At 36.5% G+C, this 280,915-nt stretch overlaps 9 protein-coding genes and 1 long non-coding RNA gene across 14 annotated transcripts; 3 read left to right on the plus strand and 7 right to left on the minus strand.

The window, feature by feature from the left end:
- Positions 1 to 500: 500 nt before the first annotated feature.
- Positions 501 to 24,721, plus strand: LOC137399405 (double zinc ribbon and ankyrin repeat-containing protein 1-like). The gene is made up of 17 exons (XM_068085503.1): positions 501 to 571; positions 1,946 to 2,061; positions 2,398 to 2,548; positions 4,124 to 4,253; positions 5,770 to 5,928; positions 6,267 to 6,361; positions 6,906 to 7,023; positions 7,700 to 7,844; positions 9,147 to 9,331; positions 12,965 to 13,093; positions 14,120 to 14,378; positions 15,040 to 15,143; positions 16,547 to 16,736; positions 18,477 to 18,562; positions 21,139 to 21,219; positions 22,000 to 22,199; positions 23,998 to 24,721. Exons 2-17 carry the CDS (start codon positions 1,953 to 1,955, stop codon positions 24,176 to 24,178), a joined length of 2,322 nt encoding a protein of 773 aa, XP_067941604.1. The 5' UTR covers positions 501 to 571; positions 1,946 to 1,952; the 3' UTR covers positions 24,179 to 24,721.
- A 2,028-nt stretch (positions 24,722 to 26,749) lies between these two features.
- On the minus strand, positions 26,750 to 37,385 carry LOC137401246 (protein MEMO1-like). The gene is made up of 8 exons (XM_068087661.1): positions 37,212 to 37,385; positions 35,578 to 35,671; positions 34,502 to 34,616; positions 32,921 to 33,099; positions 31,547 to 31,689; positions 29,570 to 29,646; positions 28,827 to 28,931; positions 26,750 to 27,299 (listed from the first exon to the last, which is right to left on the minus strand). Exons 1-8 carry the CDS (start codon positions 37,273 to 37,275, stop codon positions 27,159 to 27,161), a joined length of 918 nt encoding a protein of 305 aa, XP_067943762.1. The 5' UTR covers positions 37,276 to 37,385; the 3' UTR covers positions 26,750 to 27,158.
- Positions 37,386 to 37,436: 51 nt separating this feature from the next.
- LOC137399866 (ADP-ribosylation factor-like protein 6-interacting protein 4) lies at positions 37,437 to 49,475 on the plus strand. 2 transcript variants are annotated; one of them, XM_068086117.1, is made up of 6 exons: positions 37,453 to 37,515; positions 42,574 to 42,670; positions 46,335 to 46,525; positions 47,868 to 48,122; positions 48,440 to 48,509; positions 49,087 to 49,475. In XM_068086117.1, the coding sequence occupies exons 3-6, from the start codon at positions 46,395 to 46,397 to the stop codon at positions 49,141 to 49,143; spliced, it is 513 nt and encodes a 170-aa protein (XP_067942218.1). In that variant the 5' UTR covers positions 37,453 to 37,515; positions 42,574 to 42,670; positions 46,335 to 46,394; the 3' UTR covers positions 49,144 to 49,475. The 2 variants fall into 2 exon arrangements, with proteins under 2 accessions (XP_067942219.1, XP_067942218.1); XM_068086118.1 differs by lacking the exon at positions 42,574 to 42,670 and having other exon boundaries at positions 37,437 to 37,515.
- Positions 49,476 to 55,146: 5,671 nt separating this feature from the next.
- Positions 55,147 to 70,479, minus strand: LOC137401186 (spliceosome RNA helicase DDX39B). Its single transcript, XM_068087572.1, has 11 exons — positions 70,401 to 70,479; positions 66,426 to 66,554; positions 66,001 to 66,218; positions 64,131 to 64,254; positions 61,378 to 61,542; positions 61,160 to 61,278; positions 59,205 to 59,336; positions 58,965 to 59,099; positions 57,715 to 57,865; positions 56,170 to 56,286; positions 55,147 to 55,286 (listed from the first exon to the last, which is right to left on the minus strand). Exons 2-11 carry the CDS (start codon positions 66,532 to 66,534, stop codon positions 55,273 to 55,275), a joined length of 1,284 nt encoding a protein of 427 aa, XP_067943673.1. The 5' UTR covers positions 66,535 to 66,554; positions 70,401 to 70,479; the 3' UTR covers positions 55,147 to 55,272.
- Positions 70,480 to 76,142: 5,663 nt separating this feature from the next.
- LOC137399219 (E3 ubiquitin-protein ligase pellino homolog 2-like) lies at positions 76,143 to 110,772 on the minus strand. Its single transcript, XM_068085231.1, has 10 exons — positions 110,636 to 110,772; positions 101,910 to 102,322; positions 95,097 to 95,226; positions 93,378 to 93,534; positions 90,894 to 91,039; positions 89,387 to 89,498; positions 83,459 to 83,620; positions 81,139 to 81,365; positions 77,371 to 77,486; positions 76,143 to 76,806 (listed from the first exon to the last, which is right to left on the minus strand). The coding sequence occupies exons 2-10, from the start codon at positions 102,227 to 102,229 to the stop codon at positions 76,653 to 76,655; spliced, it is 1,524 nt and encodes a 507-aa protein (XP_067941332.1). The 5' UTR covers positions 102,230 to 102,322; positions 110,636 to 110,772; the 3' UTR covers positions 76,143 to 76,652.
- A 947-nt stretch (positions 110,773 to 111,719) lies between these two features.
- LOC137401110 (integral membrane protein GPR180-like) lies at positions 111,720 to 132,114 on the plus strand. 3 transcript variants are annotated; one of them, XM_068087473.1, is made up of 7 exons: positions 111,720 to 111,789; positions 119,225 to 119,970; positions 122,029 to 122,329; positions 127,416 to 127,667; positions 127,757 to 128,012; positions 130,695 to 130,826; positions 131,885 to 132,114. In XM_068087473.1, exons 2-7 carry the CDS (start codon positions 119,414 to 119,416, stop codon positions 132,106 to 132,108), a joined length of 1,722 nt encoding a protein of 573 aa, XP_067943574.1. In that variant the 5' UTR covers positions 111,720 to 111,789; positions 119,225 to 119,413; the 3' UTR covers positions 132,109 to 132,114. The 3 variants fall into 3 exon arrangements, with proteins under 3 accessions (XP_067943574.1, XP_067943575.1, XP_067943576.1); XM_068087474.1 differs by having other exon boundaries at positions 111,720 to 111,770; XM_068087475.1 differs by lacking the exons at positions 130,695 to 130,826; positions 131,885 to 132,114 and adding an exon at positions 129,128 to 129,227.
- Positions 132,115 to 132,225: 111 nt separating this feature from the next.
- LOC137401112 (sphingosine-1-phosphate phosphatase 2-like) lies at positions 132,226 to 156,083 on the minus strand. 2 transcript variants are annotated; one of them, XM_068087476.1, is made up of 8 exons: positions 156,049 to 156,083; positions 154,852 to 155,337; positions 154,594 to 154,732; positions 153,796 to 153,885; positions 143,446 to 143,641; positions 137,077 to 137,124; positions 134,149 to 134,330; positions 132,232 to 132,971 (listed from the first exon to the last, which is right to left on the minus strand). In XM_068087476.1, exons 2-8 carry the CDS (start codon positions 155,331 to 155,333, stop codon positions 132,765 to 132,767), a joined length of 1,344 nt encoding a protein of 447 aa, XP_067943577.1. In that variant the 5' UTR covers positions 155,334 to 155,337; positions 156,049 to 156,083; the 3' UTR covers positions 132,232 to 132,764. The 2 variants fall into 2 exon arrangements, with proteins under 2 accessions (XP_067943578.1, XP_067943577.1); XM_068087477.1 differs by lacking the exon at positions 137,077 to 137,124 and having other exon boundaries at positions 132,226 to 132,971.
- Positions 156,084 to 157,800: 1,717 nt separating this feature from the next.
- Positions 157,801 to 162,940, minus strand: LOC137400083 (uncharacterized). The gene is made up of 2 exons (XR_010979214.1): positions 162,542 to 162,940; positions 157,801 to 158,397 (listed from the first exon to the last, which is right to left on the minus strand). It is a non-coding gene; the product is annotated as an uncharacterized lncRNA (long non-coding RNA).
- A 1,058-nt stretch (positions 162,941 to 163,998) lies between these two features.
- LOC137400776 (uncharacterized) lies at positions 163,999 to 202,847 on the minus strand. The gene is made up of 16 exons (XM_068087112.1): positions 202,793 to 202,847; positions 197,232 to 197,333; positions 195,288 to 195,368; positions 193,107 to 193,343; positions 190,694 to 191,317; positions 188,823 to 188,942; positions 184,991 to 185,130; positions 183,591 to 183,709; positions 182,616 to 182,687; positions 181,048 to 181,113; positions 180,329 to 180,526; positions 178,269 to 178,416; positions 175,521 to 175,784; positions 170,796 to 170,819; positions 166,809 to 166,866; positions 163,999 to 164,442 (listed from the first exon to the last, which is right to left on the minus strand). Exons 2-16 carry the CDS (start codon positions 197,292 to 197,294, stop codon positions 164,254 to 164,256), a joined length of 2,403 nt encoding a protein of 800 aa, XP_067943213.1. The 5' UTR covers positions 197,295 to 197,333; positions 202,793 to 202,847; the 3' UTR covers positions 163,999 to 164,253.
- Positions 202,848 to 253,400: 50,553 nt separating this feature from the next.
- Positions 253,401 to 263,843, minus strand: LOC137400073 (protein N-terminal glutamine amidohydrolase-like). Its single transcript, XM_068086383.1, has 5 exons — positions 263,759 to 263,843; positions 260,723 to 260,864; positions 257,117 to 257,262; positions 254,432 to 254,553; positions 253,401 to 253,698 (listed from the first exon to the last, which is right to left on the minus strand). The coding sequence occupies exons 1-5, from the start codon at positions 263,821 to 263,823 to the stop codon at positions 253,577 to 253,579; spliced, it is 597 nt and encodes a 198-aa protein (XP_067942484.1). The 5' UTR covers positions 263,824 to 263,843; the 3' UTR covers positions 253,401 to 253,576.
- Between the last annotated feature and the right edge of the window lie 17,072 nt (positions 263,844 to 280,915).

Here is a 280,915-nt window from a genome sequence, read left to right on the forward strand (position 1 = left end):
AAGGGTAGGTCCCAGAACCGAACCCTGTTTCGACGCAAGAGGTTATCACAGATTTTAAAGATACTTGCCATACCCACTTTTTAGCAACGAACAAACAGTTATAACGTTTTATGGGAAAATATCTCGACTACTGAGCCTAATGGTTTATGCAAAAACAACTTACAGAGAATCGAAAATGTGCGCGTTAACAGTTGAAACCGAAACTATGCGAACCGAACTGATAAGTAATAAAATATTTTCCGCGTAACCCTCATACACGTGTCTTCCTCAGTCGTATTATTATACAACGTAGATATTATAGACGCGGGTCGTACATGCGCTGAGTAAGGCAGCTCAGAGAAATAAGGCTATAATCTATGGGTTTTCGCAGTATGTAAATATAAACTTGCTGTTTCCGGTTGTCAATCATCATCTCCTTTCTATTGGTCAAAAAATTAAAAGTAGCCCAATAATATATCACAGTGCGTATAATGTTGCTGCGTAACCAGCTTCGTAGTGAAAACTACACCGCGAGCTCGAACACATCAGCGTCGTAAACTGCCGACACCATCTTATAATATTTACGCATAAGGTAAGATTGAATTAACGGTAATATTTTTAATAGAAATATTTAGCGTTGTCACCCGTTCTACATGCTTAGGTGTAAGTGGTTTGTTTTACTTGATGCATTTTAGTTTTGCCGTGTTGAGACCAACTACTTCCAGATTGTAATATAATTTAAATATGAACGACTTATGAAGCATACTGTGTTATAATGAAAATTGTGGGGACCACAGTCAGGTTTATCAGGCTTCGGTATAAATCCCATACTTATACGTTGGATAGCATCCTTCCTCCAAGGTAGGTCTCAGCGAGTTCTAGTAGGAGGTGGGATGTCGGATCCAGTACAGGTCACATCAGGAGTCTCGCAGGGGAGCGTACTAGGCCCTACTCTGTTCATCTTGTTTATAAATGATATAGTTGACTGTGTTACCAATAGTTCTACACGCCTCTTTGCCGATGATACTCTAGTATATCACCCTATTACAAACTCAAACGACATGACACTATTACAAACTGACCTCGATAACCTATTTCAATGGGGACAGTCCAATGGTATGTAATTTAACGCCAAAAAGAGCACTATTGTTTCATTCGGGAAAACATCGCTTACAGACAAATACCCCATAAAATACCATCTCGGGAACACCCCTTTAATCACATGTGACACTGTAAAATACCTTGGTGTGTACCTTTCAAAAGACAACAAGTGGAATACACATATTGAATATATTTGTATGAAAGCATCACGCATCCTTGGATTGTTAAAAAATACTATTAGTGATGCCCCAGTCACAGTGAAATTGATTGCTTATAAGCAACTGTGTCGACCTGTTCTTGAATACGCAGCCGAGGTCTGGGACCCTCATACAGCCACGCATTCCGACATGCTGGAATGCATACAAAATAAAGCTGTGAGGTTCATTAAAAATATTAAAGGCAGAGAGGTGTCCGTCTCAGAAGAAAAATTCATGTGTGGCTTAAAGTCCTTAAAACACAGAAGACAGCAACAGAGATTGTCTTTGTACATTAATATCGTATCAAACAAAGATACGTTTCCATCCATCCATGACACACTGACCGAAATGAACGCATCTACTCACTACATGACCACACGTTCTAACAATCTAAACGCCCTCTCCTGTGACTCTGGTCAGTTTTTGCAGGGATTCATCTTCAGGACATCTCGAGAGATCCGCACTGGGGAGATTGTAGTGGACTAACAACAAAAAAACAAAACAAAAAAGACCTAGCGATCGGAGGGTCCCTTTCTTGCTTCTCATGAGGCTCTAGGGACTAAACATCATCCAGATCATATTTCTAACGTATAACCTTTTCAACAAATAACTGAATGTGTTTGCAAAATTCTAACTACACGTATCTATATATGTATCCTCTGATTTAGATCAGCAATGACCGCAGGCTCTATTATAGTTCCGACCATCATACCTCTTCGTGCTCCGGCACCAGGTAGACCAAAACAGCTTATAGATTCTAACACAAGAATTGAACTAAAATCAGGTAGGTTTGATTATATGCTCAGCATGCAGTTTTTTGTAGCTAAGGTTTACTATTGGCTACCAATGAGTAACTTCTGCTATTATGGCTGTCTACCATACTATCCGGTACAGGGCTATAAGTATTGCATATATTTCTTATGCACCATTACATTCTTTTTGCATGACAACCTATACACGTTAACTATAAAAATTGTCGCCAGCTGCTACGTCAGCAGCTTAATTTTCGCTTAATTTCAAGTCGGAAAATAATACTAACACATAACAAAGTTTTTTGCTTCAACATTGTGCATATCTTTATTTTATGATTAGTTTAGCTGTTTGTAAATAACTTTTCTAGAATCACAAAATGTTGACATTTACTACACAATGGATGGCAAAAAACCAGAACCATTTGCAGCGCTTGGACTTGACAGGTCTACATTCAAGTATCGAGGGCCATTCACGTTACCAGAAGGAAAAGTAACTGTGAAAGCCATGGCTACATCGAAGTAGGTCAAGCAATACGGTCAATAACTATCGCTTCTACAGCGTGGTTGTAGGTTTGGTATAGCTATGTAGATAAGCAATGATGCTGAATTCAAACATAAATTTGGACCAGCAATGTTTGTTCAAAACTGTTTGTTTGCAAGTTAGAAGAGCTCCTGAAAATCTTTTATGTTGTACACTAGTCATACTTTAAAATCACAATTTTCTTTAGAATTACAAACCATTAACTGGAATGATTCTCACATGTGCCACTACAGAGATAGCATACAACGTGGCCAACAGGGCCAGGTCTTTTTGCATCAAAGGAGCGAATTCTTGCAGTAATCTTGAGTCAACTGAGCTCTGGCTGTTGATCATAAGGGTCAAATAGGATATGTGCTAATTCAAGAAAAACTATATAATGCACAAAAGACCAGCCATAGAACTACATATATAATATGTATGCAGTTGGATGATATATTTACAATATTTGCAGGTAGATACATTTACTTGTACTATGTTTGCTTATATATAGGCACACGGTTAACACCATTAACAGGGGCTGTTAACACGAAGTTAAGATTAAATAGATTTAATAGTTAAAAATAAATAGATAAGATTAAATTAGAGTTAACTAATTGACTGGCTGATAATGAGTGTGTTTAGATGTGTTTAGACAAACTTATCTACTCTGTCATCATTGCATCTTAAGTGACTTAAGTATCTTAGAGTTGTGTTTCACAACTTAGAGGGTCTCGCATTCAATATGGAAACCAGACTTGAGCTGTAAGCTATGTAGGCTGTACTAGTTCGGTTACCGTAAAACCTCTAATTGAGGGCCATGTCGCTCTATTTCTCAACCCTTCCTCTCTAGTGGCGGTCAATTGGTGGTGGCCCTCAAATAAAGACTGGCGGTCAATTGGTGGTGGCGTTGTATTTTTCGACCCTTCTCTCAGGGTGGTGGTCAATTGGAGGTGGCGTTCAAATAGAGGTGGTGTTCAGTTAGAGGTTTTATGGTAAGTATCTTAGAGTTGTGTTTTAGCACAACATAAGCATAGAGATCGAATCTATTGCTAGCTAAGACAGAATTTTTTAAAAAATTGTGGCCACAAAGTTGATGAAAAGTAGAATATAAATTGGTGACAAGAATATTTAAAAACCAAACATGTTTGTATTTTGGTATGTAAATATCTCTTAGAAATGCAACAGGCACTGATATCTTAACTGATATAGCATTAGATTATCTCAGTTGATGCAAACTGAAACTAGTTAATAATAACTTTCTAGTTGACTTAAGTCATTGTTACTGATTGGCTCCCTTGATTCATTAGATCAGCTCAAACCCAAGATTTATATGGAGTTAAAATGAATTGTCAATACATGTACTCTTCAATTAGCATTCTTTAAAAATAAATTGAAACATGTTTATAATCTACTTATAAACAGATGCGCACATTACTATCTATCTGACAAATACCAAACTTAGCTTGTCATCTATCTACTTTGTTCCATATTTCAGCGAGTCATCATTTTGTTGCATCTAGTCAGGAATAGCTCTAATCTTTCCCTTGAATGCATACACTGCCTGTAACTTGCAGAGATGGGGTGAGGCAGAGCTATGTGAACAGCAAAGTGTTTGATGTTGAGTATGTGCACGTTGAAGTGGCTTATAAGGTTGAGGATGATGACAAAGCTTTCCAGAAGGATCTGATTAAAGAGAAAAACTTGGTACTATGTTCCATAATTTCCGGTATTTGCTAGATCAGTTTGCTTCCTTCTTTCAATTATTACATACCACAGTTGCTATATCTTTCGATATAGCAACTAATGTTATATCTCTCGATCAGCGATTTGTATTAATTGGTTTGCATTCTTTCACATGTTTGGTTGCCAATTTACACAGCATTATTTATCTTTGACATTTTCCAAAACATTTGTTATCACTATTATTTTGTGTTGTTTTTCTCTCATATGAAAGTTATATGTTCAAAATCAGTGCGGTCGTTATCATAATTATCAAAAATTTACATTTGGTTCATCAAACCTTCGAACTATGCAAGGTCTAGATTATTTGCGAACTGCACAAAAAGCCTGGCAAAGGATACAAGTAGAATACAACTCCTAATTGCGCACTTTGCTGGTCATGCGCAGCCATAACACAATCACCTTGCTCACAATTTTTTGTGAGTTGGTTACAAATAATTTGAGAAAAATTGCTGTTTCTGGCTGAAATTTATAGCAGTTTTATTCCAACTAAATTAAGAAAAAGAGCAGATAACTCTTGAAGGTTGACTTGCAAAAATATTCTCATTACAGCTATTTGGTATCAAAAAATTCACTATGTCTTACTCTGCTGTATTGTAGGTGCAAAATATGTGGAAATGTGATTACAAGCTCTTAAAAGCTCAAAAACGAACAGTTAACCGCCACCATCACGAGACCGCCGCATATTAGAATCTCTTTCCAAAACGGCTCAAATGGGATATAGTTGTACAAGATGGCTTCTGTTTACACTTTCATGCAACCTCATTTGTCGAAATATTTTCACAGACATACTTCACGTAATCAATAAAACCATGTCTATTGTTCTTACGCGTCTATTTCATCATCATTGCAATGCTGTCACTTTCAGGACTGATATCTTATAACCTACCGTGAAAATTCGTTTAATTTTTTAACCTTAGCTCGAAGGAGTACATATCATTGTCTGATAAACATGACGAGCCTGTTAGTCACCTGTGATAATCGAAAAATGCTGCGGAAGTTATTCGTGAAGTATGGGTCACTAGACGATTAGTAGACCAAGCCAAAACAAAACTGTAAAGTATCGAGCATCTATATTTGATACGGGGTCTTCAGTAAAACCCGAAGTGTTTGTCATAAACTAGTGCTACGATAAGCTTCATATTGAGCTTTTTATTGCTCTTCAATTCACGTGAGAACATCACGTGACAAGACAATAACGAAATTTCATTACTACGTCAGAGAAATAAAGAGATTCGAATCTACGGCAGCTTTTCGTTTTTGAGCTTTTAAGAGCTTGTAATCACATTTCCACATATTTGGCACTTACAACACAACAGAGTAAGACATCGTGAATCTTTTGATACCAAATAACTGTAATAGGAATTTTGTTGCAAGTCAACCTTTAAAGATCAATTTACTTGATGACTTATCGTGTACTCATAGTTCTAGCAACCAATCGGTTCCATCGTTAAGTAAACAGGTTATTCACTACTTACAGAGGAGTAAGGACAGAAAGTATAGACAAGCCTGGAATGAAGACAACATGAATCAGCTGGAGACTGACATGACAGATATGCGTGTTACAGGAAGTAATCGTCGCACTGGTCAGAATTCAGCTAGGTTCACTTCCAGTCGGGCCTCTCAGCGAGATAATAGGGTCAGTGTTTTCTATCAGTCAACTAAAGAGGGTACATTGAACTCTGCAGGCCTTTGCACAGACTGTAGGCTATTTACAACTGCCTAATATTAATCAATGTTCTTTTTCCCAAGTTTTTGTTGTTTCCTTTTGTTTTTAAACATGAACTCATACATTTTATTACGCTGAGCCTACTGTGTGCTTTACTAATTAATTAAATTCCTTCAAGGCTCTAGCTGCATGAAGGTATGTATGTACCTTTAGATATGGGGTATGTATAAGTTGGCTAGCTAGAATATATTTCGGTGAAGGTATGTATTGACCTTTAAATGTGTGCTAAATTTGAAATTTTATTGTAGTATGCGGAAGCCGATACTTCTACTCATAGATCTATGTCTGCTCCAAACCCATACAAATCTATAATGAAACTGCAGAGAAAAACAGACTTCTTAAAGTAAGAAATTGCTTATTAAAAATTACATTAGTATACTTGATAAGTTTGGAGTTGTGCTCTCCTTTGAATTGTAACAGACCAACCATGGGTGCCAGTTTGTTTTTATGTTGTTTTCAAATCCTAATGAAGTAAGAAATTTGAGCATGATCGAATTTATCTTCTTTATCCTGTATATCATACTGTAGCTATACCATATATACACTGTAACATTATAGATATATAGCTTGTATGTGGCAGATATAACATACATGTATATAGTCTATATGTTACAGGTATAACATACATGTACATAGCCCATATGTTGTAGGTATAACATACATGTATATAGCCTGTAAGTTGTAGGTATAACGTACATGTATATAGTCTGCATATTGCAGGTATAACATACATGTACATAGCCCATATGTTGTAGGTATAACATACATGTATATAGCCTGTAAGTTGTAGGTATAACGTACATGTATATAGTCTGCATGTTGCAGGTATAACATACATGTACATAGCCCATATGTTGTAGGTATAACATGTAACATATGCATTGCAGGTGCACCTACTGCTTTGCTGACAGGCCGTCTGATCCTTATGCTAAGTACTGCCAGACTTGTGGAAATCCCGTTCCCGCACTTCCTACCAGCAGACTCGCTCCTCCAGACCCGGGAGAGGTTTGTCTACCCTTGTCATAGTTAACCACTAATATTTATTGTAACAATTATGTTTTTTATACTCCCTCTAAAAATATTTTCATTTGTTGTAACTTACTGTATAAGAAATTCATTCCTGCACATTTTTGTTAAATTCAATTTAGTGTTTCGTGCCTGTTATATTTTTAGCTCTCTGCAAACTCCTCTATACACGTGCATGTGTGCGTTAATATGTGTCTTAACATATGTAATGTATGTAGAGACATTTTTTGTTTTATCTATGTATAGCTCATTATATCTCTGTATAGCTTGGTATAGCTCTGTATATTTTGGTATAGCTATGTGTAGCTCCATATTTTTATATCTCTGTATAGATTTGTATATTTCTGTATAGAATATCATGATATATATTTGTATATTTCTGCGGAGCTCTGTATTTTTCTGTATAGCTCTGTATAGTTGAATATATATATCTGTATAGCTCTGCATGTCTCTGTATAGCTCTGTATAGCTCTTTATAACTGTTTATAGCTCTGCGAAGTTATATATAGCTTTTTATGGCTCTGAATAGTGCTGCATAGCGCTGTATATCACTGTATAGCCCTGCATAACTCTGTGTAGTACATTATAGCTCGTAGCTCTGTATAGCTCTGTGTAGCTCTGCATGTCAGGCTTTCTGTTACTCTGATTCTTGTAGATGGGAAGGTGTGTGTACTGTTCCTCTGTAGTCCCTTTGAACACAGATACATGTGTTGTCTGTGAGGCCTCCATACCAGATCAAAACCAGCCTCAGATGCCTATGAAGATCGCCCAAAGTAAAGTTTGCCAGCATTGTGGTACAGGTTAGCAGTTATTACTTTTTTGTTTTATCACATTTGAGATTGTTTTTGATGTTTGAGGTGATCTGATTGCCAGTATGTTTCAAGGTTAAAATCGACAAAACTTGATGGAGGTTAAAATGCTCAGAAGAAAAATACGTGCCGAAATGAAGTCACTAGAATCACGGCTTTCTATCTCTCTTGTTATTCACCACATTTCCATGATGCGCAGTACTTCGGAGTTGCGCTATCTCCGAATCATGGAAACGGCGTCTTCGCACTGAAATCACTGCGCACTGATCAGTGCGAAGCCAGTGCAAATTCGCTGCAAGGAAACGGCAATTGCGCAGTGGCTGCGCATTGCTCGCTTGCTGTGGAGACGGATTCATCGAGGGCCATAAACTAGTACAAAAGTTATCCTGCTTATCTTGTTTTTTTCTATTCATACGATCTTCTTTCACTTAAATTTAATTATTTACGAGGAAGATGCACCGGCATGAGGCACCCACGAGGATGATGAGGTGATAACTTTGTTATCGATGCCAACACTTTTCAAAAAATAGGTGGCAAGTCCTAAAGTAACGTTTAAATAATATATTATTTAAAAATACTTATTAAAAATATATTTCTTTGTAAAAATTGTGTTAAGGTTTGTAAAACCTTGTGAATGTGTATTGTAAATAAAAGTATAATGACAACAGAAGCATAAAAAGACTGTTTCTGACGTTCGGTATCCATGATCGATTCTATTTCTCCATCAGGCAATTCGATTTATACAATTTTTCTTCTCTGGCTAATTTGCTGAAAACCACTGCGCAGCATGTAAACGTACAATCCTCTCGACTTTGGAGAGGGCTGCATCGCAGTACAGCGCATCATGGAAACATAGTGATTGATATCCGCTGTTGCGTTATGCATGTCTATTCTGTCTGTCTCTTTGCCGAATCGCAATTATAGACATCATAATCGCACTTTCGCTTGAATCTGAGCATTTTAACTACGATCAAGATTTGTCAATTTTAATATTAAAACATCCTGGCAGTCAGACCTCCTCAAACATCAGAAACAATCGCAAATTATAGTAAAAATACCAATACTTTATGATAAAATCTACTGGAATTTTGTGCAAGTTCATCTGTAAGGATGAGCAGGTTTGGAGTCGTTTACTCGGCTTTTGGCTTGTTTGACTAACATTCAAACATATTTGTCTGTAAAAAAGAGTTTGTTTGTTGAGTTGAAGATTTGTCTTAGAACATGACATTGGGTAGACATATGGTTTCAATGTATTTAGATCAGGACATTCAAGCTCTAGTGCATGACTTTCAGGTAATCCAGCTACACTTAGTACATGCATACTCTGTGAGTGCAGTTTGCCAACTCATGCTCGAGCTGTTCAAACCAAGGATATGGCACCTCCTAATCCTGTCCCTTCTGGTCACAATAGGGAGTGTAGCTCATGCCATCGTACCAACAATCCTGATGCGAGATTTTGTGATTGGTGTGGAGCCAAGGTCAGTTCTGGTTGCCATAATGATCTGTTGTAACATTGAGGATATAAACATATCCATGCCATATACAGTAAAACATGGATAACTCGCCCTCGGATATATTGAACACATGGTTAACTCGAATGGATTTGCTTGGTCCGTTCCCACGCAATGATAAATGGCTTTATATAACTCGACCTCGGCACCGTTAACTCGAACAGTTTTTTGCCGAATTCACAAACGTGGTTTTCGTTCAATTTATTTTGAAGGAGTTTCCACTAGTCGCGGAGCTGAGACTACTCTGATTTCTTAACAAAAGCGCTTTTTATACGCGTATAGTGTACATATAATTTCCCCCGTACCGTATAATGGAACCGAAAAAGAAATCGTATAAAAATGATTAATAGGGTCGCTAAGACGTTCGCTTAGTTACGGCCAAGCTATAAACGTTAGAAGGTATTAGCGATAAAAATTTAATAAAGATAGACACAGCATGCAAAAAACATATTGTAACAGTGATTATATGCGGATACATAAAGATAAAATGGCACAAATAGGCTCGTAGCTTGGCGTCCGCTACAACAGACATCCGCTTTACGATGGCATCACGCAAGCAAAGAAAAGCGTGGAAACTTTCTGACAAACTTAAAGTACTCGAGGAAATCGAAGCAGGACAAAAGCTATCAGCATTATCAAAAAGAGAAAATCTTCCAAAAAGTAGTGTCAACATGGAGTAAACAAAAGGAAAGAATAAGATCGTTATGTGACAAAAATTCATCAAGGCTAAGAGATCGTTCAACGTCCACGATGATTTGGATGGTGTATTATTGACTTGGTTTAGACAAGTGCGTAGTGAAGGCGTACCTATCGATGGGCCAATTGTGTTAGAAAAGGCTAACAAGTTTTTAAGGACTATAATAACTGTTTAAAATCTATTTCTACAATAAGTCACACTGTTGATCTTTGTCAAAAAAGTACCTTGTCACAGACTACACTCGATAAGTTTGTTAAATGAAACAACTGATCAGATGTAAAGCATGCTTTTTTGCATTGGTCATAAATGTTTACTTATGTCCAGTTTTAAAAATTATCAGAAAGAATAGATATTTTTCTATTGGGCTGAGATTTGTTTGCAGTTTTAGGTGATGTGACTGACAAGACGTTTTAAGATTAAAATTGGCAAAATTGATCTCGAGTAAAACACTCAGAAGAAAAAATGTCTTCTGAGCGTTTTAACTGCGATTAGGTTTTGCCAATTTTAATCTGAAAAAGTTCTGGCAGTCACATCACCTAAAACAACACACAAATCTTAAGTGTATAAGAATATCTATACTTTCTGATAAATACTTTAAAACTCTACATCAGATGCCCTTTAACTTACAACAAATAACCTATACTTTAGTTTTATATATACATGTAGTTTGTATATGTATCTACTGATAAATACATTCACTTGTGACTGTGCTCTGATAACTTGAACGCTCTGATAACTCAAACACTTTCACTCGGTCTCGTGAAGTTTGAGTTATCCATGTTTCACTGTATATAATACTGTATTTGTGCGAGTATTTTACAATGTGTCGAGAAGAACAGAAGTTGTCTGCTTTTTTGTGAATAACTCAGTTTTGTTTCATTACTGTGAGTATCCATAACTTCCAATTTCAAAATAGAATTCAACTCCACTTATTAGTTGAAATTCGTTATCATAATTAAAAAAGTTCAGAATGCTTTTTTCCAAAGTAAAATATTTTATATGATATTACAAAAAGTTAAAACCTGATATGGTTTGAGGTTGCTTTTTAATACTCCTGAAAAATTTGACAAAAATTACTTAAACTCAAATAATATATTCATTCATGTGTTTAGTATCCATCAGCATGCAGAGCACATTATGCTTCTTCTAATTTATATCTGAATGTTCTATGAATTGTTCATTGAGTAGTAAGTTGAAGCTGTCAATTTTAAATAGTTGAACTTATCTTAATATCTTCTCCGATTGCCCTTGCAACTGCATTATAGATTAACTATTTCCACATGTTTCTAACTTCATATCATATTTAGTATACTCATTTTTTTGTAAACAGTAAAATTACAATCTTAAACCATAACTGTCACGAACAACTTTTATTGTATTTACTAGGTAAATCAGACACACTGATTCCGATTTTGTACTCAAAATAAAGATTAGTCCACTAACTTTCAGAGTAATGAAGGCTTTTTTACAGCGTTTTAATATCGGTCTCGAAAACAACACGATCGGCATAACAAGCTCCGCCCATAAATACGTGACGTAACCTAGCTTTTTAGGAACAGAAGTTACGTAGGGATGTTTATACTGATTTAGAATAATAGAGATAGGTGTTTTAAAATCTATTAATATCTAAATTCAGCCTTAAAAATAATATCAGTCTTTTTTGAAAGGTAGATAAGCTATTTAGCATTGCATATTTAAAAAAGCGCGATAACAACGCTAGCTTGTGATAAAACCGTGCTTTTTGAGCTCATTTTTCTCGGCGTTCAGCCCATTTAAACGTCATGTAACAAGCTACGAGCAATTTTAAATAGTTCATATACCTTTCATAATAAACTGAAATTATTTTACAGGCTGGATTTAGATAATAATGGGTTTTAAGACACCCATCTCTATTATTCTAAATCGGACTAAACATTCCTAACTTCCGTTCTTGAAAAAACTAGGTTTCGTCACATATTTATGGGTGGAGTTTGTAATGCCGATTGTGTTGTTTTTAAAACGGATATTGAAACGCTTTAAAAAAGCCTAAATGACTTTAAAAGTTAGTGGACTAATCTTTATTTTGAGTACAAAATCGGAATCAGCGTGTCTGATTTACCCAGTAAATACGATAAAAGTTGTTTGTGACAGTTATGGTTTAACTATGATAAGAGTCGTGTCTCCTCGTCCTTCACCACTGTTAGATATTGGGGAAACTTGCATCACACAGCATTCAAACTCGGACATTCGGTTTGACAGCCAGGCACTCTACTAACTGCACTACTCAACTACCTTGTTGTGTATTGGAATAATTGTGCACATAGTTATGACACCTGACAATCTGTCACACGGCACTGAACTTCCAGTGTACTAGTAATATACAATAAGACCTTGGGAAGACACTAGATCAGATATTTCGAACTTTCTTTATTGCCGCAGCACATTTTCCAAATTTATGAAATTCTGTGGCACACTACCAGCCAAACTGACATAAAATATAGTTAACTTGTGTTATATATTTTTGCACTCACAGAGTGGGAAGCATGGGTATAAATTGAAACATGGATATTCTTGCAGAAATAGATAGAGACACAAAGTTTTTTATAAGCGGTCCCAAATCTCTTTAATTTTAGTTTTCAAAGCAATTAGGTTCAAGAAGGTCATTGTGTAACCGTTAGTTGCACATCCATTATATTCCTCCTTAACAGACAATATTTAGTTTCTATCGGCTTTTGCTTCTTTCAATATTTGGTATCATCAAGGCTTTCATAAATTCTTTTTATTCTTGATTTTATTATGTAATTTAATTTTTGTCGCATGCATGTACAGAGCTCAGAAGTTTTTGTATTTTGATGTATCAATAGAATCAGAAGAGTAATCTTACTGTGGTTGCTATGATTACCATCAATATTTTTATGTTTCAGCCTACGCCACAAGGTGTCTCTATGACTTGCTCTAGATGTGGTGCCACCAACAACTTATACGCCGCTTTCTGTGCGTCTTGCGGTGTATCTATTAGCGCCCCGAACAGGGATGTTAGCAACTCAAGCTTGGTATGGCCCTTTGCTTTCTTTTGCCCAGCTAGTAATAGCGATCACTGTAGCAAGCTTTCTTTTTTTGAAGAACGTATATTTGTGCATAATTTTAGCTCATTAACAAGTTCTGTTCGCATAACAGATAGATAACTGTGAATGTAGTTTCTGAGCAGGCAAACCTCAAAACAAAAACTGATTTAGCAGATAATAAACTCTGCTGCCAGAAGTTATGCGAGCAGTTGCATGGTTCAACAGTTCAAACCTTTCTACAAGAAATATTTTCAAACCTATTTCTACATTTTTCCATATTTAAACAATATAGAAATAGAATATATAGATTATATTTATAGTATATACATAAATAGAAATATATTCTATTTGTAAATATACCATAAACATTACAAAATAAAAAAAAATTTTTGAATATATGGTATATATATTTATATATATGGTATATATATAGTATTTATATAGATAAATATTATATATTTCTATATTTGGCACGTTCGAAGATTTTGGATGAATCATTGACTGTGTCAAGTATAGCAATAGGTCTATGAAAATATTTGTTGTAGGAATGCTGGTACTTCCAGCAAAAATATAATCCATTTTAGTCAAGCTCGTCATCAATATCTGAGCAACGCAATCACCTAAATGTGCTAATGAGTCTACTAATGTAATTGCAGTAAGGCATCTCCTTGTTTTCTTTCCCTATTATGCACTATTCTCTTAAAGTGTTAGCTGTCAGGAGTGTTCGTTCAGAGTTGTCTTACTCCGGTGATGATAACAGGCAATAAGTTCACACAGCTAATTAGCCCATAATCTATAATTTTAATGTGGTTGCCAATTATTGTTCATTGCACTGTGCATCGGGATGCAACAATAAGTCTCTGTTATAAGCTTACCCTCTCTGCAAAGTCTGCATTGTGGGGTTATCCAAATTCTCTAGTTCCTCTCCCAAGTCATATTAGACAATCTAGTTTAACACGCGCATAGTCTTAGCTTCGATTCATTATTTAGTTATGATGCAATAAATTTTTTCAGATTCCAAACTCTCAGTCTAAAGTGTATTGGGCGCCTATACCAGGGCCTGAGGTAAAGCAAACTAGTCAAATCGCCACGCCTTACGTGCAGCGGCCAAAGAAGGTGGCTACGTTTGACACGTCTACTCAAACTGTTGGCCTCTACTATCCGTCGGAGAGAGAGTTGCAGAAAAAGCGAATGGAGGAGGAGGAGAAATGGGCTCTAGAGAAGCAACTGCGTGACAGGAAGCCGTTGCTCACGAGTGTCAGCCCTGGCAAAGGTTATGAATACTTTTTATGTTAGGTTCATTCCAACTGTAAATATAATGATTGCTATCATAGCTGTTGCACCAAATATCACATGATATATCGAGTTATTAAAATTCGTTGGTTGGCTTTTAGTAAACTTACTGAAAATGTATGCCATACATAGCATAACTTGTCTCAGTAATTTATATGAATTATATCTACTAGTCATGACATCATGAATGAGTTACTGAGACACTAAATTAATTTTTAATTTCGAAATAATTTCTTTTTGCTGACCCTCAACATCATTCATAAAAATTAATGGTTAAAAAGCGAAAAAAATTATAATTTACAACATCCTTTTTAACCAATAAAATTTGTTTTGTCCACGGAGCAAATTCCTACAGAGGTTCCCACAGACCTCTGACTATGTGCTTTATTTGCATCTCGCCATGCAAACACACAATTTTAGTCATTTAATCATAAGGTTTCTTTTTGAATATGACTGTCGATACCTTATGACTGTCATATGTCTGTCATACAACTGTCATATCTTTGTCATACAACTGTCATATGTCTGTCATACAACTGTCATATGTCTATCATACAACTGTCATATGTCTATCATACAACTGTCATATGTCTGTCATACAACTGTCATACGACTGTCATATTTCTGTCATACGACTGCAGGTTATTGGAGGAAACAGCTTGAGCACATAACCACCCATCTGAAGGCAGAGGCTCAGAACAATCCAGAATTTCGAGCACTTATCGGAGATGCAAGAATGGGCAAGGTAATTAAAAAGAGATTCCCTTCTATTGTTCAATGGTCTCTAGGCTTGATTCCTAATGCTAAAACGAGAAGTGATTTTCAGTATTTTTAATAGCATAATTTCTGTTATTTTATACAAAGTGTTACACTGGTTATAAGTAAATCGGTTGTCATTTTGCTGCGAGAACATTATAAACATTATTTCAAATTAGATATGAGCTATGGTAAGTAAGGTTGACCTTTTCTGACCCTTCCTTGACCTTTACATCGGTAACAGTATATAGCTATTACCCTTTTATATTCACCAGCAAAAAGTGCTCATCCAAAATATTTTGGTGTACTAAAGAAAATTGGTCACTCTTGGACTGTTCTACTTACTGAGGAGACTGACCCACCTTCTGCCTCTTCTATTATATTACAGAGACTCAGTGATCCTATTCACACTTCCTGTACACTCTGCAGTTGTACACATCCCTGTACACTCTACAGCTGTACACATCTCTGTACACTCTGCAGTTGTACACATCCTTGTACACTCTGCAGTCGTACATATCCCTGTACACTCCTCAGTTGTACACGTGTCTGTACACTCTGCAGTTGTACACATCCCTGTACACTCTACAGCTGTACACATCTCTGTACACTCTGCAGTTGTACACATCCTTGTACACTCTGCAGTTGTACACATCTCTGTACACTCGACAGCTGTACACATCTTCGTACACTCTGCAATTGTACACATCTCTGTACACTTTGCAGTTGTACACATTCTTGTACACTCTGCAGTTGTACACATCCCTGTACAATCTACAGCTGTACACATCTCTGTGCAATCTGCAGTTGTACACATCTCTATAAATTCTTCAGTTGTACACATCCCTGTACACTTCACAGTTATACAGTGATGATTTATGAGCAAACTTAACGTGATCCCAACAGCACCTGAAGTGCAAGAAGTACACTTTACATGCTGACTATAAATAAAGCAAAATTTTATTGTGTGTATATGAAAAACCTATGTGGAAAAGGCCAATCAAAGAGATGTTTTTGCACAATATTTTAACTTAATGTTGACGCATTTTATGCCTTCCAATTTTGCTGAAACATTTACAGATGAAAGATGTGAAACCTTACATAAGGTTTCAAACCTTACAAAAGGTTTCATGCATTTATTTATGTTCCTAAAACTGAAGTTTTGAATACACATATAAAAAATGAAAAAAAGCTGAAACACTTAAGAAATTTTAAAAACCAAGTTAATTGCTGTAATTACAGTAAAAGTAGGTCATAAAAATGATTTGGTTTGTAGACTGATCACTCTCAAATGAGTTGATGCTCTCCAGCTTTGAGGAGATGATTTTGGGTGACAGCCATGCACTGCAGCACTCTTTAAAAAAGCTATTCAGAAACTTTGTATCATTTCAGCTCACTGCAGTCTCTGTTGCTGATGATGGGTTTGAGCTGACTGTAACAGCGAGCTATGCACTCCGAGGAATCAAAGATCCGTACAAAGTGCCTCCTATGACTGGCTCAAAAGTTCTTAGTGACCTCACACATAGACGTAGGAACATGGACTCGGATAGTAGCTGTGAGAGTGATGAAAGAGACAGCTATGGTATGTTTCAGACGTCAAGTATTCATTAGCTCAATAGTATAGGGGTGATGGCAAGTAGTTACTTAACATAATATGGTAATTATATTGCACTTTCTCTAGACCTAATATTTCGCATGATATTGTGCAAAGGCAGTGCCGGTGTCTCTAACAAACCTATCATATGTCATAGTCTGACACCTGTCATATGCCACTGTCTTACACCTGTCATATGCCACAGTCTGACACCTGTCAGGTTTTTCCAGTGTGTCTGTAAGTCTAGTTGAGATTTCTGTAGATTAGTTAAACTAGTTTTAGTCAGTCAGTAAGTATGACTTTTATTCTTGACACTTCTTAATGACATCGAAAGGATTAATAAAATTTAAAATGCAGTTCATGAATATTATGTATGCTAATGGTCTGGTTGTACTCAGAGCTTTTTTGGGAAATATAATTAAATACCATCTAAAAATATGATATTCCCAGATTATTGTAAGATTAGCTGAATGTACGGCATTGCATGGTAATAAAAAAGGTTTTTGCTCAGAAAATTTATTTTTAATCAACACATACAGCATTTACCATTCTAGGCTTTACCTTAAACCTTTAAATGAAGGCTTTTGTTTATTTCTGTGTGTGTCCGGCCGATGCATAATTCAAATATTTGCTAAAACAGACTGTGGAAAAACGTTTCTTACTTCTTATGCTACACATTCACTCAAAATTTACAACAGCTTATAAATAGTGGCAAAAAATTTAGTTGCTATTGGCTAAGTTTCTTTACCCAATGAATTTGAGTAACTTAAGCTAGTAACTTAAGCTAGTAACTTAAGCTAGTAACTTAAGTTAATATTGTAATCTTTACCATAATAAGAGCCATGTCTGTCCGAAGCCAGCTACAAGTGTTAAGAAAAAAAATTGCACCTCACAGACATTGAACGCGTACATGTGAATGCACAGATATTAACCCAAGCGCACTACCACTAAACTATGCAGCTGCCTCACCACACTTCACAATAATTGTGCTTATAGTTGTTACACATCATGATCTCTCATGGCGCATCAGACTGCAAGCCTTGTTTTTGTGGAAGTCTAGGAATGCATTTGTCTTCTAATAATTCAAGCACTGCAAACGTACGTATTTTAATCAATTGCTATAAATTGGACATATGACAGGCAAATAAGCACTTAAATTTATACAAATCTGTTGTTAGTTTTTTTTATAAACCCTGTGTCCAATTATAGTGAATAAAATCTAGCAAGGGAAATTTGCAAGCCACCCGATTTGATCTCGGGACCCTCAGACCTAGAGGTGGTGAATTTAACCATTAAGCTACACGGAATACCGTGGACTCATTGGGCAATTTACAACAGTTAAGATACTCATGAATAAAGTGTTTGCTTGAAGTTAATAACTAGCAATGTTGACCTTTACGCCATTACATTTGCGAACGTTTTGCATTTGCGATTGTTAAGTTGGCCCAAAAACACCGGTATTGTTTTAGTAATGGTTTTAGTAAAGATCTAGCTTTCCATGTGAGTTCTTCAAATTCATTAGATAAGTATTCTATTACCCGTGCAATGCCGGGCTTTTGGCTAGTTTATATATATAGTTTAACTCGCTATCAGCTGAATCCATTGAAAATCAGTGTCAACAGATTTAAGCAAGGTGGCACAACTATTCAAAAACGATATTGTTTCTTCAGCGGTTCGATGTTATTTAAAAAGTTCTTGAGATATAATTTGATTATTTGGGTTTTTTAGTTCCAAGTGAAGATGAGATTATTGAGAGATCTAAGTCAAAGCCCAAGACTAAGAAGAAATCTGCAAAGAAGGAGCCCAAGCTTTCTGTGAGTCGCGTTATTAGAGAGACAGGTTTTAACATTAATAGTTATTGGTCAGTTCGGGTTTATTAAAACTGTCTTGATAGCTCGTGTGTTTGTATAAAATCACTAGCTTTACGTGCACTCACCTCAGAGATTAAATAAGTTCACTGAATGAAACTTGTTCAATCAATTCAATCATTACATCAGTATAGTAGGTGACGGTAACAAGTAGTTTTTCATATCAATTTCATCCTTGTGCCTCGTCTTCAGCGATGTGATTTTATGAGCTGGTCTAAGTAATTCATAAAATATTTATTGCTTCTGATGCACTGATACTATGTTGACTAGTATTTTGGCCATTTCGAGTACGCGACAGATCATCAGATGTGTCAATAAAGCACGTATACTAAGTACCGTAAAACCTCTAATTGAACGCCACCTCTATTTGAACGCCACCTCTATTTGAACGTCACCTCTATTTGAACGCTATCTCCAATTAACCCCCACCTTGAGAGAAAGATTAAAAAATAGACCGCCACTCTCCAATTGAGCGCCACCTCCATTTGACCGCCACTTTGATATTATTTGATCTTTTTGAGCCCATAATATCAATTGATCAGTAGAAAAGTGTTCACAAAATCGTATTAATAATGAATCGCTTATATCAATAACAGTTAATTTTCTCATTGTCCAATTCCAAAGCTTTTCTTTTTTTTCGTTAAAACTTTGAAGACAGCATCATAGCAATAATCAATAACGGTCTCAGGCTAGTTGTAGCTCTCTGTTTACTGCGGTCTTTCTACTTTGAAGTAGCCTAAATTTATAAGAAAAGGCTTAAATTTAAGATGATAGAGTGAACTTTCAAAGCAATGCTATAGAAATAGTTACTGTCTTAGGCTAATAATGGTTCCTTTTATAACGCAGTCCTGATACTTCGAAGTTCGTTTACATATATAAAAGCACTTTAAATTTACGATGGTAGGTGGATCTTTGAAAGCAACGCCATAGAAATAACTACTAACTGTCTCAGGCTAATAGTAGTTCTTTGTTTAACGCAATCCTAATACTTCGAAGGACATGCATATAAAAACCGGTTCGCAAGTTTTGGACCAAAGGTTACGCAAGCAAACTTTCATGCATTGCATTAGTGCTAAATGCGGCGCATGAAAGTTTTGCTCTGTCAAAAAATTGTATGGACACTAATATGAACTAGTTCAGCAGTGCAAAAGGAGAGTTGAAATCAGATGACATTGTAGAAGGTATTGTACAATTAGAAGATGTTCGCTCTAGCTATCCGAACAAACGATGGAAATATTTTTGTTTTAAAAACGTCAATTTTTGTTTTTGCATGTAATATAGTTATGATTCGTTTATGTCACTTGCTCATGAATATAATTATATTTGTAGCATTTGGTAGATTGTCATTATATAACTTATAAATATGCAGATTTATATCATGTTATTCATTAGCATCCTTGCTGTTACCTTTTGCGTTTTGTTTTTTTGCAGCTAATTTTTTTTAACATTACCTATTTTTTTAATTTGTAATTCTCAAATGTGCCGTTACACTCTTATTTTTGATTTTGGTAAATCTGCAAAAGCTAAATACTTTTCATGTGGACAAATGTATTATCTAGAGTAGGAATTGCCTCTAGATTCTCTTTCCGTTTGGTCAGACAAAGTATCAGACAAAGAAAGTCCAATATCTCATTTTCACGTTTATACCAGTATTGAGAGGTACCAGTATCGTCTATTAAAATTTTGAATACAAAGATCTTCTGCTGCAACAGTAATCTTTTTTATCCAAACACTTCCATGTACTCATTGTTTATTCGTTCTCTCAACCTATTTGAACTGCACAAAAACAATTTTTTCATGATATGAAATTTAAAAGTTAAAATAGTAAATGTTGTGTATGGAAAATCAAAATACTTTTTTACGCAAAGACTCTTTTATTACTTGAGCAATATCGAGCATTCATTAGTATACGTATATAATTGTTTCTTCTCTCCAGTTAACTCAAGTGGGTGGTAATGTCTGCTCAAGCTTAATGGCGTTTGAGCACTCGCCTCAAGATCTTTGTAGCTCCCAATAACAGGCTCTTTTGTGACTCACTTGTGTTGACTGCTGTCAGTATTCGAACAAACCACATTTGATGTGTAGCTGTTACTGCCTCCAATGCTCCAATGACTACCGCAGTTGCAATTGTTCTTCCATGCCAGCACTTTTCAATTTTTTCTCCGACTAGGGGATATTTATCCACTTTTCTCTTTTATTTGCTGGCCATGTTGTAGTCATTGGATACTACTACAGTATATCTATTATAGTAGCCCTCTTTATTTTTTTGTTCTTTTAATCTTATATACATAATCTATATTTATATCCTTGTATGTGTATAACAAAAGGTTTTTTAATTTTAGTTTAAAAATATAAATGAGAATACTTACCTCACTTACCTTTATGACAACCCTTTTTGTAAGCGTCGAGCAATACCACACGCCTAGACATCACTCATCAGGTAACAGTTATCCATACATTTTTGTAGCTGCCATTATTTCCTGTTAATATACTTTTTATATCTTCTTCTCTGATCACTATAGATGGAAGACAAAAAGTTACTGAAGGAGGTTGGAAAGAACGGGGAAGGGCGGGCTGAGGAAGTTGCTGAGCTCATCACAGAGGTATGAGAAATTCTCAAGTCAGTTGCAGAACTTCCTAACAGGTAGACTCGCAGCTAAACTGACAGGTAGACTGACAGGTAGATTGTCAGGTAGATTGGCAGGTAGACAAGCGGGTAGACGACTAGCCTCTCTAGATAGAGACTCAAACTCTCAAAACTGAAGGTCATCAAACACACAATCAGTCTCCTAGTGAAGAGTTTGAACTGGTGATGATGTTGTTGTTGTTACAGCAAATATGTCCCTTTAAGATGCATATTCATATACTTCTGCTATGAGATTCGTCAAAGCAACCTCTTGGGCACTTCACTGTATTTGTAGATTATTTTAGTTTTTACTAAGATTACGCCTGTTGTTTAAGATTTTTCCCATGTTGAATCAGAGAGTACACAGCACTCATGTGTATTCTCAGCGCAACACTGCTACACCGCTTTCACAACAATCTATAAACGTATTTGTTTCGGGCAATTGTTATTGTTTTTAATGTATGAGTAGGCGCATTATTGAGTTTATAACCAGATGGGGTTTTATAAGTCTGGTCCCTAGAAACCAGATGGAATTTTGAAACCAAATATTATTGGTGAATGTATGCATGGAGCATACATTTGTGAAATTTAAACAAAACGACTGAAAATGCACAGCAATTAGGCGGACTAACAGACAGACACAATTACAAAGTTGGATCTATTAATAATATAGATTATGTAATAAATTAATAACTCACTTGTAAAAGATTTGCTGTTACTTTTATGTATGACTCCTATATTATATGCCTCCTGACAGGGAGCCAACCCATCTGTTGTCAGCGCGCAAGGAACTCCTGCTATCGTGCTTGCTACTGCAAACAAACACGTTGACTGTCTAGCGGAGTTGCTAGAAAAGGATGCAGACATTAACGCTCAAGATAAAAGTGGTAACACGGCTCTACACGCTGCTGTGATCTTAGGCTATGAAGGCAAAGAGTGCATCGAAATACTCCTAAGGTAGGCCCGCCATCTCACTTAATACATGTACATAGCCTAGTTTAGTTTCTTCTATTGTCTACCGGGTATGCAGTACTCTCTCACATTATGCCATTATTGTCCGTTATTGACAGGCTAAGATTTGTCATTAGTTTGTTGGTTTTGTCATTTAAAAATGATTGGGTGCTAGTTTAAGAGGTAATTAATGTTTCACTATATAAATTATTACCCTGGCAGCCCAGTTTGCCGTGAGAGATCATCAGATGTGCCGATAAACTTCAGTGGTCGATTGGTAAGACAGTTGTTGGAATGTCGATCCACCTTTATATGGCCGGTTGGAATCCTGTGCAGTGCAATCTTTTTTCCTAGCCTCCATCGTGGCTTCGGACAGACACGGCTCTTATTATAGTAAAGATTTCTGTTGATAGTCGTAAACAACAATTGGAAAGCGATGTGACTGCTGTCAAAGATCAATCACTTTTTATTTTGATCAAATGATATACTATATCGCCGTATCTCGGCGTTGACGTCATAACTTCGGTGATCGTGGATGATAACGATGTTCACGCCATCACTAACTCATCCACATTTGCATCAGGAAATACTCCGTGACGTAGTGTTCTCATTTCTCTTTTTAAATTTTTGCGAAGAACCTTCTTTGTTTTTGCATGCTGGAATCAAATACTAGTCCTGCAGCGACTATCATAGGTGAATATGAATAAATCACGCTATTCGCGAATTACCACCGCCAAAATGGTTCACATTTGAAAGGTGATCGTCGATGCTGGTCGAAATATCAGGAAAGTTTGACAGCTGCAAACTTTCCCGACGTGTCCGTGTTGGTTCGTCGAGGCCATCACGCTGAAAATGGAAACGGAACACACTGACTAATGGCGATATAGTGTGAACCAGCCTTAAATGCTTTACTAAATTTTGGTCTGCGCAACTGCTGTCTTAGGAGCTACACACCTGTTTGGAGCTTTCCTCTATTTATTCTTTGAGTTTATTGTCCTCGGTAATAAGGAATAAATTTTTACATAAGTACAAGTGTATTTTGCAACGCCTTTGGGTCTAGACTCTAAGGCGTCAAAGGTGTGATCTACTACATGAAAGCTGCATTAGATGCAGGAATTGTCTCATGGACTACTACAACTGAGAGAAGACGAATCTTTGTAAATGCCTCCTACTCTGTCTTATATTCATACATAACATTTGATCGCCTTCGACTTGCTGAGAAAATTCATACTTGAGCTGATTTTTTCTCACACTGATGACAGAAAGGAAAACAAGCGGCAGTCTTTATCGTGATATCACACCTCGGTTGTCTTACCTCGTTACAAGGCATTTTATCTAATGGCTGGTTCAAACAATATCGCAGTATGTCAGCGTTAATCTCTCAATACATCAGTGATCGTTAGCCATAACACTGCTCACACTATCACAACCCATCTGCATTCACATCGCGAATAGTCCACGACACAGCGTTCTCATTACGCAATGCAGTCGCTGAAGCGATGAGATACTAGTCCCGCAGCAACTGTGATGATGAAAAATATAGATCAAGTAATCCGCGATAGCCAATCACCATTGCTGAAGAGGCGCACATTGCACACACGGTCACCGATGCTCAACGAAATATCGGCAAAGTTTGACAGCTGCAGTGTTTCTTAGCATATCTCGGCGATGTCATCAGTTTACAGTTCATATAGTTGTTAAAAAATCACAGATGGGACAACCCGAGATATGGCGATACAGTGCGAACTAGACTTTAGCAGGAGGCCCTTTACTCACTTCATGCTATCCATTCATTCTTTTGCAGCAATGGAGGGAGTCTTGCGGTAAAAAACAACAAGGGCCAATCTCCGCATGACCTTGCTATCAGCATAGGCAATGACTCTGCTGTCAAGTCACTCACTAGCAGCATCGGTCAAAGTCAACTTGCAAAGATGTCCAAGCCAGCCAAACCCTCATCTCGATACAGCAAAGCAAACATTTTTTGAGTTAACAATTGGTCCTTAATGTTTTTCTGTTACTAAGCTTGATATGTCACATATCATATGTGTAAGGTTCTCTGCTAAAGCACTTGTTTTTTTTGTAAAATTCTGTGGTTTACGAAAGGCAGGCTAGCGTCGACCACTAGACAGTGTTTATGCCTCACTGTGAACCAGATATTATCTAGACAGATTTGGGCATTGGTTATATATGATTTAGATAAAGACAGCTCCATCTGTAGGCAGTGAAATCATAAGCACTTTATTAATCTTCCATTCTTGTCATTTACTAAAAACTTCCTTCATACAATCCCTGGTTAAAGAGTGTTGGTTTCCAAAGCCAGTAGATTATTTATTAACCGTTCATGGACCTACCCTTGCATTATCTGACTTTTTTATTAACAGCATTATCCATAGGCCCGATCTTTGCATTTTAGTTCACCCATTTTTGGCTGATCAAGCTAGTAGATAGCTTGACCCATTTTTACTACTCAAGAAATCTTGTTTGCTTTGCCTGTTTGTTAGATGTCAGTAAACTTGTAGTTGCTACTATTTGTGTTGACTTGTGGTTTTTGAAAATCATTAGGAAGTTTCTGATTTGTATGCGTAGCTAGTATTGCGCGTTTGTAATAAAGCTCTCTCTTTATTGGTCATCTACTTCAACTGCTCTCTCTTTATTGGTCATCTACTCCAATTGCTTTATCTTTATTAGTCATCTGCCCCAACTACTTTCTCTTTATTGGTCATCTATTCCAACTGCTCTCTCTCTTTTTATTAGTCATCTGCTCCAACTACTCTCTCTTTATTGGTCATATACTCCAACTGCTCTCTCTCTCTCTTTATTGGTAAGCTGCCCCAACTACTCTCTTTATTGGTCATCTACTCCAACTGCTCTCTCTTTATTAGTCATCTGCCCCAACTACTTTCTCTTTATTGGTCATCTGCTCCAACTGCCCTCTCTTTAGTGGTCAACTACTCCAACTGCCCTCTCTTTATTGGTCATCTACTCCAACTGCTCTCTCTCTCTCTCTTTATTAGTCATCTGCTCCAACTACTCTCTCTCTTTATTGGTCATCTACTCCAACTGCTCTCTCTCTCTTTATTAGTAAGCTGCCCCAACTACTCTCTTTATTGGTCATCTACTCCAACTGCTCTCTCTTTATTAGTCATCTGCCCCAACTACTTTCTCTTTATTGGTCATCTGCTCCAACTGCCCTCTCTTTAGTGGTCAACTACTCCAACTGCCCTCTCTTTATTGGTCATCTACTCCAACTGCTCTCTCTCTCTTTATTAGTCATCTGCTCCAACTACTCTCTCTTTATTGGTCATTTACTCCAACTGCTCTCTCTCTCTTTATTAGTAAGCTACCCCAACTACTCTCTTTATTGGTCATCTACTCCAACTGCTCTCTCTTTATTAGTCATCTGCCCCAACTACTTTCTCTTTATTGGTCATCTGCTCCAACTGCCCTCTCTTTAGTGGTCAACTACTCCAACTGCCCTCTCTTTATTGGTCATCTACTCCAACTGCTCTCTCTCTCTCTCTCTTTATTAGTCATCTGCCCCAACTACTATCTCTTTATTGGTCATCTACTCCAACTGCTCTCTCTCTTTATAAGTCATCTGCCCCAACTACTCTCTCTTTATTGGTCATCTACTCCAACTGTTCTCTCTTTATTAGTCATCTACTCCAACTGCTCTCTCTTTATTGGTCATCTACTCCAACTGCTCTCTCTTTATTAGTCATCTGCGCCAACTACTCTCTCTTTATTAGTCATCTACTCCAACTACTCTCTCTTTATTGGTCATCTACTCCAACTGCTCTCTCTTTATTGGTCATCTGCTTCAACTGCTCTCTCTTTATTAGTCATCTACTCTAACTGCTCTCTCTTTATTAGTCATCTGCTCCAACCGCTCTCTCTTTATTGGTCATCTGCTTCAACTGCTCTCTCTTTATTGGTCATCTACTCCAACTGCTCTCTCTTTATTAGTCATCTGCTCTAACCGCTCTCTCTTTATTGGTCATCTACTCCAACTGCTCTCTCTTTTTATTGGGCATCTGATCCAACTGCTCTCTTTTTATTAGTCATCTCCTGTCTATTAGTTAGGTACTTGCCTTAATTTTTAGGATTTAGTAAAATTATGTAGAGCGATCATAACGATCCTGTAAGTTTCAATCTATGAGTTTTATAATTACAAAATTATGGCCTGGCATATTCTAAAACCTTTCAAGATCCTGCACTGTGCGGTAATGGTGAATGACAAAATTGTCTCAAGTCCATGATTTTCTAACACGCAGACACAACTTCGCTTTTTTGTTTGCCTTAGCATCATAAGACTCTAAAAAGGTGACTGAAATAGGTAGATGCTTTCATCTCAATGGATAGCCTCGTACATGTTCCTTCTAGTCAAATTCATCCAAGTCAAAAACGTACTTTGCGGAAAGAATAGATTAAAAATGCAAATTCTGACTTAAAACGGAAAATAATAAATAGAATGGCTGCTATTGGTACTGATCATATCAAAGACTTCACAAAAATATGATCAGTCTCCGCATTAGTTCTGTCAACTAAAATTTAAGGACCAGCAAATTTATTAAAAATATGTTGAAAGCATTGAAGCAGCAATAAGCTTACGTAAGTGTTCAACATATAAAATATTAACAAGAGCACGGTGGTGACATTGTAAAAGGCCTTATTAACAACAGCAGTGGTGACATTGTAAAAGGCCTTATTAACAACAGCACAGTGGTGACATTGTAAAAGGCCTTATTAACAACAGCACAGTGGTGACATTGTAAAAGGCCTTATGAACAACAGCACAGTGGTGACATTGTCAAAAGCTTTATTAACAACAGCACAGTGGTGACACTGTAAAAGGCCTTCCGGCATTGGGCATGCGTACAATGTTTACGAACCCCATTGTGGCATAAAACAGGGGCAGACTAGTAACAACAATAGTTCCTAAGGCTAAGGGTAGACTAAACGAGTCTATGAGATTGTGAGAACTCCAGAAGCATAGCTGACAGATGAATCATTCTTTGACCTACACGCATTAGACTGAGCATAGTGTATGAACTTGAAACCTATTGGCTTGCCATATCCACTTTCACTCTTTAATACATCTATCATCTACAAGGAACAAATGTTTGAGATACATCTCTATGTATATTAGAAACGTTTATATCATTGTTTGAGGAGTTGGTTCTTGTGCTGAGTTACTGTGTTTCCACGCTTCAAATGGATTTGGAGTTACTTCCACTCCAAATTTTAGAAAAGGTAAAATCTGAATGAATTTGACGCGATTTCGCTTCGCAAAATTTGTGAAAAAGCATTTGCAGTGAGACTACTATTCAACGTCACAGAAACACTCACTGCATATGAATTCAACTCGATAATACCCAGTTAAGCTTTCCAGAGTGGAAGTAAAACAATAAGCGCATTTCATCGCACTACCACGGGGATATATAACTACTATTGCCAATGATAACTTACTCATACGACAATGATGAGATGACTACTTTTTTAGTTATTTTATTACCTTACTCATTAAATAATTGAACCTGCTAATTTTACAGATTCCACTGCACTGGTTTCAACCTCTTCCTGGGCTTAACTCTTCTCGCATAGAAAAAGGTTTTGTTACTAAAAGTGATTGTAATTCATGCGACCTTTGAAGTAATAACTTTATAGCAAGTAGTACTTGCTAGTAGTGACTTAGTGCAACAAACGTCCGATGAGTAATTGAAAAGTGACTTTGACCCAAAAGTGAGTCTACTTTAACAAGTTCAGCTTTGAGGATTACATCGCTAGTCTCAGAAAAATCAATAAAGTTCAACTCTGAATCATTAAAACAGCAGGGTGCAAATTTGGCAGAGATAAAGTCCAAATCTATTCGAAGCATGGGAACTCGGTGATTGTTTTAAATGAAAACAGCTAATTATACTCTGCAAGTGCCATGAGGAAAGCATGATGTCTGCGTGGTACAATCCTAAAAATGGGCAACGAACAAATCAGAGAAGAAAACCTAACCCTGCTATATCTAAAAAAATCTACACGCATCCAACTGAGCCAGACTACATTTATTTTGCTAATGTGAAGAAAAAACAATCAGCAACCACCCCAACCAAAAAGCATCCAACCTAGACACCACCTAACCAGACACCATCAAACCAGACATCACCCAACATGTGTCATGTGTGTCACACCCCCCATATGAACACGGAACAAATCGCAAAACAAATATAGGTAGTGAGTGCATTGTAGTGGAGGGCTGAGGATACAATGATTCAATAACTATAATTTAGGGTTCATATTAAGACACTTATATCATTATAATGGAGAACTAAGGATATGATGTTAAATTCCCTTCAAGCCTATATTTCTAGTGAGTGACTCAAATCTCGCTAACTGCTTCATAATCCAGATAGACACTCAAGAGAAACTATCATCATTATATAATTATTTCTAACAAATCATCAAGTTTTTTACAGATAATTTTTAACTTTAATTATTCAAAACTCATTTTGGAAAAGAGAATTAGTAACTCAAATATAGCAATGCCTCTCAGTTTCACCATCCACACCACGAACTTCAGGAGGACCACCCAAACCGATAGACATGAAGATGAACAAGCAAATGTGAATAAACTGGTCTTACGTTAAGAAGCACGCTGATAGGGTGCCGACCGCATATAGTGTTCCTGTGGTCTCTTAGATAATTATGGAAGCCCAGTGTATCCAACCTCTCTATCAACTCCATACCCTGAGTTTAACAACCATTATATACAAATATGGAAGAACATCTGGGAGTATTATACAAACGTTGAATACGGTTGAATACTAATGATAATATTATCGTTAGTATTCAACTGTTGTATGCAGATGTGTTTGCGGTTTATGAAAGACTCTGTGCAGTGTGATGCTTGGTTTTTATCTTTTACTAGAATAAAGCGCACAAGCTAGTTCTATAATTTTTGTTTGACATAAAAAAAATTGGGAAAAAAAGAATGGAATAAAAGCTGCTACATTCTCAGCCTAGGTTTCTCTAATGATAGAGTATTTATGGGAAATTCGGGGCACTTCATATATTAACACCTCTGTTAATATACAGTTCATGCTGTAGAATAATGGAAAAAAATGCTTAAAAGGTCGTTTTCTAATCTTTGAATTAATTAAAATTTTCTACATTAACTAGTAATAATAAATTCATTTTGTAATTAGAACATATCGCTTTCCTAACAGCTTTTTGAAAAGATCCTGGTCAAAAGCTGAGGCAAGACAGTGCATACTCATAGGTATACAAATACCTGTAAGAGTACACAAAGGCACACTAATATATATAGACCGGTATATAGATAAAAGGAATGTGAGATAAGTCAAGGCTAACTGAACTGAACCAACCATTCTGTCAAGCTTTTCAATGTGTTCGGCTATAGTGCCATTCGACTCCTCGTAATCACTGTAGCTGAAACGCTTGCCTGTAAAATATAATCATCCACCATTTATGGCAAAGAAAATTATGAAAAGAAACTTAAAATTTCTCTTATCAAATTCACAAAACAGAAGAATTTCCAACAGTGCTTGAAGGGAAAACTTATCATAACTTTAATAAGACCAACAGAACAGGCTTTTAACAAGAAAAATTATATTCACTAGTACCTCAACAGTCTAGTGTGATGCGAGAGATCATCAGGTGTAATAACTATGTTCACAATTATTCCACGATGTAACAAGATGGTTGTTTTTATTAATACTAGTACTCTGGTAGACTAGTGTACTGTGAGAGGTCATCATGTGTAATAACTATGTGCACAATTAATCCACAATGTAACAAGATGGTTGTTATTATTAATACTAGTACCCTGGTAGTCTAGTGTGCTGTGAGAGATCATCAGGTGTAATAACTATGTGCACAATTATTCCACGATGTAACAAGATGGTTGTTATTATTAATACTAGTACTTTGGTAGTCTAGGGTACTGTGAGAGATCATCAAGTGTAATAACTATGTTCACAATTATTCCAAAATGTAACAAGATGGTTGTTATTATTAATACTAGTACTTTGGTAGTCTAGTGTGCTGTGAGAGATCATCAAGTGTAATAACTATGCGCACAATTATTCTACTATGTAACAAGATGGTTGTTATTATTAATACGAGTACCCTGGTAGTCTAGTGTGCTGTGAGAGATCATCAGGTGTAATAACTATGTGCACAATTATTGTGAAAGAAGCTAAGGAGGTTGATCGGCGCAGGTGGTAGAGTGTCGCTCTACTAAAAGTCGTGAGTTTGAATTCCATTTAATCTTGTTTCCTAACCTCTAAGCATGGCTTATGACGGATGGAAACAGCTGTTCTTACGGTAAAGATTATTTTGTTAAAGGTTGACTTGCAACAAAATTCACATTACAGTTATTTGGTATGAAAAGATTCACCATGTCTTACTCTGTTGTGTTGTAGGTGCAAAATATGTGGGAATACGATTGCAAGCTCTTAAAAGCTCAAAAACGAAAAGCCGCCGTAGATTGGAATCTCTTTATTTCTCAGACGTAGTCATGAAATTTGGTTATCGTCTTGTCACGTGATGTTCTCTCCTGAATTGAAAGGGCAATAAAAAGCTAATATAAAACTTATCATAGCACTAGTTTATGACAAACACTTCGGGTTTTACCGAAGACCTCGTATCAAATATAGATGCTCGCTACTTTACAGTTTTGTTTCGGTTTGTTCTAATCGGCAAGTCGGAATCTGATCATCTGACCCAATACTTCGCAAATAATTTCTGCAGCACGTTTCGATTATCACAGGTGACCAACAGGCTCGTCATGATTATGAGACAATGATATGTACTCCTTCAAAGTAAGGTTATAAAATTAAATGAATTTTCACGGTAAGTTATAAGATATCAGTGCTAAAAGTGACAGCATTACAATGAGGATAAAACAGACGCGTAAGAACAATAGACATGGTTTTATTGAATGCGTGAAGTATATTTGTGAAATATTTCGACGAATAAGGTTGCATGAAAGTGTAAACAGAAACCATCTAACACAGCTACATCACATTTGAGCCGTTTTGGAAAGAGAATCCAAACTACGGCGGTCTCGTGTGGCTACGATTAACTGTTCGTTTTTGAGCTTTTAAGAGCTTGTAATCACATTCCCACATATTTTGCACCTACAACACAACAGAGTAACACATGGTGAATCTTTTCATATCAAATAACTGTAACGTGAATTTTGTTGCAAGTCAACCTTTAAGAGACTTTCCTAACCATAGTGGGTTAATTATGGATATAGAAGAGCATTATTGACTCATGGCACACTTTTTATAGCATAGTTTTGTTGCATTACTATTTTCAGTTGCACAAGGACTTACCCCAATGACAAAAGTCTGATGAAATAACAAAAAGATTAGATGGATCCGCTAGATAAGGCGCAAATAATTCTCCATAGAGTCTTTCACTTGCTTTGGATAAATTGCCTACCAGTACTGGCACCACTGTATACTTGTCCCTCTTTCTACAACACACGGGGCCAGCTTCAAGCATGTCAGTTCGGCAACAATGAGCGCACGACTCCTTATCAAAGAACAATAATAAGACAAAATATATACATTTTAAGACAGGGTCTCAGCTCCTACTGACCTATCAGAATACAGTATTAACTAGTTGGTGTTTATCCACATTCACCTCCGCTATAGGTTAATTTGTTAGCTAAGCATTGGCTGCAGTTAAGGATGACTACTGGAGCCATGCTAAAGTAACGGAGACTGACCTTTGTCATTGATGTGGTCAGCAATGTGCACACCGATGCGCTTGGCACATGTTTTGCTAGCACCACCGCTAGAACCACCGTTGTTGGTTGTTCTAAGATTGTTTGATGTGCTGGCAGTACTAATTACAATAATGAACATGTTCTTCCTACTTTTCAACTCAACTTTAAACCATAAATCAGTGATTATGACCGGTAGGAAAATTGGAACAGGCTCATTGAGAACAAACTACACTGTATAACTGAAATAAACAACTGTTAAAGAGAGCCAGTGCTTCTTGAGCAACACTGTGACACATATGACCAACCTGTGACACACATGATCAATCTGTGACACATATGATCAACCTGTGACACACATGATCAACCTGTGACACACATGATCAACCTGTGACACACATAATCAACCTGTGACACACATAATCAATTTGTGACACACATGATCAACCTGTGACACACATGATCACCCTGTGACACACATGATCAGCCTGTGACACACATAATCAACCTGTGACACACATAATCAACCTGTGACACACATAATCAATTTGTAACACACATGATCAACCTGTGACACACATAATCAACCTGTGACACACATAATCAACCTGTGACACACATGATCAACCTGTGACACATATGATCAACCTGTGACACACATGATCAACCTGCGACACACATGATCAACCTGCGACACACATAATCAATCAGTGATGCATATGATCAATCTGTGACACACATAATAAATCTGTGACACATATAATCGACGAGCGGCACACATGACCAACATGTTCCACTGAAGCATCCATACAGCTCTTTGCAGCAAAAATATTTGTCCTAATCTAGCCTTGGCTTTATAGTCTAGTATATCTGTGAATTGTTTTAAGCTCTGCATCTGTACATTGTCGCATCTACAAATCTATCGAACACCCTCGACAGCTTCAAGCAACCCACGCAAAGGTTTATACGCATATCTTACTGCTGCATGACCTTGGCAACATAGGGCAAGTGCATTTCAATTGAGTGTTCATCCTCATCCGTCTGCTGAGTCATCCAGTCAAAGCAGCCTGTTGCATGAAGCTTCTCTGTGATTGGTCGATCCACAATAAGATCATAGAGAGGTGTGTGACAGATAGAGGTAGCTGTGAGAGCGCAACCCTGTAATGAAATGTGAGTAAATGTACACGGGCTCATTCAAGAATAGCACTAAGCGTGAAAAGTTAGTTGTGGTGATATTGATGGTGTCTCATTTGAGAGACTTGCATTGCTGTTTATGTTAAAAAGATAACTATCTAAAAAGACGGATTATGAACACCCAGGAATTGCTGGCTTTTCACATCTAGCTTTCTTACAGTAATTACAGTCATATCCCAACATACAAGTGCCCCAACATACAAGTGCCCCAACATACAAGTGCCCCAACATACCAGTGCCCCAACATACAAGTGCCCCAACATACAAGTGCCCCAACATACAAGTGCCCCAACATACAAGTGCCCCAACATACAAGTGCCCCAACATACAAGTGCCCCAACATACAAGTGCCCCAACATACAAGTGCCCCAACATACAAGTGCCCCAACATACAAGTGCCCCAACATACAAGTGCCCCAACATACAAGTGCCCCAACATCGAGAAATTTGAGATACTGCAAATTTTTGCCTTGAGATTCGACACAAATTTGAAATATGAGGATACCGATACGAGCATTCGATATGAGCTTACGATGTGGCTGCGAGATGGCTGAGCACATGAACAGCATTGCTCAACCTTTCTCATTGGATCAGTTTTACAAAGTTTTAAAAAGCCAGTTAAAAGTGAAGGTGAAAGCGAGGCAAAAAGAGCAAAGCCAAAAAATAATAAAGAAAGAAAACGAAGACAGAGACAAAATTAAGTTTAGTGAAGGATTAAAACTTATTTTTAAATGTGTACTTCGAAAGCTAAAATTATTCATGTTGCATAGTGCCACAGAAGTGTCGCTTACCGAATATGTTGCCATCAATTCTCTCTCTCACCGCCGTTAGCCGCTATGTCTACGTCTGTATTGACGGTAATATCTCCATATAGTATCGTACATAATAATGTTATATCTCGTTGCAGATTACAACCACTAAATAGGCATTTGTAACTTTGTGAGTGTAGGTGGTGATTTTTAGGTGTTTTTTTCAAAAGGTGGGTATAGATTAATTTATGAGGATTGAAAGTATGAGTATTTGTGAGTATATGAGTATATGAGTATTTAGTTATTTTATATAGGAAATGTTGATTTGAGATACAAGAGAACTGACATACGAACTCGGTTCCAGAATGCCTTAAGCTCGTCAGTTAAGGTATGACTGTGTCGCTTATAGCAAATGCCAAACATGGCAACACTCTCTTTATATGTGTTCAGATACATAGCAACACTCTCTTTATATGTGTTCAGATACATAGCAACACTCTCTTTATATGTGTTCAGATACATATATATATATAGCAACACTCTCTTTTTATGTGTTCAGATAGCCTTTGCTAGAACTGTACACTAGCATGGCCAATGGCATCAGACTGATGGCCTACCTTAAGATGTACATGATGGGATGGACCAAGTATAAACACCTTGTTCACCATCGAGGGATCAATCTGTTTGTAAGCATAAGCGGCAGTTGGACCAGAATATGAAAATCCTGCATGCCTACAAAAGCCCAAAATTATTGCTGAAATTAAAAATTTTGGAAGAGCTGGAACGAAATTAATCCTGAAAAACTAAACAAAATATGGGTACTCTTTGATAGATAGTAATGTAGCACACATCTCCCGTACGCTGACACAACACAACAGCAACAAATGTTGTACACTAACACAACAGCAACATCTCTCATAATTGTAACACAACACAATAGCAACATATCTTGTATACTAACACAACACAATAGCAGCATCTTTCATACACCAACACAACACAATAGCAACATCTCTCGCACTATAACACAACACAATAGCAAAATCTCTCATGTACTGTACTAACACAACACAATAGCAACATCTCTCATGCACTAACACAACACAATTGCAACATCATTTGCACACTGACATGACGCAATAGCAAAATTATATCATACACAACACAATAGCAACATCTCTCATACACAATGCAATAGCAGTATATCTTGTTTACAACGCAATACTACATTTCTCGTACACTAATACAACAGCAAAATCTTTCATACACTAACACAACACAATAGCAACATCTCTCATACACTAACACAACACAATTGCAACATCATTCGCAAACTGACACAACGCAATAGCAAAATTATCTCATACACAACGCAATAGCAACATATCTTGTTTACAACTCAATAGTTACATTTCTCGTATCCTAACACCACACAATAGCAACATCTCTCATACACAAACAGAACACAAACATCTCTCATGCACTGACACAACACAATAGCAACAAAATTAACATTTTATACAGCCAGAATTGCTCAAGTTAATGTGAAAGGCACACAGCCAGCTCTTAATTAAATGTTGATAAAGATAATACATGATTAACATCAGCTCTCTCCTTCCAACATGAGACGGAGAAGAATCGATTTCAGCCTTTAAATGTTCACAAATCTCATTTTTTTGCTTATAGCACTTACGGAGCAATTATGGCCCTAGCATTGCTGCCCATATCACCTGCCCCATTTGTCACATTTGACAGCCATCCTGTGAGTTGACCATCCAAAGTATTTTCTGTAAGAAAAACTGACTGCAAGCCTATTTGTACAACTACGATAGGTGTCAGATTTTGGAATCAATGTGATATTTTATAGAGACATATCATACTTGATAGTGATAAGACATCCACCTGGCTGTAAAGAAGTAATTAGTATACCAAATTAAACAGCTGACATTATTTGTATAGAATCCCTCAGATACCTCAGAGAGGCAGCACGCAGAAACTGATTCCGAGTGTGCTGTAGATTAGGCCTACACAAACACGCACGCTCACATCTCCTCATCTCTCTCACAGCAACTGGTGGAAGGTTTCAAAAAATTGTTATTTTCCAAGTTCCTAAGGATCTGTAGAAAGCACCACTGATTTGAAGAATAGCTCGTAATCATGACATTAAAACCGCCGGTGCAAGTCGATTTTTATGGAGACTTCAGAGGGTCAGTTCCATAGTCGTCAAACATTGGTAGTAAAACCTAATGACCATGTGAGATGTGAAATAAAAAATAGAAGCACCCGTAAATTATGGAAACATGCAATGGAAAATGCAAGATGGAAAATGCAAGATGGAAAAGAGCAAGATACACTAAAGCCAAAACAACCAGTGTCACTGCAACAGATCAACAACATATATTGCTATGTGGAGATACACAGCAAGTCCTTAAGATGGGGTCACACCAATGAAGAAAATAGTAAAGACTGCTATAAAAACTCACGTTACACACAGACCTGCCAATCCAAGAGTGGAGCAATGCGTGAGATTTGGTTTTGGGGCAATTGATTTATCAATGATAGTATATAAAAAATTGTGGAAATTGGGGCAAAAATCGTTGGCATTTCTCATGCATTTTCATTTTTTCTTTAGGGTGATTGCATGAGTCTCATGCCCAAAGCGTGAGAGTTGGCAGGTATGGACTTACACAGCTGCCTACTAATACATCAAGCAAAAGAAGTAAAACAAGAGGGAAACTAGCTACACTGAGCCACCTTTTGATGAAACCATCACAACAAGATCTGATGACTTAAAGATGGAACTTTTAGAACAGGAATAGAAAGCAGATCAGGTACATGTATCAAGCAAACTACCAAGATGTGATAGCTAGGGTAAGATAAGCCTTACGTGAGTATGAACTGAAGGTGTTGGAGTTCTTTGCGGAGAATTATGGAGAATTCTGTTAGCATTTACTAATAGCATACAGTTGAGCTGGCATAGCCAAATGCCTGAGTTATCATGAACATACTAATGCTAAAACTTGAAGCAATAATTCTAATAAGAGACATTACTAATGTGTACGACTTCACTCGAACTTCCAAGAAACCATAGCTGTTACAGAGAGGTCCACTGTGTTAAAATTTATGCTAATATTCAAAGACAGACACTGCAACACAAAATAAACTAAAGCCATAGTCATTTTAAAAAAAAACAGTACGTTAAGATGCCAAAAGCTATGGATGAAAATGTGAAATTACTAACAAGACATGATAAATATGTTTTTGCAATATAATAGCTTTGTTTCATTTCTAAAACTGCTTTGGTGCAACTGAGTTTAACGTTCTTACTGTTGGAAGAATACCAGCTTCCAGCGTGAGAAGCTTCTCGGTATTTATTACTGTTTGAATTCATGGTGCTACGAAACAAATAGAAATTAATGTATATACATGTATAACAATTTCCTTTGTGCCATAAACGAAGGTAAAATCGTAGCTTTGAGTTAATAGGAAGATGAGACGGGCGTATGGCGCCGCCCCTCTTTGTTCAAGCGCTCCTTCTGAAGCGACGGGGTAAAAAAACTCCGTTTCGCAAATGCCTGAATCGGAAAGGAGTTTTATATTATTCCACGGTTCGCAGTGTTATTACTGAATAGTAGGTGATCTAGAAGAAGACGTTATCATTGCAGTCGATTGAAGTATTAATGTAGTACTGGTGCTTAATTAGTTGGTTTGAATGAATAGTTAAAATGGGTGCATTAGGAAGTTGAGAGATTTAGTGAACAAAATTTGTGTTTGACAACAGTTAAACGGGTTGAGGGATGGAGGCTGAGGGAGTCTAGCATAACTATATATTCTATTTTTATTAGGATAAATAAACTGAAATAAAGAAAAGAAATGCATTGTGTTGGAAAATATGACTCAATCCTCACCATTACACTAGTCGTTTGGTTCTATGTACCAGATTGCGCACATCAGGTTTGCTTCGATAGGGCGGCAACTGTCAAATTACAGTATCAGTTCTTCACATGCTTGTTGTTCGTGCTTATCGAATTACAGCTTGTTCGTAAATGATAAGTCAGGGTGGAAGTAATAAATAATTAAGCAGTGGAAATAGTAAACCCTTTTACAAATTTTATAAAAGAAAGAGTGGTAAAAGCATTCAAAATTCAGTCAATTTTAAAAAATGTCTGCTATACAATTATCAGAGATTTTTTTAACTTCTACTTCCATAGTGTTTTTTCAAATGACAATTTGGTTTATAGTCCAAACCTCGACTGGTTTCAAACTCGACGAGTTTGTATATCGACAACGGTTGGCCCAATCTCGACAGCAGTTTTACTATTTTACCATCTACTATTTTCATAGTAAATGAGCGATTTATATGTAAAAGATTTATTTGCGCAAAAATATCTTGTGATCCATTTGATGCAGCACTCCCCAGATTATGTAGGCCTAACAATATTTTGCCTAACCTAAATATAGAACGAATGCTAAAACAAGTAACAATCATAAATATGGTTGACTGCTATGCTAGCAAAATGTTTTATTTGAAATCTAGACTTCAGTGAGTAGCTTTGATTTTTATTTTTTGAAGTGAGGATAGAACTGCAAAAAGACATTTATTATTTGTTGAAGATTAAGTTATTGTAAAACTGCATCAGCCTTTGTCGATGTTCGGACCAACCTTTGTCTAGATTCGGACCAACCTCTGTCAAGATTGGGACTAGTCTAGGTTCGGACTTGTCGATGTTGGGACTGTTTCCCGACAATTCAGATCCAGTGGAATGTAGGGAGGGTGCTAGCCAAACAATACAAATTATAAGTAAGAGTTGAAAATTGCTCATTGGCCTCAAGCCTGACAAAGCCACAGACCCAGATCAACTGAAAGGGAAGATTTTGATGTTGTAGTCACTGGTCAGATACTGGCTCTTATTTTTCAGTATTCACTAGACATCGGTGAATTGCCAGAAATCTGGAAAACGGCTAATGTTGTCCCTATTTTTAAGAAGGGAGAAAGAGAAAATTCTAGTAACTATAGGCCGGTCTCACTGATATGTATCTCTTGCAAGCTACTTGACCACATACTGCTTAGTAACATTAATCAACATCTAGATAGTGACTTGAGTTCGAACCAGCATGGCTTTAGGAAAGGTCTCTCCTGCACTACACAATTAACAACAACCACTGACGACATCATGAAAGTGGTTGACAATAACATTGTGGTACATGCCGTGGTCATCGGCTTTTGACAAAGTGCCTCACATTTGCTAATAAAAAAATTATTGGAATCGAATATCGGCCACTAGCATAGTCAAATGGACAGCAAACTTTTTATTAAACATGAGTCAGCGAGTGGTGGTGGAGGGGGCTACGTTCATCTCTTTGAATGCTACATCAGGAGTACTCTAGGGCTCTGTCCTTGGGTCTTCTCTTTTGTTGGTGTATATTGATAACATTTCGGAAATCCTACAAAGATCATCTATTAGGCTTTTTGCAGACGATGCAATAGTATATCACCCTGTAGAAACTCAGACTGATAAACAAGTTTTTCAGCAAGACCTTGTTTTACTGGAGCAGTGGGCTGACAAAGAGAAAATGTTTTTTAATAGGGATAAATTTCAGGTGGTTCACTTTGCCAAGTGATGCAGTAACAGTGATTTTACGTATTACCTTAACGGTAAGCAACTAGATACTGTGACACATTTTAAATATTTGGGAGTAAATATTACCAATGATATTATCTAGTACCTGCACATAGACTCAATAACTGCCATGGCATCCCAAAGGGTTGGTATGATTCAGCATGTTTCGTGTGGCACCCCAGAGAAGTGGAAAGCATCGCATACCTCACATTGGTTAGGCCAATAATGGAATATGCCAGTGAGGTATGGGACCCATATTTAATGAGACAGATAACACTTTTGAAAATGTGCAGAGGAAGGCAGTTCGGTTTATTTCAGGGATTAAGGGTACACTGAGTGTATCGGAGACACGCAGCCTTCTTAATATCAAACTTTTAGCACGTAGACGAAAGAATGCTCGCATGTCGTTAATGTTACGGTTTTTATCCGAGGGTGGTTACAGTTCGATTATTAACAGTTTTGAACATATACAAGATTTTATTCACAACCATGAGACCACACAGGCAACCTGTCGAGCACCCCTGGTATTATCCACAAGCCAAACATTTTATTACCAAAGCTTTGCACCCCGAACTTCACATAACTTGCGTGACTATGATTAAAGGACACTAACTTTTTTTTGCGTGTCCATGTGCAAGCCTTTTTTTAAAGAGCGCCATCGAATTAATGGCCTTCTTTTACCTGGCCTCGAGGTCTAAAGGCTCTATTTTAACCTAGACTTAGGGTGATTTGTGCAAATCTTTAGAGCTGGTGACCTTGGTTGTTAGTGACTATGGGCCGCCCTCTTCCCTTCATAAAACTCCTTTTTTATTTTATAACTTTATGGCTCCCTGATTGGCTCTCTTTATGACATCTCTTTAAAGTTCTCTCTTCCACACTCTTCCTATCACCTTGGTTGGCCTATTTAGCCGAGAAACAAAGCTCCTTGATTGTAATTGTTTCGGTTACCTTTCTTTCATGAATTCAGCTTTGCATGAGTGCAGCTTTTTAGGTGCTGCATCATTTTTCATGACCTCTCTTTTTAGCAATCATTATAACAATTCGTCATCATTCAAATTCGACCAACTGTAAGCTTGATTGATGTTTTCTGGATTTCTTTGCCGTTTTAGGGGGCAAGGGGAGCAAGGCTGTAATAATTGTGTTTGCTAACTGATCCATAGAAGGCAAAAGTTCTTGTATTGTGTTTTAGCATTTTTGTATATAACAGATCTATGGGCAGTTTAAAACTGCTCCATCAATATATATCATTCCAATTTACATTCAAGTACACCTTTCTGCATAAAAAGCATTATCTGACAAATTACTCCGATAATTTTTCTACCTTGATTAAAACCAATTTGAGTCTGATGCAATTTTTTTCCCACCTTCAATCGTGGCTTCGGACAGACATACGAATGGACCTCGTTCTCATTATAGTAAAGATTGTAGAAAAAGTGTAGGCGGAAAGCTTTTTCTTATTTAAACTCAAAATTTTGTCTACTCTCCATTACCAGTAGCGCTACTAACTTGTCATATAGATTCATAGCTATACAGCAAATTGTTGTCGACAATGAAGTTTCACCTCAGCATATAGAGTTAATCTGTCAGAAAATGTTTTTGGTATGTAAATAATGGCCTATTCTGGATTAAATATTCTCATAAACATACTGTGTATTTTGTTTAGTTTATTCCATACCTCAAAACACCTTACATGAAATACTTCAGGTAATTTTGTACTGCATTCAAATGAATGCATCATATGAGCTATTATTCATAGATTTTTAGAGAATTGATCGGAAGATGTGTGCTCATGTTTTTTGTTAAAAACTTTCTGCTCTAATCTTAAGTAGATTGTTACCTCTTTCACTCTTGTTCTTCCTAGTTCTTTCACCATTACTAGCACTCAAACTAGTTATCTTGGGGTCTATAATGTTAAAACTAATAAGGATGGTATGAAGTTACAGTTTACTCTTATTTGACACTTTTATTTGTCAGCCCGGCGTTGTCAGTCATTTCTTTCATTTATAATTGGATAGCCCACTGATGGGTGTTAAAAAGGCTCGTTCTCAAGAACCAGACAAAGTTTTGGAACCAAATAATTTGACGATCTACCAGAAGTTACAAATTAATTTGTTTAAAATCAAATCACTCACCAATAAGATCACTTACCTGTTCATGACAAATCGAATTCCAAGTACAGTAGATGCTCTTATAACGTATACCTCCTATAACATAAATTCCAGATAACGTAAAGAATTTATTTGAAGTTTTTGCTTCGTGCAATGTAAAAAATTCCATATAACGTAAAGTGCGCGTAATGTAAAGCGCACAACGTAAGTCAGGCGAGTTCTTTAATTTGATTTGAACAGTAACTTATTTCGCCGCAATTGTCAAAGAAAAAGTGGTGTCTATAGCGTTATGTTTATTATATATCCAACTTCCATGGCATTATAGTTCATCCTGATAGATTGCCAGATGTGTTAATAAAACAGACAATAGGGTGGGTAGCTCGTAGTTGTTCATAAATACTTTAGGACGATCAATTGGTGCAGGTGTTAGGGCATCAGTCTACCAATCTGAATTTTTATAATTGGAGTATCGTCGAAAGCTATCTTTTATCCTAACTTTGACCCTTGAATGCAAATAGACGATGAACAGATAGCACTGCTTTTTTATAGTAAAGATATTTTTTTGTTTTGCTTCATTGTAGACATAAAAAATATTAGTTATTAGTTTTACTTTGCAAAATAAACTTTGCTGTTTAGAAAAAATGAGCAAATCGTTGTGAATAAACGTCAAAGATGTGCACTCCCCATTAACTTATTGTAAAATTAACGCAATCATGGTCTACCAAACCAGTGAAGTCGATCAGAAAAAAAGAAAAGTTGTCAATGGAAATCCATATTACTGCAGTTACTGTGCACCCCAGAAGTTAAAAAGTCAAGTCTAATTCTTCCTTTTGTATGGCGAAAAGGATGAGTTTGAAAAGGTCTTGAAACGGATTAAACAATTTACATGTATTTTGCTGTTTGTATAACATAAAATCCCTATAACGTAAATGTTCCTGGAACGAATTATTTACGTTGTAGGAGCGTCTACTGTAACTCAATAATGATTTGAAAATATTTGACAAATGATTGAGTACAAAAACATCAATGAATCAAAGCAGATATTCAACAAAATATGGTAGGTTATCATGCATTTCCTCTTTTCCTTTCATCAGTTGATTGAACAATAATGTTATATATTGTACTGCATACAATAGTAATAAGTAGATGATCAATTATGTATTTCTTTCGCTACATTGTATCCATTCACCTTATGAGTATATTCCATTTTTTTGATGTGAGAGCAACAGTAAGCAAAACATGAAATGCTGAAATCAACAAAAGGATTGCGATTGGTATAGAGAAAATATTTCAAACTCATTTTATCACTCACTTGTTGTAATTACATTTCAGAAACAATAATTTTGAAAAATTGATTTAGGTAGAAAATTTTGCCTTAGACACAACATCCACATATACTAAAAACTTGTTCAATTGGAGCAGACATTGCAGGAATAGACAAAACCTTGAGAGCAAGCTTAGCTAGCATTTTTCTTACTTTTATTTTGTCAACGCAGGGAATTATGTTGTATATAACGTGGCTATACCATCTTAGATATAGTAACCCTAAAATCGTTATAATAATCTACAGGTCATTATTATATGACAATTAGGTATATTCTGACTAGTTCCATTGTTATTATTATCATCAAATCAAGTAGTTGTAACCAAAAAGTTACCATATAAAAACAGCAATGTGCAAATTAATGGAAGGTGAGCACATCCAACGTTTTAAATAAAAAGATGCAACTTCCATGCCATTATTGTCTGACATTTTACGACTGATCTTTTCCTATCGAGGCGTTTGTAACTTGAAAAGTAGCAGGCGCCTTCAAAAAGAGCACTCTAGCTAACCTTAGGTTGGACAGAGCACTCTAACTAACCTTAGGTTGGACAGAGCACTCTAACTAACCTTAGGTGGGACAGAGCACTCTAACTAACCTTAGGTTAGACAGAGCACTCTAACTAACCTTAGAATGGACAGAGCACTCTAACCTTAGGTTGGACAGAGCACTCTAACTAACCTTAGGTTAGACAGAGCACTCTAACTAACCTTAGGTTAGACAGAGCACTCTAACTAACCTTAGGTTGGACAGAGCACTCTAACTAACCTTAGGTTAGACAGAGCACTCTAACTAACCTTAGGTTGGACAGAGCACTCTAACTAACCTTAGGTTGGACAGAGCACTCTAACTAACCTTAGGTTGGACAGAGCACTCTAGCTAACCTTAGGTTGGACAGAGCACTCTAACTAACCTTAGGTTGGACAGAGCACTCTAACTAACCTTAGGTTGGACAGAGCACTCTAACTAACCTTAGGTTGGACAGAGCACTCTAACTAACCTTAGGTTGGACAGAGCACTCTAGCTAACCTTAGGTTGGACATTTTAATAACAGCAGCATATTAGCCAAACTGCTTTCTATGGTAATTTCACAAGGGCTAAACTGTTTGGAGTAACAAACATGTACTTATGTTTATAACCAATAAATGATTCTGCTAAAGATTGCTTGAGAAAACTTTTGTTAATGATTTGATTTGCTTTTCAAATCCAAATGACTATTTTTTCTCCAAATCAAATTCCAGGTCACTTTTGCATTTTTGCAAATTAAATCAAATGAAAACTGGCTTGAATCAAAACAAGCAGATTTGTTGCAAAAAATCGAATATTCAGATTATTACTGGTTTGGATTCCGCTTTTTTCATACAGCAATTAAGAAAATGTTCCTGTGAATGTGTAATAAGTACAAACCTTTTGCTCATACTTAGCCTGCTTAAAATACACCTTCACCTATATGACTACTTGCCATGATTTCACTCACAACAACCAGTTCTAGGTCTTCTGAAACTCCATGATAGTGTAAATTCCAAAGTTATGTTGATTTGCCGGGAAAATATTGACTGATATTAGTTCCAGAATTTTGAGTTTTATTGAAATACATTTTTCAGGTTTCTACCCCTTGTGCTCTGCCATTATGTTATATCGCAAAGTTGTGGTAAAAGCTGTTCAGGTCGTGTTTAAATTTTTGAATCCTTAGGTTTTTTTGGAGGGCAATTGAAACTTCTTTTATTAACCTTAAATTTATTTATTTCTATGTATTTATACTCCAATAAGTGCCTTTCATACCTCAACTATTCCTCAAGCTTATTTATATTCAAATTTGAAATTAAAGACCTTACATCTATAAACAAATCTCAGTGTTTATCTGTTACTCGTGTGTCCAGTTATAATGATAAAGTTATAATAACAAAAACTCCGCTTTGAATTGGATCTGTACTCGGAACCTTTAGGTCTGCAGACTGGCGTGCTTACCACTAGGCTAAGTGACCACAACACTAAACAATGGAGGAGTCGTGGCCAAGTGCATTAAAGCGCTTGCAGAAATACTATTGGTTACGACTAGCACACTTAAAAATCATGATTGATTGTGTGAGAGATCATTACGCGGAACGATGAGCATGGCTTTTATTATAGCAAGTTAATTTACTAGCTTATAAGTTAATTATAGCTAGCTTAGGTTACTAGCTTAAGTTACTCAAATTCAGTGGGTAATTATTTTATTGCATTATTATTATATTATTATGTTGGTCTTTGAACTGTAACACGCATGTTGGAGGTGAAGGACAATTGGCGATAGTAAATTAGCTTGCATTTTAAGTATGCCAGTTATCAAAACCAAACTAGGTTCACACAAGCTATTCAGTTTTGGAAGAAGAAACTTATGCTGTTATTGACTATATGGCATTTGTACTTGCATACTCGGCCTCATCACTTTCTTGTTGTTCTCACCCGTTTCGCATGTGTTATTACCTACAATCTGTTATGCAATTAGAATGTACTAGTTTTAAAATATATTATCATTTGTCATACCTTTTTTCTTTCGTGATTACGCAATTGATCTTGGGCTGAAATTATCACTCTTCTAATTATATTTTTGCTAAATATATTGGTGGCAGCTTATTTAAAATTTAGTGGTATGTGGTTATTTGCTGACATCTCTCCGATTACCACATAATGACAAAATGGGCACCTTTTAGATAAACATGAATTAGCTCGCTGTTCTTTTAAGAGTTGTGTCATCCTGTTTCTGAAATTGTAATTGTTTACTAGAACTTTGCAGAATGCAATGCTTTGAAATCACTCTGTGTTCTTACGCAATTATACTATTAAAATAAAAGCACTTTAATTCGAATATTACCAACAATTAACCGCAAATAGGAATTTGACACAATGTCACATTTGTCTTTCTTCAGCCTAGATGAGTAGTGCTATTTGAAAATTTCTTCCAAGTGTTGGTTGCAATAGAAGTAGCTATAAGATATTCATCAATCACATCAATCCTAGCAAATTGATTTTGATTTGGTTTTTTTTTGATAAAAAGTTTTGGCAGGTCTCGGTGTTAACATTTTTTATTCATGTATTGTAATCCTGAACGAGTACCAACTGAAATCACTCAGATTTTGCAGAGCTAATTACAGTGTTTTTCTAGCAATAAATAATTCTTCGCCCATTGCACTTGCCTTTGTCATGAATGCAATGTACTGTAATTTATTGCTAAAATGTTTCTTTGATGGCCTTCAAATTCTTTTTCAATCGAAGTGTTTTCATTCATTCTTTTCAAGAGAGTTTTTTTCTATGCGTCCGCATTGACATTTAGATAATTTTGTTACTCACTAATTAACATAATTAAGTTGATATACGCACATACCTTATTATAAAACACTGAATGTTGTTCTTTTTTAGCTAAACACATATTTGATGGGCCTCTTCATGATTCACTTTTCTTGACAATAATACTCTAGCATGTCTCGAGAAAGATTCTCTTCTAAGGATAAGCTTGAAAAGAAACGTAAAAAGTCCAAAGATAAATATAAAGACTCCTCATCTAGCCCTGAGAGAAAGAGGAAGAAAAAAGACAAAAAGAAACTACAAAAGTATGCTTTTGAGTGCCAATTTTTTGTTCGAACTCAACAGATTAAAGTTTGTGTTGTGAATCAATTTATTCCTAAGTCTAAAGCTTTTCCAGCATTTATACATGAGAAATGCACAAAGTCCTCTCTTCAAATTTCTGTAAACTACTCACCGACTCTTCATTAACTACTCATTCACTCTTCATAAACTACTCACCTACTCTTCATCAACTATTCACCGACTCTTCATCAACTGCTCACCTACTCTTCATAAACTGCTCGCCTACTCTTCATAAACTACTCACCTACTCTTCATTAACTACTCACCGTCTCTTCATCAACTACTCATTCACTCTTCATAAACTACTCACCTACTCTTCATCAACTATTCACCGACTCTTCATCAACTACTCACCTACTCTTCATAAACTACTCACCTACTCTTCATAAACTACTCACCTACTCTTCATAAACTACTCACCGACTCTTCATCAACTACTCACCGACTCTTCATAAACTATTCACCGACTCTTCATCAACTACTCACCTACTCTTCATAAACTACTCACTGACTCTTCATAAACTACTCACCGACTCTTCATCAAATACTCACCGACTCTTCATCAACTACTCCCTGACTCTTCATAAACTATTCACCGACTCTTCATCAACTACTCACCTACTCTTCATAAACTACTCACTGACTCTTCATAAAGTACTCAACTGCTACTCATAAACTAGTCACCGACTCTTCATAAACTATTCACCGACTCTTCATAAACTACTCAACTGCTCCTCATAAACTACTCACTGACTCTTCATAAGCTACTCATCGATTCTTCATAAACTACTCAACTGCTCCTCATAAACTACTCACTGAATCTTCATAAACTACTCATTCACTCTTCATAAACTACCCACCTACTCTTCATAAACTATTCACCGACTTTTCACAAACTATTCACCGACTCTTCATAAACTATTCACCGACTCTTCATCAACTATTCACCGACTCTTCATCAACTACTCACCTACTCTTCATAAACTACTCACCGACTCTTCATAAACTACTCAACTGCTCCTCATAAACTACTCACTGACTTTTCATAAACTACTCATCGATTCTTCATAAACTACTCACTGACTCTTTATAAACTACTCATTCACTCTTCATCAACTACTCCCCTACTCTTCATAAACTATTCACTGACTCTTCATCAACTACTCCCTGACTCTTCATAAACTACTCACCGACTCTTCATAAACTACTCACCGACTCTTCATAAACTACTCACCGACTCTTCATAAACTACTCATCAGTTCTGTCAATGTACTGTCATAGCTTGACTTTTTATCATTTGTGTAGAGAAAAACATAAGAAAAAACATAAACATCAAAAGAAACAGAACCAGCTGGAAAGAGATTCTGAATATTCAGATGTGGAAAAAATGACTAAAAAACCATTCAAACACAAAGAGAAACCATCAGGTCAGGCGGTTGTTGGTCCCAGTATCAGCGCGACTTCATCAACCCCAGCGAAAGGACCAATAACAAAAGAGATGTGGGAGAAGCAGCAGGAAACTGTTAGAAGGGTCTATGATCCAGATACTGGTCGTAACCGGTTTGTCTTTATCTGGCATTTGTAATTGTAGCCTCGGCATAGTGAGCCAATTTATTGTAATAGATAACAAAGCACTGGGTGAAGTCACATTATATGTAACTTGTTGATTCAATAGCAATATATCTATTCTTTCAGTTTTAAGTAAGTTGAGTCCTTTTAGACTTCAGCTGTCTCTAGACTTAACTTTCTCACATACATATATGTAGACTTGTTATTGGCATGTAAGCATGTCCCGTGTTTGTAGGTTTGTATGTCTGCATGTAGACCCGTTACATGTAGGTTTTTTCTGTGTGTGCTAGCTTATTATGTGTATGCAGGCTTGTGAAAGGCTCTGGAGAGATCATCGAAGAAATAGTGTCCAAGGAGAAGCAAAGACAAATAAACAAGGTATTGTCTTCCCTATAATTCTACACATGGGTACTTGATTTTGGAGTTATCTACACTCAACTTTCTAAATACAGTAGATGCCCCTATAAAGTCAACCTTCTAAGTAAATTCCATATAACATAAAGCGTCAAGTCATAAAAAGGTCTAAAATACTATTTGATTAACAACAGTCCCATGGTTAGCCTTGAAAATATCAGTTTTTCTCTTGGGAGAAGAAAAGGCGTGTAGTGGTTTCTCTATTATATCTATATAGTAGCACCCAGCCAGTCTAGTATGCCGTGAGAGATTGCAGACGCACCGATAAAGAACAGAGAATAAGTAACTGTACAATTATTCAGAAATACCTGGAGGCGGTCGATTAGTATAAGTGTTGATCGACCACGCTGAAGTCATAAGTGGGATTCTCATGATAGCAATTTATTCTGTCAGTCACACGTTCTTAGGACCAAAGTGAACTAACTGAACAATAAACTAGCGAGGGGATATAATATTAAATTCAGCATTTCAACTTGCGTAGGGAGTTCAAGCTTTCAGTGGTGTTACATTTTTGAATATTTAGTACAGCACCGTGTTTTAGATGGCCACGCTGGGAGATGGCATATCTTACAGCCGACAGACTGGAACTCTCCGATAATTACACAGTCGCACACGCACCTGATATTACATATAAAAGCGGACTGAAAGCTGAATGCGGCACAGAGCTGGCTGTTTCTCCTACATAATTTATGCTCTCTGTAGAATTTCTCTTGTAAATCGAAAAGATGAATAAGGAAAATCGGAAGATTATAAGACCTTCATTATGTAAGCGAAGGATAAATAGAACCATGTAGAGTGTGAGTTCGTATTGTTACGGTGTTTGCTTGTGATGGTAGCGTGCCCGTACAAAGGAGCGCAAGCCATTCAAAATATTTTTTTCATTACATTAAAGTACCATCAATTTTTGTTACTAATAAATTCTCTTTAAAACTTTCACCTTTAGTCTACTGTTTCTAATTATTGTCATGGTAGTCTTGTGTAATAATACACAAGACTATCATAACCTTATGGCTTCATAAAGTAGCTATAGCTTATAAAGTTATAGCTTTGGTAGCTTTGATAGTAGCATCTTATAACTATTAATATCAAAGCTATATAGCTTTGATATTAATATAGTAATGTTCCATGCTTGGTGGGCCTGGACTAGCAGGACTTTTTGTAACTTGCTTGCTATCTTCTATTTACGTATATAAATCTCAGTGTTTGTGTGTCGGTCTGTCCAGCTATAGCTATTAAAATCTTGGAATGAAAAGCTCGCTTTGTGCTGGATTTGACCTCACTAAGATTGCAACCCAAGTTTCTAAACACGCATCTCACCACTGAGCTACAGTCCTTAGAATTCTGTTGCTTTTACCAAATACCATTTTCTCGATTGCACCCGCTAAATGACGTATTAATTGATACATTGCACCCACGGGTTACGATGCCCCTGTTATAAAATATTTTTGCGCCTAACTATGAAACACAATGCTTTTTCGTCCTCGCCATACTAGGGCGAATTTGTTTTCCCGCCTTACGATATCAACAAAAATTTCTTTTAAAATTAGAATTTTGGCGATTGTTGCACTGATTACGATGAAATAACAAAAATGTTGATATGCTATTCGCCAAAATACCTCCCACAATGCCGGAAAGAAATATATGTTGCTCGCTATCTCAGTTCAGCGTTATCCGTCATGGTAAAAATGGGATCATAAACAGATGTGACAAAATTTTAGTTAAAAGTTTGAAGTTTACTAAAATACATACTAAAATTTCCTTCATGTGTTTAGTAAACTAAATTCATTTACCGTAAAACCTCTTAATTGAATGCCGTGGCCCTCTATTTTTCAACTCTTCCTCTCTAGTGGCGGTCAATTGGAGGTGACGTTCCAATAGAGGCTGGCGCTGTATTTTTCAAATAGCTTGCCAGAATTTTCATAAGATAAATTTAGCGCTTTTACGGGCGAAGCGAATGTCTCTTATATTTTGCCCTCTCTTTCCGGTGGGGCGATATTAACCATTCACATGCAATAAATCTGCTAACTTACCTTCAACTTGTCAAAGATCTCTCAATAAATATGCATTGAGAAACCGAGAAATATTCCTACTACCCTAGGACACTTATGTATTCGCGGCATCTAACTTTAGCATTTTCGCGGCAACATCCTCTCGCGAAAATTTCATGAGCGAAACTAAACTATCATAATGAACGTGCGAAAATGCGAAATTAAATGGCTTTGTTCGTTGATATTCACAATAAAATCGTCATATTAGAAATGCAGGCAAGTTTCCTGTTAGGTAGGCTCATTGGGCAATTTTTGCTAAACTCATTATAGCTAATACACCGACTGAACAGCATGGCAAAACAAATTAAGAAAATAAGTTTTTTTGGAAAAGCCTAGACTAATTAGGAAGATGATGATATTAGTTTAGTCATTGAATTTGTAACTGATGAGGATGACAGTCTGGTAGGGAAAGTCATAAAATTGAATGATAATTATGGTGGTGATGAATTTTATTACCAACCAAAAGCAATAACAACCCGGAGCCATGGCCACCGCGTGCTATAAATACTTGAATTCTAAAATTGGTACCACATAGGTCACTGCGGCAGGGACCTTGACGTCATTGGTAGTCCAGGAAACAAATGGCAGCTAGCGATCAAATTGCATTATTGATCTCGCCTACACGTTTCTAGCTGCGGTTCGCAAATAAAAACTACCGTACTTTTCGGACTATTAGCCGCTACTTTTTTCTGATTATTTGAGCCATGCGGTTTATATAAGGGTGCTGCTAATCTGTGGCTTTTACTTTCACCGCTAGGGCGCACTAACGGGAATCTCCAATTAGTGCGATTCTAGCGGTAAAAGAAAATACGAAACAGTGCCTCACGGTACTGTCCCGTTAGGCACTAAGTTAAAAAGCGTCTGATAATACGAAAATGTGCCGTTCTGCACTGTTCCGTTTTAAACGGCAAAGTTGCTGCCACGTTAAAAAGCACAGTCCTTAGTTCTGCGGCCTATACAAAGGTGCGGCTTATGTATTGTTTTATTATCGTTTATTGGAAAATAAAGCAGATGCAGCTTACATAGAGGTGCGTTTTATAGTCCGAAAAGTATGGTAGTCCCAAATTGAAAAAGATTTCGTACCAGTGAACTGGACCTGAGGAATCTAATGATGTTTGTTCCACTCCATTTATTTTCACATCACTATATTTTCGCACTCATCAGAGCTGCGAAATTAAGTTGCAGCGAAATTTTACTCTGTATGCTACTCACGAAACTAAATACTAGCGAAATATAAGTGTCCTAGGGTAGTTGATATCTATTGCTTGCAATTAATCTGCGATGATAAGATAGCTTGTATATTGTTTTGCGATTTGTTGGAGCATTCAATATTTATTTCATTCTAAATTTGAAGACATATTTTTATTTTATATCTATATTTAACAGTGTTTAATAAATGCCCATTGCAGTCATTGATATGTTTGCTACAGTTTGCAGCCAGAACTGGCTTTTCATATGCAATTGAAGAAGAGTTAGAGCCATTATTAGCCATGTTAAGATAACCACAAAGATGCTATTAAATGATGTTATAAATGTTCAGATTTATGTTATACAACAATTATCAACCAAATGTTACAAATACATATACTAATGAACAAGTGACATAAACGAACCATACTTATATTACATGCAGAAACAAAAATTAATGTTTTTAAAACCAAAATATTTGCATCGTTTACTCGGATAGCTGTGTTCTGGTTGTTGCTCTCGATGGAACGAACATTTTCTGATCATCCATCGCCTTACAAGTAAAACCAATATCACAATGTTTTCTGAACTCAACTCTTCTTCTGCACTGCTGAACAAGGTGATATTAGCGTCCTAACAATTTTTGGCAGAGCAATTCTTTGACGCGTTGCATTTAGCACTAATATAATGTATAAAATTTATGCTTGCTAAACGCAACCTTGACCCTAAAACTAGTATTGTAAATGTAAACCATTTTTATATACATGTACCTTGAAGTATCAAGACCACGTTAAATAAGGAACTACTATTAGCTTGAGACAGTTATTAATTATTTCTATGGTACTGCTTTCAAAGTTTTAAGGAAAAAACGAGAAGCTTTAGAGTTAGACAATGAGAGCATTAGGTAATTGTTGTTGATGTAAACAATTCATTATTAATACGATTCTGCGGACACTCTTATACTGATCAATTGATATTATGGATTCGTAAAGATCAAAGATTGTCAAAGTGGCGGTCAAATAGAGCTGGAGTTCAAATTAGAGAGCAGCGCTCTATTTTTTAACCCTTCTCGGTAAATAGAAGTGGCGTTCAAATAGAGGTGGCATTCAATTAGAGGTGGCATTCAATTTTTACAGTAAGTTAGGTTCAACGTTTATGTTAAACGTCTGTTTTGAAGGTAAGAACTCTCCAAGGTACGTACTGCAAGTAGTGCATTGTAATGTTACATTTTTTCGCACATCATAACCACAAAATGCACTAAAGTTATTGCAGGTAACTATAGTTACTAAGGTTAACATATTGTTTTGTTACTATTTTGTAATGATGATTTTTACCAGGTGTTTGCATTAGATAATTACTATGGGTTTCTATACCGCTCTATACGACATTTTCACCTTATGATGCCACGCTGAAACAAAGTAAAATCTTATAATTGTATACCAAATAATTTTTCGTTGTAATCGTAGCAGAACAGACTATACTTAACCATTACTTGCTAATGATTTCACATTTACATACCTTTACAGTTTTATTTTTCTTCCCAATTTATTTCAACAAAACACTTCTTTCATTACATGAAATTTAAAAGTTACCGTTGTTTGAAAACCTTAACAGTTGTTTTATTTTTTCTCTCAATTCACTTGAACTGCACAAAAGCTTTTATCTCATGATATGAAGTTTAAAAGTTAGAATGGTAAATGTTGTATATGTTAAATTAAAATAAATTCCTGTCCAAAGGCCTTTTTATTACCCGGGCAACGCCTGACATTCATCTAGTTATACAATAAGCACTACATAAAAAATATCTGCATGTTATGACATGGGATTTGCGAGTAGGATGGAATCAATATAGGAAATAACAATGTTAACCACCAGTAGATTATTAATTCCTGCACAGTCTACTATAAAACAGTAGTAGTAGCTCAGCCAGCGGTAGTAGTTCTACGGTGAACATAAGGAAAGAACAAGAAAGTCTTTGTCAATGATATGTATGCACTGCATAGACCTATTAACTACACAGTTATATCCAATGATATACAGCCCCCTGGGGCTGTATACCATTGGTTATACATGTATACTGTGTAGTTCAGATGTCTATGATGCACTGTCGCGAAAGTTCAGTTTTGTTACTGCCCAGACATGTGCAGCTAGTGCTCTATAAATACAGTAGCTTAGGAAGAGTCATCCCCTATCTTTTGCTTACCTAGCAGCTGTTCAGCCTTGACAAACTGTTGTTTGGCGGGAGTTCACGAAGACTACAATAAACTTCGAACCTCACGGTTGGATGGTTACAAGCGCATGCTTTCCATAGTCCAAATATCAAGGTCCTTGACCAGAGCCGTATAGCTTCACAGAGTTCCGCAACCAGCTTTTGAATGTCTGGCCATGTAACTTGTATGCTCATCAGAGCAATCCACATTATAGAATTTTGAGAGTACAAGTAGGATAATTTTTAGTTTCACAATGGGTAAAATTCACAATTGAATGAACATGTGTTGCGATGAAGCGGCGCGTAAAAATTAAATTATTCTATATGGTAACTGAGTTTCCAGCGCATAAATATATCATGGATGAAAAAGTCTTGGCATAAAATCCAATCCTGGCAAAGCATGTTTCACTTTAAGCGGCTCTAGCTTTGTAATAAATCTGAACATATACTTTGGATACTGTGCGTGTATTCCTGTTATTTTTATACCAATACGACACATGTATATTCATAAAATATGATTAGTTAAAGAACAGTTTTCAATTTACATTGCAAAATCGTTCCACAAAGCAAACAAAATTCTCCACCTAGGTTTGCTTCATAAAAAAATCAATTTAATAATTCTTGATTAATACTCTTTTTGAACACTGTTGGAACTAATTTTTCAGATCTAATATTTGATTCAAAGGTTTAAGAATCAAGGACTGTTTATTTGAATGATTCCTCTTACAGTACAGGTTTTATGGACTGCTTATCCTAACCTCATTCGCCTGTAAAAGCCATCTATCAGAAGTGTCTAAGATTGGCTGTAAAAGGCATGCTATCCCATTTTTTAAGAATCTATCCCCTAAATAGTCCAATAGTAGGTTTCTTGATAGTAATTTCAGTTAATAGTGCCTTCTGCTGGTGTACTATAACTACTATAGTACCATTTATAAATTTATAGCAGATTGTTTATACTTCAAACTGAAACTACACTACTGCATTTTTTGCTTGTTTTGAAATTTTGAAGTTATGTAATGCACACGTTTCTCTAATCTTGTCGTTCTCTATTACAACTTATCACATGAGACAGCAGCAGTAACGTTATATTGTTGGCAAAACTGACCTGATTTTCAAATTCATCACGAAGAGAAGACCACTCCAAACAACCAAAGAGAATATTTGAACACATTTTATTTTCAATAGAGCTATGTACAAATTATGTTCAGGTAATAGTGGTGGCTCAGTCATCAATTCAAACTTGTCCATCAACGTACAAACGTGCAGACCACTGGAGAATCCATTATCTCCCCTCAACTAAAAATAACAAGATAAAACATTTCAACTAAAGATGCAATAACAACATGGGATTTCTATTATAGAGGTAATAACAGCGCAAGTATTTTTATTGTAGATATAAAAACAACCTGCGATTTTTGTAGACATGGATATGGATCATGGATACATCCATATATATTTATATTGTAGATGCAATACATGAATATTTCATTTATTTTAATCAACTCAATGCAAGTATTTCGTAAGTACATTAAATACTCTATTGAAGTGATTAGAAATGGATAATAAATAACATTAATTGAACTTTTTAAACAATTTGTATCAGTCAGTCTGCATACCATTAGCTCTGATATACAACTAAATCGAACAGCACTCAATACACAGCAGATAATAGACATACATATCTATGGACAAACAAACCTCTGCTTACATATAGCATTAATTACTTACAAATAAAAACTACAGCATACGAATTAAAGTTTTGGCAAACCTCTTTCTCGACATCTGAGGCTATTTCCAACATTCAATACTTAATTTCTTGAAACATTGCACCTACACACATGAAGGAGAAAAGGCATTGCCCCTGAGATGAAGTAGTCATAAAAATTTCTTTATAGTGATTGTTGTATTATCAATGTAGTTGTTGCACGTAAATTTAGTTATTTATTAGTTTTGTATATATTGTTGGTTTTAATTCAATGTGTATATTCGCTACAGTATTTATCAAGAAATTATCTCAAGTCTTTGGGATGCGGAATGAATTGAACGATTTATGGCGTATTCTAATAGAAATATTTACTTCAATAACAGTTTTCACAAATGGAGCAGATCTGGGAACAAATATACAGTATATGCAGTTTTTACTGCATCTTACCGCAGTGATATAGTTGACTATACTTACTATAGGAGCTGAGATCTATTTCATCTGGGAGTTCAGTGATGTTTACTTCAAATCTGTCTTGCACATCATTGAGCACCTTGGCATCAGTCTCATCAGACACAAAGGTTACAGCCAAACCTGAAAAATACCAAAGCATCATAGTTATCTGCCAGTTTATACATGGCAAGGCATCATAGTTATCTGCTAGTTTATACATGCCAAGGCATCATAGATATCTGTCAGTTTATACATGCCAAGGCATCATAGTTATCTGCTAGTTTATACATGCCAAGGCATCATAGTCATCTGCCAGTTTATACAAGCGTGCAAAACAGAACATACTATTATCAGTAACACGGATAGCAATTGAAATACACATCTAACACATAAAACAAAAACAATTTTAGGATGTTATGCATTTAGCTAGAGCCAATACGCTGACTTTAAAGGTTAACTTGCAACAAAATTCACATTACAGTTATTTGGTATCAAAAGATTCGCCATGTCTTACTGTGCTGTAGGTGCCAAATATGTGGAAATGTAATTACAAGCTCTTAAAAGCTCAAAAACGAAAAGCCGCCGTAGGTTGGAATCTGTTTATTTTTTCTGAAGTGGTCATTACAGTTTGGTTATTGTCTTGTCACGTGATGTTTCCACGTGAATTGAAAGGTCAATAAAAAGCTCAATATAAAACTTATCGTAGCACTAGTTTACGACAAACACTTCGGGTTTTACCGAAGGCCCCGTATCAAATAGAGATGCTCGCTACTTTACAGTTTCGTTTCGGCTTGATGTAATCGTCAAGTCGTAATCTGATCATGTGACCCAATACTTCGCAAATTATTTTTGCAGCACTGTTCGATTATCACAGTTGACCAACAGGCTCATCTTGGTTATCAGACAATGATATGTACTCCTTCGAGGTAAAATGATAAAATTAAATGAATTTTTATGGTAAGTTATAAGATATCAGTGCTAAAAGTGACAGCATTACATTGACGATAAAACAGACGCGTAAGAACAATAGACATGGTTTTATTGAATGCATGAAGTATATTTGTGAAAATATTTCGACGAATAAGGTTGCATGAAAATGTAAACAGAAACCATCTCCCACAACTATGTCACATTTGAGCCGTTTTGGAAAGAGAATCCAAACTACGGCGGTCTCGTGTGGCCGCGATTAACTGTTCGTTTTTTAGCTTTTAAGAGCTTGTAATCACATTCCCACATACTTTGCACCTACAACACAACAGAGTAAGACATGGTGAATCTTTTGATATCAAATAAATGTAATGTGAATTTTGTTGCAAGTCAACCTTTAAAGAAATTTCAGTTTCGGATACTCTACATGCCTCACTTATGGACTATTTCTAGAAAGGTTTTCATCGTTGACGCGGATGCGCAATGTACAACTGCATATGTGCCTTGAGGCCCATGGGTTAGTTCTATCATCATGAGGTAGAAATACTGCACAGCTAGTAAACTCTAGCATGAAGGGTATTTAACCAATAATAATCAACACTTGTTTCCAGTAAGCTCATCAAATGAGCCCAGAGCGCCTACCTTTGGTACCAAAGCGGCCAGCCCGAGCAACTCTATGTAGGTAGGTGTCCGAGTCTTCTGGCATGTCATAGTTGAAGACAATGTTAACACGTTCAATGTCCATTCCTCGGCCAAACAAATTGGTAGCTACGAGAATTCTCTTATTAAAGTCCTGCAATCACACTTTGGATAAAGAGCTCTAAACCATGTCCAATATTACAACAGCGGCTCCAGCCGAAGTCAGAGAAGTAAATGTCTGGAGAGGTATTCAACTTAATAACATGTAGGTTGATAGAAGCCTGGGGGTTATTACAGGTAAAGAAATGTTTCCGAGTTGAAACTTCTGATGAATTTCTCTTCACCAGAATCTATTTTCAGCAATATTGCAAGGGATACGATTTTTCTCCGATGATGCCAAATTAGAATAATTTATCCAATGATGCTACAATTTTATTTATTACGGTATTAGTCTACAAAGAGATAAAATAATTAGTTGTGAGTAAGTAAGGTGATCCGTATCAAAATGTTTGAACCAACCATAACAGTAGTTTTAATTCAAAGAACAACTGAAACAGCTGGTTACAGTAGATGTTAAGTCAAAAGATGTCAATTATAAATGCCTCCAATGAATTATCAACTTTGGCAACTTGATAAATTCTAGTGCCAAATGCTAACATATCCGTATTGCTCTAACGACCTAAAAAGTTTGATGCCGATTCGCCAAACAGTTTTAGGATGAATCTGTTCAACAGTCTAAAATATTGAAATAAAGATATGGGACAAACTTTGCTGTAAAAATAGTATGGCTGATACATGTGCCACGGAGAAGCTATTCTACACAGATGGAAACAAGGATGCTTTTGAATACCCTACTAGTAGGGCTGATGAGTGGGGAATGCCGAGTGTAGCTTCAAGTCTGTCAGTAGGCCTAAATGATTGTGAAATCACATATTTTTGATTGAGGATAGATAATTTTCACACAAATCCTAAGGGTGTACATCTCATTACCCTGAGCGCAAGTGTCATGAATTCCAAATCACTCTAAGGCAGTACTGTTATGTTGAAATGGTAACAGCAATATATAACCTAGTCTTTCATTAGGTTAGAAATGAATTTTACTGATCCTGGTGTGAATATAGGCAACAGCCCAGGGCTCAGAGCAAGCAGCATATCATTGAGCCTGCAACAGGTATTTTTAACTGCAACATTTAGCTGCGCTAAAGGGACTGAATTTCTCACTGTGAAACGATTAGAACATTATAGACGAGAACCTTGAACTGCTGATAGCGGGAGAGACGCTCCTCTTGTGTCATTGCTCTATGAATGGCAATCGCGGGAAAGTTCTGTTCTAGAAGCAACTGGGCTAGTGCCATACATCGCTGGACTGACTTCACAAAGATGATCACCTACAGTAATGGTATTACTACAAATAATGGCCAACTGTTCTAAGCAATTCTTATCTATTAAGCAAGGAAGATCAATAAAGGCAAGGCTACTTTCTTCGAGCTTACCTGATTGAATTCAAGGGCATCTAAGAGGTCAAATAACTTTCTGTTTTTTTCGTTGTCACGGAGTTTGACGTAGTGTTGCTGGAGGCCATGCAATGTCAGCTTTGAGTCATCATCAACATACACTTCCATAGGCTAGCAAGGAGTACAGGGAGTGATTTACATAGCATGCATGTAACATATGGCCTACACGCTACCATATAAAAATACACTAGCACGATGTTGACAACACATAAGCACTATATTAAATGTCTATCAAAATATATTTTTGTAAAGCTGGGTATTCACCTCATAAAGCGAATAGACAGTCGCATTACATAAATATAACCAAATCAACTGAAACAATATTCTACCCTTTTGCGGAGGAAACATGTCTTTCTTTATTGGTTCTGTGGACAAATTAAATTTTGGTAGAATTTAATTAAACTATCACTTAGTGATACAGTAAAAGGATACCAATGTTGTTAAGTGTCTTTAAGTGTATTTATTGTCAGCAACATATTTATCTATGATTATCGATATGGAATGCTTACCTGAAGATGCATAGCGATATGCTATGGAAAACAGATACTATTAAACCTACTAAAAATGGATGAAGATGAAACACGTCAGCGTGCTACTCAACATTCTACAGGAAAATCTAAAAATTTCTTCAATCCTGATCAATCAATTACTGATCGATATGATAATAATTCAGATGATGGTAGTGATGTAAATGCTGTAGATTTGGAATAAAATGAGAAAAGTGACGGTTATAGTAGCTCGGACGAAGGTAAATGAACAGACACAACAACATGGTGTAAGGACTGTGTCATTGGTCGCTGCCGAAAAGATTGTTTCCAAGCATACCATAAGTAGACAGTTGTTGTAATATATACGCGAATGGGTGTTTGCGCACAAAAGAACTTGCTAAAACAAATAAATTTTAGTTCAAGCTACATATGCTCAGAGAATTATTCAACAAATTATCATGAAAAAGCTACACAGGTTTTGGGCGTTTTTGGGAGCTTTTGATCCTTCAATAACCACCTATTAAGCTTAGCTAAGATACAAAAAGGTTTTTTGTCAAACTTCAAAAAATCAAGTAATTAAAAATGGAAGTACTTATATAAATTTCCAAATTGATGCGTAATATCTGGTATCAAATAAGCATGGAACATGGGCAATGTTGATTACTGCATACGGAATAAAATATATTTGCTCAGAATCATCAAAAGTTGTACTTAATGAAAATTATTTTTGGTTGCATCATTTTTATTTTAATACTCATTCTTGCTACCAGCCTGGGCACTCACTCTTATCTGATACCGATAACAGATGCCTCCAACAGGTGGCGAATGTCCACTCAACCAGTAAGACTCCTATCTCAATCTTGCTCCGTTCAGTCTTTAGCTTAGCAGTTCGATCCGATGTGAAACACTTCCAGAGGAACTCGACCACAACCAAACAAAACCAAGTGAACCAATAAGTATGAACTAAAGGATTACTGAAGGAGAAGGCTGGATGAGAAGATGCAAGACTAAAGAGTGAAAAGCTCACCGGACATGCCGGGAGTACACTGACAACATTGTGACCCAAAGAAAATAACAAGAATGACCATGAGAACTAAGGCCCAATTTCAACCAAAGACGCCACAAACAAAACTCAGATGATTCATCTTCATGGTGAGGCAGATTGAGTCTTGACCCAATAAAGTGACGCAGAGACATTCGCCAAAATGAAAAAAATATCAGATACAATATGGATATCGAAGAACTATTGATTCACGAAATGTCTATAAAGAACTGATCTAAGCTGGAACATAGAAAATGGCCAACATAGACAAACTGTTAATGAGACATTGACGGCAGTTTCAAGCAAGGAAGTGGCCAATTCGAGTGAAAGAGATGTCAAGGTGCTTGTTGTACGAGAATGAAGTCTGTCGCAGAGTTGGAAACAGGAGGGCAATAAGCTCTTACATCCATCATGAACTTTTTGCAGACAGGACGAACATCTTTACTGAGAGTAGCAGAAAACATCATCACTTGTTTCTCATGAGGAGTCATTCGGAAAATCTCTTGCACATCTTTCCTCATATCTATAAACAATAGGTTTTAAAGTCAAGTCACGGGCAGCTACCAATGGACAGAAACACACCGAGTAGGGATGCACCAAACAACAAATAGCTCTAACTTACCAAGGGTTTCCAACATTTTATCACATTCATCGAGTACGAAGTGCTTGACATTCTTGAGGTTCAGGCTCTTGTTCCTACAGAGGGCAAGCATCCGTCCAGGTGTGCCAACCACAATATGGGGAGTATTCTTTTTCAAAGTCTGCTCATCCTTTTGTATAGGCATGCCTGGGAGAAAAGAGAGGAGCCCATTGGGAAATGTGGCATATTTCTTATTATGTTTGTTGAAGGTAAGAAAATATAAAAAGTGCAATTTTTATCTTTCTTTAGAAAACTTTATCCTATCAAAAAATGGGATTTGCAGAGACCTTGGCAAAATGGATTACATAAATATTTGAAGCTGCAAGATGACTTTTCTAAAGCTTTTGACTTGAAATATTGAGTTGCTATCGGCAAGTCATTATAGCTTAGCGGAACGTTCAAAAGCAATTATTAGCACGCTGATTGGACCCCATTCAATGTCTGCTACAAAAGAATGGTTAAGCTAATGATTTTCTATGTAGAGCGATAAACAGTTTGTCATTCATAGTTGCTGCAACATTTTTTTAATAAAAGCATGACAGCAGTTAAGTCTACACGTTTTGTGAAAGCAGTAAATGATAGGGCAGACAACTTTACTTTAATCAAGAGTAACATCCTCATGCAGCAATTTATAATCATTTTGTAATGACCAACACAGCGGCTTGTTACCAATTTGTGTAGTACATTACCCACTCAACTTGCAAACAATAACTTATTGCTGTTGACAACACATTATTCCCAGTTACTAGTGATTTCTGAGAAGCTCAGTTGAAAACAGGTCAATATCTGTGTCAATAAAGAAACAAATCTTTACACTAACATAATTAATCATGAGTGTGATGTCTTTCTTCAGATATCAACTGCTGTAGAACTTAAGTCTATTGTGCATTGCTGTGTATTGATACGAAGCAACAGTATATCAATATCACAATAGCTCACTAGTCAGCAATGTTAAATGTAGTTTTTTAATTCTCTTTTATCAAACTTATTCAGATGTTATAAAACAGAATGCACAAAATCTCCCATTTAGCTGCGTTTAAAAATAAGACAACAACCTATTTCTCAACGCACACTCAAATGATAAGAAATGCAGATATGAAAAATATACATATTGCGTGTATAAAGCATTGCATAGTGAGCAATTAAAATAGTAACCATTAGTATTTCGACATTTTTCACAAATGGCAAATTAAAAGACAAAAATCTATTAATTGGGTTTAACATGAATCTAAACATGAACAAGTTACTAGTGAAAAAGGTTGTTTATATTGCCGTGTAATATGTCTAATCTATGATGAACGATTTAAAACATGGCAATTTTTAGGTTTCGTTGTGTTTGAAAGATTTGAGATAAATTTCGTTTGATGATATATATATATATATATATATCATCAAACGAAATTTATCTCCAATCTTTCAAACACAACGAAACCTAAAAATTGCCATATATATACAGTCAAACATGGATAACTCGAACTTCAAGGGACCGAGCAAAAGTGTTCGAATTATCAGAGCGTTCAAGTTATCAGAGCACTGTCACAAGTCCATATATTTACTTATTTATTAGTAGATACATGTACATATACAAACTATAATATAAATCAAAAGCACAAATGGCTTGTTTCAAATTAAATGCTTCTAATGTAAAGTTTAAAACGTTTTCATGAAAAAGTATAGAGATTTTTCTATCACTTGAGATTGGTTTGTTGTTTGAGGTGATGTTATTGCCAGGACGTTTTTCAGATTGACATTGGCAAAACTTGATCGTTGTTGAAATGCTCAAAAGAAAAGACATTTTTTTCTTTTGGGGTTTTACCCACGATCAATTTTGCCGTTTTTTCTTGAAGTTTATGCAGATTACCTTACTTTACCTGGGATTCGTTAAGAGCAACATTCCGAGGCAGTTCAATTAGAAGTTTTACGAGGTTTTACGGTACATTCTATATCACTCACGCTTTTTTAATAGATACTTATTGAATGTACACACGTATTCTGTGTTTAGGTCAAACGATGAATAGTTTTTTGTAGCTCAGACAACGTATACGTTTAATTACAACATTTTTAAGACGTTTTAAACATTCAACATTCCGACGTTGATTCAACACGGAATCAACGTCGGAAAACTATTCATCACGGGCTAGCCGGGTCACGCACTCAAGGATTTTCGCCACGCACATACAAAACAACATGTGATTTTTGTTTTGTATGTGCGTGGCGAAAATCCTTGCGCGCGTGACCCGGCTAGCCCGTGCTATTCATCGTATCGCAGTATAAATCAAATTTCACCAAACTTTTAAAAAAGTCGTTGACAAAAATATTTTGCCGATAGTGGTAATAACGACGCTTATGAATTACGAAAAGATGAAGTTTACCTCTATGGCTTTGAATAAAGTGATTTTCTAAAGCGATAACAACCGTTTCGGTAGCCGTTGGGCAAAAAAACAGTTCGAATTAACAGTGTTGAGTTCGAGTTATCTATAGCAATTTATCATTACGTGGGAACGGACCAAAGGAAATGTTCGAAATAACCATGTGTTCGAGCTATCCGTGGACGAGTTATCCATGTTTGACTGTGTGTATATATATATATATATATATATATATATATATATATATATATAGCGCCTTCAACTTGTGACTTCAAGTTGATACTCTGACATGATGGCAACATACCAAAATTATAGGTCTTCACTAATTGACAAGAATGAAGGCCATATACAACTTCAGGAACTTACCTCCAAAAAACACAGCTGCTTTTACTGTGGGCATGTATTTACTGAATCGCTCATACTCTTTGCTGATTTGAAAGGCAAGTTCCCTTGTGTGACAGAGTACCACAACTGCGACCTCACCATCAACCTGAATCGGCATCACAATAGGTCAACATGTCTTCTTGAATTGTTGGACAACAATTAGCAAGTTTTTTTTCAGAAGTAATGTTATTAATTACTGAGGAATCATTTGTGAGTGAGAGCTAGATTTCATACAACTCTCAGCATTTGTTAATGTCTTAATTTGACAAAATGTGATTAAGTGGCATATTTGTCTATAGCTGACTTTGTCAGGACTTAAGATCTTCAGACTTTATGTCCTTGACTAATGCAAAGCTTTACGAAGATTGAAAGACAATGCCAGTTAGCAAAAACCAAAATAAGTATTGAGGCAGACATCACCATGATAGTAGAGCATGGTATGAAGTACAGCAACAATATACATAATCCGAGAGGTAAACACTGAAAACATTTTCTGATAACTACTTCATTTCACAAAAACAACTATTTATCAATGGAATAATAGTGGTGAACCAATAACATCACATAAAACAATGTGGTGATGAAACAGCCTCAAAAGGGCAATGGGTTTGTTCTGCCACCTGAATCAGTGAATAATCAACACTAGTGCTTGGCACGAGTACTTTTTGGCCAAGAAGTTTTTCGGGTATCAGGTTTGTTGATACTGGTTTTACGTCTAAAATTTATAACCATCAGACATATTCTTAAATTTACAATGCAATTATAATTCTATTAAATTTATTTATTTGTTTTTTTACTATTTTCTAACGAACAATATTCGTGCTCGCAGCCTTAACCCTTTGAAGTTTAACCCCAACTGTCGGTTTTCAGGCATTTCGTAGGGTGTGTCAGAATCTCTATCACTCGGAATTTCGGCATTCACATGGCTTTGTTCACATAAACCGTTTCTAAGTAACAGCATAAAACAATCAAATTTTTTTTGCACAAGATATTAGACCAGAAATTTCACTTCCATTTGTAACAATTTTCAATATCTTTACCTACTTCCTTCGTTTTAATAACAAAGTTGATTTGAACGATATCGCGAAAAAATCGACATGACTCGTTTGTTGGTAGGTCATAAGTGATTGTGAAGCAAATAAAGAATTTTATAATACTAATTATGATTTTCCAGTATCTTTTGAGTCATAAAATAATGATGAACATGTGCTCAATGGATATGCTATTGTAAATGTTTTACGGGTTTTTTAAAATCGTGCAAACTTTTATAGTTTTAGCCCGAATAATGTATTATGTATTGTATTATGAGCACGTTCAGATATATGTAATGAAAGTTTAAAAACTTCGGATTGTTGGACAGATTGCTCAGGGTTTCTGACGCCCATCGACAGTAAGGCCAGTGTTAACAGGCGGGGGTTATCAAACAGTGTCTAGAGTGTGCACTCTACTCGTCGAGTCCGTGTACCAAAACCCGAACCCGCAAGATCGATATACCCAAAATCTTTATTTACCAAGACAAGATAAATCCGCGAGTTCAATGAGTTTTATTGCCGTGCTCAGCACTAATCAACACATTATCAATGTGATAAAGTTTTGATAACTAACCAGCTTGCAGCAAGACGTGTACGAGCCCGCTAAACGTTTCATTAGTGGTGAATAAAATAACTTTGTCGTGGTTATAAAACAGCATTATTCCAACAGTGCTTGGAATTAGATTTCTTTACTGTTTATAAACATTTGAGGATGCAACACCACAACTTTTTTCCAATCAGAAACAGCCATTGCTACCTATTATCAACTATTGCTTCTAATTTCATTTTCATACAGTAGCCATACCACCAGCAAATCTTACCGGCTCTAATTGTTGCAATGTGGCCAGGACAAAGACGGCAGTCTTTCCCATACCGGACTTGGCCTGACACAAAACATCCATGGAGAGAATAGCTTGTGGGATGCATTCATGTTGAACTTCAGATGGATGTTCAAAGCCACAATCAACAATGGCTCTTAGTAACTCTGGTTTTAACAGAAAATCTCTAAATCCAGAACTATGAATGGACACATAGGATCCTGTAGGAATAGACAGAAACAGGTCAACTTTAATACATAGAAATCCCACAAAAATGAAAATTTAACTAAACTGCATTTACACACTACAATGGAATTTCCATAATTAAACAGTTTTGGTTTTGGCACTATTTGGTTATCTCACACCCAAGCAGGAACCTAATGAAGAATCCTAGCAAAATCGACCAAGCAATCAGCACAACATGTTACCTTTAACTTTTTTGGCATCCCCTGCAGCTTGCTCTTCCGCTGCTGGGGCTTGCTGATCATCCTCTTCATAATCCAAAAGTTCCTCAGTGAGTTCAGTGTTGTCAGCCATTATTAGGACTTGTATTGCAACTACAAAATACGTATTCTACTAATAATCCTAATCTATGTGACAGGTCATATCATTTCCAGTACAACTGAGATCGGATCACAAACTATATAAATAACAGCTCTATGTAATAGAGAAACTTCTCAGCTTTTCAAAATGAAATTGAAGCAATTTAACCAGAGATACGGCTTTTTATCAAAGGTGGTGTTGGTCAAAAGGGTCGACACAACAAACTGAGAAGTTTGTCTTCAAGGGTGATTGATTGGATATAGAAAAGTAGTATTTGTTGACATAGAGGAAGGTCATAGCAACCGCACGCTACAAACATTGCATTTTCATGAATGTTGGGAATGACAGTCTTTACAAAAGTCTAAGCCACATAGACAACTTTCACTTTGGTAGCTCACTGTGCGCTATATGAAAGGCCGCATTTATATTGAAAATAATACGACCCGTCACCTACCCTACAGGATGAAATTATTCGCGGAGTTGAATTTTGCAAAAATTGTTTTTTCATGTATATTCGCAAACTAAATTATTTGTGGATGAACACATTCGCGAATAAATTAATCAGTGAAAGCAGCTAGCAATATATTAAAATCTTTGCATGCATATACGTGTTTAGGTTTCTATTTAGCTGAGTAATTTATATCGATCATGCTAAACTAGAAATTTTTGGCTGCATCCGGAGGTTTTCATGAATGTTCATCGATTTGGAGGCCTTTGGTAAACCAACAAATTGTGGTAAGTTATGAGTTTTTTCAACGTAAGAACTGCAGGAGAGATGTTTTATATGATGATGCCTTGTCTAATTCCGATTAACTTGTGACAACTTAGGATAATTTTGTAAAGAAGTGTGATGCATTGGCAATGGGCTAACTCAAAGCCCCGGCGATGATTATAAAAGAGTTTGGAACTCAGCTACGTTTACTAACTCTGCCTAGCGGCTAGTTTTTAATTTGAGGTAGTAGTCATTCTCCCGTGTGTTAAAAATAAAACTAATTATTCGCGGATTTTAATAATTCGCAGAATTTACTGTACGCGAACTCGCGAATTATTAAATCCATCGAATAGTTTTATCCTGTAAGGTATATATATAAATCTCAGTGTTTGTCTTTTTGTTTTCAACCCTGTGCCCAGTTATGGCGATCAAAATCTAACATTTATAAATCTGTATTGCACTAGATTTGATCTCAAAACCTCCTGAACTAGAGGCAGCTAGTTTAACCATTAAAATAGGAGTCCAACTAATAATAATAGCCAAGATCGGTTAAAAGGCTCAACAAGATTCATTACATCGGTTAAAATGGATCAGGCTTGAGGTTAATACCTAGCACTGTTGATCATTACACGGAACGAAACGATTATTTAGCCATTTGCAAACACGGCAATTATTTTAGTAAAGAATACTAACTAGCTTAGAATACTAACTAGCTTACGAGACAAGTTAATGAAATTCAGTGAATAATTATTTTCGAAATTCCAGTTATTCTAGCATTTGTATACATATATATATATATATATATATATATATATATATAAATCAGTGTTTGTCTGTATTCAGCCCGTCTGTCCATGTGTCCAGCTATAATGATAGTTTTAGGAACGAAAAACCCACTTTGCACTGGATTGGAACTTGGAATCTCCAATTCTGCAGACAGGTATTTATCCAATACACATACACTGTCCAACTGGATATACAGTCAAACATGAATAACTCGGCCTCAGATAGCTCGAACAGTTTTGTTTGGTCCGTTCCCATGCAATGATAAATTGCTTTAGATAACTCGACTTCAACTTCGCGAACTTGAGCAATTTTTTGCCCAACGGCTACCAAGACGGTTGTTATCGCTTTAGAAACTCACTTTATTCTAAGCCATAAAGATAACCCTCAACTTTTAGTAGTTCGTACGCTTCGTTATTACCATCCTCAGCAAAATATTTTCGTCAACAACTTTTCTAAAGGTTTGGTGAAATTTGATTTTTACAAAACATCCGCTAAGCGATATTCCTACAAAGGCGAGGAAAAGCGAGGTAACCTTCGCATTAACTTCAAGAAAAATCAGCAAAATTGATCTTGGTTAAAACGCTCAAAAGAAAAAGATATCTTTTCTTCTGAACATTTCAACAGCGATCAGGTTTTGCCAATTTTAATCTGAAAACGTCCTGGCAGTCACATCACATAAAACAACAAACAAATCTCAAGGGATAGAAAAATATCTATATTTTCTGATAAAAAATTTTTAAACTTTACATTAGAAGCATTTAATTTGAAACAAGCCATTCATGCTTTTGATTTATATTATAGTTTGTATATGTACATGTATCTACTAATAAATACATGGACTTATGACAGTGCTCTGATAACTTGAACGGTCTGATAACTCGAACACATTCACTCGGTCCCGTAAAGTTTGAGTTATCCATGTTTGACTGTACTATGGAATCAATTATGTACATACTTATTACATTTGCAGATCTTTCATGGTTTCACGCTTAACACTGCAATCTAGCATTATGCGTGAAACCGCACCAAAAGAAAAATGTGCCTATATGTGAAGTTTAGAAGTTGGAATTATAAATGTTGTATAGAAATAAATTTTCTGTGCAAAAAACCATTTTATTACCCATGCAACGCCATGCATTCATCTAATACATTCTAATATTGAATAGGTAAAAATGTCCAATTGCTCACTCGTCATTTCAAGTCACACACCTACTCAATTTTAACATGACAACATCCAAACAATGACAACTAGCATGTTAGAGCACCAAAATTGGTTTACATGTTCAACTGCTTCAAAACCGCATTCAACCCGAAAATCAAAGCAGTACTTATAAGTATGAGTTGTATGATTTGACAAAAATTGGCCTCAAAGCAAAACAAAAGTACATGACTCCTTTAATTACTGCCAGATTTTAGTACTGGTGAAAACTAACAGTTTTCACAAATATGCAATATCTGTTGAAAGCCCTTCACACTCCAAATTCGGCTGGAAAAATATTGCAGTCACAGAAACTTTGCCATGTTTAAAAATTTGCGGTATGTCCCACTCAAATTATTCACTATAAATCATCAATGGGTGACAGCAATTATAAGTTTTCTAAGAAATATGCCTAATAGAGAAAGAACAACTGGAGAAATCATTAAAGGGTGACAGCAATTATGTTTTCTAAAGAATATGCCTAATAAAGAAAGAACAACCAATACACAAAGCGTAGAATGAATAAATACTACGATAAATAATATAGAGCATTTAGCTGTCAATCTCAAAAAATCAGTTTCACGCATATATAGATCTGTTCTCATCAGTCATAATTTGATATATATGTATATCAGTATATGTAAGCTATATATTGTTTTATCACATCTGTTAGTACAAGTGGGTGGTTATGTCTACACGAGCACAGGTCCTCTACCAAAACCTGAGAGTTTGAGCACTCGTCTAAAGATCTTAGCCATTCCCAATCGTACGCTTTTGTACAAGTGACTTGTGTTGCGCGTTGCCGGTATTCGGGCAAGCCATATTTAATGCGCCTGTGTTATCGCGCCTAATGCTCCTTTGACTACTGGAATTGCAGCTTTTCTTATTTGTTAGCACTTTTCAATCACATATATATAATTGATGTAATCACATCAACCAAATATTTGTGCAGAAACAGTTCATTTCGTAAGCCTACAATTCCACGTCTGTATTTGAAGATACGGATGCGATACTTCAAAGATTGTCCTATTGGGTTATCTGCTGTTCTACACTATGTGAAGTTCAAGAGATAAATCAGTCAGTACAGCCACTTTTAACACAATAGGTTTTTATCTGTAAACCAACTGACGCAAACACACCAAGATGATAGTAAGACAAACTTACCTAAACTAATTCCCGTAACACAAGGATTGAATGGAGTAAAAAAAAGACAAGATGGCCGCAGACCCCGCTAATCTCTGGGATGATGCGCCAAATCAACAAGTTTAAATTTCTACGCGCAAGTTACCTGGTTGGCAGTAGAAGACAACTCCGATATGATGCGAGACGTCACGCTGCAGCTTTGCTCCTAGCTGCAGAAAGGAATTTTGCAAAGGCGAGCAATTGGTCAGAATGAGGTCTCCCAACTTTCCCATAGAAGCAAGATATTGTTTACAAAATTGTCTGAAGCAAAAAAATTCTTCATTTTGCTCCACTCTGTAATATATAGCTTAGATAAATATAGTCGCAGTGCTTTGAGGTATGTTATTGTTACACTGTAATGATCACTATTGTGAATGATTTTCGGGTATAGTGTTACTGTTACAGTATTTTTATGTAAATATATTACGACTGTTACAGCCATTTCAAGTACATATTTAGTGCGGCTGTTGCAGCATTTTTAAGTATTTTTCGGCTGCAATGCAGGTCTGGTGTGAGTGTTACAGCGTTTCCTGAAGAAAGGTTTTTGCACAATCTTCATTAGCCACAATAGTACATTCAATGTCAATCTTCATGTAATTTAAAAACTCTCTGGTAAGTTTTCAAACATTAGCTTTCAGTCTTGTAGACCATACTGAACCCCATCAGTTTCATATGCGCTTTCACCAAACTTTTCATTATTGACGAAATGAATATGTTTTTTTCCTATTTAAGTCATCAGTATATGTTTTACTGGTGCACAAAATGAACTGTACATTAAACTCACTGTGTTTAAAGAACAAGACCAATACAATGCATGAACTCACAATAAATTACATATTGTTTCATAAAAACACGACCTTGCAAGTCAGCGTGACTTCTGCCGTTGCCTTTGAAAAACCGATTATGAGTCTTGACCTTCGCCGAACTCTGAGACTGACTCGTCAAACCCCTAGAGTTCGATCAAACTCAGGTTAACAACCACTCATTCTGAAAACTGCTGCTTTTCAGCCAATCATGATTGCTATATTTATGGCCAATTTACAATACACATTTCTAAACAACTTAGAGATGTTCGATATGCTGATTGGTTAAGACAGTAATATTTCAATATGTTACCTAGTGTCATCTATGAAACAGTGAAATAAGAGTTAACTCCATTTTGGGGTCAATAATAGAAATAGAGAAAACAAGAATTACTATCACCAGCCATATTCTATTGCTGTTTATCAAACTAATTAAATTACATAAATTAACACGACCATGAGTGTAAAAGGAACAGTATATAATTCTAGCAGCAAAAGCATTGAGCAGTCTCAACAGATCTTGCTGCTATGAAAGCTACTAAGTTTAGTTACTTGACAAATAATATACCAACAATAATAAATATTAATAACTAGCTGTGCTACCCGGTGTTGCTCGGGTAATAAAAAAGTCTGGATAGAAAATTGATTTGTATTTAATATAAAACAACATTTGCCATTCTAACTTTCAAACTACATATCATGAGAGAAGTGTTTTGTGTAGTTGAAATAAATTAAGAGAAAAATGAAAACATCTGTAAATGTTTTAAAGCTTTGTCAAACAACTGTAACTTTCAAGCTGTTAGCCTGGCACATTGCCAATGGAAAATTGCAGTCAGCTGCTAGGCTTGCAAATGACGGTACTCCATGACATTGCGTCAGCATTGTTGTCCAGCTGCAGTTATTCTAATAATAGCTATAGCCGGAATGCAGACAGACATACGACATACACACGGACATACTTTGAAAAATATATATATAGATAGAAGATAGCAAGAATACCAATAATTGCATCAGAATAATGATACATCAAGAGACTGATATAAAAAACCATAGATATAATAAACCATAGATATAATAAGATTAATTATATCTACGGAAGGAACTGAGTACATGTACTTCTGTAAACGAATGGGATGGAAGGCATTCTTCTTGTGCATAATTGCATTGCTTGCTGATTTCAATTCTACCTACGGTATCAGTGGAGCTTTCAGGTATTTTAACAACTATGGTTTTATTCCCATCTATATATAAGATACTTTTAATGCATATATTTTTTTATATACATGTATATATAAAAAATATGCATATACATATATGTACCTATATATTTTTTATATGTTTATATAAAAATTTATATGAAAAATTTGATATGTACATCAAAATATAAATATACTGGTATATGTACATACATATAAAAAGAAATTTATATATTTATTTTTTTGTTGCTTGCTGTTAGATATTATAAATACAATGGACCGTCACCATACGACGTTAATTCGTTCTGGTATTAGCATCGTAAGACAAAAATGTCATATAGAAGGGTACAGAAACCCATAGTAATTATCTAATGCAGACACTTTTTGGTAAAAAACATGAGAATTTTAAATACATACTGTACATGTTAAAAATTTATAACAAAGTATTATGTTAACCCTAGTAACTATAGTTACCTACAGCAACTTTAGTGTATTTAGTGGTTATGATCTGCAATCAAATGTAACATTACTATGTACAGTACGTACTATAAGGGGCTATTACCTTCAAGACAGAAGTATAACATAGTATAACATAACATGTTATGGAAATGGAAGTTATGACATACACGTAATCTCTGGCTAACAGTCATATTACTCCTTTTATACATTATCATAGTTCTATAATATACATTATCATAGCTCTATAATATACATTATCATAGTTCTATAATATAAGCTGACTGCATCTAATCATTACACAAACACGTGTTCATTCTCATAGCTTGTTGGCATTTCTGACTAGACTAAAAGTTACACAAACTACCATTGATTCTAGCAAAGGTAAAACATTTTATAGTGCTGGAGATGGACCAGAAGGAAGCATTCTTGAGCTTGTTAAATATACCCAACGACAAGGAAGATGGTAACAGTGTCTTTCAAGAACTATTTGGGCGAGCGTTAGGCGATTTCGATATTTATAAGCTAATCGAAAAGCCTGAGATCCAACGATTACTTTCATCAGATTTGATGAGGGATGCAATAGAAGCCAGTGGCTTAACAACACTGCAGACTCTTTATGCGCAAGCGTATGAAAGGCACGCTGAAGAAAAGTCATTCAACTTAGGATATAATTCAGCACTGGTTTTTTCTGTCGTGATTCCAGCTCTTCTTCTCGTGCTTATATTTGGTATGTATATGATTCTCTAACTGATAATGTTATTAGATGGGATAATTGTTAGTCTGTCCTAGTCTGATTCTCCTTAGCCTACTCTGTTTTTCTATCCCTTTTCTCCTTGCTCACCTTTCCCTGCCCAGCATTTCTCTTCCCTTTTATTTTCTTATAAAATAAGAAATATGAAATAAATTAGGAGAAAAATGAAAACAAATGTAAAGGTTTTAAAACTTTGTCAAACAACTGTAACTTTCAAGCTGTTAGCCTGGCACATTGCCAATGGAAAATTGCAGTCAGCTGCTAGGCTTCTAATGACGGTACTCCATGACATTGCGTCAGCATTGTTGGCCGTATCTTTTTTCCTTCCCGGCCTTTCTCCTTTTTCTCTCTCCACTCCTTTTCCTCTTCTCTCTTTTCCTTCTCTCCTTTTCCTCTCTTTTATCTCCTCTCTCCTTTCCCTCCCTACTTCTTTCCCTCCCTACTTCTTTCCCTCCCCTCTCTTTCCTTCTCCTTTCCCTCCTCTCTCTTTTCCCTCTCCTTTTTCTTCATCCTCCCTCTTTTTTCCCTCACCATTCCTTTTATTTCTTCTCTTTTCCTTCCTCTTTTCACCTCTCCTTTCCAATCCCTCTCCTTATTCTCTCCTCTCTTTTCCCATACCACTCCTTTTCCTCCCCTTCTCTTTTCTTTCTCCATTTCTCCTTTTTTGGTTTTTTATTTCCCATATCTTCCACTGTAATTAATTTCTCTGCGCTCTCTTATTATTTAATAGCTATTTTTCCCACTATCTATTTGAACCTACGCAAATAAAATTACCCGTGATCGCTCACCAAGAGCTGCCAAGAATTTATGTGGTTCTAAAAGGTTAGATAGTCAATTTCCTTACTTTTTGTGAATTCTACACCATAGATTTTTCAACAGCAAGCAGCCAGTGAGGTTGCTCTATGATTAGTGAAACAAGATCCTTACGAAGCACTCTGAAACAACTATTTTACAAGAGCTATCACCATCATTGACAAATCTGTTAACAAAGGAGATTTTAGCCAATTTCATCATACATTGACATACTATAAAATTGTTGACACTAAACCTGGGGACACTCAAACATTTTTCCTTCTCTTTAATATATTAAAGCCAGTCAGGATAAGCATTCAAGTTGAGCCTTGCAATACTAAAGGTGATTATTAATAATGACTCGGTTTGTTTCCTTTTGGCTGATAGAACTCAGGCAAGAGATACCTGAAAATGGCTATACAGTGCCGTCAAAAATTATAAGGCCAGCTCACATTTTAAGAGAAATTTGCGGGTAGTGATAACTTACTGCCTTATTTTAGTTAGAAACCACCACAAATTATGTACCATTAGAAGTTTCCAATAAACAACAAATGGTAATCAATTTTTTTCAATTAAAATGTGTATGCAATTGACCTTGACAAAAATAAAAAATACCCTGGTTATTTGTTGATTGTATCCCCAACTAATTAATATTGTGATACAATTGGAGCATAACTTGAACAACTCTTGTAGTAATTGGTGGGCCTGAATAAAACTATTGGGATGTGTAAAGTAGCTGGATTACTATTAATACATATATAACATGATAACACTACTCCCATCACCTCTCCTATAAAGTGAGACTGAAAGGCTTTTGATATATTTTGCTAAAACAAAGAGAAATTTCTGCCTCTGATGTTGTAAATTATCTGTTAATTAAGTGGGTGAACATGACTCCAGCAAAAGTGCCAAGATTAACAAGAATTATTGGGTGGTCTCATAACTTTTGACAGCACTATATACGTACATATGTATCAATGTATAATTGATACATTTGTACATGTGCATTGTAACAATGCCCCCGTTTATGATACGCTATGTATGAAAACTAAACTTTAGCATATCTCAAGTCCTAAGGCTTCTACAGCAGCTAGCAGCTAATGTCATTTGTCCTATGGCAGTCATAGCAGCGGATAGAGTGCTGACAGGTTCACTGTTTTTCTGTCAACTTCACCGTAGCTGAATAGCATCTTCGACAATTTTTTAAAGATTGTGGTGGGATGTGCATAAGTCATTGCAATGAGTGTGATATTCTGGTCTATGTTTTATAAAACACCTTTGAAGCCCAAACGCAATCAACCTGATTTGCTGCTGTCTCTGGATTACAGGTTACTTAATCACACGAGTTCTGAAAAATGTCCGACGGAAAGAGATGAGTCGAGACGAAACAAGACGAATAAGACAATTGAAAAAGGAGAACGCCATTGCTCAGCGAATACTGCAACAGCAGAAACGAAAATGAAACAAACCTCATACATGGACAGTGAATACAAGCATAAGATCATTGCAGATGATTGGTGATCATTGGTGATGCACAGAAACCATGCCCCCAACATATTTATCTGCGGAACATTTTAGTGGACCAAGTATTATGTTATTTAACATTGACCTACCGTTTAAAAATATAGTATCCATCTCATGAAAGGTATTCCATGAATGTTTGAGCATCTTGGCCGACCAAAGTGTAAACATCAAGTGGATAGAAACCAACAAAGAGTTTCACTGATCATGAGAATCTTTATTGTGAAAATAAGAATGCTAACATGATTTTGGCAATTGTTTGTAATCATGGCAACTGCGTCAATAAATTGTTAGTAGCCATGATATAAATATAGACAAACACAACTAAATATTACTTATATATTTCTCCATGCTCTAACAGCGCGTGAGTCTCTGCCAGTGTTACAACACTTGAGACTTCAATAGACAAATAAATTAAACAAAATTATAAACAACCACCTGACCTATATTTTCTATTCAAATTCCTACAATATTTATGTAGACTGCAGTGTCTGCGGTGATATAGAACAATAAATTGCAAAGCATCAGTAAGATATTCAGCAGCGGTAGATACATTTTGCAGTTTGACAACTGTTGATACGTTTATAGTTATTGGCTTGGTGAACAATTGGAAATGTATACTATTACAAGCACTTGAGGCAAATGACAACATGTTATTGTATAAAATATCTCGCGCTGCCACATGAGATCCATCCAAGCTGCAGCTATTTCCCTAGAATTCTGTGTTGTCTTGGAATATAAGTTTCACAAAGCCTGTAGATTTGGTAGAAGCGCCGGCTTGTTTAGAGTTGAGGGATGTAGCACAGAATGGGCACATAGCCCGAAATCCTTGGCACCCATATGGGATGGCGACCGCGGACCAATACCTGAAAGATATATGTAGAGGGTGACACTCTAAAAGAAAACTACTAGTTGATATATTATATGAGACAACAGTAAAAAAGACACCAGCTCGTTTAAAGGAGTACCCAAATTATGATAGCGATCCATGAATATTTCCAGGTACGATAGAGCAGTTGAGCCGGGTGTCTTGTAATACCAGCTTATAACTTCAGCCTTTATCTCAGAACTGAGGCTAAATAAACTGCTCGAGTGGTATTATGAAGTAACCCAGATTATGTAGGAATGCTCTAAACAAACAACCACATAAAATTAAAAACTACTTCACACTTTGTTTAAGGAGAGAAGCGAGGCAAGCAGGGAAGGAATGAGTAAGGATGGGGGAAGGATTGGCTAAGGGTGGGGGAAGGATTGGGCATGGGTTGGGAAGGTTGGAGAAGGGCAGGCGATGTTGTTCTGCCATGCCGTTACTACGACTCTGAAATAGGCCATATGTTACAATGACATAAGCTTTTGGTTGAAAGTTAGAATTGAGAGGTTCTTATTAATCAAAGGGTAAATACTTCTAAGTAGTAGTGTTATGCACCTACCTCGCGGTACATTCCGAGGTGAGGTGGGCACAAGGAGTGAATACATGCGTGAGTGGCTGGTTGTCAGCGTACAGGCTTGTCTCTCTACCCACCTGGACTTGCACAAAAGGACCTTGCTGTAAGTAAACCCAATTCATGCAGTGCCCTATGGCAACATTGAACATACCTGAAAGAAGGAAAATAGAGCTACAGTAGGCACTCCTACAACGCAAATAATCCGTACCAGCAACGTTTACGTATGTTATAGGGAACTTACGTTATTTGAACAGTAAAATACAAGTAAATTGTCTACCTCGTTCTAAGATCTTCCCAAACTTACTACTTTGGCTCTTCCAAAAGGAAAAACTAGACTTGATTTTTTTAAACTAAAGACTATGCAGTAACTGTATTAATGTAAAAGTAAATTTAAATTAACTTAATTAAGTAACTGTATTAATGTAAATTATCTTTGAAAGTATTAATGGTTTGTTTCGACAAGTTTTTAAATTTTTCTTATTAATTTCACTCAGTTTTTGGTTCATGTTTATGGCAACTTTACAGCAAGTTAAGGAGAGCGCACAACTTCAATGTCAATTTACATCGGCTCTTTTCATTTTTTTGTGGACGACAATGTCTATTCTGCAAAGGAAAAATATTTTATGTCTGAAATTAAGTGAAAAAAACAACTTTACTACAAGTATTAAGAGCGGTATGTCTGACCCATAGAGTTATCTTCCCTTAGAGTGATAACCACACGAGCGTTTCCGGTGCCAACGAGGAGCGTTTAGGCCACACCCCTTTTTTTGTGCTAGTCAATCGTAGTGATTGACTTGATCAATAATATCAGCCATGAGAATTGTTAAACAAGGATCATGAATTTCCACAGTTAAGATAGTACTGTAATTAATGCTCATATTAAAGAAATGATGATTATAGTTTATTACTCTAATATATGCTTACTATTTAAAGGAATTCCATACCTACATGACTTGCAAAGGCGCCGAATAGGTAGTGTTAAGTAAGTGAGTTAATGCAATCAGTTACTCATAGATAAGATAGATAGTAATACTGGGATCTATTACATTGGTGTGATGGGAAGCTAATCGACTGCCTTCGACTATGAGCTAATAAAGTAATAAAAAGTAATAAAGAAAAAAAGTCTTTGGACAGAAAATTTATTTTTATATAACATACCATATACAACATTTATCATTCTAACTTTTAAACTTCATATCATGAGAAAATATTTTTAAGCAGTTCAAATGAATTAAGAGGAAAAAGAAAACAACTGTAAAGGTTTTCAAGCTCTTTCAAACAACTACAACTTTTAAATTTCATATCATGAAAGAAGTAATTCGTTGAAATATATTAGGATGAAAAATAAAACTGCAAATGTGTTTAAAAGTAAAATAATTAGCAAGTAATGGTTAAATATAATTTGTTTAGCTATGATTACAATATAAAATTATTTAGTAACCCTTTCATGCGCAACGTCCACACATGTGCACACCATTTTATAGCAGCTACAAAATGTTGTTTTGAGCATATACAACACACACTTTAAACAAGGATCATGAATTTCCACAGTTAAGATAGTAATTAACCCTTTCATAAGGTAATAAAAAAGTCTATTTTACTTTAATATAATTACAATTTAGTATAATTAAGTATAATTTATTTTTATTTAACATATAACATTTGCCATTCTAACTTTCAAACTTTTTGCTTGCTTACATCAAGCAAGGATGTCCACTAACTAATGGACATCCTTGCTTCAGGCTAGTCTATATATTTGATTGATATGTATTGAAATCTAATATTACATGCAAGGGCTGTTTGTGGACTGTGGTGTCAATGAATCAATCTATCACCAAACAATGTCAATACTTTCAGTTGATGGTGGTCGATTAGCTTCTCATCACACCAATGTAATACAACCCCAGTATGACTATCTATCTTATCTACAAGTAACTGATTGCATTAACTCACTTACTTAACACTATCTATTCAGTGCCTTTGCAAGTCATGTAGGTATTGAATTGCTTCAAATAATAAGCATATATTAGAGTAATAAACTATAATCATCATGTCTTTAATATGAGCATCAATTACTATTTTAACTGTATAAATTCATAATCATTGTTTAACCATTCTCATGGCTGATGTTATTGATCTAGTCAATCACTACGATTGACTAGCACAAAAAAGGGGCGTGGCCTAAACGCTCCTCGTTGTCACCGGAAACGCTCGTGTTGTTGAAGGCACTGTTATCACTCTAGGGGAAGATAACTTTATCGTCTGACCGTCATTCTATCCGTCACCAGGCTAATATTCTAATTATAAGATATTTGCTTTAGTTCCTTTTATGTATTTTTCGATTCCTTTTTAAGTTGCCTTTATTTAACAGGTATTAAGTTTAAGGAGGCATCATTGAGAAGCAAAGCAACATTTAGTCAGTTATTTAAGGGCATGTGAAAACATATTCATCAAAACAAAATTACAAAAGGTCCTAGAGGAGATGGGGATTAGATGAGAAATGATATAGGCCTACTGTAATTTGGTGACTGTTTGTAACACAAAACAACATTTACGCTAATTAGAAAAGTGTGTAAAATAAAGAATTATAATGAAAAATACTTGGAGTAACAATACTTCTAGAAAAAATCCAGAATTGGAGGATTAAAATTTTAAATGCGGTCAAGGGAAGAGAAACATCCTCATTAGTAAGGACATGCCTTCATGGCGAGCAGCTCTCTGATAAACAATGTATGACAGGAACTAAATGTCCAAGAGAATGATTAAACTTTTATATATATGGCTCAATAAACAGTATGGGAAGTAGAAGGTTAATAACGATTCCATCAACACGGCATTGACTTAGCCTAAAACTAAGCGTAAATTGTTAACATAGTCTACATGCGTCATTGTCAATACTGACATTGGACTCGGAGTTGTACCTCAGGATCTGTTGAACGTAGTGATACTCACCAAGTATCAAATTTAATTAAGGTTATCAATGAAACGATTTAATTCATTAAATAAAGTTGCACATTACAACTGCAAGCACACACAATTCAACAATTGTAAGCAGGTGCTCTGACAAATATAAAATTATTAAATATCATTTGCTGATGATCTTTACCTCAAAGAGGAAATTAAAGAATTGTTTTGCTATGAGATCATCATGCATCCATCTTATGATAATTAATGATACAACAGAAAGCTCAATATTTTGTTGTCAGCTCTTCTGAATCAAAACTAACCTGACTAAATGCTGGTTCACACTATATCGCCGTATCTCAGCGTTGATGCTACAATACTTCAGTGATCGTCGACGATAATGTTGTTCACACTATTACAAACCTATCCCGATTGTATTAGGAGACACTCCGTGACATAGTGTTCCCATTTCTCTTTTTAAATTTTTGCAAAGAAATCATTTTGTTTTCGCGCGCTGGAATTAAATACTAGTCCCTCAGCGACTATCATAGACGAATATAAATAAATCACGCTATTCGCGACCACGAATTACCATCGCCGAAGTGGTTCACATTTGAAAAGTGGTCGTCAATCCTCGACGAAATATCGGGAAAGTTTGACAGCTGCAAACTTTCTTAACATGTCCGCGTTGCTTCGTACATGTCATCGGTTCACTGTTTACATAATCGATGATGAAGGCCGAAAAGAAAACGCTGACAAACGGCGACATAGTGTGAACCGAGCTTAACTAACCACTGACAATCACATGAGAATAAGGGACGAGTCTGGAGTCTAGCTCATTACACCAACCTTCATGCACATAGGACAGGTTCTTGAGTTGCTGTCGTTCTTCCATTCGTGTGAACCATGTACATGACCACAGGCCAGGTAGACGTAAGGCTGTCTAGATTTATCAATCTTAACATTGCGCTTGGGCAGTACGAGCGTGGTAAGACCGACTGGACATTGAGGTCTAGAAGCATTTATCCTCTCTATAAATTCTTCGAGGTGCCGAGGAGAAGGAGCACTTTGTAAACCTACATACGTGGATACAAATAATAGTATAACTCGTATCATACTCGCTCGTGCTGTATTGCTTAGACGTTAATACAGTGAACGTGTATCACAGAGCAACTTTTGGTTGGCTGGCCAAGATGTCTTCTGATTGCATGAACTTTAATCTTTCTACTGTCAGGGGGTAGCTCACCACCTTCGCTTCTTTCACCATGTGATGACTTATCTTAATATCTTAAAGCATATCTTAATCTTATCGTAATGACGATCTTATGACTCAACAGTTAAAAAGGGTAAAATGAATAACAAGTAAATTACTGTCATCAATTTTTTACCATTTCTGTCCTGATATCTTCACTATATTCATAAAACTAAGACAATCTAATGTAGCATCATACAAGACAGCTAGTATAACAGCGGTAGTGCTAAAACGTATTTTACAATTTGAAAAAAATTTCAAAACTTTTTACATACAAAAATCCCTACAGAAAGTATTATAAATAATTTATAAATGGGTTTAACAACTGGCATGTTATTACCAAAGGTGTTAGCAAACATAGACAAAAAACCAGACACAATTTTAGAAATCGTCTGGTAACTACGAAGTGCTTATAAGGCAATAATTATAGTCATAAATAACGGCTAAAGAAGCACATGGACTTAATGAGATTCACATCCACATGAATTTCATATAAACCATGAATCAAACTGCCTCTTCGCTATAAATATTACAAACAACAGGAAAGTTAGGTTGAGTTCACGTGAGGATAAATCTCCACAGAAACCTAGATTCAGAACTTGTAAAAAACATTGTTTGGGTCAAAACTATTGACCTGTTGATGTCTCCGAGTGAGCAAGCAATGTGAGTTTTCTTTAAGGGAGATGATTGATATGATTGGGTAGTTATAGTTTTGGTCACCTACCATTAGGTTGAACCTAAATCTATGCTACTGATCAAATCTTTGCGGAATAGTAATGATGTTCAGACTCGTACAGAATATAGCTAGCATTACTATTGGCTGAAGTGGCGAGTTGGACGAAGCAGCCAGAAAGGTTTTGGTGAGATGACCGATGAGACTGACGCTTTGTTTTATTCTAGGTTTCGTTTAAAATTCATTTTCGTTTGAACTACGCATACTGACCAGTTGAACTACGCATACTGACCAGTTGAACTACCCATACCGACCAGTTGAACTACGCATACTGACTATTTGAACTACGCATACCGACCAGTTGAACTACGCATACCGACCATTTGAACTACCCATACCGACCATTTGAACTACGCATACTGACCAGTTGAACTACGCATACTGACCAGTTGAACTACGCATACCGACCAGTTGAACTACGCATACTGACCAGTTGAACTACCCATACCGACCATTTGAACTACGCATACCGACCAGTTGAACTACGCATACCGACCAGTTGAACTACGCATACCGACCAGTTGAACTACGCATACTGACCAGTTGAACTACGCATACTGACCAGTTGAACTACGCATACTGACTATTTGAACTACGCATACTGACCAGTTGAACTACGCATACTGACCAGTTGAACTACGCATACCGACCATTTGAACTACCCATACCGACCATTTGAACTACGCATACTGACCAGTTGAACTACGCATACTAACCGTTTTTTAGTTTTTAAGAATGATCTACTGCAACTATAAGAATGGAAATATCAGCTTTTTGAAGCTCTACTGATTATATTCTTGACCTGATTTAGAAAATGTTAATATGTTAGATTTAATGGTGTCCGCTTTTAATAAAACTTTTATGCAAAAATACTCTCTTTTTCTAAGAGCGGATTCTGTAAAATGCTCTGTTTCATGTCAGTCCCAAGTATCTGTATTAGCTCATTTATTGCAATCATAACAGGTTTTTAGCCGCTGATGAATCTCTACAAAGACGATTGGATAAAGCACTCGATAACCTTTGCTCATTTCGGTATGATTTGCATGTTATCAAATGTTAAAGCTTAGGAAGACATGTAACAAAGAAGACAGTTGACAGTTAATCTAAAATAAGACAACTGGAAGAGCTGGAAGAGCCTAAGTTCTTTGAGACGTAAACTAATTGGGAAGAGATGATGTTCCTACCTGATTGGGAGCGCCAGACCAGAGTGGCACCACACAAATCTATCAAAGTACCGTCAAGCAAAATATTGGACTCCGAGTCCACACGTTGACTTTTAGACGGAATTGAACGAGTTTCCCTGAGGCTATAAACACCTCCTCGCACTGATGTCTCTCTCCACATTCCTATAAACAACAACAACAACAGTGTCTATACAATTTGAAAAATACTGCTTGGCAACAGATTTGTGTATATAGACTTATGATTTTCGCCGGCCTCTATTCCTGGCTATGAGATTGTTCCACCGAGGTAACCATTTTACCTTCTCTACTACATTTTATATCTGACACCACCAATAATGTAAGGCTTTTGATTGTCTGCCAACTACAGCTACCACTCATGCTATCAAGACCGACTTGGTGATAAATTAAAGTAGGAAGTATAGCGATTGAGCAATAGCTGCACTCATATGTTATGCAGGTCTGATGCAAACGTTTGCTAATCTCTCAATATTTATCATTCAAATGCTGTTTGAAAGTACTTCAATCTAGACGTTATCACAAGCCATAGAGAATATTCTAGAAGAATTTTCAATGGCGTTGTGAATGTGGAGTTGCTAAACTAACTACTTGATCAGCCAATCATTATAAGGCAGCATTTAGATAGTTATTGATCAGAAACCTCTTGAACAATCTTATACAACCTTATCTATATAATATACTTCTGTCTATATAATATACTTCTGTCTATATAATATACTTCTGTCTATATAATATACTTTTGTCTATATAATATACTTCTGTCTATATAATATACTTCTGTCTATATAATATACTTCTGTCTATATAATATACTTCTGTCTATATAATATACTTTTGTCTATATAATATACTTCTGTCTATATAATATACTTCTGTCTATATAATATACTTCTGTCTATATAATATACTTTTGTCTATATAATATACTTCTGTCTATATAATATACTTCTTTCTATATAATATACTTCTGTCTATATAATATACTTCTGTCTATATAATATACTTCTGTCTATATAATATACTTCTGTCTATATAATATACTTTTGTCTATATAATATACTTTTGTCTATATAATATACTTCTGTCTATATAATATACTTCTGTCTATATAATATACTTCTGTCTATATAATATACTTCTGTCTATATAATATACTTCTTTCTATATAATATACTTCTGTCTATATAATATACTTCTGTCTATATAATATACTTCTGTCTATATAATATACTTCTGTCTATATAATATACTTCTGTCTATATAATATACTTCTGTCTATATAATATACTTCTGTCCATATAATATACTTCTGTCCATATAATATACTTCTGTCTATATAATATAATTCTGTCTATATAATATACTTCTGTCGCGTTATTCAACCAAAAAACAGCATTAACCACATAGCTCGATATATATTATAATACTAACAGTGTCTAAACCACGTAGTTCACTATATATTATGATACTAACAGTGTCTAAACCACGTAGTTCACTATATATTATAATAATAACAGTGTCTAAACCACATAGTTCAACATATATTATAATAATAACAGTGTCTATACTGCATATTTCACTATATATTATGATACTAACAGTGTCTAAACCACGTAGTTCAATATATATTATAATACCAACAGTATATGAGCCGCTAAGTTCAGAATAGGCTAAAATGTAGTTGCTACAACACGATTAGTATAGCATAATACTGAGCGTCGATAGACGGAGCTTATCACACCGCTCTATCACAATCCATTAAATTAGCTTTGAACGTTCTATGTAATAGCAACTACACATCGAGTGAGCAACAAGTCAAACCCCAAACTAAAAATTGTATTCAATCTATAGCTATAATATGTACATAGATGTGTATGTTATGTGTTCATTCTATAGCTACTTTATATAGTATATGGTATTTAAACACTATTCAATCTATAGCTAACATACATATATAACTGTTATGTATGTTATTTATTCAAGCTATAGCTATGTTATGTAGTAGATCAATAGCTATGTTATGTACATGTTATGTATTACACCTAAAACTATGTATATGCTATATATTCAACCTATAGCTACAGCGGTGTGCAGAATTATGGCAAACTCATGAAAAATTCAACATGGGTTGTGTTTCATTTACAAGTAAGGTTGCTGCGCTGAGAATCATCAACACTAAGCAACTCTGTATACCATTTTATACAGAATTTGTGAGCAGTTCTAATATGCAGTTGAAACTTTATGTTTTAACTCTACTGAACTTTTGTTCAACAAGAACCTGTCACATGTGTCAAATTGCATCAGTGATGGTGAGGATAGATATATGCAAACAGGTACATGTAAGGATAGCCTTGGTATGCAGCAAACAGGCTGTAAATAGCTGTAAACACCTCTCATAGAGTACGGACAACTTAGCTTATATGTTTATTTTCATATAACTATCTGCTAGTTTTTAAATTTCTACATCCAGTATAATCAGTTCCACTCTAATCATCATGTTCTTCATCTCACCTTTAGTTTGTAAACTCCTATAACACTGATCCGAACATGTTGACTTATACTTTGTCTCGCATAACTGGTTTAATTCAAAGTAAAGCAATACCTTCATACTTTTTTTCCCACTCACAATAAACTTATTGCGACTAATGATTTTAACAATAAAAATGTAAATGTAAAAAGGTAAGAAGTATTAACCGAGTAACCATTTAAACCGAGTAGCTGGATAATAGTTAAATTTTGAAGTTCTAAGCTTGAACACACAATGAAAGAGGCAAACAAAAAATTGAATAAATTGTTATTATTTCAAACCCTCTCAAAAGTGATGTTTTAGAGGTAATAGAAAAAACTGATAGACCACCTTCATTATCACTAGCAGGTTCCAAGAGCTCTACAACTTCTGTACACGAATAAGTCACAGCAATGTATTTATGTAGTGTATTTTGTGACAATTTGCAACAATTGTTTTATGATGAGCGAAGCCCTGATCCCTGAAGTGTACCAAGTGTTTTCATCGTAGTTCAAAGTATATACATACATGTAAGCGAAGGAAGTGCTCTTGTTTACTCTTGCTCAATAAAGCTGGATGAATTGTATAGTCACACAGAAATATGTGCCTCACTGTGTGCAGCCTTCATACTGATTGCAATCCAATACAATACAATTTATTTATTTGTTATTGAATTGATTTCCTTGGTTTGCAGTATCAACAGTAGCAGACTTTGACCCAGTCTGAATATAGGGACTATAAGCCCTGATCTGTATCAATCACCATCTGAGTCTAGTTCTGAGCCTTCATTACCAAAAACTTCAACAAGCTGCGTTATAGGAAACTGATTCCCAGACAGCAGCCATTTTTCACTTCCTAACCTCAGTATTTCACTTGCTAACCTCAGTATTTCACTTGCTAACCTCAGTATTTCACTTGCTAACCTCAGTATTTCACTTGCTAACCTCAGTATTTCACTTGCTAACCTCAGTATTTCACTTGCTAACCTCAGTATTTCACTTGCTAACCTCAGTATTTCACTTGCTAACCTCAGTATTTCACTTGCTAACCTCAGTATTTCACTTGCTAACCTCAGTATTTCACTTGCTAACCTCAGTATTTCACTTGCTAACCTCAGTATTTCACTTGCTAACCTCAGTATTTCACTTGCTAACCTCAGTATTTCACTTGCTAACCTCAGTATTTCACTTGCTAACCTCAGTATTTCACTTGCTAACCTCAGTATTTCACTTGCTAACCTCAGTATTTCACTTGCTAACCTCAGTATTTCACTTGCTAACCTCAGTATTTCACTTGCTAACCTCAGTATTTCACTTGCTAACCTCAGTATTTCACTTGCTAACCTCAGTATTTCACTTGCTAACCTCAGTATTTCACTTGCTAACCTCAGTATTTCACTTGCTAACCTCAGTATTTCACTTGCTAACCTCAGTATTTCACTTGCTAACCTCAGTATTTCACTTGCTAACCTCAGTATTTCACTTGCTAACCTCAGTATTTCACTTGCTAACCTCAGTATTTCACTTGCTAACCTCAGTATTTCACTTGCTAACCTCAGTATTTCACTTGCTAACCTCAGTATTTCACTTGCTAACCTCAGTATTTCACTTGCTAACCTCAGTATTTCACTTGCTAACCTCAGTATTTCACTTGCTAACCTCAGTATTTCACTTGCTAACCTCAGTATTTCACTTGCTAACCTCAGTATTTCACTTGCTAACCTCAGTATTTCACTTGCTAACCTCAGTATTTCACTTGCTAACCTCAGTATTTCACTTGCTAACCTCAGTATTTCACTTGCTAACCTCAGTATTTCACTTGCTAACCTCAGTATTTCACTTGCTAACCTCAGTATTTCACTTGCTAACCTCAGTATTTCACTTGCTAACCTCAGTATTTCACTTGCTAACCTCAGTATTTCACTTGCTAACCTCAGTATTTCACTTGCTAACCTCAGTATTTCACTTGCTAACCTCAGTATTTCACTTGCTAACCTCAGTATTTCACTTGCTAACCTCAGTATTTCACTTGCTAACCTCAGTATTTCACTTGCTAACCTCAGTATTTCACTTGCTAACCTCAGTATTTCGGTGAGATAAGATATCAAGCAAAAAATGATCAAAATTTTGTAATCCTACCTAAACAGGAAGTGAATCCTACCTAAACAGGAAGTGGTTAATCCTACCTAAACAGGAAGTGGTTGAAAACAAAGCGAAACTAAGCAGCTGAGTTCTCTCAGCATAAAATAAGAATACATCCGGAATTATTTTGAGCCTTCAAAGTATAAAACATTATTCAAACAGAAGAAGAGTACAATGTGCACAACTTTTGAACGTTATCTGTTGGAAACTCCCTTGATAGTAGACTGAAACCTTTACCCAACTTTACATCGTATGTAGGAAAACTAGCTGTACATGCTGCTGGCTAGAAATCGTAAACAATGCTAAAAAATGCTCAAAAATATTCATCTACTAATAAGGGATGAACTGAACGCTTAAAGGTTGACTTGCAACAAAATTCACATTACCGTTATTTGATATGAAAAGATTCACCATGTCTTACTCTGTTGTGTTGTAGGTGCCAAATATGTGGAAAGGTGATTACAAGCTCGTAAAAACTCAAAAACGAACAGAAAATCACAGCCACACGAGACCGCCATAGTTTGGATTCCCGTTCCAAAATGGCTCAAATGTGATGTAGCTGTGAGAGATGGTTTTTGTTTACACTTTTTGCAACCTTATTCGTCGAAATATTTTCACAAATATACTTCATGCATTCAATAAAACTATGTCTATTGTTCTTACGCGTCTGTTTTATCGTCATTGTAATGCTGTCACTTTTAGCACTGATATCTTATAACTTACCGTAAAAAATCGTTAAACTTTTTAACCTTAGCTCGAAGGAGTACATATCATTGTCTGATGATCAAGACGAGCCTGTTGATCACCTGTGATAATCGAAAAGTGCTGCAAAAATTATTTGCGAAGTATTGGGTCACATGATCAGATTACGACTTGACAATTGAATAATGCCGAAACAAAACTGTAAAGTCGCGAGCATCTACATTTGATACGGGGTCTTCGGTGAAACCCGAAGTGTTTGTCATAAACTAGTACTACGATAAGTTTTATATTGAGCTTTGTATTGGCCTTTCAATTCACGTGAGAACATACGTGACAAGACGATAACCAAATTTCGTGGCTACGCCATCGAAATAAAGAGATTCCAATCTACGGCGGCTTTTCGTTTTTGAGCTTTTAAGAGCTTGTAATCACATTTCCACATATTTGGCACTTACAACACAACAGAGTAAGACATGGTGAATCTTTTAATACCAAATAACTGTAATGTGAATTTTGTTGCAAGTCAACCTTTAAAGCAAGAAATGTCAATGAAAGGCTCACCTGGACTGCATCCCTTGTCTGAGAAGGTCCCTTGTGGATGGACTATAAGAACCCCATTTGTTGTGAGGCCATCTATCTCGTTATCTTGGTTGTACCACTTTGATGCTTTTTCCTTAAATCAAAATGTATACTGGGTGGTACTAGTATCAGCTGTATACAAGTAAGACTCAGTATACTGGATGGTACTAGTATCAGCTGTATACAAGTAAGACTCTGTATACTGGGTGGTACTAGTATCAGCTGTATACAAGTAAGACTCAGTATACTGGGTGGTACTAGTATCAGCTGTATACAAGTAAGACTCAGTATACTGGGTGGTACTAGTATTAGCTGTATACAAGTAAGACTCGATATACTGGGTGGTACTAGTATCAGCTGTATACAAGTAAGACTCAGTATACTGGGTGGTACTAGTATCAGCTGTATACAAGTAAGACTCAGTATACTGGGTGGTACTAGTATCAGCTGTATACAAGTAAGACCCAGTGAAGGCAGGCTAGAGTAATCTAGGGTCAATGCTAGGTCATCGAAGGGTTATATTAAACAGCAGCGTAAACAGAATATCAAATAACACCACAAAAAGGAGATGGAACTTGAACTGTATATTTTCCTTGCAAATACCATGGACTATATGGTACATATTATACTGCAAATACCATGGACTATATCGTACATATTATACTGTAATATCATGGACCATATCGTACATATTATACTGCAAATATCATGGACTATATCGTACATATTATACAGCAAATACCATGGACTATATCGTACATATTATACTGCAAATACCATGGACTATATCGTACATATTATATTGTGATATTATGGACTATATCGTACATATTATACTGCAAATATCATGGACTATATCGTACATATTATACTGCAAATATCACAGACTATATTGTACATATTATATTGTGATATTATGGACTATATCATACATATTATACAGTAAATATCATAGACTATATCGTACATATTATACCTGATATCTTAGAATATATATAATATTATACTGTTACCATGTACTATAAAGTATTATACTGTGAGATTATGGAATATATAGTATGTTACTGAGAGAGGATGGACTACATAATATTACACGGTGACATCTCATAGCTATTATAGGTATTGTTTGAATGTATGATGGCTGGCTAAAGTTTGTCTTTATTTACTAAAGACTACACCAAACGAAAAGTGTTTTACATATAATACTCTTCGGCTCAGTCTAGTCCGTTTTAAATGCGTTGCGCTTAAAAAATTACCTTCTATCATGTCAGCAAAAAAGTTCTTGATCACGTTATGACAGTATTGGATCATTTAGAGTTCACCCGTTTTATAATTGCCTTTTAATTAAACAGATGCTAAAGTAGGACAACTATGTAGACAAAGGACAGAACTTGCCCAGTCATAACCAGCACTAACCGGCAGCACTCTAACCGTGATGTGATTACCACTCAGCATATCAATCAAGGCATTAAACGTTGGGTACACCTACTCCAAGAAATATGTGATTATGTTGGTCAAAGCCTGCTGCATATATCCTAGCAGTGTATGGTGCGGTTCGCTCCACACAGATCCGACAGGAAAATCTGGAGATGGTTGATTGAGCTACCTGAGTTTGGCCAGCGGCTCGCTGTGCGGCTGTCAAATAATGAATGAACTTATATGTAAAACTAGACTAACAAAACGACATTGATAAGAATGAATACCCAAGAATAAATGACCGGATGGGCAGTGCAAACTCTTCAGTTAGCCAAAGCTTTTCGATGTTTTATTTGTCTCGAGTTAAATCGTGCAATAATTAAAAATAACACGATTTGGGGATCCACATGAGCTGTATAGCAAAATGTAGAGCATGGCAAACTGTTGAGATATTCCACAATGATGGCAGTGAAAAAAAAGAACTAACAAAAAATCGATTAGAGAGCATTTATCTGCCTTCACCAATATAGCAATGAAATGACAAGCGTGATAATTTTTTCAGGTTACGAGAGCAGGAGCTTGGAAAACTATTAACATAATGGTAGTTCAAAAAAGTGAATGCATACCCACTTGCAGAAGTTTTAAGGTTTAAAATAATAATTTTAAATGGGAGCATATGCTATGCACCGTGTGTTTCTTTTTCAATATATTTGATCACAGTGACACGGGTTTACAGGAGGTGCAACACAAGATTTCCTAACATTATATAGCAATAACCTTTCCATATTTGGATATATGTCATAGTAAAATTTCAATTTGTCATTTCCAGTCTGTCATTTATGACATAGTCATCTACATATTTTACAACTGCCAATGCAGTACTTCATATACCATAAAACCTGTATTTGAATGCCACCTCTATTTGACTGACACTTTGACATTCTTTGATCTTTACAAACTCATGATAGCAAGTGATCAGTAGAAAAGTGTTCACAAAAATGTGACTAATATCAACTCGGTTACATCATTAACAATTAATTCCTTCATTGCTTTTGTCCATATAGAAGTCCGTTTTCCAACTCAAAGTCTTTACAGTTTTTCCGTTAAAACTCCGAATAAAACACAATAGAAATCATCAGAAACTGAATCAAGCTAATAGTAATTCCTTGTTTAACGAGGTCTTGATACTTCAATGTACATGTATGTGAAAAAAGTTTTTGCATTTACGATGGAATCTGTGCTTCTACAATTTTGAAGCTAAAATTTTGAGACTATTTTGATTACACGCGGTTTCTCTTTCGTTGCGCTAGAAGTGTGTCTATTATATATTCATTGTGTTAAGGTTTTGCTCAGCAAAAAAAATTGTTTAAACGCTAATATCAACTAGCTCAGCTGTAGAGAGTTGAGGTCAGAAAACACTGTGAAAGGTATTGAACAGCCAGAAGCATATGAAATTTAACTTTAATGTTATTTAAAGTTTAAATTTATCTTCTCAATGTTCTGACGAGGTATTTGAAAAATATAACGCCACCCTTCATTTGAACGTCGCCTCTAATAAAACCCCACTCTGAGGGAATAGTTGAAAAATACAATGCCACTCTTTATTTGAACGTCACCTCTAATAAAGTGCCACTCTAAGGGAAGGGTGAAAAATAGAGTGCTATGGGGTTCAAATAAAGGTTTTACGGTGAGCGTACATAACGAAAAACCTAAAAACTCCTTTTGCATTTTTTGTGCTAGTCTAGCTCTAGCTAAAAACAGGAGATTCTGCATGTGCTTTTTCCTGATTCAAGAACTAATCAAGTTTGCAGACTTTCCAACTATTGCAGTTGAGACATAATATAATAGCATTTGTGTTGTTGGAAACCAGCAAGCATTTCACTTAAATTCATTGGTAAGGTTTAATTAGAAAACTCGACGTGACAGCAACTCGGACAAAATAATGCCAGTTACAAAATTAGACTGCTTGAGGACAGTTCTGTGTGATTCGTGGACGATAAGATATGTCTTCATCATAAAATTAAATTATATTCCCTCAGCCAGGTAGATAGTCTGTTTGATAACTATAAATACAATACTTGCAATTAAGTGTGAACATTACTGCTCAAGCTAGAATTTACCAAATATATATTATCGATTGAAATAAAGTCATCTGTCCTCTAATCATTTTCACAAAATGCATTGTCTGTCGTAATACTTTATTGAAACCGATTTGTAGTTAAGTTCTAGAATAAAGCACGTTAGACTGCAGAAATTGAATGAAACGAGTCGAGATGTTACCCAATCTTTTTGACAAATCTTTTGACAAGTTACACTTATAGCATCCTTTTAACACTTTCAGATGTAAATTGGACAGCTTGTACTTTGAACACGCTAACAGAATGTGAGATGGCTTTTGAGTTAATTAACATTAATGTAACTTCAATATCAATAGCTTGGAAGCGGGATGCAGCAAACTTGGTCACTAGTGATTGTAATGTCACCGATCATTGGTGACATTACAAGCATAAAGAGGAACTCAATAACTAGAGATACGTTTTCGAGAAAGCCGTCCTACCTGAAATAGTATCTGTAACAATAAAGTCTATCGGAGACTCTGACGATCTTCCGATCTGGAACATATCTGTTTCTTCATCTTTCTCATATTCGACCACAACAGCCTGTGTTCTTGAAAGTGTGTACGAGACAGAATGGGTTGACTTCTCATTGGCCACCTGTCAATTATCCTGTCAACCTGTCAAATCTGTTGCTTAGTAAACGATCAGATACTACAAAAAGTTTCTAAAGCTAATGTTGGCTGGTAGTGAGACGAGTGAAGCAAGTGCTCCAAATGCAAACACGTTGAAACTAGAGCTGAGGCTATTAGAAATACAGCCAAACCTCTATTTATGATTGCTTTAAGAGCTCAAAATACCGACATGTTAAAAATAAAAAATATATAAAAATAATATATAGGTTGAGTTGGTTTAAACTTTCCCTAGTATAATTTGGGAGAAGCTATGCTGCATATCTCTTTTAAGACTTCTACAAAATCTAAACATGATCGGTTGTCTGTAAGATACAGCAATCAAACGGTCTCCTTGTATTGATAATAGCTATATATATATATAATTCATTTTTTTGATCTAATTTATTTTTTAAAAAGATCTTCCTACATGTGCTGAGACATACTACAATTTTAACATATGAAGTAAATCTCAGATGTAAATACTCTGTATGTTGAGATTTAAATACATTTATTTACCCAGCTATGATGAAACTCTAAAAACTCTAGGCTTTTTGGTATAAGGTTTTACTATAAACCAGCATGTCTGAGGCTGAACGAGTGGAGGTAGATTTTATTGTTACCGGATTTTTAATAATTAGACTGATGGTAATTTTAGTGAACATAGATTTATCTATTGATTGATTTCCGAGAGAAGGGCCATCAGCACCATGGTATAAAGTTGTAGCAATGTGATTCTCAACAACCAAGGCTTCAAGATAGCGAGTGAGACAGTGAATTTCAAGACTTAACTACATACACATACTCCTCAATTCATTTTTAACAATATGGATAATGATGTATTCTTTCATTAATAACTCACCTTTTTTATTGAAAGATCTTTTTGATTTAAGTACATTTGCAATGTCATATTTGTATATTCCAGCCGATTTTCAATCAGCCCTTACCTCGGGCTCATTTAAGTTTAGCTATACTGTACCTGATCTAGCTATACCTATATATAATCAGCTATACCTGATCTAGCTATACCTACATATAATCAGCTATACCTGATCTAGCTAGACCTACATATAATCAGCTATACCTGATATAGCTAACCTGGTTTGACAGTTTGACCGCAGTTGTCAGTTAGAGCTGACACAGCACTGGTACCGACTCTAGAGGTCAGCTAAGAAGCTGGAATCGACCAATAAAGCAAGAGAAATACCAACATTCACAGATCCACTGTAAGCATTAACGTCTTAATAACAGATGAGACAACTTGTATAAATGGTTTAAATTGAGTGAATTGTTGGTATCAGATTGGGCAGTTATATTAGCTACCCTACTAAGGTGTACAGACACTATTAGAAAGTTACACACACCAAAACATCCTACAGGAGACTGAGAGCAGCTAAAGAAGATTGATAATGAAAAGTTGACCTGGACATTTAATAGTTACCTTGCTACTGGCCCATCAAGCTGTAGAGTACTCCTATAGTTAATTCACTAATCTATACATACATATTATATATATAGAAATGGATGGATTGGTAAAGTGACTCAACTCACCTTCCTATCCTTGGGATTTGTTATAAATTGTTTCTTACTCGGCTTAACACCATTGGCCACAGCTCGTTTGCATAGAGAAAACTTGCTCCTCTTACGACCACCATCTCCATTGGCTAGGGAACCGTTATATCTGAAGGGAACATCGATGGCGGTGAGAAAAGCAAGGCTACGTTTAACTGGCAGCATTTATAATTATAGTTCTATATAACAAGACGATGATGATTTTCATTTTCCATCAATATATGTAAACTAGCTGTACTACCCGGCATTGCCCGGTTAATAAGAAAATCTTTGGTCAGAAAATTTATTTGTATTTAACAAATAACATTTGTCATTCTAACTTTCAAACTACATATCACGAGAAAAGTGTTTTGTGTAATTGAAATAAATTGAAAAAAATAAAAACAACTGTAAAGATTTTCAAACAACTGTAACATTCAAATTTCGTATCATGAGAGAAATGTTTCATGCAGGTCAAATAAATTAATAAAAATAAAACGACTATAAAAGGGTTTAAAGGTAAATGTGAAATAATCAGCAAGTAATAGGTAAATTAAGTCTGTTTTGCTATGATTACAATAAGAGATGATTCGGTAATGATACAATTAATACCGGTGAGAAAACAAAAACAAAATCGTGAATATGTTGAATTAATAATAAAAATTCTTGTGTAAAAGCGCGTGGTATAAAAATGTAACTGTTTCATCCGAAGCCACCAATCAAAACTTTGAATACGACGATACTGGTACCTCTCGATACTGGTACAAATGTGAAAATGAGATATCGGACTGTCTTTGTCTGACCGAATAGTGAGAGAATGAAGAAATCATTCCTACAAAGATAATACAATTGTCTGTGTTAAAAGTATTGATCTTCACCACGATTTAGCAATTGAACCTTACGAAAAGCCGGAAATTGAAGTTCACAAAAACACGACAAAGCATCGTATTTCATAAAGTTAATAAAACTCATAGAGTTTAAAATAATACTTCATTTAGAGTGTGCATATGCTATATGGTATATTATAATGTCTATGATCAATATGCCTTGCATAGCTCAGTGGTGGAGCTTGTGGTTAAAAAACTTGCGGATGCAATCTCCGTTAGTTCAAATTCATTAGGGCGCGGAATTTTATTTCCGAGATTTTAATAGCTATAGCTGGACATACACAATGGCAGACACACAGAAACAAACTTTGAGAAATATATATATATATATATAGATTGACAGCTAAATTTTTAGAAACCAATTAATTAACAGAAGAGGCCCTTGAAGCTGAACTGAAAAGAACATACTCTTGAGAGACAAAAAAGTCTTCATAGCAACTTTGATTATCATATTGTATGGACGGGATACAATATGATAATGGTGGATGCACTTTTTAACGGTCTCTTTCTTTACAGTCGTATAAGAAGAAGATTAACTGCATGCCAGTTGCCAATGCTGCTCATGCCAGTTGCCAATGCTGCTCATGCCACTTTCCAGCGACCATGTGAGAAGATAGGCTCTGCTAAGTTTGATACCTACTAGCGAGTCCCTAATCAAATATATGTCATCCGCAAGATATAAACAGCAAAACCCCGCAATTTAAGCTAGTTTTGTTATTCGGAAATTTTTATCGATTGTTTTATGCTCACAAAAGATAGAACAGCACTTACAATTGAAACACAAAAAACATTTTCCACACTTCAATCGTTCCTATGTAAATTTGACGAGACAGGAGTGCGCTGCTATAACAATTTCAGGCCAGTGCATGCATGTGATTAGATAATTTGTTTCCTTCTACAAAGCTTAAAAGAAAAGATGATCAAATAGAAGGTGACCAGGTACTATTTGTACATAGCCACTCAAAAATTTTATTCTAATGCTTTAGCTAACAGGCAAACCTCGCCTTAAGGTGAAAACACATTAGGCGATATTTCGAGCGATATCGCGCTGCGTGGCGCTAATCTGCGCTAGAACTCGCTCAGCGAGCCCATGTAAAGCGATAACGCTAGACTTTCTCTACAAAACTTCATCGCTAGCGAGACGAATTTTGATTGGTTGGTTTTTACCAGAATGCAATTTTAGGGCTGGTAATTATTTCTTATCAATGTTCACCAACATACAGCAGCGACAATTTGCTATTTTGTTACGATTGAAACATCTTCAGAACCAACACTGAATTGTTCATAAATTTAATAAAAACACTCCGAGTCCTGTACACCATGACAAACAAAAATAACAAAAGGTCCGAGTTGAAAACCAACATTTGGAATCAATCGTTGCGCAGGCTGACCATCTTAAGAATAGTAAATATTTAGTACAAAAAACCACTACAAAACAAAATATATATAAAAATCGTAAAATATTACAGTTAAAAATACAATAATGGTTTTTTCTCATGTCTTCTTGTAGTGTAGGCAGTGTACAATCCGTGAAAGTGAGATAGTTTTAATAACAAAAGCAGAAGTTGTTTACGTTGTTGCCTAGACGGCGCCATATTGTTTTACTTAAAATTATTAACAACTCCGAAGAAACTAATGATACGGAATTTTATGGCAGTTTGTGAGCGTGCCCATTATATCGTTTGCCAGTGAATCGCTCAAGTGTGTGTAGGCGCACCCCAGCGATATCTCTGCCCTCCTCATGACGCTCGCGATAAAATCGCCTAGTGTGTTTGAACCTTTACAATCAGTTTTCCATGAACAATTTTGGATATGTGAAGTAAAATCTGTATAGGCCACCTACAGTGGAACTTCGGTTCTCGACCACAATTCGTTCCAGAAGGTTGGTCGTAAACTGAGTTGTTCGAGATCCCAAAATCCCATTAAAATTAATATATGTAAGTTTTAATTCGTTCCTAGTTGATTTAACAACTTTGGTAACGTATTTGTTAACATTTTACAACATAAACTGTACTGTATACTATAAATAAAAATGGGTAGTATAGATTGTGTTTAACTTTAATAAAAGATTTTCTATCAATGATGATGAAAAAACAAAAACAAAAAGTAAACATTTCGAATGCTTTGCTCATCATTTGCTAACATCAACTCATGCTAACATCAACTCATACTAACATCGAAAACATTAAAGGTTACGATACGATACCCAGAATCGCAGAAATTGATAATGAAACAGCAAAAAATGCAACAGATCAGTTACATCAAAAATCGTGTGAAAAAGAAAATAAAAACAGCAATGACATGTTTACTTCACATCTTTGAAGAAGAATCCTCCAAAACAATATAGGGTAACTCGTCTGGAGGAATTGTGTCCCTAGAAAATCTCTTCGGTAGAGGCGAGGTCTTCCCAGATGGCTCCTTTTTGTAAAAAATTAATGACGCAAAACCTCCCTTTCTTTTGAGAACCTTCTGCAAGTGGCTCGTAACAACGTCGTTAACCCATAAACATGCTGTTTCCGGAGCTGTTCCGAACGTTTAATTCAAATGCACATGTTCCGATTTGGTCGAGAACCGAATTCATGGTTGAGATCTGAGACGAACAAATCTCAAAATTTTTGGTCGAAATCCGAGTTGGTCAAAAACCGAAGCATTCGAGAACCGAGGTTCCACTGTATATATCTGTCTCAGCATATGAAGTAACTTTCAACATTTACAACATTATAAGTTTGTAAGTAAAAAAAAGGCTGGCTGAAATTAAAAACAATGAAGAATATACTAATAAAATAAAGTTAAGTTGTGTATTTCTATCACTCACTCCATCGCCAGACATAGACATTGCCTAGCGGCCATTGCCTAGCGGCCATTGCCTAGCGGCCATTGCCTAGCGGCCATTGCCTAGCGGCCATTGCCTAGCGGCCATTGCCTAGCGGCCATTGCCTAGCGGCCATTGCCTAGCGGCCATTGCCTAGCGGCCATTGCCTAGCGGCCATTGCCTAGCGGCCATTGCCTAGCGGCCATTGCCTAGCGGCCATTGCCTAGCGGCCATTGCCTAGCGGCCATTGCCTAGCGGCCATTGCCTAGCGGCCATTGCCTAGCGGCCATTGCCTAGCGGCCATTGCCTAGCGGCCATTGCCTAGCGGCCATTGCCTAGCGGCCATTGCCTAGCGGCCATTGCCTAGCGGCCATTGCCTAGCGGCCATTGCCTAGCGGCCATTGCCTAGCGGCCATTGCCTAGCGGCCATTGCCTAGCGGCCATTGCCTAGCGGCCATTGCCTAGCGGCCATTGCCTAGCGGCCATTGCCTAGCGGCCATTGCCTAGCGGCCATTGCCTAGCGGCCATTGCCTAGCGGCCATTGCCTAGCGGCCATTGCCTAGCGGCCATTGCCTAGCGGCCATTGCCTAGCGGCCATTGCCTAGCGGCCATTGCCTAGCGGCCATTGCCTAGCGGCCATTGCCTAGCGGCCATTGCCTAGCGGCCATTGCCTAGCGGCCATTGCCTAGCGGCCATTGCCTAGCGGCCATTGCCTAGCGGCCATTGCCTAGCGGCCATTGCCTAGCGGCCATTGCCTAGCGGCCATTGCCTAGCGGCCATTGCCTAGCGGCCATTGCCTAGCGGCCATTGCCTAGCGGCCATTGCCTAGCGGCCATTGCCTAGCGGCCATTGCCTAGCGGCCATTGCCTAGCGGCCATTGCCTAGCGGCCATTGCCTAGCGGCCATTGCCTAGCGGCCATTGCCTAGCGGCCATTGCCTAGCGGCCATTGCCTAGCGGCCATTGCCTAGCGGCCATTGCCTAGCGGCCATTGCCTAGCGGCCATTGCCTAGCGGCCATTGCCTAGCGGCCATTGCCTAGCGGCCATTGCCTAGCGGCCATTGCCTAGCGGCCATTGCCTAGCGGCCATTGCCTAGCGGCCATTGCCTAGCGGCCATTGCCTAGCGGCCATTGCCTAGCGGCCATAGCCTAGCGGCCATAGCCTAGCGGCCATAGCCTAGCGGCCATAGCCTAGCGGCCATAGCCTAGCGGCCATAGCCTAGCGGCCATAGCCTAGCGGCCATAGCCTAGCGGCCATAGCCTAGCGGCCATAGCCTAGCGGCCATAGCCTAGCGGCCATAGCCTAGCGGCCATAGCCTAGCGGCCATAGCCTAGCGGCCATAGCCTAGCGGCCATAGCCTAGCGGCCATTGCCTAGCGGCCATTGCCTAGCGGCCATTGCCTAGCGGCCATTGCCTAGCGGCCATTGCCTAGCGGCCATTGCCTAGCGGCCATTGCCTAGCGGCCATTGCCTAGCGGCCATAGCCTAGCGGCCATAGCCTAGCGGCCATTGCCTAGCGGCCATTGCCTAGCGGCCATAGCCTAGCGGCCATAGCCTAGCGGCCATAGCCTAGCGGCCATAGCCTAGCGGCCATAGCCTAGCGGCCATAGCCTAGCGGCCATAGCCTAGCGGCCATAGCCTAGCGGCCATAGCCTAGCGGCCATAGCCTAGCGGCCATAGCCTAGCGGCCATAGCCTAGCGGCCATAGCCTAGCGGCCATAGCCTAGCGGCCATAGCCTAGCGGCCATAGCCTAGCGGCCATAGCCTAGCGGCCATAGCCTAGCGGCCATAGCCTAGCGGCCATTGCCTAGCGGCCATTGCCTAGCGGCCATTGCCTAGCGGCCATAGCCTAGCGGCCATAGCCTAGCGGCCATTGCCTAGCGGCCATTGCCTAGCGGCCATTGCCTAGCGGCCATAGCCTAGCGGCCATTGCCTAGCGGCCATAGCCTAGCGGCCATAGCCTAGCGGCCATAGCCTAGCGGCCATAGCCTAGCGGCCATAGCCTAGCGGCCATAGCCTAGCGGCCATAGCCTAGCGGCCATAGCCTAGCGGCCATAGCCTAGCGGCCATAGCCTAGCGGCCATAGCCTAGCGGCCATAGCCTAGCGGCCATAGCCTAGCGGCCATAGCCTAGCGGCCATAGCCTAGCGGCCATAGCCTAGCGGCCATAGCCTAGCGGCCATAGCCTAGCGGCCATAGCCTAGCGGCCATAGCCTAGCGGCCATAGCCTAGCGGCCATAGCCTAGCGGCCATAGCCTAGCGGCCATAGCCTAGCGGCCATAGCCTAGCGGCCATAGCCTAGCGGCCATAGCCTAGCGGCCATAGCCTAGCGGCCATAGCCTAGCGGCCATAGCCTAGCGGCCATAGCCTAGCGGCCATAGCCTAGCGGCCATAGCCTAGCGGCCATAGCCTAGCGGCCATAGCCTAGCGGCCATAGCCTAGCGGCCATAGCCTAGCGGCCATAGCCTAGCTGCCATAGCCTAGCGGCCATAGCCTAGCGGCCATAGCCTAGCGGCCATAGCCTATACTTCCATTCATGCGCTTCCTTCAACTGATTGTCATTTTACTATTTGACATATAACTAACTAAGTAAATGCCTGGCATGCACGAGGAAATAAAAACCTCTTGCTCAGAAGTTATTTTCTCAAACACTGGCCGTCTGATGCACCGTTAAAGATTGGTAGGTGTAATACGCATGTCCACACTTATTCCATAGTATACGGCAGGGTGAAAGGGTAGTGTAGTGGTTAGCGCGCCTGTCTGAAAAACCGGTGTTTCCGAGTTCACTTTTAGTGTGAAGCGGTTCTTCGTTTTTAACGCTAGTAATCGATGTAAGCATGCATATTTTATTGCTGTAACTGGACATACGACAGACCAACAAACGCTTGGATTAATATAAATGAAGGTTTTTGTTTTATACATCAATGCAAAATACATTTTTGATATAAGCATTTGCTGTAATGTTGTGTAATGTGTAAGTACATGGAGAATTTGGAAATTGATCAACACACAATATATCCTTGAAAAATATTTTCTCGAACATATGAAAGTGTCAAGGTTGACTATATCTAATAGGCCTACTGCATGGATTAGTGACAAGATGCGAAGAAAACTTACCCAAGAACAACGAGCTCTCCATATGTAACTTCGTCCGGAGGCGGGGTTGATGTGACTTTAGTTTCACTGCTAGTTTTTGATGACCTACAAGACTTCCTATAACTAGAAGGTGATGAGACCAAACTTCCATTAGTTAAAATACTGCTGTCACTCAAAGTGCTCGGCTGTGTGAGCTGAGTTGATGTACCGGCAGCCACTTCAAAATCTGGCTGAACATTTTCAACATTTTCCAGATTGGCTGTCACTCCATCCTCGACAATGATTGTTTCTTGGTGCTCCAAACATGTCGTGGCTGGCATCAGCTGTACATCGGCTGCCATTGCCTTAGCCGGTAATTCTGGTGACTCTGGAATTGTGGTAGATTACAATGTTCGTGGTTCAACCCTTCAGTTTGCCCCTTTTATCACCATCAGCTGTAAAGTTAAACGAGTAGCTAAAGTACATACACTCTTGCTAATCAACATTATAGACCAGCCTTATGCAAACAGATTTTTCTTTCAATACACATACCCTAGGACACTTATGTATTCGCCTCATCTAACTTTCGCGGAGTCATCCTCTCGCGAAAATTTCATGAGCGAAACTAAACTATCATAACGAACGAAACGTGAAATTAAATAGCTTTGTTCATTGATAGTCCAAGAAACAAATGGCAGCAAGCGATCAAATTGCACTATCGATCTTGCCCACACAATTCTACCTGCGGTTCACAATTCCAAACTAGTCGCAAATTGAAATTTTTTTCTTACCACTGAACCGAACCTGAGGAATCTAGTTATGTTTGTTCAACTGCATTTATTTTCACATCACTATATTTTCGCACTCAGCAGAGCTGCGATATCAAGTTGCAGGGAAATTTTACTCTGTATGCTACTCACGAAACTAAATACTAGCAAAATATAAGTGTCCTAGGGTAGGCTAACTCTACTTTACTGTTTGTTATATTATTTTTGTTTTGTGTCTCAAGATCAAATTTCCTTTCAACAGCTTTGACTGGTGATGATGAAGTTCGCATCTATACATCTACAACAGCCAGTGCAACAACCAAAACATTCATTTGTACAGCTTATTCAGTGAGAACTAAACAAACAAAAGGCTTTCACAAAAACCTAAAGCTTCATGAATTTTGACTACAGGCAGTCATAATGCATGTACCGCATTTCTTGGAAATGCAACATGCCAAATATGATGACGCGAAGTCTAATCATCAACTTGCATAGAGAACAGCTGTGCGAGGAATTTTATGACAGCTGGATGTATTAAATGCCAGTCAACACAAAGCTCAGCAAATGGCTGCTAGCTGGAGACTCGAAGCTTCAAGCTAGTATACAACTTTGGGCTCATTCACAATAAAAACAAAGGAGGATAAATTACCATAATTTGTTAAGTGGAAACATTTGCAATGAATAACTTTGCCTATATTATGGAGATAGCAGCTCCTTGCGAGTACAAACTAATGTATTGTCCGAGTGTCGCTTTGTCATTTTAACACAATAATGCACTCCTATTCGTCTATTAAATTACCTATGGCGTGGGGAACCCGCCGACAGAGTCGGATTTAACCAATGCTTATAATGCCTGCACCAAATTATTGCTTGAGATGAACGAGTTAGCACACAGGCGCTTTGCTAGTGCTAAATTCTACTACTTGTAGAGACCATAATTATTATTGGCAAAAATCTATGTAGACGAATCTTAAAAGCTCTGCTCACAGTTGATCGAAAATCAACATCAAACAGTTTGGTGTCACATTGGTAAGTTGTATTGATGTCCCAAAACTAACATATTTGTGAAGGAAAATTACTAGAGCTACTGAGTGGTAATACAAACTTGTCTTGTGAGGTTACAAATGCCGCCAACCCTCATTCAAGAACTTGTGATGCGATGATGGTATGAACTTGTTACACAAAATGCACATTGATTACGGTGATATGTAAATTTCAGGCTATTTAATTGCAAAAATTATCTTATCAGTTTATATAGCTCTTTATAAGTATACATTCTAAAATGTTAGTAATGTTTGAAATCATTTCAAATTAAAAATGTGATGCAACTCCAACTTAAGGTTCACATTGGTGATGGTTTGTTCAAGTTCAATGCAAGCCCTCGTATTCTGAGAATAGACATCTATTATACCGGTGCTCATACACAAGGCAAGACAATTCCGAGTTTGAACTACACCCAGTGAGAATGAGACTCAGTTGTTCATTTTAAAGAGCTGTACTCTACACTTTATCTTAAATGTACTCAATATAAATGTGGATAACTATTGAGCCACCCTCTTAATACTCGCCTCATTACATCGTTAAACAACACCATATTATACATTGCCTTTTTAGACATCAATTATCTAGTTCACTGCAAATTCCAATTTCCATTTCATACAGGCGTATATATGCCTAGATTTAAACATGTCACGGATGTTTCCCAATTTCCTATGCATAAGGCTATGCAGATAGATATTTGTTAGATGCCAATCAGGTAACCTTGACAATTGCAAAAAATGCAGCAGTTTTTATCATGATACATAGACATTAACATCATTCGTACACATTAACATTACACATGATACGTACAAGTTAACATTATACATGATACGTACACATTAACATCACACATGATACGTACACATTAACATTACATATGATTCGTACACATTAACATCACACATGATACATACACATTAACATAATGTATGATGTGTACACATTAACATTACACATGATACATACACATTAACATTACACATGATACATACACATTAACATTACACATGATACGTGCACATGTAGGGTGAGCATAAATAGCACATACCGGAATGGCACATATAAATAGCACCCCTGAACACATAATAATAGCAACGCCCAAGACATTTGTAGATATGATTAGCTGTATAAAATACATTAGGTGAAAATTAAAAATTGCTTTTTCCTATTCGCTTCTGAGTAACCATCAAGTCGATAAAAATATTACTGGATCAATGCCATATTGTTGCAAAAGGAAGATCGATAATAACTTCGACTGTATAAGTACACGAGGCACCATAACCAAACGCTCAGGACATGGCACTGTCAATGCGGACTACATAACCTCTCAACTTCTTGTATCACTATACATAACCTCTCAACTGCTTGTATCACTATACATAACCTCTCAACTTCTTGTATCACTATACATAACCTCTCAACTTCTTGTATCACTATACATAACCTCTCAACTGCTTGTATCACTATACATAACCTCTCAACTTCTTGTATCATTATACATAACCTCTCAACTTCTTGTATCACTATACATGACCTCTCAACTTCTTGTATCACTATACATGACCTCTCAACTTCTTGTATCGCTATACATAACCTCTCAACTTCTTGTATCACTATACATGACCTCTCAACTTCTTGTATCACTATACATAACCTCTCAACTTCTTGTATCACTATACATAACCTCTCAACTTCTTGTATCACTATACATAACCTCTCAACTGCTTGTATCATTATACATAACCTCTCAACTTCTTGTATCATTATACATAACCTCTCAACTTCTTGTATCACTATACATAAACTCTCAACTTCTTGTATCACTACATATACTGTAACCCTTCATCAACTTTTGTCTATGTAATGCTTAAAACAGTGTTGGTCTGCGAAATAAAAAAAGACAAACTCTTACACATAGAAGCAATGCGTAGCATGAAAGCTACTAACTGGTTTTAACAATATTTCCTGTCTCTAGTGTATTCTGTGTCACAGAATGATGGATGCATCAATCTACGCATGGTTAGTCACCAACAATTATATAAGATATTAAAAGAGCATAGTCATGCAAGTATAGTCGTACGCTGTGCAATATCATGAAATGCTACACTAAGTATAACCACGTAAAAGATAAAACATTTCCTGTACGAAAATCAATAGCCAGATAAATCACATTTAGTATCAACTAACAGCAATGTCTTTGTATCTGTGCATCTTATTTGTGGAGCACAACAGTAAAGAAAATCAACAAGCCATAAGATATGATATGATTACTGCCAGTGACTAATTATCTCCTCTGAATGTAAAACTAACACTAAAACCCTCTGATGACTGCCACAAGCTTAGGATTACCAGCCAAGTTTAGCTACATTAAGGGTACATCACGACTGCAGCACACACCAGACATCTTATGTATCAAAATTGAGTTGTATGTATGCCATCACACACCCCTCAACATTTTATAAGAACTATAGTAGTTTTTGCCTTGAATAGTTTATACGAAGGTGCTGAACAACCGAGCCAGGTAGATTAATTTACAGGGAACAAGCGCATGCATGGCGATGCATCGCAAAATGCTGTGGCCCGAGAATTTACAAATATATTTTTGTTTGTAGCCTATGATAACAGAAAGCTTGCTTTATAATAAATGCATTCAGTAGGCTGAAATGTTTTATTGAATTCGTTTCCGGGCCATTGACTTAATAATTACCATGTTTGTTACGTATCGCTGAGAGCAGAATATGCAAGATACTTCCAGGTGTATAGATGTGCAAGAGGGAACGGATGCTTATTGAGTACGATTTCATGATAGATATTTTGTCATGCATGCACCCTTTTAGTAGACGAGTAGAGAATACAAAAACAGCCATGGGCCATGCTCATATTGCCAGAACAGAATACCTGTAACTTACATAGTCATAATGTATTATCCCATAGCGATGGCAGCAGCAACTATAAGGCAGACAGCCGAGAAGCAGGTATGAGTCTAAATATGCTAGAGAATGTCTGAAAGATGGAGATTTCATTGAAGCAGAATCTAGTTAACGGTAAGTGACCAATACAAAGCTGAATGTTGAACTACAACCAAGCAAAATTATCATTTTTCACTTTTGAGAGGAAGCGTCGTGGTTAGTGGAAGCAGACAAAGGCATGCTCATCAACAGACCACTCATCCACCACAAAAACAAAGAAAGTTCAGGTCAAGGGTACAAAGGAATGCCAGATTTGAAAAGCAACTATAAAGAAAAATGTTTTCCGTTCTGTAAAGAATTACGAGATAATCAGGAGATGATAGTCCTTTAAGCCTAGTTCACATTGAAGGAGTCTTCATTGGCAGTCATAACAGCTGATGTAAACGAATCAGTGCACAACAAACCCCACTAGACACAATGAAACGGTGAAAGCTTGACCTTGTGAATTGCTATGATTCATGCCAGCACCTCAGGGAACTGCTTCAATATCAACTGTCACCAGCGTTAGAGTCCATTAAAAATGGAGGTAAACAATATTTTACCAGTTTACAGAGATGTACTGCAGTAAGACTTAGACTATCACCTATCTTATTATCCATTCATGACTAATAAAGGAAAAGATGCTGGATAGATAACTCATGTACAAAGGAAGCCCAGATTATAGAAATGTGAAGAGACAACAAAATCTTAATACCGAATGTAAAAGCAAACAGCGGATGAATCTCCCGTGTTTTTTGTTCATCCATTTCATACTCTGCGTTAAAATAGACAATTATAATAATAGAAGGCTGTTGTATATAGCGATCACAGTAGCTAGTCAAGTCTCTATATAATAGAAGGCTGTTGTATATAGCGATCACAGCTAGTCAAGTCTCTATTCAACTAGTATTTACAAACATTGGAAGGTCACAGGTTAAAGCAGAAAAATCTATACAAAGTACATTGAAAGTGTAAACGTCAGCCTGAGATATTTACCATGGTTACATTCAGCATGTTGGGGCACGTCAAAATCAAGATATCAGACAATCCGAGATTGGTAAACTACTACATGGGGTGATGACAGGAGTTGTCCATAAAATTAATAATAAAATAAAACTATTCACATCCTAAGTGTCGTATGTTGCTATAGAAATCAGTCTAAAGCTTGTTAGGTTGACATGTTTTAGACCGATTTCTATATGCAAATAAGATGTCAGATACAGTAGCATTCCACTGTCTGTGACACTTATGCAGCGATGAACACTTAGTAGACTAAAGTGCTGATGTTTAATGCTGAGTTTGTCATTGAAATATGGCCAAGTTTTGGTCAAGTCAGCAAAAATGGAAATGCATTATGTATGCGAGCTAGATACTCAGATATTGAAATGACTAAGATGTGTTTAATAAGTTTGACGGTGAACCTCATTCCGAGTGTTGATTAGATATACTCTAATGGCATAAAATGATTAATAGTTACATGCATGAATCTTTAGGTGTTATGTATGTAAATATTTTTATTGCATCATGCATATTTCTTTAAACTTCAAACTGATTAAAATGTTTACTCCGTTGTCGAGTCTAACAGTAACATTTATGCTGAGTGCAACATGAGCTTTATAAAAAGGAATACATTTGCTCATGGGCTATTCCTAGATTTATACTGAATTGCTCGTTTTTATATTACACAATTACATCAGTAAAATAGGTATAGCAAACGCGATAGCCATTGAAATAAAGCTTTCACTGATGTTAAGTGTATAGCATTGCTAACATTGTACATGCGTGACTGAATGAAACTGCCGACTAGAAAAAGAGGTTCAGCTCTGTGTTGCATCTGTAACTATGCAAGTTTGAACTACTACCAGCATATCCTGACTAATAAACATCTGAAAGTTTGACCAGGACTGCCCTAACCTACTCAGTTTTAAGAGAGTCTAGTGATGCTACAAATTCATGTTTAAAATTGATATAAAAATATGTGTGCTGTCAGTAATCTATGAGTTCATAAACCTTTGGCCAGTATGAATAAAGACTTGGACATTCTATATAAATCGCAGTGTTTGTGAAGCTGTCATGCGAATGTCTATCTATAGCAATGAACTTCTAAGAACAAAAAATTGGAATTGGAATTTAACTTCGCACACCTGTTTTGCAGACAGGTGCTAACCACTACACCACACAGCTACCTTATAATTGTGGACATACTTGTTACATCTGCAATCTTTAATGGGATTGGATAAAATATGCACACTTTATTTATCTTTGCTTGCACTAATAGACAAAAATACATGCCCAGACTTGCTGTAAATGCTATAAATATATGTACATATAACATCAAGTAAATTAAACTTTTAGTACACAGAAATAAACTCCTTTAATCAACAGTTAAAATGGTAAATGCTATATTTATATGTTGATTAAAAATTAATTTTCTGGGTAAAAACCTTTTTCATTATCCAAGCATTCAGATATTAGTGTAATATGAAACCGTGCACCGATTTCCTACAAAAAGAGCTAATCCAGTACTCCAGGCAATGCTAGCCATTAACACAGAGACCACATATCAAAATTATCAAAATCGACTTTATATCTAGATGATTATCAAATAGCTTTTATTTGTTTTACCATGCTACAAGTGCATAAGAACAGAGACAGAGAACCATAAAAAATAGGCAAGAAGTAGCTACAGCTGTATTTCTGTCAGATAGTGTATATCTGTTTACTATCAGATAGTGTCATTTGGCCATATCTATCATAACCTTGATTTTGCAATAGAAGATAAGGGAAAGGAGTGAGTTGAGGTTACAGACCGATCAATATGAGGACAACTCAAATGAACTAAACAGTGCCAGAAGTAGAATATGCGATATTCTTGGTTTCAGAAACTTTTAGTGCATAGAATTGCTGACACCACACACGTTGTTAATAATTAATTATGAACTTCAAATAAGGCTCAACAGAAATAGCTAGAACTTTGCTATTTTTCCGTCTAATGTCGATTAATTAAAATCTAATGTTTAAAAATCATTACTCTCGCTAGTAAATAGTTGACGCCAAAAACATTAAATCAAATTATGTTCTTAGATCGTATTTTTTGTTAACAAAAGAGTTCATATAACCATATTCCATATAAACTAACTGCTTCAAATCAACAAAAACTGCACAAAAGAGTTCACTCAAAAATTAGTGTGCTTTTTCGGCCGGTCAAAAAGGTACCAGAAATATGTAACCTTACTCATTAAGTTTAAGGACAAGTTCAGAGAGAAAGATCCAACAGATCTTACACTCATTGTTGCTAATATAGTTTTAAATTTACGTCCTAATGAGTACATTTTACAGTGTTTTAATCATTCCACAAAAGGTTGGTTAGCAAAATCTGACCGTTCTTTGTAACACGAATTTAATTGGAGATCATATACGAGTTTTGAAGTACACATGCAACTAAAATAAGAATATGAAATGTCACCAAATTCAAAGTGTAAATTAATAATTCATTTTAAGAACCAAAACACCAAGAACGTAGTAAAGCCAATGTTATTGGAGATGAACACGAGAATTCCTTTAGTTGTGCCGTAATATATAGGGCCTACTTGCAAAGTAATTCACAAGATACACATTCAAGCTGAGCGAACAAAACCTTGAATAACAATAAAACTATACTTACAGGCGATGAGTATGTTTTCCATGGATACGGACAGCTTGGTTTGTTTTTTTTTGCTAAATGTATATAGTTATAAACGGTAACTAATGGGCTATTGTAACGTATGAAAAATCAAGTTTTACCTTTTTGTACGGAGCATACGACTCTGTTGTTAGAGATTCAACCGTTAAAAAACATGACGCAGCTATGTCTTTTGATAACTGATGCCCACTTTATAGTTAATAGCAAACAAGGATTACATACCTTGTATAACACCCAGTAGTTCGTAACGAGCCAACAATAAAAGATGCCATACCACTATCACCACGACTTTCATCTAGTTTATCATCATACTAAGTTAGCGATACTTACACTGACATATTGCTTTAAAAATACGAATAAAATTCCTCCTTTAACAGAAATCGACTACAGTTGTAAAAAGCTGTCACTTGAAATGTAGAGGCGATTAGCGTTTGGCTTTGTTTAGAAGGTTTGTGCTGTGGATCGCATTTTCTGCAGTACACACCTAGTCTGTGCTCTATCATGTACCGCACTAACGAGAACCACAAAACTAACCCACACAAAACATTAGCAAAAGCGTGTATACATGTCTATGCATAAATTGCCAATAGCAAGGCTAGCTTTTACGTTTAAATGTGTCCCTGATTAGTAAAGATCTATGTATGAGTAGTGTTTTGTAATAATCATTGACATTCAGTACACAAATGTTCGATGCATAGTATTACCGTATTTATTCTTCGGGCTAAGTTTTCCAATCTCGGATATCGCTTGGTGTTGGTTGTCAAAAATTGTCTTTGTCACGAGCTGTGTCAGAACAAAGGAATGCTAGCTTATTTTAAGCCTTGTCTTCGTGGCTGTTGCAATATGCATGTATAGCTCGATTTACATTGAAAACCATAAAATTTAAGACTGAGTATAAAGTGTTTTAATGCTGTAACATTCTTTGCTGTAATTATTGGACCAGCTAATTGGACCAGCTTTACTATGTATAACATAGTAAAGCTCGTTTATCGTTCAGACTATGTGGTTACCGTATACACCCGTATGTTCTACGGCCAATACAGTACGTACTAGCGAATACTGTATAGGTAGGTACTGTATACTGGTTGTTGGTAGTTATCTATACATACAGTATGTCTTTTGTCACACGCACTGCTGACTAAAAGTCGCTGAATCTGTCGGCTGAAATTGTGTAACGTCAGAACACCTCATTCGTCATACCGTGACCATGACCTACGGTCAATGACTCATACAGTAATGATAACACTGGAAGATACTGTCCTCGCGGCTATGAGTATTTTGCTATAGGTAAAATAGCTCGAGTCTCGTGTACAGTCTCGCTGAACATAAAATTAGGTACTGTACAACTAATAAGGATCGGCCAATAAATACGTATGCGTAAACCGTATTCACATCTATAGTTGGGCGTGACTGTCGAAGTGTAAAAAGGCGATTCGTGATGTCCGGTGTGAAGTTCATAGCTGAAGTAAGGTAGATTTGTTAAGGTACTATTAATTTACTAAATTCTCTATCACATTTTATAGCTATAAATAACACTTTCTTTAATATGTGAAAAGGTATTTGCTCAACTAAATGCATTTACTATTATGAGGTCTGAATACAACATCATTGGTCTTCCTTGCAGTCTATTGACGGTCAAAGTAGATGAAAATTATAAAACAATGCAGTACGAAACCGATTCAAATGTTCAACAGATTTTCAAAATGTATATGAAATGTACAAATAGATATGGCACATTTGAATGTCTGTATTTGAGTTGAGTTTCAATGTTCTGATGAGTGCTGGTTGGCACAGGCTTACCACTTGGTCCCTTTTATTATTTAACCAGCAAATTTTAAGTACAGGTTGTTTAAGTATCAATCTTTTCATCAGTCATTTTCTATTATACTGAGTCAAATAACTGCCATTTTCATAAACATGAGTTGTCATATTTATAAACATCAATGTGAAGTGAAAGGAGAAAAAGCCATAAAATTGGTAACTATGACACCCGGTAGGTTCGAATACTGGCCAAGACTAGCCAGGCTGTCTGGGACTAAAAGCTGCCCCTGGTGAATTAGATCTAATGCTGACTTGGCTGAAATAAATGTGCTTGCTATAATTGTTTTAAGCTGGATAGCCCATTAACACTATGCACTGTACAATTTGAGCAAAACAACTTAAACACTGACTGGTCCATGTCCTAGGTGATTTAGTGAGACAAATTTGCCCAGGTGACAGTATTTGCTAGTTTCTCACAACACACTTGGCCAGCTAAGTTAGTACCCTTGAGTGGATGCAGCTATTAGTCACTGCTTTATACAACTATGTATGTCACCCAGAGTCACAGACGTACCAAATCTGCTAGTCGTCTCCTGAAACCTTAAATGACTCCAATTTAAGATGGTGACCTCTGCTATAGTTTAGAAGGAGATAATAGGGCAGACTTAACTAGTTTCCTTCACTAACTAGACTGTTGCTGATTCAATTATGTTTTTAGTGAATGATTTCTGAAGCTTATTAGAACTAAACACACAGCAAGAACAAATTGCCCAAAGTGGTCAGCACACAGGCATTGTATGCAGAAAAAACTAGTAAATCACAGTAACACAAAAAACAAATTTGAAAACTATATAAGTCAATGAGCATAGTATTTTTTTGACCAAGTAAAGCAATCAAAAATGATAATCTAGATATAGCCATGCCATATCAAGTTTAGCAAGCTTTACAATTGTATTGTGTTGTCATTTAACTGTAGGTTTTAACAGCTATAAAAATTGTGAAGTGAGCAATTATTATGATATGATTTTTATAAAATTATTTGAACTATTATTTTTCATTCATCGATGCCAGATGCTTACAAGTTGCAAAACTAAAAATCACGTCTTCAAGCTGTTATTTAGGATTTTAAAATGGAGATTATTCTACATCACTTCCTTCAAGCACAATGTTTTCACAAACTTACTTCACAGCAGTTTGCTTGCAGGGCAGTTCTCTGTTGGGTGTTGCAGAGTGAGAACTAGTTTTGTTTGCTGTTCAGATCTTATTCAACGATAACATTATTTCTCTGTTTTGAAAGTTGATATTAGAAATTAGTTGAAGGAGTAACTTTATGCAAAAATTCAAATTTTTAAAAACTTTTGTTTTGCATTCTTCAAAAAGAAACAGTTATGGTCTGAAGCTAAAATTATAACTTTACAGTCAAATATTTACTACCTCAAAAAGTTATGATGTAAGTTTACCTACATGTCTTAAAAGATCTGTGAAAGTGTATTTTGCTTAGAAATTATTAATATGAACCAATTTTATCTAGCTACAGTGGGCATTTGACAATAAATGTGAACAATCAACGCCCACAAAGTTGCACGATATTGACAAGGGCAGAAAATCAAGCCTCAGTTATAGTAACATAACTAATATAGCCAAAACCTCTCTCCTTAGTGACTAATTGCCGATGCCAACCATCAGCTGATCTAGCTCATAAACTCATGTGTTTGTCCCCAGTACCAGTGCGAAGTTTGAAACAGTATTTAATCGACACATCAAACTGGAACAAGTAACACATTAATCGTAATAAACAATTGCTGTAGTGGCAATCTCTACCAAATATATAACCTGAATTATATACATACTAGCTGAATGCCCGGCCTTGCGCGGGAATAAATTAATTACCCAATGAATTTTAGTAACTTATTTTGTAAGATGGTAAGCCAGTAGTCTAAATTTTTACTAAAACAATAGTCTTGTCTGAAGGCAGCTTAATAATCTTTGTCACGCGTAACGATCAACCGTGCTAGTTAATCGCTCTAAGCGCGAGTATTTTAACCGATGTAATAAATGTCATTGCATTCATTCACCGCCAGCGGCAGTTGGAGATCATAGTGTAGTGGCTTAGATTGCTGGTCTGCAGACTTGGAAGTTCCAAGATCAAATCTTCTGCGAAGCAGGTTTATCGTATCTAAAAATTTATCTCTATAACTGGACACGCAGCTGACAGTCAACAGCCACTGAGAATTATATATATATATATAGACACTGCCCAACGTACAACCGAGTTAAATTTCAGATGGTCGTTCCTTCAGCGAATTTGTTCGTAAGTTGTCTTGGACTATAACTTGTGTAGTGCGCATGGGCTAAAAGTTTATCATTATTTTTGCGAGATGTTTTTAAAATAGCGAAGCGTAAAAGTTTTGCTCTGCTAAAAAATTGTTTGGTTGCTAATATCGACTAGTTCAGAAGTGGAGAAAAAGAGTTGAGGTCAGCAGACACGTTGGAAGGCATTGAATAGCTAGAAGAAGATAAAATCATTGTTATTATATATGGTAACATTAAAACTTGCATGTTTATAGCATATTATTTGATAGCATTTTTGCGTTTATCATAACTCCTCTTCTATTGCACATCAGCAGCCAGTTTCGCTGCAAACTGTAGCAAACATATCAATGAGTGCAATACAATACAATACAGCTTTAATACAACATTTTTACATATAATTATAAAGGGTTATAGAGTGATGTCTATACGCACAACACCGTTCATATCTACTGTTGTTCGTAGCACTAATGTTCGCATGTAGGGTAGCGTCTGCATAGATTCAAGCTTAAATTCTGAGAATGACAGACTCGCAATTCTTAGATTATGATGAAAATATCATTGGCCTACATTTCGACGATAATCAGGCTTTGAATGATACCAACATTATTGGTATCGTCAATAATATTAGTATCCAATATTCAATACCAATGTTTGGTATTGAGTATTGGAGCACAATGTGAAAGTATTGGAAGTAATGATATTTGGGTAGTTTTTGAGTATTGAACTCAAGTTCGACGATTACATGCGCTGCTAATATGTATCCATTATCATTAATAAAAATTATAAGCTCTTTTTTCTAGATTCAACAATTTTAGGCTTGTTTATTACTCAGTGTTTTGACGTTCTCGTCGAAAAAGAAAAACGCCACATCAAGTACTTTACCCTAGCTAACATCACAAGTGGAAATAAGATACATGTATATGTCAAACCTAAATCAACATACCTGAGGTCATAAGGTCAATTGGCCCATCTTCTTATCTGCATTTCTCTTTGTGTGCAAAATCTGGTCAATCATGTCATTGATGTAATTTTACTGGCAGTTATTTATTTTAGGATGCTATTTAATCGGTACCATATTTTTTACAATATGTAGTTGTAGAGGAGAATTAATGACTGGAAAGTATCTGTTAAAGCCATTCAAATTTTGTGCGCTACGTTTTTCATAAATAGTCATCTTGATTGTACAACTTCAACATTTAAGACATTTAAAATTTAAGACTGAGTATGAAGTGTTTCAATGCTGTAACATTCTCCGCTGTAATATTTCGTAAGCATTTTGAAGTTTGCCGATGCTTAAGCGCTTGTACTATTTGGATGCAGTTGAGTCTTAACATAAAAAGTTGCTATGGTCTGATATTACCTAGGAGCTACATGTATAAACCTAAATTCGATGTGAAAACTAAAATAAAGGAATATTTACTAAATTGTTATTTTTTACTTTGCATTAGAAACGCATTAACGAAGATAACAGGTTCAACAATGCATGAGTTTGGGACTGGAGTAAGTGATAGAATTACATGGCATAGCTTACTCTAATTTACACTAAATATAGTTTCAATAACTGAGTCTCAAAGACTTCAAGGAACAAATTGAATTTTGGAGTTATCAGTTCCTACACATAACATTTTATTTATCAAAATCCACTTTGAATAGCTTCATTGTAAATTTTTAATAGTCATTGAATTTTGCCATGCAACCATGTGTTGTGTAAGCCTTGCTACATTTGCAACGCTTGTAATTTCTCACATGCGTAACCTTGCACATCAATGTAACAAAATATTGGCAGAGATTACCCTAAAATAATGATTGGCTAGGTTTTGTACACATGGAGAAATGCAGATAAAGAGATAGACCAATTGACGTTGTGACCTCTTCTATATTGATTAATGTTGATTAAAGTGGTGACCTCAGTTATGACATCCTAGAGTAAATTGTCACTAAACAGGGTCTAACAAGTGTTTGTTCTTTAACCAGCATGCACGATTGTTTAGATTCATGATTGCTTACTTGTTCTACGAGATACGAGAGGGCATAAGGTCAAGTGCGCGAAACATTCCAGAGTCTGCAGTCAGCCAATAATCTCCTTAAAGGTTGACTTGCAATAAAATTCACATTACAGTTATTTGGTATCATAAGATTCACCATGTCTTACTCTGTTGTGTTGTAGATGCAAAATATATGGGAATGTGATCACAAGCTCTTAAAAGCTCAAAAACGAACAGTTAATCGCAGCCACACGAGACCGCCGTAGTTTGGATTCGCTTTCCAAAACTGCTCAAATGAGACGTAGTTGTTACAGGATGGTTTCTGTTTACACTTTCATGCAACTTTATTCGTCGAAATATTTTTACAAATATACTTCACGCATTCAATAAAACCACGTCTATTGTTCTTACGCGTCTGTTTTATCGTCGATGTAATGCTGTCACTTTTAGCACTGATATCTTATAACTTACGGTAAAAAATCGTTAAACTTTTTAACCTTAGCTCGAAGGAGTACATATCATTGTCTGATAATCATGACGAGCCTGTTGGTTACCTGTAATAATCGAAAAGTGTTGCAAAAATTATTTGCGAAGTATTGGGTCACGTGATCAGATTACGACTTGACAATTGAATAATGCCGAAACAAAACTGTAAAGTAGCGAGCATCTATATTTGATACGGGGTCTTCGGTAAAACCCGAAGTGTTTGTCATAAACTAGTGCTACGATAAGTTTTATATTGAGCTTTTATTGGCCTTTCAATTCACGTGAGAACATCACGTGACAAGACGATAACCAAACTGTAATGACTACGTCAGATAAATAAACAGATTCCAATCTACGGCGGCTTTTCATTTTTGAGCTTTTAAGAGCTTGCAATCACATTTCCACATATTTGGCAATCACATTTCCACACATTTCCACATATTCTACAACACAACAGAGTAAGACATGGTGAATCTTTAGATACCAAATAACTGTAATGTGAATTTTGTTGCAAGTCAACCTTTAATGTAATTTTATGGTCATTAGTCATTCCAGTGTATTGTTTAATTTTCAATCATATTTTGAAAGATTTATAGTCTTGTTGGGTTTGTATCAGCTCTTTTTTTCTACTTACAAAACGGATACTTCCAGAAATTTTAGATGTCATTTGTTAAAAATTGTTCCAAATGTTGAGAAAGTTGTTTGCTCAAATTTTACATTTTAATTTTTGTATGTAGAGGCTTGACAGTAATGCACAGTTTTGATGTAATTACTCTATCTTTCAAACAATTATGAGAAATACTTAGCGCTGATTACATGAATGCAACGTATTATTCTAAAGTTATTTGCTCTAAATCTTGACTGTTTTAAAATATGAAGAGAATATCCTGCTTCAATCAAACCTGCTACAATTAGACTTCAGCTATGCTGCATATATGACAAACGAGTTATATATCCGAGCGAATATTCTTAAAAAATACTTTTTTTCGTTTAATTTGTTCCACAGCCGTAAACGTTGAATAATAGTAACGTTCATATAATTACTAATACTTTTGGTACTTACACAAAGCATTAAAACAAAAGTATCTTATAGTACTATTACAAAACTAAATGACAAATAAAAAAACTACATAAACAAAGGTAACAATTGATAAAAGGTGTTTGTCAGCACTTTACTTTGAGGTTAAAGACAGATGTATGGAGGTATAGCTTTGATGCTACGGCGGAAAGGTAGATGCGAGGGTAGCGATGTGCTAGTTTATGTAAACATTAAATTAATGTAAATTATTTATATTTTTGGTGTTTTTGTTTGATTTTTTATTTTCATTTATTAGTCAAGGCTTTTTACTAGAAGCTTATCATTCTTGTTTACCATAAATATTTTTGCTTTTGCTTCAAACTTTGCTTTTGTATTTAGAAAATTCATAACTATTGCACAGGTTATTTGTCTTTCATAATTTACATCTTGCAATCTTGTGGTAGAACTTTCATTGTTTGCTGGCTAGTTATTTTTCTCAAAAAGACGAATGCAACCTTTTAGATATGCATATTTAATTGTGCTGCTGCGGAATATTTGTCTTGGAAATGATAGAACAACATACTGGCATTTTATGACAAGTTGCAGCAGGTTACAACACATGTACGTTTAATATAGAGAGAAAAACGAGTTGTTCCCTCTTTTCAAATATCTTGGTTAAGAATTTATTTCTATCAAAATTTGGATGCATATGCACCCACTCATGCTCATATTAATTTAATATTGAGCAAGGACTATTATTATTGCTGTTCTAGATATGAAAGCATTTTAGGTGTAAAGATAATATATGTAAACTAACCTAACCGCTTTTTATTTGCTCATATTACTCGGAATTGGCTATTAAAGTCGCTCTTGATTCGTAGTTTATGATATATTTTTGCTAATATTAGTTTAAATGCTAATAATAGCTAAATACAGTTTTCGTTGTTAGAAGTAATATTTAAAGATGTTAATGAAACCATTCTGAAGCAAGCAGCTAAACCAGTTTGGTAAAACTACCGTACAGCCCCTAATTGAACTCCACCTATATTTGAATGCTACCTCCATTTGACCGCCACTATAGGAAAAGAGTTAAAAAATACAGCGCCACCCTTTAATTGAATGCCGCTTCCATTTGACCGCCACTTTTGGAAAAAAATTAAAAACAATAGAGCGTTTAGGCATTCAAACAGAGGTTTTACGGTATCTTGTTAATTTAGATACATTAATCATAATCTGCTTTGTAGAAATAGAAAATATCTATTTCCTTTGTTATCTCATAGTTTTTCAGTCTTAACGTTGTTAATTATTCTAAACCAATCACATCAGTTAGTAAAGTGAGGCTTGTTTTCTTTGCAGACGCTACTTCAATGATCAGACCTGCCACAAAAACAACAAAAACCATTTGTATATCAGGCTACCCCTTATCTACATCCTATCATACAGCTCATCTACTCTAGAACAGCTCACTTGCAGCCATGTGTTTGTGACACCGCTGCTAGACTTGCTCACTCTAAAGTGAACTGTGATTGGCTGGTGTATGGGAATATGATCGGCGGACTAAGTCGACCATCATTAAATACTTCAACCCTGCTGACTACTTCTTGTCGAAGGTTGTTTTTGCTGATTTTATATTTTCTTCTCCTTGATGATCTTACATTCTTACTGGCACCGGTAGAGGCCCTACATCTTCAAGGCACCTTTGAAAGTAAAGACTTTTTACTATTTCTTGCTAAATTTGGCGTTCAGAAAGTTGACAGCAACGAAGTAAAAAGCACTAGCGGATACATATATGGAAATATAACTTCAAGAGGAGAAAACTCTTTGGCTGAATGGGACATGTATCTGGTAGTACTTGATAGTGACTACTTTGTACAGTTTTACTCGCAACGACATTATAATAGTCCAGATAGGTGTTCTGTCATGTTCTCTGATGTTGACACTATCGCCTGGGACAAGTTCTGTTTTCCAAGAGGCCAAGAAGACTTTTTGAGGCGGATTCCATGTCCTGTTGGTAGACTTTGTACAGAAGAACTTGCCAATCCTGCGAGCGTTATAGCAGGCAATCAGTTCACATATCGCATAATTGATAAAAATCAGCCAAGGTATGTCAATATTTGTCACACGTATCTCATTTTGTCATTACCTATGCTCTCTTTGCAATTTTGTAGTCGTGCAGTTATAGCTTTTTTGCTGGTGCATGTTATGGTTATATTCCTAAAAATTTTGTTTGTACATTTTTTTTTTAAAAGGGCATGCTAGTCATGAGGTGCAGCGTGTAAATAACTTTCAACTGTATGAAGGTATTTACATTAAAATTAATGCTCAGCTGACAATGTATACAAACTAGTGCTGGGCATGGGTAATAAAACTCATTGAACTCGCGGTTTATTTTCTCTCGAGTCTTGGGTAATAGAGATTTTGAGCATTTTGATCTTGCGTGTTCGAGTTTTGACTTGCGAGTTCAGGTTTTTGCGCACGGATCCGTCGAGTAGAGTGGACAAAAACTCGGTCTATTGTGCCCTGCGCTCTAAACACTGTTTGATAAACTGCCTGTTAACCCTTTGAACCCTGGCCTTTTTTGTCAATTCGCGTCAGTAATCCTGGGCAAACTGTCCAATGATCCGAAGTTTTTAAACGTTTATTATATATATCTGGACGTGCTCATAATACAATGATATTTGGTAAAACACTTGTAAAAAAAGTTGGGCAACCCACAGCAAATGTCATCAAACAGAAAAACGCAATACTTTACCATTATTTGGGTTAAAACTATAAAAGTTTGTATGATTTTAAAAAACTCGTGAAAACATTTACAATAGCATCATATCCATTGAACACATGTTCATCATTATTTTATGACTCAAAATATACTGGAAAATTATAATTAGTATTACAATTTTTTTTATTTGCAACACAATAATTTGTGACCTACCAACAAACGTGTCGATTTTTTCGGGATACCGTTCAAATAAAGTTTGTTATTAAAACTACGGAAGTAGGTAAAGATATTTGAAAACTGCTACAAATGGAAGTGAAATTTCTGGTCTAATATCTTGTGCAAAAGTTAATTTGATTGATTTACGCTGTTACTTAGAACTGGCTTTTCTAAACAAAGCCATGTGAATGCCGTAATTTCAGTCGATAAAGATTCTGACGCACCCTACGCAATGCCTGAAAACTGACCCTTGGTGTTCAAACATCAAAGGGTTAAGGCTGCGAGCACGAATATCAGTCGTCAGAGAATAGTAAAAAACAATAAATAAATTGAATATAATTGTATTGTAAACTTTAGAATATGTCTGTTGTTCGAAAATTTTCGACATAAAACCCGTATCAACAAACCCGATACCTGAAAAACCCGTTGGCCAAGAAGTACTTATGCCCAGCACTATTAAAAACCACGCAAATCTATAATAACGGATGCCATGGACAATCTAGCTTTATTAAAGATGTTGTATGACGTTGCCAAAATGCTGTTTTAATAGTTTCTTTCTTAGAATAGCCTAAACAGATGGTGAATTGCAGCATTTTGGAAGCTGAACCGGAAAGGCACTATAATTATAATTGCTTAAAAATCACTGAGTTTCTGAGGTTGAATCGCTATAAACTGGTTTTCCGAAGTTTTTACTTTCACAAATAGGCGAAGTATTTATGGCTTGTAGGGCTATTATTTTCAGGATTATGTTTTACAAAGTTTTTCTAGTTTGTATAAGCAAAAGAAAGAATTTGGCACATGACAGCCCATCAGGAAAAATATATGAATAGATTAGTTTCTTTTTATAGCCATCCTTCAAAGAATAAAACTTTCCCAAAGTCAGCAGGTTTTTTGCTGGTAATTGGGCAGTTATGTAGTCTCTACAAGCCACACGGAGTAGTGTAGATAATGCAGTAAGTGTACTGGCTCTCTTAATTTATAACCGCCATAGAGCTCATTAGCTTAAGTTGTTGGCATAAAAACTAGATCCATAGTTATAGACCAAAGACGCCCAGCATGGGTAGACAGCCAGCTTTACAGAATGTTTTTTTCTAAGATTTGTGTATAATGGTACAAATGGCACATTCATTGCTTGTTATCAACAGACAGCTGATGAATGCCTCTCATGTCCACAGTTACTTATACCTGTCCATATTTATAAGCTAGCATGTCCAACATGTTACAGGTTCTGGTATGCAAGCTTAGTTGGATGCCAGAGGGCTCGAAGAAAAAAAGGTTGCTCATGGAAATATAACACAACACTGAATGTGGCTATAGACTATGATATCTGGTTTGTGAATGGCGACCCTGCCAGCAAACATTTGAACCCATTTGAGCACCAGTTTTCTTATGAGGTGCATGATGTCATTGAGATATATCTTGCCTTTCTCATCCTCAATGGGCTGCTGCTCGCCTTGCAGGTCTGGGTGTTCCGCAACCAGCGACATGTCCTTATTTATCTGCTCACCACTATTCTAGTCCTCGAGGTGAGTTAAAATTGAAATGACTTTTTAATTCAATTTTGACTATCATCTTATTAAATATGAGCTTACCCAAAATTTTAGTATATTTTATTAGAAAGTATCTGTATTTTTCTATCATTTGAGCTTGTTTTTGGTGTTTGATGTGATCTGACTGCCAGGATGTTTTAAGATTAAAATTTACACAACTTTATTGTGATTAAAACATTCGGAAGGAAAATATATGCCAAAATGACATCACTAGTTGCACGGCTGACTGTCTCTATCATTATTGATATTGGCTATTACGTTCAAGTTGCAGCAGTATGTGGCTATATTCTGTTGGTCCCTTAGCTGAAGCAGCAGTACGTGGCTATATTCTGTTGGTCCCTTAGCTGAAGCAGCAGTACGTGGCTATATTCTGTTGGTCCCTTAGCTGAAGCAGCAGTACGTGGCTATATTCTGTTGGTCCCTTAGCTGAAGCAGCAGTATGTGGCTATATTCTGTTGGTCTGTTCAAGTTGCAGCAGTATGTGGCTATATTCTGTTGGTCTGTTCAAGTTGCAGCAGTATGTGGCTATATTCTGTTGGTCTGTTCAAGTTGCAGCAGTATGTGGCTATATTCTGTTGGTCTGTTCAAGTTGCAGCAGTATGTGGCTATATTCTGTTGGTCTGTTCAAGTTGCAGCAGTATGTGGCTATATTCTGTTGGTCTGTTCAAGTTGCAGCAGTATGTGGCTATATTCTGTTGGTCTGTTCAAGTTGCAGCAGTACGTGGCTATATTCTGTTGGTCTGTTCAAGTTGCAGCAGTATGTGGCTATATTCTGTTGGTCTGTTCAAGTTGCAGCAGTATGTGGCTATATTCTGTTGGTCTGTTCAAGTTGCAGCAGTATGTGGCTATATTCTGTTGGTCTGTTCAAGTTGCAGCAGTACGTGGCTATATTCTGTTGGTCCCTTAGCTGAAGCAGCAGTACGTGGCTATATTCTGTTGGTCTGTTCAAGTTGCAGCAGTACGTGGCTATATTCTGTTGGTCTGTTCAAGTTGCAGCAGTACGTGGCTATATTCTGTTGGTCTGTTCAAGTTGCAGCAGTATGTGGCTATATTCTGTTGGTCTGTTCAAGTTGCAGCAGTATGTGGCTATATTCTGTTGGTCTGTTCAAGTTGCAGCAGTATGTGGCTATATTCTATTGGTCTGTTCAAGTTGCAGCAGTACGTGGCTATATTCTGTTGGTCTGTTCAAGTTGCAGCAGTACGTGGCTATATTCTGTTGGTCCCTTAGCTGAAGCAGTACGTGGCTATATTCTGTTGGTCTGTTCAAGTTGCAGCAGTATGTGGCTATATTCTGTTGGTCTGTTCAAGTTGCAGCAGTATGTGGCTATATTCTGTTGGTCTGTTCAAGTTGCAGCAGTATGTGGCTATATTCTATTGGTCTGTTCAAGTTGCAGCAGTACGTGGCTATATTCTGTTGGTCTGTTCAAGTTGCAGCAGTACGTGGCTATATTCTGTTGGTCCCTTAGCTGAAGCAGTACGTGGCTATATTCTGTTGGTCTGTTCAAGTTGCAGCAGTATGTGGCTATATTCTGTTGGTCTGTTCAAGTTGCAGCAGTATGTGGCTATATTCTGTTGGTCTGTTCAAGTTGCAGCAGTATGTGGCTATATTCTATTGGTCTGTTCAAGTTGCAGCAGTACGTGGCTATATTCTGTTGGTCTGTTCAAGTTGCAGCAGTACGTGGCTATATTCTGTTGGTCTGTTCAAGTTGCAGCAGTATGTGGCTATATTCTGTTGGTATGTTCAAGTTGCAGCAGTATGTGGCTATATTCTGTTGGTCTGTTCAAGTTGCAGCAGTATGTGGCTATATTCTGTTGGTCTGTTCAAGTTGCAGCAGTACGAGGCTATATTCTGTTGGTCTGTTCAAGTTGCAGCAGTATGTGGCTATATTCTGTTGGTCTGTTCAAGTTGCAGCAGTATGTGGCTATATTCTGTTGGTCTGTTCAAGTTGCAGCAGTATGTGGCTATATTCTATTGGTCTGTTCAAGTTGCAGCAGTATGTGGCTATATTCTGTTGGTCTGTTCAAGTTGCAGCAGTATGTGGCTATATTCTATTGATCTGTTCAAGTTGCAGCAGTATGTGGCTATATTCTGTTGGTCCCTTAGCTGAAGCAGCAGTATGTGGCTATATTCTGTTGGTCTGTTCAAGTTGCAGCAGTACGTGGCTATATTCTGTTGGTCTGTTCAAGTTGCAGCAGTATGTGGCTATATTCTGTTGGTCCCTTAGCTGAAGCAGCAGTACGTGGCTATATTCTGTTGGTCCCTTAGCTGAAGCAGCAGTACGTTGCTATATTCTGTTGGTCCCTTAGCTGAAGCAGCAGTACGTGGCTATATTCTGTTGGTCCCTTAGCTGAAGCAGCAGTACGTGGCTATATTCTGTTGGTCCCTTAGCTGAAGCAGCAGTATGTGGCTATATTCTGTTGGTATGTTCAAGTTGCAGCAGTATGTGGCTATATTCTGTTGGTATGTTCAAGTTGCAGCAGTACGTGGCTATATTCTGTTGGTCTGTTCAAGTTGCAGCAGTATGTGGCTATATTCTGTTGGTCTGTTCAAGTTGCAGCAGTACGTGGCTATATTCTATTGGTCTGTTCAAGTTGCAGCAGTATGTGGCTATATTCTGTTGGTCTGTTCAAGTTGCAGCAGTATGTGGCTATATTCTGTTGGTCTGTTCAAGTTGCAGCAGTATGTGGCTATATTCTGTTGGTCCGTTCAAGTTGCAGCAGTACGTGGCTATATTCTGTTGGTCTGTTCAAGTTGCAGCAGTATGTGGCTATATTCTGTTGGTCCGTTCAAGTTGCAGCAGTACGTGGCTATATTCTATTGGTCTGTTCAAGTTGCAGCAGTACGTGGCTATATTCTGTTGGTCTGTTCAAGTTGCAGCAGTATGTGGCTATATTCTGTTGGTCTGTTCAAGTTGCAGCAGTATGTGGCTATATTCTGTTGGTCTGTTCAAGTTGCAGCAGTATGTGGCTATATTCTGTTGGTCTGTTCAAGTTGCAGCAGTATGTGGCTATATTCTGTTGGTCCGTTCAAGTTGCAGCAGTACGTGGCTATATTCTGTTGGTCTGTTCAAGTTGCAGCAGTACGTGGCTATATTCTGTTGGTATGTTCAAGTTGCAGCAGTACGTGGCTATATTCTGTTGGTCTGTTCAAGTTGCAGCAGTACGTGGCTATATTCTGTTGGTCTGTTCAAGTTGCAGCAGTACGTGGCTATATTCTGTTGGTCTGTTCAAGTTGCAGCAGTACGTGGCTATATTCTGTTGGTCTGTTCAAGTTGCAGCAGTATGTGGCTATATTCTGTTGGTCTGTTCAAGTTGCAGCAGTACGTGGCTATATTCTGTTGGTCTGTTCAAGTTGCAGCAGTATGTGGCTATATTCTGTTGGTCTGTTCAAGTTGCAGCAGTATGTGGCTATATTCTGTTGGTCTGTTCAAGTTGCAGCAGTACGTGGCTATATTCTGTTGGTCTGTTCAAGTTGCAGCAGTATGTGGCTATATTCTGTTGGTCTGTTCAAGTTGCAGCAGTATGTGGCTATATTCTGTTGGTCCCTTAGCTGAAGCAGCAGTATGTGGCTATATTCTGTTGGTCTGTTCAAGTTGCAGCAGTACATGGCTATATTCTGTTGGTCTGTTCAAGTTGCAGCAGTATGTGGCTATATTCTGTTGGTCTGTTCAAGTTGCAGCAGTATGTGGCTATATTCTGTTGGTCTGTTCAAGTTGCAGCAGTACGTGGCTATATTCTGTTGGTCTGTTCAAGTTGCAGCAGTATGTGGCTATATTCTGTTGGTCTGTTCAAGTTGCAGCAGTATGTGGCTATATTCTGTTGGTCTGTTCAAGTTGCAGCAGTATGTGGCTATATTCTATTGGTCTGTTCAAGTTGCAGCAGTATGTGGCTATATTCTGTTGGTCTGTTCAAGTTGCAGCAGTATGTGGCTATATTCTATTGGTCTGTTCAAGTTGCAGCAGTATGTGGCTATATTCTGTTGGTCCCTTAGCTGAAGCAGCAGTATGTGGCTATATTCTGTTGGTCTGTTCAAGTTGCAGCAGTACGTGGCTATATTCTGTTGGTCTGTTCAAGTTGCAGCAGTATGTGGCTATATTCTGTTGGTCCCTTAGCTGAAGCAGCAGTATGTGGCTATATTCTGTTGGTCTGTTCAAGTTGCAGCAGTATGTGGCTATATTCTGTTGGTCTGTTTGACAAAATGCAACTATAGATAATCATAAATGCACGTTCTCTTAAATCTGAGCGTTTCAATAAACGATCTCATTCAAACTATTATATCTCTGGACTGAGTAGGTCTGCATGGGCAAAAATTACATAAAATTGAAGATTGATGTCTTATCTTTAAATTGATATTACTTTCATTTGCATCATTTCAATAGTACATGTATAAGTTAACCTTTCAAGTGCAAGGCCTTCTGATATGAAGAAGGTGGTAGTCAGATGAAGCGCAGAAGCCTAAGCCTGCACAGAAACTAAGCTTGATATAGACATAGGCCATCGCGTATTCCCATCGACTCGTAGTATCGTGATGACCATTTAGAATGCTGCCATCGAAGATGTTGCAGTTTTCTGAATGAAAGTGAATGTAATTGATACCAAGAGTGTTTGATGTTATTTTTTTAGTCATGCCGCATTATTTGCTTCAAGGTCAAAATAAACAATAGCAGTGAAAAGAGATTAAATTTTATCGTTACGATATTACTAGGACTAGTAGTCTGGCTGTGGAGTGTGCCGTAAGAGAGTCTCAGGTATGTTCATGAAACAGAAAAACCAAGTATGTACATAATTATTTGAGAGAACCTCAAGGCGGTCGTTTAGGTGTTAGCGTGTCTGGCTACGAAGTAAAATGTTGTGAGTTCAAATCCTGTATGAAACGATCTTTTTCCAAACTGTCTTGGATCAGATTAGAGTGTTCATATTCACGATGGCAATCTATTTTGATTTGAAGTTTAATCTCATATGGCTGCATGACTTGCAAACACTTGCTTGTGCCTGCCAACAGTCGTTCTCTCCCGATAATATCAAATTCTTAGGTGGTATCAAAGTTTGATTTACTTTTCAGGTTGCCGGCATATTGTGTAACCTCGTGAACATGTCAGTATTTGCTGTGGACGGAAAGGGTTTGCCTGCCTTAAGGATCCTTGGTAACTTTCTCGACATGTGTTCTCAGTCTATTATGATGCTGGAGTTGTTGTACATAGCGAAAGGATGGAGCATCTCTTACAAGCATTTGACTACTCGTGGCACAATTCTTCTCTACACTATATGGATCCTGTATTCTCTTGTCTACATTGTCCTATTCTCCTTCACTCTTGTAAGTATGCCGATGTACCTCCTGATTTGTACATATTAGCAATGCTTATTATTGAGAGCTTGTTCCATTGTAATATTATTTGCTTGCAGAAGGCAGTCGACCCGATACGAGATGTGGATGAGTGGCAGACTGTCCCTGGTTATTGCATCCTTGTGTTTAGAGTTGTTATAATGTTCTACTTCCTTTATGAGCTGCAGGACACATTTGCTAAAGAGAGCAGCGAACTCAAAAGAAACTTCTATATAAGATTTGCTGCTGGATTCCTAGTCTGGTTTATATATTTGCCTGTAGTAGCGCTCATCAGCCCTAAAATAGCTGGTCTTTGGAGATACAAAACTTTACTAGGTAAGCAGTCATATCCAGTTGCTGGAAGCCAGTAATAGTTGTCTTGCGTGCCGCACTCAATTTAGCTCATGAGAAACTTTTATGAGCAGACAACTCCTCAAAGACCGAGTACGACCGATTAGCTTACTGCAAGCAGAGGCTGTGTGTGTTTTTTCAAACTATTGGTGCACAAACAATTGCTCTGTGATCTTGGCTGGACATGTCTGAGTCCAATGGCAGCAGAACCTCGATGACTGGAGACCTGGCCAGTTGCGGAGAGCAATTTATGGATGTCATTCTCGTCACCACCGAGTAACCTTTTTTGGATATTGACCATGATAGACCACTAGGCTGTGGCTGTTCTCTAATGTGAGAAAAAAAATTTCAAAAAAGCATCCTGTCACTCTTGGCGTATGCTGGTTTTCAGCGCGCGCCTAACAGCTGAACCACAAGTACATTGCTCCACGCACGAAAAGAATGTAGTTTACGCTGATGCTCTTTGGCTGACAAAGCATGCCCTTTTATTTTTAATTACAATTAAAAAATTCAATATCCCGTTTCTGAAAGAATTAATATACTAGGCCCTACTTTATTGTAATAGAAAGCAAGCCAAAGCATATTGACCAGCAACACCTAACGTTCTTCTTATAAATAGTTTAACAGTGGTTTATACGTAGCACGTTTCTCCTAATTAATGGTTCAATATCTCCTTGCTGCTTCTTAAAGGTCTGATGAGAAAATATTATAAACTTTACGCTAGAATAATTCTTGGGTGTTTTAGCTCATGTTAAAACCTAGGTCAGGTTTGCCTCACTCTGTCATAGCTCCAATTGCTGCTGGCATTTATACGGTTTTAAAAAAATTAAAAATATGGGTCGTTTAAATATTTCTTGCGTGGCTAAAGCAGGAGATTTTGCTTTTTTAATAATTTGGTGAAAATGTCACAAAATTTATATAATATTTGACCTTGCTGACTTTCAGATCTACATTCTTGCTAATTATTGGGGTGATCATGTGTTCTTGGGTTGTCTTGTTGTTTTACACTGAGACAATTTCTTTTTGCTTTTATAAGTGGATTTGCCTTTCCAAAAATTTCAAGACTATTTATGGTGTAATGCAGTTCTTGTCTTGTTCAGACTCGAGCAAAACTTGACAGAATAAACTGGAGATGAAATGAACAGCATTGTCGAACGCTCATACTAGTGTCAGCCATATTGAAACCATCATAAGTGAAACAAGATAAACATTCACATTGTTACGCATTTGTTTTGTTTTGAAGCTCAATCTGAGAATTTGGCTTTTTTAATACATTTTTTGTTTTCACTTTGCAAAGTAGCTTATTGTAACTCGTCTTATTCATTGCAAATTGATTTTTTAAATTGATTCATACATAATCATAAAGTTATAGTATAGACGTGTCGCAGATATGAGACGTAGCAAGGTTTCTTACAATACATAATCATAAAGTTACAGTATAGACGTGTCGCAGATATGAGATGTAGCAAGGTTTCTTACAATACATAATCATAAAGTTATAGTATAGACGTGTCGCAGATATGAGATGTAGCAAGGTTTCTTACAATACATAATCATAAAGTTATAGTATAGACGTGTCGCAGATATGAGACATAGCAAGGTTTCTTACAATACATAGTCATAAAGTTATAGTATAGACGTGTCGCAGATATGAGACGTAGCAAGGTTTCTTACAATACATAATCATAAAGTTACAGTATAGACGTGTCGCAGATATGAGACATAGCAAGGTTTCTTACAATACATAATCATATAGTTATAGTATAGACGTGTCGCAGATATGAGACATAGCAAGGTTTCTTACAATACATAATCATAAAGTTATAGTATAGACGTGTCGCAGATATGAGACATAGCAAGGTTTCTTACAATACATAATCATATAGTTATAGTATAGACGTGTCGCAGATATGAGACATAGCAAGGTTTCTTACAATACATAATCATTAAGTTGTAGTATAGACGTGTCGCAGATATGAGATGTAGCAAGGTTTCTTACAATACATAATCATATAGTTATAGTATAGACGTGTCGCAGATATGAGACATAGCAAGGTTTCTTACAATACATAATCATAAAGTTATAGTATAGACGTGTTGCAGATATGAGACATAGCAAGGTTTCTTACAATACATAATCATAAAGTTATAGTATAGACGTGTCGTAGATATGAGACATAGCAAGGTTTCTTACAATACATAATCATAAAGTTATAGTATAGATGTGTCGCAGATATGAGATGTAGCAAGGTTTCTTGCAATATATTGTCGGTGGGCAGAAATTAGTGACTATTAAAAGTGTATTTTAAGGCTATTCAAAGGGTTCACCAATCACTAAACAAAGGTTTTCATGATTAAAAGGTCACGTTGTAAGAGCTGATAACTCTAAAATTGAGTTTGTTACCCAAAAGCTGAGAAACCTGTCTGTTGGTGTAAATTATAGCTGAAGAAAGATACTTCACCATTAGATGTTTTTACCTAAGTTATTGAGACTTCTAAAGTATGTAATGGATTGCTAGCTTGCAAGGTACTAAGTCTAACTTACCATCTTTCCAGCCGCCCGTAGCATTAAGTTTGAATAAGATACAAAGTTTTAGCGCAGCTCTTGGCAACTCGAGCATCTAAAGAAATAAATTTTATCATTCCTTCATTTCTTTATTTTTGCAGGAATTCAATCAGGTGCTGATGTTGGCTTTCTCTCTATCTTAGTTCATCTCTTTTGGCCAGGAGGGGGGAAAAGATACTTTGAGATTCCTCTTAGTCATGACATGACTAATAATAACAATGATGCAGCAGCTGGTAAGTTATTACTGAGCTTTAAAACTGCTAGACTGGGTTTGACATGAAAAATGAAATCTGTCTATATTAGACAAATTTCAATACCTTGCTTGATCAAACCTTTCTTACTGTGTGGAACTTACTAACTTGCAAATAAATACCAGCATTTGTGTATGTTCTCAATTCTATTGTGTTTTGATTTATTACCTTGATGAAGATAATAACATTACTAAAGCTACTAAAATTCCTTCCATCAGCAGTGTTTATGAAGCAAATACTAATTATCACCCCTGTGAATTATAGCTCTATGAAGCTCTCACAGATGCGTCGTATGCAGGGGATTTTAATAACCTCACACAGCAGTAATCTCCTCATGCTTGGAATTATACTAATAATTATTGGTTTTGCCTCTCTTCGTCTACTCTTTGCGTGAGACGCTGTTGAAATGTTGACAACTATGTACAGTACATATTTTAATTGTTGACTGCAATACTTCAGATGTAGGTATATCGGAAACAAACGAAAAATTTGGCTGTTTTCATTATTTGTGGAGCTAGATGAGAGATATTTTGCGCACCGTTTTTGTAACAATTAAACGATTTTGGCAAAACTAAAACAAAATTTAAATTTATAGCAAATTTTGTTGACTATTTCTGAAAATATAATATTACTTACTTGTATACATACAAAACCACACAAGACTTTAATTCCATAACATGTGTTCACAAAGAATGATAAGGTACTCACAATTGTGTTAGTGATAAGATTTGCTTTCCTCCAGAATATTTGGCTGTCTTATATCAGGTTTTTCAATAGCCTCGAATGATAAAAAATAATTTTCGAAGCATCGTTTTAGTCGCGTAGTCGGCATAACTAAAATGGCAACACTTTGTGTTTGTCATTAACATGCATTACCTTCTTGTCACAAGTGCATATTCTCTTACATAGCCTATTGCATCATGGGATTGTGAGATAATGTTGTTATTAGTAACCATTTTTCAATCGCCTGTGCATTCTTGCTCGATGTACTTTTGATTGAGGCTCTACAGACATGTTGATGACCTTTGTACCAATTTTAGCACTCATATCTAGTGAAGAATGCAGCTCTGAGGATGAATTATATGGAAGGCAGGCTGGCATTAGACTAAACCCTCCAACACCACCATATCGATATATGACTGCCAATGGAGACACTAATAATGTTGAAGAATGCTCAGAAATGCAAGTATCAGTATCAAACAGAGAGCAAGAGCAAACTTTAGCCACAACTGGTGAAACAGAGCAGGTCGTCAGCCGTTTGTAGACAGATGGTTGTTCATGGAAATATTTTTTCAAATAAATCTAGTCTGCCTGTATACAGAACATGTTGGCAAACTTTTACCAGAAGCTGTTGATTGTCCTCACATTATCAGCCTCTATTCCTTTGAACGTCCGCACAGAGGACCAGATTTTCTGGGCTATTCGCATGATCAGTGTGTTTATATAATTAACCACTTTGCTCAAAATGAATAGCGTTACCTGCATTCCATATTAATGTCCAGCAAGATGGGATAATACGGGTACATTTGACACGATGTATTTGACACAGACACCTATACTAACAGCAATATATACATATATATGACAGGCTACGAGATAGGGGAGGTTAGATATAATAATAAAGCCAGAGTGAAACTGAACATGAACAAAATACTATTACATGTAAACGATTACTCGTTGTTAGTGATACGAGATCGATAACATTTGACTTTACAATTACTTAAAACAGCATATGCCACATTGAGATTTCGCATGCAAGAATTTATTTGTGCCTGGTATTGATTGTAAGGAAAGTTTTGCACAATTTGAGCAAGCCGGAAAAGTGGTGACAAAATCATTAGAAACTAATAAAACTAATGTTTCATCAAATCCATTTCGAGTAGATCCAACAGAGCATTTAACAGCATTCCGAGTATCAGCTTAGAGCTCGGTCCACACGGTAGGTCTTTCAATGTCAAAATAGCGAAAAATGAGCGGCGAGAGGTAGACAACATTGAGTGAGATCGCGCAATAGGTGAGGTATTTGTACGGCAGCTCCACTACCATTTGCTTTTTGTTCTTCTCGTACTCTTCTGGGTTGAGCTTATAAAGCCAACAAGATAGTTTGTATGTCATTTGTTTCATCATCTGTAATGAAAAGTAACAAACCGTGGAAGACAAGCCTTGCTGATAAGGTTTTTATTCGATTAAAAAATACTTATGTAATTGAAAACTATGGTCAAGTTGTTGAACCAGTTCAACATCTCACACCATGAAAACTGCTGCCTGCTTATATGAAAACAAAACAATTATGATCATGAGAACACTAATGTTCACCGCACACGCAAAACAATAATTAAACTTATTAAGAATAAATTTCCATTAAATTTTAATAAAAATTGTAAATTAGATTTTAATAAATATTAACATTTAGTAACTTTTACAACAAACTGTATTTGGCTATGCTGTTCAGTAGTTTTTGCAACATTTTATTACATAAAATTGTTAATATTGTTAGCTTTAAAACGCTGCAATCATATTTGAAGCAGCGCTGACATCATACATACTTGGCATGGTTATACTTGGCATGGTTATACTTGGCATGGTTATACTTGGCATGGTTATACTTGGAATGGTTATGCTTGGCATGGTTATACTTGGCATGGTTATACTTGGCATGGTTATACTTGGCATGGTTATGCTTGGCATGGTTATACTTGGCATGGTTATACTTGGCATGGTTATACTTGGCATGGTTATACTTGGCATGGTTATACTTGGCATGGTGTGCTAATCAGATATGAGAAATTTTAATGAAGTACTTAACTAAAATCAATGCTATGTTTATGAGTTTTCACTTTTGAATCTTTCCATATGTTATTTTATAAAAATAGTATTTTTATAGAATGAAAACTGAGACGCTCTATGTTAAGATATTGTACATCTAGTCATATAGATCAAGCCTGCCTCAAGTGACTAGTCTACACTCAATAAAAAAGCTTGTTTTATCGATGTGATAAAAAGTTTGATGAATTTTGATAAATTAAATAATTTGACCTCTTGAATGAGTCGGTACTAATCAAGGGCACGTATCCAGTACAATACAGGAAATTGTAAGTTATCTCCTCTTTCATCTACATATAAGCCAATAATATGACACGCAAACAATTCAAGCCATATTTTGTGATGGCTTGGTTAAATGTAAGTGAACGCCTGCCCAAACCAATATTCTAATAATTGATCGATACAAGAATTTTATTAACCGGTCACAGATGTCCCTAATATTGTGAGGCTTCATAGCCACATCGACTAATAGCCTACTCACAGCTCTTGTTAAAAAGAGCGAGCTGTAGCCAATGACCATCCTCAGAAGGGCCATCTTAGCCCACTCGAGATCAGGTGTCTTGACATGGTAAGGAGGTGAGCCAACGAGCGCCTCTGCGTCGTGTGGAATAAAATTGTTCTGATAGTTCATCCAGGAGGCCAGAGCCACACCGACTTGCACACCTGAAACAAACCTTTAACAGTGAAAATATTAGGGAACGCAGTCTATTCCCTGACACTGAGGCAACTCAAGTGGCAGCTCAATAAAATTAATGTATAATTACCAATTGTGAATAACTAAAATAGAACTGAGAATTGTCTTCTCTTTTATTCTGTTGAAGAGTTTAGCTTAACAACCCTAGGGTATACAGAGAGGTTTTATCATAATTAGGTAGCTGAATATGTAAGGACTGTCTAATACTATACGCTGAAGATATTAAGCTTAGGCATTTAGTGAACAGGTCAAGAATGCTTTTCGAGCTAAGCATTTTTGTTTAGTACAGTCAACATTTAATGCTGACCAAAGGCAAGATTACCATACACCGCCCACCACATGGTTAGTTGTCAAGAGTTTTTGTTCCCATTCACCGAAAATCATGAGTAAAAATGACTGATTGTTTTTGTAAACATATGAAAAATGCATAGGCTTTTAAAGCATCTACTCTCAGGTAACTTAACCAACAGGTTTATGTATATGTAACGGTTCAAGTAAACTCAGCTGTTAAAAGTACAGGAGATATTATTGAAATCTAAAATTGACGAATATGTGATGAAAAGCATTTCAGCTTCTTGTAGCAGTTTATTTGATCAATTAACTACTTCCTAAAAACAACCTAAAAGTAAGTTTACCTGAAGAGCCTACAAAAATTACCTACAAACCTACAAAATGTTGTACTCATAGCGTATGCAAACGACATTCGCTTAAATATGAAAACACTTTACCTAGTGTTGTACTGCTTTTATCGAAGGTCTGTTAATACATTTTAATTATCTTGTCGAATATTTTTAGTAGCAGTTATCCGAAAGTTTGTTTGAAGTACCATTAAAACATTTTGCTTATATATTATTTGTCGTATGATAGTGAAAGTTTGTGCATTCTGCAAAACTGGTTACGAGGCATAAAACATCGTTTTAATAATCGTTTTCGCTGTGGAAAATTTATAATTGTTTGGTTTTGAGAACAGCAAAGGTCAATGACAAATGTAAAGTGTTTTGTCACAGCTATGTAGTCGACTACCAACAAGGATAACAAAAAAACTAAGCTATCATCAATGTATTATACCCCGTCGTTTTCTGTTGTCCTAGGCTTATGCAGAACTTTTTACAATATCCTCATATTAAAAGCGACAACAAATCTCACAACCAAAAGAATTAATTCTGTTATCCCTTTAAATTTTGAGATATTCATTGCTCTAAGGATTTTAAATCTATTGATGTCTATCAATAGAAACAATATAATATTGTAATTGAAATAGTTACAAAATTGGCTTGTTTTACTTGAGTTTACCTAAATTTACTTAAACCTACTTAAATTTGTGTAAGTTCTTTTCATGTCAAGCGTGCCCCAACATTGCAAAACAGCACGTGTGGCACTTCCTACTTAAAGTTCAACCGAATCTACAAAATTAGCCTATGCACGTATATGAAATATAAAAGTGAAAAGAACATGGGTTACTCTTGCGTAAAACTATTGACTAAAATCTTCAAATGGACAAAACAAATACGCTAGCTGATCGACCAATACCATCAGCTTAACTACGACTGGCCACTAAAATTTTATTTACTAAAAATGTTCCAGTTTTCAGGACTGCCACAGCAGACCCGACCCCGGCACACTATCCGGACTAGGTGATCTATTGCCCATAGTATGAACAGACTCCCCGTTAGAGACACACTTTCTGTTAGGGTACCTGTTAGGGTATGTCTTTAACATAAATAGGATTTCATTCCACTTGAGTTGAGGGCTTTTGTTAAAATCAAAAAAATAATGAAAACACTTTTAAATGTAAAGCAATAAATTAAAACAAAGTTTGAAATTAATATTGATTCCGGCTTGACATTAATGCAAGTCTGATAGAATTTTTCCCATTAACTAGCAGACAATGCTTGTAGACATAGTACATAGTGCCACAAAGTGCTACAAGAAAGAGTACTAAACAAGACAGAAAAAGTTTTGGTTAACCACAGAACGACCCAGTTTTTATGAACTCATACAAATGTGACAGTATGCAGACATGTTGTCAAAGTCAGCTGTTTAAAAGAATTAAGAAACAGATGGGCCTATCTAACAATTAGCACCACAATGTATAGAGCTGACCAAACATATCCCTTCACCAAATGGGCCACCAACTAGGTTATTTACTACAGGTGCATAGTGATGAATGAAGGTGATGAAAAGAGATAAGCGATGCTCTGTCCAAGATGAGGATATCAGCTTCACTTTCGCGGGCAACATATCGACAGGGACAGTAGTCTCTCACCACAAGAGTAACACTTAGCATGAATGAGTCTTGTTATATTTAAATTAGCTGGAACAGTCAACGATAAGATGGAAACGGGAAACTAACTGCATAAAATGGCATAAAGAATACACATCCATGCAACAGACAGCTAATGCATAACAGATATTGAGCAATACATTGGAGTTGTCCACTCAACAGGTAAGCACAAACAACTCCATAGTAGAGCTATGAGTAGACGTGTTAGGAAATGATGGGATTAGGTAAAGAACGAGTAGTAGCAAAGCTAGCAACAATCATATGTAGCTGAGGATGGAGCGCTGGCTAGGATAGCATGCTTGAGGCTGTCCACACCGACACTATCCAAGTCTGGCAAGACTGCTGACTTGTTGATCTGTCGGTCTGAACATGAAGCAAGAAGAGGCAATTTGGTGAGAGGAATGATAGTGATATAAGCGTAGATTACGTACCAAGAGTGGCTACCGTGTCGCCCCTACAAGTGCTCCATGAGGGTAACCCTGTAGTAGGCAGAGTATAAATAACAAGCCCGATGCTTCCAGTTCCAAGTTCATCCACTCTCGAATGTCATAAAAACTCAGCAGTATGTAGCCCGTAAGTTCATCTTTTCAAATGTTGTTCTTATGGCAGCATTATAGAAATGTTCAATTTTGCTAATCGCCACTTTTGTATTATACCATAAATATAGTCTAACAGCATTGTATTACTACAATAGATTTTAATCAAGGAAGATAAATCACCAATGCGACTTGAACATATCAAATGAGATGAAACTCTATCTTTTTTATGGCCTGCATAATATATACAAGGATAGAAAGATAAGAGGAAAGTAAAAAATGGGATAAAACATATATACAAAATTTAAGCTGTCTAAACTCAAATGGAAAAGAAGCCAATAGTAAAAGTTTAATAATTTAGAAGTTGTGCACTACGCAGTTTTAGTGTACTTAGTACGATGGCTTAGGGGAGTGAATAATGGAGTGGAACATTGCTATAGCTATGGTATTATCTAGACACATCAACATAAGGTAGTCAAGGTAAATCAACCGACTACCGACAACAACTTACTAGTTATAGTAGATACTACTAACTGATAGTCCTATGTATCACAACTTACTAGTTATAGTAGATATTGCTAACTGATAGTCTTATGTATAACAACTTACTAGTTATAGTAGATATTACTAACTGATCGTCCTATGTATAACAACTTACTAGTTATAGTAGATATTACTAACTGATAGTCATATGTATCACAACTTACTAGTTATAGTAGATACTACTAACTGATAGTTCTATGTATAACAACTTACTAGTTATAGTAGATATTACTAACTGATAGTTCTATGTATAACAACTTACTAGTTATAGTAGATATTACTAACTGATAGTCATATGTATCACAACTTACTAGTTATAGTAAATACTACTAACTGATAGTTCTATGTATAACAACTTACTAGTTATAGTAGATATTACTAACTGATAGTTCTATGTATAACAACTTACTAGTTATAGTAGATATTACTAACTGATAGTTCTATATATAACAACTTACTAGTTATAGTAGATATTACTAACTGATCGTCCTATGTATAACAACTTACTAGTTATAGTAGATATTACTAACTGATAGTTCTATGTATAACAACTTACTAGTTATAGTAGATATTACTAACTGATCGTCCTATGTATAACAACTTACTAGTTATAGTAGATATTACTAACTGATAGTTCTATGTATAACAACTTACTAGTTATAGTAGATATTACTAACTGATAGTTCTATGTATAACAACTTACTAGTTATAGTAGATATTACTAACTGATAGTCCTATGTATAACAACTTACTAGTTATAGTAGATATTACTAACTGATAGTCCTATGTATAACAACTTAATAGTTATAGTAGATATTACTAACTGATAGTCCTATGTATAACAACTTACTAGTTATAGTAGATATTAATAACTGATAGTCTTATGTCCTGCAGCTCACCAGACAAGTGAAAATGTGAAAAGAAGTAAACTTTGTTGTACAACTTTATTGCGCAATGTGATTTACTAAATGTGCATTTGGATTCTGTTTCTAAATTATGCAAACATGCTTGCTGAGAGCATAGTAGAAACGATTCAGTAACAAACTTTGATAAAATGACATAGGCAATGACAAATTTGACTTCTTCAACGTGTGACAAAATATCACTATTAGGAAGTTAAATATGTACCATTAGGTTTGCAATAGAACTTTATTTTATCCAGTGCTATCTGGGCATAAAACTCTATATAGAGATCTTGGATACGTAATAATACTGTTAAGGTATTGGATATGTAACACACTTTCTTGCTGAAAGCTGCAGCTCACCAAAATATTGAATGAGTTAGATGGCGAGCTTGCAAGCGTAGACGCCGTTGCTCACATTTGCAAATTCACACTTACAAGGAGTGCTCGATATTTTTCACTTTTTATAATGATTAATGGGTTGATGGTTGAAAACTGTTTTAAAACAAAAGTCAGAATGCACCGAAAAAAACAAGTTTGATTTATAGTAAAGATTCGGTTGCTCTATCATAATACAATACCATTTGGAACAAAATTATCTCACAAATAAAATTATAAAAATAGATACTAAAAGATATACAATATATATTGCAACGCACATGTATATGTAACAACAATTGATTTTTACAAATGTCAAGGACAAAAGAATTTACTTGTATCTAATGAGCTTCGCACGGTGTTTGTTGGGAAACTGACACTTGTGCTAGCATTTCACAAAGTATTGTATTATTCCTTCAGTCTGCTTGAGTCATATGTTAGATGTATGTAACACGACTGCTCACCGATCAAATTATCATTCCAGAGTTAATTATTCTACATTGTAAGCAGACTCATGTACCCGAAACAGGGTAAACAATTGTTTAGGCTTAGCCATTATCACACCTTCAAGAGGTTTGTTCCCAATCACAGGCATTCAGCGACATAATAAAACTCGGTTAAATTTCCTTGCCCCATTGACATACAGAAGAAAGGTAGTAACTCAGTTCGTGAACGAGCGAAGGGAATAGAATAGCACAAATAGAATAGTTGGTGGATAGACAAGTGAGCCAATCATGAAAAGTAGACTAGTGGCTAGCCAAGTGAGGAAAGGGAATAGCCAGTGCAAAGAAGAGGGAATTGCCTAATGCATTAGGAAGCTAGACTCAAAGGATGCTGGATCACAAAATGGCCTGTAGTAAAAAAGGGAGCGAGTAGGTATGTAAGTATTTTGAATATTAGAGGAGCACAGACACCTAGTAGGATAGCGGTCTTACTAAAGGATTGCTAGACAATGATTACCGTAAAACCTGTATTTAAACGCCACCTCTATTTGACTGCCAATATGGGCGAACAGTTGAAAAATAGAGTGCCACCCTTTAATTGAATGCCACCTCTATTTGACCGCCACTTTGACATTCTTTGATCTTTGCGAACCCATAATAGCAAGTGATCAGTAGGAAGATGTCCACAAAATGGTATTAATAATGACTCGATTACATCGATAACCATTAAAGCGTTCCTTGTTTCTGTTCGTATCGAAGTCCATTTTCCAACTCGAAGTATTCAGGTTTTTCTGGTAAAAACTGATTGCAACACCATAAAATTAATTAGTAACTGTATCAGACTAATAGTAGTTCCTTTTTTAACCCGGTTTTGATATTTCGATGTATATGGAAAAAAGTTTTCGTATTTACAATGAAAAATGGGCCACTACATATTTTGAAGCTAACATTTTGAGACTATTTTGATTACACGCGGTTTCTTTTTATTAGTGCTAGGAGTTTCTATTTAAAATGGCATTTTGGCATGGTTTTGTTCTGCTAAAGAATAGAGAAAGCATAATATTATTATGCTTTATTAGTTATCTTGAGGTGTTGACTGATGTTCTAAAAAAAGAATCAAGGAGATTGACCCACTAGAAGCTGAGATATAGCCAGCCAAACACAGGTCTACCCAATAAAGAATCAGAGAAAAACCCTTCGAAAATCCCGGAAACTGTGACGTATAAAATCGACTTAATGGTCATGTGTCGGAGTTGCGCACCCTTACCGCCGTTATTTATAATGATTGTTTTGGCTACGAGATGTGAAACGCTTCTCGCGATACTAAATAATTTACAGACTAGCTCTGGTTTCTCAGAAAAATCAACCACACATTGTGTGGTAAAGGCTTTTGCCCACAACCCCTCGCCATGATTTTTAAAAACAGAAGAGCAGATTTTGACTATCGTGCTTCAAATTTTAACTCAATCTCCACGGATATGCTCCGAAGATCATCTGTTCAACGAATGGCGCGTGTATAGTCTATATGCGATATCCGCGAGTTGCAGTTTGTTTAGAATAAGAAATAGGAATGGGACTTTTTGTTCCTTCATCATTTTTCTACTGTGTATCTACTGCAGCATTCTACTGTGTATCTACTGCAGAATTCAGTTGATTTTCATGATTATCGTCACTATTAACAGACTGTAAGTTCACTACAGCCATAATCTTAAAAAACTAAATTGACCGTGCTGCTCTTGCTATAAGAAAAGAAAACGATAACTTTTGATTTGATTTTTCTATTGATCTATTATTTCATCTATGATTATTTTTTATGATTTATATAATAATCATAATGCATATTATACAAAATAATAATATAACTGCGTATAGAATAAATGATGTAACTAATATAATTTGTAGAAAATTCCAAATGATAACCGAGATTGATGATTGATTTAATTGATTCCATTTATTAGCTATAATTAAAAAAAATCTGAACAAGGCTAAAGATGAGTCTGAATAGGGAAGCTAAGTAGAAGAACAACAAAACTGAGCTGAACTAGCAAGATAGCGAAATGTTGCGAAATAATAGATGCGAGTAATTATTTTATGCTAAAACTAATCTACACGTCTGAGGGACTGGTTCGGAATTCTAGGAGCGATGATTGTTAGGCCTAATTTGATTGTTCTATACTTCCAGGTATTAAACCAATTAAAACGCCGTGATTGTTATAGGAGAGCGCATTAGTTGGCTTAATTGACCAATGGCACACAAGTCGATTTCATACGTCATATATTGATGATTACCAAAACACTTATGTTTTTTGGTAGACCTGTGTTTGGCTGGCTATATCTCAGCTTCTGGTTGGTCGATCTCCTTGATTCTTTTTTTAGAACATCAGTCAACACCTCAAGATGAATAATAAAGCATAATAATATTATGCTTTCTCTATTCTTTAAAAAAAATTTTGGATACTAATATCGACTAACTCAGCTGTGCAGATGATGGGTTGAGGTCAGAAGACATGGTGAAAGATATTGAACAGTCAGAAGAACATGAAATGGTTCCAAACAAAAACAACAATCAGAATGTAACTGGCTGAGCAAACGACGTTTATATTTTTGTTCTAAAAATGTTAATATTTGTTTTAAAAAGTTAATTTTTGTAGCTGCATGTATAACAGTTATGATTTGTTTATTTCACTTGTTCTTTAATAGATATTTGTAGCATTTAATAGACTATTATTATAAAACTTACAAATTTGCATATTTATAGCATATTATTTGATAGCATGATTGCGGTCATCTGAACTCGGCTTACAATGGATCGATCAATGCTCATAACTCCTGTTCTATTGCACATAAAACGCCAGTTTTGGCTGCGAACTGTAGAAAACATATCGATGAGTGCAATGAGCTTTTATGCAACCTTGGTAAATATAGATATAAAATGAAAGTATACCTTCAAATTTAAAACAAAATAAAAACGTCTAAACTTTAACAAATTGTGGAGCATGCTAAAATCATCGGTGGTTAATTGTGAGTAATAGATGACAACTGGCAGAGGCATGTATCCGCTTCCTTGTGCATATTTATTTAAAAATATATGACACATTGGAGGTATGTTAGCAAATTTCTTGTGTCCAAAGGGTTAATGTTGCCCCACCGGAAGGAGAGTATAAAATAAAGACGACATTCGATTCGCCAGCAAAAGGTTTAAATCTATCTTCTCAGCATTCTGACGAGCTATTTGAAAAGGATAACGCCACCTTTTCTTGGAACGTCACCTTTAATAAAGCGCCACTTTAAGGGAAAGGTTAAAAATGGAGCGCTATGGCATTCAAATAGAGGTTTTACGGTAAGCAAAGTTGAAACCTATAGCTTGACAGACAAAACACTTAATTCCATATGTTGGTCATGCGGGCCAAATCTTTGAAGCATCGTATACAGGCGCCAACTGACAAACATTAAAATTACCAACACAACTTAGCATTGTTAAATGTGGCTACATGCATCCGATGAATGCTAGTTTTTTATCGCCAGCTACAACAACCCTCAGCTTTGAGAACTATTCCAGCCAATTACGAACTGAGTGTCCTCTGGTGTACAATTACACACCTTCACAAGTATTGACAAGTATTGACAGGTACTCCAACCCTTCGAATATAGCCAAAAGACCAGGATCAACTAGAGGCACACACAGATAAAGTGTAAAGAGAGGCATCCAAGATAAGTAGATGAAGGCAAGACCATGTTATCGACCACCAATCAACAGAAAAAAAGTCATATGAAGAGTGCATACATAGACCTGGACCCAAATGGCAAGCGAAGACTAATTATTTGTGTAACATGTCTAGTTCATCCCTGTGATTCGAGTAGAGGCCATGCGGACAAGGAGACCGATAAGATGATAGTTTGATGTTTGACTAGACCAGCTAACTAAAAGTACTCACTAAATCTAACACATAATCGATATGGAAACTAAAGGAAGTGAGAAAGGAGAGTTAATTACTTACCTAATATTAGCATGGTGTCCCCACGACAGGTACTCCACTCATCGATACGTGGATACATGAGAGCTGCGAGTACGGTAACGATGATCATAACTATGGGCGCATATGGGTGCTTCAACTGGAACTCATCGACAATATCCAAAGCAGGGATAATAAAAAACATGAGTAAAGTAGCAAGGGCTAGCCCAGCGATGACATCCTGCAAGAGAATTATATATATTTTATCTTAAAATCTTTAGCAGCGATGCACTGTCACATGGGTTGAAACAAGTGGAATCTGTCAAGTAACTCAAATGATATCTCTACTAGGTGAATTTTTGAAAGGTCCTGATTACATGTCAGATAAAACTATCCACGGACCCAAAAAGGCTTTCAGGTATGTGAGTATTGGCACAAGGGATGCTGACCCAATTGAAGGTGCATGAGGAATATTCCTCAACAGCCATATTTAAATTCTGGCTAGCCAGGCCGATTTTAGTACTGATGTCTTTTGAATATTAGTCAATCTGTCCAGCAAATTAGCATTAGTTCTGCGCAGTGACTGATTGGCTAAGTCTGTTCGGACAAACTAACTTTTTGTATGCATGTACCAGTATACTAGCATGCCGAGCAAACCCTTTTGCTGCTTACTAATAATAATAGATTTCTACTGAACTTTCAACTGATATCAGGATGGCAGCTATAAGCTTTATATTCCTTTTGTGATATTTATCTAAACAAGAGAATTGTTGATGCAAATAACATTCATGTTTTGTGCCGCTAGTCATTGTTACAAGTTGATTTTTGGAAGTTATGCCTGGAAAGTGTGTTTCTGGGAGAAACAGCTGTTTATATGGTCTTTATCTACTGTTCTGTTATGCATGGAAACATTTCCAAACTAAACCTTTTCATGAATATAATATATCAATTGTTCAGCGCATGACGTGAAATTTATAATATTAAAATGTATTATAAAATATATAAACAATTTGTCGCAAATCTGAAACAGAAATACAACAATACCTGGTTAATGAAATATTGCAATTTGTAAATCAGTTCATAATGTATACGATACTGTTCAACATGGTTTGGTACTACTTGAATGGTTTGGTTCTACCTGACATGGTTTGGTTCTACCTGACATGGTTTGGTTCTACTTGACATGGTTTGGTACTACCTGACATGGTTTGGTACTACCTAAATGGTTTGGTTCTACTTGACATGGTTTGGTACTACCTAAATGATTTAGTTCTACCTGACATGGTTTGGTTCTACCTGACATGTTTTGGTTCTACCTGACATAGTTTGGTTCTACCTGACATGGTTTAGTACTACCTGACATAGTTTGGTTCTACCGACATGGTTTGGTACTACCTAAATGGTTTGGTACTACCTAAATGGTTTGGTACTACCTAAATGGTTTGGTACTACCTAAATGGTTTGGTACTACCTAAATGGTTTGGTACTACCTAAGATGGTTTGGTACTACCTAAATGGTTTGGTACTACCTAAATGGTTTGGTACTACCTAAATGGTTTGGTACTACCTGACATGGTTTGGTACTACCTAAATGGTTTGGTACTACCTAAATGGTTTGGTACTACCTGACATGGTTTGGTACTACCTAAATGGTTTGGTACTACCTGACATGGTTTGGTACTACCTGACATGGTTTGGTACTACCTAAGATGGTCTGGTACTACCTAAATGGTTTGGTACTACCTGACATGGTTTGGTACTACCTAAATGGTTTGGTACTACCTGACATGGTTTGGTACTACCTGACATGGTTTGGTACTACCTGACATGGTTTGGTACTACCTAAGATGGTCTGGTACTACCTAAATGGTTTGGTACTACCTGACATGGTTTGGTACTACCTAAATGGTTTGGTACTACCTGACATGGTTTGGTACTACCTGACATGGTTTGGTACTACCTGACATGGTTTGGTACTACCTAAATGGTTTGGTACTACCTGACATGGTTTGGTACTACCTGACATGGTTTGGTACTACCTAAATGGTTTGGTACTACCTAAATGGTTTGGTACTACCTAAGATGGTTTGGTACTACCTGACATGGTTTGGTACTACCTAAATGGTTTGGTACTACCTAAGATGGTTTGGTACTACCTAAATGGTTTGGTACTACCTAAATGGTTTGGTACTACCTAAGATGGTTTGGTACTACCTAAGATGGTTTGGTACTACCTAAGATGGTTTGGTAATTATTGTGCTATTCTTTCCTTTAGTCTACCATATATTCTCGCATATAAGCCGACCCTAGAAAAACTAAAAAATATGTCAAGAAATGTGGATCTGATAGCTGTAGTGAAAAAGGAAGTACCTTCCTATGGAGTCATGTACTGATAAAAAACGAGTGAGAAACAATCTTGAGATCAATTCTTTAGAGCATCTCAAAAGCCATCTAATAGTTACGGTATCGTGAGAAACAAATTGATACAAAGGGGAAACCCTGGAGCACGTGAAGATAAAGGTAGGTAATTGGACATAAAATTTACAAAAGCATTAAACATAAAAACAAATAATATGTATAAATTCATGATATTAGTTTTAAGGTCACATAGTCATGATTAGACTAGTTCTGTAACATTGTCACTATCCTACTTATGAATTGTCTGTCTCCTGAATCACCATGACTACGCATCAACTTGCCTGCCGTTAATTCAAAGGTGGATGTGTAATTATAATATCTTTATTTGCCACTGCAGTAATTCTTCCAACTTCATGCTTTCAGCTATCATGGCTTCATTGTATCGCGAGTTTCAGGGCCATTTGATTTTTTTTTGTTTTCATTTGATAATGATAACTTGTTTTTAAAAGTCATAGTAGTTTTCTTGTTATGAAATGAATAAATAGGTGAGACAGTGCAACTTAAGTTTATTATTATTATCCCTACGTGGCTTTAAAGCTGGTTCACACAATCACACAGTGCTTCGGTGATTGTCGTAATAATAATGTTCACACTATCACAAACCAATCTGCCTTTACATCAGTTAATAGTCTGTGATATAGCGTTCTCATTATAAAAATCAGTCAAAAAAACAATATAATACCAGTCTCGCAGTGAATTTCTTGAAAGAAAACATTGATCAAACAATCCACAGCGGCCAATCATCACTGAAGCGGTGCACATAGTATACGTGGATGCTCGGCGAACCACCCGAAGTTGGACATCTGCAAAATTTGCAAACTGTCCCGATGTATTCGCGTCGCCTCGACAATGTCATCGGTTACGTTGTGCATAGTCGACGAGTAATCGCTGAAAAGACAACACCTTTAGCAACAATACATTGTCAGTATTGTCGCTAAAGACATGAATGTGGAGAGCACGGTATGTTTATGTTGAAGTCCACTAGCAACAAGCTGGTAGATGTCAGCGACAAAGAAATTATTTCTTACAAGAATAGCTAGTCTGCTTTTCAACTATTTAATAGACTTAGACCATACCGCCTCCATCTATAGAGAATTGCCAAAATGTACTTTTCACCATTTTGCTATACTGGCACTCATTGGCTCACAAGTTTTTAGCATTACGTTATCTCGTTGATCCTTTACGGATTTCAGTATTGTATCTACAAAGTACTCTACAATTATGCCGCATGTAGATATAATGTGTTTGTCTGTCAGTTTTTGGTATGTCCAGTTGCAGTAGCAGAGTTTTAGGAATGAAAATCTACTTCGCACTAAAACCTCCAAGTTTGCAGACAGGCGAGCTAACCACTACAGCACGCTGTCCTTACCATATTATGGAGTAATAGTGCACACACTTATGCAGCGCTGTGAAAACACTAGCAGGCTTTAAGGTCATGATTGCATGAGAGATCCTTTACAAGTATAACATAGCAAGCTGGATTCAGACGAAGGACACGGCACTTATTATAGTAAGTTAACTTTTGGAAGCATTTGCCCTTGCAGAGCCCTGATTAGTATATAAATTTCTGATAGTAGTCCAGGCACTAGCATCACCAGTCACAATCTGAACTAGATTCACTGTCGTTATTAGTTCTGGCTACTAACTCTAAAAAGTTATCGCAATCAGCTGATATCATCCTATTACTGCTAGCATTAACACTACTACTCCTTGCAGCATTAGAGAGACGAGGTTAATTTCATTTGGAGAGCGCCATTGGCCCTAAAAGAAAGTTGTTGCCCCCTGGGAAAACATTCATAAAGATGAAACAAAAGCAGAAACAAGCTACAAACGAAATTCCCAATTTTATTTAAAGATGTTTTTATTTCGGACTTTTCGTTCGTTTAATATTCCAAAAACGATCTTTTTTTCCTCAAAATGGCTTATTTTTTAGTTTCTAACAAAGATCAATATATTGTATACCGTATATATCAATATATTTTTTCACTATTAGTAAAAAAATTGACAGAAAAAGGTAACAAGCCAACCAAAAATCGATTTTTAAAAACCGTTCCTGTGGCGACAAAATAGTCGCTCTGCCCATTGTCGTAGGTATCACATAACGACAATAATGTTGCTCTGCCTGCAAAAGGGGTTAACAACACTTACCATTTTCTAACTTTTAAACTTCACACCATGAGAAAAGTGTTTTTTGGGCAGTTCAAAGGGATTAAGAGAAAAAAAAACAATTGTAAAGGTTTTTAAATTTTGTCAAACAACCGTAACTTTCAAACTTCATATCATGAGGAAAATGTTTTGTGCAGGTCAAATAAATTAAGAAAAAAAATAAAACTGTAAAAATGTTTAAATAAAAATGTGAAATAATTAGCAAGTAATGGCTAAATAAAGCCTGTTTTGCTACAATTACAATGAAAAATTATTTAGCGATGATACAATTAACACGAACTGAGAAAACAAAATAAAAATATTGAATATGTTGAATTAATAATGACAATAATTAGTGCATAAAATGTGTATAGAAAAAAGTTAATGTTGCAGCAGAAGCTATCCATTAAAACTTTGAATACAATGATACTGGTACCTCTTCGTAGTTCATACTGATACAAAAATAAAAATAAGATATCGGACTGTCTTTGTCTGGTACTTTATCTGACCAAGTGAAGATAGAATGTAGAGGCTATTCCTACTCGAGATAATACAATTTTCCACATGAAAATAATTCAGCCTTAACAGATTTGGCCATCAAACATTAAGAAAAACCGGAAATAGGACTGTAATGGCACATTTGAAATTGAAACGGCACATTTGAATAATACAAATCAAAAAAAGTAATGGCAGCAAAAAATTAACTTTTGAAAATTTTTTAAAAACAACAAATACAAAAGATAATATTAATTAATAAAAAGTGCACATATGGCGTGTACAACCGCGAAAAGGAAACAAAGTATGTATATAATAAGATCTATGCAATCGTAGGAGCCTTCATAGACTTGTGGTTAGAGAGTTGGTTTATAAACATGCGGTTGCAATCTTTGTGAGTTCAAATCCAGCATGAGATGGATATGCCATTCCTATATTTTAATGGCTTTAGCTGGACAAACCTTTGTCTAGCTAAAGCTAAATACAGTACATAGCTTTGTATGATACATGGGCTTAATGCTTCTTGTAACAGCCAAGTATTTACTGTTCAGTTTTTGGCTGTTTAACCAATTTTGAATTTTTGTTAACGTTTAACTCTTTAACATTTAACTCTTAACATTTTTATAAGAAAAAATAAAACAACTGATAAAAAATTAAAACAACAGCGAAGTTGGCAACACACTCACGGAGTGCTCAGCGCTTGCAAAAACCTCACATGTAGCTCCCTGTAACAATGGACTATCAGTGACCGAAGTTCATCAGCTGAGCGAGTGAACTCTGGACTTCTGCTAAGAGGATACCGAGAATGCTGGCACAACGCCCAAAAACACTGGCACAGGACCACTTGTGACATTATCAATTGATTCGCTGGAACGACCTCTGTGACCTCAGAGGCACAACTAAAGGTTGGTTTACGCTATATCACTGTTGATGCCACAATACTTCGGTGATCGTCGATGGTAACAATGTTCACACTCTCACAAACCCATCCACGTTTGCGTCAGGAGATACTCCGTGACATTTATCATTTTAAATTTTCGCGAATAAACCCTCTTTGTTTTCGCATGCGTGAACCAAAAACTAGTCCCGCAGCAACTATTATAAACGGATATGAATTAATCACGCTATCCGCGACCGCGAATTACCATCGCCGAAAAGGTTCACATTTGAAAGGTGGCCGTCGACGCTCAGCGAAGCATCGGGAAAGTTTGACAGCTGCTAACTTTCCCGACGTGTCCGCGATGCTTCGTCGATGCCATCAATTCACCGCTCCCATAATCGACGATGAATGCTGAAAGGGAAACGCTGACAAAAGGCGGACATAGTGTGAACCGGCCTTAAGGCAACAAGACTGTAGGAATGACACAACAGCTTGCTTTCATGTCTCCGTCTCTCAGTGGTTCCATAGACGCAAGTTACTTTGATGACCATAATAACATTCAAATTAATAAAAACTAGCATTTGTAGTAAAGCTCTGGGATAATCTCCTAGTTGTTATTAAATTACAAGTTGAAACTACATGTAGATAACTAACAAATATAAATACCTAATGCACTGAACTCTACCTTTGACAATTAATAAACTGCACAATAAACCAATAATCCTGCAAGTTTTGTTAAAAAATGGATCAATGACAAAATGCAGCTGGCTCGTGTTAAATGCTCTGATGAATATGTTATGACAATAACTTACTAAAAACATCCCGACGAGTATAGTTTCATATAATCACATACAACAAGCAGTTTCATTTCACATGCAACAGCAGAATTTTAATCACTGAAATTTTTTACAGAGTTTGCTAAATCTCTGTTAGCCCAAACAGCAGTTATATATTGTCCCACTTTTTGAACGCTAACAAACAGTTTTGGTATCAGAGCTTGCTAAGGATATTTTACCCAGAGCGAGGTGTGTCAATACATCGAACGCTTTGAAAAGTGACTCAAATACTAATAATTGATCAACTAGTTAAGCAAGTAAAACTAACTATACTAGCTCTCTTTATGGAGTCGCTATGCATCTTTTTTGTATAAAAGGTCTCAGAAGTCGCGAAAGGCGTAGCGCCACAAGAGGTGCCATGTTGCAGGAGTAATGTCACAGGAAGTACGAAAGCCAACCTGAACCTGTTATTTGACAACTTTCTGAAACTTTTACGCCAAAGTCCAATAAAAGACTTGATAGCAAACGAAATCACATGGCGTATCAGCATATCTGATTACTCTAAAGATGCAAGTCCAACATGTTATTCTGCCAAGTAGATAAACATTGGCACAGTAAAGGCCCTCATTTGTTCCAACAGTCTTCACACTCATATAGTATGTGAGACTAGTATTAGACCAGTTAGAGGATGACTGATCACATTTACAGAACGTTCGAATTCCTACATGTACTATAAAGGAACACGTGTACTATAAAGGAATACGTGTACTGTAAAGGAATACGTGTACTATAAAGGAATACATGTACTATAAAGAAATACACGTACTATAAAGAAATACACGTACTATAAAGAAATACACGTACGATAAAGAAATACATGTACTGTAAAGGAATACATGTACTATAAAGGAATACATGTATGTACTATAAATGAATACATATACTATAACGGAATACATGTACTATAAAGGAATAGGCCCTACATGTACTATAAAGGAATACATTTATTATAAAGGAATACATGTACTATAAAGGAATACATGTACTATAAAGGAATACATGTACTATAAAGGAATACATGTATGTACTATAAAGGAATACATGTACTATAACAGAATACATGTACTATAAAGGAATAGGCCCTACATGTACTATAAAGGAATACATGTACTATAAAGGAATACGTGTGACAAAATATAAAAATCTATAAATTATGGAATCGAGCACGAGCATTCTCTTATTTCTTACACACATTTGTAAATGTTGAGTTACTCCTCTTCTGTCAATAACCCACAAACAAATCCGATAAAACATTTTAAGTACGATAAAAATAATTTTTCCATGATCAGCAATCGGTTATTGGTTCATTGCTCATCGTCAATGGGTCATTTCGACAGCCAACATGACGGTCAAGGTCGGAAGAAATAAAACTGACTCAACTGTGATTGACTGAATTAGTTAATTATAACGATCTCGATTCAATTTTATTCATTATTAACATAGCAAGTTGCAATGCAAGACTGGCTTTTGAATGACGGTGTCAACAGTGTTTCAAGTAAACAACCATAACAGACATATAGCACTTTTGTCAGCAAAATATAGCAATACAAATACAGTAATACTTCAACTTACGAGTGCTCCAACGTACGAGAAACTTGAGATACGAGCCAGCTTTCAAGCAAGTTTTAGCACTAACATACGAGCCATGTTTGAGATACGAGCACTTGAGTCAGTTGCCAAGTATGCCGGAGGTGTTTTATGACAACAGCATCACTCTGTATTTTTCAACTGCTCATGTTATACTGTTGTACCGTGTTTTTTGTGCACGATTTTCTGTGCAGAATTATGTGAATTAAACGTACTGTGCGTAGACCGAAAGTTTGCCAGTAAAATGAAAGATAATACAAAGAAAAAGCAAATGATAACAGTCGATATTAAACGGAAAAACATTGAAAAATATGCGAAATGTGTATGCGTGATTCAGCTAGCTTGGCAATATGACAGAAATACACTCATAATTATCAAACAGAAGGATTATATTCAGGGCATTTAGTTCGCAAAAGGACTAACCATAGTTTCTAAACGGTGCAGCTGATGGCATTGGACAAACAATTGGCCGGTGACAGCGTAACTGAAACGATGCTATGTGAAAAGGTCGGCGCTATCTATCCAAACTGTTTAATAAACATTCGGACAAGTTGGCTAGTGGTCGTGCGCTAACCATTTGTGACGACACCTGTGTTCGTCCTAATCGCAACATGTTGCAAGGGCGACAAAGGCAAACGTCCTTAGATAGGTTTATCTTAAAATGGCCGGCTAATCGTGAAAGCGAAAAAAAAGGAAAAATTTCTCGCTAACCAGCGAGAAATTTCAAACGATGAACGCCGAAGAAATTTTAATTACGTTTAGTTGAAAATGAAAGTTTGCTTTTAGGTTTGCTTCTAAGTTTGTCTTTTAATACTTTGATAAAATCCAAATTTATCAAAGTCAACTGTTGTAACGAAGGATAACTTATATCTCCCTCCCTGGCAAATGCGAGTGTTAACTGCTATTGTATGTATTTAATTTTACATTTTAATTAATCACATTTCCTTGCATTATTTTTTATTTGTTGCTTTTTGAAAGCATGTAGTACGTAAGGAGAATAACCATCATGTTCTTTCTGTTACAATATCTTGTTTTGAGTATTTTATTTGCTTTTTAGAGTATGGAAACCAATCAATATATATTTAATTGTTCTATATATAAATGAATTGCACTAACATGCGAGTAAATTGACATACGAGCTCAGTCTCGGAACGCATTACGCTCGTAAGTTGAAGTATGACTGTAGATGATCCCCATTAAATGGTGAATATTCAGATGATACTTAAATAAATACATTGGAAAATCCAGCGATGACATCATGGGCTTCAAACGAATGAGGCCAATTCTTAATATATTTGTCAACATGGTGTGTATCATTCAGTACGCCTTGTCAACACGACATATCGTTTTGTAGCGTCGTATGTAGCCGCAAAAAGTATCTACACTATATATCAATTATGCATTTCATCGCTGTGTGTAGCCAGGCCTTAACACAAAGCTAAAAGTGAGGAAACATGTCCATAAGACACTGTCATCCGAGGAAGTCGCTCGCTTTTCATCATCCCAGCAGTATATACCTCGATTCTATTAATAAGAATTTTGATCGAAAAACCTTTAGATATTCAGCCCAAAGACTTGAATAGTTATTAGGGTAATTATTTAGCATGGTAGCTATTTCTGGTAGATATTTTTTAACTGTTGTAATTTGCTCTGTTCACTTTCGTGTTTGTACAATGTTAATAAAAAGAATAAATTCAAATTACGAAAAGAGATTTTCGACTCCAATTTGCTACCTTACCCATTACTAATACAATTTTTCTTTGTGCAACGCTAGCCAACCCAGAATACAAATTTTCAAATGCTAACTTTTAAGCTATTGCAAACCGCAATGTCACTTCGGAGGCATCAATGCAATCACACTCAACCTAGGCGTGGCAGAATCATGAGTCTCCGTAACTCTATTAGGCATCTCAACTTGATCCCGCCTACTCATAAAAGATTCACTGAGAGGATTAGTAATTTAGCGCTTAACCAAGCTACGATGATTGATCTTAATGGTGACCTCATTGGACAGGCGGTGGAATTTCAACTTACCGCCACACTGTGCATGCCGAGGTATAGACGGCTGAGACAGACGCAAAGGCACCAGATAACTCCGAGAGCTATAAATGTGTTTGAGTTGACCTACAAAAGTGATAATCACCCTAGGGAAGCACTAATCAGATGGATCAGTTAAGCAATTATGATCCGCATTTTTCCTCCTTGTTACAAGGAGCAGTGTATGTAGGTTCAACAAAAGGTGATCGATAACAATGTACTTATGTATGGTTCGGGCTAATGACGTCCCTCCCCTACTTCAGCTATGACAACTAAGCGGCCCTGAAAGGCTGTGGGAGCCGGCAAGTGTCGGTAATTATTCATGTTCAAGTATCCAGACACACCTATCAATTTTCAATTGCAATGATGGAGATGGCAAACTTTTTACCTTCAAACAAAATGTCTACTAGAATATTTGACAACTTGGCACAGCTACCATGGCGTGTCCGAACAGGCCTTTCTGTCTGATAGAATGAACTGGTTATAGGACTAGTTAGTGTAACTAGATTTGACCAACGCTAACCTTCATACTTTAATAAACCATCTTAGCCTGGCATTCAAGGATCATCGTACACAAGTGCATACATAGTACAACTAGCTATTGAAAATAGGTCACGTGTAAACTGGTCACAATTATCTAGTATCACAAGGTCAGCACACAAGTCAATTTATGTAGTTCATAGAAATGGACTATGAACCTGACTCACTTAAGTTATCAACATCTTAATAAGGTTGACTTCTCTAGCATTCATTGTAATCTTGAACAACAACGTATGTGTCACACAAGTCACTTACCTCATATCTTTGTATAGTAAAATAAAGAAAGGCCCAAGGAAACGCAAGACCAATCATGGCGTGCGTAGAAGGCATCCCATATTCTAATTCGTATCGCTTTTCCATGCGAACAACTGGTGGACTGGCTGGTCGAGGCAACCTGGAAACATTTAGCCATTTCAAATAAAAAACTGGAAAATTTTCTGGAGTTTCTGAATTTTGGTAATATATAATGAACGTATAAAATTGTCACTCAAAAACATAGATTGGTTTCCTCACCTTATAATATCCTTGAGTGCCTGACCGACGTACATGATCAAACACCATGTGAGTACAAGACGCCTGCATACATAACCATCTACATTCCAAAACCAGTATGGAAAAAAACAGCAGTAAAACATTTCATTGCCAAGACCCGCTCCAATGTGGAATAGGTAGTAGAAGAACGGCCACCTAACCACATAGTCTTTGTTGTCAGCGTCTTTACTAGATGCTGTACTATATTCACTAAGACTTCTACGATGACCCTGGTATTTCCTAGAACGAAGATTATATCCATGTGCTACAGAATTGTCATAGTCTTCTAAAAGTGTGCTAGAGGCGTCATAAAAGCCACTACTTTTTCGTTGGAGATCAGCAGCTGAAGAGAGGTTATCACCATCTTCGTTGTTCTCATCAGTTTTATAGGTTACACCAAATGTTTTTTGAAATGTAGCGACCAATTGAGGATCATTCAAGAAATCAAATACCTGTGACGCCATCGCTCTAAAATCATAAAATACACATGTTAAACAGTTTACTAGAATACTATATCCTAATTTGAATCAAAATAATTTGTGGTGTAGCATTCTGGTGCTCATAAAAACGATTACAATTCTTAAGCTCACAAAACACTTTTGAAATAAAATTGCGCATAGGTACATTAACTTATTGTTCTATATGTGAGTGACTAATACTCAAAAATTGTAGGATTTGGTAAATGGATCAACTAAAGAAGAGTTAACAATGAACTACTATATAAAACAAACGATGTAGAAAACATCACATATAATCCTTGGTAATCAACAAAACCTACTTTTATGAGATAAGGGCCACAACGTTCGCACTGTTAAAAAGAAGCACTGTCTGTATACAAAAGTTTCGTAATGCAACTGTTAACGCAGAATAGTAAGACTACCTTATGATATTCGTTCCTTCTCAGTGTTCAAAATTCACACATATAACCGTTCCAGATAAACATAACATCATGCACAAATAATTTCAAAAATGATTTATCAATTAAAACACCGACAAGGTCGGTGAAGGTCAATTTTACTGTTCTTTCTATTTGCGATATAATAAAAATTACTACTGCAAGTACAATGTGAAACTAACAACTTTTAATTGTTTCACGTCTACGTGTTATTAGCATGCAGTTTAGCGAGGGTGGATCAGCCACACAAACAATTATAAAAATAAATATGCGGAACAACTTACTACACCAGCGCCAGTAGACTATGTCGCGAAGCAGTAGAACAATGAAGGAGGGCTGGCGCAGATGATTTCCGTAGATAGCGCACCGGCGCTTTGATTGGCGAAACAATTGAGTTACTCCATTCATGTAGCGCCGTCGAATGGTATTTGCTGTTCCGGTCGCTTCATATCGAAACAGCGGCCATTTTTATGTGGGTAGCAACATCTGTGCAAAGCTCCCCGATGTTGATACTATGAAATAATTTGTGATTGAAAGATTTTTAGAGAAAAAATGCAAAAGGTTAAATTTTTAGCAACTCTCATCTATGTACTTTACGTAACTCCCTTCTATATACTTTATGCAGATTCCTTCAGTATGAGCCTACTTCACACGCATTAAGTAAAACCAATGATATACAGCCCAAATGGGGGCTGTATATCATTGGTAAAACTATCTGATTGCACAGCCAAACCTTTTGATAGCGTCATTACAAAAATGTTAGTTGCTGTAGAAGTCACTTTATCCGTAATTTTGTAATCAGTACTTGCTCTCCAAATGTAATGATCCTTAGCAAGTAGTTTTTTGGTGATGTAGATGACCCTGGAAGCAATTTTTATCTATCAATTCCACAGTTAAGTTTTGATAGTCCCATATTTTGATTTTCTAAAAACTGTGAGAAAACCAGCTAGCAGCATAACAAGGTCGTTGCTAATGAACAAGCAGATATGAGAGGTTATCATGCTTCTGTAATCGAATAATTGTGCCCATGATCATATCGCAGGATCTCTCATGGCACATGGGACTACCAGCATCTAGTGGCAATAACAGCAATAAGGAGGTGAAAAAATTTTACACCAGCACAAGATGAAATGTGATCTGCACGTGTTCTCTTAGTTCTTATATGGTGAGGTGTTCTCTTTCGCAGTCAAATGAGGCTATTAAGACTGTCTATTGTTGTGGCTTACATAAATTGTTAAATTTGTCCTTTATTCCATAGAGGTGCTTGCGAATTTTAAAGTGGTTTTTGGCTTTTGCTTAACCAGATCCACTCTCTCGACAAGAAGGATATGGTGTCCAGTGTGCTAGAACAGTTCGAGACATGTTAGTGTGATGAGGTAGGTAGTACTTGTTATGGATAAGTTTGAGATAAGGCAACACGTTCAAAGATTTTGTGATGTGATAAGTGGAAGTGTGGTGAGAATATGTGATTGGTAGCACACAGTTTTAGTATAGAATTTGGTAAGAGGAATATCTTTTTGCGCTGTTGGTATGGTAAGACAGGCAAATATATATCAATGCTTTTGACCAGATGACAATGCATAAATTTATAGTGAAACAACATAATAAATAAATAAAATAATGCTGCTGCTTTTCTATTTGCACCGCCATGCACCGCCTCAAAAATTTTTTATAAAAACATCTGCATCTATGATATGGAAATCTTGTCACTAGTAAGGCAGTTATTGTGAACGTGGGAAGACGAATCCAACCATTATAAAAGCATAGTTATATGTAACAATAAGGCTGTAATAGGTGTCTGTAATAATGTATTCTGATCTGACAGGCCGACAAGACTGAAGTAATTTACATGCTCATTTAAATTCAAGGACGGAGAGTAGATAGCTTTCAACAAAAACCTGAAAAATATATTTATGGTATTCGTCACCATACAGAGTGGAGAAGGCTGATGCCAATGCATGCCTAGCTCCCTATTCGCTGTCATCCCAAAAACGAATGTAACCCATTGGCCAGTGAATCGAATTCGTAAAACTATATATCAGAAGTATATAAAGTTTATTGCAAATAAAAACAGCAATAATGTTGAAAAATAAATAAATAACGGAATTCATCAACAACAAATATTTACCACAATTTGTATAATAAGTATGTCATCATTACTTCAAACCTGCTACAAGTTGTAGTGTTTTAATTTTACACAATATTCGATGAGAGCCAGATTGTAGGACAGGATGCTATTAGCATGCAAGAGGAAGAGTGCTATTCTCTACACTAGCCAACACCTGCACTGCTTCAAAACCTTTCTTGCTGTTCGTACATAAAACAATTCGAAATTTATTGTCGTTAATCTTTTGTTATTAACAATATTTAGTAAAAATATTATTAATAATATTTAATAAAAATATTATTTAAAATTTCTCATTTTAGAAGCCCTGAGACTAGCTCATACAGATGGCCTCTTTGTGTAGATCGCATTTATCACAAGCACACTCAGTGATGGTATGTCCAGTATATACTTCTGGTTCATGGTCCCCTTCACAGTCGGTGAGCATAGCATAAATCTTCTCAAAGGAAGTGACCATGCATGTCGGATGGTAGCTCCGAACATGAAAGGGTGGCTCCATATCAAATACCTGCAAATCAAAATTAGGGAATGGAAAATTATGCATGACATGAATATATGTCTAGAAGTTATCTTCTCTTGAGTTGCTTTTGTAAAGAGGACAACTTATTGGAGATAAATGTGACAATATATCAATCCACTTTTAGTCAGGATCTTGGTCCTCTGGAGATGAATAACTCTATGGCGGAATAATTTTTAAAAAATTTGTCGCGCAGTGCTCTTTGTTACCCAAGTAATCTTCGTGCCTGTAAAGACATTGCTTTCCTATTCTCCACTCATGCCCTCTGGCTGGGGTATGCATTACAAAATATCAAAAAAGTGTCAATTATGGATTTGGTAAGTAATCAACATTCGCTTTGTCGGACGCGCACTTCTAAACTTGGAGTTATCTCCTAAATGTCGGTTGAGTGATATATGAACAAATTCAATAAAACATTTGTTACGGGCATTCGGTTATCACAACCTAGACATTAAAATATTTATAAATATGTCAAGCCACAGATTGTGCTTACGCATCAGCTACCACCAGTGGTTATCCACCATCAGAGGACTCTTCCTGACACGATTTATTATCTTATAAACCCCAACAAAGCACAAACTACTAATTTTCTCTTCACGCTGTGCAGGGTATGATATTGAAATCTGAATCACAACTGTGCTGTGCACACCTGTGCTTAAAAAACTGCCTGCGTCTATTAAATTTTTTTCAGGCTGTTTCAGAAAGAACAGCATTTTTTCAAAAGTGCATAACAGCTAAGATGGTCAGATCATGATAATCGGAACGGATGCAGAACTGCAGAAGATGTTATTATTGTTATTAAATTTGCTAACCAAGTTGTTTAACCGAGTTCTGAGCTGGCCGGATACGCTCATCTAGGATCCCATACCCACCCCTAATCCCCTTGCCAATGACCTATAGATTATGCTAAATAACGATAGCTTATACTCAAAGAGATCGGGCATGCCTTCGCTTATTGAGTAGCTGACGTGAACTGACAGCGGTTATTTAGTCTGAGATTTATCAGCCATAACAGAAGAATCTGGAATTTTAAGTCGGAGTTAGGAATGCCTACATCTTTAGCAGGACAAAGGTTTCTGATCTTCTTAATTGCATTGAAGGTATTTAAAACATCTCTAATCCGCTGCAATGGAATGAATTTAATGTACCGAAGACTCCAAACTCTACGCATACTAATTGCAACCCTTCAGGCTAGCCTTCTTCGCTTGCGAATGGACAAACTCAATTAAAATGGCGAGCAGAAGTTATAGGAACTAAACTCAAGCTTAGCACAAATTATTAAGCAGATTATAAGATTATTGACTAATCCCAATTAATCTTACCAATTATGGTTATGAGTTGTTTTGTGAATTTATTAAAAACACCTTTTTTCATTTCACCCAATATTATAGGAGAAAAACTGGCGTAAGTAGAAAGAGAAAGGTGATAATATTTCATTTAGAAGTTGAGTGCAAGATGTTTGGAAATACAGTCAACAAGTAGGAAGGAGATGATTCTGTTGAGGCACTTGTTGCTTCATGACTGTCAATTTGTAAAGAGAAACCAAGTAGCCTTCAGAGTAGATGGTTTTGTTTGTTTCATACATTGATAAAAGATGATCAGCCAGAGCAATATCACTCAGTTTAAATCAGATAGTTTGCAGGTGAGGGTTTAAAAGGCTGGTTCTCACGAACCAGGCAGAGTTTTGACACCAAATATTTTTAGCGACCCGACAGAGAGCGCGGCACATATAAGTATGAAGTTTGGATGATATTGGCCCTATGTATAGTGTTTATGTGGACTAACAGACAGACATTCAATGACAAGTGGGATTTATTAATATACATCTTATAATAAAACGTAATATAACAATCAACAACGGTGGAGTCAGCAAAGTCTATTAAAGTACAACATAATGCTACCATCATAACCTGTAAAAGTAGCCTACCAACTAACAACGTAATATTACTATTAACCTCGGAAGAACTCATACAACCAATCAATTTACAACAAAATAAAAGTTACAGAAACGAAGCAGTTATTATTATTAGTAGTATAGAATTTCGAACAGTTGATGAGTCAACGCTAAGTGTGAAATCTTTCTAAGCCTATACAACTGGCTGGATGTACGAAGTGGCAACCTTCATAATCAGAAATCGACATTAATGGAGATTTGAACTGCCGGCCTCACAACCGTTAAACCTACCTATCTGTTCCAAATGAAGCTACAATGTTTGAAGGATTGACAACTGAAGGCGTGAAAACTGAGAGAGTGACAACTGAAGGCGTGACAACTGGAGGCGTGACAACTGAAAGGGTGACAATTGAAGGCGTGACAACTGAAGGTGTGACAACTGAAGGAGTGACAACTGAAGGAGTGACTATTAAAGGTGTGACAACTGAAGGTGTGACAACTGAAGGAGTGACAACTGAAGGAGTGACAACTGAAGGTGTGACAACTGAAGGTGTGACAACTGAAGGAGTGACAACTGAAGGTGTGACAACTGAAGGGGTAACAACTGAAGGCGTGACAACTGAAGGCGTGACAACTGAAGGCATGACAACTGAAGGAGTGACAACTGAAGGAGTGACAACTGAAGGAGTGACAACTGAAGGTGTGACAACTGAAGGCGTGACAACTGGAGGTGTGACAACTGAAGGAGTGACTATTGAAGGCGTGACAACTGAAGGTGTGACAACTGAAGGAGTGACAACTGAAGGTGTGACAACTGAAGGCGTGACAACTGAAGGCGTGACAACTGAAGGCGTGACAACTGAAGGCGTGACAACTGAAAGAGTGACAACTGAAGGCGTGACAACTGAAAGAGTGACAACTGAAGGCGTGACAACTGAAGGCATGACAACTGAAGGCGTGGCAACTGAAGGCGTGACAACTGAAGGAGTGACAACTGAAGGTGTGACAACTGAAGGCGTGACAACTGGAGGTGTGACAACTGAAAGAGTGACAACTGAAGGCATGACAACTGAAAGAGTGACTATTGAAGGAGTGACTATTGAAGGAGTGACTATTGAAGGAGTGACTATTGGAGGTGTGACAAGGAAAAGCTAAAAAGATAAGTCACTTGTTACCATTTATCTCACTGTGAGAGACTGCGATGATTTCATTTGCTACTGAGCTGTCGGTTTCCTAGCATTTAGAAACCTGTAACTTAGCGAACAACAAGCTATTGGAGTAATGACATAGCCATCCTATCTCGAAATAAACCTGTTTTCTGATTGAATCACAAGCCAATCGGAAGGGTTTTGTAAACAGTTTGAAAGGTCTTCTAAACTTTTCCGGCACTAGATGTCATTTCTGTTAGATATTGGCATTGATAAAGGTGCCTTTGAAAGACAAAATATACGATAACATACTTAAATGCTTACATATTCTGTTCAATAGGTGTGTCACGATTCAATATAGCTGCTTGAGATATCCTCAGCAACTTCAACTGCATCGCTCTCATATATAATGTTTTTAATTACGTAACAAGTATAGAAACTTGTCTGGAGACAATTAAAGCTTTCAACTGACAGTCCAGTTGTCAGAATTGTGATTGCGGCTAACTTTTTATTTTAATTAAAGATTTTTTTTAACATAATGTTAATGTGTTGATACATACCCATTTTAAAATGATAATATATCAATATATACTCATTATAATATAATGCTAACGTATTAATATATACTCATTTTAATATAATATTAATATATGCTCATTATAACATAATGTTAATATATACTCATTTTAATATAACCTTATTATCAGTATGTCAATATATACTTATTTTAATATACTAATACGTCAATATATAATCAATAATCATGTGAGAGAAAAAACACCAACCAAAACAATACTTTTCTTGTAAAGAACTTGATTAGAGTTATTGTAGGATCTGACGGTAGTACTGCTGATCGAAAGCACAGTATGGCTTAATTTCTGTAGAAGCAGATGTTCTAATGGATGAACATCTGACAGAATCAGAAATTTTAAACCTGACCGTGCCTTAACCGTAAACTAGGTTGTTTCATAACAGATTACATTTACATACCATAGAAAAGGTAAATAAACCCATTAAAGTAGTCTATTCGTGACTTGTTATCTTACTTTAATGAACTGAGGAAAGTCTTGTATGCAGTTTAAGGTGTACAAACCTGATAGGATAAACAAGCCCCTCGACAGATGTTAATAGTTATATTGCCTGTACAGTTCTCAGTCAAAACGCTCTGTGTGCGGGGCACCAGCTGACACGGTGTGTGAGTAGAAATGACTATCCTTGTCTTCAGTAATGTCAAGATAGAGGCAGCGATTAGATGCTTTAAATACATGTCGATAATCGTGAAGTGCCGAAGTCTTTGTCTATACCGTTAATGCCGATCGAACATTTGTAGATTCAAAATCAAGAAAGATGAAGCAATGAGACCAGAGTTATCTCTATACAACTGTTAAACACGTCTGTCAGGCAGTTGGTATTCATTCATGTGAGTCAGACACAGAAGGTAAAAGTAATGGTCACCCATGGCTCTACCAGGCTATATATACACAAAGCTCTCCGAATTCCTCATCACCTGCCAACCAGCTTCTGCGAGCGCCTTACGTCATCAGTCAGGCTTTCATCAGCCAGCGAATGACCCGTATTATCTCTAGAGCAGAGCAAATTAGATTAGTTTTGGCTGAGGAATGTCATCGGCATAAAAACAGGCATGAATGAGTTTATTATGCCAGCCAATAGAATGCAATTTATACTAGTTGTTTTATCTCATTCATAAAAAACCCATAAAATTAAGAATAACGAAGTTGTTGAAGGAGAATAAAACTCCAGTTATGTGAACTACTAGCATGGGTGCATCAAGATCTTTAAAGCTGTATATTCATAGAGTTACCAAGTCAACCTGCATAAACTGAAATAGAAAATGGAATTTCAGTAGCAGAATAAAGTACATGTACTTGACGCGAATACATAGCATTACTGGCAATACAGCGCCTCGATGAGAGGTCAACTTTCTACAAACTCAGTGCTTAGAGCTTACATCAGAGTGTGAACCCAGCGAAGTAAAATTACTACTAGTCAGGGCAGTTTAATGATATTAAAAGAGCCAAGGCTATGGGCCAGTTCTAACTGTATTGTTACCACTTTGAGTTGGCTCCTACAAACACTTACATTTGGCTCATACAAACACTTACAGTTGGTTGACACAAACACTTATGGTTGGTTCCTACAAACTCTTACATTTGGCTCATACAAACACTTCAAGTTGGTTGACACAAACACTTACAGTTGGTTTATATAAACATTTTAATGAGTTCATTGAAGTCACTACTATGTAAACAATAGAGGAGGGAGGTATAAAATGCTGACAAGATATTTATTTCTATGGATTGCAATCAAAACTAACAAATATCTTCACTCAAAAATGCCGAAAGTGGAAACATTGAATCGAAACATGCATACCATCATGGTTAGTTACTATGATAGTGATACTTTTAATATTCTGTAGCGCAGCATGCCTCAAGAGATTGACAGCCAGGTTGACTATAAGCTATTAGTATGTTATGGCCTTGAAGAAAAACCTGATGTACAATGCAGTCATGGTGGTTAAGTCATGGTGGTTAAGTCATGGTGGTTAAGTCATGCAAAATCACAAACAATATTGCTGCTCAACACTATTAAACGATTAAATGGTAGAGAAACAATAAATTTTTAATTAGACAGTAGCCAATCACCTGTGCCAGGCTGGATTGAAAACCTGAATTTACATTATTACACTATTATTAATATAATTATAATAATATAATTAATATATTAATATTAAGCCAATTATTCAAAATGAAAGTTTTGTAAAATACGAAGAGGCAATTTACATCTTCATAAAAATGAAGTAGGCTGCTTAGCCTTAGGAATCGGAAGTGTTGAGGGGCAACAAAGTTGTTTCGCTTCCTGTAGTATCCGGACTCGTGGTCCTAAGGGTATTCCTAATGTCCGCAATCTTTCTTCTGACATGTAAGGCAATTCCAACATTCCGATATGTTCAGCATTGAACAATGGTTGGTATTTCTAAAAAAGAAAACAAAGAGCAGGCACCCTTAATATTTTTCAAGTTCGTAGAATTACAAAAAACATTAAAAGGCAAATTTACAAGTATAGCCATGACAGCTACTATGATGGATCTGCCATATACATGTATATATATATATATATATATATATATATATATATATATATATATATATATACATGTATATATATATACACATGTATATATATATATATATATATACTCATGCTACAGACAGTACTGTTTCGGCTATTGAAGCCTCATCAGTGCAGCTCAGAGCAGGCAAGGGAGACAAATCCCATTGCCAATGAGAGTTGACTTCCTGACATGAAACAACTAAGTTGTCTCACAGACTTCAAGAAAGTCAATGTGTTAACAACAGTGTGCTCAAATCACATGTACATGTGTATGAATATATATATATATATTTATACACATGTACATGTATATATACTAGTTGAATGCTTGGTGTTGCCCAGGTAATAAAAAAGTCTTTGCACCTAAACATTACTTTTATTTAACATATACAACATTTACCATTCTAGCTTTTAAACTTTATACCATGAAAAAAACGTTTTTGTGCAGTTCAAATAAATTAAGAGAACAAATAAACACTGAGTATATGAAATTGTGTGTATAAAAGGGTTTCTGTCGCAGCAGAAGCTCGTTGTATTCAAAGTTTTGAAGGACAATACCAGTACCTTTCGATACTAGTACAAAACATAAAAATGAGATATCGGACTTTCTTTGTCTGATGTAACACAGAATGTAGAGGCAACTCCTACTCTAGAGAATGCAATTGTCCATGTGAAAATCATTTAGCTTTTACAAATTTACTAAAACCGGAAATATGCGTGTAACGGCAAATTGGAAATGGCACATTTGAGAATTACAAATTAAAAAAATAGGTAATGTTAAAAAAATTAGCTGTAAAAAACAAACGCAAAAGGTAATATTAATTAATAAAAAGTGCACATTTGGCATGTGCAATCACAAAAAGAACATACAGTAATATATGGTAAGAGTGATGGAAATGATAATATTAGCTTGGCCTTGTGGTTATGTGTGCTTGTTTGTAGACTTGTGATTTGAATGTCGCGAGTTCAAATCTATTACGAAGGTGATTTTTCATTACCAAAACTTTATCGCTATAACTAGACAGACGAATGACAGTTATACAGACAAACTTTGAAGTTGATATACATACATATTTAGTCAATCAAAAGTGAGCGAAGCAAATGTGATGCATACATTTTGATTTTAAGGTCAATCTGTGGTGATGGCTTCACATGTGATGAAATGAAAATACATAAAATGACTCATGACATCAGTTGTGTGATGAGTTATTATCATAAAGAACAGAATGAAATCTATTTCTATTGGGCTTAAGCTACATGTATAACATACTAATTTGTCTATGATTTCAAATATACCTACAGCTAGTACAGGTACAGCTAGTACAGGTACAGCTAGTACAAGTACAGCTAGTACAGGTACAGCTAGCACAGGTACAGCTATAGCTAGTACAAGTACGGCTCTAGCTAGTACAGGTACAGCGATAGCTAGTATGGGTACAACTAGTACAAGTACAGTTAATACAGGTATAAGTATGACAAAGTGCCAAGGGCTGGTATTGGAAGAACAACTGGAAGCAGAAAAGGCGATTCCGAATTGCCACTCGACAAGGCTGGCAGCTAGTTTCGAGGAAAAGCAAAAAGAGTGCCGTTACAGATGGCGATAGACAGATATAATATGGCTATAGATACAACTGACTGTTATCATTTACAGACTTAAAGGGCTAGTACTGTGGAGTGTTTCTTTTAGCAGTAATCGCAGTGTGTTTGTAGAAGAAACATGTAAGACCAATGAAAACTGTATCACTTCCTTCGCACAGAAGGCTGGGTCTTGATAGGTGGTCACATAATGAGATTCTTGGAAGCAAAAGGAATGTACTGATTGGTCGAGACCGGTATGATAGAAGGTGTGCCAGTCTGAGGCCAGATAAATGTCTGAGGAATGGAGTTAAAATAACTCTATGATAGATTTCTCGTGAGCTGTGTTTATTTGCTTTTGCCAGATGCAGTTCAATGACTGATCTGATCTATCTTAACTTCCGAGAACTGATGTCTAAAATTACATGGCAAAGGAGGTTGCGGGCAGCAGCCTGTTCCAGGAACTATGTAATGCTATTCTGTAGCAGAATAAATGTAATGAAAAGATCGTTTAGTAAGCAAGACTTCATATTGCGGCAGCATTTGTTGAGCAGAAACACTTTGTGACTGGCAGCATTTGAAGTAGCAGCACTTTGTAGTAGCGAAGCTTTTTTGGTGAGGGTGGGAATTTATTGTCAGAGTGTTACACTCACCTCATAACCCAATTGCTTGAGAAATATTTTCATCAAAGGAGGCTCTTGACCAAAAAGCCTGCAATATATGAGAAAAAATAAATGCAATATATATGATAATATGGTAATGTGATATTATATATAATATGTAATATATATATCTATACTATGTGGTATACAGATGGACAAGATAAATGCTAATTGGGGGCAATTATTATATATAATATGTGATATATATATCCATATACAGATACAGATGGACAAGAGAAATGCTAAATGGGGGCGACTAGAAGCGAACGCAGGAACAAATATTTATATCGTAACGGATGTTAAACTTGCAGATACTGGCTCAGGGAGTAATAAAATGTTCCAAGCCACCCGGAGACAATTTCAACAAAGTTTCAAATTTGCTTTCAATCTGTAAGGGCTTCTAACATAGATACATGTATGTCTGGGTTGATTCAGGTGGATTTATGTGCAGACAACTACAGTGTAATACGAACAACTAAATTTGTGTTTTGTAATAAGCTGAACTTTCATTGGCTAAACAAAAGTAAACACCTGATGTAAATGAAGGAGATAGAAATCCTGAAGGTTAGTTTAGGGTCCCTCAGAGGCTCTCGAGAAACAAACAATCCTAGTAAAACAATGTCGGACAGTTTTATTGTTTTGTGTCAACTTTGAGTTGTAGTCTTTAACCGAACAGTTCCATTTTGAAATGCAATTGCAATGAAATCTTTGATGGTTTCATGTAGAGTTTGAGCATTTCCTAAATTTGGACTAGTTACGACAATGCAAATGCAAACCTTTTGAGCTATTTTTCGTTGAAAAACAAGGAATATTTTTGTAATATTCAAGTTTTTATATGCATTACATGTACATGTATGTATTCGAGTAAACCAAAACTTGAAAGATATCTGTTTGTTACGTAAAAAAGTATTAGAAAAACAATCTTCATTTTGTATTTTAATGCAGTAAATGGTCCTATAAAGTAAATCTCCTTTTACATAGACTCAACTTTCCTTGCTTCGTATATGGTAATGTAAATCTTTACTATAATAAGGATCCTATCCGTCTGTCCAAAGATACTCTAAGAGCATTTGGAAAAGGACTCCCTTACACAGGAGTCGAACCATGGGTGTTGTTGGATCTATAGGCAGTAGCGCTAACAGTGTTTCCGTATGGCCAAGAGCCTCATGATGCGGCTTTGTACAAATCGTTTTTAATCAGTGAGTAGTTAATAAATTACCCAATCGTATCTGTACTTGAACAAAAAGAAACAATTATCTGCATGCGTTGAGCCAATAAAAGATATGTTGCCAACCCATCGTGAGTGAGGTTTTGCTTTGCGAAAACCTTTATTTTTAATCGCAATTTATTGTTTGCAATGGCCAGTCATGCTGGACGCATTACAGCTCCGAATTTTTCCTAATTTTAAATCTATGGACTTCGCTGATTTTTGTTGAATAATAGTACTACTAAGGGCTATTATTCATATTATATCAGTAATAATAATGCCGTAAACTCTAATAATATTGATAAATCATCTGACTTGGACATACTCGCGGTCTTTTTGAAAATGGCCAAAAAAGTGTTCGTTTTCATTCTGCGACGTGCATTTGTGGTAATTTTCATCAGCTGATGTAACATTTTGATGATTAATTTGATATCAATATATTTTTATAGGTAAATGGTTCAGAAGTTATGATGATTTATGCGTGCCCTTGTCAAATATTAGGTTTTACGGGATACGCAACTATGACCCGGTAAAGAAATCCGTTTGGTAGCGAAGAGTTAACTATGTGCGTACTGATTACCCATATATATATGAGTAATCTTTATTGTGGTAATCAATAATCAATAGTCATATTTTACAACATGTTTTCCACAAGGTACCACAGCAAGTAAATTAACTAAAAAGCAGCATATAATGAAAAAAAACAAACACAAAATAAAAAACTATAGTCTAACTAAAAAAAACTAATGAATAGTCTAACTAATATAATAAGGTTGGAACCGAATGCATAAAGTATGTAAAAAGCAAGCTTGAGGATTGATATGAGTATTGTTTAAACGAAAGTGAACAAATAAAAGCTCTGAAAATAGTTAAGCATATCTATGACAACAATTTTTTAGTTATGAAAACAACGAATAATATAAAAATGTTATAATAGTTAAGGCTAGCTTGTGAATGGTATTATTGGTCAAATGATAACTCATGACAATCTCTCACGGTGCACAGGACTGCCAATGTACTAATCCTTAAAATGTAAACATCCTGGGAACGGATTAATTACATTGTGTTTCCTCTGCTGACTAACAAAATTAATCAAACAATAAGATGTAGTAAAAGTAAAAGTTGCCTGAAGTCATGTTTGCTGCAATTATGAGTTCATAGAGTTTGATCAAGTTTAAGAGTTGTCTTACTGCTAGATGAGTTTGTAACTGAAGCAAAATTTGATAAATTACGATTGTTCCTTAGTTTGTTTTTATTTGTATGCTGATGGCTGGATGGTTATACTTTCTTGGCAAAACTAGTTTTATGTCAAAACTTGCTGAACTGGTAAAACAAACCATTCTCAGACATAGTTTCTCATGGTAACATGGATACAGTAATAGACTATCCCTAAAAATGCAAATTTCTTACTAGTTGACCGGAAAGTAAAAGTAAGCCAGATTTGTAAGGCGATAGAACATAACTACCCATTTTATTTTTTTGTTTTTTCAAGTTTATCTAAAAATTGGATGTTCGACCCGGGGCTCTGCAAATTTTTGATTGGTTGAAAAAAGACTCTGTCAGATTAGTTGGCTGCTTATATCAGTAGCAAAGTTATGCTGACTATCGACACAAATAAATGTGGTAACGACACATGCTTTTAAATTATCACTCATGCCAAATTTTAAAAAAATTAATCAGAAAATGTAGATATTGTTCCATCATTTGATATCTTGTTCGTTATTTTAGGTGATCTGACTGCCATGATGTTACTTCCTCAAAAATGATGTCAATAGTCATGTATGTTGTTTATAAGTGATTAATTGTGGTCTTATCGAGTGCTCATATGTTTACACAGCATTTAGAGGAAAATAATCAGACACATTCTAACCAACCTATCATTAAATCATTTGAAACATCTATAGAAATATATCTGAGGCTATAGTTGAAGTTTTGTTCGAACAATCATGAGCAAATACAAAATATAAAATATGTCAATAAGGATTCAAAACACTGCAACTTGAGCGCAAAAGCTTATGTCATAACGAGAGAGGACAAACAGGAAGCTCGAATATCGTAGTCATTTTTATGGATGTCTTTTTCATCTGAGCGTTTCAACTGCGATCAAGTTTTTTCGATTTTAATTTTGAAAAACTCTGGCAGTCAGATCACATAAAACAAAATCTCAAATTATGGAAAAATATCCATACTCTGTGAGATAAAATCTTAAAATTTGACATGAGTGACCCTTTAACACGCATTCTCATAAGTCCCAACCCCTTTCAGTTTAATCAGTCGTCATGCTGTCTGCTACAATCTGTGTAATAGTTTACCACGACTCATCGATTGGTAAAAACTGCATTCAACACTTTTAACATCCGCCATCTTTCCGATGCCTGATACTATCTCTAACCTCTTTATGTAGTTTACAGAAGCGGGTAAATGAATCATGAGTAATATCAGGGGGGTTTAGCAATATTAGAGCTGCTAGAGAGATTAACAGGGCAGTGTTAGATTGGTAACGTTTGTTTTTCAAACTGAGGAAAATATGTGTCACAAGTGTGATAAGGAAATGTTTTTGGCCACGTGATAGTCAGTGATAGTCATCAGCATGCTCGTGTTCACTAGGATGATGTGAGCATGTGTTATCATTTGTCTGGTCTGCCTGATTTAACCTAATACTACCTATAGGAGAGACTTAACAAGGTAAACAGGATGTAGAGCTGAGACATAACAATGGATAGAGAATGGCGGATGGGCTTTATCAAGATAATAACACCAGTCATTCCTACCTTTTCTTTAGAGAGCTCTTGAATCTACAATAAATAGCGCAGCTATTTAGCACAGCTAGCACAGGATAGCACAGCTAGTCTACAATAAAATAGATAAAAGAGTGATTTCATAGAACAAGACTATTAATTTTGTTGATGTCACTATAGCATCCCTTCTGCAATCCAGTCTGACAAAAGTTTATTCCACAAATATGCTGGACATCAAGCAGGCCATTGTATTGGGCTTTCTTTGTTCCAGGTGTTACCTGCAACTCTCCTCGTCAATGTGTTACCTGCAACTCTTCTCATCAAGGTGTTACCTGCAACTCTCCTCATCAAAAAATGAACTAACTGCTGGTTTTTGTACTTTTGTGCTTTCAAAGAGATTATTTATTCACCAAGTGTATTCACCTTGGTCGACTCTAGACCAAGGTTTAGAGCCGATCTCTCTAAACTTATGTGTGAGTCAACTTTTCATTCACTTCAAATAGCGGTCAACCATTATTTAGCTAAAGGTGCATTATCTTGATCATTGTGCAAATATTGAAGGCTTTACATCTTTAGGTCTTGCAGTATAAGTATCTAACTCTCATTAAAACATAATCTACTCTCATAGTCACTTGCAAACACAAAACATCTATGTAAATATGGATACATACACATTCCTGTTGCGCATACGTGTAGATGTATATACATATTCCTGTTGCGCAAACATTGATGTACATACGCAATCCTGTTCCTCAAACGTAGATGTACATACACATTCCTGTTGCCCATATACTGTAAAACCACTAATTGAACGCCACTTCTATTATTTGACTAACACTATGAGAGAAGGTTGAAAAATAGAGCGCCACCCTCTATTTGAACGCCTCCTCCATTTGACCATCTCTGATTTTTATGAGCCCATAATATCAAATGATCAGTAAAAAGGTGTCCACGAATCGTATTAATAATGAATCGTTTACATTAATAACGAACAATTCTCTCATTGTCCAACTTCAAAGCTTTTCGCTTTTTTTCGTTAAAACTTTGAACGTAACACCATAGAAATAATCAATAGCGGTCTCAGGCTAATAGTAGTTCCTTGTTTAACGAGGTCTTGATACTTCGAATTACATATATGGAAAACGGTTTAAATTTACGATGGTAGATGAACTTTGAAAGCAACGCTATAGAAATAATTACTGTCTCAGACTAGTAGTAATTCCTTGTTTAGCGCGATCTTAATACTTCGAAGAAAATGCATTTAAAAAACGGTTTGCAAGTTTTGGGCCAAGGGTTACGTTTAGCGAGCAAACTTTTACGCATTGCATTTGTGCTAAATGCAGCGCGTTAAAGTTTTGCTCTGTCAAAAAATTTTTTGAATGGTAATATCAACTAGTTCAGCAGTGCAGAAGAAGAGTTGAGACCGGAGGACATTGTGGAAGGTATTGGACAACCAGAAGATGTTCGTTCCATCGAAAGCAACAATCAGATCGCAGTTATCCAAGCAAACAATGAAAATATTTTTGTTTTAAAGTCGTTAACTTTTGTTTCTGCATGTAATATAAGAATGGTTCGTTTATGTCACTTGTTCATGAATATATATTTATAGCATTTGGTAGATTATCATTATACAACTTATAAATTTTCAAAATTATAGCATATTATTTGATAGCATGATTGCGGTCACCTGAACTCGGCTTACAATGGATCGAAGCTCGTAACTCCTCTTCTATTGCACATGAAAAGCTAGTTTTGGCTGTAAACTGTAGCAAACATATCAATGAGTGCAACGACCTTTTATGCAACACTGGTAAATATAGTTATAAAATAAAAATGTGTTCAAATTTAAAATGGAATAAAAATTGAAAGTGCCAAAAAAGGACCAGGGTAATATCATCGCAGGTCAATTACAAGTAAGAGATATCAACTGGTAAAAATATTTCTCAGTTTCTCGATGCATATTTGTTAAGAGATCTTTGACAAGTTGGAGGTAAGTTAGCAGATTTATTGCAAAACTATAGGCGAAAAAGAGAGCAAAATATAGAGCTGATTTAGCCCTTTTACGGGCTAAATTTATCTTCCCAAAATTCTGACGAGCCATTTGAAAAACACACCGCCAGCCTCTATATGAACGCCCCCTCCAATTGACTGCTACTATAGCAGAAGGGTTGAAGAATAGAGTGGCATGGCGCTCAATTAGAGGTTTTGCGGTATGTAGAAGTACATACACATACTTGTTGCCCATACATGTAGATGTACATACACATACTTGTTGCCCATACATGTAGATGTACATACACATACTTGTAGCCCATACATGTAGATGTATATACACATACTTGTTGCCCACACATGTAGATGTACATACACATACTTGTAGCCCATACACGTAGATGTACATACACATACTTGTTGCCCATACATGTAGATGTACATACACATACTTGTTGCCCATACATGTCGATGTACATACACATACTTGTTGCCCATACATGTAGATGTACATACACATACTTGTAGCCCATACATGTAGATGCACATACACATACTTGTAGCCCATACATGTAGATGCACATACACATACTTGTAGCCCATACATGTAGATGTACATACACATACTTGTAGCCCATACACGTAGATGTACATACACATACTTGTTGCCCATACATGTAGATGTACATACACATACTTGTTGCCCATACACGTAGATGTATATACACATACTTGTTGCCCATACATGTAGATGTACATACACATACTTGTTGCCCATACATGTAGATGTACATACACATACTTGTAGCCCATACATGTAGATGTATATACACATACTTGTTGCCCACACATGTAGATGTACATACACATACTTGTAGCCCATACATGTAGATGTACATACACATACTTGTTGCCCATACATGTAGATGTACATACACATACTTGTAGCCCATACACGTAGATGTACATACACATACTTGTTGCCCATACATGTAGATGTACATACACATACTTGTTGCCCATACACGTAGATGTATATACACATACTTGTTGCCCATACATGTAGATGTACATACACATACTTGTTGCCCATACATGTAGATGTACATACACATACTTGTAGCCCATACACGTAGATGTACATACACATACTTGTTGCCCATACATGTAGATGTACATACACATACTTGTTGCCCATACACGTAGATGTATATACACATACTTGTTGCCCATACATGTAGATGTACATACACATACTTGTAGCCCATACATGTAGATGCACATACACATACTTGTAGCCCATACATGTAGATGTACATACACATACTTGTTGCCCATACACGTAGATGTATATACACATACTTGTTGCCCATACATGTAGATGTACATACACATACTTGTTGCCCATACACGTAGATGTATATACACATACTTGTAGCCCATACATGTAGATGTACATACACATACTTGTTGCCCATACACGTAGATGTATATACACATACTTGTAGCCCATACATGTAGATGTACATACACATACTTGTTGCCCATACACGTAGATGTATATACACATACTTGTAGCCCATACATGTAGATGTACATACACATACTTGTTGCCCATACACGTAGATGTATATACACATACTTGTAGCCCATACATGTAGATGTACATACACATACTTGTTGCCCATACACGTAGATGTATATACACATACTTGTAGCCCATACATGTAGATGTACATACACATACTTGTAGCCCATACATGTAGATGTACATACACATACTTGTTGCCCATACACGTAGATGTATATACACATACTTGTAGCCCATACATGTAGATGTACATGCACATATCTTTTGTAAAATACATATAAATAAACAACATGACTATGAAAATTTTTAGATCTGTCTGTGATGGGTTTGGCTTCTGAAACTGTTGAGAAACTAATAAGCTACATTGGAAAGAAACGACACAAAAACTGCACAAACGAAAGAGCAGATGGGTATCGATTCGGGCAATATGGCGAAAATCTTGCAATTGGCCGCAGGATTGCGAGAGTAACAATGCATTGCGATTGTGGGAGAAATAGAGTGAAAACCCAGATTAGACATGTCTGATGGTCTTCAGCTGTTACGCAATGATTTCAGACGGCCAAGAGCACGCGCCAAGACTGATGAAATAGTACCAAAGTCAAGTTTGTGGCAAGCGGATGAATCATCATCTTTAAACATAACCGATAGATCTTCGTTTACTGAATGTTTGTGGCTAGAAAGACTTGGTCAATAGCAGATTTTCTATCGCATTGACGCATTTAGGCATTCAGTTATACCGTGTTAAATGGCAGGTAATTCCACCACACATCAACAATTTGAAAGCGCTTTTTGAATGATTGATGAAAGATGTTTTGTTTGTAATATCTTTATGACAGTTTATTGACAATGATAACTATGTTAAAATCAATTAAATGGTTCTACCTACACCGCGTAGCAACAATCATTTAATTGAGCCTATGCGTGAACGTGACTTTTTTCTATAAGGTCTCTAACTTAATGGCTCTCCTCTAAATATATCTATGGACGTGCATTGTAGATACAACTGCCGACACAATTTTTCTTGATTCAGCTTTACAAGAACATGTTTTTCTGACTTCTTCATGTAGGTGCGCATACATGGTTTTTAGAAGTACTTCGAACCACCGAGAAGCATGTAGTAAAATGACTAATATTTAATTTCAATAGAAAGACATTTCAGACTAATTTTTCCATACCTCGTTAATCTGCTAATCTTTTGGAGGTTGTCCTCTCTTAGCAAGTTATCTCCTTTACACTCCAACTGGCTAGTGAAATTGGGCTGAGACGCATTTCCACCGGATGAGCCGATGTGCTGTTTAACTTTTTCCAACTCGGTGCTAATCCGGTCCAGTTCACCGAACATTGAATTCTTGTCACTAATCTCAGTAGAAAGATGAGCAACACTCTTGGCTAATGTCACTATGTGTGACTCTAACCTTTGGAACCTCCTCTGTATTGATCTGAAAGTGTAAGTGTTTATTGCAGATGCATGTTTGTAGAGAGTTTAGGCAAGTGTTTGGACACAGTCTGAAAGCAGGCTTCAAGACATTTCTGTAGATCGATTTAGGAATTTGGAAGATGCTGATGTTTCCAGTGACCTGATATAAACCCAAATTCAGTTAAGGTTATCTGTAGGTTTATAGCTTGACTCTTATGATTGTCCACAGGCTGTGACACTGATCACGAGTCTACTTAATTCCTTTTTCTTCATAATCTTGATTATAATGAGTCTAATTAACTCATTTTTCCTTATAATGTACTCTGTTGTTTATTTAGACTGACTGTGTAAAGATGACGTATTGAAATTCAAAAAATAAAAAGAAAATTGATGTACCGAAAGACACGTAGAATGTATCTGAATCTACTTTCACACCAAAACTTATTTTCTAGATTATTAACCCTTTCGCGGGCAGAGCGACGTTTTTGTCGCTTTGCGATACGGCTGCTAATGGGCAGTGCAACGTTTTTGTCGTTTCGGTAACGTATTTTATTATGGCAGTTTCTGGTTAGCTAAATGCCGTTTTTTGTTTACTTTTTTTACCAATAGCAAGCTACGATATAGTAGTTTCGGTTAGCCTCAAAAATTGACTTTAAGGTTAAAAAAAACGATCGTTTTTAGCAGTGATGAATAAATAAACTTTCGAAAAAAATTAGAAAATTGTTCTAAATAATTTATCAACTTTTATTTTTCTTGCTTCGGTTTTAGCTTTTATTTACCGAATTTTTTGAGAGTTTGACTTTAGTTTACTGTCATGGCGACTTCTAAAAGAATCTCCCGAGATTATTCTAATAAAGCAAGTACTAGTACCAAAATTACTAAGAGATTCAGAGCTGACAGTGACTTTTTAGATTTAGTAGCAAGAGATGACAGTGAATCAGGTTTGGATTGTGATTGGAATGACTTTACATCTGGAAGTGATAGTGATGAAAAGGCTGGTAGCAGTAATGATGAGGATGTGAGTAGGAGTGATGCCAGTGCCTGGAAGAATATAACCAACATAAACAGAGATAAATCTCCTACAATTTAGCAGTTTATAGCAGTGACAGGCCCAGTATTTACTCCAGTAGATGCTCAACCAGTAGAGTATTTTGAAAAGTTTTTTGAGCCTGTCAATCCAGGAAGTACATTTTTGTGGGAGCTCTTTGTTACACGAATAAGTACATGGTGCAAAGACTGTGATGTGGGCCTTTGTAAAGAAGAATGCTTTCGAAAATATCATTCGTAAATAGACAATTATTATGAAAAGCATATATTTTATGTTATACATTTTTATTTGTTTATAATATATATATATGCCTATGGACATATACATGTATACATATGCACCTTTAAACATAGATATATGCACATAATAACACACAGAAAAGTGTATGAACCTTTTAAAAAAAAATTGATTTTTGGAAAATTAATTCGCCCATGGGAGTCTGATTTAGTTTTGAAAATTTGCCCGCGAAAGGGTTGATAGTCTGATTGCACAATGAAAAGGTTGACTTACAAGCTTATTAATGTCTAGTTAATGTGATAAACCCATATCAGAACTAATTAGTTAGATCAATTTCCTCAACCTGGTTGGGATATAAAAACAGAACCTAACTAGATTTTACATACTCCATACACATACACTCAGCACGTTAATGGCCAAAACTTCCATCTATGTCAGAGCAAAATAAAGTCAGTTTCCAAAGAGTATTTCTGCCTGTAAAGAAGAAACGCGGTGAACAGTTTAAATGGCTGTTGAAGCACACTACAGTAGTGACAGCAACGTACGTTCAGCTAGGTTTTGTGATAGAGTTTAACGATATCCTTCAACCAAACTTTTATAAATTCTATCTTCGTGCCTTCAAATAGCGAATGCAGCAAACAAAGGCAGAAAAGCATTTAACTGTAATAAATAAAAAGAAAACATAAGTGTTCAACAACAGCAAGGTATCCACTGAACACTGGTTTACAACGATCTAGTACCATGGCAGTCTAGTGTACTGTGAGAGATAGTCATGTGTAATATCTGTATGTACTAGCAGCTGTGTGACAGCCATTAGAGCTTCCAACCAGTGATGCCAAAAGTCGGGAGTTTGAATCCCCTATGATGGACTCTTATTTCTAATTATTAACCGTAGCTTTGGACAGATAGACACGGCTTAAGTACAGATCGTTCCTTTAGTAATTGCAACATACAAGTTGAAACAACTCCTATACAAAAAAGGTAGGTTGCTTTAAATATGCAAAATTTCATCATTTTAATATAGTTTTTACAATTATCTAAGATTTTAAGAAAACTTTTGTCCAATGTTTAATGTTATTACCCTTGATGAACGTCTTGACGCCTATCTAGGCAAACTTTACCAACCTTTTTATTTATTATTAAATATTTTACAGCCACATCTGTGAGCTGTCCATTAAAATAACAACTACTTATTGACAGAAAGTTCCTTCAGGTACTTACTTAGCCTCTGATGATCGACTTTTCCTATGTCTATGGGAGTAGCTATACTGGCTGCTAGATGCTGAGGCTATTGAATGCCTCCTAGTATCTCTATGTTTATGTGGTTTGGATGCGTGCAAGTAATTCGAAATGTCTTCATACATCCTCTCTGCAGTGAAATATATAAATATTACAATTTTATATATGCCATAAAGGTGGTATAAAATAGTTTCATATCATCATGACTACTGATAACTCCAAAATTAAATTTGTCCCTTGAACGTAGCGAGACCTGTCTACTCCTTCATGTATTCATCATTAAAGGTTGACTTGCAACAAAGTTCACATTACAGTTATTTGGTATTAAAAGATTCACCATGTCTTACTCTGTTGTGTTGTAGGTGCAAAATATGTGGAAATGTGATTACAAGCTCTTAAAAGCTCAAAAACGAAAAGCCCCTGTATATTGGAATCTGTTTATTTCTCTGACGCAGTCATTACATTTAGTTATTGTCTTGTCACGTGATGTTCTCACGTGAATTGAAAGGCTAATAAAAAGCTCAATATAAAACTTATCGTAGCACTAGTTTATGAAAAAAACACTTCAGGCTTTACCGAAGACCCTGTATCAAATATAGATGCTCGCTACTTTACAATTTCGTTGCGGTTTGGTCTAATCGGCAACTCGTAATCTGATCATGTGACCCAATACTTCGCAAATAATTTCTGCAGCACTTTTCGATTATCACAGGTGACCAACAGGCTCGTCATGATTATCAGACAATGATATGTATTCCTTTAAGCTAAGGCTAAAAAAATAAACGAATTTTTACGGTAAGTTATAAGATATCAGTGCTAAAAGTGACAGCATGACAATGACGATAAAACAGACGCGTAAGAACAATAGACATGATTTTATTGAATGCGTGAAGTATATTTGTGAAAATATTTCGACGAATAAGGTTGCATGAAAGTGTAAACAGAAACCATCTACCCACAGCTACGTCACATTTGAGCCGTTTTGGAAAGAGAATCCAAACTACGGCGGTCTCGTGTGGCTGCGATTAACTGTTCGCTTTTGAGCTTTTAAGAGCTTGTAATCACATTTCCACATATTTTGCACCTACAACACAACAGAGTAAGACATGGTGAATCTTTTCATATCAAACAACTGTAATGTGAATTTTGTTGCAAGTCCACCTTTAAGATTTTTGGGCTGTGCATCACGTCAAATGAAATACTATCATACCTCGCCATATGGGAAATTTGAGATACAAGAAAAATCCAAGCATATGTTTGCCTTGAGATACCAGGCAAATTTGAGATATGCGCATACGAGACGGTTTTTGATGCAGCCGCTAGGTGGCCGAGTATGTGGGAGGTCGAGAACAAAATCGCTTGGTCTTTCTCGTCGGATCAGTATGAAGATTTTTTCAAAAGGCTGACTAAAAGTGAAGGTGAAAGCAAAAAGAGCCAAGACGGAAGAAAAAAATTAAACCAATTAAAACAAAGACAAAATTTGAATAAAGCTTAGTGAAAGATTAAAACTTATTTTCAAGTGTGTGTATACTAAGCTTAACTCATTTAAGTTAAATTTAAAGTTTGTCAAGTTAGCGTCAGAAAAGTGTAGCGTACTGAATCTGTTGTCATCAAGTCTGTCTGTCTGTCTCGAAGGTAAGAATTTCATGCAGTACTGCACATGATGATGTTATATCTTATTGCAGATCATAGCCACTAGATAGCTATTTGTCACTTTATAAGCGTAGAGGGTGAATTAGATCAATTAAAAACATGTTTTTCCATCGTAATATCCTGTTTTTGGTAGTTTGTTTGAAGGATGTACTCAATACGAGCTCAGTCCCGGAACACATTAAGCTCGTATGTCGAGGTATGACTGCGCTACACTTTGAGTCCGGTCAACTATAACTAGATCACATCTTACCTACAATTTCACAATATACTTATACGCAACAACAATTTCTCAAGCTAGAATCAACCAGCTAGTAATGTTTGTAGAAACTAATACACTGAAAAGAATGACTAGAGTACTTGCTGGCACTTGTCATATAAGAGTAGCATACCTAGTCGGTCCACTTTATTGTCTAACTGATTGTTGGTTTGCTGGCTAGATGTCCGTTCATTGGTTTCTGCTGTCAGAGTTCCTACAGAAAGTCTTTTTTTGCTGGTGAAGTTATGACGCTGCCCAATTCTGTAGTTGTTATCATCTTTATTTCGCTGAGGTATGTGTCCAGTTTGATTCAGTCTCTTATTTCTGCTGTCTACATGAAAAATTAAAAAACGATCAACTTGATAAATCGGTAAGCATTATAAATCAGTATGTTTACACATTTCTAATGGGTTCGAAGTTGTTTTCACTCCGAATCATCGCAATGATAAAATCCGAATGCGTTCGGCACCATTTGACTTTGCTAAGTTTGTGCGGAGGCACTCCCTCGTGAGAACATGAGTCGACTTGAACAAGTTGTGTTTTGAGGGATACATAACGAATCTTGAAAAGATTTATATAGTGCAACTCCAAATGGTTGAAACGGTAAGGTGCGAATTCATCGGCGGCGGATAACTCCAAATCCATTCGAAGCATGGAAACAGTAATTCTATAAAAGCATGAAAAGTTTACTAGCAGCATTTGATTCAAAAGAAAATGAAAGGGAATAATAATTATTTATGCTTACTAATATATTTGTAACCATAGACTTTCAGTTGGTACTAAGGCTTGTTGAGAGCGTAATATACCACAATAGTAGTAAGATATAGTACGATAGTGATAAAAGTGATTTACCTGCATTAATTAAGTTCTTTTTGATGGCACCAGTGGAGAGGTCAGTAGTCTCCTCAGTCTGTTCATCTGCTAAGCATAACAAGTTTGTAGACGCAGAAATTCATGAAAGATCTCCTAGCCGTACTAGCTATGACAGGTTATACAATTCCACAGTATTGAGACTGACAGATAACGGCCATTTTTTGAGGTTTGAATAAGATTAAGTGTTCCAGATCGCAGAATGCACAGTGAAACCTCTACTCACGAAATACTCTGCATACAAATGTTTAAGCTATAAAACGTTTTTGGTAGATGTTTTGCTTTGACTTATTAATGATATTTTTAGATATGAAAGGTCGAAAAGCTTTTTATACTTTTGCCTGTTTATTTCGTGAGTACAATTTAGAACGTGTTTCATTCAGTAAATGACAAGCGTTCTGTTTTTATCCATTGTATAATTTGGAATTATCATACATTGCATACAGAGGAGAACAACTTTAGTTTTTAGCAATTCGGTTTTGCGTTTTCTGTATTATAATTTTTCTACGTACGTTTACGTTTTTCTCTACATTTTTTTTACATACATTTGACAAACATTTATTCTTAATTAGACAAAACCAAGACAACAATACAACACACATATCTTCTGGCCTTCATCCTCTAACTTTTGCGGTCTTTTTCTAGCCTTGTCTAGATGGCCAACGCCTCACAAGGCCTCACAAAGCCTCACAAGTACAGGTGTCAATGTATTTTTAGAGACAATTTAGTGTTTCAACTCATAAGTTTTATAATCAGTCCAATTTTACCACTTCACATAAAAGTACTGTGTAGATGTTAGGTGACGCAACTGTACTAGGAATATTCTCTGATTCTCATGGTTCTCATGACTGAGACAAAACAAAGCTCAAGTTGATACGAAACACAGTCTCTTCGCAATTGCTTTGTTAGAAGTAAACCTCCATTGACACTATTAATGTGAAGCTCCATGTTAATGCACGGATTAATATATACGTGCATTAACATATTTGAGCCGATATGCGGACCGACATTTAAACATTTTACAAACTACTCGTAAGGCAAAAATAGTTAGACATGCTAATCAGGGAAACAGAATGAAGTAGTTGAATCTCAAATATAAAGCTGACTGCAAAACAAGCCGTGCATATGCGTCAGAGGAGAGAAGAAGGAGAGAAGGAGACAGCGAGAAGCGAGAAGGGGAGAGAGAGGGGCGAGGGAAAGAAAGAGAGGGGGTGAGAGGAGAGATGGGGCGAGAGGAGGGGAGACAGAGAGAGGGCGGGAGGAAAGGAGAGAAAGAGTAGGTGGATAAATGGAGAAAAAGGGTTAGAGTAGGGGAGAGGAGGGAGAAACAGGAAGAGGGGAACAGAGAGAGGCGGAGAAAGAAGGAGAGATAGAGGGAGAGAGATTTGATTTTGATTTAGAAATAAGAAGGCCAGTTAGCAAATATTATGAAATCACTCGCATAGCTAGCCTGTGTTCCTATTTGACTGAGCTTGCCAGTTTACTCTATTGAAATCTGCTAACTCTTCCTGCATATATCATAGCTGAAAAACTGTTGTTTAGGGAAATACCTGATTCTTCTACAAGTTGCGCCAAATTGTTGTCTCCTGATGCTCTCAATCTGCTTTGAAACTGCTGGACATCTGCAATGAACAAAAACTGGAGATACAAGGTTATTTTCATGTACAGCAAATAAAATGATGGTTCACATTTTATGTATTGAATTATTGTAATCCTTAGAAAAACCGTTTTTGTTGCAACTTTTGTTCCGACATCAAGAAATTGTAAAAAAGTAAAAGCTTTCTAAGGAAGATGATAAAGTTGGTGAATATTCTGGTGATTTTATTATCTAGATTAGCACACCAAGCACTAGCATAAAACTCAAAATCCCACAAAACCCAAAAATCTTTTCAGACATTACTGCTGTCAGCATCTGATATCAGCTACTGCCGTCAGCATCTGATATCAGCTACTGCTTTCAGCATCTGATGTCAGCAAAACTGAAGACAGCAAGATAAGCCATCAGTAACAGTACCACTTAGAACCAAACAAACCCATCTAAAACCATGCTAACTGTTCTTTTGTCAAAGTTGTAATGAATGCTTTGTAAAGTTAGCTGAAGTTTTCTACCTATGAACGTATTTCTTCTAAATGTATTGCAAGACATTCATTGTTAATTGAGGCCAGAGAATTAATTCTTAATTGAGGCCAAATGATTCATTCTTAATCAAGGCCCAAGGTCAATTTCTTCTTATTGTTTGGAGATAGGTTTGTACTATGAAATAATACTGTATAACAGGCCTAAATATGTACATGTAGATGTAAAAAAACTGCAGTGATTTTGTTAAGCACCAACTTGCTAAGTAGCAGCCAACCTAATGTAGTACCTACCTGTACAGCCCTTACTAGTACCTACTACCTACCTGTACAGCCCTCACTAGTACCTACTACCTACCTGTATAGCCCTTCCTAGGACCTACCTGCACAGGCCTTACTGGTACCTACCTGTACAGCTCCAACAACCCTTATTAGTAACTACTACCTACCTGTAACCAATTTAGCAGCAGCACTCAGTGACCTCTGATTTTTATATGTTGGCTCATACATCACCAATTCGTCGACATCATCTCCTAGTAGCATGGCAGGGAGCACAGGCGTTCCTGATCTTTAAAAGAGTGAACGAAAAATGTGTAAAAACTGAAAAATATTTGGTGAAAGGGTGAAAATGTCTGGTCATTGTTTGCCAAGGTTAATAGTGCTGTTAAAAGTCAGCAGAACAAAGAACATAAATAAAAGAAGAAATGAGAGACGAGCCCTCGGAGCTTGACTCTCATTTCTCTAAAATAGACAAATGAGCCCACGGATGCTCCCTAAATTGGAGCTGACCGCTCAGAAGTCAGCCAATCCCTGAAAGCACAAGATAAGTTTTGTTTTTTTGGTTAAAGGGAATATTGTTATTTATACTTTGACTAGTTGAATGCCGAGTGTTGCATAGGTAATAAAAAGTTTGTGCATAAAAATTATGGCTGTTTCTTTACCCTACGAATTTGAGTAGCTTTTATTTATGCTTTTACAAAAGAGCCGTTATGATAACTTAAGCCAGCGATAGGAAAAAAGATTGGATCATGCTGTTTAAGCGTGCTAGCTGAAGCCTGAGTATTTTAACCAGTCAACATTAAAATTTGGCAGGTGTAATAAGTATGATGTGCTAATCCATTGTATAGCAATGTGGGCCCTGGTTGGACACCAGTAGGCCCTGGTGTTCAACCAGGGCCTGCTGGTTGAACACGCCTATCTGCAGACCTGTGGGTACCGAGTTCAAATCTCGTGGGAAGTGCATTTTTCATTCCTAAAACTCTATCGCTATAGCTGGACACACGACAGACAAACCAACAGAAAAATGACAAACACTGAGATTTATATAACTATATATATATATATATATATATATATATATATATATATATATATATATATATAGATTGATTCTTACGTATTCCAAAACAATTATTTGCTTTTTCATTGTTTTGTATGATTGATAAATTATTTTTTTATTCAATACTATGCATAAAAGTTCTGTGATTACTATTTTTTAGTTTGGCGTCTCTGTAGTGCTTTATTGTGTTGACTGCAACCGCTAGTGACTAGAGACATTAATCTTATCACGTTTATACATCTTGTCACTTAGAACGGCACTTCTGAATGTAGCAAACTTTTGTGGCTTTTATATTGTATATAAACCAGTAAGACATTAATTTCTGTACTATACCGGTTATCTGTTCACCGGTGTCACTACTACAAAACTCTACTAGTTTCTAACTTGTGAAGGGGGCTTTATCATAATATTCCACCAGTTATCAACATGTTCAAGTGTGTCGCTATTATAAAAACTGACCAATTACCAACCTGTTCACATCTATCACTATTATAAAACCCATTTACCAACCTTTCGTGTGTGTCACTATTACAAGAGGGTGAATCCTCTTCATTCTCACTGCTATATACATAGCCAGCGTCTTCATTCTCACCCTTTCTTAAAGGTCGGTTGCAGGGAGCTGACTTTTGGCTTCCTCTCGACGAAATTGGCTGCAGAATAATAGGAGTGTCATGACAGCTGTTGACAACACCTTTAGAACTCAGACTAAATGAAATACAGTCATACCTCAACATGTGGGCGCCCCAACATACGAGAAAATCGAGATACAAGCAGAATTTCGAGCAAGTTTCTTCCTTGAGATACGAGTAATCTTTGAGATATGAGCCAGTTCTCGATAGCCACTATATGTCCAAGTATGCGAGAGGCCTCTTTTAAAAACAGCATCACTTAGTCTTTCTCCTCGAAAATTTTTTTTTCAAAGGTTGGGTAAAAGTTATAGAAAACGCGAGGCAAAAAGTGCCAAACTGGAAACAGATGATAAGAAATTAAGGTAAGTTTAGTAAATGTTTAAAACTTAGCTATAAAGGTTAAAGGTTAAAGGTCGACTTGCAACAAAATTCACATTACAGTTATTTGGTATCATAAGATTCACCATGTCTTACTCTGTTGTGTTGTAGGTGCAAAATATATGGAAATGTGATTACAAGATCTTTAAAGCTAAAAAACGAACAGTTAATCGCTGCCATCTCGAAAACGCCGTAGGTTGAAGTCCCTCTCAAAGCTGCTCAAATGGGACGTAGTTGTTACAGGATGGTTTTTGTTTACACTTTCACGCAACCTCATTCTTTGAAATATTTTCACAAATATACTTCACGCATTCAATAAAACCATGTCTATTGTCCTTACGCGCCCATTTCATCGTCATTGTAATGCTGTCACTTTCAGCACTGATATCTCAAAACCTAGTCTAAAAATTAATCTAATTTTTTAACTTTATCATGAAGAAGTGCATATCATCCTCTGATAAACATGACGAGTTTGTTGGTCACCTGTGATAGTCGAAGCTTGCTGCAGAAAATGCGGCAGGAAGTATGGGTCACATGATCAGATTACGACTAGATGATTAGACCAAACTGAAGTAGTGAGCATCTATATTTGATAAGGGCTTTCCGGTACAACCCGAAGTGTTTGTCATAAACTAGTGCTACGAGATGTTTTATATTGAGCCTTTTATTTCACGTGATAACACCATGCGCCAAAACAATAACCACGTCGAGTTGAGTACGCCATTAAATGGAAGGATTCCAAACTACGACGTTTTCGAGATGGCAGCGATTAACTGTTCGTTTTTTAGAGATATTTGTGAAAACATTTCAACGAATGAGGCTGCGTGAAAGTTTAAACAGAAACCATCCTATAACAACTACGTCCCATTTGAGCCATTTTAGAAAGAGAATCCAAACTACGGCGGTCTCGTGTGGCTGCAATTTTCTGTTTGTTTTTGAGCTTTTAAGAGCTTGTAATCACATTTCCACATATTTTGCACCTACAACAGAGTAAGACATGGTGAACCTGTTGATACCATATAACTGTAATGTGAATTTTGTTGCAAGTCAACCTTCAAGTGTAAGTTTAGTAAGCTAAGTCCATTCAAGTTAAATTCAAAGTTTCTGTTACGTAGCGTCACAAAAGTTTAGTATACCGAACGCGTTGCTGTCAAGTCTTTCAGACCACCATTAGCCGCTACATTTGTCTTGAAGTTAAAACTTACAGTAATGTAACATTTTATTACAGATTTTAACAACTAAATAGGTATTTGTAGCTTTCTTGACGTAGTTACTGAATTACGACAATTACAAACATCTTTTTCCACTGTAACATCCTGTTTTAAGCGGCTTTTTCATAGTATGGTAACAAATTAATTTGTATTTAATTATTTTGTGTAGGAAATAGTGCCATGAGAAATGAGTGAATTGGCATACGAACTCAGTCCCAGAACACATTAAGCTCCTATGTCAAGATATGACTGTAGTAATAAACTGCTCAAGCGAGGTCCAGTGCTCTTCAGCTGAGCCGCTACAGAACTTGATGAACTGCTCAGAAAGTCAGTGATATGGAGCCAGAGAATGATACAAGTAAAATATGTAAAAAACTTTGTATGCATTATAAATAAATGAAAAGTCTACATGCTTGCAATATTGTTGTTGCATATAACACTCAAACATGAGCCTGCGAGCATGTTGTTACAAGGAACACTCGCATGTGCACCTGCAAGCATGTCCTTACAAGGAACACTAAGGTGTACACCTGCGAGCGTGTTGTTACAGAAAAGAGAGCAACCGTTAAATTGCCGCGATTGTTCACCCATGAGAGCCACACTCTGCTCACTGCCTGCTAACAAGGCTCTGCACCTCAATTAGCCAAGCTATTGTACACATGGATCCTTCATCAATGATTTTTATGGTGTATTCTTAGGAACTGTCTCACTTGATAAAAGAATCAATTCAATCAGGTTGAAACGCCATTTAGTCCATGCTTGCATTTTCAGTTCAGATCAAGCATCTTCAGTTCGGATAGATTTTGTGGTCATAAGAAATAATTATACAAACTATTATCGCACCTTACTAGAAAAGAGAACACTGACAAAACACCACCACCCGTAAAGTTCTAACTGTATGTCATGTTCTTTCCATTCTATTGGCTTGCTTGAAATTCAATAATGAACATGAAACTATCCCCACTAAAGGCAATAGCTGACACGTGTCATATAATAAATGTATATATATATAAATATAAACATATTTCATATAATAATATTCCATGTAACAATCACTATGTTCCCACGACACCACAAATCCACACTATTCCATGTAACAATCATTATGTTCCCACAACACCACATATCCATAATATTCCATGTAACAATCACTATGTTCCCAAGACGCCACAGACCTACAATATTCCATGTAACAATCACTATGTTCCCAAGACGCCACAGATCCACAATATTCCATGTAACAATCACTATGTTCCCAAAACGCCACAGATCCACAAGTTTGTGTCATTTGCAAGATGGAAATGGTACAACCCACAACTCAAGCAGGTTTTGTTACCCTACTTTTCGGACTATAAACTGCACCCCTATAAAAGCCGCATCCACTTAATTTTCCACAAAACGATAATAAAACAATACATAGGCCGCACCTTTGTATAGGCCGCAAAACTCAGGACGGTGCTTTTTAAGGCGGCAGCAACTTTGCTTTTTAAAACGGAACAGCGAATTAACCAACGCTTTTTAACCTAGTGCCTAACGGAACAGTACCTTTAGGCATTGCTTCGTTTTTTCTTTCACCGCTAGAGGCGCACTAACCGAAGATTCTGGTTAATGCGCCCTAACGGTCGAAGAAAAAACCACAGAATAGCCGCACCCTTATATAAACCGCATGGCTCAAATCATCAGCAAAAAGTAGTGGCTAATAGTCCGAAAAGGAAGGGTACTCACAAAATTTTATCAGATCTTTTATACTAGGGAATGATGAAAACGCCACTTACGAATGATGCGCAACAAAATCCCGCGCAGGCGATTCAATTTTAAACATTTTCCAAACTTCAGTCATTCCCGTTTTGATAACGTGCTGCTAAGCAAGACAGGAGTATAACAGTTATAAGACAAGTTATGTCTGCTAAGCAAGACAGTTATAACCTCTGTCGTAGAATTCCTTATCTTTTTAACAAAGCGCTCGCGTTATTCCGCAACATGCTAAAGGTCATTGAAACGCTTACCGCACTGTAACTCAACGTAAGTGCACTTTCACATCATCAGCACAATGGAAACTCAGTGTATGGTACATATATGTCTACTTTACACTATGGCTGGGGTTAATATCTAGGAGTCGCCTACCTCGTATTGCATGCGGTTGTACCCAACTGCAGGCATTGAGGCTCGACGGCTAGCAGTCTCATACTGAGCGTCAGGACTTATGACTAAGTTCATTTGCTGGTTTCGATGTTTCGGCTCGGGCTAAAATAGGTCAGTTGAGAAGCTGGTCATGTTGTAGACTCAGCAACTCGCATGGATAGGCATAGCAGGTAACAACACAAATATGAACTCACCAATGTGTCAGTTCAGTGATAGAGTCAGTGATAGAATTACGCGATGCAACTTGTTTTAAATATAGTTTACTAAAATTCAATTGGTGAATTTTTAACATTATGCTAAGGGTTCATTTTTAACTTTACTTTTTTCATTCTGCAATATTTTACAAAAATTTGAATGAGAGAAAAATGACTTCACTAAATTTTCTGCCATGCGTTGAAACATTAATTTTGTATGTAGAGATCGAAAGGTTGTACGCAGAAGCTGGATAGTTGTATGTAGAGGTCGGATAGTTGTATGTAGAGGTCAGATAGTTGTATGTAGAGGTTGGATAGTTTTATGTAGAGGTCGAATAGTTGTATGTAGAGGTTAAATAGTTGTATGTAGGGATCGGATAGCTGTATGTAGAGGTCGGATAGTTGTATGTAGAAGTCGGATAGTTGTATGTAGAGGTCGAATAGTTGTATGTAGAAGTCGGATAGTTGTATGTAGAGGTTGGATAGTTGTATGAAGAAGTCGAAACAGTTGTGCGGGTAAATCTAGGTTTGACTGTAGTGTCATTAATCTGGTCAGGTGATAAGTATTCTGAAGTTGTGTAGCAACTCAATACAGCCACAAGATGATGGTTAGCAAATCCTGCTTTTACGAATTGATCGATAGTCTTAGTTACGATTGTAATAACTATGTAGCCTTTCGTAACTAAGGTGCCAGGGCTAGATATGAAAATACCAGGTAAAATTTAGACATAGCAAGTAATATGTAAACATAGCAAGTAACATGTAAACATAGTAAGTAACATGTAAACATAGTAAGTAACATGTAAACATAGCAAGTAACATGTAAACATAGCAAGTAACTTGTACACATAACAAGTAACATGTAAACAGAGTAAGTAACATGTAAACATAGCAAGTAACGTGTAAACATAGCAAGTAACGAGTAAACATAGCAAGTAACGTTTAAACATAGCAAGTAACACGTAAACATAGCAAGTAGCATGTAAACATAGCAAGTAACATGTAAACATAACAAGTAACATGTACACATAGCAATTAACATGTATACATAGCAAGTAACTTGTACACATAACAAGTAACGTGTAAACATAGCAAGTAATGTGTAAACATAGCAAGTAACGTTTAAACATAGCAAGTAACACGTAAACATAGCAAGTAACATGTAAACATAGCAAGTAACATGTAAACATAACAAGTAACATGTACACATAGCAAGTAACATGTAAACATAGCAAGTAACTTGCACACATAACAAGTAACATGTAAAAATAGTAAGTAACATGTAAACTTAACAAGTAACATGTACACATAGCAAGTAACATGCACATATAGCAGATATATACAGACAATTCATAGTGTGTAGGCCTACACATGGAAGGTGATATGTAGATGTATCTGTTATGTTGTACTTGTTGTAGCAGCCATTATTGCGGTACAAATTCTCAAAATGTGGCTTTTTCATACTTGAACATGATTTTCAATAAGACTCTTTGGAGGTGTTACTTATTTAAAAGGGTACATAAAAGAAAGGTTAAATAAAACTATCCCACACTTTCTTCTCAGGCATTCAGATTGCATGCATGAAGCCTACTGTTAGTACTCGATCTAAACTAATAACATGGTTATGGAGTCTATCGGCTGACCGGCAAAAGAGTTTACCTTGTTATGAAGCTCTTCAAAGTTGCCCGAGTTCCTGAGTGTGTTAGACTTATTTTGTTGGGAAGTCTGTTCTGGTCTTCCCAGATTATTTAAACGCATCGCACGTGCCTGCTCTATATTCTCTTGTCTTGACCGAGTTTGAGCAGAGGCTTGCTCACCCTTGGCATTGCCAGTCTGCTGCTCAGCTTTTCTTCCAGCGCTTCCTGAAACAGTTGGCGTTTGGCTTCTCACCTCTTCTATTGTTTCATAGTGGTTGCGATTGGAAGGCGAAGCTGGTAGTTGTCTTCTCCGCATATGAGGGGATCTAGACTGACCAGTAAAACTGTTCATGGGATATAATTCAGAGTGTCTACCATTTGGCAGAGGGATTTCAGTCTTGCTATCAGCTGATTTCTCCATAATAGACACAGTTTGAGTTCTCTCCTTAGTGTCTGCATAGCCATTGTAGCGTGAGATACTGTTGCTCTGTGGGCTGGGTGTAGACATGACACGTGGGGCTACACGCTGACTCACATCAGGATCAGATGAATGCTGATTTTGAGCATAATCCTTAATCTGAACTGAATCTGAAAACCTTTTTGTTTCAGGAGAAGATAACTCTTGCGGTTGCAGCTGTTGGTTGACCTGCAAGTGTATATATAATTATACGGTATCAGGTCACTTACCCCCTGGCCACTTACCCCCTGGCCATATACCTCCGGTCATTTAACCCCCGGTCACATACCCCCTAGGCTATATACCCCCCAGGTCATTTACCCCCTCTCCATGATATCTTTGAAGAGTGAATGACAGGTGGACGCATTGAACCTGGAATTATCTCCCACATCCATAATGATAGACTTTGAAAATGCTATTAAAATGCACTTCACACTGTATTTCCCGATACTACAATACAAGGATGCTTTTATCATCTATCACAGGCAATCTACAGGAAAGTTCAAAATGAAGGCCTCCAGGTACTATACCAGAATGATGTAGATATAAATATGTGCATTCGCTCTATGGCAGCTCTCACATTTGTGCCTGTGAATGACATCGTGGAATCATTTGAGAAATTTTCAGATAACATACCCAAAGTCACCCAACCAGTTGTGGACCATTTTGAAGACACGTACATTGGGCGACAACAACGTAGAGGTGGACGTGAACCGAGATTTCCTCACACAATGTGGAGTATTCACGAAAGAGTTGTTAACAATTTGCCTCGACAAACAATAATGTTGAAGGATGGCACAGACAAATGCAAGCAAACATCAGTGCCTACCATCTCAACTTGTGGCATTTCTTGATCATACTTCGTAGAGAGCAAGCATTAAATGAAGTCGCCATCACCCAATTGATAGCTGGTGAACCAGCATCAACACAAAGGCCAAAATATCGAGCCATACAGTATTGCAGAGACTACAGACAATAGTTGCGGACTATAATAATAGACCAATTTTTGAATTCTTACGTGGTATAGCACACAATATTCAAATGTAACTTCATGATTGTCTAAAAATAAATGTTCATACATGTACTTGTTTTGCAAATACATGTAAGTTACTGTCTGTTTGTATTAAAATAAAATTTCGTGATTAGATTGTAAATAAATGCATTTATTGTTAAGTATCTTTTTAATTTTTCATTATTAACTACTAATTAAACCATGACAAATTAGCAAGTGGTTCATGCGATTTAAACCAAAGATTAACTGATTTAGGTTTAACTGTATTATGTGTTATGTGGGGGGTACTTGACCTGGGGGGTATATAGTCTAGGGGGGTATGTGACCAGGGAGTAAATGACCGGGGGTATATGGCCAGGGGGAAAGTGACCTAAAATCAATTATTCTTACGGAAGTAAGCATTACGGCTCTAGAAGAAGCCTGAGTGAAGATGTGTTTTGGAATGATCATTGTAATGGCTGAATGATCTACTCAGAGTTAATGAGATCTGAGCAATACTTGCCGTATAACTTGTACAACTCTTTTACACCTATTTTACAATTATTCCCATCTAGTGGCGTTTTATTAGAGGTTGCGTTTTATTAGAAGTGACATTTTATTAGAGGGGGCGTTTTATTAGAGATGGCGCTTTGTTAGCGGTTTGTGTTTTATTAGAGGTAGCGTGTTATTAGAGGTGGCGTGTTATTAGAGGTGGCGTTTTATTAGAGGTGGCGTTCAATTAAAAAGTGGCGCTGTATTTTTCATCTCATCTACTTCTTGTTGAAAATTGGTTGAAAAAGCACTTCTTTTAATGGCATTTTAAAACTATGTAATGCCATAAATCTTTATATAGACTAGATTCTTCTATCTATAGTGGCATTCTATTAGAGGTGGTGTTCAAATGAAGTTGGTGTTCAAATAGAGGTTTTACGGTAACCTCAAATACTCAAGCACCTGGTCAAAGCTACTAGCTAAACTGTCTCTTACGTGAGAACCTGTAGCATTCTCATAGCGCTCCTGCTGCCAATGCTCTGGACGCTGCCGTTGCTGGTGAAGCCACTGGTGTTGTGATGAATGGTTGTGATGTTGAGAGTGCTGCCGACTACTAGAAATGTAGTAGCCATGAACGTTATCCTTGTAACAGTCTGTTACACCAGCAGCAGAGTCACTTTCACCAGCTGGTTGCTCTCTCACCCTATTCCTCTCCTGAGCTGCCACAGAATCCTACAAAAGCTTTCCAGTAATTCATATCAAACCTGACTGATACTATTTTGTGCTAGAACTACCCTACAGGATGAAAATATTTGATGGTTATAAAAATTTGCGATTTCGCGAACAGTGAATTCCGCAAATTATTAAATTCCGTGAATAATTAGTTCTATTTTTAATCACAAGGGAAAATAACTACTGCATCAAACTAAAAACTAGCCGCTAGGCATAAATACTAAACGTAGTTGAGTTCCAAAACATTTTTAAAATCATTGCCTGGGCTTTGAGCTAACACCATTGCCAATGCATCACATTTATTTACAAAATTATTCAAGGTTGTCACAAAATATGCAGAATGGCATAAGCGCAAAAATAGCCGGTAGGCAGAAGTACTAAACATAGCCGAGTTCCAAAACTTCTTTAAAATCATCGCCGGGGCTTCGAGTTTCATTGCCATTGCATCAAACTTTACAAAATTATTCAAGGTTTTCACAAATTATTTGGCATGGCTTCGTCACTGCAAAAAAATCTCTCCTAGTCTTTTTACATTGAAATCAACTCCATCAATCTCTAATACTGAAGTTGAGGGCGATCATGATTCTGATCTGGACATTATGGTATGTATTTGATTTGCAGTGCAGATTTGTTTTTTCCATAAGTAACTGAGTTAGTTAATTCTTTTGTTTAAAAACTGATCGCTTTCATTTAATACTTCAGCTATTGTTTTTGTACTTCCTTAACACTTATTAATACTTTTTCTTTTTTTGTGTTTACTGCAGATTGAGAATGAAACAACCTACTCCGATTACGAAAACGAGAGACAAGTAGGAATATACATCAAGGCAGGAATATTGGCAGAGAAGCAACCAGTCAACCTAGACCCCTTCATCAACAACAACTCCTTGATATCGCTGCAGCAAACATGATTATATTATATATTTTATTTCATGTATAGATATATTATAATTTATTACAAACTTGAGTGTACAAATAAAATATTTCAAATACAAATGAAATTCTACAAATGATGAATGGAGTAAATATAAACAGTTTAGTCCATATGACGGTTGTCGAGCAATAAAATTAAACTGGTACTTTTGATAAGTGAATACTAGCGTGTAATGTTGCTCTCTGACTAGTTATTTTGGTAATAGCAGCTCTGTCGCTGTCACTGTCTTGGGCAGATGTTGAAGGCGATTCTCTCGCTACTACATGACTGGTAAAGAAGTTATCATCAGAACTCTCCTCGTGGCTTACTATTGCAAAGTTCTGCCGGTTGGCCAAAAATTTATGCTTGTAAAGGCGTTTTTGTTCCTTTTTTTAAAACAGATATATTCTCCTCGTAAGTAGCTGCGGTCACTTCTACCTCAATTTCAAGACCTCCCTGAATAATTGGGGATCTTCTAAGAATGACATCTACCACCCTTGGAGTCATTGTGCTTCCGTGTATGATGAAAAATCTCTCTCTTACACTAAAACAAATAATGAAGCGGTAGGAATGGAAAAAATAAATATTGCGTTTTACCGAAGAACCAAAGTAAAATTCAACAATTTAGTAAAAGGATTTGAAAAAAATCATTACTTACCACAAATTGTTGGTTCATCAAAGGCCTCCAAATCGATGAATATTTGTGAAAACCTCTGAACGCAGCAAAAAATTTATAGCTTAGGATGATCGACTCGTAGTTGCAAGCTTTGGTGTTCATCGCGTTTCGGTGTATGCGCACACCGAAACACGCGGTGTGCGCATGCGTAGGGTTAACTCTATCGCTAGCCGCAATAAAGTTAACTCTTCATAGAGTGACAGTGTTAGGCCGCGAATAAATTAATCCGCGAATCTGCATGAAAAGTCAATTTTCGCGAAATTTAACTCCGCGAATAAATTCATCCTGTAGGGTATTACTGTAGGTTTGGCTGCCAAAACCTATTTATTGCTGTCAGCGCTGTTTTAATTCCTACCTTATCTCCAGGCTCCTTGAGAAGTATCCTCTTCAACTTTTCTGATACTCTGTCTTCTCTTGCTAGGCAAACTCCATAGCCCTGTGTAACATCCTTAGAACAATTTGGCATGAAATGGTTATATTGTATTCAATTCACGCTATCATTTGCATGTCTCAAATCTACACGCAGTGATGAGACATTAATCACTGTCTTCATGATGCGGTTAATCTGCTAGTTAGTGCCATCGGCAAAATGAAACTAACAAAAATCCGTAGGGGAGTTTGGTTACTCACAAATTTTTACCAAATGTTTCATCATTGCGAAAGATGGAAACGGCTTTTGCAAATTATGCGCAAGCTATTCCATTTTAGACATTTTCCACACTTAAATCACTTCAATTTTGATTGGACAAGACAAGAGTATGCCGCTATGACCTATGGTGTAGAAATCCTTATTTTGGTAACCAAGTGCCCACTTTAATTTGCAACATGTGAATTTCCATTGAAATACTTACCACACAGTAAGTCAACGTGCGCACAACTCCAAATGCTCATCGTGGAAACATAGTGAGAGAACAGCAGTGATACAGTGACAATAATTTATGCTTAGAAAATGCATGGCTCTAGTAATTAGGGTAGGTTGGTTGGGTGAAATTCAAGCCATGCTCTGACTGGTGATTGACTTGTGAGTGTAAATCATCACCTGAAATATGATCAGTCTCTGGCTTCCCCAGTATGATCAGTTTAACAATATTTCTCAAGCAAACACAAGGTATTTGAGACTGCATTGAATGATTTGAAACGTACTTTTCTTTTGCAAAACTAGTAAAACTCATGATTTAAAAAATCAAATTAAACTCAATGCATTCTACAAGGTTACCTAAAGAGCTAATAAGCTGGCTAAGATCATTAGGAATTTACCGTAAAACCTCTATTTGAACGGCGCTGTATTTTTCAACCCTTCATCTATTAATAGTGGCGTTTACTTAGAAGTTCAAATATAGTTTGGTGCTGTATTTTTCGACTAGCTCATCAGAATTTTGGGAAGATAAATTTAATCCTGTTACAGGCAAATTGATATTAATTTTCCTATATATTGCATTCTCCTTTGGAAGAATCAACATTAATGCTGTCGGCCTCAGCATTTTTGCTAAACATATACATATTTTCGTATACATCGAAATATCAGACCGAGCTGAACAAGAAATTATTTGGAGTAAAACATATTAGACGGATACAGTTATTACTTTTTTTGATGGTGTCACTGTTCAAGTTTTAAGGAAAAATTGAAAAGATTTGGAGTTAGATAACAGACTTCAATGCGTCTTAACAATGGTTGTTATGGATGTAACCGAGTCATTATTAGTACGATTTTGGGGACAATTTTCTAAAGATCACTTTTTATTATTGGGTTCGTAAAGATCAAGCATAATGAACAACGTGAAAGTGGTGGTGTAATAAAGGTAGCGTTCAATTAAAGGGCGGCATTCAAATAGAGAGGTTCTAAGTTGACTTTAAAGACAAACAAAAATAAAAGGTGTTAAAATAAACCAGTTACACTTCCTCAGCCATCCGCTTTTTGATCACAAGTGTATATGTATTTCCGTATCTCCATTTTAACTTTATCTATATCAAGTAATCTGTATGTACGTATCATGGTTCATATATTGATATATCACTAACCCTCTGCTTATCAAACAGAATAAATTTCTACTTTCTACAAAATACTTCTTTCATAATATGAAATTTAGAAGTTAGTTGTTTGAAAACCTTTACAGTTGTTTTATTTATTCTTTTAATTCATTTAAACTGCACAAAACCCACTTTTTTCATGATATGAAGTTTAAAAGTTAGAACGGTAAATTTTGTATATATTAAAAAAAATTAATTTCCTGTCCAAAGACTTTTTATTACTCGGACAACACTGGGCATTCATCTAGTCAAACAATAAATTTAAACATACTTTTGTGGGTAAATGACGAGAGTCTCTGGTCTGACCCTTCTCTTGGCTGATTGTGCCCTGCATGGTTCCGGAAAGGTTAAGACTTCCGTTCGTCTTACACCGCTGCTGAAACATGACTTCTCAATATTTCACAGATGTTGATACCCTCATATGTGATAGATGCAATAGCAATTTTTTATTACAACACCCAAAGATTGATAATATATATTCAATAAGCAAAAGAACCAGTGCTTTACAACCCTCATCACTTTTGGCATGAAGTTAAAAATATTTGAGAGTATGCAGCACCTACAGGTTGAAGATATCTAACAAAGGCTATCGCTAAGTTGAGGTGAGAAAGTTACATTGCGTGTTGCCCAGATATACATATGTAGTCTAAACAATATTGGTAAACTGTCTATTAATACAAAAGTGTGTGTTCGCTATGTGTCACACTCTTCGGTCAGGGTTACCGGTTGAGATAAGAGACTGTTGTAAGCTGGACTTCAAATCACAACATTTAGCTGGTAGAGTGACACTCTAGTGCCAGCACCAATAGTGTGTGTTAGTTCGCCGTGTGTCATACTCTTCAGTAATTTGATAGGAAAATTATGGCATCACGGAAACAAAGGCGTTATATAGTTTTGCCCAAATTTAATTAACTTTCTTAGCAAGCAACGACCTTCTAATCTTTTCGCTGTTTGAGAATGCTTGAAAGAATTTTCTCAGCGAATTTGTGATTTAAAATCAAAAAACACATAAAACGGTTGAAAAGTAACCATGTGGAAGAGTGAACATGGAGGTGAAGTAAACATGGTGGAACATTAAAAATTGGAATAAGCCGATAAGAGTTTTCCTAGGCTTTGTTTATAGTCAACTGAGGACTAACATGAGCTGTCAATCGCCCGCATTGGGGATGGAAACTAAACAAAGAGTACAAGAATATGAAATGTGCAGAGTTGGCACTACTTAAGTACTAATGAAATATTTTGAAAAATATAATTTAGTGTTTTGGTAAACTATACCAGAAATAGCAAGTTTTTTTTTATATGTGGATATCTCATATATCAAAGTTTGTGCAAGGTAGCTGTCATAATAGCGTTGTGGAACCAAAATAAATTTGAAGGAAATCTTCCCTTCATTAAGAATCAAAGTCAAGCGTAATAAGTGTTCGAATGAAGTTGACTAGCATCACTGGGTTAAAGCTTCACTTCTTTATTATTATTATTAATATTACTATTATTATCCCACGACCAAATGAGCGTAGCGAAGTTTGAGTTTTTATGATAAATGCATGTGCACACAACTTACGAAAATTTTTCATCAACAATGAGACGAACCCTTGTTTTGAAATCTCATCAACAAATTTAACCATCGTTTTGTAGAGTCGTTAAAGTATAATAACGATACAAAACACATACAAACCTATTTAAATATGTTACCAAGTCTTTGTAAACCATTGTTATTATCTTAAAACTTACTCATCTGATCGGATTATACACAAATAGACAGATTTATTTGGATGAAAATTGCCACAAAACGCTTGAAAAGCTCGGTTTAATAAAAGTTAAGACCGAAAATTGAAACGCCAATAAAGCCGTGCGACAGATAGTAGAACTATTTAGCAGTGCGCATTTCACGAGAAAATCTTGCTAATTTCACCAGTCTATGGCCTTGTTTACTTGTAATCGAATTTATTCAAAGGTTTCTGAAATAAACGTAAACCGTTTGAGGCGTAGACCCATTTACAGGTATAAATTGTGGTACACAGTTTATCAGCCTATGTTTTTCTTGTCCAATCACCGAAGGTTTCAATGAACTATTTAAAACGTTAGCCGAAATTCTTTACAACTTATGTACAAGTTAGGGCCGAACTACAATGCCCCTTTATGATGAGGCATTCCTCTCGATCTAGCATGGGGTTTGACAATACACAAGAGTCAAGGTCCTACCACGGCTAAAGCTGTCGTTGTTATAGGCCACTGCCTAATGACCGCTGGAATATCGTTTGTTGCTCTCTCTAGAGTTCGAAACATCAATGACTTACTTGTTAACAACTTCGCTAGGGAGCGCATCACTCGATTAGCTATCAATGACCAAATCTTACAACGCAAAAGAGAGGAGACTAGACTGCGCGACATTTAACAGATACTGTATAGCCTACTTATAACAGATATTGTAATATCAACAATTAACCAATTACTTGTATACCTGGTTTCAACCCAACATTACTTCCAAAATAAATTGTTAGTTGCACCTTTTTAGAGTCGTGCTCCCTCAAGTTTATTTCATATCATCTCAAACAAGTCTCATTTACACTATACTCTGTCAATTCCTGCTGAGAACTACTTTTTCAACAATCAACAGTACCCTTACTTTTTTCCATTATCACTTTGGTCGTGGGCTGTATGACAGTGGAATTTCTAGTTATTATTATTGTTATTATTACTGTTATTATCCTCATTTATCACTCATCTACATGTAAGTTTGATAGAAGTTTGGTTGTCTTGCGTTTCTACCAACTACCGTATTAGCTCAGAGCAGCATTATTCATCACATGTAAACCTGCAGAGCTATGGAGTACAAACATTTGTTTTAACGAGAATGCCTTTCATGACCTTCATTTGCTGACAAATAAAATCTTTTATCTGTAAACGCTGCCAGTTGTGTACCCAGCATTTTGGTTTTCATCGCAGCCTTTCAATTCGGTGCCCAACAAAGAAACACCATTTGACATTAATTTTTAATTAAAATCAAACTGCGAAGAATGATTAGGTCTTTGAACCCATTCAAAAAGGTAAAGGTCATTGTCATAGTAATTCAATGGAAATAAGCTATATAATATAATACACACTCGATTAGTTTACAAATTTTTTAACCTACTTTGGTTTCAGCAAAACAGTAGACTAGATAATATAAAAATTATGAAATTCTGACTGAAATTGTTTTTGCTGAAGAATAAAAAGTTACAAAGAAGATATCTTGCAAGTATAGAAATTATAGAGTGAGAAATAGAGGAAACAATGGAGATGATTTGATGGAATTAGAGGGAATGGAAGTGAGAAAATGGAAGAGAGTTGATACATTACCTAATATGCATGTTTGTTTCACTCTGGACTACATGTCTACTGCAATGTGTACCATGAACCAGTTTATAAACTAAAATAATGCTTTTGTACAAAGCAGAATTCTTATGACAGCATCATATTGTTTGTGCTGAAATTAAGGAAGTTAAAATGGGCTGCTTGCCGTTGGAGTTGAGAAATAACATCGCTGGAGGCTTCCAATGGTTTCTTACTCGGCTTATTTTTTTTGCATTGAATACAATATAATACAATACTATATAATACAACACAATATAATATAATACAACATAATATAATACTATATAATACAACACAAAATAATACAACATAATATAATGCAATATAATATCATATAATATAATACAATATAATACTATATAATACAATATAATACTATATAATACAATATAATACTATATAATATAATACAATATAATACAATGTAAAGCAATACAATATAATACTATATAACACAATACAATATAATACAATATAATACTGTATAACACAATACAATATAATACAATACAACATAATACAATATAATATAATTTTCATTGTATATTTTTGTTGTATTATCAACTTACAGGCAACTACTACAACTACTAATGGGAATAGTTAATAGCTGATGTAAGATTGTATTATTTCGCAGCATTTGGGTTTATTGTTAAAATATGTTCCTTGAATTTGTTAATTCATAAAAGAGTTGTAAAGTTCAGAAGACGGCAGAGATTTAATTGAAGAAGCCATTTATACTAGTGCTGGGCGCAGGTAATAAAACTCGTTGAACTCGGGGGGTTTATCTTCTCTCGAGTCTCGGGTAATACAAATTTTGAGCATTTCGATCTTGTGGGTTCGGGTTTTGGTGCACGAGTCCGTCGAGTAGATTAGACAAAAACTTGCTCTATTGCACGGTTTAACCCGCCTGTAAACGCTGCGAACGGGAATATCGGTCGATAGAAAATAACAAAAATAATCAATTAATTGAATAGAATTATAATTATATTGTAAATTTTAATATATGTCTGATTTTAGGAAATTTTAGACATAAAACCCGTATCAACAAACCCGATACACGAAAAGCCCATTGGCCAAGAAGTGCTTGTGCCAAGCACTAATTTATACAGTAAGTACTAGCCCCCTGGTAGTCCGGTGAGCTGTGAGAGATCATCATGTATAATAACTATACAAGTGATAATTCTAATATACTTGAAGGCGCAGGTAGTTCACCGAATTCATTGCAAAGGAGAATGTCACGGGTTGAAGCCCTGTATTCCCAACCTCCAACTGTGGTTTCAGAGACGGCCAGACAGACAAATAAGACGGACAGACAGACAAATAAGACTGACAGACGGACAAATAAGACGGAAAGACAAATAAGACAAACAGACAGACAAATAAGACAGACATACGGACAAATAAGACGGACAAATAAGACGGACAGACGGACAAATAAGACAAACAGACAGACAAATAAGATTGACAGGACAAATAAGACGGACAAAGCACATGTTCAATTTGCTCGAAAATTTGACAGAAAATTTCAAGCTTACAAATCCATCCTCAACTTATATGGTGGTCACGTTTTTCATGCCACGAATTTTAGCAAAATTCAACTTCAAAAAACCATAGCAAATCAAAATTACATGATATGACTTATAGGGATTTATTTGTAAAATAGTAAAATACTAGTAATCCTACTCAACATGAGATGGATCAAAAACAAAGTCTCATTCTTCACCACTCAAATTTTCATCGCTAGGATAATCTTCTGGAATATAGCATTTGTTCAAATTTAATGCTTTTTTTCGTAGTATCTGCCTACAAGCCTACACTTCGGTAATCCATTTGACAAATCCACTATCGTCTATCCATCTTTTTTCTTGTACATGAATCACGATTCCTGACAGAAATCTGTTTTGCGGTTTGCTATTCTGTTAAATACGTGTTATCAGAGGTGGCAGTTTGGTTCTACTGGCAAAGCAAGCCAATACAATGGTGAAGTGCATTTTTCATGACCTGTGGTCTTCACTAGAACTGCCTTCACTTATTCTTTCGTTAATTGTTGTAATGCCGATGGCACAAAAAGGCATTGATGTTTTTGCTGATGACGTTTTTGATTGCTACGCATCGCCCGCCTCTAATGCCGTGTGAAACAGTAGCGATTAAGCGATTTGGGCCAGAGAAGGGGATCGACTTATACGACAGGTATATGTAAAACCAGAATTTTGAAACCAAACTTTAGACCTCGACTTATATGCCATATCGACTTGTATGCGAGAATTTATGGTAATAAAAAGTAGCAAGGTCACTATAACAATATCAGCACATATGTGCTGGTCATAAGGCAAATGAACTGTGGGTAAATGGCTCATCAATAGCTGTGATTCTTTGCGACTGAGCGCTTAGAATTTCATTATGAATTCACGAGACAATATGAGGAACTTTGATGTCTGCGTTAAAAAGCTTTGTTAATAAGTTCACCAACATTATTACCTGATCTAGAAAGTTCTTAAGCCCACTGAGAAAAATGATGATTGACTTGAGGTCCCCATGAACAATGCCTGTAAGAAAAGACATTCCCATTAATAGCATTTAATCAGAGGGTTAATGACAAAATGAAATTGGTAATATTAGAGAAACTCTTGACCTGAGCAGACAACTCTGAATGACTTGTTTCCAAACTGATTTATTAGCGAATGTGTTATCGTGTACATCATCATAAACAACTGTACATTATTAGCTACAAAGCTATAAATTAATAATTGCATTCAATATCATTAGAAAAAAGTAGACAACTCTTGATGATATTTTCTGATGGTTCGTTGAGCTTACCCAAATGCTTGGCCACACCAATGTTCTCAAATCGTATAGTACCAGCATTCAGTAAACAAAGTGCATATTTCTCTAATGTAAAAGAATGATGTAGTATTTAAGTTTATTCTTCACGTCATCAATATGCGATGTGGCTCAGAAACTGCCAGAAGAAATCTTAAGTGAGCTTGTTTAACAGATTCACAAACAGAATAGCAAAAGGCAGCTGACGCCTACCTCTGACATATACCATTGTTACATTGCCAGATTGGGTGTGGACAAAGCAAACACGAGTCACTCAGCATGCTATGAGGGGAGAAAACTTCTCATGGGCAGATCATAGTCTGGCACCAAGTGGATGCACCACCGGTGGGCCATTTCATATGAGAAACGAAAGGGGGTACAAGTGACGGGGTTTTTATACATTTGTAGTAAAGAGCAGCTTTTCTGATGATGGCATGTCATCTTTGTTCCTTGTCACAATAGAAGGACTGAATTTTCGAGAGCCAGAAGATATACTAAGCATATTTACAGCTTTGCAATTACAGTAAATAACAAGCTTAGGGGTAGCAACCCCAAATGGGGGAAACGCTTTCGTAGCTTGTCTTGCAGCATAGACCTTGCTGTCTAGAAAAATTGAAAAAAAATCGATTTAAATTTACATTGACACTAGGCTTAAAGTAGCGTAATTATGAGCTCTAAATGAAGGAAGGGATAAGGAAAAGGAGAAAGGTTATTGATACAAATCAATAATAGCGCAGCTATTAGCTCTATTATTGTACAATCAGTAAATTAAAAAGGTAGGTTTTGTTTCCTAGTTGAAGGGTCAATGGGGTGAGTTTGGGTCGGCCTTGGAATGGATTAGGCAATTTACAAGTATTTCAGTGTTCGTATAACGTAAACATTCTCAGAACAGATTATTATTTACATTGTAGATACAGGGGCCCATGTACATTGTGTATACATGTACAGAAGCTTCCACTGTGCATGTATAGTATAAACACCAAGACATCAAATTCCTCTCAGTTGAGGCCGCTTGCCCAGACACTATGGTTAGGATTTTAGCAATCTTACCAGAAGCATTAACAGTTGTACTGTATCCCAGCCCCTTGAGGTGATCTATACAAGACTGAGTCCTGTCTAGTTGATCCTGCTCTGTCTCGGCAGCACCACCAGCAGTATTTACCTCAAAGTCAGCACCTACAGAATGGTAGTCTAAGATAAGCAGAGAGACAGATCTCGAGGGTGGGTAAGACGCGATTCAGTGCTGACCCATGGCAACAAAACCAATGCTTTCACTATCATAGATATCATTTGGTCACCAATATCATATGGCCACGAGCCCAAGCCTAAAGTCAAACTTTCTACTTCGGAGTCAGGCGTGTTTAGCAACGCACAAAAGAACCTCCCATTTGATTGTGTAACCTTTTATTGATGAATTTAAAATACACTTTGTATCTTCACAAATGATTAAGCACACAACAAAAGGAATCATATGACAACAAAACAGGAAACAGCAGGAATAACATTGATTTTCTGAATTTAGTTCGAGAGCTCATGTTCTATCCGGTTGAGGACTTTGGTTTTGGTTGTCAATTGGCAGATTCACCTCGGCTGCCACGTGGTCTATCCCTTTATGACCTTTGACACACGCATAATCTGCATACTATCCGTTCAAACTCTCATAGCTCTGGCCTTACATCTGCACATAGTTGGTGTCAAATAACAGCAAATACTCTGAAGTATGTTAGCAACAAAGACATCTCTATACTGACTCATGAGAAGAGACAAATGAATGACTCTCCGAATGACAAATGCAGTAGAAATGCCACTAAGTTAAGAGCCTTTTGCTGGTTTATGAAAAGAAAATAATGCAGCATTTTCCATAGAGTGATAGCTGCTGGAAAGGTGAAGCCAGCGTTAGGATTTGTTAGCTAAATCTTTTAAAAACTGCCAGTATTTTTATGTCTCAGGCAGTGCAAACCCTTCACCTATAATTGTAGAAATTTCTTGAGCGATCAATATACAGTAATAAGCCAGGTCTGCAAGTACCTACATGCACCTGTCACACAGTTAATTATATACACTTACATGTCATGCCAGCCAGTAACTGCACTCACACATCAGGTATGCAAGTACCTACACTCACCTGTCACACCAGTAATTACATGTACTCATGCGTCACACCAGCCAGTATCTGCCTTCACATCTCATGTCAGCAAGTATCTACACTCGCTGTCACACCGGTAGTTACATGCACTCACATATCATACTAGCAAGCACCTGCACTCATGTGCCAGGAATGCAAGTACCAACACTCACCTGTTACACAGGTAATTGCATGCATTCACATCTCATGTCAGTGAGTACTCATGCAATACAAGTCAGGTCTACAAGTATATATACTACTACAGTGTCTCAGTAATTACAAGCTCTTATATGTCATGCCAGCAAGTACCTGCCCTCACAGGTCAGGTTGGTCTTCAAGTACCTGCACTCACCTGTCACACTAGTAATTACATGCACTCACATGTAAATAATGTATTACTGACCTAGGAATAGAAGTAGTGTCACCAAGTAAGGCACGACGTGAGTAATGAACACAAGAGCGCTTTTTTATTTGAATGAAGGCTGAACAGATTGAATTGATACTTGAGTGAAACAGAAAGACCATAAAAGATTGAGTTGATACATGAGTGAATAAGAACGACCATAAAAGCAGCTAATCTGTATGTAAACAAATGATAACAAAAGCCTTGTAAAACTACGTAATGTTTCTTATGCAACTGCAAGTTGGTTTGATAAATAATCTAAACACGATATACATTGGAGCTGTATATGAAGCCATTCACTGTTTTCATAATTAAAAAGAAGTCTACACACATCAGATGACAACCAATTTGACTAAACTACTGAATATTATAAAATTATATTCTCTTAAGTGATGAAGCGGATACTGGCGAGCTGCCAGAGACAGTAGCCATGGTAGTAGCGTAGCAACAGTTCACTATCCTATCAGAGGTGGTGAGCTACGTATAAGGAGAAAAGAGCCAGAAGTGATTACTATATGACTTTAGACTATCTGACTTAACTTATAGCCTATAACATTTAATATGAAGATATTGTAACTTTGTGTAAAATATATATTCATATATATTTAATACATTTATTTATTTAATAAAAGTTTACATATAATATATGCTTATATATGTTTATACATATAATATACGCTTATATATAGAATATGTTTATAGATAATATATGTTTATACACATAAAACATTGCCCAGGTAATAAAAGATCTTTGCACAAAAAACTTATTTTATTTAACATATACAACAGTTATCATTATAACTTTAAAACTTCATATCACGAGAAAAGCATTTTTGTGCAATTCAAATAAATTAAGAGAACAAATAACCAATGAGTGCATAGAAGTGTGTATATAAAAAAGGTTCCTGTTGCAGCAAAAGCTCGTGATATTCAAAGTTTTGATTGATGATACTGGTACCTCTCGATAATTGAGCAAATGTAAAAATGAGATATCGGACTTTCTTTGTCCAACCAAAGGAAGAATGAATGTAGAGGCAACTCCTACTCTAGATACTAATACAAATGTCTACATGAAAATCATAGCTTTTACAGATTTACCAAAACTGGAAATATGAGTTTAACATAACATTTGAAAATTACAAATTAAAAAAATAGGGCGTAATAGGAAAAAATAGCTTTTAAAAAAGTTTAAAAAAAACAAACACAAAAGGTAATATTAATTAATACACGCGTGAACCCTCACCATACAATTATAATTTGTTCCAGTTACATTGTGTTCCATACAGTGAGGCAAAAAACTCTCATAACCGGGGCATCGTAACCTGAGGGCGCGCTGTATTAATTAGTCATTTATCGTGTGCTATTGCGAAAATGATGTACAGTATATGGTAAGAGTGATGGGAAGGGTAAAAATAGCTACCGTACTTTTCGAACTATTAACCGCACCCCTATATAAGCCACATCTGCTTTATTTTCAAAAAACCGATAGTAAAACAATACATAGGCCGCATGTTTGTATAGGCCGCAAAACTCAGGACGGCGCTTTTTAACATGGCAGCAACTTTGCTATTTAAAACGGAACAGTGCCGTTAGGCCCTGTTCCGTTTTAAATCATTAATACTGTCTTCGGTTTCTTTTTCAGTTATAGTGAAAAAGAAACCAGAAACCGATAGGTGATAAAATTTTAGCCGATGACAATGTTGAAGTTTAGTAAAATACATACTAAAACTTACCTTCTAGTATGTATGTGTTTAGTAAGCTAAGTTCATTCAAGTTAAATGCAACATTTATGTTATTCATATGTCTCGCAAGTAAGAACTCCCTACGGTAAGTACTGCGGATAGTACATTGTAATGTTACATTTTATTGCAGACCATAACCTCTAAATACACTAAAGGTACTGTCGGTAATTATAGTTACTAAGGTTAACATATATTTTTGTTACTGATTTTTAACATGTACAGCATGTATGTAAATTTTTGATGATTTTCACCAGGGGGTGTTTGCATTGGATAATTACTATAGGCTTCTATACCCCTTTGTACGACATTTCGCCTTATAATGCCAACACTGGAGCGAATTAAAATTGTATGGCAAGGGTCCACTGTAGTTGCTATTCGATTTACAGTCAAATATTGTAACGGAGTAATGGAGTTGTCTTAACAATGTGAGAGCAACTCCATGAACATCACTCTGCCTGATAGTAGCAAACTTGGTAAACAAATTCCTATGTAATCAACTGACACACCAGCTTCAATTACCAGAGTGAAACACCAGAGTAATCATGCTAACAAGACAGGTCAAAGATCCCACCAGGTAGTGTAGATGCAAGACCCAGTCTTTATTCCGAGATCTTTGAACGCACTTGTGTTCAAAAAGATACATGTAAACTTGCACTAAAATTAACAGTGGTACAAGCCTAAAAACCAACTTGTCTCAAGCTGTCACAAATAATCGTGTCCAGTTAATTATAACTGTCCATAGAATCTAACTTGTTACAATTAGCAATAAGATAGTAATTCTATCGGCCCAGAGAAGCTCAGTTGATCCAATTGCGTAATTCAAGCACTGAATGTCAAGCAGTACAAGGTATCTACTATTTATACTAAAAATGATATGGAGAATAGAGATCTTTGTTAGAGGCCTCCTTATAAATAAACATTGCATGGAGAATGAAGAAAGTCGCCTTATAAACAAGAAATTAAACAAAGAAAAGCCCCTCCACATACACTAAACCACAATTATGTAATCAGTATGCATTGAGTGAATAAACACAAGCAAAGACTGGCATTAGTGAATAGAATAAAATTGGACAGAGAGTAAAATAGTAAAATGCTAGTAGCTCAATGTTCTAGGATGGAACTACATGTATATAAAATATAATAATGTTATATAAAAATATCTATGTACAACTAGCACTGCACCTCCCACCACAATATACATGTACATTTCAGCCAGTTACAAAAAAACTGATGCTTCAAATGACTTGAAATTTTGATTTTTTACGTAAAAAAATCCGTTTAGCAACATAATGTCAGGAGATTGCTTAACCAAAACAGGGCCCAACAGGACCCTTAAATAAGTATGACAGTAGCAGGAAGTTAGGCAAACAGAAACAAACACAAAGAATAAGCGTGTCAACTCACTGATGATGCCAACAAGAAGGGGCAATGTGTTGCCAACGCTCATAGACTTCTTCAAGTCAACATCCAGAGAGACATCCTTTGTCGCGAGCAGAGAGTTTACCCAAGTTGTTAGTTCCTGCAATGTTAATATGGGCTGTAATATGGCCGTAACGAGCGAGATGAGTCACTCTAAGTAGTTCATAGTCACTATGTGTCTATAGTCACTCTAGGTAGTTCATAGTCACTGTGTGTCCGTAGTCACTCTAGGTAGTTCATAGTCACTGTGTGTCTATAGGTAGTTCATAGCCACTATGTGTCCATAGTCACTCTAGGTAGTTCATAGTCACTATGTGTCCATAGTCACTCTAGGTAGTTCATAGACACTATGTGTCCATAGTCACTCTAGGTAGTTCATAATCACTATGTGTCGATAGTCACTCTAGGTAGTTCATAGTCACTATGTGTCCATAGTCACTCTAGGTAGTTCATAGTCACTGTGTGTCCATAGTCACTCTCGGTAGTTCATAGTCACTGTGTGTCCATAGTCACTCTAGGTAGTTCATAGTCACTGTGTGTCTATAGTTACTCTAGGTAGTTCATAGTAACTCTAGGTAGTTCATAGTCCCTATGTGTCCATAGTCACTTTAGGTAGTTCATAATCACTGTGTGTCCATAGTCACTCTAGGTAGTCCATAGTCACTGTGTGTCCATAGTCACTCTAGGTAGTTCATAGTCACTGTGCGTCCATAGTCACTCTAGGTAGTCCATAGTCACTGTGTGTGTCTATGGCGCTGTTAATATGCATGTCATCCGCAAGATGAAAATGGCCAAAACCAGCAAGTCAAGCAGTTTTTGTTACTTTTTACTAAATGTTTCATGTTTGAAAATGATGGAGATGGCACTCGCGAATGATACACAAAAATTGCGTTGAAAGCTGTTCCATTTTAAACACTTCATACTTCGGTCATTATTATTTCGAAAGTGTGCCGCCATGCGAGACAGGGGTCCACCGCTATGACCTCTGGCATAGAATTTCCTATCTTTTTTAAAGGTTGACTTGCAACAAAATTCACATTACAGTTATTTGGTACCAAAAGATTCACCATGTCTTACTCTGTTGTGTTGTAGGTGCAAAATATGTGGGAATGTGATTACAAGCTCTTAAAAGCTCAAAAACGAAGAGTTAATCGCAGCCACGCGAGACTACCGTAGTTTGGATTCTCTTTCCAAACAGCTCAAATGGGACGTAGTTGTTACAAGATGGTTTCTGTTTACATTTTCATGCAACCTCATTCATCAAAATATTTTCACAAATATACTTCACGCATTCAATTAAAACCATGTCTATTGTTCTTATGCGTCTGTTTTATCGTCATTGTAATGCTGTCACTTTCAGCACTGATATCTTACAACTTACCATAAAAATTCGTTAAATTTTTTCACCTTAGCTCGAAGGAGTACATATCATTGTCTGATAATCATGACGAGCCTGTTGGTCACCTGTGATAATCGAAGTGCTGCAGAAATTATTTTCAAAGTGTGGGTCACATGATCAGATTACGACTTGACGATTAGACCAAGCTGAAACAAAACTGTAAAGTAGCGAGCATCTATATTTGATACGGGGTCTTCAACAAAACCCAAAGTGTTTGTCATAAACTAGTCCAACAATAAGTTTTATATTGAGCTTTTTATTGACCTTTCAATTGTAAGGATTACGTCAGAAAAATAAACAGATTCCAATCTACAGCGGCTTTTCGGTTTTGAGCTTTTAAGAGCTTATAATCACATTTCCACATATTTGGCACCTACAACACAACAGAGTAAGACATGATGAATCTTTTGATATCAAATAACTGTAATGGGAATTTTGTTGCAAGTCAATCTTTAACAGAGCGCCTGGGTCAATCGGCAACATGCGAATGTCCCTCGAAGCACTTGTCGACAGTAACTCATTGTGTGCACAATTCCAAATATGCATCATCGTTCTGTTCGAAGGAAACAGTGAGTAATTTTATAGAAAAACAATGGAAAGCGAAACCAATTATTTTTATTCACTCGACAATGAGTGACAAGTGTCTTTAAATACGCAATTGCTCATGAAATTAAAGTTAGAAGGTTGATGAGTTAAACAACTGTTGAAGATATAACCATGACCAAGCTTGAGCAGAGGTCAAAAAATGATGGTTGACACTTATTTTTATTAGGACCAATTCTGTCAAGTAAATATTGTTCCTAAAAGGTCCTTCCAAAAAGAGAGCATTAAAGCGATGTCTAAAAGCAGTCACACTAGAAAAATGTGGTGATAAGAACTTTCAGATGACAAAATTTGTTTATGAACAAAAAATAAAGGAGCGGAATAGTGTGTATTTTTGACATTCTTCAATCCTTGGTACTAACTGTGAGTAATTGTCTATTTTACTTTTAAAAAACTCTTAAACTTCACCTGCATTGATATCAGTGGTGCTACCTCAACTTGCTCGTATCAACTTAATGTGTAGTCGTCTTCTCCAACTATTCTTGTATATTGTCGCCAGTCAGTCGCTAGTAGTGTTGAGCCGGTAAGGAGTTATCCGCTCTTACCGACACTGAGAGATTATCGGTATCCGAAAAACCAATCATTTTCGGTGACAGCTAGTTATCCGCGGCCCGTCTGTTTGATATGATCAGTATTTATCCGTGAAAGCCTATCAGTAATTAGTTATCCGGATAGATTTTTGTATTTGACAGGCTACAGCATTATGGTTAGCGGGAGAATCTCCCGCGCAATGAGCTGTTTATGAAAGAGCTCATTTGACGTCTTGGGCACAATCGCTATGCAACGGAATAAAAAAGAAATGAGAAAAATCATGCGTTAATTGATCTTATGGTTAATAGCAAAAACGCATCTTTGACGAACACGTACGCTAATCAAAAAGAGTCTCTCAGCGCACATTGGCAATCACAACTTGTTTTCTCAAACATTCTGAAAACACAACAAATGTGAATTATATTATAACTCTTTCTTCAACAAACATTACCACGCTTACCTATAGGTATTTAGTACTATATTACGTCTTACATTGACAAAATGTAAAACGTAATATACGCTTTATATTTTATTAAATATAAAACGTATGTTACGTTTTATATTTGATAGAACCCCCGTTTGATATTTGATACGTTTGATATATTTATACGTTTTATATTTTATTTATCCCCCACCCGCGTTGTATAAAAATGGGCCAAAAGTAAGCTGAAGTTAAACACACTGAAAACCATATACCAAACTACAATACCGACAATACCGAACATTCTTAGTTGGCAAAGGATACAGAAGATGGTTAATACTGAGGATACCGACACCGGGAAAACCGATAAAAAAGTGCAAGGATATCCTATCCGACACTAAATTATATACCGGCCCAACACTAGTAGCTAGTAATAGTCTGTAGTAATAGCAGGTTATATTGACACCTGATTTTATTCTTTCATTTACCTACGCTATGTTTCTAGGACACGCATGAAGCGCATCATGCGGATTTGGAGTTGTGTTACCATGTGAATTAAGTGTTTCTATGGATATTTGCATGATGCGGATTGACTCTGGCGCCTTGTTAAAAAAGGTAAGGAATTGTACCTTTTTAGTTGATAATTAGCGATGCAGTTAGCAACGCACGTGTTAGTGACACGAATGGGTGAAACCCGATTAAGAAAGGACGACAAAAGTATTAAAAATGTTTGAAATTCAATAGCTGGCGCAGTATTTTAATGCATCATTCGCAAGTGCTGTTTCCATTATTCGCAAGCATGATGGATTTGAAAGTTTTGCGAATCGCAAAACTCGCAGATTTATGATGTTTACATGATGCGGTTAACTTGCGGATTGGCTCAAATTTGCAATTCATACGCGCCATGGAAAAATAGTGCTAAAAGTAGTTACGAATATTATCGAAAATACTATTAAGGAAATCTTTTGAACACTTTTATTTTATCCGTAATGCCCTTCCAGCTATTACTTTTGCTATTTCTAAACATGCCATTGATCTTATGACATTCTATACAACTATGGCCAAATGACTTTTTGTAAAATATATCTTTGGAAGAACATCTCGACTTTAGCCAGGGACAATGTATAAATGACTCATTGAGTTTAGCAAAGACAAATGGCAGCAATAGCCTATCACAGATCTTGGTAAAACAGCTTATTCAACATTGTTTTAACAGCAAACTTAGACAGCTCCAGTTCAGGGCACTCTTTCACACAAACTGCCTAATGGCTAATAATCAAGCTATGTGACAAGGTAAACAGGTTAAACACTTGTCAAACTTGTCAGCTTCCTTTGGCACTGTTGACAGGTGACTTTGGCACCGTTGGCAAGTGATTTTTTAGTAGCTTGACAGGTGAGATCGGCAAAGCAAATGCTTTTGCTACTGTGTCGGAGTTCAGCGAAGTTGTTGAATTTACTTATCTGGTAAGTTGATATATATATTCCTCCTTAGCACCGTTATCGTCCCATCTCGGGTGTGGCTCAGGCTCATAATACGAGTGAATAAACATACTGCAGTTGTCTAAACAGCTATAGCCTAGCGACAGATGATCTACCTGAGTGCTCCATTGCTGACCAACGCCGTCCATTCCAAGTCAGTAAAGGTGTGCTGCACGACCGCCATCCATCGACAGCCATCCGACATAATACTTGAGGCTACCCAGCAACACTGCTTATCATCAAGCTGTAGTCACACATAACGCTTGACTCCAGCTGATAAGACCCAAGTGTTTTGAATTTAATGACTGTACAATAACTGGTATTATTGGTTTGTATCAACAACTCTTCTCTTCTTTCTTATCACTTTCACTTGGTTTCTGGTTTTTGATTACGGTAATGTTACGTTAGGTTAAGACAAGCTAAAACCTTCAATGTCACTTCAAGTCGATTTTTTCTCTTTTTTGACAGCAAGTTTCTATAAGTTTTAGACAGCAAGTTCTAGACAGCAAGATTATTATAGTAAACAGAAAAGAACTAAAAATAATATTGTATATTTAAAAAAAAAAGTATTTAATATAGTAAGAGTGGTGTTTGTCTGTACATCTGTTTGTCCAAAGCCAGAGTTGAAGATAATAGATTGCTTTCAACAGACTCCAACTCAGGATATTCAGCTTGGTTAAATGACACTCTGACACCTGTATCAATTAACCTTGACCTTGCACCAATTGACCACCTTTAGGTTTCTTCTGAACAATTGTGCAGCTACCTATCCTCTGGGATTAATTGGCAAACCTGATGATCTCTCTCAACACACTAGACTACCAGAGTACTAGTATATAGAATAGAGATACACTAGACTGCCAGGGTACTAGTATATATAATAGACACACACTAGACTGCCAGGGTACTAGTATATGTAATAGAGATACACTAGACTGCCAGGGTACTAGTATATAGAATAGAGATACACTAGACTGCCAGGGTACTAGTATATGTAATAGAGATACACTAGACTGCCAGGGTACTAGTATATATAATAGACACACACTAGACTGCCATGGTGCTAGTATATATAATAGACACACACTAGACTGCCAGGGTACTAGTATATATAATAGACACACACTAGACTGCCAGGGTATTAGTATATAGAATAGAGATACAGTCATACTTCAACATATGAGCTTAATGCGTTCTGTGACTGAGCTCGTATGTCAATTTACTTGCATGTTGGTGCACTTTATTTATATATAGAACAACTAAATATATATTGATTGGTTTCTATACTCTCAAAAACAAACAAAAACACTTAAAACAAGATATTGTAACAGAAGAAACATGTTGGTAATTGTCCTAATTTACCAATGCTTTCAAAAAGCAACAAATAAAAATAATGCAAGAAAATATGATTATTTAAAATGTAAAATTAAATACATACAATAGCAGCTAACGCTAGCATTTGCCAAGGAGGGAGAGATAAGTTATTCTTCATTACAACTTTTGACTTTGATAAATTTGGATTTTATCAAAGTCTTAAAAGACAAACTTAAAAGCAAACCCAAAAGCAAACATTCATTTTTAACTTAATGTAATTAAAATTTCTTCGGCGTTCATAGTTTGAAGTTTCTCGCTGGTTAGCTAATTTTTCCTTTGTGTCGCTTTCACGACCAGCCGGCCGTTTTAAGATAAACCTATCTAAGGACGTTTGCCTTTGTAGCCATTTCAACATGTTGCGATTAGGACGAACACAGGTGTCATCACAAAGGGTTAATGCACGACCACGAGCCAACTTGTCTGAATGTCTATTTTTATAGTTTTGATCGATAGCACCGGCCTTTTCACATAGCATCGTTTCAGTACGCTGCCACCGGCCAATTGTTTATCTTTTAACCAATGTCTGAGCAGTCTCTCCATCAGTGGTCGTGAAGATCGCTGTGCCGTTTATAAACTATGGTTAGTCCTTTTGCCAAGATCACTGTGCACAGACTTGAAAGCAAACTTTTATTTTAAACTTGACGCAATGAAAATTTCTTTGGCTTTCATAGTTTTAAATTTCTTCTCGCGACTTAGCTAAATTTTCCTTTGTTTTGCTCTCATGATCAGCCGGTCGAGGAACTTATCCAAAGACCTTAGCCTTTGTCCCCTTTTCAACATGTCGCAAAAAGGACGAACACAGGTGTTGTCAAAAAGGGGAATGCATGATCACTAGCCAACTTGTTCGAATGTCAATTTTTAGTTTTAATAGATAGCACCGGCCTTTTCACATAGTATCGTTTCAGTTGCGCTGTTGCCGGCTAATTGTTTGTTTTTTATCCAAAGCCTGAGCAGTCTCTCTATTACGCCGTAAAAATCGCTATGCCGTTTGGAAACTATGGTTAGTCTTTTTGCAGGCTAAATGCCCTTAATATTATTCTTCCGTTTGATAATTGTGCATATTGTGGATGTATATCTGTCCTATTGGCGAGCCAGCTCAATCACATACACTTTTCTCATATTTTTCAATAATTTCTCGCTTAATATCAATTCTTATCATTTGCTTTTTCTTTGCATTATCCTTCATTGTAGCGGGTTAACTTTCGGTCTACACACAGTACTTCTAATTCACATAATTCTGCACTGAAAAACACGCACAAAAACACGATGCAAAAGTATAACTAAAGCAGTTAAAAAATACAGAGTGATGCTGTTCTCATAAAACACCTCCGACATACTTGGCCAATAACTTGGGTGTTCATATCTCAAACATGGCTCGTATGTTAGTGCTAAAACTTGCTAAAAAGCTGGCTCGTATCGCAGGTTTCTCGTATGTTGGGGCATTCGTAAGTTGAAGTATGCCTATACCCATATACAGCGTTTCTCTCCTAAGTGCGGTAAAAGAGAAAATGATATTTTCAAGGCCGATCATGGGACTCTCGTTATTCAAATCGAATTTTAAAACTTGCATTGGCTTGACACTTTACGTTGCATGAATATCTGAAGTAATACGATGATAGTACTGACATATATTTTTTGTGTTAAGCGGAATTTCCATATAAGGATTAGGTTACAGGAGTGTCTACTGTAATTCGATATAAGGATTAGGTTATAGGAGTATCTACTGCAATTTCATATAAGGATTAGGTTATAGGAGTGTCTACTGCAATTCCATATAAGGATTAGGTTATAGGTGTGTCTACTGTAATTTCGTGTAAGGATTAGGTTCTAGGAGTGTCTACTGTAGTTCCATGTAAGGATTAAGTTATAAGAGTGTCTACTGTAATTCTATGTAAGGATTAGGTTATAAAAGTGTCTACTGTAATTTCATGTAAGGATTAGGTTATAAGAGTGTCTACTGTAATTCCATGTAAGGATTAGGTTATAGGAGTATCTACTGCAATTTCATATAAGGATTAGGTTATAGGAGTGTCTACTGTAGTTCCATGTAAGGATAAGGTTATAAGTGTCTACTGTAATTCCATGTAAGGATTAGGTTCTAGGAGTGTCTACTGTAGTTCCATGTAAGGATTAAGTTATAAGAGTGTCTACTATAATTCCATGTAAGGATTAGGTTATAAAAGTGTCTACTGTAATTTCATGTAAGGATTAGGTTATAAGAGTGTCTACTGTAATTCCATGTAAGGATTAAGTTATAGGAGTATCTACTGCAATTTCATATAAGGATTAGGTTATAGGAGTTAAGAGTATAGGAGGCTAGAGAGGTTAATATGTAAATAGCTTGATAGGTTAATAGGGCAGTGAACTACAGGGTCAACCTTCCTACTGATTATTGTCACTCACCAACTGATGGCAACTCTCTATCTATATAAATCTCAGTATTCATCTGTTCGGTTATAGCGATATAGTTTCAGGAATGTAAAATGCTGAATTGGAACTCGGCACGTCCAGCTCTGGATGCAGCGAGCTTACTTATTAAGCCACACAAGCTATTTGCAATACAATGGATTAATTGTGATCATATTCATTACATCGGATAAAATACTCGCTTAAAGTGCTTGAGAAATTCCTATCCATCGTTTTTTTGACGCCATCAAGTCGTTTGCACATGCTCTCGTTCACGAAAAAGCCGCCATATTTGTAGAAAATGATCGTTTTTCTTTGATTTATTAGTACTTTTAAGTGTTGTTTTGATACTATAATAAAAAAATTGCAAACAAAAACATCGTTTTCAAATTATCATTGCAAAAGCTTCGTGTTTCTAACGATAAAATTGTCTATAAAGATGGCTGACAACGATAAAATGACGTCACGAAAAAACGAAGGATTGGTTATTACTAGCGCAGTTGATCATAACTTGTAACGTAATGATTACTAAGGTGGCTTCAAACAGGGCTATTGTTATAGTAAAGATTTAGACTACTAGCTTACCAGGTAAGTTACTGAAATTCATTGGGTAATAATTTTATTACCTGTGCAATGCCGGGCATTCATCTAGTGTTCAATATTTGCTATCACAACTTACTCGTATCAACTTCAACTTAACACTTTAAATCCTGGGCCTGACATAGTTTGAGGTGCTGCTTTTTCATCAGATCCTACGCTAAAAAAACTTGGCTGCGTAGTTTCGCTTTGTTTGTTCGTTCGTTTATTCTCATCTACAATATAACTACATAAAATAATATGAAGAGCGTTTCTTACAGTATACAAGAACAAGAAAAATAGAGAAAAATGTCACTCCAGGGAAGGTGATGATGAGGTCCCTGTGCGCAATAGCAAGGCTAATCAAGGCACGGAACCTGAAAGTAGAGTCAGCAGAAGTCTGTCTAGTTAGTTTAGTCCAGTCTGGTTGTCTGAGGTAGCGCTTCAGTTCATTTTTGAAAGAATTAGCATTTACAAGTTTACGCAGTGTAACCGGTAGTAGATTCCATAGCAATGACTCCTGATAATCCAAACGAAACCGGAAATGGGCTTTGTTTTGCCCATTTCTGGTTTTGTTAAAACTACAAAAATTTGGCTACTTTGAGCATGAGGTTTTCAGCATACCGTACTTTTCAGACTATAAACCGCACCCGAATATAAGCCGCATCTGATTCATTTTTCAAAAAACGATAATAAAACAATACATAGGCCGCACCTTTGTATAGGTCGCAGAACTCAGGACGGTGCTTTTTAACGCGGCAGCAACTTTGTTGTTTAAAACGGAACAGTGCCTAACAGCCCTGTTTCATATTAACTGACGCTTTTTAACCTAGTGCCTAACGGAACAGTACCGTTAGGCATCGTTTCATATTTTCTTTCACCGCTAAAGGCGCACTAACCGGAGATTCTGGTTAATGCACCCTAGCGGAGAAAGAAAAAGCCACGGAATAGCTGCATCCTGATATAAGCCGCATGGCTCAAATCATCAGAAAAATGTAGCAGCTAATAGCCCAAAAAATACGGTAAATTCCGAAGTTTCAAGTCGATTGTACTACTAGTTATAGAAATATCGCCAAAAAACTGACAACTCAGACTAGCTGAGAAAGTAGAATGGCTGCTGACAGGACATAAGCTTCTAATGACTGCTGACAGGACATAAGCTTCTAATGACTGCTGACAGGACATAAGCTTCTAATGACTGCTGACAGGACATAAGCTTCTAATGACTGCTGACAGGACATAAGCTTCTAATGACTGCTGACAGGACATAAGCTTCTAATGACTGCCGACAGAACATAAGCTTCTAATGACTGCTGACAGGACATAAGCTTCTAATGACTGCTGACAGAACATAAGCTTCTAATGACTGCCGACAGAACATAAGCTTCTAATGACTGCTGACAGAACATAAGCTTCTAATGACTGCTGACAGGACATAAGCTTCTAATGACTGCTGACAGGACATAAGCTTCTGGCGCACTCATTAATTTTCTGTGTAATGAGAGCTCAGAAATAGATTAATAGATAAAAATAGATATTCTCAGAAATAGACAAAGCTAGAAAACTTTTTATCAGAAACAAGAGCTTGATACTAAAACCAATTGGCTTTTATTCACACAAACAAACACCGTCTATCAGATTAGATTACAGCGTTAATTTTTTCTGTTATTTCCAAAACATTCCTTTTGACAGAGTGTGAAATAAGAACTATTCTATTTGATTTCTGTTTTTTACTGAGTTGCACAAGTCTAAAGCTTCCAAATTATATTTTGTTCAAAAGGAATTGCGTCTCTGTAAGTACTTTTACAGTTGATGAATGCGGTCAAGGATGAGGGGACCTGCTTATATATACCAGGTTGGGTTTTAAAGTGTTAACAGGCTAGACTATTCATAACCATTGTTAGGTAAACAGGAGAATAAAATCAGGTATCAATTTAACCTGCTATTACTACATACAGACGGGCTGCAATATACAAAGATAGTTGGACAAGATGAGTAAACATTTAAGAAATCTTTGTACAGTAATACTTCAACTTACGAGTGCTCCAACATACGAGAAACTTGAGATACGAGCCAGCTTTTAAGCAAGTGTTAGCACTAACATACGAGCCATGTTTGAGATACGAGCACGTGAGTCACTTGCAATGTATGCCGGAGGTGTTTTATGAGAACAGCATCACTCTGTATTTTTCAACTGCTCAGGTTATACTTTTGTATCGAGTTTTTTTGTGAGCGATTTTCAGTGCAGAATTATGTGAATTAAAAGTACTGTGCGTTGACCAAAAGTTTGCCAGTAAAATGAAAGATAATGCAAAGAAAAAGCGAATGATAACAGTTGATATTAAACGGGAAATTATTAAAAAATATGCGAAATATATATGCGTGATTGAGCTAGCTCAGCAATTTGACAGAAATACATCCACAATTATCAAACAGAAGGATAGTATTCAGGGCATTTAGTTCGCAAAAGGACTAACGATAGTTTATAAACAGCGCAGCGATCTTCACGACCGCTTATGGAGAGACTGCTCAGACATTGGTTAAAAGATAAACAATTGGCCGGTGGCAGCGTACTGAAACGATGCTATGTGAAAAGGTCAGGTGCTATCTATCAAAACTATAAAAATAGACATTCGGACAAGTTGGCTAGTGGTCGTGCATTAACCCTTTGTGACAACACCTGTGTTCGTCCTAATCGCAACATGTTGAAAGGGCGACAAAGGCAAACGTCCTTAGATAGGTTTATCTTAAAACGGCCGGCTGGTCGTGAAAGCGACACAAAGGAAAAATTAGCTAACCAGCGAGAAACTTCAAACTATGAACGCTGAAGAAATTTTAATTACGTTAAGTTGAAAATGAAAGTTTGCTTTTAGGTTTGCTTCTAAGTTTGTCTGTTAAGACATTGATAAAATCCAGATTTATCAAAGTCAACTGTCGTAATGAAGGATAACTTATATCTCCCTCTCTGGCAAATGCTAGCGTTAGCTGCTATTGTATGTATTTAATTTTACATTTTAATTAATCACATTTCCTTGCATTATTTTTTATTTGTTGCTTTTTGAAAGCATGTGGTAAGTTAGGACAATAACCAACATGTTCTCTCTGTTACAATATCTTGTTTTGAGTGTTTTATTTGCATTTTTTAGAGTATGGAAACCAATCAATATATATTTAATTGTTCTATATATAAATAAATTGCACCAACATGCGAGCAAATTAACATACGAGCTCAGTCTCGGAACGCATTAAGCTCGTAAGTTAAAGTATGACTGTATTTACAAAAGTATATGCCAATGTTTCAAAAAGAAGAAGGCAACTCCGATTAGAAAAAATATACTCTAGTTAAAGAGGAATGTACTAATGCGATTCCTGTAAAGATCTATATAGGAATTGTTTGCCTAAAATATCGTTTAATATATGACAAGTTTCACACTATAAACTCGTCCATATCAACAAAACAAATATGATAATCCCACGCCCCAACGAGCAGAGCGAATGTTTGAGTTTCATGATAAATGCATGTGCACACAACTCACTAAAATTATTCATCAACAACGTCGCAAACCCTTGTACTGAAATCTCATCAACAAATTTAACCATTTTTGTGTAGATTCGTTAAAGTATAATAACGATACAAAACACATAAAAACATATTTAAATATGTTACTAAGTCTTTGAAAATTGTTGACATATTCCTAAACCTTACCCATCTGATCGGATTATACACAAATAGACAAATTTGGCCGAAAATCGTTATTAAAACTTGCCAAGCCTTGCTTTTATCAAAATTAAGACCGGCAAACGAACCGCCGAGCGACAGAGAATAGAACCATTAAGTCGTGCGCATTTCACGAAAGAATAACGTGCACATTTCACCAGTCTATAGCCTTGTCGAATTGCCGAAGGTTTCTGTAATTGACGTAGAAGTACTGAAATCATTTCTTTTTTGCCGATTTCAAAGTAACTGACATTTTGGAAACTTTTGAGTACTTTGGTATTCTAACTGATGTCCAAAGCAGTGAAAGTAAAGGGAATGACGATGATATTTTTTTGTAACGATTCTTATGAGATTATTACAATATTTAATTATAAGTTTGGATGACTATTGAAGTCTTATAGTCACACTAACAACATCGATGATGGGCAAGATGTTAATGTTATTATTTTTTCTAAATAGTTTTGTTAAATAGATTTTCTAAAAATCTATATAAATATCACAACTTCTTGATATTGTTAGCTATGACGTTTTGAAATGTAAACAAAATTGTGCATTGGTTTTCTATTATTACTACACTAATAATATTGGTTATTCTAATAATATCAGTGCATTTTACTTCTAATATTGGCCAATATTGCATTTCTCCTATTGCAGGGGGAGAGATATAAACATATAATTTTTCCCTTTCATTATTGCTGTTTGTTGTATATAATAACACCCACACCCAGTACATTACAGCTACCATTGCAGTTATCCTATTGCACTGCAGTGCCATTTGACTGTTAATATTGCATTTCTCAACCATCAGTACCCTTTCTTTTTTCCAATATCACTTTGGTCGTGGGCTGCATGACAGGGGAATTTCTAGTATTAATATGATATCAATTTAAAAAACAAATATGAAAGTGCAACAAAATTTAACAATCTGCAATACGTAAGCTCAATCTCTAGAAATATATAACATAACAATATCGTAGATTTGATTGAGATAATACAAGTTAGGAGGTGTTATTATGAATACTTTTATCACACTCAATGTGGGTACGATTTTAATTATGAGAATTGCCAAATTTCGGAACCTTCAAAAGTTGACTGAAAATTTACTTTAATAGGAAATTTTACAAAAATTTTCATAATGTCCACTTTTTATTCTATCATAAACTGTGCAATATAATTAATATTAACTTGAAAACGAAATTAAAATAAGCGTTTTGTGGTCGGTGAAGTCGTGATCGTAATGCGTCCAGAGGTATCATTTGTTTTATCGAGGTATGTTTCTGCATAATGATAAAATATAAATTATATAAATTCCAGAATGTTGTCAAAGTAAAATGAAACAATTACAGTTTTGTTACAGTTTAATATACAATTCACAAGCATTTTAATCTCACGCTGGTCTGTAAAATTTGCCGCGATAGTAATAGGCTCACTTGCAAAAGTTATTATAATTACCTCACTACTCCATCCAAACTTGCGTTTAGAAAAATAAAAAAATTGAAACTTTAGTAAATTTTTACAATAATAATTGGTCTTGAAACACTGTTGTAGCAAAAAATGTACATCGCGAACCTGACACTCTTATTCAACCATGATTATCACGCCAGCAGCGCTCATTTACAATTATCCCGGTCTACATTTTCAACAATGAAACAAAATTTATTAACTTCATTGGCAAAATAGAATACAGTAAGTCGTCGACTTTCAACCTATGCGACATATTTCTACTTGACTTTACGACCACGTCGGTGGGAAGGTCAGGCAACTCAGTGCGAGGCGTAGCATAAGCCGCATTTACTCATACCGTATTACTTTTCCATGAGTGAACAGTGCGATGTAAACATGTTTCCATGAGTGAACAGTGCGATGTAAACAAATGCCAAAACTGGTAGTAAATCTTTATTTAAAATAAATTTTTTATATAATATACTGTTTAATAGGTGTTTGGCTTGCTGTGCTTTAAGATAATCTTGTCATTTGTTACACGAAATACTGATTAATTTAATTAACTTAATTAACTTAATTAACTTTATTTATACTTTTTACTTTGTAATTTCATTTTAATAAATATGATTATTATATAGTTTCTAAATTATAAATTTTATTCTTACAAGAAATTGAATAGTATTGTTTAAATATAATATATAATAAGCATTTCATATTTATTTTTAGCGTATAATATATTACATTATATTCATCGTTTATTCGAAATAATTTACCATTTACATTTATTATCTAAATTTTTATAAATAATATAATAATTACTGTTAAGATAATAAATGTAAATGGTAAATTATATAAATAGTAAATGCTAAGTTATTAAATATAAATTTAATTTAATAAAGAATTAAATAATTAGGCTACTATGATATGATAATATTAATAATAGTCATACTATTTCGGATTAATATAATTAGAGGTTGAATGAGACAGGTTTTTTAAGTTCGAGATGAGACTCGAGACACTGCCTTGTAAAGATTCGAGACGCGAGACTCGAGACAGTAAAATAATGAGCATTTGGTGATGATGTCACTACACAAGGACTAACGCATTTGATATATGAAATTGATAAACCTCTTTTTAAACTGAATTTTCTCCTGGTGTAAACGATTTAAATACAACATTTTAATGGCGATATGCATGTATTTTTTGTAAACAAAAGTGACACAAACAGCTCTCAAATAGCGAAATTATATATTTCTAAGAATTTTGAGCTTGATTGATAATAATTATTACAAACATATTGCTTTGTACATGTATATTTTTACCATCTATTGAATAGGTCTTACTTTATATTGTAATGAAATGTGTAATGAAACTGATAGCCGCCGATCTACAAAGTACCACAACTAAAAGAACACACAATAACACTTTCATTCTTATTGTTACATTTATGTTAAGTTTTGTTTGTGTATTAATAGTAGTATGTGAATTATATTTAAATTGTACTCGTAAAATTATATGAATTACTGTATATATTCTTGTATTGAATTAACGATAATGTCATTGTTACCCGGAACTCGGACTATAGGCGACACGGCCTTCAGTTCGTTTCTCCGTGTCCGGACAAGCTTTATTCGCAATTGGTTGTATATAAAAGAAGCCCGTATTTTATGAAGGACAGTTGGTGTTTGAACACGATATTTTACAGGTATTTTACCCGCAACAGTCTTATTTAATAAATCGGATTATCCGGAGTGTAATTGGATACGACCCGGTATTTGTTTTAAAGCCACAGAACCGGACTACAATATATTAACAGGGCCGTTGTCCGGACTACAGTAATACTTCAACTTATAAGTGCTCCAACGTACGAGAAACTTGAGATACGAGCCAGCTTTTAAGCAAGTTTTAGCACTAACATATGAGCCATGTTTGAGATACGAGCACGTGAGTCGGTTGCCAAGTATGCTGGAGGTGTTTCATGAGAACAGCATCACCCTGTATTTTTTAAAGAGTTCATCATCATCATAACTGCTCAGGTTATACTTTGGTGCCGTGTTTTTTGCGCGCGATTTTCAGTGCAGAATTATGTGAATTAAAAGTACTGTGCGTTGACCGAAAGTTTGCCAGTAAAATGAAAGATAATGCAAAGAAAAAGCGAATGATAACAATTGAGATCAAACGAAAAATAATTGAAAAATACGCGAAATGTGTATGCGTGATTGAGCTAGCTCAGCAATATGACAGAAATACATCCACAATTATCAAACAGAAGGATTATAATCAGGGCATTTAGTTCGCAAAAGGACTAACCATAGTTTCTAAACGGCGCAGCGATCTTCACGACCACTGATGGAGAGACTGCTCAGGCATTGGATAAAAGATAAACAATCGTCCGGGAACAACGTAACTGAAACGATGCTATGTGAAAAGGCCGGTGCTTTCGATCAAAACTATAAAAATAGACATTCAGACAAGTTGGCTCGTGGTCGTGCATTAACCCTTTGTGACGACACCTGTGTTCGTCCTAATCGCAACATGTTGAAATGGCGACAAAGGCAAACGTCCTTAGATAGGTTTATCTTAAAACGGCCGGCTAGTCGTGAAAGCGAAACAAAGAAAAAATTAGCTAACCAGCGAGGAGCTTCAAACTATGAACGCCGAAGAAATTTTAATTACATTAAGTTAAAAATGAATGTTTGCTTTTAGGTTTGCTTTTAAGTTTGTCTTTTAAGACTTTGATAAAATCCAGATTTATAAAGTCAACTGTTGTAATGAAGGATAACTTATATCTCCCTCTCTGGCAAATGCTAGCGTTAGCTGCTATTGTATGTACATGCATTTAATTTTACATTTTAATTAATCACATTTCCTTGCATTATTTTTTATTTGTTGCTTTTTGAAAGCATGTGGTAAGTTAGGACGATAACCAACATGTTCTTTCTGTTACAATATTTTGTTTTGAGTGTTTTATTTGCATTTTTAGAGTATGGAAACCAATCAATATATGTTTAATTGTTCTATATATAAATAAATTGCACCAACTTGCGGGTAAATTGACATACAAGCTCAGTCTCGGAACGCATTAAGCTCGTAAGTCGAAGTATGACTGTACATGATTAGACTGGTGGCCAACATAATCAATAACATCAGGTAGTAACGAACCTGATACAACTTTAGAGGCAGTCGCCCGCAATCCATTACAATATATGGAGTTGTTGTTACCGTGAAAACCATGTTTTAACAGCCGTGTGCAGGCGCTTTACTTCCATTTCCTGACTCGAGTTTGACAATAGTTAGGTCGAGACGAGATCGATCCGGGACGAGACAGGTCGATACTTGAGATGTCTCGTGTCTCGTTCTACCTCTAAATATAATTAATACAACACTACATTAACATAATACCTCTTAGGTCTAGATTACAACAGTTCCTGTTAGTAAATATTTATTGTTCATAAAATATAAAAATTTATCATAGTGTAAATTATTATAAAATATTTGTTAATTGTGTTTCAATTGTTGGTTATCAAGAATTCAACTAGTCACAAGAAGAGTAACTAATTTGCAGCTAGTGGAATTGTAAGTAGCATTCACTAAATATAGATTTATTGACTGCAGAATCTATATATTGATGCAATTTTATTTAAATTAAATACTTTTTAGCTGAATAATGAATATGGTAATAACCAAACAATAATTGTTTTACTGAATTAAGTTTAGGAATAAAGTACTATGATAGATATGTAGGATACCTGGTGAAATACGTTACTGGTGCAACCATAGATATATAAGGTTTATATATCTATAGGTCCAACTAACATGCCATTTCAAATAGGTCTTCAAGAAAGACGCCACCTAAATTGAAAGAAGGTAAAAGCGACCAATAGCTTCACAAAGAGCAGGAAGAAAAAGCCGAAAGTTTGTGTGCATTGTAGTGTCGCATTGTTACGAATTTTCGTAAATATGGCATTATTACAATATGAGTGAAGAGAAGAGACAAGTTGAGAGATGAAGTATGCAAAACACAAAAATAGTGTATAATATTCTTGCAAGTCAGGAAACATAGGGTGTCATATCATGCTGTGCTTCTGAGATCATGAGTGTCTTGTGACTACAATGTTGTGATTTTGTTATGACTGCCATGTTGTCCCCTTGCTGCATGCATTTGCATCCCGACGTCACAAAATCCTCAATATATCCTCAATATATCCAATCGGACCAATAGGCCGATATATCAATACATCATGGACCAATAGGCCGATATATCAATATATCATGGACCAATAGGCCGATATATCAATATATCATGGACCAATAGGCCGATATATCAATATATCATGGACCAATAGGCCGATATATCAATATATCATGGACCAATAGGCCGATTTTAACATTTTTTAAAGTTTTAAATAAGCAAGATGTTATATTATGACATACTAAAAGTTGAGAAAGTTTGAAATTTTTTTAAAAGATTTATTAAATTTTATACGAGATTTTCGTAACAGAAATCTCACCCATGTGCTGTGTGAATAGTTTTATTATTAACTAATATCACCTGAACGTCAGGTGATTGGCAGGTAAGTAGCTGCACACATAGTCCCACACGTGACAAGGTGGTTGAGGGGTGCAAGGTGGTAGATTGTGGGTCTACCAAGCCAAAAGTGATGAGTTCAAATCCCATTGAAAGCAATGTTTTATTCTGCCCCTCTAAACATAGCTCAAACAGAAATATGGTATTATAGTAAAGACTAGGTGAATGCCAGGTGTTGCTCGGGTAATAAATTTTTTGCACAGATAAACTTGTTTTTATTTAACATACCCTAGGACACTTATATTTCGCTAGTATTTAGTTTCATGAGTAGCATACAGAGCAAAATTTTGCTGCAACTTAATTTCGCAGCTCTTATGAGTGCGAAAATATAGTGATGTGAAAATAAATGCAGTGGAACAAACATAATTTGATTTTTCAGGTTCGGTTCACCGATAAGAATTTTTTTTTTAATTTGGGACTAGTTAGTAATTGTGAACCGCAGGTAGAATTATGTGGCCCAGATCGATAATGCAATTTGATCGCTTGCTGCCATATATTTCTTGAACTATCAATGAACAAAGCTATTTAATTCCGCGTTTTCGCTCGTTCGTTATGATAGTTTAGTTTCGCTCACGAATTTTTCGCGAGAGGATGACTCCGCGAAAATGCGAAAGTTAGATGAGGCAAATACATAAGTGTCCTATGGTACACAACATTTACCATTCTAGCTTTTAAACACTTTTCATATCACGAGAAAAGTGTTTAAAAGTGTTTTTGGGCCATTCAAATAAATTAGGAGAAAAAATAACAATGAGTACATGGAAGTCTGAATATAAAAAAGTTTACTGTTGCAGCAGAAGCTCGTTGTATTCAAAGTTTTGATGGACGATACTGGTACCACTCGATACTGGTACAAACGAAAATATGAGATATCGGACTTTCTATATCTCTGATACTTTGTCCGACGTAATAGAGGAAGAATGTAGAGGCAACTCCTACTCGAGATAATACAATTGCCCAAGTGAAAATCATTTAGCTTTTACAGATTTACCGAAATCGAAAATATGAGTGTAACGGCACATTTTAAATTGAAATGTTTGAAAATTAAAAATTAAAAAACAGGTAATGGTAAAACTTAGCTTCTCAAAAAAAAAATTAAAACAAACGTAAAAGGTAATATCAATTAATAATAAAAAATGCGTGTATGGAGAACGCAATTGCAAAAGAAATACACAATATATGGTAAGAGCCATAGAAATGACAAGAATGACTTAGCCTTGTGGTTGCGCGCTCTTGTTAGTAGACTTATGATTGGAATTTCGTGAGTTCAAATCTGCAATGAAGGTGATTTTTTGATGCTAAATCTTTATCGTTATGACTAGACAGATGAATGACAAACACTGCAAATCATATATATGGATTGTATGGAATTGTCATTCAAGCAAGAGGATGGGAACCCCATGGACCATATTACTAATTTTCTTGGATCACCTGAGATCATGTGGTGTGTGGGACTGCCCAAAATCTGATAGATACTGCAGAGTTAGAAGTTAATATTTTGTATTTTTATCTCAAGGCCTATGTAACAGCTTATGTAACAGCAGCAGTTCCTTGTTTACGATACCTCTATTATAGTCAGGCAACTATTAGAGATCAGTTGGTCACATGGGTGCGGACTTGACTGCAAACTATGTTTTATTTTCAGTACCTGACAAGTCTGCCGACATTCATTAGAGGTTGACTTGCAACAAAATTCACATTACAGTTATTTGGTATCATAAGATTCACCATGTCTTACTCTGTTGTGTTGTAGGTGCAAAATATGTGGAAATGTGATTACAAGCTCTTAAAAGCTCAAAAACGAACAGTTAATCGCAGCCACATGATACCGCCGTAGTTTGAATTCTCTTTCCACAACGGCTCAAATGTGACGCATTTGTGAGAGATGGTTTCTGTTTACACTTTCATGCAACCTCATTCATAGAAATATTTTCACAAATATACTTCACGCATTCAATAAAACCATGTCTATTGTTCTTACACGTCTATTTTATCGTCATTGTAATGCTGTCACTTTTAGCACTGATATCTTATAACTTACCGTAAAAAATCATTTAACTTTTTAACCTTACCTCGAAGGAGTACACATCATTGTCTGATAATCATGACAAGCCTGTTGGTCACCTGTGATAATCGAAAAGTGCTGCAAAAATTATTTGCGAAGTATTAGGTCACATGATCAGATTATGACTTGCCCATTAGACCAGGCCAAAACAAAAATGTAAAGTAGCGAGCATCTATATTTGATATGGGGTCTTCGGTAAAACCCGAAGTGTTTGTCATAAACTAGTACTACGATAAGTTTTATATTGAGCTTTTTATTGGCCTTTCAATTCATGTGAGAACATACAAGACAAGACGATAACCGAATTTCGTGACTACGTCATCGAAATAAAGAGATTCCAATCTACGGCGGCTTTTCGTTTTTGAGCTTTTAAGAGCTTGTAATCACATTTCCACATATTTGGCACTTACAGCACAACAGAGTAAGACATGGTGAATCTTTTGATACCAAATAACTGTAATGTAAATTTTGTCGCAAGTCAACCTTTAAAGGACCTTATTTTAAATGCTACAGAAACAATTTTTTTTGATGATTGAAATCCCCATTATTTTGCACATTTTCAAGCATTGATAAATGTTAAGAAATGCTGGGATTAGCAAGCGAAGAATCAGTTTATATAAAGAAGATTTAAGAACAACTAACAGAGGTTCGTACGATCTCAGACAGAAACTATATCAAGCTGAAACATTGTAACGACTGTAAATTAATCGCTATGTTTCCATGCGGTAAGTCTAAAGTTTTCTGTCATTCGTAGGATGGAAATAGTAGAAACCGGATTTTGTTACTCACAAATTTTTATCGAAATTTTATGCTTGCGAAAGATAGAAACGGCACTCGCGAATAACGCTCAAGAAATTGCCTCGCAAGCTATTCCATTTTAAACATTTTTCTTACTTTATTTGTTCATACTTTGAAAGCGTGCTGCGAAGCGAGACAGGAGTGCGCTGCTATGCCTTCCGGCATAGAATTCCTTATCGTTTTTTATAAAGTGCCAGCGTTATTCAGCAACACGCAAATGTCTATTGAAATACTTAATGCAAACTAACTGAGCGTACGCGCAATTTCAAATCTATATCATCCACATCATGGAAAGTGAATCTACACTTTACTCTTCACAAATGATTAAGCCCTCAACAAAATGAATCCCATGACAACAGGTCAGAAAATAGCAAAATAAGGTATGAGAAGCCGATAAGGGGTAAAGGTCTGTTAGAAAAACCTGGCTGCATGCGATTGCTTACCTCACACCGGTCTAATGCCCATTTCCTATCCATTTCTGTGAATGAAGTCGCGAGTCTCTGAGCATGTGGAGATCTTGCTTTAAGTTGAAGGCTATTCCGTCGCACAAGATGGGCTTGAGAAGCGACAAATTTCATCTTTTCTTCATTGACTTCTAACTGAATTTTGTCAATCGCCACATCTTTCGAAGTCGGGGAGTTAACAGTTTCTGAATCAGAGGAACGAGAGCTGATTTCGTTCATCGAATAACTATCACACGATAGAACGTCAGTCAGGTTCAATGAAAGCTGTGGCTTGTGCTGACAAACATCTGGAATGCTTGCATTTGACCTTGTTGATGACTCCAGGTTGGATTCTAGGTATCCACTTTTGTCTGAGAGACTGAGTTCCGTTGAAAAAACTTCCTCAGCTGCAGCTGGTGTCTGCGTGTCCAGCATCTTGTGTTACCTTGGATGTCTCGCGAGTTGTCACACTCAAGCGCAAGGGCAGTTAATAAATATATTTAGTCTCATTCTTCGTGCCTGTAATAGTAATCGAAGATTAAGGGACTACTTCAACCTATATCTTGTAGCTGTTGGTTTTCTATCAAGCTCTTATATCTATGAATGAATTACTTATCTCTGTGTATTGCTGTTGCATCTGTTTCAACCTAGAGCTGTTGAGGTCGGGTAAACAGCCTAGAGACATCTTATTTTTACTTTGATTTGACAAGACTCCATTTCTACCATTCTTCACAAAGTAACCTCGGTACTCGTTAGGAGTCAGTAGGCAAGCGACGCTTATATTAGAGATGCCCCGAATCTAAGTTTACCAGCCGATTCAGATACCGATCCGATATACCGATTCTTATTGAAAAATAATCCGATTCAGATCTTTTGTGTTGCATAATTGTTCATTTCATTATTTAGAAAAATATAAATATTAATGCATTGATTTGTATTTATTTATTGTTTTTGTCAACAGAAACAACAACAACGTTAGCAGCACCTGTGAAAGAACAGTGCTTTTTAATTTATAGTAAGACCTGCAATAGTTTACTCACAAGAACTATCGCGCCAAATGATCTGTAGGACCATAATAATTTAGACAATCTTCAAAAGTTGATCTGTAAATAAATATAACAAAAGAAACAAATTACATTCACAACACAACCACACCAAACGAGAACAACCCAACAAACAAGCTATGTATCGTCAGGATAAAGAGAGATAGATAACTCTATGCATCGCCTGCTTAAATTTCTTTCGTAATGTTAGTAAATAGAAATATTAAACCCGTGATTGGCTGCAATAAATGCCATCGCTGTAATTGGAAAATACCACACTTTTAAATCACGTTTGACCAAAGCAAAAAAATTCCTCAGCTGTGTTGATGTTGATCAGACTGTAGACATGAAATAAATAGTGTGGCAGGTTCGGAATTCATTAGGTAAGAGTAAGGAGCTTGCAGCTGATGATCTTTATTAGGGTAACAGGCTTAATCCATAACTGCCACGTACAACTTTTATCGTTTTGTCTAGGTAAATTCAATATCCGTTTCGAAAACAACACAATCGGCACAACAAGCTCCGGCCATAAATATGTGACATAGCTTAGCTTTTTAGGAACGGAAGTTAGGGATGTTTAGTCCAATGTAGAATGATAGAGATGGGTGTCTTGAAACCCATTATTATATAAATTCAGCCTTCAAAATAATCTGTCTTTTATGAAAGGTATATAAACTATTCAAAATTGCTCGTAGCAAATTCGATAAAAATTGTACGTGGCTTGTATGGTTTAAATACTATTTTCTACTAAATAGTTGATCTGTAAAAATTATTTGAAGTTTCAGACTTTTTGAGACTTTTGAGCCAATTCTTGACAACCACTATATGACCAAGTATGTGAGAGGCCGCTTTCGAAAACAGCTTCGCTCGGTCTTGTCAAATCAGTTTTAAAAAAATTTTTAAAAGGTTGGCTAACAGTTATAGTGAACACGAGGCAAAAAGCGCCAAACCGGAAACGGATAATAAAACATCAAGAGACAAAATTAAAGTAAATTTATTAAAATATTAAAACTTGGCTTAAAGTGTGTGTTTATTAAGCCAAATAATTTAAGTTAAATTCAAAGTTTCTGTTACGTAGCGTCACAAAAGTTTGATATACTGACTTTGTTGCTGTAAAATCTCGCTCAGACTGCCGGGAGCCACTATGTATGTATCAAAGGTAAAAGTTGCAGTAGTGTACATAGTAATGTTACATTTTATTGCAAATTTTAACAGTTAAATAGATATTTGTTACTTTATTAGCATAGGTACTATATTACAACAGTTAAATACACGTTGTTCTACCGTAATGTCCTGTTTTATGTGAGCCCTTTTATAGTATGGTGACGGATTAATTTGTGTTTAATTATTTTATAAAGGAAATAATTCCATGAGACACCAGTAAATTGACATACGAACTTACTCCCAGAACGCATTAAGCTCGCATGTCGAGGTACGACTGTAACGTTAAAAATGGCCAAATTCAGCGACTGCGGAGAAAGTCAGATGAGAGAATATTTTCAACTACTTATTTAGGCTAGAGTGCGGCCTCGGGTTACAATTACCTTTTTATACAAATTTTTTGCTTTGCAATATGAGACATGATGCTTTTTCGCTCTTGCCATCCGACATTTTTCTCGCCATATGATATCAACCAAAATTTCTTTTGAAATTCGAAATTGGCAGTTGGTGTGCTGAATACGTCGGAATAATGAAGATGCCGATATACTATTCGCCAAAATCCCTCCCACAAGGGCTGAAAGAAATACGATGCTAGCTTCCTCTTTCAGTTCAACGTTATTCGTTAAAAGGCTGCAAGGAGCTAGCATAGCATACAGCAAACTGAGACAGAGAGTGTTTGAAAATCCAGTCTTGCAAGTCGACACCAAGCTAAAAGTGTACAAGGCAGTAATTGTCCCCACACTACTGTATGCCTCAGAAATGTGGGCTACTTACAGCACTGACGTCAAGGTTCTGGAGAACTATCACATGAGGAAAATGAGAGAACTACTAATGATCAAATGGTCTGACAAACGCACTAACAATAGTGTGTATCAACAAGCTAAGATGTCCAGCCTCGACGGTATGATCGTTAAGAACAGACTTCGTTGGGCTGGACACTTGGTTAGAATGCCAGACTGCAGACTACCCAAACAGATTCTGTATGCCGAACTAGAAAATGGGAGAGGTCACAGGGGGGGACAAAGAAAGCGCTATAAAGACTGTCTCAAAGATAGCTTGAAGCGTTGTCACATCAGATGTGAAACCTGGGAATGGAATGCCACGAGAAGAACTGGATGGAGAACTCTAACTCATAAAGGGGTGAAAATACTTGAAAATGAAAAAATGCGTCACAGAGAAGAGCTCAGGGCAGCACGAAAAGTGCGGCTTAGCTCATCTGATACTTTGATGAATGATGTCTACCAATGTCCACATTGCAATCATCAATGCAGAGCAATGAACGGACTACGGAGCCATCTTAAAACACACCAAACACATCAATAAAGCAAGCAGACATCTTACTCTAAAGAGAGGGATTGCATAGAGATTCGTTAAAAGTTATAGTGGAAATGAAACAGGCAATAGATAGCCTACATAAAAGTTTAGCCGATGACAAAATTGAAGTTTTGTTTAGTAAAATACCTACTAAAACTTAGCTTTAAGTATGTGTTTAGTAAACTAAATTCATTTAAGTTATATGCAACATTTATGTTATTCATCTGTCTCGCAAGTAAGAACTCCTCTCTACGGTATGTAGGCTACTGCACATAGTGCATTGCAATGTTACATTTTATTTGAGATTATAGCCACTAAATACACTAAAGTTACCGTAGGGAGCTATAGTTACTAAAGTTAACATATTGTTTTGTTACTAATTTTTAATATGTGCATAAAATTTTGATGATTTTGACCAGGGGTGTTTGCATTACATAATTACTATAGGTTTCTATACCCCTCTATCCGACATTTTCACCTTACGATGCCAACACAGGGACGAATTACAATCGTATGGCGGTGTCTAATGTATTAGAGGGTCCACTGTATTAGAGGGTCGACTGTATTTATAACTTCTTACTAGCATTGGTGATCAACAAGGTCATATTTTTGTTGCATGCCGAAGCAAAAATGCCAAAGCAAAAATCTGAACCGCAGTTCAGAACTAAAGTTTTCTAAAGAATATCTCTGTTATTTCATTACATAGTTTTTAGCCAAACTAGAGGGCAGCTATTACTGTCTCTGTATTCAGAGCGTCTATTGCTAACTAATCCAGCACTAGTCCCACATGTGTTGGCTTCTGTTGTTAATGTCTATTGTAGTACTCACCACACCCTCTGACGAGTTCTGAAAACTTTTTTAAATGTAACTATTGTTCCATTCTTTTTGCAAAGTGAGAATGAAAGCGCTTATTTGAAAGAGCTCTGGAAACGTGAACATTTCATACTGCATGTTCATGCAGTAGTACTACATGTTCATGCAGTACTACTTGGGGTTGTAGCCCAAAATAAGAAACTTTTTTCAAACTCAATGCTAAATATATCAGAATAAGCCAAATACCTTAAAACAATTTCATGTGAATGCTCTCAGTGTCTTCATACAGAAAACTCAATACGTGACTCGATACGAATGCTATCGACTGCTATTGACATCTGCAATTCTAGCAAATAAGCGTGCCGTCATGTTGTCGGTGTAAACGATGTGACACTTCCGCTGGCAATTTGCCAGAAAATGTATAAATACAAATACTGTACGTGTGGTACATGTATAGTAGGAATCTGGTCATGCATGAAGTTGACTAGAGTAAAGACTACAATGTGCTGGCAGCACTATTACTTCCTCAAAACTATACTCTGCCCCTTGCTTATCTGCGCTACCTACCTGCAAATTTCGATCCAAATGTAATCGTAACTCACATACTCTGACAGAATAAATTATTATGGCAACTACACGCATTAGTCGCTATCGCTGCATTGGGACAGCGTGCTAAGATATCGCATATGTACGTAATTACGTTTAGCTAGGCTACCGAAACAGGGGCGGATACAGAAGCTACTGAAAGTAGAGCTGAAAAGTCCTTAGCAATCAATTCGCAAAGTAGAATTGCTATCATATGTATTTTAGCATTGCAAATAACTGCATTCATTGTCCATCATATAATTTCTATGTTAGTTTAATTTATTCTTTTTTCACAAAAATACATTTGTAGGTATAAAGTTGAGCTTTCACCTGCGAGATATTTAAACAATTTTGTTTGTATTTCATATATCAAAAAATTAACTTTAATTTACTGATACAAACCAAAGTGATCTTCAATGTGTTTCACAATTGCTCCCTTCTTTTTTCTCTTTTTTGCCCTTGACCTAGTCACTTACCTCAATGCATTTATTACACAGATTCTCACTACGCTGCGTTTGGTCTTTCAGATTGAATTGAGAGATTTTTGATAGCATAAATTTTATCGCATAGCACGGAAGTAATACAACGCGGGAAGCAAATATTTTGATTATAAGCAACATTCGCCTCTACTCAAGCAGCTCACAAGGAATAAACTATATTAGACCCAGTGCACTGCATACTGTTAGCACGGGGTGGTTGTCAACCCTGACAACTGAGAGATGACTAAATAGCCTGAGAGTCAGTGAGCAAGAATTAGGGCTAGGTGTGACTCAGTGCTATGTACTTGAAAGTAAGCTCGCAATAAATTTCATACACTACAGCACCACAAACAATTGTTTATAAATTTAAACACTAGGTATTAGACACGCTCTCCAATACATTGTTCAACGTACGGCTCAACCTTTGTTCTCCCCCTCATATCTCTTTCTGCTACAGCCCTGATTATAGTGGCAACACCGCTTCTGTGTTGGCACTAGGAAATGAAAAATGTAAGACAATCCACTTGGCAATCTGCCAAAGGTCTTTGTCAGTGAGTGCCTGAAGTAACCACGTCTGCTGGCTCTTGCTGTTGTGATGGCCAGCCATTAATCTACTCCAGTAATAGTTAATTACGTTCAACAAGCGCAAGGGGGTGGTCTTAAGACAATGAACAACTGCAGTGCAAACTACAGTAAACGCTCCTGTTATGTAAAAACTGTTTTATGTAAATTTGACTTAATAAAAAGAATATAAAAAGGTTTTGCTTCATATTACGTATTCTTATTACGCATTCCAACTAATCGCACATCTACACCATATTCCAGTATATCGTATTACAACGAATGATCTTTCCAAATTGTTGTATTTTCTTGCTCTGCCTATGATAAATGTTTATTTTATATCTATTATAGGTTTTAGAATCTTGCATCGTTTTTTACATGACGCTTACAGGTTTTCACCTCATTTCAACTTCTGTGATATGAACAAACTGCATATGACTTCTAACGATCATTTTGAAAATATCATTGTTAGGAGCTTTAGCAATATTCCACCTGATACCCTATCTCTTTGCTGAAAGAGGTATTTTAAACACTGTATATCCAACAATTTATATGGCAAACAATATATATTTGATTTTATTGACTGCTAATCTGTTTTTCTTTTTTGTTTTATGATTGTTGTATTGGGCCATATGATTGGACGATATGAAAAACTTTCTGTTTGAAATGAAGTTATTGCCAATAAAATAATGTATATATGGAACGCAAGTCACCTGAAAAGTGCAAAAGCACGAAACAGACCTGTCGTGACCCCAGAGAGAAACAACAACCCGGATTTAAGATACCGTAAAATCTCTAATTGAATGCCATGAAGTTTTATTTCTCAACCCTTCCGCTATTGTGGCAGTCAATTGGAGGTGGCGTTCAAATAGAGGCTGGCGTTGTATTTTTAAAATGGCTCGTTAGAACTTTGGGAAGATAAATTTAGCCTTTCTACTGGCGAAGCAGATGTCGCCTATATTTTGCCCTCCCTTTCTGGTGGAGTGATATTACACCTTTTGGATGCAATAAATCTGCCAACATAACTTCAACTTGTCAATGACCTTTTAATAAATATGCATTGAGAAACCGAGAAATATCTCTACCAGTTGATATTTATTGCTTACAATTAACTGTGATGATATTATAGCCTGTGTGCTGCTTTGCAATTTGTTATAGCTTTCAATTTTTATTTTATTTTAATTTTGAAGACATAGTTTTATTTTGTATCTATGTTTAACAACGTTGCATAAGGGCTCATTGCACTCATTGATATGTTTGCTACAGTTTGTAGCCAAAACTGATGTTTTATGTGCAATAGAAGAGGAGTTATGAGCATCGATCTATTTTAAGCTGTGTTAAGATAACCGCAAGTAGATATGCTATTAAATAATATGCTATTAATCTGTAAATCTATAAGTTATATAATGATAATCAATCAAATGCTACAAATATATATATATATACATGTATATATATATATATATATATATATATATATATATATATATATATATATATATATATCGGCTGCTCTTACAACGGACCTACGCCCTGATGATGAGGAAATTGACTGGCACACGAAACCTCGTCATGGTGCTTACCACCAACAAATATCTAAGGTTGCCGATCTTCACCAGACATATATGTGGCTGAACAGAGGAAACCTAACGGCCAATACAGAGTCGCTAATCATGGCAGCCCAGGAGCAAGTGCTCCCAACAAGGCAACTCCAAACGAAAATCTATCACACTAGAGACGATCCTAGATGCAGACTGTGCAAAGATACACCTGAGACCATCCAACACATCATCAGTGGATGCAGGCAGCTAGCAGGGAACGCATACACTGAGCGGCATAATCATGTCGCAGGTATTGTGTATAGAAGTTTATGTGATGAGTATGGCCTTAATAAACCACAACACTGGTAGGAAGCTCCTTGTAAGGTGAATGAAAATGACAGCGCTAAGATCCTCTGGGACTTCTACATCCAAACTGACAAGCATGTCCTAGCAAACCAACCAGATATAGTGGTGGTAGACAAGGAGAACAAGAGGGCTACTATAATAGATATAGCAGTACCCAATGACTACAATATAGCCAGCAAAGAAAAAGAAAAGGTAGAGAAATATCTCCCTCTTGGAGAAGAAATTGAAAAATGCTGGAATGTAAGAACAACTGTAATCTCAGTAGTCATTGGGGCACTGGGCGCAATAACACCGGCGCATAAAATGTGGCTTGCCCAAATACCAACAACAATCAACTCAGGTGAGTTGCAAAAAAGTGCGCTATTGGGAACAGCTAAGATCTTGAGGCGAGTGCTCAAACTCCCAGGTCTCTGGTAGGAGACCCGAGTTAGAGCAGAATTTACCACCCATACGGGGTATTCGGGGTGAGGAAACAATTTATATATATATATATATATATATATATATATATATATATATATATATATATATATATATATTCATCAACAAGTGACATAAACAAACCATAGGCCTACTTATATTACAAGCAGAAACAAAAATCAACATTTTCAAAACAAAAATGTTTGTACCGTTTGCACGGATAGCTGCGCTCTGGTTGTTGTTTTCGATGGAATGAACATCTTCTAATTGTCCAATACCTTCCACAATATTTTCTGACCTAAACTCTTCTTCTGCACTGCTGAACTAGTTGATATTAGCGACCAAACAATTTTTTTGACAGAGCAAAACTTTTACGCATTGCATTTAGCACAAATGCAATGCGTAAAGATTTTGATCGCTAAACACAACCTTTAAACTACCATCAACCTTCTTCTACCATCATAAATCTAAATATGAATCTAAACTGTTTTTTATATATATGCACTTCGAAGTATCACGATCACGTAAAACAAGGAGCTACTATTAGCCTGAAACAATTATTTATTATTTCTATGGTGTTGCTTTAAAAGTTTTAACGAAAAAAGAACGAAAAAGCTTTGAAGTTGGACACCAAGAGAATTAATGAGAATATAAACCAAGAGAATATAAACAATTCATTATTAACACAATTTTGTGGACAATTTTCTACTGATCACTTGATATTATGAGTTTGTAAAAATCAAAGAATGTCAGTGTCAGTCAAATGGAAGTGGCGTTCAATTAGAGAGTAGTGCTCTACTTCTCAACTTTTCTCTTACAGGTCAAATAGAGGTGGCATTCAAATAGAGGTGGCGTTCAATTAGAGGTTTTATGGTATATTTAAGCGCTTCCATATTAAGTGAAGCGTCAAGTGAGTGCAAGTCCTCCAATTCGATTTTAATAATGAGAGTTCCAAAGTTTCTCTCTAACTGTATTTGGGGGAGTAAACAACATATAGAGGTTAGTGTGTCGGTTTAGCAAGCTAAGTTGCATGTGTTGGAGTCTCATTAAAAGCAATCTTTTATCCTAACCCTGGTTTTGGACAAAGAGACATACAAACAGACTCCGCTCTTACTGTGGTAAACACTTGGCGAATGCCCGGCGGATTATGGGTAATAAAAACGTTTTTGCATAAAACAGTCATTTTAATAGGCTAAGTTTCTTTACCCAATGAATTTTAGGAACTATAAACCTCTTAGTTAAGCTCTCAGACTATATTGCCGTATGACAGCGTTTTCTTTTGGCATTTATCGTCAATTATATGAATCGTAAACTGATAATACCGACGAAGCAATGCGGATGAATCAAAAAAGTTTGCAGATGTCAAACTTTCCCGATATTTTGGCGAGCATCGACAACCCCCGTTTCAATTTGAACCTATTCGGCGATAGCGCCTCGCAGTTCTAGATAGCATGATTTATTTATTTCCATTTATGATAGTTGCTGCGAGTCTAGTATTTGATTCGAACACTCAAAAACAAAGAAGTTCTTTGCAAAAATTTAAAAAGAAAAATGAAAGCACTACGTCACGGAGTATTTGCTGATGTAAACGCTGATGAGTTTGTGATAGTGGTAACATTGTTATCATCGACGATCACCGAAGTATTGTGGCATCAGCGCCCACATATGGCGATATAGTGTGAACCAGCCTTAAAGTGTCATATTGTACAAACAATGACTCTGTGACCTTGACTGGACATGTCCGAGTCCAGTGGTAAGGGAACTTTAACGACTGAAGACATGCCCAGTTGCAGAGAACAATTCAAGGTTGGATGTTATTCCTGTTACCAACAGTGGCCTTTTTTTGGGAATCGAATCCCAACCTGTTGTTTGCAGTTCAATCATTTTGAACCATTAGGCCGCGGTCATTCTCAGAGATGCAGAAGGCAGGTGAAAGATGACTATGATTAGCATCTGTTGCGGCAGTACGGTTTTTGGTCGATTGGACCGTTTTTAACACAGGTGTCCTTTAGCGGGATATTGCCAAAGCCGAGACCGAACCGTAGTCTACACACACAAAAAACAACAAAGGTCCATGTAGTTATGAGCAAAAACAAAAGTATCCACCCAAATATCTCACCAATCCAATGAGCAGAACACACAAAAACTAAGCCAATCGATAGACCCACCGATCATGTCAAAATATTCCAAGTTTCAAGTCATGTCTTGCACAACTCACCTTATGGTTTATTAAAACTTGTCCCAAAGTCCCTATTAATTTGAGACTGTCCAATTGCTGTTTAGAAATGGTCGCCGCTAGCCTAACCTAACGTCCTGATTCAACATCTCACTCAACTATCGGGGCATTGTTAGAAGAGGGAATCAAAAAGTTCGGGAACAATCAGCAATGCCCCGATAGTTACTGAGATGTTAAATTAGGACGTTAGGCTAGGCCAGCTGTCACCATTTCTAAAACAGTAATTGGACAGTCTCAAATTAATAGGGACTTTGGGACAAGTTTTAATAAACCATAAGGTGAGTTGTGCAAGACATGACTTAAAACTTGGAATATTTTGACATGATGGGTGGCTCTGTCGATTGGTTTAGTTTTTGTGTGTGCTGCTCATCGGATTGGTGAGATATTTGGGTGGATACTTTTGTTTTTGCTCATAACTACGTGGACCTTCGTTGTTTTTTGTGTGTGTAGACTACGGCCTGGCCTCGGCTTCGGCAATATCCCGCTAAAGGACACCTGTGGTTTTTAACTTTTTTAATTTGTTGACACAACAAATTTTTGACTTTTGTTTAGCGTCACCATACAGATAGCAGTCAGCATACAGAGAGCAGTCAGCATACAGATAGCAGTCACCATACAGATAGCAGTCATACAGATAGCGGTAACCATACAGATAGCAGTCACCAGACAGGTGGCAGTCACCATACAGGTGGCAGTTACCACACTGTTAGCAGTCATCTTACAGATAGGAATCACCATAAAGGTGGCCATCACCAAATAGGTGGCACATTATTATCCAATTTCATTTCTCTCAACTGGCTTGCTGCTAGAACCCGGCCTACATGAGGCATCCAACAAACTTTCAAAAAATGTTTCTTGTCAATAAAACGACATAATAGTTAAAACTTGTAGTTTATGCACCAGCATATTTTTTCTAGCATGTTTCTATATATAGTCTACGTTTAGAGAACTAGAAAGATACCTATTAATAGCTGTGAAGGGCTTTCAATATGATCTCTCAAGTGACCTTGGTATCGGCATAAGTTGGCCAAACTGAGATCGTCTTCATGAAGTACTTCGAAGTTATGTCCAATGAATCAACAAGCCCATTAGTAGACTGATACTGGGCAGCCTGCCAATGCTAAATATTCACTGAGATCCCGCAGCCTTTTCTACAATCAATAACGTATTCTAGCCTTTCAGCTTTAGGGCCTATCTCAAGTAACTTCATTAAACTTTATATTAGAGTATTTAATGGTTATTATATACTAGAAATTCCACTGTCATACAGCCCACGACCAAAGAGATGGCCAGAGATATTGGCAAAAAAATAAAGGGTACTGATGGTTGAGAAATGCAATATTAGCAATCAAATGGCTCTGCAGTGCAATAGGATAACTGCAATGGTAGCTGTAATGTACTGGGTGTGGGTGTTATTATATACAACAATAAGCAATAATGAATGGAAAAGATGTTTATATTTTCCCCCTGCAACAGGAGAAATGCAATATTGGCCAATATTAGAAGTAAAATGCACTGATATTCTTAGAATAATCAATTTTATTAATATAGTAATAATAGAAAACCAATACACAATTTTGTTTACATTTCAAAACGTCATAGGTAGCAATATCGAGAAGTTGTGGTATTTATATAGGTTTTTAGATAATTTATTTAAAAAGTGTTTGGTCATGACAAACAACAACAATGAAAGGAAAATATTACACGTTTATATCTCTCCCTTGCAATAGGAGAAATGCAATGTTGGCCAATATTATAAGTAAAACGCACTGATATTATTAAAATAACCAATACTGTTAATATAGTAATACAGCAATAATAGAAAACCTATGACCGTTCATGCGTCTCGAAGATTTCTGCAAACTAAACGTACTTCTAATATTGGCCAATATTGCATTTCTCCTATTGCAGGGGGAAAATATAAACATCTTTTCCATTCATTATTGCTTATTGTTGTATGTAATAACACCCACACCCAGTACATTACAGCTACCATTGCAGTTATCCTATTGCACTGCAGAGCCATTTGATTGCTAATATTGCATTTCTCAACCATCAGTACCCTTTATTTTTTTGCCATTATCTCTGGCCATCTCTTTGGTCGTGGGCTGTATGACAGTGGAATTTCTAGTATAATATTGTATTATAATAAGATATAATATTTACATATTATAATATTTTTAAATAATATTATAATATGTAAACGTAATTACACTAGATTTACATATCTAGATATATAAATCTAGTAATACAGCAATAATAGAAAACCTATGAGTGTTCATGCGTCTCGAAGATTTCTGCAAACTGCAACAAAATAAAAGCTGTTATAAAAGTGTTATAAAGCTGTAGGCCTAATTTACTGTAATGTATGTAAATTCAACAACAATAAAGAAATATGTTTATTATAACTCTGAAATGCAAAATTAGAAGTAAAATGGCAAGCTACTGTGTACTATACACAGTTTGAAAGTTGGTTGCGTTGAATGTAGAATGGTTTTGATAAGCGATCTTTAACAGAAAGCGGGTAGGAGCATTCACGCGTATAAAAATGTAGCAAAATAAAAAATGTTCTCGTCATGAAGGGGCGTTGTAGTTCGGCCCTAGCTTGTACATAAGTTGTAAAGAATTTCGGCTATTGTTTCAAATAATGAAACCTTCGGTGATTGGACAAAAAACACAGGCTGATAAACTGTGTACCACAATTTCGTACCTGTAAATCGGTCTACGCCTTAAACGGTCTACGTTTATTACAGAAACCTTCGAATAAATTCGATTACAAGTAAAAAAGGCCATAGACTGATGAAATGAGCACGGTTTTCTCGTGAAATGCGCACTGCTAAATAGTTCTACAATCGGTCGCACGGCTTTATTGGCGTTTCAATTTTCGGTCTTAACTTTTATTAAACCGAGCTTTTCAAGCTTTTTGTGGCAATTTTCGTTCAAATTAATCTGTCTATTTGTGTATAATCCGATCAGATGGGTAAGTTTTAAAATAATACCGACGGTTTACAAAGACTTGGTAACATATTTAAATAGGTTTAAATGTGTTTTGTATCGTTATTATACTTTAACGACTTTACATTCCGATGCTTAAATTTTTTGATGAATTTTCTTGACGAGGGTTCGTCTCATTGTTGATGAATAATTTTCGTAAGTTGTGTGCACATGCATTTATCATAAAAACTCCCACACTTCCGCTCCGCTCGTGTGGTCGTGGGATCAGTGTTACCAGTGAATGTTTAGATGTGTGGCAGGTATAAAGGCAAATGCCCAAATGCAGAAGACCCACTACAGGGCTAAAGGATGGAGTTGATAGAACACTGTGTTTCTACTAGTATGTTTTTAATGGGTTTGGTTAGAAACAGTAAAAAAGCGAACGCATTTGACGTTGTTTCACTGCACAAAGTTTGTGCGAAGGTAATCGTAGTGAGAGTTAGAAGTTAGATTCTCATAAAAACGCTCACTGCTGATCGATCCGAATCGGCTAAGCTCTACCTAACTGAGGTAAAATAATTTCAGCACCCTTCAGACCGCAACACGGGTCTCTACTTCCTACTCACTACTGCTTCTGTTTCAGTTTTTATCTTTACATGAACATTTACATGCCAAGGATGGGTTGCTCATTCAAGGATGACAAAATAATTACTTTTAGCGCCGACTTGTTTACTAAGAATGAACTGAGAAGTGACCTTGACCTAAAAGCGAGTTTATCTTAACATGTTTTGAGGGATACATGTACATCGAAAATCCTGAAAGATCTATAGTGCAACTCCGAATCGTTGAAATGGTAGGGTTCAAATTCGTCGGCAGTGGGCAACTCCAAACCCATTCGAAGCATGGAAACACAGAGAATATAGGTATGGTAGCTTGTTCATAATTTGTAAACTTGGGGCTTTTGTTGTGTGGGTTATATTTTGATTTTATTAGTTCAGAAGCTCCGTACTATATACTACATGAATTGTTTGTAGTAAAAATGATGTATATAATACACGGTATATTATACACTAACTTCCTTCTATTGTATCCTATGTACTGTATATTGCATTCACATAATTTATATTGCATACCTACCATAGACTGTATAATTCACACGTGTCTGCAGTATCTGCTACAATTTACAGCTTGTACCTGCTGTATATCATGCATTGAATATTTCCATAAGCTGTACTGCCAGTGTTGTATACAGTAAATGTAAGTTCTTCTGCTATCCTCTGCTGTCAATTTATTGCTTTGTTATAAATATGCATGAGTGCAGCATTCTGCCAATTTTACATTGTACCCTATTAATGTATATTTAATAGCATGTATACATGGTCCAACATGCACACTATGGTCCAACCCACCCCTGCTTTTGTGATGTTAAATGTTTGCATCCCTTGAAAGTAACTTCTTTGCAGCAAGCTGTCCTTCCAGGCGCTGTAGGAGTATCTCTGCTGGCTCACTTACCAAATTGATTAGCCATAACAGGCCATGGCCAAAGTAACTGTTCAGATGCCAGATCATCCCAGACTATCTAACAGTTGTTCTTTCGGTAGAGGAGTATGCTGTGAAGTTAGAGAGCATGTCAGATAAAATACAATCTATCACAGCACCCCGAATGTGAAATGTATTCCCGGAAATACTGGAATCTTCAAAATAATGTAAAAGTTCCAAATAATTTATCAGCAAGAAGTATAATAAAATATAATATATTTGGGGGTTATATGTATATGGGATCTGCTCTCTCAGGGCTTCTGTTTTTCTGGTCTGCCACATTTTTGGGCAATTGATTGACTTAGTAATTAAATTTACTTTGCTGGCTGTGTTATGTAGGCTTCTCTGCTTATCTGGGACTCCTCATCTTGGCCTCTCCTGCACTGCTGCTGCCCATCTGCTGCCTTTTCCATTTAATGCTAGTTTTATAGTTATAAGCCAACTATCATTGCCTGATTGTGTCTGTATGTGATTGCTTTCAACACTTGTATACAAAAATTGTGAAACGTTTACTATCAGAATTCCTCAGCATGCAGTGTGATATCGCTATTCTTATAATAATACCTACAGAGCGGTTAAAGTCCAGCAACTATTTCTACTAAAATAGCCGTAATTCCAAAACTAGTACTATTAGCATCATGAAATTAATTTTCATTACACCTCAGGCCCATGGCGCTATGAACTATGTAGTCCATGTTTGCAAAGAAAAATGTTTTCCTTTCATGTATTTCTTTCTCAAGCTATTTGAAAAATATTATCTTGTCACATACACTATTCATGCTTATCTTTGCTGTAATAATAACTGCATTGTCTGTTTTTCAGAAGCCAGAGTTTTAGGTTGGAAAAAGTATTGCATCATACTGAATTTAAACTCTCAACATTCACCTTGCTCGACTAACATTTTAACACGTGTAGTAATCAGCCACCATGCAATGATTTGGAATATTTGTCTGTATATTAAATCTCTCATGGTATGTTAGACTGCCAGGGTACTAGTGAATAGTAATATCACATAAGTCTGTTTTATTTAGTACAGTACAATTCCTAATAATACCATGTTCTAGAAATAACAATAATATATTGATAAATGTTTATAATAATATAATAACTATTTATAGTATATTGAGTAAAAATACCATAAATGTTGTTTTTGTTGGTGGTGGGTTGATGACTCTATGTAGGTTGACGGCTGCAGTGTTTCAGTAAGTTGTAAATCTTGCCGGCTCCGCCGACATTGGTGACATACAACTGATCCGGCTGCTTTGTGAGGATGTTTGTTTTACAGAATATTAATGTCATTATCAATGTTATCAATGTCAACTATTAATAACTACTGGAGTATGTTGTTCCATTTCTGTATGATGCTGATGATAGCTAGTAACTTACAATGTACAGACTTGTGTTCTATTTCCCTAATTTTCATTGCATCAGACAATTCCCGTGTTATGCCGATGTCCCCAATGTCCAAAGCAATGGTCAGACAACTCCTAGCTCCTTTGGTTGGTCTATATAATGCCACACCGATTGCCCCAGAAGCCTACATTTTTTGTGTGAGGAGTTACGAGTGTACAGTCTGCTGCACTCATATTATATATATTATATATGTATATTATATATATTATATATGTATATTATATATATTATATATGTATATTATATATATTATATATGTATATTATATATATTATATATGTATATTATATATATGTGTATACGTATATTATATATATTATATATGTATATTATATATATTATGTATGCTGCAGGCTCCTGTGATTGTTGTTTGTATAATGCCACAAATTTGCTTACTTGTCTCAGCTTGTCAGTCATTGAAGATTTTCAACTCTGGCAGAAACATACATATACGGTAGATAACAGTAAAGCGAGAACATACTTGCAAGTGCCACCATGCTTGACACCTTCCAGTGTGGAAGGTGTCAACTATAAATATACCTATCAACTTTACCTATTGCATTAATTAATCTAACAAAACTATGGGTAAACAAAAGACAACTTAGGTCAAATGAAACTGTAAAAGAAGGGCTCTAATAGTGGGGGAGCCAAGGCATGTTTTTTGCTCATTGAAGAAAACTTTATGCCCCATATACCATTGGACAGCTGAGAGTTCACTGATTTTGAATCTGCAAGTAACTTTTCCGTACCAGTGGCGTATAAAACGCTACAGGGGCGTAAGCAGGGTAAAAGGGGGTTTTGTATGCTTTTTCGCCGTAGCGTGTATCAAAATGTTAGCATACATACCTTAATAACTGTTGATCCAAATCTTCTCTTTTTTACGTGTTATGTCGAAAATATTGTTGGCTTTGTATACCCAAATTTTAAACCCTACCTCACTGTATGATCAGGGGTTTTTCGGAGATATTCAGGGGCATGTCATATTTTTGCAACATTTTTGTGTTCGCACATCAGCCATTTCCTTTCAATCATAATTGAGCTTTTAAAGATTATATATCATGATGACCAATGTGTTTATGTTCAGAATACTGAATTATATCTTTCTGGACTTATTACTTCTAAGAAAATTGACGCGTTTTGTATCTTATGTCTATTTCGGAGTTATCCCCCAAATATGTACTATCTATGTTTTTGTGTTACCTGATGCATTCAAGAACCACATCTAGGTCAGTTTATAAGACTTGTACAGAGAAATGGCGTTCTAGCTAATTTATTGATAAAATACAAGAACTAACAGAATGAAATAACTGCCTATTATCCATATAGTCATAAAACTAACAGTAGTAGTCATTTGCTGGGTCATGGACGATCTCGTTCCTCTGTTCCGTGTTTAAAATAGCGGTCGTTTTATGTGTATCTCTTTTCAGCGTTGTGGGAGTTATTTTGGAGAATAGCATATTGACATTTTTTTTATTTCACTGTAACCAGTACAACAATCACCAAATTTTAACTTTGAAAGAAATTTTTGTTGATATCGCATTTCGGGAACACAAATTTGCTCTATCCGAAAAATTCGAATAAAGCATCATGTTTCATAGACTTGGGCAAAAAAAATTTTGTAATTATAAGGGCATCGTAACCTGTGGGCGCAATGTATCAATTAACTTTTTATTTAGCAAGTGCAATCGAGAAAGGGCTATATGGTAAATGATAGGAGCGGTAAAATTGTAAGAATTCTGTAGCTTCGTGGTTAGAGGCAAGTATAGAAAATTGTGGTTGCAATTTTTGTTAGTTCAAATCCAGCAAAAGGCAAGTTTTCCAATACAAGATTTTAATAGCTATAATTAGACAGATATCTGAACAAACAGACAATGACTATGAAAAACTTTGATATTGATGTATATATGCAGTGTAAGTATGCTTAACAGACAACTGCATAAAATGAGGCTCTTGTGCTCTGCCAACTTCTACTCGACAGGCTCCTTTTACATCGTAAACATTAGCAGGCTCGGCCTCTTTCATGGGACAGCCGACTCGGTGGTAGGTCAAGTTCTTTAAAGCCAGATGGGCTAAGATGGCTCTTTCATCTTCTAGCTAGGATGCAGGTCGTCCAAAAAAGAGGGTACGCTTTTTGCTCTGTGACCCTGTACAGCTGGTGGTAGTCAATACACAATAAGAATCTTCTATCTTTTTTTTGGACCAACACCACTTTGGAGCTCTTGGCACTTTCAGCTGGCTAAATGCACCTTTTGCTGAGAATTTCTTGCACCTGGCATCTTGCCTCAGCATCCTTCTTTGGTCCAAGTTAATGGAAAGGTTGACATATTGGCCAGAGCTCCTTCTTTGATACTATAGAATGCTCCACTTCAGAGGGTCAGCCCACGTCTCTTTCTCCCATACTAAACATTGCTTGACAGCATGTTAACAGTTTTGATACCTATTCAGTTGGTCCCGGCTCTGTGAATTTTTTTTTGCGCTGCTTAGAACAGGTCCTTTAGGTAGGTTGGCACATTTGCCGCTAGTGCTTTCGCACCTTGAGCCATGAACACCAAGCTGCAGAGAGGTGGTTCCTCATTCACCTGGTGGTCATACGCCCCAAATACGTGCCGAACAGGGTTCCAGCATGGAACATCAGAGGTTTGTCTGTGAGCTTCAGACACTGCGTAACTATGCTTCTCTTTGGCCCAGGCCTGTTCAAGCTTTAAGTCAGTAAGAGATCCTAACCAAAATTGTATTTACTCCAATGAGCAGTAATTCTGTGTGGTGACCCAACACAAAACAGACATTTCAGTCGGAGCTGGCACCACCATGTCTCTTACCACCTGCATCTTGCTAAGTAACAGTATCCCTTGCCTATTCATGTTTGGCGTAAAGGGAGCTCATCAAGCAGAGATTAGCAGAGCAAGGTAAATGCTCATTTTATGCAGTTGTCTGTTGAGCATACATACACTGTATAGATTTATATATTTGCACAACATGTCAACACTTGCCCACCAAAGGAAAGCCCAGGCTGCTGAAAGTCCATAGGACACTAGTGGGCTGTTAGGAATGGTATTAAAAATAGGATCTTTGCTAATGTGGCTCATTACAAAGACCTGGGTCTTTATATCCTATAATAAAGACCAAGGAGGTCTTTATTATGGGATACAAAGACCAAGGTTATTCTAATACAAAATTTAAAAATAGTTGTATTGGCAACCGTATGACACTGTAGAATGGACCAATTTTTCCATCAGCCACGGGATCATTGCTATCAGTCGCTTTGAGTAGGTCTATCGTGCCTTGAGGAAACCTACAAACCTGCTTGCTTAGCATGTTTGTAGTGCATCTGGTGTCAATCCAAAACTGGATAAACTTCCTCTCTAGTTTCTCTAGAAGGAAGTATCTTGTGGAATGGGACCAGTCTAGAGTCTGTGCTCTGATCGGCTCATTACCACGCTCGCCATGAGTGGTAAAGTTAACTGAACTGGAAACTCATGCATCTGCCAAGGCAGACCTTTAGTGTGTAGGTTAGGTTCAGTGATGGAGTGTGGTATCGGTCGGCTCTGCTGCTTTAAAAGCAGGCTTCTGGCCAACTGCAGGCCCAATCTCTCCAGACCAGTGTAGGAGCGCGCCTCTTTCAACCAAGCTCAGTGGGGCTTGTTTAGACTCTGGTTGTGCTTCCCCAGTTGAGCTGCAGCTCAAGCATTTGGACTCCAGCTTTTCCAGGTCTCGAAATAAATTTGGGTGGCTATAGCAAGAAATTTCCACATCACATTCTGGGTAGATATGGCAATAAACTTTTGCATCACCTCTCAATTTTAAGGCCATGGCAAAAGGTCGCTGTGTCACATCCTTGCGCTGGGTGGATATGGCAAAAAATCTCTGCATCGCTTTTTCATAATTCCTTGAAGCCTTCCTCACTAGAGTCCAGCCAGACTCAGCATGTCCAGCGAGCTTCCCGGAGCACTTTTTTGCTTAGTACCTTTTTGGGCCTTAGTAGAACTAAAGGTGAGTACTAATGTTGCGACTTTTCGCAGTTTCCCCGGTTTTGCTGTTTTTTCACTAGGGAAGTTCTTCCAAACGTCCTTCTGGCTCCCACAGCCTCAACACAGAAATGATTGGATTGGCATAGCTTCTTTTAGGCCAGGGATGCTAAACTCAACTGTACAAGGGGCCAAAAATCAAAACACAATCTAGGTCACGGACCGAACAGGATAAACACTTATTGAACACAATAAAACTAAATGTTTTTGGAACATAAATATGGATAAAAACAGACAGAAATATTATTCTGAAACTAACTTCAGTTTAAATTGACCCAAGAAGCGTGCAGCAAGGCAGCTGAAGCGCTGCATTATGGGATCTGTAGTTCTGTGCAGTATTATGTCATCAGCACTTCATTTTAAATGGTCATGAATAACAATAATGTAAAATGTTCTTGCGGGCCAGATCTGATACAAGGTGGGCCAGATGTGGCCCGCGGGCCGTGAGTTTGACACATGTGTTTTTGGCCATGTTGCTCTTCTTGCAGCTGCTGGACCTGCTTCGCCAGCTGGTGCACCAGAAGTGCAAGCTGGCTGATGGTCTGATCCTAGACCACTTCCGTCTACTTGGCTATGTAGCTTGCAGGGGCCGAGCCTTCCTCTTAGCAATAATACTGCTAACCAGTCATGATGTGACCCTCCTTAGCCCTGGGTTCAGCTATCGTCTGCCACCACACTAGTACGTTTACCCAAAAAGCCATTACCAAAAATTTTGTTGATCTACAATTTGTGAAACCTTCATATTTTAATCCGTCTGACCATCGCGAGAAAGAAATTATGACAAAAACCAAATATTTTTAAAAAGAAACTTCACTCAACATTGGCTGAAAACATATTTTCCATTGGCGCAAGGCAAACCGACAATTGTTTTCTTTAGTTCTAGTGCATACATTTATCGCTTGAGTGCTAATTAATCAACTACTAACTCACCAGAAACGTTTTATAAGGAACCTACAAAAGTCACACCACACCCCTTTTGGCCATATGCAACCAATGTAAACCATTACAAAGTTGTTGTACACAATACACATTGTACATTGTTGTACACAATAAGTTACATGTAAGAAAAACTTTAGAGATAGACATATTCATATCCTATAAAATCAAAGTCTTCCACACTTTTGACAAAGTCGGTAACAGCAGAGTTCTAGTTGTTATAATGTTTACATTACTATTTGTATTATCTATAATATAATATAAAATAGGTACAAGAAACGTGTCAAGTAACAGGTCCCGAATTGCAACGCGTAACCCGTGATAGCACACATGACCTGGTTTCATTTCGCAACCTCTTTAGTCTTTATTGAACAACGAAGGGGAACGGGAAAAGTGCAGTCGCGCATAAGCAGATCATCCTGCGACTACAAGACGCGCTTGTTTTATGATTATATGGATAATAAGCAGTTATTTTATTCTGTTAGCTCTTGTATTCTATCAATAAATTAGCTAAAATGCAATTTTTCTGTACAAGTTTTATAAACTGAATGAATCTTGAATGCATCAGATAGCACAAAAACATAGATAATACATATTTGGGGGATAACTCCGAAATAGACATAACATACAAAACGCGTCAAGTTTCTTAGAAGTATCAAGTCCAAAAAGATGTAATTCAACAATCTGAACATGAACACATTGATCATTGTGATAGATCATCTTCAGAAGCTCATTTACGATTGAAAGGAAATGGCTGATGTGCGAACCCAAAAATGTTGCAAAAATATGACATGCTCCTAAATATCACCGAAAAACCCCTGATCATACAGTGATGTAGAGTTGAAAATTTGGGGATACAAAGCCAACAATATGTTCAGCATAACATGTAAAAAAGAGAAGATTTGAATTAACAGTTATTAAGGTATGTATGCTAACATTTTGATATTCGCTACAGTGAAAAAGCATACAAAACCCCCTTTTATGATCCTGTAGCGTTTTATACGCCACTGGTACAGAAAAGTTACTTGCAGATTCAAAATCAGTGAACTCTCAGCTTTCCAATGGTATATGGGTCATAAAGTTCTCTTCAGTGAGCAAAAACATACCTTGGCTCCCCACTATAATGATGCTCTTAAGGACAGCTAACATTACTTCTCACGGCTGCTACACAAGGAAACAAAACTCCAAATTTATTTTCAACAATGAGAAAAATCTTATTGGAGATTAATTAGTGTGAAATAAATTTATATTCGGAGATTTGAAAGTATTTTACAAGTCTTGCTTCAGTTGGCGACAAACTCGTACCAACGATTGCATAAAAGTCAGCAACAATGCACATTTTCACAAGTTATAATGACATAATTTTATTTGTAAAAGAAAAAAGCATGTATATTTAATATTACATAGATTGAGGATCAACAATAACCAGTTTTCAACGCGTAATCCAAACCCCTAAACTAGGTTAAACTGAATACCATGAATAATGCATCAGAAGATACTGAAAAGTGAGCAAAATGCAGACTAAAATATTTTTTGACAACTCTCATTCTTTGCTGTAGTACTCATTGAACTGAGTAAGGGTGAGAACATGCCCCAACCATTTGTAGGACTCTCCAGCTATATCTTTACTCATATTTGTGTACAACTGCAAGTTGTTAGAATGTTCTAAAAGGAATATTTAACTCTATACACATATGATAATCTGTGAACACACGATAATCTATGCACACATGATAATCTATGTACACATGATAATCTATGTACACATGATCATTTACGTAGACATGATAATCTATGCACACATGATAATCTATGTAGACATGATAATCTATGTACACATGATCATTTATGTAGACATGATAATCTATGTACACATGATAATCTATGCACACATGATAATCTATGTACACATGATAATCTATGTACACATGATAATCTATGTACACATGATAATCTATGCACACATGATAATCTATGTACACATGATAATCTATGTACACATAATAATCTATGTACACATGATAATCTATGAATGAATGAATGGACAATATGAATGGGTATAGCAAGTTTCAGCAAACTTGTAAAAAGTATGTTAGTAAAACTGATCAAAGGAGGTTTTGTTGCTGCAAAGCATTGCTGGTGCTAAAAACAATTAAAAAGCTGAAATACTAGCTGAGGGTTCTAGCCTTTTGTGAGCTCATCACTAATGTCAAGTAGGGCATCTGATAATCAATGGACTCAGGCTACGTTATCAGTGTAGTACGCGTGTTTTCTATATTAATACCAGAGAGTGGTACAAGTGTATTTTATAGCATGAAAGACTTTCTTGTTGGCACTGATAGATTTACATGGAAAAGAATACAGGCAAATACATGACGATCATATAGATTTTTCTCACCTTGAGTTTGTATAGGAGGATAGAGTGGCGGCTCAGCGAGCCACCGTCCGTCTTTCCACATATGTGATCTATCTGAGGCAAAATGTTGTAAGTACTCAGCAGCTTTCACTATCCTAAACAACCTGGAAATAATCGAGAAGGCACGCTCTACAAAGTAATCCATAGACAACTTTGGGCTGACTTGGGGCCAGGCTTATTACAGCCGTAGCAGATAATAGGCTTTCTGGTTCTGGGCTGCTTTCTTAACACCGATGCAGACGTTTCAAAGCTCTATAGTTGCTTTCTCAAGCTGCCTATGATAGGAGTTTCTTTCTCTCACTGCCTAGCACAGGTGTTTCTCCTAAGCAACTCTTAGCTCTGGAGTTGCTTTCTCGTTCTGCCTATGACATGAAGACCGCTCTATTTTTGAATGATTTGCAATGCATTAAAAGCAGTTTTGGCATGGTGAGCATACTCAAGGCAGCGATTTACAAAAAATATGCAAATGGGCTCACAAAAACATGGTTTATCTGGGCATTGTTTGCACACATTGAGCATAAATAGGCTTTAGGAAGGAAGATAGGCTAAGAACTTAACAATAAGATATAGCGAAGACGAATACTTATGCTATCCCAACTATGATGCATCATTTAAGATGGCCTTTTCACCGAACTATAAATGTGCAACGGTTGAGAAAAGTTTGGGTTGAAGTAATTTCTAATGCTGAATATAAATACGGTCTAATTTTTTAGTGACAGATCCAATATCCATAGCGCATCTCAAAAACTATCATATCACAACAACTATGTTGTATGCCCTATAAATTTACAGAAGGGTTCTTTGAAGTTCTCAGTTCTGCTGTTCTCCCACCATATGGCACAGCCTTGTTCCATAGCTAAACTTTTAGACCTAGACCTGTGTATAATAGCTTTCCTTGATGTATTCACTTCAAATATATATCTCAATACATCTCCGACAGTTTTAGTGCCAGAAGAAGCAACGCCGGCAGTCTATGTGCAACTATAATCAAATAGCAAAACAATTTTGAATATGTCATTTTTTGTGATGTACCTCAGATGTTCCAACAACGCTAGCATAGCTCAACTACGGTACAGTCCCTAAAACCAAACTGGTTAAAAGGCTGAAATTTGTTGCTTCAATATCTCAAATCAAATACCAGACAAAATGGAGATGTAAAAATACACAATCTGGAGAAGAAAATGCTTAAATACAAAACTTGGTCTTGATATGAGTTTAGATGAAAACGATTAGTTAGCCTCTACCTTACACACCTCACTTTTACTTTACACACCTCACCTCTACCTTACACACCTCACCTTTACCTTACACACCTCACCTTTACCTACACACCTCACCTTTACCTTACACACCTCATTTTTACCTTACACACCTCACCTCTACCTTACACACCTCACCTTTACCTTACACACCTCACCTTTACCTTACACACCTCACCTTTACCTTACACACCTCACCTTTACCTTACACACCTCACCTCTACCTTACACACCTCACCTTTACCTTACACACCTCACCTTTACCTTACACACCTCACCTCTACCTTACACACCTCACCTTTACCTTACATACCTCCCCTTTACCTTACACACCTCCCCTTCATCTTACACACCTCACCTTTACCTTACACACCTCACTTTTACCTTACACACCTCACCTCTACCTTACATACCTCACCTCTACCTTACACACCTCACTTTTACCTTACACACCTCACCTCTACCTTACATACCTCACCTCTACCTTACACACCTCACTTTTACCTTACACACCTCACCTCTACCTTACACACCTCACCTTTACCTTACACACCTCACCTTTACCTTACACACCTCACCTTTACCTTACACACCTCATTTTTACCTTACACACCTCACCTCTACCTTACACACCTCACCTTTACCTTACACACCTCACCTTTATCTTACACACCTCACCTTTACCTTACACACCTCACCTTTACCTTACACACCTCACCTCTACCTTACACACCTCACCTTGACCTTACACACCTCACCTTTACCTTACACACCTCACCTTTACCTTACACACTTCACATTTACCTTACATACCTCCCCTTTACCTTACACACCTCCCCTTCATCTTACACACCTCACCTTTACCTTACACACCTCACTTTTACCTTTGCCACTTCACCTCTACCTTACACACCTCACCTTTACCTTACATACCTCCCCTTTACCTTACACACCTCTCCTTCATCTTACACACCTCACCTTTACCTTACATACCTCCCCTTTACCTTACACACCACCCCTTCATCTTACACACCTCACCTTTACCTTACACACCTCACCTTTACCTTACACACCTCACCTTTACCTTACACACCTCACCTTCACCTCACCTTTACCTTACACGACCCACCTCTACTTTCCACACCTCACCTTGACCTTACACACTTCACCTTGACCTTACACACTTCACCTTTTATTTCACACACCATATCTACCTTACATACCTCACCTTTACCTTCCACACCTCACCTTTACCTTACACACCTCCCCTTTACCCTACACACCTCACCTTTACGTTACACACCTCACCTCTGCTTTCCATACCTTACCATGACCTTACACACCTTACTGTGACCTTACACACCTCACCTTTACCTTACAAACCTCACCTTTACTTTACACACCTCACCTGTGGTACTCTGATTTCATTGTGTCCTCTTGTCGTAATGCCAGTGAACTGTACTGACCAAATTCACAAGGAAATGGCAGAGTTGTGTCGAGATCATATACCCAAAAGTGTTTTTCTTCTCTCCGCACTAATATCACATGATAGTCCTGTATAAGAAACAAGCGATTGCTATGTACATTCCTGTCAAATAACACAAGACTTCTTAAACATGCACTTAAGAAAATTGAAGTACAGTAGATGCCCAGGATACGGCACTAATATGTTCTGGTGTTGGCATCGTAAAGTGAATTGCTGCATGTCGGGCTTCTTAACATTGATGGTTTGTGACACTTCTCTTTTGGAAAAATACCTATACAAAGAGACCTGTTTCTGGTAGCTCATCAAAATATTTCTGAAATGACCTATGCACCTGTTATTAACACACTATTATGAAATTCTTTTGGTTTTGTGCAGTAAACCTAGCAAGGTTTTTAAACCAATCGATAGCTTCCCTTATTTCTGCTGATAAAATTTGTTTCATCTCCCAGCTTTTTGACTATCACTAGAGTGAAACTGCATTTGAATGGTGATCACCTACATGGCATACAACTCCATCAAATCATTGGTATAAGCTTGTGCTTCCCGATAAGTTTATCGGTGTCAGTTTTATTGACAACTAGGCCCATGGAACTGTTGAGTAAAATAATTTTTTCAGGCATTACCCTCAGAGGCTGAAGCATCAATATCCTCTTCTGCGGTTGAGGGTTTAACCGCAATACAGTACGTTTAAACAATAGCTGGCCACAGTTTGTCTCATGAAAAATTCAATGTGTGCTTCAAAACTTCATCAAAAGCTTTCTGGATCATCTTCAGGCAATGAACGATGTCGATATGCCCCTTCCAAAATCATGAAGTGCGGAGTTGAGTACTTTCTGTCACTTCAAAATATCATTTGAACAGATGCTTCATGTACAGCTTTCTTCAACCTAGAAACCACTCGCTGGTCCATAAACTAAAGGAGAGAAGCGGTGTTTGGTGACAAATAAAAAACCTTGATGGAGAAGTCCAGGTGTGCAGTACCAGGAGACATTTAAAGGAAAGTGCTCCCTTCTAAATATTTTTTCACACAAAGACTGAACCAGATGTTTACCCACTTGATAAACATGCTCTTCGCAACCCAAGCCTCAAGCCTTGGCATTAGACATTTAAAATACTGATAGCCTATACCTACTGATATTTTGTGCTTTGACGGCACATGGATTCTCCAAGTGGTACATCAGTAGGGGCTTTCAAGTCGCAGCTAGCATTTGCACTATGCAAATTGCACTGGCATTTGCAAATCGGTCCTTCATCAGCTTATAACTGGAAATATTTTTTCTGCCATGATATACATGTGGCGGTTATTTTTTTCCAGAACAGACCAGTTTCATCAAATTTAAACAATAGCTGCAGAAAGTAGCCTTCTGTAGAAATTAATTCCTGAAATGTCTTTAGGAATCCGTCTACTGCTTTTTATCGAAACTGACTGTCTCTCAATGTCTGAAAACCAAGTGAATACCAGCCTCTTCTTGAAGCGTTCAAACCACCCATGAGAAGCCTTAAATTCTATCGGGACTTTCTCCACCACTCATTCGTCCCCGTCATCTCTTTGAGCTTGCACAAGATCCGTAAAAATAGCGGTCATCTTGTGTGAACTTACCGATTGCATGAGTGCATGACCGGCTATCGCATTCTCTTTAATTTACAGTTACTAGGAGCCGCTGCATCTTTTCATTGATCAATAACCTTTTACTGGCAAGGACAGAAGGACACTAGAAAACGTATTTGCTTTAATGGTTTCGCTATTCTTGATAATTGTTTCGAACATTGACAGGTTACAGCTATACTCCTTAGCAAGGCTGATAATGCAGGTGCCTTCTTTGAATTTCATTATTATTTCCAGTTTCGTTTCCTTAGTAATCATCTTGATTTTTCCAATACCATCTCTAGCAAATTTGGGACTCGTGTTTAACGAACTAAAGTTTGACATAGACTTTACAAACCACAACTTGAATACGACATTGTAAGTACTCACACAAGACAAGCACAACGCAACCCTCTGCTAATTATTCACTTAGCTAGCCGTAAACAATTGGATAGCAACTCAGATTTCTCTCAGGCACTGCGGGCAAATTTCATCCAGTAGCTTATCAACATCTTAGTAATGTTTGGTCACATTGTACGGTAGGACAAATACCATAACTTACGGCCAAAAACCATATATTCCACATATAAGTCGTATCTTAGGGTCACCATATCTCGGGTTCTAAATTAATGAATTACGACCTTGACCCATCTACCAAGGACCTAGTTTAAAACACTGGCAAAAATAAAACTTTCAAATGGAAATAATCATCTAATAAGCTATTTGCAAACTAGATTTGTAACAGCATTTTTATAGCTTTAAAAATGCATTTTCATCTTTTTCTTAACACAGCATGAGTTAAAAGCTGACTGGTACAAAATTAAGTAAATTGAACAACTTTTCAAATGACTGGGACCGGAGTCATAACAAACATTTCTAGTGATCTACAGTTGACACATCATACAATTAGATTAAATGACCATGACTATAATATCAAATAGAAGAGTGTCCATGACTTTTGTAGTGTGAACTGTAGCAAAATATCGAATACACATGAAACGTGAAAGTGTTTGAAAGCTAAATCTGACGCGACTATTTTGTATATTAAAAACTTTAAGACCCCCAAAATTAATCATAAATTTTTATTCTTATGTTATAGACAACAAATAAAACTATAAATACCATGCATTCTGTGAAAACCACCAGAGAAGAAATCTCAGGGTATTGGCAATACAGTCGTCTCTTATCAACTAATAGGCTCTGATTAAGATCCCCTTAGACTAATATTAAATTCACATCTTATGTGAAACTTCAGTCATCAAATTTGGTATGCATATATTTTTATTAGAATTCACAAAAAAACCAAAGCATTATTATACTACAAAAGTGAAAAAAAACTGATTTCATTAGTATGGACTAAATTTACATAACCTTTCTAGTCAAGAGGTTAGAACTACGATAGAGACCCATTTTGATAATACACAGGGAAAGCCTTTTACACAGGAGCCTCACCGCCAATATCTATCGTTATTTACACCCGCTAGTTGCAAGCACCTTTACTTTTTGAGATCAAGAATTTTGACTTTGAATTTAAAAACAAACTTTGAATTTTTAAAGAAACAGTTAACAGCTTGAATCAGTGTTGACTTTAAATAGTTTGCCTTTGACTTGAGAACTATAACATCATTTGTGTATCTGAGATCAAATATAGAACTGGGTCATAACCATTCAGACTCAAATATAGAACTGGGTCATAACCATTCAGACTCAAATATAGAACTAGGTCATAACCATTCAGACTCAAATATAGAACTGGGTCATAACCATTCAGACTCAAATATAGAACTGGGTCATAACCATTCAGACTCAAATATAGAACTAAGTCATAACCATTCAGACTCAAATATAGAACTAAGTCATACCCATTCAGACTCAAATAGCATTATATTCTTTCCGTACAGCACTGATAGCAAAATTAGCCAATATAATATGGAATGTCTTACCCAAACTACAGGCAAATTTCTCTCGCCCGCCTTTTGGTGCCAGAGTGGACATTTCTTTTCAGCATTTGATATGAAGACCACATTGGCAGAATACAAAGCTGTTTCAGGTAGGTCCTTGCACAGAAACCAAACATTTTCTTCACTGAAGATTATACATACTGAAGGTCAAAGATAGTGAAGGTTATAGATACTGAATGTTATAGATACTGAATGTTATAGATACTGAATGTTATAGATACCGAATGTCATAGATACTGAATGTTATAGATGCTGAAGGTTATAGATACTGAAGGTTATAGATACTGAAGGTTATAGATACTGAATGTTATAGATACTGAATGTTATAGATACTGAATGTTATAGATACTGAATGTTATAGATGCTGAAGATTATAGATACTGAAGGTTATAGATACTGAATGTTATAGATACTGAAGGTTATAGATACTGAAGGTTATAGATAATGAATGTTATAGATACTGAAGGTTATAGATACTGAATGTTATAGATACTGAAGGTTATAGATACTGAATGTTATAACTACTGAATGTTATAGATACTGAATGTTATAGATGCCGAATGTTATAGATACTGAATGTTATAGATGCTGAATGTTATAGATACTGAAGGTTATAGATACTGAATGTTATAGATACTGAATGTTATAGATGCTGAAGGTTATAGATACTGAAGGTTATAACTACTGAATGTTATAGATACTGAAGGTTATAGATACTGAATGTTATAGATACTGAAGGTTATAGATACTGAATGTTATAAGTACTGAATGTTATAGATACTGAATGTTATAGATGCCGACTGTTATAGATACTGAATGTTATAGATGCTGAATGTTATAGATACTGAAGGTTATAGATACTGAATGTTATAGATACTGAATGTTATAGATGCTGAAGGTTATAGATACTGAAGGTTATAAATACTGAAGGTTATAGATACTGAATGTTGTAGATACTGAATGTTATAGATGCTGAATGTTATAGATACTGAATGTTATAGATGCTGAAGGTTATAGATACTGAAGGTTATAGATGCTGAAGGTAGTAGATGCATGATCGCACTGATTAAGGCTTCTCCATACAGTTAAACCAAAGTTACATGTAGCTATGAGGTATAATGAAACATTCCACATATGACAACTGACACTGATCCAGTTTGTCTGGAGACATGAAGTATTGTTTGCCCATCTTGTGACTCTTGTAAAACAAATTTATAGTGTCTGGTACTAAAAGAACAGTGGAAAAAGATGGTTAAATAGTACAACTTCGTCGTCATTTCCCTAATTAGAAATATCCCACACATTCCAAAACTGTAATTTTGAGTTACCGATGGAAACATTCTAAGCAATACTGTCATAACTCGTCATACGATTGCCCCGACATACGAGAAGATAGAGATACGAGCAAAATTTAAAGCAAGTTTCAACATTGAGATATGAGAAAACCTTGAGATATGAGCATACAAGCCAGTTCTCTATGCGGCCACTAAGTGGCCAAGTATGCGAGAGGCCGCTTTTAGGACCGCCATTGCTCAGTCTTTTTCGTCGAATAAGTTTGAAAAAAAGTTTAAAAAAGGCCAGCTATAAATTATAGTGAAAGCGAGGCAAAAGTGATTATAGATTATGAAAACATTAAAATGAAGACAAAATTAAAGTAAGTTTAGTAAATGATTAAAACTTTGCTTTAAGTGTGTGTTTAGCAAGTTAAGTTCATTCAAGTTAAATTACAAGTTTATGTTACTTAGCGCCATAAAAGTCTAGTGTAACTATGAGCGCATTGCTGTCAAGTTCACCGTTGTTAGCCATTATGTCAAGATCGAAGGTAATAGCTCCATACAGTACTGTACGTAATGTTACATTTTATTGCAGACCATAACCACTAGATGGACATTTGTTACGTTTTGAGTGTAGGTAGTGAATTACAACAATGAAAAACAGATTTTTGCATTGTAATATCCTGCTTTAGGTGGCTTTTTCATAATATAGGAATGGATTTATTTGTATTTAATTATTTTATATAAGAAATATTGCTTTGAGATACAAAAAATTTGACATATAAGCTCAGACCCACAATTTATTGGGCCCATATGCTGATGTATGACTGTACTAGTATAGTGGACCCTCGCCATATGATTTTAATTCATTCCAGTGTTGGCCGCGTAAAGCAAAAATATCGTATAGAGGGGTATGTAAACCCACAGTAATTATCTAATGCACACATCACTTGGTAAAAAACATCAAAAATTTATATGCGCACTGTATATAGGTATTAAAAATTAATAACAAAATAGTATATTATCCTTAGTAACTATAGTTACTAACAGTAACTTCACAGTGTACCATGTGCAGTACGTACCGTAGGAAGTTCCTACTTTCAAGCCGAACACATAACATGAATGTTAAATTTAACTTAAATGAACTTAGTTTACTAAACGCATACGCAGCTAAGTTTTAGTATGTATTTTACAAAACTAAACTTCAACTTTGTCATCATCTAGAATTTTATCTTGGTTCTGTTTCCGGTTTCGTTATCACTATAACTTATGACGAATAACGCTGAACTGAGAGAGTGAGCAGCGTATCTCTTTCAGACGTTGTGAGAGGGATTTTGACGAATAGCATATTGGCATCTTCATTATTTTGACGTAATCAGCACATTGACTGCCAAATTGTAATTTTGATAAATATTTTTGGTGAGATCATATAGCGAAAAAAATGTCAGATGGCGGAGATGAAAAAAACCATCGTGTGTGACATCATAAGACGAAAAAATCATATAACAGTTTTTATGATTTTATATGATATTTATATCATATCATATAAAATCATATAACAGGGACCTGATCACCAGAGACGCACTGTATACTCAAAACCAACACACGCGCGTCTATGCGCGTGCGTGTGTGCGCACACACGCATGCACACACATTTACACACACATTACATACATTTAATGTGTGCGCACACACATTAAATCTATGTAAACAAACTAGTTAGAATAAAGAGAAGATGACATACCAGTAACATTTAGTGTATTTATAGTCCTCCATGCTCTTCGAGCTGCTGGTAATCGTGACTGCCATACATAGGTGTTAAGTAAAAACTCTGTAAAGGGCAATATCTGAATTAGCTCGGTCTGTACAAACAGACAGACTGACAGGAGTGCACACACACGCACGCACACACACACACACACACACACACACGAAGGAGACCTATGTTTCGCACACCCTTTGTTCCACAAAGCCTAACATGTATGTTCCGCAAATTGCAATGGCTTAATAAAATCATTTAATACTGTTTACAAATTGTGAACGTAAAGGTGACGGATGGTTTGCAACCGCACATTAACCTGTCGATTATAAATATGCTAACATGGCCATAGACCTTCCAGTCAATGGTATTATAACTATAATCAAAAAGACCTAATAGGTTTTGGAGTACATGATATCCGAAGTGTAACCAAGCCGAGTAGTGTTTCTTTCTAACAATTACATGATATACCAAAATAAGCTATGCTTTCCACTGCATGTTATAAATAACTTGGAGCCTTCTTTTTATAGAAAATCATAGATCTTCTATAAATAGAAGATCTATGATTTTTATTTTGAGTTATTACAAATATAACCCTAAGAGTCTATGTTACTCAAACACGTGTGGGGCCTACAACACTTGGTCCAACATTAATACCTAAAGAGCACCATTTGCACATATGTGCCTACCAAATTTTGGTAGCACATTTAATTCGTAAAGATTGATTTTTACAGACAAACTGTAATAATCAAAGCATTTTTAGTCCATATGCCAAATGCAAAACATATGCTTCACTTGTGACATGGAGAGAAAACGTGAATGCGTATTTATGAGGAATTGCCGATGCTTCAGCAGAAGATGTGGTTAATGAAATATATTTTATATCCTGAATATCTGAATAAGTTTAAACTCAAATATGATAACATATAGCCATATGTATATTTATCAAATGAGTAGTTTTGTTCAGTTAATGTTAGCATGTTAAATTCCATGAATATATAAGCTACTGAAAAATGACTTGACCAAAAAATCTTCATTAAAATTATTATAAATTCCTGGCATAAACATAAACAAGAAATACTTGCACCTGTGAAACGCTAGGTGATGCACATGACTAATTAGTAATAGAGTAAAATCCCTAATAATGTGAATCTTCAAAATCACAGACAACCCAGTTTACGAGCAACAATATTTAATATGACCTATATAAAAATTCGTGCTGATGATTGGCTAATGAAGAGATCTTATATTTATCGCTCGTGGACTCTTTTCAGATGTATCACTCATTACATCACTAATGACGTACCCACTCAAATCTGAGCTTTTTAAAAAATGGCCTCCTTCAAACACATATATCTCTGGACAGGGTTAGTCTACAAAAACAAAAACGACATCAAATTGTAGTTGATGTTTTAGCTTTTTATTAATCTTAATTTCATTAAATCGACCTTTTTGATGCATCCACATCTTTAAGGTACATTTTGATAGCCTAAAAATAAACCCTGTTGTTTGGTTTAAAAAAACTGCTACAGCAAGACATGGCATGCTTGAAAAAGGTTTCATTTACCAGCTCCATACAAGGAAGGTCTACTCACTGCTGTAACATCAGGATGTAGCAAGTGAAAAAAACGAAATCCCCAGAAAGAGACTAAAAGTGAGCATGCAGAGTGAATTTTATAGGAATGAAACATGCTATGGTCAGTGTCATATTTATTCTGCTACAATGCAATAAACAGTCAAAAATCGCTATAACAATAGACCAATTTTTGCGAAAATGATCCTCTGGCTGCTAAAACAAAAACATGTACAATAGTTACATTGTAGAACTAATCACATGACAATAAGACAGAATATATACATTCATAATAAATGCTTAAGAAATAATGATTTCCAAAAACACTTTTATATTTGGAATTATTTACACAGTTTGATCGGTGAATATGAGAATATTTAAAATTAGAGTTAACTATAAAACTTATTTTACGTCTATTGGTTTAATGCTTTAAAGCAACCATAACTATTGCTTCAGTACATGAAACCTATGGCAGTCGAACAAATTTACAGTAAAGACTGAACACGGAGCACTCTAATATTTTCTACATTTAGTATTCATCACCACTTGTGTAGTACATGTATGTACATCTTTCTAATTATATGGGTAAGAAAAAAGATGCTTAGCTAAAAAACACTGCAAATCTGTTTCACGCAACAAAATTTTTGAGGAGAAAAGTGGCGAATTAATTAATATTTTTTGTTGATATAGATGTCCAAAATAGACTCAATGGTACCTTTGTAATTAGATGTTCCCAAGAAGATAACTTCTAGCAGGCTTGCAAGAAAATAATAACTCTTGTCTTTTACTTAATGTGTGCAGTTGTGGTTTGCTGTTGTGTAAAATTTTTCAAGTATGCAGAGGTTGCAGCGTTTTGTTTTGCAGATGCATGGTTGAGAATGTGCTGTTATTTTCCAGTTTATAATATACTCCATAAACTTGACTTTCATTTTATATATGTGCTTGCTTAGTTCTGTTTGATTTTGTTTGATTCTGTGGTTAAATGATGCTTTGTGGTTAATTAATCTTGTTTTGAAGTCTGTTAAGCACAGGCCTATGTAGTAAGTTTCTGAGAGCGGTGTAGGTTTGTTGCTTACAGTGGCTCAGTAGATTATATTTTGCCGACAACATACATGTACTATCCAGAGAGACTCCGAACTGCCTCCCCACCAAATAAATAAGACAGAGGATAACTGCATCAATGGCATATGAAAGTTGCTTACAGTTGTATGGAGCAATTACCCTGCAATGTCGAGTGAGAAGTGTACCAGTGGGAATCATCCTCTGAGTTTCAAACAGCTAAGGATGCTGGGATTCATGGATATTTTTGGTGTGAAGTATTTCAAACCAGGTAACTAATGGCTGCTACTTTTAGATAGGATTGCTCAAGATGGTTGAATACCTTTTGAATACCTCCTATTATATACTAAAAAACATTGAGAGCCTGTCAGTTCAAAAATATAAGTGACCCAACTCATCAATATCCTAACCTACTCCAAGTTTTAACTCCAACACTGCCTCATCACAGAAACAGTCGGACAAATTGAACTCATCGAACAATTGGGTGAGAAAAACTGTACTAAAGATTGTCTCCACTTTAGTACACATCAACAACACCAAGAGACAAGTGGTTGCCAGATGCATAAACTCATGCTTCATTCTCATCACCATCTGACCAGACATCAATGTATAATTTATTCATAAGTTTGGAGGAATAGATCAGTATCATATAACATCAATATCTTTTATAAACTGTCTTAGTTTCGTGTGATGAAGTGCCGATTTGCTCTTGAGGCAGTTGATCATCTTTATAGCATATGTCGACAACATGAGGAACTCTCTATTGAGCTTGCCACATTGCAGCGTTTGACGAATTATGCAATAGAACGCTAGCAGTTTTGGCCAAGCCATTTTCATTAGCCTAACGATCACTACCCCTTGCCAGTCTGCTGGTGCCCCATCAGTGGTAACAGAAACACAACTAGTAACACCCCTGCTTCTCCTTGTTTCTCCAAGGTAACTATGCATTGTAGATCATATTGTGTCTTCTTCAGTGTCAACAAGATTTAACAGCGCGTCTACAAATCTTGGAATAAAAAACAAGGGTTCTGCAAAGATTAAAAACAAAAACCACATTTTGCAAACAGCTAATATATGATGCAGCTGTCTGTATTTAATGCATTTTTATATTTTGTATTTCACAACCGCGTCCATAAATATTACAGCAAAATTGTATTTGAGTGTACCAAGTCATGAAAACAGAAATATATTTACCTGTTGAATATGGCTAGTTGTGCCACATTCAAAATATATGTTGACTCATCTAGGGCTAACAAATACCATTGTGCATTATGTACCTTTGCATGTAGTTGCCTTACTAGGTCATTAGCTAATTCATCTGTATGTTTTTTAAACGTTTGCCAAGATAACGGGACTGATTGCAGCTTGTTTTTTGTTCGGGAACATTCTTTCAACTTCCAAAATGCAGATTTACTAGATCAGCATAAATGTATGGCGCCATAGGTTCTGCATGCAAATTTGACACAGACAAAAAATCCTCTGTAGCTCTCTTCACTAGAGAAATAAAGTTTTTTACAGTCTCCGACATTCATTGCAGTCTCTGACATTCATTGAGTTTCTGACATAATTGTCATTCTCAAACTTTGACTTTTTCTTTTCTTGCTTGAGAATCTAGTGAAAAAATTTGATCAAACTTCTCTTTGTGCTTAGCATTGTAGTGTCACCGAGTTTTAGCTTTCTTGATAACAGCAACTGTATGATATGTAACCTCAGTGCTTATCAAGCACAGAGGCTTAGCGGATGCTTATCATAATTATATGCACATATATTATGCAAAAAAAATTCAGAAGGGTTTCAAAAACTATTTCACGCGCGAGAATTAACACAAGCAAGCGGGCCACTTCTAATAAACAAGCGAACTACATTTGATCCATGGATCATAGAAGCGGACTACATTTGGCCCATGGATCCTAGTTTGGCCACCCCTGCTTTATACCATTACTCAAGACAAAATCTTTTAAAAACATCCTTAGTTTGCATACAGCCCATTATTCGCAATAGTACTGTAAACCAGTGCAAACTGATGATCATGGCTGTCGGTACAGTTAAAAAAATAAGTTGATCATCCGTTTTCGTGAACAACTTAGCGGCTTGTTACCAAAAATCCCTAGGTGTTTACAAATGAATAAATTAGATACGCTTATTCATTGCAAACTACGAGGAATTTAATGATTGTCTAACCTTAGTGGCAATTTTTAAAATTTACAACGCCTAGAAACTTTGCGGCAAATTTCGTGCAGGCGGAGATAATGACTTACAAATAATACTTATAAGCACATTAGCACAAGTTTAGACTTGTACGTATAAACACGTACAAATAAATACATAACTGATGTACGTATAACTACACTCCAAATACGTACAGCATATACGTATGAACGATAACGAAACTTGCCATTTGAGTCAATTTTCGAGCATTTCTCGCCAAGTGTTGTCTAATCGTGAAAAACCGTTTGGCGAATTGTTTTGTACACATTGGTAGTTGACGCAAAACAACTTTAGCCTTATTCTAAAACGCCATAACGGTGCTCCTTCAAGTACTCCATATTTTGTAAGAGCTTAGGTTATTGTATATAACGCGAAAACAATCGCATAAAGATTTGAAAAAAATTGTTGCCTAATAGCGGTATTGTTTGTATAAGGTATAAGTTTTATTGAGGTTAGTATATGAAAATAAAATTCTATTGACCTCACTAATAATAGAAAATAAAAAAATTAAAGGGAACTTAAATGAGTATCTGATAATAGTATTGGAAAGCATATGCTACGTATTTAAGCAACTAAGCACGGAATGAAGTAGGGTAGATTACAATGTACATGAGATAGAAAAAACTAAAAATTTGATTTGGCAATTGGACTAGGATTTAAATTTATTGCACTAATGGATATATGTAACAAAATAAATGTCTTCTCTGTTGTTGGAACGTACCTGTAAGTTGAAGTACCAAATCACAACTGCTGCCATTCAAAAATGCTCCCATAAAATACCATACATTTAGGAGCGATTGTTGTTTTATTGGACTCTAAAGATTTTTGTGAAAAATACGACGTGATGATTTAGCTCGTTGAGCTCAAGTGATAAGGTATGCTCCATTAAACATTATGTAATAAGAACGAGATTGTCCAGGGATAAAGTTGACAAAAGTTTTGGAGAAATGGCATGGCAATTTATAATTCACCTGCCTCAAACTGTTTTCAATTGTGCCTTCAAAATGGGAGATTTAGGAGCCATTGGTTTCACCTAAGAAATAGTTGTTTTTCATGGTGGTATTTGAGAGGTGTATAATTATGATATGAAGAGTGAGGTTGAGTGTTTTAGGCCATACACGCAGTGTAGAGTTGAACATTACTTTTTGGTATTTATTTGGGTGTCTGTTTTGGGTTTGGCCAATCTAATCTACTAATATATATATATTAGTAATAAGCGCGACTCGCTATACAAAACGGTAATATGACGAAATGATAATCATAAAATGCCATCCGCAACATCCCCTCTTATTTAAAATACACAAAGAAACTATATTAAGCTATGCGTGTCTCAAGATTGTCTACACTGCTGGTGATATTCTAAAGCATGTAAGAGTAACATATGATAACTTAGCAGTATAGCGAGCCTAAAAACTGACCAGTGAAAAGCTCAACAATACTAAAATAAACCATGTGCTAAGTATATACATGTAATTTGAGTATAGCTGCAACAGGAGTACAGATTTAGTGTCAACTAGTCACTCCGCTTACACAACATAATCTGACAACCATTGGGGTTTGTTCTTTTGCCGCTCTGATCGACGAACAGGTACCTTCTGCTCCGGCTAAACTACAGGAAGATCTGAAGCCACCGTCTCTTGTTGAACTTCTTCAGATTATTCTTGAGGCTCATTAAATTCGGCTCAGCTGTGGCTATATTTCGGGGTCTTAAATCTCTCCTATTCTGTTGCACAAGGTCCTCATCTACCTGAACACTACACGACCTTCCACTTGACTATTTGAGGACTCTCGGTCCCTTCCATTCTCGGTGATGTTGTCTGTAGTCTTTCACAAATACTGGCTCTCCTTGCAGTCGTCTCAAATTCTTAGCGCCCTTATTATACTGCTCCTGTCGCCTCAAGCGTTTTTACTGTTTTTCTGCATAGCTTCTTCTTTAGTTGAATTTTCTACCTTTTGTGGGATGGTGGACCTGCGGAGTAACCTGTGAGTGGGACTGGTAGACATACCTTCTGTTGTAGTGGTACGGTACTCGAGCTGTGCCATATATGGATCATCACATCTTCGAAGTAGTCTTTTAATCGTTTGCATGGCTGCTTCCCCTTTTCCATTTGATTGGGGTAATGGGGGCTGCTTGAGGTATGTTCAAAAGTCCATGACTGAGCAAACTTCGAGAAGAGGTGTGACGTAAACTGGCGGTCATTATCACTGTGTACAATCACCGAAACTCCCAATCAGGCAAAAAACTTTTTGATGGCCATGACCACCTCTTCTGTCCCTTGATGTTTAATTTCCAGAAACTGAAATTAGATGTGTAGTCAACCACCATCACATAGTGGTGGTTGGCTTGCTTAGACAAGTCCTCCCCAACCTTTGTCCATGGCTTCATGGGGACATCATGACTTCGTAGATCTTCTTTAATTTGCTTAGGAGAATCTTTAATGCATGTTTGACAGGACCGCAGCATCTTATGTACATCATCAGTGAGAGATAGCCAGTACATTGTCACTCGAGCTTTTCTTAGAGTCGCATTAAGTCTTAGGTGAGCCATGTGCAGCTTTTGCTGCATTTCTGTCTGCATGCTCAAAGGCGCAAAGACTCTGGTCTCTTTAAAAACAAGCCCCTGTTCGACCGTAAGTTCATCTCTAAACGGGTGATTTGCTTTCAACGACTGAGAAAGGGTCCCAGTGTTTGCTAGGATCCAGGAGACCAGCTCTTGCAGCTGATTGTCATTTTCAGTAGCTTTCCATAGGCTTTCTAAATGATACTCTAAAGTTGGGACAGGGAGGTTCTCAGGAGCCTCTGCCACTAAAAACATCTGAACGGACCACCTGTGCCATTAAGGATTCAATGTGAAAGTCTCGAGACAGCATGTCTGCTGTTAACTGCTCTTTTCCAGGTCTCCAAAGTACTTTGAACCTTGCGTACTCTTGCAAAGTGAGCAGAAGAGGTTGGTGGTCAGTCTGTACTGTCACGTCTGGGTGGCCAAATACGAACTGGTCAAACTTGGTCATTGCAAAAACAATAACGAGCATTTCTAGCTCTATAGGAGCATAATGCGTTTCACTAGTGGTTAATGGATGAGACACACATGTCACTGGTTTTCCGTGCTGTAACAAGACTGTTCGTAGGTCGGCCGTTGACGCATCTGTCTGAATGACTACTGATGACTTCACATCAAAGTATTGCAATGTCTCGGCTTTGCTGAGCATCTCCTTCAGTTTGGAAAATGCTTCCTGATGGGTATCTTCCCACACAAAATCTTTCTTGTTCACCAGGAGTCTTAGAGGCTCCGACTCGGCTCACAGATTTGGAACAAACTTTGACATGTAAGTCACATGTCTCAAGAAGCGCCCAACCCCTTTTGGTGACGTTAGTCGCTCCATCTTGGAAATGCCTTTCACCTTTTTAGGATCTGCTTTCAGCCCATTTGACGTGAGCACAATGCCAATATACGGCAGTTTGTGCTCAAGAAACTTACATTTGTCCCTGTTCAGTCTCAGACCCATTTTTCTGGCACACTCCAGCAGACTTCAAGTTGTAGTCATGTTCCTTTCGGTCTCGACCGCACGCAAGGATGTTATCAGCAACTACTGTTACCCCTTCCAGCCCCACAAGAGTGTCAGCCAGCCTTCTTTAAAATTCTTCTGGCACACTGGATATGCCAAATGGCATCCTCAGGTACTTGTAGCGCCCATTTGGAGTTCAGAAGGTAGTTAATTCTTTCGATTCATCTGATAATTTGACTTGTTGGAAACCTTTTGTAGCATCACAGAGGGAGAAGTATCTTGCAACATTCAACTGAGACAACATGTCTTCCAGGGTCGGCATTGGTATGTGATTTTTCTTGATGGCTTTGTTCAGATTTTGTGGGTCAATGCAGATGTGTACGGTTCCATTAGGCTTTCTGACAGACTGCATATGGCTGATCCACTCGGATAGGGTATCTACTTTTGTTATCACTCTACATTACTTTTGTCTGCTCAGTTTTCTCATGACATCCTCTTTCATCGTCAGCGGTATCTTGTGTGGGCGCACCTGATCTGGTCTCACGGGAGCCTCAAGCTCGATGTTGTATTCACCAGGCAGAAGTCCCAGTCCTTGCAAAATGTCTTCATACTCTTGCAGTAGAACAGCAATTTCAGCATCAGATACCAGGTTAACCTGCTGTGTCCGATGTATGAGCTCCAGATCTAAGCATGTTGGGCCTGACAACAAGCTGTGCTAAGCAGTGCTAATTACCAGATATTTGAGTATATGTGTATTGCCGCTTCCATCCAAAGCTTCTAGGAAACACCAACTCAGGGAAGTACATACTGACTCATCGTAGAGAGTCAGTTGGGTTGTAGTCTTTTGCAGTTTTGGTTTTCTCAGCAATCTGTGGGTCTCTCAGTCAAAATGTTGCATGTGACACCGGTGTCCAGCTGAAACTCCCAAACTGTTTTCAGTTAGCCCGCAGTAACATCGAGAAAGACCAGTAGCTTTCTTCCTTGTCGCTTGATCGACAGACTGTTGCTCAGCTCTTCATCTGAAGAGTAGTTTCAAGTAGTACTTGCCTGGTAGGCTTTTTCCTCTTTAGGTTTGTCTTCCCTTTTTTCCCTTGCTTCCCACCTAGACCTGCAACAAATTGAATACTAATTCATCTTACCACATTGGCGACACTGTTTGTCATAGGCCGGGCATGACCTGGGTGGGTGCTTTGTCGCGTAGTGTTGACACGCTCCTGCTGGACTCTCAGTCGGCCTCCTACTTGGTTTTCCTTTGTTTCCATGTGTTACCAGCTTGACTTCCTCTTGAAATCCACACTCAATTGCTTTCAGATCTCTATTTTCACTCCCAACCAAGCGACATATGTCCAATGCTCCCATCAGAGTTATGTTGGACCTTTCAAACAATCGGCGGCGGGTGCGGTCACTATCTATACCGAGAATGAGAGCCTGCAAAACCATGCGCTCATATGTTCACTTAAGTTGCAAAGCCTTGGCTATGTTATGAAGCTCTGTCACAAACTCATCAACTGAAAGCCTACCCTGTTTAGATATCATTAGTTTATGCGTCATTGCCACAGTATTTATCTGAGGGGCACAGTATTCCTCAAACTTTTCACAAACTGCGTCAAAGTAATCTTTATCAGTTGTTTGAGTCCATGTAAATGAGTCGAATATGTCCAGACCCTTAGGGCCGATCGTTTTCAATAGCAGAGCTACTTTGACCTTCGAGTCTGCGTGGTTCTTTTCCGATGCTTTGATAAATAAATTTGAAATTTCCTTTAAAGAGTTTTCATTGCTCAGGGAGGTCAACGCCCTCCTTCAACGGCTCGAGAAAATAGTTTTTCCATAGTTGAATAAAGTTGTTTCCATCACTACTAGTAATATTAGGTGTCGAGAATGTGCTTCTGTATGGGCTGACCAAAATGAAACTGCCCATGCACTCATTACGCTCTAACTTAACTTACCCCACTTGGGGCACCATGTATAATTATGATATGAAAAGTGTGGTTGGGCGCTTTAGGCCATACACGCAGTGTAGAGTTGAACATTTCTCTTTGGTGTTTATTTGGGTGTCTGTTTCGGGCGCGGCCAATCCAAAGAAGGCCATGCGCATGCTCGCTAATATATGTTAGTAGTAAGTGCGACTCGCTATAAAAAACAGTAATATGCCGAAATAATAATCATAAAATGCAATCCGCTACCGGAGGAATTATGTTATTTCCAATTAATCCGAATCCTCACATACATCAGTGTTGAATTTGTCATCTCATTCTATTTTTAGTATGGTTAGTTTGTGCGCTTTTAATTAGGTTGTGGTGACTAATTTGATTATTACTGGTTCAGACACTAGTGAACTGTTAAGCTATTATAAGCAATACCAATATTTACCAGTAAATGTATTTCTTTATTTCTGTAAGTCCAGCAATTAAAATGCGCAACTAACTAAATTCTAAAACAATAGTATTAATCACAAAAAATTAAAAATTGCCAATGAGATTTACATCCTTTCAATAATGGTCGCCCATGTTCCTTTGCTTAGTTCCATATGACTGTGCGTTTTGATAACCATGATATTCTATAGATCGAGATACTCAACAGTTGAGAAAGCCTCGGAAAGCAATGTAAAAAAGGCTCTGCAGACGGAGTGGAAAGAGATTGAGTCATTGAAACTCTCCTCTTTTATCATTGTCTCTGTTCGCCAGTGAAAAGGTGTTTAGGTGCTCAGGTTCTGTTTTTCATGTTGTAGAGGGTTAATATTTGAGTGGACTTGTCTTGAGTACGTCATTAAAATGTACTAATTAAAATGATGACTAATTCCTATGATTTTGGTTGTGTCTGGTAGATGTTGGCAGAGCTGTGTGCGTGTAATCACGCCAAATTTTTTTGGCCATTTTCTGGCAGGTGAATTGACACCTCTTTTTTCATGGATTATTTTCACTGAAAGTTTCTGATCTGCTTGTGGATTGGCGTATGATGATTGCTTTTCTTGATAGTCCTTTGACTGTTGTAGGTGTTTTGTTCGTTGCAGTATTGCATATATCTCCTGTGGCTTAGACGTTGCTTACTTCTGGTATCTTCTTTTTCTAATACCCCCATACAACAATAGATTGGTTGTGTGCATGGGTACTTCGTGCATTGTTTGCGTAGTTGTGTGGCAGTATGGCAGTTTGCATCTTATCTACAGTACAAATATACAAATGTCTAGAAATTTAGTGGTTGAAAACTGTGTCTTGATTTTCATTATGAAGTTTTTTCCTGATATAGCCTAAGCTTACTCACATTGGCTGCTTGCCTGTCTAAGTGGATCATGTTTTTAAGTACTTTGCAGGCAGATTTTGCACTTGCGTACAAAATGTACAGGCTACAATATAAAAGAATAAACTCAGCCATAAGAAAATATATGCAATCTAGGTTTTGAATGATTGCAAGATTATTTAAACTTTCAAGAAAGAGCCTTATTCGAAAAAGAGGCTGTTGTTACTTATAATTTCATATAGATTGCTATTAGACAACGCCATTGCTTTGTTTGCATTTTTTCTACATTTCATAATGTGACTGTTACGGTATATGTACAAAGCCTCTATGGCAAGGTATTCTGCAAACATATAGCATATATTATCCATAATTGAAATATGTAGCTAGCATTTGTGACGTTTTGTTATAATTGTAGCAGAGGTCAACACAATCCTATACATTCCTACCCTCATGCCTTAATAAATATTACAACCCATTGTGATTACTGTTTAGTGCATGGCAGTGTATTTCGGTCTCCGACCATCTTTGTTTATTGCAGCAACAGTTGCGTGGTTGCTGCTACTAGCTACTGCACCATCTATCTCAGCTTTTTGATTGTTCATGGTGATTTCCTTAGTTTGCATTTTTTATTTGATAGTATTCAAGGTTACATCAGGGTCCAGTTGCAATTCTCTTGACAAAGATTTGTCTTCCATGCCAATGAGTAACCTCATTTTGAGCATCTTGGTTCTGTGTCGGTCTTCCCATTCACAATTGATAGCCATATCATGCAAAGTACGTATAAACAGTCCGTTAGTTTCCCCGATTGTTGTACTTGAGATTCGAATAAAGCTGCATGATGCAGATGGTTACTTCTGGGGTTTTGAAATAATTGCTAAAACCCTCTACTGTTCTATCATATCTAGTGGCGGCCTCATCCTCTCTCACTATTTCTCCAGCAGCTGCCCTCGATGGTCTAACTGTTATCTGAGTTTCTATCTTCTCAGCTTTCTCACCCTTTATATAAATGAGCATGTTAATCTGTCTCTCTGGTGGTTGCGTATCCAGTCCAGACGCATTTCGATATCTGTTAAATCTCCTCAGCCATTAAGGCCATGCGGTGGATCTATTCACAAAGTCCAAATTAGCTGAAGGTTTCCGAGAGTTCATTTTTCAAATTTCCGGGTAAACCCTTTACTTATTACTCTAAACCCTACTCACAGCGTCATGTCCGAGTTTCACATGTATCTCGTAGTTTATTTAAGTAACAAGTGATCTAACAATTACAGTAGTAAGTCACTAAATTAGTAAGGATGATGAAATACAAGATTGGCCATTTAGCATTAGGGAATTAATATTGTCTCCAGACATGACAAGCCAAAACACAGGCAAGTTTACGATGAATCATCGTAATCCAAGACCATAGATGTAAACCTTATCTCTATGTCTATGACAGTTAGCATTGTCAGATCTTATTGTTTTTGCCAAACCAAATGTGGTGAAAAGGTCATCAAACTGAGCAATAACCTCAGTGCTTGTCAATGATCTTATTTGTTAAACCTGAAACACACTTTGAATAGTGATCCACAATGATTACAAAATAAAAGCCATTCCAATTAAAAGCATTGCTGCTAACTATCTCAAACGGATACTGTGGTAATTCGTAAGGCATCAAGGGTTGTCTCTTATGCTTATAGTCAGTCAGCCACATAGCAGAACAGTGACTAGAAATAAAATGTCGTTTCTACTTCATTTAAACTAAAGTTTGATAGTGGAAAAACATTCTCTATATAATAAGGAACTTATTTATAAACTTTTGCCCCAAAATTTCTATGCACGTTTTCGAGTTATTACCAAAATTGTTATCCGCAAAAGTTTGGCCAGTTCGCAATAATTGTCCCTATTGTGCCAAAAAGAAATATTTTGAGAAAGGCTGTTACTATCTTTATAATGTATGTGCATAACAATCAAATTATGTTTAAAATTATATCATGCAAACATGTATTGTTGATTTACCTCTTTTGTAGCAAAAGTAGAATTGTTTCTTATCTGAAAGTAATACAAGACGGACAACTTCGAATTCTATATTTAGAAAATAATAAATGTTGACTAAAATTTGATGTAGATTTGACAAAAAATTAGAAAAATGCCCTAATTACAGATTTAATTAGTCATCAAAATTATCAAAGTCCTCTTCAAAGTCACTGGAAACATGCTGTGCATTGTCCAAATCTTGATTACTGTTGCAGCAACCATCACATTTGCATAAGTCAGTGCATTTTAGTTGGGAGTTACGACAGGAACATTTACCACTTTGACAGGCAGACTTTTTGCATGAACAACTGTCTGCATTAGACTGGGTGGAGCAGTAGGGTTTTCCATCCACTTAATATCCAACTTCTCATCCTGCAATATCCAGCCAAAGCCATGAGGAGATGGAGGTTTAATTTTAGCAGACAAAGATAGCTGCCAGATGGTTGCCTGGTAGTTGACTCGTAGCAGATGTTGCTGTAATGCATCTCTAGTTGGAGGGAGTTGTCTCTCGGAGCCTGCATTGCAGCAAAATGCTCTATATCGCGCCTCTTCAATAGTTTTTGCTTGTGGTGAGTAAAGCATGCAAATGACTGGTTCTATTGCATTTGTCATAGTTTCTATATTTGTTTAAAACGATTGTCCTACTGAAGTTTTAATAGCCTCTACATATTGTGGATTGTTTTTAAATATGCTATAGCATTTCTTCTTTCCTTTGCCAAACAATGCATTTGTAGAGTCACATCCTGTGAGAGCATGAATCTGTGGTGAAGCTGCACACAAATCGGAGCCAAGTTTACTGTGCATAATACCAATGTCTAGCAATCGTAGCTTAGAGCAGACTCCTGTAGCAAAGATCAGTCTTTCACAATTCATTTTAGGAAAGTGAGAAAGGCACAAAATGGCAACATTTGTATCTGGCGACTTGATTAACACCGTTCCATAAGCTCATGCATGTGCGGCATGAAGTAAAAGACGTGTGTCATGATCGCTATGAAGCTCTGAAATTTCAGATACTGCTGGGCTAGCATCATTGTTTGTGAATACATAGCGAACGTATGTAGCACCTGATGCTGCCTATAATTCAAGGTCTTCTTTCAGATTAGCAGACTTCCACGATTGAACCAGAAACTCCAACAAGGCTTCTTTGTTCTGTCCAACTGCTAAAAACTTTGACCACTGCTTCGGGATGTTTTGATCAGCTCCATAGATGTGTGTAATTTGTGATCTGCCATGTATTTGTCTTGACCGTTCAAAACCTTTGATGCTAACATTTGGGTAGTTATCCCCCACAAAGTCCACTCTTTTTGCTTTGTACATTTTGGAATAGGAATTTATAATATGAAGTACTTTTGTAGACAGCTCGCCAAATGTTGTTGGAATTTGACTTCTGGGAAGAGCTTGAATAAGTGCCATAGCATCAATTATTAAGGCTGTGTTATAAAGAGAGTCAATGTCCGCCGTTTGACTATCACAATCCGTTTCAAGTTCTTTCAGTAGATCTGCTTTGGTTGTTTTGTTAAGCCCAGAACCTTCCGCATTGGCAAGAGGTAAAGAGACTGAGCTTAAAGAGTAGGTTAGTAGCTTTTTCAGGTCAATCTTTCTTTGATTAGCAACTATAAGCATCCTGCCAAAGAGTGATCTGCCACTCTTAACCTCATCTTTGCTAGAAGAAGTGCTTTTAGTAGTTGTGCCACATGTTTTGAGCTTTTATTGTTTGATAGGTGCAAACACATCTGTTGTCTTTTTCACTACTCTTTCTTCAATAAGCTCAGTTAATGCTTTCTCTCCATCACAATATGCCTGGTCTAATGACTGCTGGATGGGCTGAGCTGCTACAGCTCCTGAACTGATACTAACTAGACTGTCCAAGCCACTGTTCCATAGATTGTTCATACTAGAGATAGCTTCAGATAACCTTTCCATGTGCTTTTCATCTGACTTCATTCCGGCAAAACAAAATATCTCATGATCCACTGGCAATTCAGTTGGGCCATTACAGAACTCAAAATGTTTTTCAGTGCACCAATTTTAGTAAAAATATAAATAAATTATAATTTCATTTTGAAAATTTTGTTGCAAATGAGTCTTGTTCAGATAACTGGAAACACAAAACCTGCTGAGATCTCTATTTCGAATGGTGTAGAATGGTGTAGGTTTGAGTTAGCAGAAGTTATACAATTACTAAGCAGTATAAACATTCATTTTAAATGCTGTAAACCTACCTGGCTAAGCCAGTGTCTTTTGCTTTGTAGTCTTCAGGATCTTTTATTCCGGCCATCATCTCACACTTCTCTAGCACTGCTGCTTTGGCTGGCTGGGTAAGAACCCATCGTTGTACAGCTCCTGATGATAGGCACGCATTGTAATTGACAATAACTTCCAGATATACAAACACACGTAGAGTAGAAATGTAATCAAACAACAATATTGCCAACTTTTACAACTAATAATACTGTCTTTTTTTCAATTTTGCACACAACTCACCTCTTGTAAGTGTAATGCCTCGCACACCACCACTGGTCTTACTTTGTCGATTTACAGTTTGTTCTATTGCATGGTCTGAAGTCAGTGAAGTGAATGGTATCTTTGCTGATCGTTGCATAGTAAATTGTCCAGCATGATTAAGTCTGGTGTGAACCCATGGATGTGTTTCTGGCAGGTCTATCATTTCAAGCCAGTATATTGGAGCATATCTGTAATTAAAAAAACAATATGCATAACACAGATTAGATCCTGGACAGTAAACCATGCATACTATACCATATATAAGCACTACATACAAGCTTACATTACTCTCATGCTTACTCAATGTAGGTTTCAATTAATTTTTATTTGTGTGTATGTGCTTACGAACATTCCTAAATCTGTAGGTTGAGGAAGAATCCTCAACCTCCAGATTCTGGAAGAATTCCAGAATCTGTAAGTTGAGGATTGCTGACATTCACGCTCAACGTATGTGAGAAATTGAGATCGGATCTCTTCAGGATTAGCAGAATTTACTTCATCAGTGTTAATGTATGAAGTTTTAATAGATTGCATTAAAGTGTCAAACTGTTGTGAGCTTGTCTCATCTAACGAATCTAGAAAGTTAGCTAGTTGTAATCTACCTAATGCTTCAAACAACAACTTGTGTGATCGAATAGCTCTGTTGTACATGTGTCCAGAAGAAACTCCTTTCATTGATCCTGGAGCAACCACTCCTGGATTCAATCAATATGTCTTTTAGTCTACTAAGCTGGAATCTCTTACCAATTACGCCCATAAATGTCATCATGGTATGAAATTCTTCAAGGCGTACTACCAACTTACTTTTCATAGTCTCATTCTTCCACCTGACTTGTTGGGCCTTGGCATAGATAGCTTGGTCAAAAACCACAACAGTATTGGGAGTTTCTAGTTCTTGGCAAATATTTAAAGGTCTCTCAAGAACATGGCAAATGGTACTCATTTCAGTTGCTGGCGCTTCAATCACAGGCAAGTAATGAATTTGGGACTTGGGCAGAACAAGCTTCTGAGATGTGCTATTGAATCCGGTCCATGCTGGAA

This window comes from Watersipora subatra, chromosome 7 (genome assembly GCF_963576615.1).
Source record: "Watersipora subatra chromosome 7, tzWatSuba1.1, whole genome shotgun sequence".
NCBI lineage: Eukaryota > Metazoa > Bryozoa > Gymnolaemata > Cheilostomatida > Watersiporidae > Watersipora > Watersipora subatra.

Coding starts and splice junctions, on each gene's coding strand:
- LOC137399405 (XM_068085503.1), top strand. CDS start 1,953: ATGACCGCAGGCTCTATTATAGTTCCGACCATCATACCTCTTCGTGCT. Junction 15,144..16,546: donor GAGATGCAAGAATGGGCAAG/GTAATTAAAAAG, acceptor GTATCATTTCAG/CTCACTGCAGTCTCTGTTGC. Junction 18,563..21,138: donor AGAAGGAGCCCAAGCTTTCT/GTGAGTCGCGTT, acceptor TGATCACTATAG/ATGGAAGACAAAAAGTTACT.
- LOC137401246 (XM_068087661.1), bottom strand. CDS start 37,275: ATGAATTCAAACAGTAATAAATACCGAGAAGCTTCTCACGCTGGAAGC. Junction 31,690..32,920: donor GTTGCCAAGGTCATGCAGCA/GTAAGATATGCG, acceptor CGTGTGTTGTAG/AAAGAGGGACAAGTATACAG. Junction 29,647..31,546: donor ATCAGACTTTTGTCATTGGG/GTAAGTCCTTGT, acceptor TATATTTTACAG/GCAAGCGTTTCAGCTACAGT.
- LOC137399866 (XM_068086118.1), top strand. CDS start 46,395: ATGTCTCGAGAAAGATTCTCTTCTAAGGATAAGCTTGAAAAGAAACGT. Junction 46,526..47,867: donor GACAAAAAGAAACTACAAAA/GTATGCTTTTGA, acceptor TCATTTGTGTAG/AGAAAAACATAAGAAAAAAC. Junction 48,123..48,439: donor CCAGATACTGGTCGTAACCG/GTTTGTCTTTAT, acceptor ATGTGTATGCAG/GCTTGTGAAAGGCTCTGGAG.
- LOC137401186 (XM_068087572.1), bottom strand. CDS start 66,534: ATGGCTGACAACACTGAACTCACTGAGGAACTTTTGGATTATGAAGAG. Junction 61,543..64,130: donor AGCAGCTGTGTTTTTTGGAG/GTAAGTTCCTGA, acceptor CTTTTCTCCCAG/GCATGCCTATACAAAAGGAT. Junction 57,866..58,964: donor CCCGCTATCAGCAGTTCAAG/GTTCTCGTCTAT, acceptor GTGTGATTGCAG/GACTTTAATAAGAGAATTCT.
- LOC137399219 (XM_068085231.1), bottom strand. CDS start 102,229: ATGGCAGCCGATGTACAGCTGATGCCAGCCACGACATGTTTGGAGCAC. Junction 93,535..95,096: donor CAAATCCCAAGGATAGGAAG/GTGAGTTGAGTC, acceptor GATAATTGACAG/GTGGCCAATGAGAAGTCAAC. Junction 83,621..89,386: donor AGACAAGGGATGCAGTCCAG/GTGAGCCTTTCA, acceptor TGTTGTTTATAG/GAATGTGGAGAGAGACATCA.
- LOC137401110 (XM_068087473.1), top strand. CDS start 119,414: ATGATCGGCGGACTAAGTCGACCATCATTAAATACTTCAACCCTGCTG. Junction 122,330..127,415: donor CCACTATTCTAGTCCTCGAG/GTGAGTTAAAAT, acceptor TTTACTTTTCAG/GTTGCCGGCATATTGTGTAA. Junction 128,013..130,694: donor GAGATACAAAACTTTACTAG/GTAAGCAGTCAT, acceptor TTATTTTTGCAG/GAATTCAATCAGGTGCTGAT.
- LOC137401112 (XM_068087476.1), bottom strand. CDS start 155,333: ATGGCGTCACAGGTATTTGATTTCTTGAATGATCCTCAATTGGTCGCT. Junction 143,642..153,795: donor TCGGCATGCACAGTGTGGCG/GTAAGTTGAAAT, acceptor ATTCTCTTGCAG/GATGTCATCGCTGGGCTAGC. Junction 132,972..134,148: donor CGCTCTTTTTAACAAGAGCT/GTGAGTAGGCTA, acceptor TTTTCATTACAG/ATGATGAAACAAATGACATA.
- LOC137400776 (XM_068087112.1), bottom strand. CDS start 197,294: ATGCAGGGCACAATCAGCCAAGAGAAGGGTCAGACCAGAGACTCTCGT. Junction 180,527..181,047: donor AAAGAACTTAATTAATGCAG/GTAAATCACTTT, acceptor TTTTTCATGTAG/ACAGCAGAAATAAGAGACTG. Junction 178,417..180,328: donor CAATAAAGTGGACCGACTAG/GTATGCTACTCT, acceptor ATTTCACTGCAG/AGAGGATGTATGAAGACATT.
- LOC137400073 (XM_068086383.1), bottom strand. CDS start 263,823: ATGGCAGTCACGATTACCAGCAGCTCGAAGAGCATGGAGGACTATAAA. Junction 260,865..263,758: donor AAATACACTAAATGTTACTG/GTATGTCATCTT, acceptor TATAATCTTCAG/TGAAGAAAATGTTTGGTTTC. Junction 257,263..260,722: donor GAAATTTGCCTGTAGTTTGG/GTAAGACATTCC, acceptor TTTCTTATACAG/GACTATCATGTGATATTAGT.